This window comes from Papio anubis, chromosome 1 (genome assembly GCF_008728515.1).
Source record: "Papio anubis isolate 15944 chromosome 1, Panubis1.0, whole genome shotgun sequence".
NCBI classification, from domain to species: domain Eukaryota; kingdom Metazoa; phylum Chordata; class Mammalia; order Primates; family Cercopithecidae; genus Papio; species Papio anubis.
In genome coordinates, this window is record NC_044976.1 from 40,477,951 (window position 1) to 40,766,308 (window position 288,358).

General features: G+C 41.7%; 4 protein-coding genes and 4 long non-coding RNA genes across 15 annotated transcripts; 6 read left to right on the plus strand and 2 right to left on the minus strand.

Annotated features, from left to right (window-relative positions):
* Nucleotides 1–20,811: 20,811 nt before the first annotated feature.
* GUCA2B (guanylate cyclase activator 2B) lies at nucleotides 20,812–23,214 on the plus strand. The gene is made up of 3 exons (XM_003891683.4): nucleotides 20,812–20,964; nucleotides 22,071–22,257; nucleotides 22,924–23,214. The coding sequence occupies exons 1-3, from the start codon at nucleotides 20,875–20,877 to the stop codon at nucleotides 22,983–22,985; spliced, it is 339 nt and encodes a 112-aa protein (XP_003891732.1). The 5' UTR covers nucleotides 20,812–20,874; the 3' UTR covers nucleotides 22,986–23,214.
* A 7,248-nt stretch (nucleotides 23,215–30,462) lies between these two features.
* On the minus strand, nucleotides 30,463–32,561 carry GUCA2A (guanylate cyclase activator 2A). The gene is made up of 3 exons (XM_003891684.3): nucleotides 32,439–32,561; nucleotides 31,178–31,385; nucleotides 30,463–30,746 (listed from the first exon to the last, which is right to left on the minus strand). The coding sequence occupies exons 1-3, from the start codon at nucleotides 32,511–32,513 to the stop codon at nucleotides 30,682–30,684; spliced, it is 348 nt and encodes a 115-aa protein (XP_003891733.1). The 5' UTR covers nucleotides 32,514–32,561; the 3' UTR covers nucleotides 30,463–30,681.
* An 11,494-nt stretch (nucleotides 32,562–44,055) lies between these two features.
* FOXJ3 (forkhead box J3) lies at nucleotides 44,056–194,780 on the minus strand. Of its 7 annotated transcripts, XM_021940123.2 has the most exons (14): nucleotides 193,971–194,153; nucleotides 182,855–182,997; nucleotides 170,134–170,194; nucleotides 135,609–135,933; nucleotides 123,439–123,513; nucleotides 93,992–94,075; nucleotides 72,460–72,561; nucleotides 65,825–65,953; nucleotides 61,633–61,807; nucleotides 58,023–58,439; nucleotides 56,021–56,122; nucleotides 55,458–55,649; nucleotides 49,315–49,422; nucleotides 47,095–47,365 (listed from the first exon to the last, which is right to left on the minus strand). In XM_021940123.2, exons 3-14 carry the CDS (start codon nucleotides 170,175–170,177, stop codon nucleotides 47,250–47,252), a joined length of 1,869 nt encoding a protein of 622 aa, XP_021795815.1. In that variant the 5' UTR covers nucleotides 170,178–170,194; nucleotides 182,855–182,997; nucleotides 193,971–194,153; the 3' UTR covers nucleotides 47,095–47,249. The 7 variants fall into 7 exon arrangements, with proteins under 7 accessions (XP_009204453.1, XP_009204458.1, XP_021795815.1 ...); XM_009206189.3 differs by lacking the exon at nucleotides 182,855–182,997 and having other exon boundaries at nucleotides 44,056–47,365; nucleotides 193,971–194,182; XM_009206194.4 differs by lacking the exons at nucleotides 182,855–182,997; nucleotides 193,971–194,153 and adding an exon at nucleotides 194,532–194,780 and having other exon boundaries at nucleotides 46,873–47,365.
* On the plus strand, nucleotides 93,278–132,501 carry LOC103884055. 2 transcript variants are annotated; one of them, XR_002522917.2, is made up of 3 exons: nucleotides 93,278–93,329; nucleotides 129,979–130,099; nucleotides 132,425–132,501. It is a non-coding gene; the product is annotated as an uncharacterized LOC103884055 (long non-coding RNA). The 2 variants fall into 2 exon arrangements; XR_002522918.2 differs by lacking the exon at nucleotides 93,278–93,329 and adding an exon at nucleotides 124,587–124,674.
* On the plus strand, nucleotides 140,207–143,410 carry LOC110743604. Its single transcript, XR_002522921.1, has 2 exons — nucleotides 140,207–140,290; nucleotides 143,187–143,410. It is a non-coding gene; the product is annotated as an uncharacterized LOC110743604 (long non-coding RNA).
* Nucleotides 194,662–216,133, plus strand: LOC108586656. Its single transcript, XR_001904158.3, has 2 exons — nucleotides 194,662–194,761; nucleotides 216,022–216,133. It is a non-coding gene; the product is annotated as an uncharacterized LOC108586656 (long non-coding RNA).
* A 3,913-nt stretch (nucleotides 216,134–220,046) lies between these two features.
* On the plus strand, nucleotides 220,047–234,861 carry LOC103884081. The gene is made up of 4 exons (XR_646550.4): nucleotides 220,047–220,963; nucleotides 224,272–224,547; nucleotides 230,280–230,375; nucleotides 233,114–234,861. It is a non-coding gene; the product is annotated as an uncharacterized LOC103884081 (long non-coding RNA).
* Nucleotides 234,862–241,007: 6,146 nt separating this feature from the next.
* RIMKLA (ribosomal modification protein rimK like family member A) lies at nucleotides 241,008–284,060 on the plus strand. Its single transcript, XM_003891685.4, has 5 exons — nucleotides 241,008–241,307; nucleotides 259,886–260,116; nucleotides 264,977–265,063; nucleotides 270,761–270,964; nucleotides 274,326–284,060. The coding sequence occupies exons 1-5, from the start codon at nucleotides 241,145–241,147 to the stop codon at nucleotides 274,814–274,816; spliced, it is 1,176 nt and encodes a 391-aa protein (XP_003891734.1). The 5' UTR covers nucleotides 241,008–241,144; the 3' UTR covers nucleotides 274,817–284,060.
* The last annotated feature ends 4,298 nt before the right edge of the window (nucleotides 284,061–288,358 follow it).

Here is a 288,358-nt window from a genome sequence, read left to right on the forward strand (position 1 = left end):
AGATTGCCTTTTATTGTTATTATTGATTTGGGTAGAAATTTGTGGAGATTGGGGTTTTTTGTGGTTTTTTTTCATTTTGTAACTTGTTACTGAAGTATAACATTCATGCATAAAATCACAAAACTATTTAAGTTATTTGGCCCAACCCCCACCAATTTCTCTTTGTCCCAGGGCACTTCAGCCGAGTCATCCCTCCTGCGACATCTCGTTCTGTCCATTTACACACTTGCCAGACCTCAGGCGGATTGGTTCAGTTAGATGGTGGCCAGTTGGCTTCACTTCCCCAAAGGAGAAATTGATGTGGGAAAGTCTTTGTTCCCTGCAGATACCAGCAACAGTTATTGGAGAGCTGGTAATGGTGCGTGTCAGTGCAGCAACGTCAAGCACGCGTCTCAGCTCCAGGGCCTTCGTGATTCCCAAGTGCTGCCTGCAAAGGCGGCCACCAAGCCTGATGGTTTTTTCTCGTCTCCTCTTGTAAATGGGGATCCTGCCTTTCTTCATGATGATGCCAACAGCGATTAGAAATAAAACACCAAACACCAAAGAGCTTCAGGAAAGGAAACAGGGTGGCTGGAGGACGGGGTGAGAGGGGCACCTGTTTCTTGTAACTTCTTTTTAACTTCTCAAATGTTATGCCATATATAACATATTCAGAGAATAAATATAATTATAAAAAGAATACTCATACTCATAAACTAGGGAGTGGTCTTCTGAGTTAATCATTCATTCATTGCACATCTGCTTAGTATCATCACTGAGTTACATGCTTAGCATACAGCCATAAACAAATTATAGTCCCCGCCTTGGAAGATTGTCTTGTAGGCTAAATAGATACTGAATGAATCATTACAGGTCAAACGAGGGTTGTAAGAAGGGAGGTCTGGAGTTCTTTGCGCGTGTGGAGAGGAAAGAGCTAACTTAGTGGAGTGAGTGTGAGGGATGACGGAAGGCCTTCTCGACTATCCAAGCTGTCCAAGCAGAGACAAGAATGGTGGGATCAGGTGAGGCTGCTTTAGGGACCACCTGTCTGAGGAGTCTTCCTGTGCCATTGCTACCCTGCCTCGCTGAGCCATGTTTAAGCAGTACTAGGTCAAACACAAGACGTTCTGGGTGTCTTGAATGTCCCCAAGCTATGCCCGGCAGGCAGTTGGGAGTTCTGACTCTGAAGGGGAAGCTAGGAGGCCACTCACACCCCAAGCTCACTGGGCCTGCCCGCCTGTCAATCGAGGGACTTTCCCTAGTACCGGGTGGCAAAGCCGTGCCTGTGACATGTCCCCATCCTTCCTCCTCTACGCAGAGTCCTCCAAGCTTTGGATTCTGGCATGTAAAAATGCAGCTCCAGATATTCCCGGAAAATGCCTGCTCTCTCCAAAGTCTGCCTTTCTCCACTAGAGTCAACAAACTTTCTTTCTGTAAAGGACCAGATGGTAAATATTTTAAGCTTTGTGGGCCACTCAGTCCCTGTCACAGCTGCCCAGCTCTGCTGTGGTAGCATCAAAGCAGCACAGACAGTACCTGAGCACACAAGCATGGCTGTTTCCAGTAAAACTTTATTGACTAAAACGCCATAGGGTCTGACCCACACGCCACAGTCCACCAACCCCTGTTCTAGACTGTTGCCTTCTGCAGAGTTTTAAAGTCTAATTCCACACTCAGCAATGTGTTCTTTGTTTAAGGAGGTATTCCCCCTCCTTTCCCTGGAGCAGCTCGGCCTCCCAGCCCAGCTTTAAGGGCTGCAACAGGGGCAAAAAGCAAGTTACTAAGAAGGGAAAAGATATCAGGATGTTTTTCAAAGCATTATTCTGCAACGTATTACAGCCTGAAAAAAGTATTAATACTTATGGCACATAAAGTGAAATCTTGTCTGACTCTAGCTATTGGGATAAAAGCCTGGACAGCCAGGACCTAGTCTCCTCACTTCCGTTCATGCTTCCATTCAACCTCACTCTCTTGCCAAGGTGACTTTTGACAACACACATTTTTGATCACGTCACTCTTCTGCTTAAAGCCCTACAATGGCTCCTCGTGCTCTTATGATAAAGGATCTATAGGACAATAGAGTTCCTACCCCACTTCTTTCTTGCCACCAAAGCCCAGTGTGCCTGGGCCCAGGAGATGGATCATGACAGTCTATGCCAATCATGGCAATCCTATGCCGGTGATTGGCCTGGGGGAGGACATGTGACACAGTTCTGGCCAATAGTACACAAGCAGAGGTCTGCTGGGGATATTTAGGAAAGTTATTCTCTGATAAGACAGCAGGCAAGGAGAAGGTTTGTTCATGACTCCTTCTTTTCTACTTTGGAAACAGGAATATAGGGATGGGATGCCTGGAGCTGCAGTGGCACGTTGGATCATACTGCTCATACACTGTGCCTTAGAGAGAATGAAATTCATCAAGAGTCTCTTGGGACCTCTGAAGTCTCCATTGCTCAAAGTATATCCCAGACTGAGCAAAGTTTCTAAGAAAGCCCAGACCAAATTCAGTTCTTAATGGTGTGGGGAGCAGGAAGACGAATGGATAAGATCAGGTCTCCCTGCCTCATGGCCAACAGGAGCCTTTCTTCCTCTGCTGCTGGTGCACAAAGGATCAATGTTATCCTCCCAGGAGATAAGTTCAATGGATGGTCATCCAAGCCTGCCCACTGATGGCAAGTCAGGCCTATGGGTAAGCACTTAGGAAACTTCTAGTTGAATTAACATGTGGAGCTGCAGAAGTACTTGGTTTTATTTATGCAGCTCAGCACCTAGATAGATTTTTCAAGATTTTGAGCCCTTGTGTATACATGTCACACCACCAAAGTTGCTATAAACTCTTGGACAATTTGCAACATATCCTAGACCGGTCTTGGCTTCCAGTGGTCACCCTCCAAGCAGGCACTTCTGGGTTCTTGGAATGTGGTCAAAGAACTCAACAATCAAGGACTTCTCCAAATATGTGCATAAAGTTGTGAAAGCTGTGCCTTCTCCCCACCTTGTCCCAGTAGCATGGGGCACTACAATGGGCAAGAGCCAAGGGGAGTTCATTTTTCTTTGCCTTCCTGTGAAGACAGCACCTCTTTCTTCAGACTTACTGTGAAAGGAAGCATTGTTGGAAGAAACTGTCAATAATCTTGGTGTCTGTCAAGGAGAAGTTGGAATCTAGGTCTTCAGGGGGTTCTCTTCCTATGTCCCCTGAGTGCCCCCCAACTTCTTCCTTTCTGTTCTCCAACCACCCCATGGGACAGAACACAAGAATGCCAATCAAGCTGGGATTTCTCCTGGGAGAAGAAAAAGCCTAAAAGAAAAGAGAAACACACACAAAAAAACAAATCTTTTCAACTCATATTTGTATGTGTATTCAGAATGAGAAAAGCCAAGATTTCTAAGATGGAGTGTCCCCCAACCCCAGGAACTTACTATTAAGTAACACTGAGTGGTGACCATGTGTCCAGTCCTGTTCTAAGTGTTCATCACATAACAACTCATTTAATCATCACAACAACCATATGAAGTCCATGCTATTATCATCATCATCCCCATTTTACAGATGTGGAAACAGGCACTGAGAGTTCATATTATTTGCTCAAGATTACAGTTAGGAAGTGAGAGAGCTCCAATTTGACCCCACAGTCTGATTCTAGAACCTTCTATAACTTCTTAGGAGGGGAGATAAACATCAAAGACAGAGTGAGTTTTTTAAATGTGAATTTGATCATGTCACCCCACCACTTAAAATCCTTTCAATGACCTCACACTGCTTTTAGGATGGAGGCAAACTTCTCATCCTGCCAGCCTGCCTGGCCTCCCTGCACTCCACCATGTGGCCTCTGGTCTGTGTCTCAGATGTGCCATGCTCCCTTCCACCACCCAACTTCGGTATTAGCTGTTTCCTCTGCATAAACCCATTTCCCCTTCTCCTCTCCCTCCTCCTCCTTCTCTTCTCCTTCCTCTTTTCTCACCTCCTCCTATTTCCTCTTTCTCCTCCCCCTCCTCTTTTTCCTCTCCTCCAGTTCTTCACTCTAGCATCCCTTCCTTAGGTGAGCCTCCCCTGACCCTTGGTCTTGACCTTTGTCTACCCCACATGCTGTCGTGGCCACACCACTGTCCCTGTCAGTGTGCCATCACACTGATTCATGGTTATTTGAGTAACCTTTGTTCCTTCTCTGCACCAGCACTGTCCAATAGAAATATCATATGAGCCAAACATATGACATCTGACATTTTTCCAGTAGCCATATTTTAAAAAGTAAAAGAAACAAATGACATTTATTTTAACAATGTATTTTATTTAACCCAACGTATCCAAAATATGGTCATTTCAACATGTAATCAATAACAACATGATTAATAAGATACTTTACCTTCTTTTTATCATCCTAAGCATTCATACCCTTAGGGTACATGTCAATTCAGACCAGCTGTGCTCCAAGTGTCCAGGATATACATGTGGCTTGTGGCTATGCTATTGAACAAGGCAGGTCTCGTCCCATCTCTGGTTTTCAGAAAGGTCAAGTGTGTGGCTGTCTCTCTGGTGATACAACTGAGGTCAAAGCAATCAATCCAGCGGCTCTCACCCAGCAGGGATTCCTACCCCCAGGGACATTTGTCAACGTCTGGAAATAGCTTCAATTGTCTCGATTAGAAAGTGAGAGGGTGGGATCGGCTATTGACATCTACCGGTTAGAGGCCAAAGAAGCTACCAAACATCCTAAAATACACAGGACATCCCCTCACAATGAAGACTGATTCCACCAAAAAGGTCCAGGGCTAGATGAGCTCTTGGACTCACACATGTGTCCATTCGCTCATTCACTCATTCCCCACCGCTTCCTGGGGCCTGTTCCTTCTGTTGTCTACACTGTCAGCTGTGCTGGTTAAAGACTAACAGCCTACTTAATGCTGAGCCTGCCTTCATCCATCAGTCCAGTAGACACGTTCTTCCCGACGGACTGCCAAGTCAGGAAGGGAGAATTCCACATCTGCCTCCTGGAGGGGTGTTGGGAGCCAATTGGCATTCGCCTTGGGTTGGAATCCACCCCAAACAACACACAGACACACCAAGAGGCTGGAGAGTGGGATTTAGTCACTATTTCCATTGCAAACCATTTCTGAGCATCATTAAAAATCTTCACTTGAGTTTGTGCAAGGAGGGCAGGTGCACCAGACCGTGAACAAGCACATTGTCAGCCTGGCCTTGTCTGCCCGGTCGGCCTCAAAAGGAGACAAGCTGGAATATGCATGAGACAGCCCGACTTCCCCAGGGGAGCTCGAAAGTGACGTGCACCCCGCCTGGGCTCACCCAGGGCTCTGCCTGCCTCGACAACCCTTCCTCCCCTCAGCTCTGTGCCAGGGAGGCGGGCACGACTGACAGCATCCACTGAAACACATTTATCCTTTAACGCCCTCCTCATTTTAGGAGATTTAGAGAACACAGCGCACTTTCTAAAAGGGCCAGAACAACACATTTGTAAGCAGAAAACTGGATTGAGATTTGAAGGGATTTCCCCAAGCCCTCCTTGCATGCCCTCTGAGCAGCCCTTCCCCATGTCTTTTGAGGGATATTTCCTTACACAGGCTTTGCCCAGGTCCTGAGAAAACAAAGTGAAAGTTTCTAGCACAGGGCCTGGCCTATATTGGAGATGTTATTTTAAAAATAACTTTTTAGTTGGCAGCAACCTAGAAGGAGCCTGAGTTGAACCATCTGGGACATCTACGAGCTCCCAAACTCCTCACTCTTGGCACATGAGACACGACTTTTGTTTTTTACAGCTTTGTTGAGGTATAATTAACATGCGAACACTGAAGATAATTAAAACGCACAATCCGATAAGTTTTGACAAATGTGTACACCTGTAAAACCATCACCACAATCAAGATGGTCAACAAATCCACAGCTCCTAAAGCTTCCCCAAGGCCCTTGGGAATCCCTCCCCTTCTGCCCACCCCCAGGCAACCACCCATCTGCTTTTGGTCAGTGGTATGGTTTGGCTGTGTCCCCACCCAAATCTCATCTTGAATTGTAGTTCCCGTAATTCCCACGTGTCGTAAGAGGGACCCAGTGGGAGGTCACTGAATCATGGGGGCGGGTCTTTCCCATGCTGGTCTCATGACAGTAAATAAGTCTCACAAGACCTGATGGTTTTATAAAGGAGAGCACCCCCTGCACACCTTTCTTGCCTGCTGCCGTGTAAGGCATGACTTTTCTCCTCCTTCGCCTTCCGCCATGATTGTGAGACCTCCCCAGCCATGTGGAACTGTGAGTCAATTCAACCTCTTCCCTTTGTAAATTACCCAGTCTCAAGTATGTTTTTATCAGCAGCGTGAGAACAGACTAATACACTCAGTAAGGGTTGGTTTGCGTTTTACATAATTTTATATAAATAAAATCAGAGATCTACTCATTTTTTGCCTGACTTTTTTCATTCAGCATAACTATTTTGAGTTTCATCCATGTCATTACATGTTCTCTCTTATTACTGAGTAGTATTCCATCGTATAGATATACCAAAATTTGTTTATCCATTTCCTTGATGGGCTATTACAAATAAAGTGGCTGTGAACATTCATGCACCAGTCTTTGTGTGGACATGTCCTTCCATTTCTCCTGGAGAGAAACCTAGGAGTATTTATCTAGAAATGGTGAGGATCATAAGGTAGGTCTACATTTAACTTTTTAAGGAATTGCTAAACTGTTTCCCAAGGTGGTTGTTCCATTTGATGTTCCCACCAGCAGTGTGTGAGAGTTCCAGTATTCTTGCCAGCACTCTGTGTAGTCGGACTTTTTAATTTTAACTATTCTAGTGGGTGTGCAGTATCTTAGTGTGGTTTTAATTTGCATTAAGACCATGAGGATTGATGTGCTTTCCATGTGCTTATTTGCCATCCATTTATCTTCTTTGTCGAAGTGTCTGCTCAAATCTTTTGCTCTTTTTTTTTAGTGTGATTGTTGTTTTCTTGTTATTGCCTCTTGAGAGTTGTTCATGCATTCTGGACCTAATTGTTTTATCAGTTATGTGATTAGCAAAATATTTTCTCCCATTCTGTTGCTTGTCTTTTCATTCTCTTAATAGTGTCTTTTGAAGAATAGGAGTTCTTAACTTTTAATTTAAAAAAGAATATTCACCTTATTGGAAAGTGGTTTCCCAGATGTTGGGGGATATACTAGGACTGCTCCACCAGATGATAAGAATGAGTTCTCTCATCCCAAACCAACCTGCCCCCTTCCTGAGCAACCTGCATCCAAATGGAGCCTCCCCAGAGATTCCAGAGATTTCTGAGTGATACCTCACTGCCTCAGTTTCCTCATGTGTAGAATGAAGATGATAATAGATAATACAACCCACATCAAAGGGCTGAGGAAGGAATTAGTTAAGAGAGTTAAAGCTCTTACAACCATGCCTGGCACTTAGTAAGTGCTATGTGAGTGTTACCTTGGCATTGTTACTTCACACTAAGGATTTCCATGCAGAACAAATATATCACCTTGGGGCAAAATACCTGGACTAAAAAGTCTTCTTTACTTTTTGTGTTTAGTAAGTATTTGTTTATTTCTTATGCCAGTCCTGGGCTGAATGCCTTACCTCATTTACCCACTGAAGCAACCCTAAGAAGAAGGTACACTCATTATCCCCATTTTACAGATGAGGAAACTGAAAGCCAGCATGGTTAGGGAGTGGCTAAGCTAGAATTGAAACTTAGTTCCTCTGGCCCAAATACATGCTGGAAACCATCAGTCCACAGTGACTTTCCTCCAAGAAGGAGTGTGCCCACAAGTGGAATGTGCCCACGAGTGGAATGGGCCACTCCTAGAATCATGTGGGACTGCTGCCTCAGGGCTTTGCTTGTCCACTCATCCAGGTATGGAATTATAAACACACCAGAGAACACAAAAGGAAGGCACACGGACATCTGCCATGTTCTCCAGGCCTTTTAGAAAACATGGAGTTTGGCCGGGTGCGGTGGCTCACGCCTGTAATCCCAGCACTTTGGGAGGCCGAGGCCGGCGGATCACGAGGTCAGGAGATCGAGACCATCCTGGCTAACACGGTGAAACCCCGTCTCTACTAAAAATCCAAAAAATTAGGCGGGCGAGATGGCGGGCCGCTGTAGTCCCAGCTACCCGGCTGAGGCAGAAGAATGGCGTGAACCCAGGAGGTGGAGCTTGCAGTGAGCCGAGATTGCACCACTGCACTCCAGCCTGGGTGACAGACAGAGACTCCATCTCCAAAAAAAGGAAGACAACATGGAGTTGTTCCTTTGGCCACATACATGTGACTCTACAAAAAAATGTGATATCGTAGACATCAAGGGAATAGGCACTGTTAAAAAAAGGGAATGTCCCACGAATGTTACCATGGCAAAACCAGACAGTCTGTCATGTCTCCCAGCACACTGTTAGCATTGTTGTAAACAAACAAGTTAAGCACAAGAGAATGAATGTGCATATTGAGCATATTAGGTACCAGAAATGCGTGAAGGAAAATGATTAGTTTTATTCACGAATCTTGAACGGGAATGCCTGCCAGAACCTATTCTGGCGGATCTATGTTAATAAAGTCTTGACTGTATTCAAAATAAAATATTTATCGACTTTTCCTTTTTCCTTCCTTCCTTCCTTCCTCTTCCTTCCTTCCTTCTTCCTTCCTTCTTTCTTTCTTTTCTTCTTTCTTTCTTTTCTTCTTTCTATCTTCTTCCTTTCCTTCTTCTTTCTTTTGAGATCCAATCCTCGCTTCCTGTCCTATTGAGCATAGTGGTATCGATCCTCGGCTCACTGGTAAGCCTGCCTCCGGTTCATGCCGCATTCCTCTGCCCCCTTAACGTCTCCCTGAGCTGCCGGACCACAGGCACCCACCACAACACGCTATTTTGTATTTTCAGTAGAGACGGTTTCACCATCTTGGCCAGGGTGTTTGAACTCCTGGACTCCTCACATGATCCACTCCACCTCAGCCTCCCAAAGTGCTGGATTACAGGCATGAGCCACTGCAGTCTCGCCCAACTACATTCTTTCGGCTAGCACTGGGTTAGGCATTTGGGATAAAATGAATAATATCTAAAGTCCTTAAACTTGAATAGTACTAGCTTATACTTTGGTAGCTTCTACTACATGTGACGCTTTGCAGGGTGTGCTTTGTTACATATTAACTGATCATTTCATGGCATCCGCCGAGAAACAGGGCCGTGAGATGGATATCCCTACAACCCCATCTTATAGATGGGAAAGGCATTCAAAACTCCTGTCCAAGGTGTCACAGTCAGTAAGTGAGTAGAGCCGATCTTGGTTCCAGGCAGGCAGGCTGCAGGTCCATACCACCCTCTATCGTGAGCACTTGAGCACTTGAGCCTGTGTGGTGTTGCAGGAAGGAGGCATGAACATGCAACTGGATAAGTGCATTTGAGGACAACCAGGTACCCAATGACCTCACAAGGCTCAGAGGTGTTCCAGAACGGAAAAAGCTGGAGTAGCCCCACTCTGTCGCCTGGCACCTACCATTCAATAGAAATACTCACTGAGGCCGGGCGCTGTGGCTCAAGCCTGTAATCCCAACACTTTGGGAGGCCGAGACGGCTGGACTTCAGGTCAGGAGATCGAGACTATCCTGGCTGCTGACACGCAAAACCCCTACCTGGGAATACAAAGCAAACTTAGCCGGGCGAGGGTGGCGGGCGCTCAGTCCCTGCTTTACCGGGAGACTGGAGGCAGGAGAATGGCATGAACCCGGAGGCGAGCCAGTGGCCGGATCACGCTTACTGCACTCCAGCCTGGCGGCAGAGCTTGTGACTCGTCCTTAAAAAGAAATAATTTCACTGAGCATGCACAGGTGCTAGGTTTGTTCATGGGAGAGAGACACACCATGAGTACATATCCGCTTTGCAATGGAGAATGCATACCTGGGCTGGGAATCTCAGCGATGAGTACTGGAAATGCAGAGGGATTTTGGGACTATATTATTGGGAGCTGACTTCCTCATAGCATTGGGGTAAGCTTGCTGGAAGCAGGGACGTTCAGCAGAGAGCTAGCTATGCTTTGTGGCAAGGGGTCATTCTAAGCAGGGGAAAGAGAATGAGATCTTAATGATGGAGACTTCTTGGGTATTCAAGGGCTTAAAAGAAATCCAGTGCAACTAGGGTGTAGAAAGGAAAGGGGAGAGACATGCCAGATGGAGCCAGATGGCATTCAGGGGCCAGATCTTTGTGGTCCCTGCATCCTGAAGCAATGAGGTAGTAGTCGTAGGGCATGTGAACCAGGGTAAGAAACTGCTATTACAAATCCACTCTGAAATATACAACCCTTCAATCACAGTGCAAATATCTCACACCTAACAGTCTGAGGGATGGATTCATTCCTGGGTCGGTAAACTGCTGTATCTGTCATCTATTGTCCTAATGCCATGTAACAAACAACCATAAAGTTTCAGTGGCACACACAATCGTATTTATTGGTCAGGCATCCAGGGTCAGATAGGGCTTGGCTAGATAGCTCTGCTGATCTCTCTGCACCCACTCCCATGCCTTGGGTTGCTGGCTGAAGGCTGATCTGAGCTGCACAACTGGAGTGACTTGGCTCCATCCTGTGTCTTTCCATCTCCAGCAGAACAGTCAGGAATGTTCCTGTGGAGATGGCAGAGATGCAACAAACAGGCAGAAACATGCAGGATTTTTTGTGACTTAGCCTTGGAACTGACACACCATCGCTTCTGCCTCATTTTACTGCAATGGAGTACATACGCCATTGCTTTGGCCAGTGTACTCCAGCTTTATGGGAAGCGCTCCAAGTCCACGTGACAATAGACACAGATACAAGGAGGAGTGAGATGCAGAACCATTTAATACACTCTGTCTACCACCATCTCCAGCCCAAATATGTTGATTCAGGAACCCTGGCTCCTGCCACCTGAGGAGCCTTGTCATCACAGGAAACCACTCAGTAAAAGAGGAAAATAAGGAGGGAGGAGGCACGTGGCCTCTTAAGAGCCTTGAGCTACAAGTGGCACACATCACTTCCTCTCACATTCTGCTGATGAAAACCAGTCATATGACTAAGCCTACCTTCAACTCCCCAGCCAGACGGCTGCTTTCCAGCCACAACTGTTTAGTTTGGAAGGGGAGATCAACTTTGATGGACAGTCAACCATCTCTGCTGCAGGAAGTGACCCACCTGGGGCTACCCTAAGTTCCTAAAGGAATGAGGATCAGAGTAAGATTTTTCTGCATCACAGCACTGCCCCAGGCAGAAGTGATGGCAAACCCTTCATCATAACCTGAATCACCTGCCAGATGTGTCAAAGAGGCACCAAAGAATAGCACATGTGCTCAGGCATTAGTCTACACTAAGTTGCTGCAAAGATGCTTGTCATTGCAGATTTAATGCAGCAGAGAGACAGACAGAGACTAGACACATTACATTGTCCCTGGACTCCACCTCCCCTCCTGAGGCCACACCCAAGTACCCAGTGGGACGTATGTGAGGGGATCCCCCTCCTCGGCCTCACACTCCCCTCTCCCACCTCCTGTGGAGGCTGCCAGCAAGCTCTGGGCATGCCCAGCCCATGGGGAGAGGGAATCCCGGCAACCTCTGCCCTGCTTCCCTCTCAGAACGATGTCCCCAGGAACGTGAGCCTCTGGAAAGCCACGGGTCGGCTTGTCAAGCCTCTCTCCAGAAAACAGAGACATGACGTGAATGCCAATGATCCCCACACCCATGAGGAGGGGGATGCAATTATAGAAAATTCTGCTTACGGTTCAGATTCAATATTTGGAAGGGATAATCCTGAAATAAGAGATTGCCTGATTTCTTTCCCAAGCCTGTGAATGGTTCATTAGCTCCTATTTGACATCTGATGGTTCCGTCTGATTGGCTTTATTGTGGAGTTGGACTTTAAGAAGTCCCCAAGACAGAGCAATCAAGTTTCACAATGATCCCCAACTGCAAATTTGAAAACACAAATGGCAGCTGCGTCTTGGACATCAATCCCATGAATGGGGTGGGGGGTTTGTATTTCATCCCCACTTAATGAAACTCAATCCTGCTTGGCAAATCAGGGCCCCTGACTCAGCAGTTAGGATCTCCTCCCCAGCTCAGCCTGGGTGCTGCAAACAAAGAACCCCCAGATTTGAGCATCAGCAGAGATGCAGTATGTCCTGATCTTGGACAGGGCCGCTTAGGCACTGGGGCCCTGGAGGAACGAGAGGTCTCTGAGGAATGTGAAATTGAGGCTGTACTCTATAGAGGATGCAGTCTAACCGTGGAGGTGGGTCCCTTGCACCAAAAATAGAAGCAATAAAGACAGCAGATGCTCGAGTCCACGGTGGGGGCCCAAGGCTGCAGGAATTCCCTAGAAGGGGAAAGTAAGAAAAGCTTTGACTTGGGCGGACTTCCTGGAAATAGGATGTTTGCAGAGGGCAGAGGGAGGCAGCCCAGGCAGGAGATGTCAGCAAAGGGCTGGAGGGTTCTACTCAACAGCTCTCCCACTTCCTGACTGGAGATGGTGCCCCTTCTGGATTTCCACCACCTCCTCGGCTTCCCCTTTCGCCGCATTAGCATTGTCCTTATCTGTGCATCTGCCACGTGGTGCGGTCCTCATCTGTCCTGCTCAACCACAGACCCTTTGCAGGCAGGGATGGATGTATCCATTTCTGAACCCTGGTGCCCTACAGGCACTTGAAATCCAATAAATATTTGATGGCTGAACAGAAAATGGCACCTAACTGTATTACACGCCCTCAGGTCACTGTTATTCCTGCGGGGGGTTAGGGGGCGAACTGGTCTCCTGGACCATGGCCTGCCATTTCTTTGAGATCAGGATTCCAGGAATCCAGGACCTTCCCTGGGGTAGTGTTCATGGGAGATGAACACTCAATTGTTTTCTGTAACCCCTGGAAGGGACATTCCGAGGCTGGAAGGGACGAGGGGACACACCTCCGGAGGATCTCAAACGTGAGGAGGGCTTTATATCTGCTGACCACCCACACAGGCCCTGCGTGTAGTGCTAGTGGCAGCCAAGGTGGCCTCCCCATCAGAAGCAGGTTAGTAGCCCTCCCTGTGTCCCAGGGTTCTCTCTGTAAAAAGGGGGAAGTTCCATGCCTCCTGGGGCTGTGCGAGGAACCCGCATGTTCACACTTTTGCAGCCTTGAGACCACAGACTCCCAGCAAGCCCTTCCTGGTACTACTGTGCCTTCGTTCCACCCTCCTCACTGCCCCATTTCGAGGCAGAGGTCTCATTCACCTCTCACAGTGGAGGGCACAGACACTCAGAGAAGCGAACAACTTGTCCAAGACCCCGCACTCGTGTGGACCTCCGCTGTGCCTGACTCCAGAGCGCCAGCGCCCGGCCGGCTGTCAGGCGAGACAGGGAGTTGAGGCAGGGCAAGCCTGCTGGCGTGGACGGTGTGGGCTGGGCGCGCTCCGGGTCCTCCGTGAATTCCCAGTTTCCAGGCAGCTGCGCCCAGGCCTGCCTCCCCTAGTCGGCCCCCATCTCTGCACGCAGGGACCTCTCTTCACCTCCCGTCCCGCCGGGCCCCAGCGCCGCCGGCGTCACATGGGATCCCTGCCCCCATCAGCCCTTCTGCACTGCCCAGCACATGTGGCCTCCCTCCCAGTCCACCCACACACCACACACCCTCACATCCGCACGGTCACAGACACACTCACACACACAGCAAAAACCACTCGCACACGCTCCCGTATGCCACTCACACACACACATCCACTCACACACGTGCTGACACAGGCTCACACACATATGCCCACATTCTCACATGCAGATACACAGACACAAAAAGCACCCCCATATACACATATTCCCACACACCAACACACGATCCTCACATACACGTGGACACACAACATGCTCCCCTACACACACAAGAGCACTCACACGTACACACGCATGTACACACATAATCACTCTTACATATGGACACGCGCGGACACGAAAAGCACACCTAGAAACACATGTTCCCACGCACATTCTCACACACAGATACAATCCCCACCCCCACCACACACACACACGCCTTTCACACCTGCCGTATGACCATGGTCGAGGAAGCCCGGTCAGAGCCATGCACGTCTCCTCCTCACAGGACACTCGGGCAAAGCTGGTCTCTGGGGGCCACGTGTCCTCCTCCTTGTAGTTCTCCCTCTGCCCTGGGATGCCCCCAAAAGCCGACTTCAATGCAGGTCTCACCTGGGACTGAACTGCCTCCTCTCCTCCCCTCAGCCCCACTGTTCACCTCCGCATCTCCTCTCTGCAGACCCCAGGAATCAGGCATCAGCAGGGGCTTTTTGGTAATGACCCCGCAAACTTCCTCTTCCCGCATCCCCAAGGCGCGTCGCTGGTGGTGAGTGTCACGGCCATGCTTGTAGGGCCCCCAGGTGCAGACATGGGGACAGAGAGGCTCTCTGTTACCGCTCAAAGCAAAGCTCAGAAATGTCTGCTCACTCCATTAACTCTCAAGGTGGTGCCTCAGGGAAATGGATTAGGACTCATTCTCCGCCTGCAGTCTTCCCTGCCATCACCAGGGGGCAGCCCTGATTCACATTTGTGTTAAATACCTGTTACCCAACTCCAGGCCAGAAAAGTGTTGCACCTTGCAAGCATTTGTATAAAGAAACCTGAAGAGTGTGTGTGTGTGTGTGTGTGTGTCCGCGCACATGTTCATGTAACAAGGTCAGTACAATATGGGTAGACTGGGAAAGTAAATCACAGGGGGAAGACACAGATTGAATGAGCTTTAGTACAGTCACTAATATTGGAGCAAAATTTGGTTCTGAGTTTCCTAGTGGCCATAGCAAAAATCGAACCACTCATTAGATCTCCCACCTCTCCAGGGAAAAACCAAATTCATTTGGAGGGCTTCTGGGAAATCTGTCACATCTTGGCTTATACAACTCTCCCTACAGAGTCTTCTGGATGAACTGTTCACGTGTTGATCCTTCCTTAAATTTTTCATCTCTCTGTCTTATGCTTTGATATAAAGTGATAGTTAAGAGCACCAGGCCCACTTTCCATCCACCTATCTTTTCTTGAACTCATTCCCATCGGGTTTTCATCCTCACCACTGTTGGAATTGGTCTTATCAAGGCCATCAGTGACTTCCATGTTGCCAAATCGAAGGATAATTCTCTGTTTTACTAGAGCTAACCACATTTGACCAAGTGAGCATGTTCTTGCTCCTGAAGTCCTTTCTTCATTGGACTTCAAAGACGCAAGTCTCTTTTTGTTCTTCATCAACTGTTCCTTCCCCCCCATCCACTCTGCTGGTTCCGCCTTCTCTGCCTCACCTCCAGGTATTACAGTGCCCTAGAGCTCAGCCCTGGGACCTCTCCTCTCCGTCCTGTCACTCTCTCAATCCAGTTTCAGGTCTCTGAGCAGCAGATACACTTAGTGACCACGATATCTATATCTGTGACTCACATCTCAAACAGGTATCTCAAGCTTAACGTGTCCAGACCCAGCTCTTGATACACTCTCCTGACATGTTCCTTCCCATTTCTCATCTCAGTATATGGCAGCACCAATTGACTTGAAGCAACCATAGAGCTGTCCTAGACTGCTCTCTTCATTCACTCTTTCCATCCAAGCATACAAAATCCTGAGGCCTCTGGCTTCAGAGAATCTCTAGAATCCAACCCTTTCTCATCATCTCTACTCCCGCCTCCCTATCCAAGTCACCAAACTGCCCTATGGGCAGTGGTTTGTCTGTTTTGTTAAGTACATATCCCATGGTAGCACATAATAGGCTATCAGTAAATCATTTTTTATTAAATGATCAAATGCCCTAGGGGCTTCTATGCACACAAAACACAAAAAAGCATTCTGTTTCTCAGTAAACAAGTGATTTCACAACTATGAAAGCAATAACAACATACATTTTTTGAACACCTATCGCATGCCAGCAAGATGCTAGATGAGGTGATTAAGGGTCAGAGAAATAGAAAATGGCCCAAACATCTAGTCCTTGGTGGAATAGATATTTGCATCATATCCATTTATTCAATTCATCAAGTATTTGTTGAGCACTAATTATGTACCAGGTATTGCTTTGGGAGAATAAAACAGGCAAATTCTTTACTCTAATAGAAAGATGCAAGAAATGAGATGTATATATATGACAGGTGCTATGAAAAAGAAGGTAAGAGAATTAGGAGTGGTGGGGAAACTCTCTGAGGGAGGAGGATCAAGAAAGATCTCTGGGGAAGTGGCATTTGAGCAGAGACCTGAATGTGGAGAAGGGTGAAGAGCAAAGACCGAAAGGTAAATAATCTTGGTGTGGTTGGGGGACCTCAAGGAAGCTAGGGTGGCTGGAACCCAGAGAGTGAAGGGCAGAGTTTTTGGAGTTGAGGTCAAAGATAAAGATGGGATGCCAAATGGTCCTTGTAGGCAGAAGCCTTTGGATTTTCCTCTGAGTGAAGCAGAAAGCCACTAGTAGGTGTGAGCAGGGGAAAGACATGATGATCTGACTCAGAATTTAATAGGATTCCTCTGGCTGCTACATGGAGAAAGGCCTGGAGAAGGTCCAGGGCGATCTGTATGGATGCTTGCAATGGTTAATTTTCTGTGTCACCTTGGCCAGGTCATGATGCCCAGCTGTTTGATAAAACACCAGTCTAGATATTGCTGTGAAAATAATTTTTATATGATAAACATTTATAATCAGTAGACTTTGATTAAGCAGATGACCCTTCATAATGGTAGGTGGGCTTCTTATCCAATCAGTTGAAAGCCTTAAGAGTAAAGACCTTGGGAGGCCAAGGTACATGGATCACCTGAGGTCAGGCGTTCGAGACCAGCCTGGCTAACATGGCAAAGCCCCATCTCCACTAAAAATACAAAACTTAGCTGGGTGCGGTAGCGGGCACCTGTAGTCCCAGCTACTCAGGAGGCTGAGGCAGGAGAATTGCTTAAACCCAGGAGGCAGGGGTTACAGTGAGCCGGGATTGTGCCACTACACTCCAGTATGGGTGACACAATGAGATTCCATCTCAAAAAAAAAGAATAAAGGCCTTCTTCAGGAAGAAGCATTTTGCATCAACGACTGCAACATAAGAACTCTGTCTAAGTTTCTCACCTGTTAGCCTGCCCTGCAGATTTCAGAGTCAAGACTGCAATATCAAATCTAATCTGAATTTCCAGCCTGCCAAACCTCCCTACAGATTTCAGACTTACCAGCTCAACAATCATGTGAGCCAGTTCTTTAAAATAAATCTAGGTAGATGATACATAGATAGATCTATCCAATAAGATAAATGTACCAGCTATTGTTTTAGGAGAACAAAACAGACAAATTCTTTACTGTAATAGAATTTACATTCTAGGAGACAGAAAGATGCAAAAAATTAGATGGAGATGTATGACAGGTGCTACAAGAAAGCAAGTTAAAAGAGTTAGGAGTGATGGGAGAAGCTCTCTGAAGTAAGATTTTTTCAATGTGATTAACATTTATAATCAGTAGACTTTCTAATAAGAAATATATATCTCTATATAGGGTGTGTGTGTGTGTGTGTGTGTGTGTGTGTGTGTGTGTGTGTTCTGCTTATCTGGAGAACAAGGCTATTGCAATAACCCATTCAACCTGTGATGATAGCTTGAACCTTGATCATAGCAGTGCAGATGATGAGATATGGTTGGAATCTAGGAATATCTTGATGGTAGAGCCAACTGGATTTGCTAGTGAATTGAATTTGGCAAATAAAAAAGAGACATCATGGATGACTCCCAGCTTTTTGACTTGAGCAACTGGGTCAATGGTAGTACTATCAACCGGTATGAGAGGCGCTGAGGAGGCTGGTAGATAAATGAGTTTGGGACTGAGAAGAAAGGCCAGGTGAGGGAGTAAACAGAGTGTTGATGGCATTAAAGTCCTTGACATGGGACAGATCACCAAGGGGGTGATTACAGACAGGAAGAAAGAGGTCCAAAGACAGGCTTGGTGCCCCCTGGGCACTCTAACACCTAGAGGTGGAGAACAGAAGGGAAAACCAAGGAAGGAAGCTGAGAATATGGAGCCAGTGAGGTCGGCAGAAAATGAGAAGAGTGCATCCCAGGAGTCAAATGGTGAAAGCACTTTACCCCAAGAAAGATGGAGTGGTCAGCTCTGACTAATGCTGTGGGGAACTGAGCAGTTGGGGGCAGGGAGAGCCCTGGGCTCTGGGCACCATAGCAGTGGGCACTGAGAAGAGAGGCCAGGGTAGAGAGGGGGAGCTGCCCAAATGCACACGGGTAAACTGTCACCCACCCCGCATCTGTGATTGAGTCTTCCACACAGGGTGAACTCCAGGCTCTTGTGACAGTCACTTCCCACATCCATAAAGAAGGAAGTGCCCTGATAATACCACGTCAATGCACATGGGCTGGCCAGGGGCAGCGTCAAGGATTTGCGTCTGCGGCCAAGTTGGTTGTGATGGATGGTGGATCATTTAGAGAGAGATTGGGAGGAGGTGGGTTTGACAAATAAACTTGAGTCATGTTAGGCAGATAGGGAAGTCATACCTGGTTCCCAGGGAAGACCGACGCATGACAGGCCCTGGCTGGAGGAGCCACAGGGCGAAGAAAGGAAAGAGACCATGGCCAAGGGGCCCCCAGACCCAGCAGGCTTGTCCCACTGATGTAGGGGCCAAGGGGAATGAGTTTCTTCTCATGGAAAGACCATGGATTTGGGTATCAAGCCGCCTCATAACAACCTCAAACACTGGAGACTGGTCACATGATTTTTACAAATGAGAAACCGAGATCACAGAAGTCGTCGCTTGTCCAAGGTCCTACAGTTGGTCAGACCCAGGTCTGGACAGAACGGCCCAGCATTGAGTTCAGCCTGTGCAAGTCAGAAAGCAGCACTGGTCCCACTGTAGATTGAGAGATGGGGCTTGTTGTGGGAGTTCCACAAGGAGACGCAGGGAAACCCCCCTTCATGACACATCCCCCGTAAGCCAGGGCACATGCTGGGGAAACGGCTGGTTTTGGGGAGAGTCACAGGCTCTCCTAGGACAGGTATCGTTCAGTTTTTCTTTACAACAACCACTATGAGGTCTTTTTAAAAATTATTATTACTATTTTCTCTACTTTACTGATGAAGAAATGGAGGCTCAGAGAAGCTAAGTAGTGTGCCAAAGATCACACAGCTGGTAAGTGCTGGCATTTGGGTTTGAACCCAGCTCTCCTTATCTCCAAGTCCTAGGTTCCTTTTTCTATAACACCACAGGCTGAGCAAAGGCAAGAATTCCAGGTAGAAAATCTGCTCACCCCTCTTGCTCCCACAGTGACAATAAACATGGCGCTTCGTTGGGCCTCAGGTTACTCATCTGTAAAATGGGAACAACCATTATGCCTATCCTTTAGGATTCAATGGGATTATGACTATAACATAGCTTTGTGCACAGTATTCAAGAAATGAGAGCTATTGTTCCCAGGTGGTTGTTTTCATTTTACAGATGAGAGAGCATGTAAGAGTCCCTTAACTTCCATATACTCTAAAGAGCAAAGGCTGAAGTCTGGATTCAAAGCAATACATAAGAAATTCCAAAGTTCACTTCAGCTTCTTCTTCATTTCAGTCTGAGATAAGAAAAAGGAAGATGGGCATTTCAGGCAGGTGGAATGAGTAGGCAAAGACATGAGATGGGATTAGACCTGTGTGAAAAGGGTTGGTATGGGGAAGCACAGTGACATCAGATTTTAGCCATTTTTGGGAGTGGCACCTTAAATGCCAAGGTGAGCTATCAGGGCTTCAATCCAACGTTCAGTCTCAACATCAGGGGAGCTCGCCACACACCAGAGTCTGTGCCTTGCAGAGTTGAGCCCTGGCACAGGCACTGTTTACAGCCGCCTGGCATGGCAGTGGTGATATCACCCTTAGAGACTTTGCCCTCTTCTCTCTGACCCAACCTTCAACCACTGGGGCAGTAGGTTATGCATTGCCTAGAAGGCAACTGTAAGATCAGGGGCTGCTACAGATGCATTACCCAGGAGACAAAGGCAACCTCAGGTGGGCCGGGGCCCTCGCGCACAGCAACCTTATGCGAGGGGTTTTATCATGCCCATTTGATGGAAGAGAAAACTGAGGTTCCATTAGAGTTGATGTGACTTATCCTAAATCACACAGCTGCAGTAGGACTAGGATTTGAACACGGATCAATCTGCCTCCAACACCACTGCTTTTTCCTCCATGCTGGATTAGGCTATCGGCTTCTGAAAGCACAGACAGGTGAGATGGGTCAAACATGGCCCGATAGCACCCAGGCACAGGTGGGAGATGGCAGGCAGAGGCAGGTTCAAAACCTGGGGCCAGGACTGGTCTGAAGGATGGTCGTTAAATAGTGCTGAGGAGAGGGAGTGAGAGAGATGTGGGTCTTGGGGGAGTGGGGCCTTGAGAACCCTGAGATCAGCCATGTCTGCCCACTTTGTCCTGGACCAGCCTGTCTGTCTGTATCCTTCCCCCAGAGAAAGGACCATGGGCTGACCTGGGCCAAGGACACCTGGCTGGAGCCCCTTCTCTGACATTAACTAGCTCTGTGACCTGGTGCAAGCCACGCTCCCTCCTGAGCCTCACTTTTCCTGTCTGTAAAATGGCCTCCCTATCATCACACTCACACAGGTATCTCGAGGAGTAAATGATGGTGTGCTCCAAGGCCCCCATGGAGAGCCCAGCACGTGGCAGGCGCTCAGTGTTCAAGCACTGTGTTCCCATAGACTCTGGGCTCCTGCCCTCCTAGCCCCCAACCCCCTTCCTGGGAACCAGCCCCAGCTTGTCAGAGAGCCAGCTAGCTGTCAACCCCACCCCGGCTGGCCAGTTAATGAGTGACCAGGACTCCGGAGCCTGGCCTATAAGGAGGTGCTAGGCAAGGACACAGATGGGAGACGGTGGACAGTGGCAGGGGGAACCCAGGGAGCGCGATGGGCTGCAGGGCTGTGTCAGGGCTCCTGCCAGGAGTGGCTGTGGTTCTCCTGCTGCTGCTGCAGAGCACACAGTCAGTCTACATCCAGGTGAGTCCCTTGGCTAGCGTGCCCCTCGCCTGAAGGGCCCCACAGTGGGAGGCTAAGCTGGAGAGGGTGGACTGGGAATTGACACCGGGGGAGCACAGGGCCCGGGGCTCAGCCCAACACCCATCACAGCTCTGGGACCAAGGCAGCTGGTGGGTGGCGGCAGCCAGACTTTGATGGCAGTGATGATGGCGATGACAACACCAAACTGATTCAGCACTGCTCCCCTCAAAGGCCCGTGCTGGTCACAGAGGTCAGAGTGTGGAACAGGATGAGGCCCCTGCACGGGAGGAGCCCAGAAAGGGAAGGAGACCCCCTGTTATGCTCCCACAGTTCTCTATATGCACCCACATGTGGGTGGAGGGGGACAGGCTCCAGAACCATTTTCCGGGCAGGTAACCCTTGAGCTGGCATTGCAAGATGAACAGGAGGTTGCCAGGCACAGAGGATGGGGAAACTGTTCCAGGCCAGGCACAGCATGTACAAAGGCCTGATAGAAGACTGTTGGGGTTCCAGTGCCCTACCAGGGGGCATAGGAGACTGACAGGAGTCGTCGCAGCAGGGCCTGTCTGCCACGTCGCAGGGGATGCTGCTGGCCTCGCCCAGTGTAGCAGAGACGTCTGTGGCCTTGGTCTCCTTGGGGAGAACAAAGTGGGTCCCAGAGAGGGGTGCAGGAGACTCGGCCTCCCTAACAGCCCTAGCCTTGGAGACCGGTCGCTTACAGCTGCCACCACTCTGCCATGTTAGCTCAGGCAGGCGCCCCGTTGGCAAGTATATCCTGGTGCCACGCCCCCACGGGAGATGTCAGATGAGGGAGCTGAGGCTGAGTGGGGAACAGACAGGCAGCCGGTCAGCGGCAGAGGAGGGATTTGAACCAGGGCTTGCCTGTCTCTAAAGCCCATGCCTTGAACCACCATGTCCCACAGCCTCGCTGCTTGTTCCTCACACCTCCCACCCCGGCAGCTCTTTCCAGTGTGGCCCTGGACTTCCCATAGAGACAGGGAAGGCTCTGGAGGATCTGCAGGGTTCGAGCGACCCTGGATCTCAGGGCAGTGCCTGCCTCTGGCCCAGGTCTTGATCTGCTCCTATCTCTTCTCCCCTCCCTGTAGTACCAAGGCTTCCGGGTCCAGCTGGAATCCATGAAGAAGCTGAGTGAACTGGAGGCACAGTGGGCACCCAGCCCCCGCCTGCAGATCCAGAGCCTCCTGCCCGTCGTGTGCCACCACCCTGCCCTGCCCCAGGACCTCCAGCCTGTCTGCGCCTCTCAGGAGGCTTCCAGCATCTTCAAGACCCTGAGTAAGTGCCCCCGCTCCCTGCAGAACCTCGCTCTGTCTCCTCCCACGCCCAGGCCCCTCCACCTGGGTTGTTTCTCATAAGCACCCAGCAGCTGTGGATGGGGAGATTCAAGTAACTCAGGACCCGTCCTGCTGGCTCCCAGGACTCCCTGGGTTAGGCACTGTGAGTCAGGCATGCCTGAAACCCGCTTCATCCCTAGTCCATGCCAGGCACAGACCCATCAACAGACAATGGCTGCATGGAGCAGAGAGGAGAGCTGGCTGACATCTGCGGTGGGACGGGGGTCTGAAAGGCTTCCAAAAGGAGGTGTCAGCCAACCTGAAACCTGAGGGATGGCGCAGAGCCGGGCAGGAGAATGTAGCAACCAGCTAGCACTTACTGAGCACCTACCGTGTGCTGGGACAAGTCGATCCTGCGTTATCTCCTCACAGTGACTCTGTCCATTTAGCAAATAAGAAATCTCAGGCACAGGCAGTGTGAGCGGCTTGCCCAGTCGCCGCTAGGAAGGAGAGCATCTGGGACTTGAACCCAAGCCCTCACTCCACCTCTAGAGGTTCCTGCCCCCAGTCTGCAGAAGACGCCACCCACTCCCAAGCAGATCTTTTCTGCTGCCTGGCCACAGAGGGCCCAGGTTCAGGTCAGCTGACCAGTTCTCTCCCTGCCCAGGGACCATCGCTAACGATGATTGTGAGCTGTGTGTGAACGTTGCATGTACCGGTTGCCTCTGAGATGGCCCTGAGTGCCCTGAGCCCACCGGGGACACCTCGCCCTTCAGCCCACCGCCTTGGCAGCCTCCCATCCCTGTCCATGCTCAAGATGGGTCCCTGGCCACCATGGTCATCACCACCATCCCAAGGCCTGAGCAGCTGGATCTGGTGCAAAGCAATTGGACACAGGGTTGGAGGGGCAGGCCCCTGAGGCAGCCCAGCTCCTGAATAAAGATTCTACAACACACGAGTCCACGTGTCCTTTGTTCATCCCCAGGAGCCATGGGAGGAGCTTCTGGGGAAGAAGTGTGGGTTGATGAGAAAGGTTGGACTAAAAATACCAGGCAGGAATTTTCCTGAAATTTCCAAGGCCCCGGGGAGTTGATTGATTGAACCCCATCCCGAATATGAGGGAGCCAAGGCTCGGAGCAGGAATGAGGCATCCAGGATCACAGAGCTCAGAAGCCACAGAGCCAGCCAGACCTGGCAACCCCCAGGCTGAACTCAAGGACTCCCCAGCTTTGGCGCCCAGGAGTGGGGTTGGGGCAGGGAGAAGGTGAGACAGAAGGAGAGAGTGGAGGGAAGATTCAAGCAGCATGCCCTCCCAAGACATAATCAGGGCCGACTCTGCCTGGGGCCTGCCTGAGAAGATCAACCCTTGGCCTTCATCCTCACTTCCAAGCTCCCACTTTTCCCAGCCCCACAGGGACCATCTGGCCAGCTGCAGCTGGGAGGCCTTCCCTCCCTCTCTCCTTCCTGGCAGCCTGAGGAATATTAATAATAATTAATAGCCAACAAAGGCCAAGCACAGTGGCTTACACCTGTAATTCCAGTACTTTAGGAGGCCATGATGGGAGGACTGCTTGAGGCCATGAGTTCGAGACAAACCTGGACAACATAGGGAGATCCCATCTCTATGAAAAAATTGAAAATTAGCCAGAAGTATTCACACTTGCCTATAGTTCCAGATACTCAGGAGGTTGAGACAGGAGGATCACTTGAACTTGGGAGGTTGAGGCCATAGTGAGCTGAGATCACACCACTACACTCTAGCCTTGGCAACAGAGCAAGACCCTGTCTTTAAAAATAATAATAATTATGGGCTGGGTGTGGGGTCTCACGCCTGTAACCCCAGCACTTTGGGAGCCTAAGGTGGGAGGATCACTGAGGTCGGGATTTTGAGACCAGACTGGCCAATGTGGCGAAACCCCGTCTCTACTAAATACAAAAATTAGCCAGGCGTGTAATCCCAGCTACTCGGGAGGCTGAGGCAAGAAAATCACTTGAACCCAGGAGGTGGAGGTTGCAGTGAGCCGAGATTGCACCACTGCACTCCAGCCTGGGCGACAAGAGCAAGACCCTGTCTCAGAAAAAATTGAAAAAAAAAAAAAATAATAATAATTATTAATATTATTATTTTTATAGCCACTGTTTATTGAGCGTTCGCTTTATCCCAGGTGCTATCCTACTCACTTGGCACTCGTGGTAACTCATGGAGTCCTCAAAACAGACTGATGAAGTAGATACTGTTATTATCACCCATCCAGTCTAAGAAGAGTCAGGTACAGAGAGAAAAACTAAGCCCAGATCACAGACCAAGCAAAGTGACAAAGCAGGGCGCTTCCCAGGACATGTGGGCCGGGATCCATGCTCTGACCACCATATTCCTGCCTTGCGCCAGCTGATGATGTCTGACGGGGGCCCAGTGCGGCCTCCACATCCTTGCAGCCAACCTCAGTGCCTTTATTCAGGCCGGGAGCCATGCTGGGAACTCCTGGGAGCAGGGCCTTTCCAGAGTGGGCTCCCCTCAAAGCCTCGGTCCTGGGAAGCCGGGGAGGAGGAAAGTCGGAGGTCAAGGGGCTGTGCCGTCTGAACTCAGCTCCCAAAGACCCAAGTGCATGCTCTAGACAGCTCCTTAGTTTTGCTCATGAGTCCTACAATCTCCCAGGCTACAGGTTCCTCCTTGCCCTCACCCCACAGGCAAGGCTGGTGAAGGGCCTTTGCAATGCCTCCCGCAGTTCTCTGGACCCCCACTTCTCACCCCTCCATCCTTACTCATTGGGACCTTTATCACTACCTTTGGGCCAGGCCAGACCTTCCTTCCTGGCCCTGCGTCCTGTGGGCCCTCCATGCCCACCATGCCAGAGGAACACCGCAGCACCATTCTGATGGTGCTCCTATGCCTCCATGGCTCCCCACTGCCACCTACCAAGTCTAGCCCGAGCTCGTGCACTATCTAGACTCATCTCCCACTGCTCCCCGCAGCTGTGCTGGCTTCCCACCTGCCTGCTGGAGACAGCAAAGAGAACTGCCGCTGTCTGAGTCCCTGCCATGTACCAGCCACACAGCTGTGCTGCTGCCCGGAATCAGAATGATAGCAGCATCGACGAGCTGCTCTCTGTGGGCCTGGCAGAGCTTCTTCTTTTCCTTCTTCTTTGTTTACCATCTCCCCACTTCCTCCCAAACCCCAACCCCTGGTAACCACTATTCCACTCTACTTCTATATGTTCAACTTTTTCAGATTCCACATTTCACTGAGATCATGTAGGATTTGCCTTTCTGTGCCTGGGTTATTTCACTTAGCATAATGTCCCCCAGTTTCATCCGCTTCGTCACAGATGACAGGACATTTTCTTTTTCAAGGCTGAATAGTATTTCATCGTGTTTGTGTATAACATTTCCTTGATCCATGCATTTGTTGATGGACACTTTGGTTGATTCTGTATCTTGACTATTGTGAATCATGCTGAAATAAATATGAGACTGTAGATATTTCTTTGACAGACTGATTTCATATTTTTGGCTATATGCCCAGAAGTGGGATTACTGGATTGTATGACATTTCTAGTTTTAATTTTTTTTTCTTTTTTTTGACACAGAGTCTCGCACTGTCACCCAGGCTGTGGTGTGATCTCGGCTCACTGCAAGCTCTGCCTCCTGGGCTCACACTATTCTCCTGCCTCAGCCTCCCAAGTAGCTGGGACTACAGGCGCCCACCACCACACCTGGCTAATTTTTTGTATTTTTAGTAGAGACGGGGTTTTACCATGTTAACCAGGATGGTCTCGATTTCCTGACCTCATGATCCACCTGCCTCGGCCTCCCAAAGTGCTGGGATTACAGGCATGAGCCACCGCACCCAGCCTTCTAGTTTTAATTTTTTGAGGAAACTTCATACTGTTTTCCATAATGGCTATGCTAAATTATCTTCCCACCAACAGTGTGTGAGGGTTCCATTTTCTCCACACCCTTGCCAACACTTGTTATCTTTTCTTTTTGCGTGTGTGTGTGTGTGTGTGTGTGTGTATGTATGTATTTGAGATGAGATTTGGCTAGGTTGCCCAAGTTGGTCTCAAACTCTCATGCTCAAGTGATCCTCCCATCTCAGCCTCTCAAGTAGTTAGGATTACATACAGGTGGGTGCCACCATACTCAGCAAGCATCTTTTTTTTTCTTTTTTGGCAAAAGTCCTTCCTACAGATGTGAGGTGATATCTCGTCATGATTTTAATTTGCATTTCCCTGTGGATTAGTGATGTTGAGCACCTTCTCACATACCTCCTTGCCTTTTGTATGTCTTCTTTTGAAAAATGTCACTGGGCGAAGTGGCCCACCACTGTAATCCCAACATTTTGGGAGGCCAAGGTGGGTGGATCACCTCAGGTCAGGAGTTCTAGACCAGCCTGACCAAAATGGTGAAATCCCATCTCTACTAAAAATACAAAAATTAGCCAGGCGTGGTGGCACATGCCTGTAATCCCAACTACACAGGAAGCTGAAGTAGGAGAATCGCTTGAACTGGGGAGACAGAGGTTGCAGTGAGCCAAGATCGCACCACTGCACTCCAGCCTGGGTGACAGAGCGAGACTCTGTCTCAAGAAAAAGAAAAAAAAAAAAAAAAAAAAAAAGAAAAATGTCTATTCAGTTGCTTTGCCTGTTTTTAAATTGGGTCATTCGTTTTTTCGCAATTGAGTTGTTTGAATTCTGTATATATTTTGGATATTAATCCACTAGCATATGTTTCATTTGAAATATTTTGTCTCATTCTATAGATTCTTTTCATTCCTTACCTGTGCAGAAGCAGTTTAGTTTGATGCACTCCTTTTTGTCTATTTTTGGTTTTGTTGCCTGTGGTTCTGGGGTCATAGGCAAGAAATCTTTGCCAAGACCTATGTCAAGAAGTTTTTGCCTGTGGTTTTGGGATCATAGGCAAGAATCTTTGCCAAGACCAATGTCAAGAAGTTTTCCTCCTATGTTTCCTCTAGTACATTTCTTGTTGTTATTGTTATTTTGTTTTGTTTTGGGTTTTGGTGTTTTTGTTTTGTTTTGTTTTGTTTTTGTTTGTTTGCTTTTGGCAAAGTCTCACTGTGTTGTATTGGCTGGCCTCGATTTCCTGGGCTCCAGTGATCCTCTTGCCTCAAGCTTCCGAGTAGCTGGGACTACAGGTGTTCACCACTGCTCCTGGCTTCTTCCAGTAGCTTTACAGTTTCAAGTGTTAAGTTTAAGACTTTAATCCATTTTGAGTTAATTTTTGTACATGAGGTTAAATAAGTGTCTAATTTCAATTTTCTGCATGTACCAATACCATTTATTGAAGAGACTGTCCTTTTGCCATTGTGTGATCTTGGCACTTTTGTCAAAGATCAGATTGTAAATGTGTAGATTTATTTTTGGGCTCTCTCTATTCTGTTCCATTAGACTTTATGTCTGTTTTGTGCCAGTACTATGCTGTTTACAGCTCTGTAGTAGATTTTGAGATCAGGTAGTGAGATGCTTCCAGCTTTTTCTTTCTTGCTCAACATTGCTTTCGCTATTTGGGGAATTCTGTGGTTCCCTATGCAATTTAGGATTTTTTTTTCTATTTCTGTGAAAAAAATATAATTGGAATTTTGATAGGGATTACATTAAATCTGTGGATCATTCTGGATAGTATAAGCATTAAAAATATTAATTCTTCCAATCCATGAACATGGAATATCTTTCCATTTATTTGCATCTTCTTTAATTTCTTTCATCAGTGTTTTATGTTTTTCTAGTGTATGATTCTTTTCAGTCATTGGTTAAATTTATTCATAAGATGTGTGTTGTTGTTGTTGCTGTTTAAATGGGATTGTTTTCTTCATTTCTTTTTCAGATCATTCATTGTTAATTATAGAAATGCTACTGATTTTTGTATGATTTTCTAACCTGCAACTTTACTAAATTTGCTTACGAGTTCTAATAGCTTTTTAGTAGAGTCTTTAGCGTTTTCTATATATAAGATTATGTCATTTGCAAATAGAGTCAATTTAACTTCTTCCTTTCCAAATTGAATGCTTTTTTATTTCTTTTTCTTGCCTAATTGCTCTGGTTAGGACTTCTAGCACAGTACTATGTTGAATAAAAGTGGCAAGAATGGACACCCTTGTCTTTTTCCTGATCTTAAAGGGATAACTTCCAACGCTTTTGAGTCTTCTCCCTTTTTCTTAGTCTAGCTAAAGGTTTTGCAATTTTATTTATCTTTTCAAAAACCTAACTCTTAATTTTGTTGATCTTTTCTATTGTTTTTCTAGTTTCTATTTCAATTATTTCTGCTATGATCTTTTCTTTTCCTCTATTAACTTTGGGCTTAGTTTGCTCTTCTTTTTTAGTTCCTTGAGGTGTAACAATAGGTTGTTTATATGAAATCTTTCTTCTTTTTTGATGTAGGCATTTATTGCTATAAATGTCCCCCTTTGAACTGCTTTTGCTGCACCCTATAAACTTTTGCATGTTGTATTTTCATTTTCACTTGTTTCAAGATACTTTTCAATTTCCCTTTTGATTTCTTATTTGACCCAGTGGTTGTTCAAAACCAGTAGACTTTTAAGAACTTTTCTGCATTTTTTCATTTACTCTTCACTCAACCCTACGATATATGGATTCTTATCTTCCCCATTTTTCAGATGGGAAAACTGAGGAGAGAAAAGGCTAGATAGCTTGCCTAAAGGCACACAGCTGTAAAAGACAGAGCCAGGATTTATACCCAAAGAGTCTGGCTCCAGAGTTAGGGCATTAAATGATTCCACTCCATCACATATCTCACTTAATCCCCCGCCAACCTTGGGAGGTAGGGTCTGTTATCATCCTCACTTTCAGATGAGAAACCAAGCCTCAGAGAGGGACACTCAGCTTGTAAATGACACAGTAAGGCTCAAACTCAGTCCTGTCTGCCCTTGCAGGCTCCACACTGTCCTGACTGAACCATTCTAGTGTCTTTGTGTCCGTCTGCACCATTCCCACCTTCTGCAACACCCTCTTTTTCCCTACTTCCACACTGGTTTTGAAATTCCCTGCATCCCAATGCAAATCTGAGGGGTGATGCAAATGCACTTGCCCTTCCCCTTTCACAAAGCCTTCCTGACCTCAACTAGAAGAGACCTTACCTTTTGAATTCTGAAGCCCATGGAATCCCCCTTGTGACAATTCCCCTCCACCCCAGTCCCCAAGATGGACCCTTGGGAGTTCTGCCTTCTCTTTCTTTTGTTGCCTCTACCTTTGCTAATAGGCCTCACTTCCATACCCTGCTTCCTCACCCTGTCTGAACCACTTTCAGCCTGATCCTAGTCCCCTTTTCTCTGGTTTGTTTTATCACTTATTGAATTCCTCTTATGTTTGTGTCAGGCCTTAACTGAGGGCTTTACGTGCATTATTTCACCCAGCCTGGGAGGCAGGAAATATTAGCGCCCCAGTTTTATAGAGGAAGAGGTGGAGGTACAGAGAGGGAAAGTGACTTTCCAAAGATCACACAGTACTTGGAAAAGCTGTGGCTGGGACCCTGCCCTGTTTTATATCCTCATGCAATTATCTATGTGTGTCTGGAGGTCAGAGAGGCTTCCCCAGGCACAGAAGCCATTACATAACAGGGTGGCCAGAGCTGTGCAAGGGTTGTGGGTGGTCACAGTGCCCAGAGAGCACCAAGGTCAAGGTCACAGTGGGAGCACTGAGACTCTTCCTGGGGGGTTGAGAAAGTTGTCTTGAGGAGAGGCCATGGAATGAAAGGCTTGGAGCCTGAGTAGGAGTTTGCCTGACAGTAGTGTGGGAAGAGGGGCAGTGAAGAGGTGAGCAGCAGCAGAGGAAATGGCAAGAGGTGTGGTTTGGGATGTGGTCGGGGTGGAGGCCACACTAGCATGGTTGGTGGGAGCCAAGTCCTTGAGTACCCAAGAGTTTGGTGCCAGTCTCCTAGTGGGTCAAGTGCCTGTGTTGGTCGTCCTAACCAGCTCAGACTGGCTCCCGTGCTCACATGTGGCTCAGTGAATTTGGTGACCTCAGGAGATGTGAAAGTAAAGCAAACCCTCCCCACCACCTGCTGCCTCAGTGGTTTGGAGATCCAGATCCCCTCCATGCCTCTGTGTTGTGGCAGCCCCAGGGACAGCGAGCAGCTTAGCAGAGAGAGTGGGGTCCTTCGCTTTGTACATTACATCCCGAGCTTCCAGGGCAGGGTAGACTAGGGGATGAAGGAAGGAAAGCAACACCCAGAGTACTCTGGAATCTGGTTTATTAGCTGGGGGTTGGAGTGGCCCTAGGGAAGGACAGTGTCGGGGCGAGGCCTCCAGTCACCCCGTTCCTCCCTGGGCTGCTCCTCCCGACTGGACCAGGGTAGCTTGAGCTGCCGGAAGTGGAGTATCATGGGTGGCCCTTCCTGCAGGAGAAAAGAGCTTCCCTGCTGGGGAGGGGAGGCAGGCAGTGGGCAAGCCTCCCTAGCATCCGGTACAAGCAGCGTAGGCACAGATCTCACACGTGCTCGGGTCCTCAGCGATTTCCTCTGTACAACAGAGATGGAGCCTCGTGAGAACCAGCATTTCCTCCCAATACCCCTGCCGCCCTTGGCCCAGAGCTTGTACGTCACCACCCAGACCCCAGAGAATCCCAGCAGGCCCATACTCTGACCTACTGGGCGTTTTGCCCCAAATCAGGGCATGCAGACCACTCAAACCAACCAATCAAAGCAGATATTCCACCAGAAAGAGAGGCAACTAAGACCAGATGAACTGTCTTAGTTCCCAAACCTCAGCAGTTACAACTTGGAATTGAAGTGGGCGTGAACAGACCCACCAATCAGAGGCAAGCTCCCTAGTTCCACCAATCAGAGCTGAGCCCTTCCTCCAAATCCCACCAATCAGAACAGATCTCTTCCTCCTGTGCCATCAGAGTATTCCCGAGCCCTGTCAATCAGAGAGGAGGGAGGCTGCTCACCCAGCCTCTGAAGTATCTCCTGGGCATTGGGCTCCTTGCAGAGAGGCTTGAGTTCTTCTGGAAAGTTTGGGTTGCTACAGAGGATGGGAACCACAGGTTCACCAGGGATGGGTGCAAACTTCCTGAGTTTCCCAACCCTGGGCTCCTCGGGCTCTTGGAGGTCTTTGAGCTTCTTCACTGACTCCAGAGAAAAGGAGAAATTTCCATCCTGGAAAAGACAAGCCCAGAGCATGAGGCCAGGCTGCAGCCTGCTTCCTGACTGTGCCCCCCGTGCTGGCCCCGGTCCAGCCCAGTGGTGCTCACGAGTAGTATTCGTGGCATATGGGAGCCAGGCGATCCACTGAGGGGCACTGTGAGGGGTAGAGTTCAGGCCCCACGCCCTGGCTTGGCTCCGTGGTGCTGGACACTCCGGAACCCGCAAATTCTGCATGTTGTATGGGGAATGGAGAAAATGGGTGTGAAGCTCCAGTAACACCAAAGGTGCCTAATGAGAAGGAGCCAGTGTGCTGATTTTTAGGGAGAGGCAAAGGACCAGCACCCAGGCATGGTAGCTCCACGTGGTCAAGCCCAGGCTGTCCTTCCCCTGCCTGAGAGCGGTGCTGCTGATTACTGGGCCCCCAGCTTCAGCCTGTAGCCTGGTTTTTGTTTGAGAAGCAATAAAAGGCCTCTCAGAATCTGGCTTTGATAGAGAGCAGGGCCCCTGCTAGGTGCCAGCCTGGCCTGTCGCCAGCATTGGCACTGGTAGGCACACCCATCTGTCAGGACCTCCAGGGTGTCCGTGTGGTTCCTGGGACCCACAGGGGTGCTTTGGCTGAGCACAGAACTGAGGAGTAAGGTCTGGATTCAAATCCAGCTCCTGCACTTCCCACGGCCATGTGCCCACGGTCTGTTACAGAACTTTTGTGAGGCTCAGTTTTCCCCTCTGTAAAATGGGACTAATAATTCCTTTCTTCCAGGTTGATGGTGGGGCCACAGTGAGGGGCTGGGGAAAGAATGGGCACGTGGGACACTCAGTAAATTGGCCAGTTCCCCGCCTTCCCCATATGATTATTCCTCTTCCCTCCGCTGGATTTCTTTCTCCTCCAAAGTTGAAGGGAAAGGTGTGTGTGTGGCCGAACTGAGCAGGAGCTCCTCAAAGAAGGCCAAACCTCGGACACACATCCTCAGTCCAGCCCCATAGAGGAGGTATTCTCTCAGGGGACCAGCCCTGGGCACTAGGGGCAGGGAGCCAGCTGGGCCAGGGTAGGGACACAGGACTCACCTGCACGGTGACCCCTCCCGCCAGGGCAGCCCAGGCCCCGAGGAGGCACAGTGCGGAGAGCAGGAGGGCATTCATGGCAGCAGTGCCCGAGAGAGGGGTGGCTGTTCTGGATGCCAGGGGGAAACAGCGGGACTTTTAAAGAGGGCAGGTTACTGAGTAACCCGGAAGCCTTTGTCAGTCTCATCTGCTCACCTGTCAGGCCTTATCAGATAAGGCTGAGACAGCCCTGGGAGATAAGAGCCAGGCAGGGGGGCCCCTGGCCCCTCCCTGAGCACCCACTTTGACCCACAGCCGGGCTGGGTCCTGCATTCATTCACCAACAAGGCACATTCACTCACGACTGCCCTGTGCTGGTGTGGGGCCCGCCGACCCAGCCCTTGAGGAGGAGGGCCCAGCCCGACAGTGAAAGGCAGGGTGATGAGGGTGGGGTGATTAGGGTCAGGTGACGGGGCTGCACTGGGGGTTGAGCTCTGGAGAATGGGTGGAGGTTTCCTCAGAGAAGGGACTGAGAACAGAAGGCCATTTCATGCCAAATGGACAGCTAGGAGGTGAGACAGGCCTGGAATATTCAGGGGAATGTGAGAAATTCCACGCGGGAGGCTGCAGGGCAGGTCGGGGGCTGCGTTTGATTGCTGCAACTTTAAGGAAGCCCTCCGCACAGCCCGGGTTCAGCTCCACCTACTGCCCAGTTGTGGGGCATGTGAACTTGGGCCAATGCTTTCCGCTCTCTGAGTCTCGTTGTCCCTTGTGTCCCCTGTGGGAACCAAAAATAATACCTACCTCATGGGGTAGGTATGCGGTAGGCATTATTGTGAGAATCAAGTGAGGTTTTAAAAACACTTAGCTCAATGCCTGGCACACAGAAGGTGCTCAGCAGAGGTCCATCCCCCTATTATTTTTAGCAGCCACAGCAGCTCCTGGTCCTCCCTGGCCCCTCTGGTGACCATCTGCCTGTCTGAGCCACAGGCTGTCCCCACTCTGTGCTGGTCCCCATCCTGTCCTGCCTGCCCTGCAGCCTCAGGGTGTCCTCGAATGAGCTCCTCCCCAATCCGCCCGCCCCCTTGCCCCTGCAGATGCAGTCCCGTTTCCACAGATCACACTGGGGAATTGCTTGGCTGTGTCCGCGCCCCTCTAGACTCTGACCCCATTCAGACCGCGCCCTCAGCGCAGCGTGCATTCACTGTGTGCTGTTGTGAGCAGGAATCCCCAGGACACAGGAGAAAGGGTAGCCCTGGGATTGTCATCTTTCTACTCAGCCAACCTGGCCCGATGCCAGGACAGCCCTAGGGCGGGAGGTTGGGCAGGAATTCCTGGGTGGGGAGAGTCAACACTGAAGAGGGAATTGGAGATAGCAGGGCCTGACCAGGAGGGAACTGCAGGGACAAGGCCCTCAGGGAGGGGCAGGGAGCTCCTGGCCCGGCTCCCAGGGCAGTCCTCACAGCTGCACTGGATTTCCCACCCCTTTCTGGTGTGTGTGTGTGTGTGTTAGGGGGTGTGTCTGCGGAGATGTGTATGTCTGTATATGCCAAAGTGTCTGTATATACCCTGACAGGTGTGTGTAGCCAAGGTGTGTGTGTATATGTGCACGTGCTGAAGGTGTGTGTGCTGAGGCATGTGTGTACACTGAGGAGTATATATGTATATATGCTAAGGTGTATGTGTGTGTATACTGGGGGGTATATGTGTGTCCGTGTACACCAAGATATCTGTGTCTGTGCAAGGAGGTGTGCATACATACATCGAGGTGTGTGTGCCAGTGTGTACATACACAGGCGTGTGTGTATACACCAAGGTGTGTGTGTTTGCTGGGGTGTCTGCTGATGTGTGTGTATGTGCACTGAGGTGTGTGTGTGTGTATGCTCATGTGTGTATATGCATTGAGATATGTGTGTGTACGTGCACTGAGGTGTGTGTGTGTATGCTGAGCTGAGGGCGTCTGCTGTGCTGTGCGTGTGCCGAGGTGTGTGTATACACTGAGGTGCATGTGTGTGCTGAGTGTGTGTGCTGAGGTGTGTGAGTGCTGATGTGTGTGTGTGTGCTGACGTGTGTGTATACACTGAGGTGCGTGTGTGCTGAGGTGTGTGTGTGCTGAGGAGTGTGTGTGCTGACATGTGTGCATACACTGAGGTGTGTGTGAATGCTGTGTGTGTATGCACTGAAGTGTGTGTGTGTGCTGAGGCGTGTGTGTGCTGACGTGTGTGTGTACACTGAGGTGTGTGTGTGTGCTGATGTGTGTGTATACACTGAAGTGTGTGTGCTGACATGTGTGTACACACTAAGGTGCGTGTGTTTGCTGAGGTGTGTATGCTGACGTGTGTGTATACACTGATGTGTGTGTGCTGACGTGTGTGTATACACTGACATATGTCTGCATGCTGAGGTGTGTGTGTGTGCCGAGGTGTGTATATACACTGAGGTGCATGTGTGTGCTGAGGTGTGTGTGCTGACGTGTGTGTATACACTGAGGTGCATGTGTGTGCTGAGGTGTGTGCTGACGTGTGTGTATACACTGAGGTGTGTGTGAGTGCTGACGTGTATGTGTACACTGAGGCGTGAGTGCTGACGTGTGTGCTGACTGTGTATACACTGAGGTGTGTGCTGACGTGTGTGTATACACTGAGGTGTGTGCTGACGTGTGTATATACATTGAGGTGTGTGTGTGTGCTGTGTGTGTGTGCTGACGTGTGTATACACTGAGGTGTGTGCTGTGTGTGTGCTGACATGTGTATACACTGAGGTGTGTGTGTGCTGAGGTGTGTGTGCGTGCCTGGACATGTGTGTGTGCCCACCAAGGTCAGCCACACAGTGACCCCCTCGCTGAGTGCAGGTGGGAGTGGGCGTGGGAGTGAGTGGGGTTAGGGGAAGGAATAGGGCTGAGGGTCGGAGCGTGGGACCTGGATGCTGAGCAACAGGAGGTCGGGGGATGGAGCTGGGGGAAAGGTGAGGGGCAGGAGTTTCGGAGGCTGGGGTGGGGATGAGCACCGGGAGAACTTGTGTAGTGCGGCTGAGGTCCATGCTAGACTGGAGCCGGGGCTTACGGAGACTGGAGTGGGGTTGAGTTTGGGGCTCAATTCGGGCGACACTAAAGTAGGTTTGGATTAGGGTCGGGTTGAGATGGAGCTGAGGTTGGGCCGGGGTAAATTAGAGTTAGGTGTGGAGCCGAGGGCGCAGTCCAGATTGGGCTGATGTGGTGCTTGTAACCGACGTGGAGGCTGGTTTGGGCTAGGTCAGGGCTCATTGGCAGGACTGGGATTGGAGTAGAGTTTGCAGCAGAGATCGGAGGTGTGGCTGGGTCAGGTTTATGATGGGGGTGGGTCTGGTTTAAGTGTGACGCTAAAGCTGGGTTGGGATTTGACTTACAGTTAAGGATGGGGCTTAGGTGGGGCCACCAGGCTGAGGAGCTGTTTTCTCTGACTCATTTTGGTCTTTCCCCTCCCAAGCTGTGGCAGGAATGGGGGTAAAGGGCAGGGGCTTTCATCCCTGAGCCTTTCTCCCACAGCCCCCGTGGCCGAGGCTTGCCTGCTGTAAGGCAGGGATGGAGTAGGGTGGGTTCGGGAGTGACATCACTCTACACTGTGGGAAAGAGGAAGTGGCTCCTAGGCCATGGCCCTTAGGGTCCTCCCCTACCCAACTCCACCTCTGACCTCTACCCTGGGAAATGGGAACCAACTCCCCTTCCCTTGTTCCCCAAGCCCCTCTGCCTAGTCTGGCCCCAGTTGTGAGTTCAGGCCCCCTCCCTCTTGAACCTCCAGTGTGCTCAGGGCCTCTGCAGCCTGCTCTGAAGCTGCTGGAAGTTGGATCTTGGGCTCTTCCCTGAACTCCAAGCTTCCTGCCTCCCACCCCAGCCTACACCCTGAGTACTCAGGCCCTGGTCCTCAGCACCCCCACATCCCTCATTCTTCCCATATGAGTAGAAGGAGGGTCTGAGACTGTTTGGGTTTCCCACACTGCCTTTTCTGGCAGACTCTTGCTCCTAATAGCCTTCCAGGCCATGCCACCTGTACTGCCTGCCTCCCCCTCTGAAAACCCATCAGCGACTGCCCAAACCCTCTGGAAGAAAGCCAGCCTCCCTTGCCTGGCATTCAAGGTTTTTGTGATCCGGCCCCTGTTGAGCTCTTCATTCAACCAGGATCCCAAAGGACTCCCTGGAGTGGACCCGGAAGGAGGGACCTAAACGTGGGGTGCTGTGGCTTCAGGGGCTCAGGCTTCGGAGCCAGGCAGCCCTGTATTAGAATCCAGTGTCACTGGCCGGGCGCGTGGTGGCTCACGCCTGTAATCCCAGCACTTTGGGAGGCTGAGGCAGATGGATCACGAGGTCAGGAGTTCAAGACCAGCCTATCCAACATAGTGAAACCCCGTCTCTACTAAAAATGCAAAAATTAGCTGGGCGTGGTGGCACATGCTTGTAGTCCCAGCTACTTGGGAGGCTGAGGCAGGAGAATTGCTTGAACCCATGAGGCAGAGGTTGCAGTGAGCCGAGATCGCACCACCACGCTCCAGCCTGGGCTACAGAGCAAGGAAAAAAAGAAAAAAAAGAATCCACTGTTACCATTCAAAAGCTGCATGACCTTTCTGAGCTTTAGTTTCTGCTCTAAAAAATGGAGACAATAACAGCTAGATTGCAAATTTCAGTTTTTCTGGAAGACTCTCCTAACGGACCCCAGCCCCGACAAGCCTGGGTTAAGACCATTTCTGCTCCTCTGAGCTCCACCAGCCTCCTACACCTTTCCCATCATAAACTTAGCAAATTGTCTGTCTAGCCTACTGCCCTGGGAGCTGCTGAAAGCAGAGACTGTGTCCTACTCGACTGAGGCCCCAGTACTCATACAAGGCCTGGCACTTAGTAAGTACCACTAAGTCTTTAAAGAATGAGGCAGGTTGGATCGTTTGTAATGATCATCGCATTAATGACGGCAGCTAATATTTATCAAGACTCACTCTGTGCCAGGCTCTGGCCAAGTGCTTTACAAGTGTGGAAACCAGACTCGCTCCCTAAAGCCCCGCCACCCCTCACCCACTGCCAGAAGCTGCAGAGGCTCTGCCCTGCTGTTGGACCAGTCCTCCGGTCTCTGTGAGGATGCTGATGTTTGATTCTTGTGTCTGGTAATCTTATCATGGCTCCTGTGTGCACATTAAAACTGGGACCATTAAGGCTCCGTCCCCCCATTCCCGCAGGCCCAGAGGCCTAATCAGACCTCAGCAGGAAGGCCTGGAACAGAGCCCAGGTGGGAACCTGAAGACTCCAATACAGATCTGTGTAACCTTGAAAGGGGTGTGGTCCACAATATGCAGACTCTCCAACCTGCTTGTAAATGTGTCTTGGAGGGTGTAACAATCTCTGGCCCCTATAACAATCCAGAACTGCCTGAAGCAGACATTACAATATATGTGAACCTCCTGACAGCACTGGAAACACCTAAGAAATAACTGCATAACCCTGTTTTATACATGGGTAAACTGAAGCCCAGAGGCTCAGAGAGGTTAAGGAAGTATAACTTTCCCAAAGGCGCAAACAGGGGTGCTGTGTACAGTTGTATTGGTTGTGCACTGCACACAGGTACCCGACCAACAGAGAGCATAAGTGTGGAAACAAGCATGGGACTACCTCAGCCTAGAGGAAAGCACAATACTTCAGACTTATTGCCAGGTGGACTGGGTGGCAGCTGTGGTCACATAGCTAGAAATCCCAGAACAGAATCCAGTTCTCTCAACTGCCAAAGAAAAGCCTAAAGTTCTACTGAGTCCATCCCATTCCTCTGCACTGTCTTGCTGGTCCCAAACACCCATTTTTGCCCCCTTCCAGGGAAAAGGAAAAAGAAAGGAGTGGCCACTAAGTCAGACCCTGTGAGGTAGGTCAATGATGTCCATCTTAGAGGATGAAACTGAGGCTCCTAGAAAGAGTGCTCAATGTCACACAGAAAGTGGATGGCTGAGTTGGAATTGGAAGCCTTTTGGCTGAAGCCCAAGTCCAGGCTTGAGTGGAGGGATCCCTCCCTTACCCCAGGCCCCAGGTGGCCCGGCTCTTTCCCTTGATGCTCCAGGGGGCAGCTGGGCAGTGGGCAGGGGGCGTGCCTGGCTGTTTGCTCAGCGGTGTCGTCTCAGGGCCCTGTGGCCTGACCAGGAAGAGGTGGTGGAGAAGCTCCGTTCACCATCTGCTCCCCCTCAGCGGGACAGCAGCTGCAGCCTTCTCCCGCATCCCCCAGCCTGCTTTGGGCATTGGCCACCAAGACAACCTCCCACGCCCAAAGGCTGACAGGGAAGGAGAGCACAGCTGGAGCTCCTGCCACCTGCCCCCATAGAAGATGCTCACAGAGCCCACAGTCTACAGGGAGGGTAGGGCATGGGCACAGACTCCCTGGGACGAGGGAGGAACAAGCCGAGGCTACCGGTCCTCCTGGCACCAGGTGAGAGAATGCTTACCCAACAAGGTGGCATTTGCAGCAGGCCTTGATCCATGGCAAGATTTGGACCCATCAAGGGGAGAACCGTGAGGCAAAGGCCTGGCAGCAGGAAGCGCAGAGGGCAAAGTGGGGGCGGCTGTGGTGGAATCAGAGGGTGTCTCAAGGACTCGTGGGCCAGCAGCCCAGAGAAGGTGGTTTCACACACCGGGCTGAGGAGTTTTGCCCTTCACCTGGTGACAGCGGGGAGCTATAGGAGGTTTCAGAGTAGGGGAGGCCTTGGTAAGAGTCGTGATTCAGAAGGAGCGCCCTGGCACTTGGCGTTGAAAGTGGACTGTCTAGCGATGGCTGCTGCATGGGTCCAGAAGAGAAGGTCTGTGTTCCACCCCTGGCAGTGCCCCAGAAGGACAGGGGGTGCATTGGAAGCATAAAATGGCAGGAAAAGTAACTGGTCTTGGCAACTTGGCAACAGATGGAGGAGAGGGAGGGAGACAGAGAAGGGAAGACTGCCCTTGGGACCTAATATGTGCCAGGACAGCTTGCCATCTGACTCCTCACTGATGATCTCAGTAACACGTTGAGGTAAGGTATAGCATCCCCATTTTACAGATGAGCAAACTGAGGCTCAGAGAGGGCAATGTCTTACCCAAACAGAATTCTAGGTTCTTCTGACTCCAAACTCTGAATTCTTTCCGTTGCCTCAAGTATTTTGCTGGCCTATGGGGCCTGCAGGGAACATGCAGGCTGAGCTGCTCTTCCTGGAGCAACTTTTGGTATAAAAGCCTTAGGGCAGCAGGGGAGGGACTGCCTGGGGGCAGGAGCAGGTACAGATCTGGGATCTAGCTCAAAGGGATAAAGGAGGGAGGAGTCTTCAAAGCCACAAGGACAAGCCAGGGATGTGATAAGAAAATGTGTATCAGACCCACAGGTGTAACCCTGACAGTGCCTGTGAACCCAGCTCCACTCCAGGCAAGCGTCTCCCTCCTCCTGCAAGTTCCCCTATCCTAGTGGGAGGAGTGAGTGGCTATCAAGTCATCAAATTTGAATGAGGAGCCATCTTCCTGTCTCCTGTCTCCTTTATGGGCACACACAGATACACAAAGTCCCAGTCACTATCACACGGGCTACAATGTATCACATGCTCAGCCACAGACACATGGTCACACAAGCACACGAGCACACACGCACAAGGCCTTGCTCACATATGCTCACACACACACAGTCACACGGAAACAGAGGGCTGTTCCAGGAAGGGCTCTGCCTGTGAACGTCACTCAGGCATGGGATGGTTAGGAAGTGTCCTTGGACGTCTTTATTGCCATTGTCTGGGACAGGAAGTTGCCTCTCTGACTTCTGGGGGCTGCGGGGTGAGAGTGGTGCCATCCGTCCACCGTGAGGTCAGTTCAGGCTTGCCTCTGGGGTAGGGTGACCAGAGGGTGGTCAGGGCAGCCGGTGCTATGGAAGAGACAGCGTGTCCTCGAGAAGAGCAGGCACACCTGGGGCAGATGTGGGTTCCTGCCCTCTTGCCAGCCTCGCTCGCTGGCTTTGACCTTGGGCAAATCACTTCACCTCTCTGAGTTGGCAATGTCCAGTCATAAAAGATAATGACACCAACCTCACAAGGCACCTGGGCATGTTCACTCAGATAATGGCTGTCCAGTGCCAGGCAGGGACCTGGCAAATGTGGCAATAACCATCGTGTTTGTGACAGCCACAGGAGTTGGTGTACAAGTGGAGACGAGGCCTGCTTCAGCTCAGAGGCAGGGCTGGTGGGGGGGCAAGGGTAGCTGCCCAGTGGCAGGGAGCATGGCTGGCTGGACCACAGGCCTCTCTATGCTTGCAGAAACCATGCCAGCCCCCAGCATTAGCTGGCCCCAGAAGAGGAAGGGGCAGAGCCTGAGGAGCCTCACTATGGGGTTGACAGTGGGCACCTTCTCCCACCTGAGCCCTGGAGCAGGGGAGCCGTAGGCACCAGGGGGCTGGGAAGGCAGCAGGCTTCAGAGGCAGCTCTAGAGTGGGCCCCAGCAGTATGTGGCTGAGAACTAGAGAGTCTCCTTGGCTTCCTCCAGCAAGCTCTGACACAGGAGAGGAGGGGCACAGATTCTAAGGGCTGGCTAGTGGAATCCCTACCTTTCTTTAGGAGCACCCAGCTCTGGGGGCTGCAGAGAAAGGGAGCACAGCCCCAAGTAAGGGTAAAGGAAACCTTCCAAAAGAGGAAAGGTGCACAGCCGGCAGCCCCACCCTCTAGTGGCCACAGGCACTCACTGCAGCCTCATTGCAAAATAGCTTTGGCTTTGTTCTAAGGCCCTCATTCTCTGCCTGGTCGTTCTGGGAACAGGGCCTGAGACAGCACAGTGCGGTGGTGAATGGCGCAGACACTGGAGCTGGATGGCCTAGGTTCAAAACCCCAGCTTTACTGTTGTTATTACTATTATTACCTCTACCACTTACAAGCTGAATGACCTTGGGCAAGGGACTTCATTCCTGTGGCTCTGCAAGATGAAGTTGATAATAACAGTATCTACCACACACAGTTATTTCAAAGAGTAAATATAATAATCCACATCAAGTGCTTAGAATAAGTAATATTAAGTAACAGGAACTTTTAATAAAGAGTAGCTGTCCAATTCTGTACTTCTGAGGTTAGCATTGTTTAGGGGGCACTGCAGGAGAGCTGGGGGCTGAAGCCCTGACCTAGGGTTGAATTCTGGTTCTGATACAGTCAATTACCAAGTCTCTGCTTTGCACATGTTGGCTAGTCACATATATTAAGGGAAGAGTCCAAGGAGGTTAAGTTCAAAAATCACTCTTTAAACTCCTTTGGGAAGGCAGCACTTTCGTGGATAAACTTGTCTCAATAAGCCCAACCTACCTGGCCAGCTTTTCTAGTTCCTGGTTGAAGTCTGTCTTTGAGCATCAGATGAAGCCGCTGGCTTGAACCCAGGACAATGCTGCACTAAACACGTGTATCTTTATCCACTGGAATCAACTCAGTAATGAGATGCTCATGCAGAAGGTACATGAAAGCAAATACCAGTTATAGACTCAGATTTGAATCTTCCATCTCACACTCAGGGGCACATGTCCATCAGAGTTGGATACTCCACCATCACATTATTCGTTGTGTCTCACCTCTCCAAAGCTGTTTCCTCTTCTGTAAAATGAGGGCAATAAGAGTACTACATCATCATCAGGCTATTGTGTAGATCAAATAAGACAATATGTGTAGGAATTTTAAATCGCTGCCAAGCAAATGACTTTCTTCATTCTCTTCCCCCAAATTTTCCCTAACTAGCTGTGTGAAACGTGAGCACACCCTTCCCTCTCTGGGTCTCAATGTTCTCCAACAACAAAATGTGGGGGGGTTGTGTTAGTTGATTTCTAAGGCCCCTTCCTAAGTTTTTAGGATAGTGCTGTAATTCTAGGGCATTTAATGCAGTCAAACCTTCAATGCATTTGATCTTAGCCAAAAGGCCAAGAAGCGATCAAGCCTTCAATGAATGTTAACTGATGCTTACATGGTTTTTCCAGGACTCCTTTACCCAACTGATAAGGGTCACGTCTATAAACAGCAGCCCTTTGCACACTGTAATATCTTAAAACCTTGAGAATCATGCATGCATCTTAATCGCCTTATTTGTCATTTGATCAGCAGAAGTATACTTCAGCTGCATCTAAATCAGCAGAAGTGACCACATTTAGTGGTCCCCTTACTACGGTCCTTCAGAGGCACCGCGAATGACAAATGCTTACCTGTGATGGGAGTGAAGCACAGCTTTCCTTCCAAGGCACACACACAGACACATGGACACACACACAGAGGAGAGTCACTATTCTTGGCTTTGAGAAAATTCTTTTTTAGACAGCAGTGAAGTAAAAGGAAATGAACTCCGGAGTTAGGCCTGGACTGAATTATTCCAGCTCCTCTATTAGCTGTGAGAATTTGGGCAGGTTAACTTTTCTGGGCCTTGTTTCCCTATCTGTGAAACTGCTATAGATGTTTCTGGTAGCACTGTGTGGGTTAAGTTAGAAGCAGCCTGAGGCTTTGGGTAGATCTTGGGATTGATGAAAAGGTCCCCCTTCTAGAGTGGGAGGGACTCCAGGTTAATTTCACTTCCAGCCACATGGCTGGTCTGCCCGTTGCTTGGCCTGTCCGGGCCTGTTTCCACATCAGTGAAGTGGGGACAGCATTTCTCACAGAATTGCTATGCTCAGCTCTTGACCAGCAGCCCAGCACTTCTCCCGCCTCAACCCACAACCCCCACGGTAAGGGAGCTCCCATGGCTTGCTCAAGGTGATGGTATAAATGGCAATACCTCCTCCCATCTGTCTGGGACCCTTTGAAGACTCAACTTAGCAACCCATACCTGGAGCCCTTCCTAAACCACTGCCCCAATCCTCAGTATGACCTCATTCCTCACCACCAGAATCTTGCCTTACCAGAGCATACCTTCAGAATAGCCTCCCTGGGCTGGCATTTGCTGCCTGTCCTGGGCAAGTCTGTACCCCGTAAAGGCAGGAACTGTGGCTTCCTCATCTCTGGATTTCTCATGAGAGGGTTTGACACAGAGTATGTGCTCAGCAAATGTAAAGCCCCACTTTCACCTTTTGGAAATAGCTCTGGAAAGGCAGTGCTGGGGACAAGACAGGGGGCAAGGGCAGGGGGTAGGGAAAGGGGAATTCCCTCACAGAGTATGAGAGGATTGTGTAAAAAACATGATGCCTGGAATCAAATGACCTGGATTCAAACCTCCGCTCTGTCACCTGCCAACTAAATAATCTAGACAAGTTTCTATACCTCTATCTGAGCTGTTCCCATGTTGGTAAAAGGAGGACCACAATATGTACTTAGCATAGCACCTGGCACATACTGAGTACCAGTATGCTTTATGTCGCATGTGCTGTTCTAAATGTTTAAATGTACTAATTTATGTAAATCCCACTACAACTCTGGGAGGCAGATACTATCCTCATTGTACTGGCACTGCAAATAAGGAAAATGAGGCCCAGGGAAATCCGGTGACTTCCCCAAGTTCATGGAGCTAATGAGATGCTCACTAAATGGCAGCAATTACTGTTCTCAGGTAGTAATGCAAGGGATACAATCTCAGTGACCCCAAGGACTCTGGGGTCCTGGCTGTGGGGTTTCTGCACCTGGACTAGCTCCATTTTCACTTCTTCAATTACAGCAAATGACGGAGACCAATCAGTGTTGTAAATAGAGTTAACATAATATATTTATTTTAAGTGCCATTCATGCATATCAGTTCTGGCAGCAACAATCCTAATGACACTTGGAATATTTCTTTACAGCACTAAACAGTTACAAAGAATGGTTGCCGTTCATCATAGAGGCAAAATATGAAATCGTGCAATAGCAAAACTGTAGAAACATTAAAACACTGTCCAACAGCAGTACAGAGAGCAGGTTGTATCTGCACAAAAAGCCAATGCATTTTCATCACATATATACAATATAGATATGTACACATCACCCTCTGAATGAACAATATCAAAATACTCTATTCCATTTGAAATTATCCCCGGATTGATTCCCTCCCACTTCAAAGGACATCTGAGAGACATGTATTTACAAGAACACACATGAATACATTTACATTTCAAAAACTGCCACAAATGCCAGTCGGATTATTCTCCTGGACAGAGTACCCCCATTTGTTTACATGCATTTAATGTTCTTTCCCCCTAAAGTCTTCAGTCAATTTAAGCCCAAGACAGAACTTGTTCTGCATTAGCAACTACCATGCGAAATGGCCACTAGAGGGACTCTCTGCACCTCACCAGGTAACCCTGTCTGTGGCCAGGGCCCACAGAAAGCGCCTGTCCTGGGCTCCTGGACCACCTGGATCACAGGAGAGTGGGATGGGTCTGGGTGAAGGCTTTGCCTCCATGGCCATTCTTGGTAAGTTTAAATTCTCATAAAAATATTGATCACTGCAAATCAGTAAATGATTGCCAAATGGGAAATTCGCTTCACACAATTTATAAAATCATCATCAGTGGTTCTACTCAAATCACTCAGTATGATACTGCATTCCAATATCCAAATTGTTTAAAGTGCACATTGCTACCCAAGCAATTAAAACAGTTTCAAAACAGCTATTTTGGTGTCTAGAAAACAGTGACTTAAGCAAACCATTGAAAATCACCCCCTTTTTTTTCAAGCATTTACTCTGCAGGCTGCCATCTCATCTTGCCTCTGATCCTTCTAAGAGGGGCAAGTTGGCTGCCTTTCCAGAATCCTCTGATTTTCGTTGATCCAAGGGGCTGGAACTGAGCTTCCTTTTTCATGCCAAGTAGGGTCCAAACAACAGAGAAACATAAAGCTCTTCCTTTCTCCCCAACCTCACCAGCCCTTACCATGGCTGGCTTCCCAGTGATTCATTCAAGGCAACACTTCATTAACACACACACACACACACACACGCACAGGCACAGGCACACTCTCACACACAGCACACACACACAGAAACAAAAGATGTTTGTTTAGTTCAAGTAGAGATTACTCAACCATAGAATCACTAAGGCTAATTAAAGTGATTTAGCATGGCTGCTAAGACCAGAGATGCTAAAAAGCAACCAGTGAGCAGTTACTACTCTTTGACTTGATGGAGTATTTTTCCCCTTTACAATTGACACTTTTTTTTTGGTCTAAAGAATCAATTCAAAATCTATTCATCAAAAAAAAAAAAAAAAAAAAAAAACCAAAAGAAAAACCCCTCATTTCTTCTAGTTTTATCATAAAACTAAGATAATCAGTCCATGCAAACTGTGATATGACATGAAACAAAACAAACCACCACCACTAAAAAAACCATTAAGAGGTGGGCTGCATTTCAAAGAAAGGGACCAAATGTCATGCATACACAGACATACAGGACAACAGAAACAGCAGGCCACATAATATCTACATTAAACACTGAAGCAAATAAAATTTTAAGTGGCTCTATCCTCCTTTCAAGACAACCTAGAAGATGAGTGGGGAAACCTGCTTTAGAAACACTGCCCTGCTATTGTTGCCCAAATGGAATCTGATTCAAATTCCAGAAAAATCCGATTTAACTAAATCTGAATTAGCAAGAATGCCAAGAGAGAGAAATCTATTCACATGGTAAAAGGAGTGATGACAGAGAATGACACAATGTCTCTCTGAGTGTCTTGTCTGTAAATTCTTATCAAGAAAAGTAATTCTGGGCTGGGCGCAGTGGCTCACGCCTGTAATCCCAGCACTCTGGGATGCTGAGGCAGGCGGACTGCCTGCGCTCAGGAGTTTGCGACCAGCCCGGGCAACATGGTGAAACCCCGTTTCTACTAAAATACAAAAAATTAGCTAGGCATGGCGGTGTGCACCTGTACTCCCAGCTACTCAGGAGGCTGAGGCAGGAGAATCGCTTGAACCCAGGAGGCGGAGGTTGCAGTGAGCTGAGATCGCGCCACTGCACTCCAGCCTGGGCAACAGGGTGAGACTCCACCTCAAAAAAAAAAAAAAAAAAAAAGTAATTCTGTGCTTTCAGACACATTTTTCCTTAATGAACCCAACAGGAGCTGAGCATTCACAGAAGGTAGCAATAAATATTAAAATAACACTTCTGAATAATAAATACATAGATGAATGTGGAAGCACTGATGTGTTTAAAGAGCCAAGCGATGCCCAACTTCTTACCAAACAACAAATTTTAGAGCTGTTATAACACATATTTAGAAAAGCAGACATAAATACTCTATGATCCCCCAAGCATCAAAACCAATTTGGTCAGTTCTTCATGCTGCTCAGGAGCAACATGCCCCTATGGATTGTTGGAGAGTGTCAAATCCTGGGTTCCTTGACTTAGATTACCCACATTTCTAAAAAAGATTAAATAGGGGAACTGGCTTTGGAAAAAGTCTATTTCCTTTCAGTTTCCTACATCAGTTAAAAGCATCCTGCAGAAAATAGCCTAACAAGGAATAAAAACTGACAATAACTTTCCTTTCAAGACATAATAATCCAATTAGAAAAAACTGAAGCCTTTCAGTAATTTTTGTACATATATTTACACATATGTATCTTTATATAAACTGCTTGCAGCAAAATAGGCTCCGTCTGAAAAATCAGTCTGGCACTTGTGGTTAACATCAAACTGACACAAATACACAAAAAGCCGTCCAAATCACACAACAGTTAGGAGCTACATAGGGCAGCTGGCAGGGAGACAAACATGTAGTACTTGTTCAGGTCAGATAAAAGCAGTAAGTTATCCAGCTAAAATCCTTCTGATTGTCTTCAAAAGTAATTTTGATAACATTGGTAAAGTGATTAGCAAGTTTGTTTTCTCAACTGGATTCTCTCAAACCTTTCCCTTCACTGCACAGAAAGGTAACGTTAGGGTCTGGTGTCTCGCAGAAACAAGCCCTACACAATTGAATCCCAATCAAAGTCATCCTGGATGTCATCTGGAGGCAGGGAGCGCCGCATCTGGAAGGCTTGGGAAGGCATCATGTGCTGCTGGTTCATGGCTCTGTGATGGCCTGTAAGGAAAGAGGCAATATTAGCAGCGACTTGGGTAGAGAAGAAAGAAATAAACTAACCCTTACTGTGTACTTCCTATATGCCAGGTACACATTCTCTCACTAATCCAACCATAAGCCTTCAAAAAGTGGCTCTTATGATCCTCATTTTATAGGTAAGAGGATAGTATCGGTTTAAGAGGATGAGTAAATTACCCAAAGTCACACAACCACAGGGGGCAAAGATAGGATCTGAGGTCAGTTCACTTGACCCACACTCCTTCTGTTATACCAGGCTGCAGTAAGGAAGACACAAGAAAAGTGCCAATGTAGCCAATGCTCTTAGTCTGTTTTGCTCCAATACGTTGTTTCAGTAACATGAATTGGCTCCCATGAGAATGGTAAACAGGATAATGATAGCAGTGCACCAATGATGTCATACTGAATTTTCCCCAGCAAGCTAATTTCTGTGCCACCAAGTAACACCAAGTGAACACAGAGAACATCAACAAGGGAACACAGGAAGCCAGGAGGAACCACAGTTGAGTACAGAATGCCCACCTTCCCATGCTCTTCTTGCACCAGTTTGGCCATGTGCTGTTACTGTATCTTGACAGACCCCCTTCTAAACCAGCTGCTTTTTAAAAGTAGAGGTTGATATTTACTTGTAGAATTCTTTCTTTTATTACAAATTATACATATCCTTTTAACTGTTGTGGAAGTTTTACTGGATTATTTTTCTAGTACTCTGATTACGAAATTTCAAGTAGTCTGCTACTCATTTTTCTCATATGCCCTGAAATATTTTCTTGTACAATTATTTAATGCTAAGGTTTTCAGTATATCACAATATAGGCGAAATGCCTTCATTGAAAAAAAAACCTGTAAGTTCCTTAATGTGGGTCAGGCACTAATTTACACAATTCTCATTTAATCCTAACAACTCAAGGACCTAGGTAGTGTTATTAGCCCCTTGTACAAACAGGGAAGCTGAGGTAGGAGGGTTAGGTAGCTTGCCTAACATCACACAGCCATTAAGCGGCAAAGCATGAAGATTTAAACACCAAGCGCTCTGGCTCCAGAGGCTTATCCACCTTATGGTACCACTTACAATTTACTAGTAAGCACTCACAACAGTAACATTCCTTCCCCCTTCAGCAAAGGACATATCGCTTGGTCCCAACTCCTTCCTCACTGCTGTCTACCACACAGTTCTTCAAGGTTTTAATTCCACCCTCAACCCCATTACCTTTATGTCTTTTCCTCAAAGAGCCTAAGTAAAGAATTGTGTGGCATGCTGAGAAAAACAATGGACTCTGAATCCAGACACTGGGGCTTGAGTCTTGGTTTGGCCACTCACTAAACTGGGTGGCCTAGGCAAGGCATTTCTCCTTCGGAGCCTCCATTATCCTAAGGGATCCTTAAGACACTTTCCAGTTCTAACAATGTGCCGTATTCCCCTGGCTAAATGAAACGTATCCTGCATTCAAGAACCCAGCGGGAAAAGTTTATGAACCAGTTAACTCCTAAAATTTACCTTCTCTAAGAGGTACTTCCCTGGAAACTACAGCTGTGGGAACTCCCTTGGAATGAATGAAGCAGAATCTACAGGAGCTAATAAAGTAGGTTCCTAAAACCTGCTAAAGTCCTGTCAAACACCCTCAACTGTGACCCCAGGACTTCTTAGAGAGGCAAGACAATAAATAACTAGAGTAAGTAGAATCATTGCATCTTGGGCTAAAAAGGGCTTCAGGTCCTACCGTCCAAACACCAACTGATGCTTGAATCCCTTCGTTAGCACTAGTGCCAAGTGGCTGTCCAGACATTGTCCCCTAGCCCCTCTTAACAGGGGGTTCTCTCCTTGAAGCCGCCTCATTCACCACCGGGAAAGCTAACGCTTCTCAGTATTAAACTCTGGGTAATAAATCACACACCCACACCCCCCCCCCACCAACACACACACACATTACCTGCCATCGTTGTTCCTGGAGTGCTGAGTGCCTGTGGGATATGAGGATAACCAGGGGGTGGCATCACTGAAGGAGGGAGATTTTGCCTAGAATCTATGTACAAATTTCCTAATCAGATTAAAAACAGAAAGAGGGAAAATATGTTACCATAAATAAAACAAATGGAGTACTAAAATCTTAACAGAATTGTTACCCTGAAAGTAAACTAAGCAGGTAAAGTGAGGAAAAAAGAGGAAGAAAATACTACTCTTTTCAGATGCTGTAACTGTGGTCTTGGTCTTTTGAACAGGGTGCCAGGCTGGGTGTGAACACACTGGAACTAATGCTGGCACTGCCACTAACTGTAGACTGGTAGGCAAGTTATGTCTATTATTGCTGCTGTCACATACCTCATTACAATTCAAAAGTATTTTTGTATCCATTACTTCATCTGACCCTCCCACTAAGCCCCAAAGGAGGGCAAAACAGGGATTGTTATACCCATTTTACAGATGAGGCAATTGAAACTCAGAAAGGCTAACTTGACTTGCCCAAAGACACGTTAGTTTGACAATGCTAGGACTAGAATTCAGATCTCCTAACTCATAGACTCTTTTTTTTGAGACAGGGTCTCACTCTGTCACCCAGGCTGGAGTGCAGTGGCGTAATCTCAGCTCACTGCTGCTTCTGCCTCCCGGGTTCAAGCGATTCTCCTGCCTCAGCCTCCCAAGTAGCTGGGATTACAGGCATGTACTACCATGCCTGGCTAATTTTTGTATTTTCAGTAGAGATGGGGTTTCACCATGTTGGCCAGGCTGATCTTGAACTCCTGACCTCAAGTGATCCACCTGTCTCGGCCTCCCAAAGTGCTGGGATTACAGGCATGAGCCACAGCACCCAGCCACTCATGGACTCTTTCTACATCACCACCTATTCGCCATTTCCCTGATGTTCTCACCCTTGAAGCAGGCCTAACCATGTGTGCCCTTGTGCCTGGGAAGCACAAGGTAACAGTAAAGATCTGCACATAGTAAAACAGCTACATCAAGCAATGATTAAAAACGTATTATTCTGAGCAGGGCATGGTGGCTCAGGCTTGTAATCCCAGCACTTTGGGAGGCAGAGGTGGGCAGATCACCTGAGGTCAGGAGTTCGACATCAGACTGGCCAACATGGCAAAACCCTGTCTCTACTAAAAATACAAAGAATTAGCTGGGCGTGGTGGCATGCACCTGTAGTCCCAGCTACTCGGGAGGCTGAGGGAGGAGAGTCGCTTGAACCTGGGAGATGGAGGTTATAGTGAGCCGAGATAGTGCTACTACACTCCAGCCTGGATAACAGAGTGAGTCTCTGTCAAAAGAGAGGGGAGTGTGAGGGGAGGGGAGAGGGGAGAGGAGGGGAGGGGAGGGGAGGGGGAAGGGGAGTATTATTCTGTAGTGTGAGGATGGGGACCATGGATCTCATTCAAATTTTATTTCAGAAGTTTCTTAATATATTTTTCATTAACAGGAGACATCAAGTGTTAACACCTCCAAAATGTCAACTACGTTACATCATAATACAAAAGAGAGAGAGAACAAATATGACCCCTCCCCCAATAACTCATGAGGAATGATTATAAAAGTGGTTCACATTGTAAGGAACATCTGGAATTCTGGAAAGGCTACTTCCCTAAGGTTATTTAGTATTTCATGTAAATTACACTTGAATTCTAGTAATGTTGTAATGAAGCTAAAAAACGATAATCATTTTCCCAGAGGAAACTAAAAAGAGTGGAAAAAATCTTCCACTTCTATTAAGGTAAGGCATTCTGTATTTGGCTGCTCACAAGTCTGTACCCTCCAGTGGAAAGCCAGACTATCCAGGCTTGAGATGGCCTCAGAGATAATCTACTCTGACCTTACCTCTGTCCATGTAGATAGGGAAACAGGAACAGAGGAAATGAGAGAGAACCAGGGCCAGAATCCCACACTTCTGACCCCCGTCCCTGCCTCCCATGATAACATGCCTTTCATCAGTGAAGTTTATAGTCAGAACTGAGCTCTTCGATTGACTGACCATACTGATGATTTAGAAAGAAAAAAGAGGAGAAACGTTATACTAAACTATAGCTCTAATACTGGTGCAAGTGACGCGGGGCGGAATCCTGTCTCCAAATGCTGATTGGTCTTCACATGCACGGCTAGTGCACTTTCTAAAGACTGCACCAAGCTGGACGACCAAGGAAGGCATCCCCTGAGCAGGTGTTTTTTTGAGGAAAAAAAGAGAACAAGATGAGAAAATGAGTCATGTGTCTATCTTAGGGAAGACCACTCTGAACAAGAGGGAAGAGCAAGTACAAAGGCCCTGGTTAGGTAGAGCGTGCTACCTAGTCTGTTCAAAGAACACCAGGGAGACCAGTAGTGTTGGAGCACAGGGGTGGAGGGGAGAAGGCAGGAGACAAGATCAGAAATAACGGGTGATCAGATTGTGTAGGCCATATAGGCCATAGTAACAACATTGGTCTTTACTGAGAAAGATGGAGGGTTCTGAGCAGAAAACAGACATGACATGATCTGACCTGTCTTGCAAAATCCCACTTAACCTACAAAGTCCAGCTTAAATGTGTTGTCTTCTAGGAAAATTTTCATCTTTCCAAGAGAAGTATGTACCCCTTTCTCTGAATTCTTACTGCACTTATACCCTATGGAGAAGTGTAGCCCTCAACATACTATATTTCTTTTTTTTTTTTTTTTTTTGAGACAGAGTCTCGTTCTGCCGCCCAGGCTGGAATGTGGTGGCGCAATCTTGGCTCACTGCAAGCTCTGCCTCCCGGGTTCACGCCATTCTCCTGCCTCAGCCTCCCAAGTAGCTGGGACTACAGGAACCCACCACCATGCCTGGCTAATTTTTTAAATATTTTTTTAGAAGAGACGGAGTTTCACCATGTTAGCCAGGATGGTCTCTATCTCCCGACCTCATGATCCACCTGCCTCGGCCTCCCTAAGAGGCCTCCCTAACATATTGTATTTCTTGATGGACCTGTCTCAACCATTAGGTTGTGAACTCTTTGAGACAAAAGCTACTACAGGGGTCTTTATTCTCAGTGCCCAATACACAGTTAGACACAGAAAAGGTGTCTAGTATGTACTCAATGACTGCATCCCTACCTATATTTAATGACCTTTAAGCAAAGCATCAAATTACAGTAGTACAGCCAGAAGATATAAACAAATTATAACCACAGGTAAAAAGATTTAGGAAAAGATGTCATAGACTGTGTTCTATAACATCCTTCTCCCCTTCTCCCTTCCACACTAGCATACTACACCACTAATTTCTGGAGTCTATAGGAAGCTCAAGGAGGTGTTCACCAAAAGAGGGTCCCTGAAAACAGGAATAACAGGAAAGGTTTAAGGAAATGGAGAGACTATATTCTGGGACTCAAGACCTACACCTAAATGAATTTTACAACTTTGGGCAAGTCACTTTCTCCCCCTGGATCAAAATGTCCTTATCTGTTAAATAAAGGGATAAAATCAGTAGCCCTCTGAAAGTCTCCTCTTGACTATACTTCTAAGAAATTATGACAAAGAATTATTGGGGTGTAGAGATGAGGGAAGTGAAAGATCTGAATGGATGTGATATACAGGGATGTAAGGAAGAGAAAAAAGGAATGACAGAAAGACACACTTAAAACAAGAGGAAGCAGGCTGGACATGTAAAAAAAATCTGAATATTTGTGAACAGACATCAGCAGGCATGAAGTGATGAATACTTGGAGCACCATAACTGATGAGAGAACAACTTGTCAGAGGCCAACACAGCTTGGCAGTCATGAGTCAGAAGGAAGATACAAAAGGGGAGTGAGAGTAGAAAGAACTGAATAAACACTGAAGAAAAACTATAGTTTTTCTACCTTTGACAGGCTGTGACTAGGGTAGCACTGAGAATCACAAAGGTGTCACTGGGACCCTAGAGAGGAGGAGGGCCCTGACAAAAGAGATGACAGAAAAAATTAACAGAATCACAGAACACCAGAACAAATAACTAAGGTCAAGGCTCAAGAAGAGATGACTACAGAAGTCTAGGAACAAAGGGCTTTAGGAAAATAACTCAGGATCTCAGTCTAGAGAGAATCCAGGAGTGCCTGGGTACTCTCTGACAGAGGACAGCAGTAGATAAACAGTGTTTTTTCCATGACAAAACTACCAAGTTCCAAGACCAAAAGGTACACATAGACCTTTCTTACAGACTTAGGGCACAAAACTGAAATTCAACAATGTGGGAGCTACTGGCTAACATGTATACTGGCTTTTGAGATTGCCTTCTTCTTCTTCTTCTTTGGAGACGAAGCCTCCCTCTGTTGCCCAGGCTGGAGTGCAGTGGCATGATCTCAGCTCACCGCAACCTCCGCCTCCCAGGTGGCTGGGATTACAGGTACGTGCCACCACGCCCAGTTAATTTTTGTATTTTTAGTAGAGACAGGGTTTCACCATGTTGGCCAGGCTGGTCTCAAACTCTTGACTTCAGGTGATCAGCCTGCCTCAGCCTCCCAAAGGGCTGGGGTTGCAGGCATGAGCCACCACACCTGGCCAAGGCTGCCTTCTTCTAAGACTGACCCACAACTTCTTCTACTTGTCCTGCCTGAGGCAACAATCTATGAGCAACATAGGTACTTACCTCCAAACACACAAGACTAGTGATACATATATAAGCTATTTAATTTCACTTAGTACTTTTTGAGGCTGACTAAAATGATTAGAGGTGGAGTTAGCAAAGAAGTGAACATCATGACAGCACTTAGAAGCAACAATTTTGGATGAATATAGAAAGAAAAGAGGAAAGGAGAAAAAAGGGATAAAAAACAGAGGGAAGTGGTACACCTGGTCTAAGAACTTAAAGCAAGTTGAAAAACTGAAAGTGATATATCCTGAAAGGGACAAAGTATGGGCTTAGAACCCATGAGAGAAACAAAAAAGACATGCTGTCCATCTGCAAGAAAATATTTTAAAAAATGAAATGGAAGAAGGGCACATAAGTGAGGATACCTGAATTACAGAGATCTTGATGCTTAAAAATGAATATATATCAGAAAGATACCAAAAAGAACTAACAAAAGGAGAGAGAAACAAAGAAGCTAAAAAGTTATCAAAAACTAAATTCTCTCTGGCACAGAGAGAAATCAGTCACGGGACTGAATGAGGCCCTTGTGTGGATATAATTCACTGAATGAATAGGTCACCAGAATCAAAGAGTGACTGAAAGTTTCAGGCAGGATAAGCAATTCAAAATAGCTTAGGAAAAGCTATTCAAGATGGAAGAAGAAAAGATAATAGATTTCCACTACATCAAAGGATAAAGAAATAAAGATTTCATGAAAAGAAAGACATAGATTGATAAGCTTGAGTTGAATAAACTCAAACCATGGGTGGATGACAGATGTGAAATAAGATAGAATAATGGTTAAAGGAAGCCACTCAGGACAGAGAAGAGAGAGCTTGTTGGCATAAAATGTAAAGTCAATATAACACACAGAAAAGAAATAAACTTGATAAGACAAGGTAAGGAATTAAAATGAAGAAAGAAGTAACTTGGATATGAAATTCCTATAGAAAAATGTGGGCAGTGCAATCAGAGTAGAAGACATGGCTGCAAGGATAAAGAATAAAGGAAGAAAGCGAGATTTTAAAAATACATAGGAAAGATTTTGGGTCTAAAGTAAAACATCAGTGAGACTATTTTCCATTACGTCCACTCTTCAAACACTTTGAATTCTTGCATTTTAACATTCTTAGGAGATAGACAAGACACGCCGATTTCCATTGCAGATCTGTACAAATTTAAATTAATATAATCTCATAATTATGTCATATAAAAACATGTTATCTCCAATATAATTTAATTATTGTTTGATAACTTAGTAAAAGGTTAATGACAACAGTTAACTGTAAATAATAAAGCAATCATATAAATCACAACAGAAGAACATACAGTCTCTTTACCTCAATTTTTCTAAGATATACTCTACATATAAATTATTTGCTTTCATTCATTTCTTATAAATAAAAATTTGTAAACAGATCACTGTCACCATTAGCAGCAAACCAAGTTGGTTAAGACAGTTACTACATTTCGTATGAATGAGAAAATGAGAAAAATCAAGAAGATAACTAATCCCATACCTGTTCCAATGTGTTGGGAAGGTTTTGTTGGATGCATGGCACCATGACAAACATTTTGCTGAACATTACTCTGTGAATGAATAAGGCCAGTTTGTGTAAAGAACTGATTAAGAGAAGAACAGAGATCGGCAAACTGAACTTGATCTAAAGACCAGTTCTTGAGATCTGCCTGTCTCATACTCTCCATCAGACCTATGAGGAAAGCATTAAAAATATGTTAGCACAGTTATGCAACAAACATTGCAAGGAAAATAGCAAGATACAATTTTTTTCAGCCCTCAAAATTTCCACTCACTCCATTTTATGGCAGTGATTTGCCCACGCAATGAAGAATGATCTTTTTAAGTTATTCAAAGCCCAATTATTTTAAATGTGGCCAAATTTCTTTCAGAACTTGTCTGTGACCCTCTGCTATATCAACTGGCCAAAATCATTATGAATTTTACCAACTGCAAAAGAAATGCTATATAAGATGTTTATTTCTACTACAAAGAAAGTTATAATCTAGCAGAGAAACAGGATCATGTGTATTTGGTTATATGTCAAAAAGAACCAACACTCACCTTGAAACTGTGAAAGGTCTACATCTGACCAATTAACACTGCTGGCAATTCGACAGCTTTCTTTTAGCATATCAAGTGTCGCATACCAATCATTTGAAACACCTATAAAAGTAATATTGACAACAGTCTAATTCCTAGATGGTGAAAGGGTGAAGTGTGGTAAGGGAAAACGATGAGCTGGCCCTATTCCTGAAATTGGCTGATTCTTGTCCAGTCTTACAAGGGGATTTGTACTCATTATTATCATGTGTTGAGCAATCTGCTCTGTGAGATAGGCAGAAAGGTATTATTTCTCTCCATTTTACAAATAAAAGAAACTGAACAAGAGAGGTGACATAACTTAGCAAGGTTATCATGATGAATCTAAGACTTGAACCCAGGTCTTCTAACCTCCAGTCTGGCAGCTTCCAAACTGCCACATCACCTAGTAATATCAAACTTGATACTGCTCTTTACATTACATGAACAGGTGGGAAATGTCATGCAAATCTGTATTTTCCCCTATATAAAGTTCATTTTCCTGTCTTGCTATGACCTTAAAAGAACTTAGAGAGGCAGGTTCTCATTTAGAGGCAATACACAGTACAATTTAATGCAATGACTTAAGGCAGGTGGATCAGATCATATAGTAAGAGTAAATGCTTCTTCCAAGGCAATCTTAGGAGAAAAAAATTTAACACAGTCCCCCTGCCAAGTTAGTGAAGGAAGAGGAGTGAGATCTCTGTAAGAAATGCTGATGAATCCACGTCACGGCATTTCTAGTCAGAAATGGTAACCTCTGGTATGACATCAGAAGAGTTTAAGACTCCATAATCTGTATGTCAGCAAACCAGTCATTAGTCAGAGGCCATGTAGCAAGAGTTACCCTCAATGAGACAGCAGTGCTGAATAGAGGAAGAAAATTCTCCATTCAGTGACTGCTGTCAAGCCACTCTATTTCTAGGATGACCCCTGCATGGATGAAGATAAAGACCAACAAAAAGGGTTGGTTGGTTTGCTTTTGCTACATCAAGGCATCTCTTGGCTATATCAACTACTGGCTACTTGATTACAAAATTCTGCCAATTATGGATTTTTAAAATAAACAATCAACTAGAGACAACATGACCCTGCCATGAAGCAAGTCATAATTTAGGAAGAAATTTGTTGCGGGGTGGGAGGGGATTAAACTAATACCCAAATGAGCCACGAACATGCAAGTCTACCAGACTCAGATCCTTTAGTTCAAGAAGAACTTCACGGATAAGGAAACCAAAGTTCAAAGGAATTATATGATTTAAGTCACTTAGTAATACAACAGCCAAAGCAGTACTAGAATCCTGATCTCTTGAGGTAAACGCAACTCAGGTAGTCAAAAGGTCAGGGTAGGAAAAAGGTTAACTGAAATGAAATTATAACCAGGAACCAGGGCACTTGCCATGACTAATTTGTTGCTGTGGGTAAGAGGAAGAGGAGGCTCCTTTAATAAATACTGACTTGGCAAATAAAAATAAAGCAAACTCTGCAAAGAGTGGGTGAGCAAACCCTACCCACTTAGTAAATGTCTGCTAATTTTAGTTCTTTTAGAATAACTGGTGTTACAAGCTTTGAAGTCAGACATGTCAGAATATAAACCCCAGTTCTACCACTTACCACAGTATGATCTTAAGCAAATTACTTAAAATTCTTTTAGTTGCATTTTCCTATATATAAAATGTAGTCATCTATACTTGATTTGGGAGGATAATGTAAGATAATGTATCTAAATTACAAACAACAGTTAAAATCAAAACCTGCAAGGGTTGCTGGGTTTGCCTATGTTGCCACAATAAATTTTAATCAAGAAAATCGCCAGGTCAGTCTATGAATTAAATGAGTTACAACTATAGGATTATAGCAAGGAAACACAAAAGGAAACAGATGAAAAGAGGTTTTGGTAGCAAATACTACATGAGCTCCAAATAACAAAGGACAGATCCTAATTCACAGTTAGCCAAACACAAGCCAGGAGACAAAAACTTACCAGAATTACAGGATACCTGTTGTGGGGGTGGGGGTGCCTGATGTGTTAACGTCTGATGCTGATGGTTCGGATGGTGCTGTATGTGTTGATGTGGAGAGGGATGCTGGGGGTGAGGAGACTGGAGCTGGCTGTGTTGCTGTGGGTGTGGTGCTGGGTGCGGGGAACGCTGCGGATGCTGTGGTAAACCATGAGGTCGATGGGGAGGATGTGGAGATGGCTGTGTGTGCATCTGGGGGTGAGATAGTGAGACCTGTGCAACCGAATTACTGCCTGTGGTATTGAGGCCACTGCCATGACTGTTGGACAGGCTGCTTTGGTTGCTGTGTGGGTGAGTGCTCACTGTACTGCTGGGAGAGTGCTGATAGGAACATGAAGTGTGGGACTGCTGGGAAGATTCAGAAGGGATGTTCATCAAACCTAAAAACAGTCAGAGAGAGCAAGATTGTTTATGGTCGGATTTCAGCTGTATTTTATGACAAACGTTTGTAAAATTATTAATGTAACAAAAGCATATGATGCCAGGGTGCTACACTGGTTCAATTTAACAAGTGCTAATGCAACATCCACTACAAACTAGGCTCTGTGGTTATTGAGTAGAAATATAATTCCCCACCCTTGAGCGGAAGAGAAAGACAAGATTATGACCAACAATATAAGTACTAAAACTAAAGTATACAGAGGATTATGAAAACTGCTCCTTGTCTGTTCAGCTAGGAGGAGGCTCAAAATATAGAAAAGCCTTTGTTTTAAAGACAGTGCCTGAATTGAGTCTTGAAAGGTAAGTAAATGTTAGGGGAAAAGTGGGAAAGGTGTTGGGGTCACACTCAGGATGGTTCTCTGTAGGCATAAAGACCAAGGCTTTGATAGAAGATCGCACAATCTAAACTAAAACCCAATTGGCTAACAGTTTAAAACTTTTCCAAATAGGTAAAAGTAATGGAAAGACAAAGGAAAAGAGGACGTTGTTTATGCCAAATTAGGGAAGGGGCATAGGCTGCGAGCTGGAATGTGCCTGTGAGCACGTCCAGCACAAACATCTTGGTTAAGGTACAAGGACATAGAATGTACTAGGCGCCTGTGAGCATGTTTAACAGCTACATAGGATAGGGCCCAACAAAGAGTTATTAGCATAAAGTAAGGAGGCTTAAAGGAAGTTAGTTTTTAAAAGAAACTATTATTTCTAACACTTATGATTTATTCTTTAACAAGAAAGGAAACTTTTGAAGAGGAACTTTTTACTTTCTACATAGTGAAGGTATAAGCTGCAGGATGAGCTCTATAAATGTTAGCTGCCATGATGATGATTAAGCCAAAAGTGCTTAATGTTAAGGATAATTTTTGTTTGGTCTGCAAGTAGTTAGATAATCTTACTGCAACATTTGGTTCTATGTAACTAGACTAATTTCAAATCCCAAAGGGTGGCCCATGCAATGTTATGCTGAACCAAACATAAAAATAATTTTATTGAATGAAAAAAAAAAAACAAAACAAGATAATATCAATCAATAAAATAACCAAGTTTTAAAAAGATAAAATTATTCTCATATTTGTAATTAGTAGTAAAACTGTATTTGAGTACACTGCAAGATAATCTTAAAAGCTACCAAGTTTTACAGGCAGAAGAGTTAATAAAAGTTCTTGCCTTGGCCCTAGAAAATAGTCACATATAAGGAATCTGTAGGGTTATTACCGTAAGATCAAAGAAAGCAGTAATTTATCAATTTTCAATAAAATCCTAGCATTTTACAAGGGAACCAAGGTCTGATCTGTATCAACATTTTCAATCTCAAATTATTTTTAAATAAAAGAAAGCAAAATATCTCTCCAGAAGCCCAATATATAAAACTGATAAGTATACTAAAATTGTTTCTTTGAAGCTGGGGAAGGAAGCTTACTAGGTCTACCTCTGCATCCGCACATTTCTCCTCTGGCAGTCCCAAAGATCTTTACAAAAGCCAAAGCCTCTGAAGAAAACAATCTGAAAATCACTGATCTAATCCAATCCTCTTTATTGTACAAATGGGGACACTGAAGTCCAGAGATGAGAAAGTTAACTCAGTTGACTTAATGGCAGAACCTGGACTAGAACCCAGAATTCCCATCGATGCTTTTTTTTTTTTTTTTTTTTTTTTTTTAAATAGTGTGATGGAATGGAATTATGGGTTTCAGAAATTGTCATTGTTATTTCAAAGCCCTTATTTTTCTATTATGAATACCAAGGCTGGATTTGCTTAGCAAACTCTTCTATTAGTTCTTTTTATACTTTTATAGATAAAAAACTTAAAAGTTGAGAAAACATATGAATCTTACTTTAAATTCAAATGCTAACCAGAAAAAGCCATTTCACATACACATGATCAGTATTCATCAATATAAGTAACAGTATATAATATTAACATTAACTGAAAGTAAGTATTAACATGCAAACAGTATAAAGACAAGGATTTCTGTTTCTTTTTGTTCACTGCTGTGAACATATAAACTTTCTGGGTTGGGGTGCTACAGTTTCAATGTATGTGTCCCTCCAAAATTCACATGTTGAAACTTAAACCCCCAGGTGATGGTATTAAGAAGTGGGACCTTGAGGAGGTAATGAGGGATTGGGCCTTGCAAAAGGGATGGAGAGAACTAGCTACTTTTTGCCCTTCCATGTTGTCTGCCACATGAGGACACAGTGCTCAGCTCCATGTGAGAATACTGCCAAAAGGCACCATTTACGATGAACAAGCCCTTGCCAGACACCAAATCTGTTGGTTCCTTGATCCTGAACTTCCCAACCTCCCAAACTGTGAGAAATACATTTCTGTTGTTTATAAATTACCCATTCTAAGGTATTTTTGACACAGCAGCAGGAAGGAATAAAACATGGGGTATAAATAGTTAATGTGCCAAACAAACAAGTAATTAGGAAATGCTTCAACAGTAGAGTTCCCAACAATTTCTGACTAGTCATCTTTGGGGAAAAGATGTGACATTTTTACCCTCTGATTAAAATTAAACCAGCAGTTAATGGGACGAGAACACATTAGAGCAAGAATCTAGCATTTGGTTGAGATATAATAGTGTGTTCTCAACTAAAGTCACTTTTAATATTAAAATCTGACTTATGTATATTGTGTAAAACAATGACCCAAAGTTTACTAGTAGCTGATGTATTCACTTTTAAGTGCCACACTCAAAATCACAAATTTGGTGCTACCACATTCCGATAGTTATCTTTTTGCTAATACCAGTCAGATCAAAAGCAAGGCACGTCTATTCTTGTGGTGCAACATTCACCACTCAAACACTTCATATGCCAGATATCACTAATTAATTATAGTGGTGTTTCCCATATGGTATAGATGCAGTGTCAGAATTCTTTAACACAGTGCTCCTGGATGACACTAGTAAACAAGTAAGTAGGCATGCAACATAAAATTTATCTGCCATTTTTGTGCCATGATATAAACAGAACATACTAAAGGCACAAAGGGCAAAATATAATTATCCAATTCTTATTGTGATGATAATATTTTAAGATTAAGAGTATAACAGCTGTCATGTGAAATAATTTAAAAACCTTTTTCCAATAAAACTTTGTCATAAAAAAGGTTTTAAGAAAACTCACCTTGTTGACTAAGTGACTGCTCAAAAACTGACTTATAAAGGCTCCGAAATGAGGCACTAAGATCTTCAAAATTATATTCTGAGAAAAGTAGTTGCTTGTCTCTTTCTGGAAGGTTGTACTGTGGTTGCTGCTGAGGAGTTAATGATTGAGAGACCGATTCTGGATGGCTTGTCACCTAACATTAAAAGAAAACACAACTAATTCAGCCTCTCTACTAATTACAATTGGCTTGTTATATAAAATATATAACTGAAAACAGTGCCAACACTGGAATTCAAAGAAAATAACTCTTCTGTCTCAGGCTTTCCCATCCTCTGTTAAAACATAATGGACAGAAAGCAAAACAGTTAAACTGAATCTTGAAGAACTGTAGAAGTCTAACCCAACCTCCATATTTCACAGAAGGAAAAGAATTCAAAGTTAAATAACTTGCCTTAGATCATACAAGTAAGTGATGAGTTAGGCCTAGAATCCTTCTAGGCTTTCTGTAAAATCTTCAATCGTGATTTCCACAGAAGCTATTTTATCTCAAACTCCACTAAAACTATAAAACTACTAACATTTCTTTCATTTATTCAATTATTTTTTAGTATACAAACCCAAATACTGTGAGTACTATGAGTCAGATGTATGGCTCTGCCCAAAGCAACAAGGAGCTTAAATATGCCTAACTCTTCATCTCCAGGGAAAACTTATCTTTAAAAGCAGGAAAACTAGAAATAAAATCAATAAAAGATAATCATTTGTATTTCTTAAAGACTACGTACTATATGAAAAGGTGGTAAACTACCATTTGTTTAGTGTTTTGAAAAATTAATGTACGAACACTGACTAGAAACTTACGTAGCCATTAAAAATAATGCTCATAAGGAGTCTGCAATAACATGGAAAAATATGGATTTTTACATAAGAAAATGGCTCCGCCGCTGGCACCCTAGTGTCCTTACACATCTCCACACAAACAATGTAGGCAAGGCTCCATGGCAGGATGACCTAAGCCTTGGTGGAACACCCTGTGATTATCCTGGAACAAGTGGTTTTATTTATTAAAATTCTCATCTGCCCTCATGTCTTGCAGGAGATGGCCATGGGGCAGTTACTCATCCACTTTTCTATTTTGCAAGAGGTTGCCAAGAAACAGGTTCTCATCTACCTTCCTGGCTGAGTGAGGCATGGGACTTTCTGCCTTACTCCCTTAGGGTACAGCTGCAGGTTACAAAACTGCTTAGCTGCACTATGGAATTTGTTCCTCTATTACAGAGTGAGCTACTACTCGAGTAGTCTGTCATCTAGTACTGTCATGTGGGATGTAGGGCGCTGACACCATGCTAACCTGGTTTATACTGTCCGTATAAGTAATAAAACTACCTCAATCCATGTGGGCTCATTGTGGCCTTACAGGATCAAACTATATAGGTGTGATAAACCCAATCGGCAGCTGCCACTGCACTGTTGCTTAGGGACTTCTCGACCATTTGACACTTTATTGTTGAAAGAAAACAGCAGGGATGGGCATGGTGGCTCAACGCCTATAATTCCAGCACTTTAAGAGGCCAAGGTGGGCATATCACCTGAAGTCAGAAGTTCGAGACCAGCCTGGCCAACATGGTGAAACCCTGTCTCAACTAAAAATACAAAAAGTAGCTAGGTGTGGTGGCTCACGCCTGTAATCCCAGCAACTTGAGAGGCTGAGGCAAGAGAATCGCCTGAACCCGGGAGGCAGAGATTGTTGTGAGCTGAGATAGCGCCATTGCACTCCAGCCTGGCCAACAGAGCGAGACTCCATCTCAAAAACAACAAAAAAAGCAGTCTACAAAGTCTCGCTTTAAACAGGGCAGTTTAACCCTGTTACATTTATTGGCAAAACAAACATGTTAGTTCTTACTTCTGTCATCTAGTTCTATACATGCTTTTTAAATTTGTCCTTTTATAATGCTTTGTGATACTGGACAGTGTTCTTTGCGTTCTTTTGGTCAAGATTTTTTACACTTATATTACTTCAAAAAGCAACTTAAAATCATTATATCTTTGCTGAGTTTGCTTCAATGTTCCAACTATTGTTTTATAACTTGACTTTGTCATTATTATTTAATTAATCTTGATCACGGGTAAATAATTTTTTTCAGGAAAGATACATGAAAACAAGGGCAGGATACTTTCTAATCTCTGCATATCAAAGAAAGTCTTTCTCTTGCCTTCACACATGAATTAAAATTTGGGCATAATATTTGTTATTCCAAACTCATTCTCTCAAAACTCTGCATACAATGCTCCATTATCTTCTGGCATTTAGTAGTATCAAAGAGAAGCCTGAGGCCAGGCATGGTGGCTCATGCTTGTAATCCTAGCACTTTGGGAAGCCAACAGGGCAGGAGGATTGCTTAAGCCAGGAGTCCGAGACCAGTTTGGCCCACTTAGCCAAGACCCTGTGTCTAAAAAGAGAGAGAAAAAGAGAGGTGGAGGTCTGATTTGTGTTTCTTTATATATAACTTACTTATTCTGTCAGAGTATTTATACGGGTAACCACTTATGAAATTTTAAAATTTGCCATAATGTATCTAGATACAGCAGTCCTTTAGTATCTGCGAGGGATTGGGTAAAGGAACCCCAACCCACTAGAATACAAAATCTGCACATGCTCAAGTCCCTTATACAAAATGTTATAATATTTGCATATAACCTATCCTCCCATATACTTTAAATCATCTCTAGATGATTAATACCTAATACAATGCAAAGTTATTAAACTACATTTTTTTCCTTTAAAAAAAAAAAAGAAAGAAATACAGTCTCATTCTATCGCCCAGGCCGGAGTGCAGTGACATGATTACTCCTGGGTTCAAGTGATCCTCCCTTCTCAGCCTCCTAAGGTGCATGCCACAGTGTCTGGCTATTTCGCTTTTTAAAGACGGGGTCTCACTATGTTGGCCAGGCTGATATCAAACTCCTGGTCTCAAGCAATCCTCTTGCCTCAGCCTCCCAAAGTACTGGGATTACAGGTATGAGCCAACTCATTCCAGCATATATTTTTTATTGCTGTACTTTTTTTTTGTTTTTAATTGTATTTTGTTGTTCAAATATTTTCAATCCAAAGTTTGGTTAAATCTGTGGATGTGGAACCTACAAATATGAAGGGCTGACTGTATACGTTTTTCCCCCATTAATTTCTTCTAGAACTCAGTATCCCTTTAAATCTCTATTTCTTCTGAAAATCGCTTCTATAACAACTTTTTCTTCTGCAGGGACAACTACAATTCTCAGTTCTCCACATTTATTGTCTTCTTTTACATAATTTTTATTCCATTTTCTTTCTTCTCCATTGTGGGATAATACTTTTTTCCACCAGGCAATAATAATTTTGCAGAGGCAACTTTCTTTTTTCCTACATTCAATGTGAATTTTAATTCTGCTATGTTTTTCTTTCCCTTCTGTTATTTTCTTTCGGGTCTCTCCCTTTATATCTTTGTCCTGTGTAAGTTTTTTCCTATTTACTCATCCTGGAACAACAGGGAGTGATCTGGTAAGATCAAGTTTACACTGACAAACAATGTGGTGTGTAGCTCTTGGGCTCTATTATCTGCTCACTGAGGAAGACAGTTGCCAGGTAGTTTGAAAAGAATAACAGATACCCTAAGAGTCATGTTCTTGTAATAGGTAACAAATTAGTATAGAAGCAAGAGTACTCATACACAGGTCCCTTTATAGCATGGCTTTTTGCCCCCTGGATCCAAACTGAAAATACATGAGTAGTTAAAAATTGAGTACCAGGCCACCCTGACCTCTGGGGTTTACAGAATTCCCTTCTCAGATCTACAGCTGGAAACCATGTCGACACACACATCTTCTAAGCTCTTTTTCTAAGAAGTATAGAATATCACCAACTATTGCTCTACTAGACTAAAGTGCAATTTTTTTCCTGTTCCAATGGCTTTTCTCTTGGACACAGAACAGACAGAATAAAGTAGACCAAAATCTGTTAACACTGCACAACCATTTTTTAAAAATCGAATATGGTACCAAATTAAAACACTAACAAGTTACAATCTCCTCTAAATAAGTTTTATCTAAAGTTAATAAACTTATTAGTGAGAAAAACATACCTTCATTTTTAAATTTGCATTTCAATTATGTTTGGTTTAGTTTTAAGTACTAAATGAATAACTGTTAACATGTTAACTTCATCAAGACTTACCGGTGTATAACTATGCACACTTCCAACACTGTTCAAATTAACAGATGCCAAACTCTGGTCTGAGAGACTGTTGTTAAGGCTACTGCGTGGGCTATCACTACCATCCTGATCAGTGTTATACAGTGTTACCTAAAATGAAAAAAGAAAAATGACAACTGAATATAAGGAGTACTTCTTAAGCAATTCTGCAAAAATACAACTGAGCAGGCATATGGCAAGAAGAAATCTCAGTGGCCTTTCCCTAGGTGCTCACCCCAATTCCATGCCCCGTATGGCTAAGTTCATGTTCATCATAAAATAATTTTCTCAATACTCAAACTAAAGGACATGTCTTTTAGAGGTATAGAAATTCAATTTATAGCATAATTTACCAGGTATAATTAGCCCATAAACATTTAATAAAAGAGGAATATAATAGATTTTTACTCTATTGAATATTTCTATAATGCATACATTTTTGCTCAGGCTTTAAACAAAATTACTGTTCTATCAGAATCTTAGAAATCAAAAAGAAGCATATACAAAAAAACAAGATTTTTTTTTTTAAATCACAGGCATCACAGTATTTTTAATACTGAAGATTGGAAACAAATGTTCAACACATTTATAAAATCATAAATACATGATCTAACTTTAAAAAAATATGTTAATATATACATTAGATATGAAGAACTGTCAAACTGTTGTTAATGGTTTTCTGGAAGGGGCTGAGGATTCCTGAAGACTTACATTTGTGTATATTTTTACAGTGCTTGAGTTTGTCTATAAGCATTATAATTTTTAATTTAGAAACAAACAAACAAAAAAAGGTATTTTTGGAATAGAAAACTAGCCTATTTGCAGTGAGCCAAGATGGTGCCACTGCACTCCAGCCTGGTGACAGAGCAAGACTCTATCTCAAAAAAAAAAAAAAAAAAAAAAGTAAATATAAAGGAAAAAACAAATAATACACATTATCATGAATAAGAGTTCTGACCTCATGGACTCTCTACAAAGGTCTCAGTTGCCCAGGTATCCAGAGACCACACTTTGAGAACTACTGATACACTGTATGACCAGCACTCTAGAAGCTCATGTACTCTCCCAGTCATCATGCATGTCAGTCATTATCCATCCTGTATCTCCTGTCCCAGGTAACCACTTCTATCACTATTGATTGGTTTTCCTATTTTTGAACTAAGTATAAATGGAATCACATAGTGTATAACCTTTTTAAAAGGCCTTGTTTTCTACTGCATTAATATCTACTCTTAATCTTTATATTTCCTTCTTTCCTTTTTAAAATTCATTTTTTTCATGCAATAGAGCTTTATTTTTTTATCATTTACATATTTGGAAGTATAAATCCTCCATGTTTTATCCTTTTCTTCAATATTTTCTTTTCTTTTTTTGAGACGGAGTCTTGCTTTGTCACCTAGGCTGGAGTGCAATGGTGCGATCTCAGGTCACTGCAACCTCCGTCTCCCGGGTTCAAGCGATTGTCCTGCCTCAGCCTCCCAAGTAGTTGGGATTACAGGTGCGCGCCACCATGCCTGGCTAATTTTTGTTATTTTTAGTAGAGACAGGGTTTCACTATGTTGGTCATGCTGGTCTCAAACTCCTGACCTCATGATCTACCCCCACCTCAGCCTCCCAAAGTGCTGGGACTACAGCCACTGCACCCAGCCTTCAATATTTTCTTTAGCTAACTTTAGTCATTTGGATTCTCATTTTTGTTTTACTATCAGCTTATTTTTCACCCATCGCCTCTCTTCCCACAAAGAACATCTGGACTGGAATCACATTAAATTTGTATAGCAACTCTGGAAAAACTGACTTCTTTACAATAGTCTTCTGCATGAAAATTATATAATCTATTTATGTCGTTTTCTTTCAGTAATTTTTGTAGTGTTCTGTGTAGAGTTCATCTTTCTTTAAGTCAAGGTATTCGATGTTTCTGAATGCTAACTTAAGTGTTATCTTTCACATTTTATTTTCAAACTATCTGTGGCTAGCAGGCAGAAATAAAATTGATTTCTGAAGAGAATTCGCTAAATTCACTTATTAATTTTAAGGCTTTATCCATAGATTCTGTTCAATTTTCTGTGATCATCAGTGGCAACTTTGTCTTTCAAAACTTTATGCTTTTTATTTCTTGTTTGTAACTTCTAACTGGTAAGGACCTCCAACACAATGTCAAATAAAAGTGCTGACAGCAAACATCTTTCTCTTCTTCCATACCTCAAAGAGAAAGTTTTCAGTATTTCACCATTTAATATAGCATTTGCTATATGCTTTGTAGATATTCTTTATCACATTGAAAAAAATTTCCACCTATTTACAGCTTTCTAAGGGTTTTATTAAGTCATGACCTCTGAGTATGCCTTTGTAATAATCCGCATAAAATGTGGAGTATACATGTAGCACTTCTAACTACAAACAGAAGAACAACAGCAATAGATTTCCTAGTGCTAGACCTAGCCTGCATTTCTAGAATACAACTGTGTTTGTGATATTCTTTTTTATGTATTGCTGGATTAAATTAGACAACATTGTGTTTAAGATTTTAACACCTATGCTCATGAGACTGGCTGAAAATTTCCTTTCTTGTAAAGTTTTTTTCAGGTTTTGCTACTTAGGCTATGATGGTTTCATAATATAAATTGAGACATGTTACCTCTTTTTAAAAATTCTCTTGAAGTGTTTATATAAGATAAATGTTATTTTTTCATTACATAATTATAAGAATTCCTTGAAGCTTGCTGGGCCTGAAGTCTTCTATAAACAAATATTTTTAATTACGGGTTTAATATATACAGAAGTATTAACGTTTTCTATTTATTCTTGTGCCAGTTTTGATAAGTCATTTTTTACGATTTTGTCTATTTCATCTAAAATTTCAACTTTATTTATGTAAGATGTTCATATCTATCCTTCCATTATCTTTTTAATTCTGTAGAATCCATATAGCTCCTTTTTTCATTCCAGATATTAGCAAATTGTATTTCTCTTTCATCAACTTTAATAGTACCTTTCTGTTGTTTCATTTTTGAAAGCTTTTTATTGCTATATCTCCAAATTTACTAATCTTTCCTTCTGTTTAGTCTGTTATTAATCCCATCTAGTGTAGTTTTCAACTCAGACACTGCAATTTTTATCTCTAGGAGTTTGCTTTGGGTTTATATTCCACGTGTCTACACAGATTGTTCAATGTGTCTTTTAGCTTCTCCATGAAATACAGATATAACTGCTTTAATGTCCTTTTCTAAGCTAATTCTATCATCTCTATCATTTCTGGGTCAGTTGTGACTTTTTCCTCATTATGGGTTGTTTACTGTAAAAAAGTAAAGAACATTAGTGAGCTTTGGGGACAGTTTCAAGTAAACTAATAAATGTATAAGTTGCTGGTGGCAATCCAGATCTACGCAAAGAAATAAAGAATACCAGAAATGGTAACTATGTGGGTAAATGTAAAGCCATTTTTTTTTTCTGATTTAATTCTCTTGAAATGGTAATTCACTGTTTAAAGCAAAAATAACAAATATGTATTGTGGGTTTCTATCATAGACAGAAAAAAATGGGAGCGTACAGTAATAAAGTTCTTATACATGATATAGTATAGTATCTTCATATTTTTAGTAGAGATGGGTTTTTGCCATGTTGGCCAGGCATGTCTTGAATACCTGGCCTCAAGTGATCCACCCGCCTCAGCCTCCCAAAGTGCTGGTATTAAAGGGGTGAGCCACCACACTCAGCCCAAATGTTGTATATCTTTAAATGAGGTTGTTTGTTGTTTTGATTTGGTCTGCATGTTCTGAGTCACAGAAAGGCATGCTTAAATATATTACCATGATCTTCTTCATTCCTTTTTCCTCTCCTCCTGCACACTAAAAACAACCTTGTTTGACCTTTTCCCCATGTCCCATTTACCTCAAATTTTTCTGAATTTTCCATCTTTTCTTCTCTCTGTGCTTCCATCTGCACGTTTTCTATAGACCTATTTTCCAGTTCATTAAATTTCTCCGCTGATGTGCCTGATCTGCTATTAATCCCATCTGCCAGGTTTAATCAAGTTTCCTCTTGATTCTTCCATATAAATTCCAGTTCTCTGGTAAATTTTCTATAACTCATCTATTTTCTTGACCATATCAGTTATAGTTATTTTGCGATCAATGTTTATACTGTCTCCCCACAACTGCATATTTACTTATTTCAAACTCTCTCTCCTAGCACACCTGGAAATTTTGACTGAATGCTACACCTTACACTTATGGAAAATTACAGAAGCTCTGGATGATGTTATCTTCCTCCAGAGAGAATTCCGTTTTCTTTTGGCAGAAAGAATATTAGCATATCACTCTAGTAACTGTTGAGGCTGATCTATCTTGGCTTGCACTTACTCTTAGAACAAAATTCTTCTCAGATATCAAGTTGAAAGCCTACGGTGTATTACCATGGCTCTCTCCTCCTTTGAAGACCATAAACTACAATATTTGTCCCTCCTGTTCTGTGAGAGTGTTGAATTTTGGCTAGCGAAAAACTACTTTGTGTCTGAGCCCTAGCATACACAATCAGGAGTTGGCAAATGCCTTAAGTGGATACTGCTTACAAAAAGTTGAACTCAGGCGGGTGCGGTGGCTCACACCTGTAATGCCAGCACTTTGGGAGGCCAAGGCGGGCAGATTACCCGAGGTCAGGAGTTTTGAGACCAGCGTGGCCAACATGGTGAAACCCCATCTCTACTGAAAATACAAAAATTAGCCAGGCGCAGAAGTGGGCACCAGTAAAGCTACTTGGGAGGCTGAGGCAAAGAATTGCTAGAAACCGGGAGGCGGAGGTTGCAGTGAGTCAAGATCGCACCACTGCACTCCAGTCTGGGCGATAGAGTGAGATCTCAAAAAAAAAAAAAAAAGTTGAATTCACCCGAGATTCCTCAGGATCTCGGCTCTGCAAGCCCTGGCTGTTCGGTAACTCCAAACTCCAATTTTTGTCTCCCTGGTTTAATGAGTGCTCTATGCTACTGCTCCCTGTGTAGCCCCCCTACGCCATGCACTGAGAATTGGGAAATGTACCAAAGGAAAATGTACAAAGCTTATCTCAATGTGTTTACCTCTTCTCTGGGCTCCTGACCCCTGAAGTCCTGGCTGTCTTAGTTTCCAATACCTCCTTCTTCTTCTTTTTTAATCAAAGAGGTGGTAGGGAGGGGTGTGTGGCTATGTCTGTCTGGTATTTTACACAGATAGGCAGAAAGGATAATCTAATACTAGTAGTCTGTCATATCTGGATGCAGAAATCCAAAACCTTCAGTTCCTTTGACATCCACATTATTTGGTCATAAAGTCCCAGCATTACTACTTCCTAATTGTTTCCTAGTAACCACACTATCATCTATGTTTAGGTCCTCATCACCACTTAGACTACTGCACAGAGCAGTATTAGGTATTTCTGATTCTAACCCATCCACTTCACCAGAAATTCTTATCTAGCTGGTCACCATTAGAGATCATTTTTTAAAGTACATATTTCTGGGCCCTACTCATCATGACACAATAACTGATTTGGTAGAACTGCAATGGAATCCTGGGATTACCACCACTACCACGACCCACCCCCCACCCAACTGCCCCATAAATCCTCTAAGTGACTGTGATGTAATGATTTCACATTGCCACGTGGGAAGAATCATTCCTCTATGCCTAGGCTGCCAGTTTCCTTTCTGAACTGGAAATTTGAATTATGTCACTCTGATTATAATCTGTCGTCTGTTTAATCATTATCTTTCTACAAGTAAAAGGATCCTAGGAGTGCCATGTTAGTGCAATGGTGTATGTGTATGTGTTCACATTTACGTGTGCGCGTGAAGTGAGAGAATGAAAGTCAGAGAGAGGGAGAGAGAAAAAGAGGGTGAAATCTAGAGGGAGAAAATGAAAACAAGACTGAAAGAGAATCTAAGCATAAGTATGGGAGATGTATGGCTCTGGAGTACTCATGGTCTAGTAGGTAAGAAAACAGATGAACAAAACTGGATTCATGAACCTCCCAGAACCTTTTTAGGGTTTTGAGATGTAACGTTAAGAAACTGTCTTATAAAGAAGAGACCGATATATACCTGTATCCCACTAGGTATATAATGACCCACCACAAAGTTGTGACTCAACATCAAAATGTAGCAAACGACCATATACTGTTCCTGGCTATATTCCTAGACTTGAATATCATGAAAATAGGTAGACCACCATCCCAGTGAACTCTATGAGGCTGTCCAATTATTATTTTACTTGACTGTTAACTCATCAGAATTTGACAATCTTTTTTTCAACCGCATATTTGGAGAGGTAATTAATGATTTTGAAACAAACTGATTCAATAAAATGCTGGCTCACAAATTCTACCAATGGGAACTGAGAGAGCCAAGAATTTTTAAACAAGTATAGAACTTCTCAATAAGCACCTTCTAATTTCTCCTGAGAGGTATTTTGTTCTAATTTGTGCATACCTCAAAACATTCTGAATTTAGCGTTCAAGCTACCATGTATAGGGTAAACAAATATATATAATCTTTAAACTGAACCATACAGGATTCTATCATTACTACAAAGGCAAATTAAATGTACTACTCAATGACATTTCAATAATGTTTAAAAAAATGAAATTACTTTGTTAGTCACAGTGTTGATTGCCAGAGTTGGAGAGGCACTTCCCGAAATAATACACTCCATTCCCAAAGAATCTGAATCTATGCTATATGGAGTTGAGGCCTAAAATATAAGAACAAAATAAATAATTATTAGCTCATATATCCAGCAACTTTAACACAGTTTGAAGGGATCTCATCAAATTCTCGAACATTCAGTTTTGTGCTTTGTTTCTGAAAATGAATTTAAATCACTAGTGAAATCTATTCTACTCTATTTTAGTATGCTACTGACCTGATACTACAAAGTCCTTTGGTATGGCTATTCTCTAACAACTCTTTTAACTGACTGCGAGATAGGCTGACAAAAATTATAAATAAACTTCTGTAGTGAAAACTGCTAATGATCCCCTAATATTCATTCTCCCCTCATCCTTTACAGTAATAGATCTTTACAGTATCTACTCATGTCTGCCCAGCCACAGACTACCTTTCCAGATTCATGAGCTACTTGTGGCCATGTGACTACAGTGTAACCAATGGGATGTGAGCAGGAGTGATGTGTGCCACTTCTGGGTCATGTCTTTGAAAGAAACCTGCTTGCCCACCATTCATTCTTCCTCTCTTACTGCAGATTTAAGACAGATATGGTGGTGGTGATCTTGCTTAACCATAAATAGCTGAGGGTAATACCCTAGGAAAATACCGGAAAAACAGGATTAGAAGGAACCTCAACATCTGAATGACCTTGTCGAACAGAGCTGTTTATATCTCTGACCCATCCATCAGCTTGGGCTTCTACCTGACAGAGAAATAAATCTCTCTGGTTTAAGCCAGTTATAGATTTTTTAAACTTTTGCTATTTTTTTTATTGATACATATTAGATGTACATATTTTCAGGATACATGTGATAATTTAATCCATTCATATAATCAAATGAAAAATTTGATATCCTCAAACTTTATTTATCTTTTGTTTATACTGGGAATATTCCAATTATTCTCTTCTTAGCTATTTTGAAATATACAATCAATTAATGTTAACTACAGCCACCCTACTGATTTATCAGACATCAGGTCTTACTTCTTCTTTTTTGGGATGGAGTCTCGCTCTGTTACTCAGGCTGGAGTGCAGTGGTGCAATCTTGGCTCACTGCAACCTCCACCTCCCATGCTCAAGTGATTCTCCTGCCTCAGCCTCCCGAGTAGCTGAGATTACAGGTGTGTGTCACCACGCCTGGCTCATTTTTGTATTTTTAGTAGAGACAGGGTTCACCATGTTGGCCAGGCTGGTCTCGAACTCCTGACCTAAAGTGATCCACCTGCCTCAGCCTCCCAAACTACTGGGATTACAGGCGTGAGTCATCACGCCGAGCCAGTTCTTATTTCTTCTATCTAAGTGTATACTCATATCCATTAATCAACCTGTCTTCATCTCCCTTCCCCCTACCCTTCCTGGCCTCTGGTAATCACCAATCTATTTTCTATCTTCATGAAATCCACTTTTTTAGCTACCACATATGAATGAGAATATGCAATATTTGTCTTTCTGTGAGTGTACATCAGTTATAGTTTTATTTTTCTTCCTTTGCTAGAGCAACTGAATGATCTCCTAAATACACTTCATATGTACTGCTTAGGGTTAACCTGGGTGTCAAAAACAATAAAGTTTTCTGCTATTGGAAATTTTGAATATATACATTGTGATAACTCCTCTCTCTCTCCTAAGAAATGTTTTTTATTGCTTTATTGAGCCCTCAAAAGTTCAACTTCAATAGTAAATGTTAAAGAGGGGCAAAGAGAAATAATTTATGGTTATGACGCTAGTTGCATATATATTCTCTCTCTGGCAAAAACTCTTTGTCCCACACATGATCCTAACTGTACATGCATTTTTAAAAGATCATACCAGATGAGTGAGAGAGCAATTGCACCAAGACACATTTCTGAAATTAACCTATCCTTTAATCCCTTAGCATTTTTCTCATCAGATAATCTAATCAACCTTTGGGCAGAGAATATGGGTCTTGATTGAAAAAGACCAGAGCTACCCCTACAAGCTAGAATCCAGCACTTAGGTCCCAGGTACACACTGAGAGCAAGGTGAAATAGAAGAGCTATTAAAAACAACTCTATTTATGCCTCAGTTTTAGTGCCAGCCAACCAAGCTATAATTAAGTTAACACATAAGATTACTTTAGAAAGGTACAAATCTCATATTCCCTTAACTCAACTCAGTCATCTCAGTCTGAACTACTGGTTCACTAATTCTCATTCTTCCCTTCTGGTAGGATAAGGGAAAGTTGTATTATGTGATGTCATGCAAATTACTTGAACTTTATGCTTGTTTTCTCATCTATAAAAAGAGGATTATGATACTACCTTTAGAGGTCTGTTAAGAACATCAATAAAATATTTCATGTAAAGCACTTAGCATGGTAACTGAAACACACAGTAAGTGCTGGCTACTATGATGACCACTAGAATATATCTGCTACTGATGTCAAGGACCTGCTGATACAAAGAAATACTCATCCCGCAACAAAATACTAGCAAATCATATTCAACAGTTCAGTAAAAGGATCATGCACCATGATCAAGTGGGATTTATCCCTGGGATGTAAGGCTGATTCAATAGACATGCATCAATAAATGTGATTCACCATATTACAAGAATCAAAGACAAAAAGAATGAAGGATCATCCCAAAGATACTTTAAAAAGCATTGGACAAAATACAATATCCTTTCATGACAAAAAACGCTCAACAAATAGGGTATAGAAAGAACGTTACTCAACACAATAAAGGTCATATATAATAAGTCTATAGCTAACACCATACTCAATGGTGAAAAGTTAAAGGCTTTTCCTCTTAAGACCAGGAACGAGACAAGGATGCCCACTCTCACCATTTCTATTCAACATAGTACTGGATGGCCAAACCAAAGCAATTAGGCAAGAGAAGGAACTAGAGATGCTCCTTGACTTATGATGGGCTTATGTCCCAATAAACCCATCATAAACTGAAAATACCATAAGCCAAAAATGCATTTACTGTACTTAACATAGTGAACATCACAGCTCAGCCTAACCTACCTTAAACACGTTCAGAACACTTACATTAAGCCACACATGAGCAAAAGCATCTATTTTATAATAAAGTGTTGAATATCTCATGTAATTTATTGAATACTGTATTGAAGGTGAAAACCAGAATGGTTGTACAGGTACTTGAAGTACTGTTGCTACTGAATATGTATTGCTTTTGCACCATCAGAAAGTCAAAAAAATGTAAGCCAAAACATTCTCTAAGTCAGGTACTATCTACAAAAGGCATCCAAATAGGAAACAATGAAGTCAAACTGTCTCTGCTGATGACATGCTCTTATATAGAGAAAATCCTAAAGACTTCAACAAAAACAGAACAGTATTCAGTAAAGTTGTAAACAAATTCAGTAAAGTTGCAGGACACAAGATTAACCTCTAAAAATCAGTAGCATTTCTATACACCAACAACAAACTATCTAAAAAAGCTATTAAGAAAACAATTCATTTTTTCTTTCTCCAAGATGGTAGATTAAAGGGATTAACATAACCCTCCCACTTGGAAAAATAAAATCATGTGTAGAAATTCAAGTTGTGAACTTCTTTCCTAGAAGCAACACAGGAACGTAACAGAAAAACTGAAAGAAACCGCAGGCCTTTTGAAAGAAGTGGTGGGCAGCAGCCTACACCATGAAGCAGGTAGAAAACTGTGTCTATAGCACTTGAGTGGGAGACAGGTTTCCTCCATGACACATACTCCCACTAGGGAGTCAGGCCAGCAGGAACTGCCTTAACCCTACCCAGGTATAAAATACCTTAACCCAATCCAGGCCACAGGAGAATGCCTTAATGCTACCCAGTGCTGGAGCCGACTTAATGAGCAGTGGGGAGAACATGAGGAGAAGCAGCATCAGGACATGCTTTACATCCATTCCCAGACTCCAGCAGGCCCGGAGGGAAGCCATTCCTGATCCTATCTCAGGGAAGACTGCCAGCTAATTCAGGCAGAGGTCACAGGTTGAGAGATGCTCCCAACTGAGACTCGTGATATAATCTTGAGTGCAGATGGACCCCCTTAGCCAGAACAGAGGGGCAAGTGAGAAGTGTGCTATAGCCACAGGTGCAGGAGCTGGGTGTCCCTGCTTTGCAGGCAGACCTGGAGGGATATGGCCTGAAAACTGTGGTTTCTGTCTTGGCTGGGAAGGCTTATAGCCTGGGGCAGTTCTGAGTTCTAACTGCTGGCTGCCTGCAACCCAACTGGCTGCTGCTAGCAGAACACTGTGTGTGAGACCTTTCTTGCCAAGTCCGTGGGAGCTGAGTGGGCCTTACTGCCATTTGCTACACCCGATGCCCCATGAGGATTATTCTGTGCATCAGAGGCAGCTGTGCTCCATCTACGCTGTAACACTATCCTGACAGCCATGGAACTGCCCTCTGACCCCCACTGGGGCCACTGCTTGCGCCCACATGTCAAGAGCCAGAGTGCAGACTTGCCTGACTCGGCCCCCATCTGGCTTTGTCCCTTCACTAGCCCTGGCAGCATAACACAACAGACTAGGACTTTGGGAAGCCCACAGCCCCACCTATTACCTGAGACACCAGAGTACCTTGGGTAACATAAGGCAAGCACAAATCCCACCACTACCACCATAGTTGGTGTTCTTTTGCAAGCATCACCTCTTGAGGCCAACCAGCACAGCCCATTACAACATCTGCAGAGACAATAACCACCCTCAGGAAGGATAAATTTTTTTGCATGACCTCAGCTATCGTCATTGCCTGTATCACCCTGGCTAACCAGAAGATCTTGAGTCTGTCCACGTGCCCAGTACATTACTACTACAGTTGGCATCTGAGAAAGCCAACACAAGCTGGCATTTGAGAAAGCCAACACAAATCTCAAGGAGATTTCCTTGAGATAACCAAGGAAATCTCATAGTCTACGTAACTCCCTTCCCATCCCCATCAGAGGTGGTGCTGGTACCCGCTGCCGGGAGACTAGAGGACAGGTCACATCACTGAATCCCTTGCACACATTCCCCAGCACCAGCCTGGAGTGTGGCAACCCCACTGAGCAGCTACATCCAGAAGAGCAGCAAGCTCCACAATAGTCTGGCCCTCAGGGACTGCTACTCCTAAGGGAAGGGGCAGGGTGGGGGGGTGTACTACATTAAGGGAGCACCTCATGAGACAAAAGGAACCAAACTGCAGGCCTCAAGTCCTTTAACTTTCCACTTGTGGGGAAGGTTCTTTTAGAAGAGAAACATGTGCAGTGCTAAGCTCAGTGGGGAAAGTTTGTTTGGCTCTACCCCAAAGTCAGGCGGCCCTGGTGCTCATGAAGGGTCTAGAAGAAGGGGATTTCTTCTCCTCTCGCCCATCATTGCAGACACAGCTGGGGCCTCTCCCACGGGAGCTTGGCATGGGTGTATCTGTAGATACTCTTCCTGGAACACTTTGGGGTAACTGCATCCCTACAGGAGGTGTGCCCTCCAGATTCAGGCCTCCATGAGAGGTAGAGTCATAATCCCTCTTTACATGGAACATCACAATCCTGCAGATGAAAAGAGATGCCTGTCTGATATGAATAGCTGGAACATCTGGTGAGGAGTGTGACTGGGAGGTGAATGTTTTCCTATCAGCCTGAAAGACAGCTTTGGTGGTTTCTTTCCTTCCCCTTGAAAAGATTTCAGTGCATTTCACTGAGAGCTTCCCTAGCAGCCTCTGCCAAGGCTGGGCTGGGAACTTTGCCCACCACTGGGGTATTACCTCCTTTGGCCATACCTGTGGGTACCTCCTACCAGCCTCAAGCCTAAACTATTCAATTCAGTGAATAAAGTATTAGAGGATAATTTTTTTTTTTTTTTTTTTGAGATGGAGTCTCGCTCTGTCGCCCAGGCTAGAGTGCAGTGGCCAGATCTCAGCTCACTGCAAGCTCCGCCTCCCAGGTTTACACCATTCTCCTGCCTCAGCCTCCTGAGTAGCTGGGACTACAGGCGCCCGCCACCTCACCTGGCTAGCTTTTTGTATTTTTTAGTAGAGACAGGGTTTCACCGTGTTAGCCAGGATGGTCTCGATCTCCCGACCTCGTGATCCGCCCATCTCGGCCTCCCAAAGTGCTGGGATTACAGGCTTGAGCCACCGCGCCCGGCCAGGAAAATTTTTAAATGCACACCACTGGGGAACAAGATAAGCTTCAAGAGACCTCTGCCATTCTCCAGCTCCACTGGAGATAGTAAGCCTGCTCACACACCCTGCACAATGCTACTACAACCAGCATCTGAGAAAGCCACTACACAAAGATTCTCTGTAACCAAGAAACTCTAATATAGAGTTTTCACCACAGAAAGCACCCAGAGCCAAAGCTGGGTGACAATAAACCATAAACATTAAAGTTACATCCTGGAGTGGTGGGGGTGAGGAGGGCCGGGGGAAGGTAAGAAATGAAAAGACACAGTTGAATCAAAAATAAATTCAAAAATAATTAGAAGTGGCCAGGCACAGTGGCTCATGCCTATAATCCCAGCAATTTGGGAGGCCAAGGTGGGAGGATCATTTGAGGTCAGGAGATAGAGACCAGCCTGGCCAACATGGTGAAACACCATTTCCTGGCCAACATGGTGAAACACCATTTCCACTAAAAATACAAAATTTGGCTGGGCATGGTGGCACGTGACTGTAGTCCCAGCTACTCAGGAGGCTGAGTCAGGAGAATCATTTGAATCCAGGAGGCGGAGGTTGAGCCAAGATGGTGCCACTGCACTCCAGCCTGGGCGACATAGCAAGACTCCATCTCAATAATAACATAATTCAAAAAGTCAATTGTGAATTTACTCAAAGAGAAACAAGGTAAAAATGCAACAGAAAAAATTTTAAATAACAGTTCAGAATATGAAGGAAAAATTTTCTAAAGAGACAAATATTTTAAAGCAAAGTCAATCAGAACTTTTGGAAATAAAAGACCTATATCGAGAATTACAAAATGTGGTAGAAAGTTTTAACAACAGACTAGACCAGGTAGAAAAAAATAATTTCAGAGCTCGAAGACAAGACTTTCAGGTTAACCTCATCAGATAAAAATAATGAAAAGAAATGAACAGTCTCCAAAATATATGCGATTATGTAAAACAGCCAAACCTAAGAATCATAGGTGTTCCTGAGGGAGAAGGAAAAGTTAAAATTTGGAAAACCTATTTGAGGGAATAATTGAGGAAAATTTCCCTGGTCTTGCTAGAGATACAAGAAGCTCAAAGAACTTCTGGGAGATTCACTGCAAAAAGGACATCATATAGTCATCAGATTATCTAAAGTCAATGTGAAAGAAAGAAGTCTAAGAGCAGTTAGACAAACGCATCAGGTAACCTGTAGAGGAAAACCTATCAGACTAACAGCAGACTTCTCAGCAGAAACCTTACAAGCCAGAAGGGCTAACTGTCAGTGAAGAATTTTGTATCTAGCAAAAAAAACCAAAAAAACAAAAAAACAAAACAAAACAAAGCAAACAAAAAAAAACTAACTTTCTTAAGTGAAGGAGAAATAAAGTCTCTCAGAAAAGGAAATGCTAAAGAAGGCTTGTCAATAATAGGCCTGCTTACAAGAAATGCTAAAAGGAGTTCTTGAAACAAAAGGTTGATGTGCAAAAGAACAGAAACTCCTGAAAGTATAAACTTCACAGGGCTTGTGAAACAATAACACAAGGGAGAAAACAAAGTCACTATGTAACAATCAACAGTATGACTGGAATAGTATCTCACATCTCAATATTAATGTTGAATGTACATGGTCTAAATGTTCCACTTGAAAGATATACACTGGCTGAATGGATTAAAAAAAAAAATCACAAACTGAGTAGCTGCTGTCTTCAGAAGACACACCTAACATGTAAGGATTCTTAAAGACTCAAGATAAAGGAGTGAAAAAAGAGATTTCCGGCAAATGGAAGCCAAAAGCAAGCAGAAGTAGCTATTCATATATCAGATAAAAAAGACTTTAAAACAACAACGGTTAAAAACAAAACAAAAAGACACGATTATATAATGATAAAAGGATCAATTCAACAAGAAGATATAACAAACCTAAATATACATGCACCTAACTGCAATGCTCCCAGATTCATAAAAACAACTAGTACTAGAGCTAAGAAAAGAGACAGACAGCAACACAATAATAATGGGAGACTTCAATACCTCACTAGCTGCACTAAACAGATCACTGAGGCAGAAAGTCAACAAAGAAACACTGGACTTAACCTGCATTCCAGAACAAATGGACTGAACAGATATTTATAGAACAGTCTACCCAAGAACCACAGAATACATACATTCTTCTCGTCAGCACACAGAACATTCTCCAAGATAGACCATATAATAGACCACGAAACAGATATATTTGTAAAAAACAAATCAAATAAAACCACAGCAGAATAAGACAAAAAATCAATTCCAAAAGGAACCCTCAAAACTATACAAATACACAGAAATTAAACAACCTGCTCCTGAATGACTTTTGGGTTGACAATGAAATAAAGATGGAATTTAAATTTTTTTTCCAAATGAATGGTAACAGTGATACAAGTTACTGAAACCCCTGGAATACAGCAAGAGCAGCACTAAGAGTTAAGATTACAGCACTAAATATCTACATCAAAAGTTCTGAAAGATCACAAACTGACAACCTATCTTCATACCTCAATGAACTAGAGAAACAAGAACATGACAACCTAAAGCTAGCAGATGAAAAGAGATAAAAAAGATCAGAGCAGAACTAAATGAAATTGAAAGGAACAAACAAATACAAAGTATCAATGAAACAAAAGGTTGGTACTTTGAAAAGATACATAAAACTGAGACACCACTAGGTAGATTAACCAAGAGAGAAGATACAAATAAGCTCAATTAGAAATGAAAACGGAGACATTACGACTGACACAAAGAATTATAAAAGACCATTCAAGACTACTGTGAACACCTCTATGCACACAAACTAGAAAATCTAGAGGAAACGGATAAAATCCAAAAAACACACAATCATCCTTGCTTGAATCAGGAAGAAATAGAAATCCTGAATAGACCAATAACAAGCAATGAGATTAAATCAATAATTTAAAAACTGCCAAAAACAAAACAGCCCAGGGCCAGATGGATTCATAGCCGAATTCTACCAGACATTCAAAGAAGAATTGGTGCCAATTCTACAGAAACTATCCCAAAAGACTGAGAAGATGGAACCCTCCCTAACTAATTCTATGAAGCTAGTATCACCCTGATACCAAAGCCAGGAGAGAATATAACAAAAAAAGAAAGAAAAAAGAAAACTACAGACCAATATCCCTGATGAATATAGATGCAAAAATCCTCAACAAAAATACTAACAAACTGAATCCAACAGCACATCAAAAAATAGTAATTAACCACAATCAAGTGGGTTTCATCCCAAGGATGCAGGGATGGTTCAACATATGCAAGTCAATAAATGTGATTCACCACATAAAATTAAAAACAAAAACAATATGGTCATCTCAAAAGACACAGAAAAAGCACTTGATAAAATCCAGCATCCTTTTATGATAAAAACCCTCAACAAACTAGGCATCAAAGGAACACACCTGAAAAAAACAAGAGCCATCTATGACAAACCCACATCATAAAGAATGGGGAAAAGTTGAAAGCATTCCACCTAAGAACTGGAACAAGACAAAGATGCCCATTTTTACCACTTCTATTCAACATAGTCCTGGAAGTCATAGCCAGAGCAATCAGACAAGAGAAATAAAAAAAAAGGGCATCCAAACTGGAAAAGAGGAAACGAACTATCTCTATTTGCTGATAATACGATCTTACACCTAGACACCCTAAAGCCTTCTCCAAAAGACTCTCAGAACTAATAAATGAATTCAGTAAAGTCTCAAGTTACAAAATCAATGTACACAAATCAGTAGCACTGCTATACACAAACAGCTATCAAGCTGAGAATCAACTCAAGAACTCAATCTTTTTTTTTTTTTTTTAGACAGGTCTCGCTCTGTCACCCAGGATGGGTGCAGTGGCGTGATCTTGGCTCACTGCAACCTCTGCCTCCCAGGTTTAAGCGATTCTCCCACCTCAGCCTCCTGAGTAGCTGGGATTACAGGTGCATGCCACCACATCCAGCTAATTTTTGTATTTTTAGTAGAGAAGGGATTTCCCCATGTTGGTCTAGCTGGTCTCAAACTCTCAACCTCATGATCGGCCCATCTCAGGCTCCCAAAGTGCTAGGATTACAGGCATGAGCAACTGCGCCCAAAAATTTAAAAACCTAGGAATATACTTAAGCAAGGAGGTGAAAGATTTCTACAAGAACTACAAAATACTGTTGAGAAAATCACAGATGACACAAACGAGTGGAAATACATCCTATGCTCATGGAATGGAAGAATCAAAACTGTGAAAATGACCATACTGCCCATAGCAATCTACAGATTTAATACAATTCCTATCAAAATACCAACATTTTCATAGAATTAGAAAAATCCTAAAATTCATACAGAACCAAAAAAGAGCCTACATAGCCAATGTAATCCTAAGCAAAAAGAACAAATGTGGAGACATCACATTAATCAACTTCAAATTATACTACAAGGCTATAGTAACCAAAACAGCATGGCACTGGTATAAAAGCAGATACACAGACTAATGGAACAGAAAAGAGAACCCAGAAATAAAGTCAAATACTTACAACCAACTAACCTTCAACAAAGCATACAAAAACATAAACTGGGGAAAGGATACCCTACCCTATTCAGTAAATGGTGCTGGGAAAATTGGACAGCCACATGTAAAAGAATGAAACTGGATTCCTATCTCTCACCATTTACAAAAATCAACTCAAGATGAACTAAAGACAAGGCCAAGCATGGTGGCTCATGCCTGTAATTCCAGCACTTTGGGACGCCGGGGCAGGTGGATCACTTGAGGTCAGTAGTTCAAGACCAGCCTGGCAAACATGGTGAAACCCTATCTCTACCAACAATACAAAAATTAGCCAGGTGTGGTGGCACACGCCTTGCAGTCCCAGCTACTCAGGAGGCTGATGTAGGAGAATTGTCTGAACCCGGGAGGCAGAGGCTGCAGTGAGCCAAGATAGCGCCACTGCACTCCAGTCCAGGCAACAGAGCAAGACTCCATCTCAACAAAAAAAAAAAAAGAAGAAGAAGAAGAAAAAAGGATGAACTAAAGACTTAAATCTAAGACCTAAACCTACAAAAATGTACATGAACACCTCTTCTGGACATTGGACTAGGCAAAGAAATTGTGACTAAGACTCCAAAAGCAAATGCTACAAAAACAAAAATAAATGGGAAATAAACTAAGCAGCTTCTGCACAGTAAAAGGAAATCATCAGAATAAGCAAATAACCTGTAGAATGGAATAAAATATTTGCAAATTATGCATCCAATAAATGACTAATATCTAGAATCTACAAGGAACACAAAAAAATCAGCAAGAAAAAAAGTGAGCAAAAGACATGAACAGGCATTTCCCAAAAGAAGGTATACAACCAGCCAAAATATATATAAAAAATTTCAACACAACTAATGATAAGAGAAATGCAAATTGAACCACAATGAGATTCCATCCATCTTATCCCAGCCAGAATGGCCATTATTAGGAAGTCAAAAAGCAACAGATTGTTGGTATGGATGTCGTGAAAGGGAATGTTTATACAATGCTGGTAGGAATGTAAATTAGTACAACCTCTACGGAAAACAGTATGAAGATTTCTCAAAGAACTAAAAGTAAATCTATCATTCAATCCACCAATCCCACTATTGGGTATTTATCCAAAGGAAAATACGTCACTGTATCAAAAAGACACCTGCATGTTTATGCTTACTGCAGCACAATTCACAACTGCACAGATACAGAATCAACCTAAGTGCCCATCAACCAACCAGTGGATAAAGAAAATGTGATGTGTATATATACACCACGGAATACGATTCATCCATAAAAAAGAACAAAATAATGTCTTTTGTAACAACTTGGACAGAAGTGGAGGCCATTATTCTAAGGGAAATAACTCGGGAATCAAAAATCAAATATCGCATGTTCTCACTTGTATGCAAAGGTGTAAAGAGTGGTATAATGGACATTGGAGACTCAGAAGGAGGAAGGCAGGAGGAGCGTAAGGGATGAAAAACTACTTATTGGGTATAATGTCCACTAGCTTGGTGACAGGCACGCTAAAATCCCAGACTTCACCACTATACAATTCATCCATGTAACCAAAAACTGCTTATACCCCGAAAGCTACTGAAATAAAAAATTAAAATTTAAGGCCGGGCGCTGTGGCTCACGCCTGTAATCCCAGCACTTTGGGAGGCCGAGGTGGGAGGATCACGAGGTCAGGAGATCGAGACCATCCTGGTCAACACGGTGAAACCCCGTCTCTACTAAAAATACAAAAAATTAGTACTCCGGAGGCTGAGGCAGGAGAATGGCGTGAACCCGGGAGGCGGAGCTTGCAGTGAGCCGAGATCGCGCCACTGCACTCCAGCCTGGGAGACAGAGCGAGACTCCGTCTCAGGAGAAAAAAAGAAAAAATAATAATAAAAAAAATAAAATTTAAAAAGAAATCCATTTACATTAGCATCAAAAAATAAAATACCTGAGAATCAATTTTAAAAAGAGAAATGTCTGTATAATAAAAACTATAAAACACTGATGAAAGACATAGAAGATAGCATGAATAAATGGAAAGATATCCCATGTTCATGAATTGGAAGAATAAAAATACTGTCAAAATGTCCATACTACCCAAAGTGATCTACAGATCCAATGCAATTGACCATCAAAATTCCAATCTCATTCTTCACAAAAATAGAAAAAAAAAATCTTAAAATTTGCATGGAACCACAAAAGACTCCAAAGAGCTAAACCAGTATTGACCAAAAAGAACAAAAGCTGGAGGCATCACTCTACAGGAGTTCAAAATATATTGCAAAGCTACAGTAATCAAAATTGCATGGTACTGGTACAAAAACAGACATATCAACCAGTGGATTAGGATAGAAAGCCCAGAAATAAACCCACACATCTAAGCTTAATTGATTTTCAACAAAGTTGCCCACAACAGACAATGGGGAAAGGACAGTCTCTTCAATAAACGGTTGGAAAAATTGGGTAGCCACATACAGAAGAATGAAAATGGACCCTTATCTCACTCCTATAGAAGAATAAACTCAAAATGGTTTAAAGACTTATGTGTTAGACCTGAAACTCTGTAACTATTAGAAGAAAACAGAGTATGATATGGTTTAGCTCCGTGTCCCCACCCAAATCTCATCTTGAATTGTAATCCTCACTTGTTGAGGGAAGGACCTGGTGGGAGGTGACTGGATCATGGGGACAGTTTCCTACATGCTGGTTCTCATGATAGTGAGTTCTCACAAGATCTGAGGGTTTAAGTGTTTGAAAGTTCCCCTCTCACTCTTCTTTTTCCTGCTGCCATGTAAGACGTGCCTTGCTTCCCCTTCGCCTTCTGCCATCATTGTAAGTTTCCTGAGGCCTTGTCAGCCACACAGAACTGTGAGTCAATTAAACCTCTTTTGTTTATAAATTACCCAGTCTCAGGTAGTTCTTTATAGCAGTGTGAAAACGGACTAATACAGGGGGGCAAGCTCCTTGACACTGGTTTGGGCAGAGATTTCTTGGATGTGACCCCAAAATCACTGGCAGTGAAAGCAAAAATAGATAAATGGGATTGCATCAAACTAAAAAGCTTCTGCACAGCAAAGGACACAATAGGGTGAACAGATAACTCACAGACTAGGAGAAAATACACGCAAATAATACATCAGAAAAGGGAACAATATCCAAAATATATAAGGAACTCAAACTACTCAATAACAAGAACACATATAACCATATTTCAACATGGGCAAAGAACCTGAACAGTCATTTCTCAAAAGAAAGCATACAAATGCAAACAGATATATGAAAAAATGCTCAACATCTCTAATCATAAGAGAAATGTAAATTAAAACCACAGTAAAATATAATTTCACAACTGTTAGACTGATTATTACCAAAAAGATAAAAGACAAGTATTGGCATGGATGTGGAGAAAAGGAAATCCTTATACACTGTTGGTGGTATTATAAATTAGTACAGCCATTTTGGAAAACAGGATAGAGGTTCCTCAAAAAACTAAAAATAGAATTACACTATGATCCAGCAATCCCACTACTGGGTATATACCCACAGGAAATAAATTCAGTATGTCGAAAAGATATTTGCACTCCAATGTTCACTGCAGCACTATTCACAACAGCCAAGGTATGGTAATAACCGAAGTGCCTATGAATGGGTCGAAACAATGCAGTACACATACACAATGAAATATTATTCAGTCTTTAAAGAACAAGAAATTCTGTCATTTGCGACAACATGAATGTCTGGGGGCATTATGCTAAGTGAAATAGGCCAGCCACAGATAGAAAATACTGTATAATTTCACTTATATGTGGAGCACTCACTATTTTAAGGCATTTCTTTCTTTTTTTGAGAAAGGGTCTTGCTCTGTTGCTCAGGCTGGAGTGCAGTGGCACAATCATGACTCACTGCAACCTCAAACTCCTGGGCTCATGCAATCCTCTGGCCTCAGCCTCTCCAGTAGCTGGGACTAGAGGCAGATGCCACCACACCCAGTTTTCTTTCTTTCTTTTTTTTTTTTTGGTAGAAATGGAGAGGTAGGTCTTACCCTGATGCCCAGGACTCTCAAAGTGCTGCATTACAGGCATGATCTACTGCTAAAAAACTACCTAAGATACGTGTTCCTTCTTCTACTCCTTGACACGTTTCCTTGGAATAGTTTAATTGCTTGCAAGCCCAAATTTAAAAGCAAAATGCAAAAAGGTCAGGAAACTGGCCAAGCACAGGTGGCTCACACCTTAATACTAGCACTTTGGGGGGCCAAGGCAAGAGAACTACTTGAGCCCAGGAGTTTGAGACCAGCCTGGGAAATGTAGCAAGACCCGGTCTCGAAGAAGAAGAACAAGAAGAAGAACAAGAAGAAGAACAAGAAGAAGAACAAGAACAAGAACAAGAACAAGAACAAGAACAAGAACAAGAACAAGAACAAGAACAAGAACAAGAACAAGAACGAATAATAGAATAGAATTCATGAATTCAGAAGAAGGAAGAAGAAAGAAAGAAGGAGAAGATAGAAGAGAATAAATGAAATAAAATAATAAATAAATAAACAAACAATAAATAAAATAAATAAACAGTTAAAACAATAAAATAAGTTAAACAAAAACATTAAAATAAACAAATAAATGGAACAATAAATGGAAGAATGACAAATAAATGGAACAATGATGGAATATAAAGGAAGAAATAAATGGAATGAGAATGGAGAAATAAATGGAAGGAATGGAAGAAATAAATGAAATGAAGGATGAAGGAAGGAGAAGGAAGGAGAAGGAAGAAGGAGGATAATGGAGGAGAAGGAAGAATGGAGGAAATAAATGGACAGGAGGAAGGAGGAAGAAGGAATGGAGGAGAAGGAAGGAGAATGGAGAATGGAGGAAGGAGGAGAAGGAAGGAGGAGAATGGAGGAGAAGGAAGAAGGAGGAAGGAGGAATGGAGGAGAAGGAAGGAGAAGAAGGAGAAGGGAGGAAGAGAGAGGAGTGATATAAAAGTTGAAAAGTAAGGAATTACTGTCTTTCTTGGATTCTATGCTCGGTCAGCCATACTGACCTGTCTTGCACTTTGAGGGCATTCCTTTTTACGACCAGTTTTTCACCTTCCAAATCCCACTAATCTGTCCTATTTCAGTTCATCCGTCAGGCCTCCAATTAATATCACTTCTTCAAAAAAACCTTCCCTGATTCTTAGATTGTTATGCCTCTCTGCTACATGGCCCTATAGTTCTCAAAGACCCTTATCTTACTGTGACCACATAATTTATTATCCACATGCTATCTGGAGAATGAACGTGGAACTAGTAGTTACGCTGAGACAATAAGCAACACCAGGAATGTACATTCATCCTACCTTATCAGTTTATCTTCCTGCTTGAGTAAGAGTTTCATGAGGAGAGGGTATGACTGTCTTGTTTACCAACTGTTCCCCTCAACACTTAACTCAGTGCTTAGAATACAAAAGGTGTGGTCTGATAAGCATTAATTTTTATAAAGAAAATTAACTTCAAAAAGGAAAATCTTATCCAGACAAAATTAACTACTGTGTTCCCACTCAAATCCTAATACTATTCTACCCCATACCTTTAATAAAGACCTCTTATCTTGTGTTTACTCATATCTTTCTCTCTCCAAACTTCCTCCCCTCAATCAGAATACAAACCTCATGAGGACAGGATGTAGGTTTTGTGTTTTGCTCATTGATGTTTTCTCAGGATCTAGAACAATACTTTTCATGATAGACACTTAATCCTCATTTATACAGATGTACCCTGAATGGTATCCTTTCTACTTTGCTCTGCCTGTCTCCACCTGAAAGCTAAGCCACATAACCTATGAAGTCTCCTCAGACAATACTAATAAGAAATAATCCCTACTTCCTGTGCACACAATAGTTTATCTTTCTTAAAATACCTTCTATAGTTTACCCTTGTCCTAAAATTATGTGTCTTATGTCTTATTCTTCTTGGTATGTGCCACAGTACCCTAGTACAATGCCTGGCATACAGTATCTACAAAATAAAGATCTGTCAAACTGATAAAATGACACTACAAATAATTACAGGTATATACAGCATTCAGAAAGCATGCTAGTTTTCTAAAGAACCTTCTCATTCATGTATATATCCCTAGCTCAGGCCATTACCATTGCAACAACATCTGTATCTACTCAGCATCTTCCTCTTGCAATGGGTTATTCTGTGAAGAGTACATACCTTAACTGTTTTGATTCACTTCTCAACACTATGGGCTTTCAAATCAAAGTAAAAGTCCTGATCTCATACCTTTAGGTTATCTACCCAAATCTGTCTACTCTTTATATAAATACCCACATTCTAGCCTGAGTTCTTCACAATAATTTAAAGGGTCTTCAATTATGCCCACCTGTACTTTTTACTTACTAGTCAATCATGCTGTGTCTCCAAGTGGAACATCCTTTAGCATTTTCTACACAAAAACAGCTCCACTTTCGCACCAAAATTATTAGTCTCAAAGTCTCATTCCTCTTCCTTAGAGGCCTTCCCAGGCAGCATTATATATTTTGAGTCACTTCAGTTGGTCTACCAAATTCATTACTTAATATTTGCTCTGTCATTTATAATCACATTTATGTTACTCAATTATATATGTTTGAATTAATGTAGGGAATTCTGCTTTAAATCAAGGATGATGAGCTCACAACATAATACGCATCTGTAAAAAGAATTCTGATCCAGTGTTGTAGTCTTCAGCATAGCAAATACTAGTGGAAGAATAATGTAGTTGTAGACAGCACAGACTGTGAAGGCAAGACTATCTGAGTTCAAATTCTGGCTTTGGTATTTTTTAGTACCTTGGATAACTCACTTAACATCCATGTTCATCAGCTTCATCAGAGTTATTTTAAAAATTACATGAGTTAATACATATAAAATCCTTTAAAAAGCATTTGGCACATAAATTCAGCATAATCTTCTATTGTTTTGACTTTTAGCCTCTCACTTATAGCTGAGAATACTAAAGTGCAAAAAATTTAACAACTTGCCAAAAGTCACAGGAACTAGTAAGTTGTAAAGTCAGAAAAGAAACATGAGATTCCTACTAGAGGAGTCTGTCTCACCATTTTATTCAATATCTTTTCAATAAATTGAAATTTTATTCAATTTGTTTAAGGTCTTCGGGACCATTATATGATTAAAAAATTATAAGAAGAAATAAATTTTTAAAAGGAAAAGGAGATTTATAAACTAACTCATGGATTAAGAAAAGAAGCAAGAAATATAATAATAATAGAAGAGAGAGCACAGGCTTATGCTCATGTAAATGGAGGGGACAGGTAAGTATTCCAGAGAACTGGGTTAAGCATATTATGATGGAGCCAGCCTGGCCAACATGGTGAAACCTCATCACTACTAAAAATACAAAAATTAGTTGGGCATGGTGGTGCACGCCTGTAATCTCAGCTACTCAGAAGGGCTGAGGCAGGAGAATCACTTGAACCCAGGAGGCGGAGGCTGCAGTGAGCCAAGATTGCGCCACTGTACTCCAGCTTGGGTGACAGAGTGAGACTCTGTCTCAAAAGAATAAATAAATAAATAAATAAAATAATAAAGAAAAAATATTATTAGGATGGAGGTAACTGTCAGCTTTATTTTCCATTTAAGACATAATGATGTCCTTGCTTGCATTAAAATCACTTATCTTTAGCAGTTCAGAAAGTCTTTTTTCAGCCAGGTGCAGTGGCTCACATCTATAATCCCAGCACTTTGGGAGGCTGAAGTAGGTGGACTGCTTGAGCCCAGGAAATTGAGACCAGCCTGGGCAACAGGGCAAGACCCCATCTCTACAAAAAAATTTAAAAGTAGCTGGGCATGGTGGTAGTCCCAGCTACTCAGGAGGCTGCGGTAGGAGGATCAACCTGGGCCCAGGAAGTGGAGGCAGCAGTGAGCCAGCCATGATGGTACCACTGCACTCTAGCCTGGGTGACGGAGTGAAACCCAGTCTCCAAAAGAGCAAAAAAAAAAAAAAAAAAAAAAAAAAAAGGAAAGAAAGCCTTCTTTCTCTGTTCCATCAAAAGCTCATCACTTCAAAATTAAAAATGTGTGAAATCGTTTTATTTTTTCACATAGAATTTCAATGTTTACATATGGACAAAGAAATCACAAATTTCAGAAATTTAGTAAGGAACTTAGAGGGGCATCAATGTATTTACCATCTACATTTAATTTTTATCCTTTAAATGTCTGAAGGTCATGTTCAGGACCATCACTATTTGCCCTAGGCATTTCCTTAGATAAAAACCCAATGGTTACTTAAAATATACACTCTGTCCTAACAAAAATACTATATATTATATAACCTCTCACCTCCCATTCTAAAAAAAACTCTAAAGGAAAAATACAGGTAATTCAGTTTATCAGGGCAGGAAATTATGTTTCGTAAGAACACTATATTTTAGATATTTGTTAAACAATATCTGTCCCCCTAATTATATGCCCTTTGCTTATAGCCAACCTCTTTGTATGCTCCTACAGGGGCAACCAATACCCAGCTTAGGCCAAAATGAATATCAGCATTAGTAATCGAAAGACCCTTGTATGGTTATGAATATTTTGTGAAAATATACCACAAAAGTAAATTTCTGAATATTTTACATTTTAAAGTGATGATCAAAAAAAGTAGAAAATGAATACAGAAAATATATGTCCGAAATGTACATTCAATAACACATGCTTTTGTAACCTGAATCTGTATTTCTTTAGGCCTCCACTATAAAACTGCATATAGTCTCAGAAAAAAAAGGAAGACTCTCAAAAATAGAGAGGGATTGCTTTAAGAAAATAAAACAAGGTAAAGAGAAAAAAGGCAAGCTTAATATCCAAAAGAAATGCACAGTTGTTAACCCAATTCCAACTTCCAAAAATAACTGAAATTCCAGGAACTTCAGAAGAAAAAAGCAAACAGAGAAGACCACACTTCTTCAGCTCTTCAAACAATCTTTTCCAAATTGTTTAACAATGCTATGTGTTTTTTAAAATGTGGATTTTTCTCCCCTTCCTTCAAATTCTGGCAACAGCTGCTAAATGTTTTATACTCCACATATTCATATAATTTCCATGAATTAAGCCTACTTTAAAAGGAAAGGCTAGGTATAAGCTGAGAGGAGTGCTTTCAAAAAAAAAAAAAAAAAAAAAGGCAAAGGCAGGAGAGCAGAAACTTGACGTTCATTCCTTCTCAAATGATAACATACTGAGCTTATCAACATCTCGTAAAATTGTCTAGCTCTGGCCGGGCGCGGTGGGTCACGCTTGTAGTCCCAGCACTCTGAGAGGCCAAGGTGGGTGGATCACCTGAGGTCAGGAGTTCGAAACCAGCCTGGCCAACAGGCAAAACCCTGTCTCTACTAAAAATATAAAAAAGCCAGGCACGGTCGGTGCCTGTAATCCCAGCTACTTGGGAGGCTGAGTCAGGAGAATGGCTTGAACACAGGAGGTGGGGGTTGCAGAGAGTTGAGATCGCGTCACTGCACTCCAGCCTGGGCGACAGAGCGAGACTCCATCTCAAAAAAAAAAAAAAAAAAAATTGTCTAGTTCTGTTACCAGAAGACCATGTCACCAATACTAAACTTTAACTTCTTAAACTCTGGTTTGTGTAAAGTCAAAAGTTGTTCTGGCCAAATAATTCATTTTATATATCCCGATAACTGGCTTACTGAATTCCCTCTGCTGAATCCAATAAATTCTCCTTACTAAATCTCACTGCTGTTATACCTCATGGACTCATGTGATCCCAATCTAATCACAGTTTGAGATCTTTATCTTTGAGGCTCAAAAGTTTTAACCCTTTACCAGGAATGGGCATACAACAAATTTATTTGACCAAGCATTTACTCAGTTTCTTTCATCTTATCCTATTCTCTTTGCCCTGATTCGTGCTGCAAACATTTACTAGTATCTATTATAAGCTGTGAAAAATGGTAACACAGAAGATACAAATGTAAGGTATTTTCTCTGCCCTTAAGGGGCGCATATTCCAGTAGAGGAGACAAATACAAAAACAAATAATTTCTACAAAGTGTGAGAAATTCTATAAAAGAGTTTTATAAAAATTCTAGAACACAAATGGAAGAGAGTAAGGGAAGCTTCACAAAGCAGTTAACATTTGAAATGGGTCTTGAAGAACAGTAAGGTAGGATGGATACGTGTTTGTATGTATTAGCTGAGATGCTAGAAATGTAGAAAGGATGAGGAAAGCTGATGGCAGTCAAAGTGCTGACTAAAAATATGTTAAAATAGACAACTTAGGATATTAACTATAGTTCCTTTTTTGTTTCACTCTTGCAAACTAATTTTAACCATTAATTCACAAGTAAGAATTATCTTACAAGCAATACACACACACACAAACAACTTAGAAATGTTGTGTACAAAGTGACTATTAAATGGACAGAACCAGGAAAAGGTATTTTGAGGACAATGGGGAAAATTCAATGCAACCAAACTGATCCTCTATAATAGAAGGGAATAGCTGTGTTACATAAAACTATTCCTAAATGTTGTAGATGCAGAGAAAAGAATACCAAACTAAAACTCAAGAAAGCTGGATTCAAGTCTCAAACAACAGCTGCACCCTAATTATGACAAAACCTTTTGCTTAAGTCCTAAACTGCCCCTCAGAGTTAAGATCAAATAAAATGAGTCTGAAAAGTGTTCTGAAAAATGTAAAATGCTACACAAATAAAATCTTACTTTCATTATAGTTATATGCGCTACATTGGAAAAGAACTTTCAAAATCTGTATTTCAGACATATTCAATGCATTATACTAAATTTATGACAAAGAGCCTTTACCCGTTCTACAGATCGTGCCCTCTTCTTTGGCCGAGTAGGCAGCGCATCTTCCTTCGGATTGGTGTCTATTGCCCAATAGGACCCCTAGAGGTAAAGAAATTATATTAACAGTATAGTACAGCAACCCTATGATATTAAAATGGATTTTTATAATCCTTTGCATCAAAAGCAAACATTCTGCAAATACAATGGAAAAACAGCATAAGAAACACTTGTTTTGAACTGAGAAAAAGATTATATAAGAAAATATATCCACATATAATTACATTATTAAAAGAAAACATTCATAAGCTGAAGAATCCAAATCTAAGAACTTCTGCCACACCAAAATTTAGAAAGAAAATGATCAACAAAACACATTTTTAATATACAGTGATTCTCAACTGAACAGATGTTAATTATATGACATTAAAATAATTTAATGTATAAAGATACTGTAGTTTCTATATCCTGGGACCTCACAAATCTACATGGTTAGTGAAACATTTTTAAAGACAAACTGCTTGAAAACATTTTATATAGTAAGTGTTCCTAAGAAGCAAAGATACGTGCATAAATTTTTCACTGCTTACTCTGTCATGACTTAACTATTCCCTCTTACTTTTTGATACAAGTTATCACAGCATTCATTTGAAAATATGTATGGAGCACCTACTGTGTTTCAGGCACTCAGAAACTGTAACTCTCCAAAAAAAACAAAACAAAAAAAAACAAAAACACTTTGGAAAAGCATAGATCCATAGATACAGTTTGCAAACATTATACAAACAAGAATAGCAAAACACAGAAAGATAAAGTGGCTTTCCCATTCAAAGTTGTGAGAACCAGGAACAAAGACAAACAGAAACAAAGTTGGATTTTTAGCTTTTTTTCCTTCAATTATCCTGCCTCTATACACACAACTGGGGGAGGAAAGCATGAAAGAAGGGAGTTCAAGAAAGGGAAAGAGGGAAAGGAGGAAGATATGCATTTCAGAAACAGAAACACAATGTACATCCTAGTTTTACAATTAATCCCAGTGACCATATCCAAATTTAGTCTTCATCTCTACTATCTCATTAATCTTCCTAGGCTGTTTTTTAAGGCAACATTTGACAATGACGGGAAATACAACTCTCACCTATCAATCCTCACACTTTATGCCCAACATGAATCATCTCCTTACACTTTCTTGAACATACCATGTTGTTTATCTGTCCTGTCCTACATGCTGACCTCACTACTTTAATGCCCACCATACCAATGACAAACTCATATTCCACCTTCAAATTTTATCTCATATTATCCAAAGGAATCCTCCTTTGATCTTCCTGCCATACCCAAGAATTCATCACTCTCTCCCTCTGCAAGATCTCTATACTTTTTACACATATAGACCATTGTTTGCAATTAACATTCAATTCTGTTTACAGGTCTGTATCCCCTTCTAGGCTTTATATATGTATTCCTTAAGGGTAGGGACTATTTTACTTGTTTCTATATCCACAGTGCCAGGCACAATGTCAGACACAAAGCAAGTACTCAATTAACATCTGTTGAAATGAGAAGGGGAAAAAAGCTGTTTAACAAACTGCACCAAGAATATCAGTGTACTGGGTGTTACTATGTACATGCCAGTGTACACTGTTGGTGTACAAGGTAGGTGTCTATGTCTCGGATCCTGGTCGATGCAGGTACCGGAGCTTAACACTCATTTCATCACCCAGCCACTGCTGGGGTATTTCTATGTTATCTTTTCAAAAGAGTCACTACATTTCAGCTAAGAGTCTACCAGACCTGGTAAGAATCTGCTAGGTAGGACCTATGAACTTGCCAAGAACCCTGTAAAATGCAGATGCTACAAAAAGCACTAAAAATGGGAAAACAATGATTTTGGGAAAACAATGATTTTGGGAAAACAATGATTTAGGTTTGGCTAGCAAGTTTCAAAATAAATGCAATGGGGAAATATTTTACACTGAGTTCTTATAAAAATTAAAAATAAAGTAGGAGAGAAAATACCAAAATTCATTGGACAACAGTTTAAAAACCACTTTTCATAGAAATGATAAACTCCAGCGTTTACTTTTGTTTTGGATGGGTGTGTATATGTGTATTAATCTGGGGAAACCATTCAATGTCCAAACTACACTGATTTTTTAGTAAACGTTTCAATAAAATTACAAAAACAAATAGGTATCTCTTCTTCCACACAAAATACGAATGGTTGTGGCTTGTCACAAATAAATCAACAAAAGGGAAAAAACTTGCCCATAGCCTATTACTATCCACTAGGTATTCATAAAATCCTGAACGCCTAAATGCAAATTCTAATAATTAAAGATTCACAAAAGTAATTGTGAAATCTTCCACCAAATAGTTCAGGCTAACAAAGTATTTGAGCCTGACCTCTGAAATCACAGGTTTGAATAAAGAGACCTTAAAATTCCTCTTCACATAGCAAAACCATAGTGAGATAACACTTTATACCCACTAGGATGTCTATGATGAAAAAAAAAAAAAACAGAAAATAGCAAGTACAGGCTAAGTATCCCTTATCCAAATATCCAAAATGCTTGCAATCAGAAATCTTTTGGATTTCAGATTTTTTCAGATTTTGGAATACCTGCATATAACTAACGAGATATCTTGGGGATGGGACTCAAGTCTAAAGCTCAAAATTGATTTATGTTTCATATAAACTCTTATACACATAGTTTGAAGGTAATTTTTTGTAATCATTTTAATAATTTTGTGCATGAAAACAAAATTTTAACTGTAATCCATCATACGAGGTGAGGCATGGAATTTTCCACTAGTGGCATTATGTTGGTGCTCAGTAAGTATTAGATTTTATAGCATTTGTATTTCAAATTTTCAGATTAAGAATGCTCAACCTGTATTGGCAAGCACGTAGAGAAACTGAAACTCTTATGCACTGCTGACAGAAATGTGTAAAGGTGTAACCACTGTAGAAAATATGGCAATTCCTTAAAAAATTACATGGAATTACCAAATGATCCAGCAATTCCACTTCTGGATATATATCCAAAAGATACGAAAGTAGAAAGTCAAGTATTTACACACCCATGTTCATAGTAATATTACTCACAACAGCCAAAAGGTAAAGCAGCCCAAGTGTGCATTGAAGGATAAATGGATAAACAAATACACCACATACATCCAATAGAGTATTATTCAGCCTTAAAAAGGAGGGATATTCTAGCCAGGGGCGGTGGCTCACACCTGTAATCCCAACACTTTGGGAGGCCGAGGAGACAGATTACGAGGTCAGGAGATCGAGACCATCCTGGCTAACACAGTGAAACCCCGTCTCTACTTAAAAAAAAACAAAAAACAAAAAATTAGCCAGGTGGCAGGCACCTGTAGTCCCAGCTACTCGGGAGGCTGAGGCAGGAGAATGGCAAGAACCCAGAAGGCGGAGCTTGCAGTGAGCCCAGATAACACCACTGCACTCCAGCCAGGGCAACAGAGTGAGACTGTCTCCAAAAAAACAAAAGAGATACTCTGACATATAAGCCAGTCACAGAAGGACAAATATTGTATGATTCCACTTATAAGTAGTAAAATTCCTAGAGACAAAGAGTAGAATGATGCTTGGTAGGGGATGAGGGGAAAGGAATATAGGCACTTATTGTTTAATGAGTGAAAGAATTTGCCGGGCGCCCAGTGGGCTCCATGCATGTAATCCCAACACTTTGGGAGTCAGAGGCGGAGATCTAAGGTCAGGAGATCATTTCCTCACAGCTAACGCACTGTGAAACCCTGTCTCTACTAAAAATACAAAAAAAAAAAAAAAAAAAAAAAAAGAAATGCTTCGTGTTGGCGGGCGCCTGTAGTCCCAGCTTCCACATGGGAGGCTGAGGGCAGAAGAATGGCATGAACCGGGGGCCGAGGCTTGCAGTGAGCCGACATCAGCGCCCACTGCACTCCAGCTGAAGCGACAAGCGAGACTCCGTCTCAAAAAAAAAAAAAAAAAATTTAAGTGGGAAGATGAAAAGGTTCTCGAGATGGATGGTAGTGATGACTGCACAACAATGTGAATGAACTTAATATTACTGAACTGTATACCTAAAATGATTCAAATGGTAAGAATTATGTTATGTATATTTTACCACCAAAAAAGTACCTCTCAGCCTTTTCTTTTCTTTTTTTCTAAACACAGTGGCACGATCATGGCATAATGCAGCCTTGACCTCCCAAGTTCAAGTGATCCCAAGCCTCACAAGTAGCTGAGACCACAGGTACACTCCACCTCCACGCCTGGTTTTTTGTTTGTTTGTTTGTTTTGAGACAGAGTCTCACTCCTTTGTTGGCCAGGCTGGAGTGCAGTGGCGCAATCTCAGCTCACTGCAACCTCCGCCTCCTGGGGTCAGGCAAGTCTCCTGCCTTAGCCTCCCAGGTAGCTGGGATCATAGGCGCCCACCGTCACGCCCAGATAATTTTTGTATTTTCAGTTGAGGCGGGGTTTCACCATGTTGGCCAGGCTGATTTCAAACTCCTGACCTCAGGTGATCTGCCTCCCAAGTGCTGGGATTACAGGTGTGAGCCACTGCACCCTGCCTAGTTTTCTGATTTTTTGTAGAAATGGGGTCTTGTCATGTTGCCCCGGTTAGTCTCAAACTCTTGGGCTCAAGTGATCCTCCTGTCTTGGGCACCCCAAAATGCTGGGGTTACAGGTGAGCCACCACACCGGGCCATCTAAGAAGCGTTACCTTTGCTCTTCCTTGTTAGACAATATAGAAATCTCACAAAAACTGAACTGACATTTTAGATAGCCAATCAACAAACACAGGCTCAGTTCAATTTTCTCCCAGAGTAGGGTCTATACCACTAGGCTCATGTGGAGCAAGTAGGAAACAGGAGGTTTTTGTTTAAGTGGGTTTTTTTGGTTTTTTGGGCAGGGAAAAGGGTGTTGAGGCAAGGTCTTGTTCTGGTGCCAACAATGGAACACAGTGGCACACAATCATAGATCACTGCAACTTCACACTCCTGGGCTTAATCAACACTCCTTCCTCAGTCTCCTGAGTAGGTAGGACTATAAGTGCCTGCCACCAGGCCCAGCTAACATTTTTCTTTATCTTTTTGTAGAGACAGGGTCTTACTATGTTGCCAAAGCTAGTCTTGAACTTCTGGTCTATAAGGATCTTTCCACCTAGGCATCCCAAGCACTAGGATTACAGGCATGAGCCATCACACTCAATCTAGTTTTATTTTTAAATCAACTTTGCTGAAGTATATTTAAATAAAAATAAAATGCACCCATTTTAAGTGTGCAATTTAAGAAAGTTTGACAATTGTATACATTCATGTAACTAACACTAAAAATACAGAACCCTAAAAATCTCCTTTGCGTGACTCAGGAAGCAATTCCCTTTCCTTCGCCTTCTCTCATCCTACACAACCACTGATTCCTATCATTGTGTATTTTCTAGCATTTCATACAAGTGAACTCAAACTGTCAAACTATTTTCCACTCTTGACAGCAGGGTATGACAATACAGCTGTTCCCTTCTTGCCAACACTTGGTATTTTAAGCCTTTTCAATTATACTCTCTCTACTGATGTGTGGTTGTGCCTCAGTGATTTTCAAGTGCATTTCTCTAACAAATAAAGATGTTGTACATCTTTGCACGTACTTATTTGCCACCCATATATTATCCTTTGTAAAGTGTCTATTCATATCTTTTGCCCATGTTTTATTTGGATTATAAGAATATAGGCTATTTCTGTTATGAGACTTTTTAATATTCCGAATAACAAGTCATTTCTATGTGAATATGTACTGTGAGTATTCCCTCACAATCTGTGGTTATCTGTTTTCATAATGGAACCTTGTAAGGAGCAAAAAGCTTTTCATTCAATAAAGTCCAATCTATCAAATTTTCATTTTATGGTATGTGATTTATATGTTTTTCTTTAATTTGCCTACTCCAAGATAGCAAATATATTCTCCACTGTTTTCTTCTAGAAGTTTTATAGTCTTAACTTCCATGTTTAGGTCTCTGGTATACCTAGAGTTAATTTTCTGTATAAGTGTGTGATAAGGAGCAATATTAATTTTTTTGTCCACTCAGATATACAGCATAATTTCTTTAAAATACTGTAACATTTCCCTACTGAATTACATCAGTACCTCTATCAAAACACACACACACACACACACACACACGACAGTCTATTTCTAAACTCTATTCTATTGATCTACATGTCTATCCTTATGCCAATACCATTTTTTATTTTTTGAGACGGGAGTCACTCTGTCACCCAGGCTGCAGTGGATGGAGTGCCATCATCTCACTCACTGCAACCTCCACCTCCCAGATTCAAGCAATTCTCCCACCTCAGTCTCCCAAGTAGCTGGGAATACAGGTGTGTACCACCATGCCCGGCTAATTTTTCTATATTTTTAGTAGAGATGGGATTTCGCCACGTTGGCCAGGCTGGTCTCAAATTCCTGACCTCAAGTGATCTGCCCACCTCAGTCTCCCAAAGTGCTGTAATTACAGTGTGAGCCACCATGCCCAGCCGCCAATACCATTTTGTCTTAATTATTGTTAACTGTATAAAAATTAGAAATCAGGCAGTATATATCCTACAACTTTGGTTCCCCACCACCACCACCACAAGCTGACCTGTGGGCTGGCAGTGGCTCGCCCAACTTTATTTTTTTCCAAAATTATTTTGCCTATTTTAGGCCCTTTGCATTTCCACATAAATAAGAGGACCAGAATGCCAATTTCTAAAAATGAAGCCTATGAGGATTTTTTTTTCCCCTTTTTTAGCGAGGGTCTCCGTCACCCTGGCTGGAGTGTAGTGGCATAATCATGGCTCCCTGCAGCCTCATCCTCCAGGCCCAAGAGATCCTCCCACCTCAGGCTCCCAAGTAGCTGGGACCATAGGCACGCACGACCACATCTAGCAAATTCGTCTTCTTTTTTGTATGTTGCCCAGGCTGGTCTTGAACTCCTGGACTCAAGCGATCTTCCTGTCTCAGCCTCCCAAAGCACTGGAATTACAGCTGTGAGCCACTGCACCCAGCCTAGGATTTTTTTTTTTTACTGAGTTTACATTAACTCTATAAATCTACCTGGGGAGGAATGGCATCTAACATTGAGTCTTCCACTCCACAAACATACTATACATGTCTCCATTCATGCAGATCTGCCCTTAGTTCTCTTGGTAATGTTTTGCAGTTTTCAGTGAACAGGTCCACATATATTTTGTTAAAATGTATCCCTACAGTATTTCATTATCTTGCTTTCATTAACTTCATTTTTCAAGCATTCCTTCCTTGTAGCTTGTACCCTTGCTAAACTCACATATTATTTCTAATAGTTTTTTCCACAGATTCCTTAGGATCTAATGTTTGCAAATAAAGACAGGCTTACTTATCCTTTTTCAATCTGGATGCCTTTTCTTTCTTTTTCTTGCCTTACTCCATTGGCTAGGACCTCTAATAGAATTTTGAATAAAAGTGGTTGAATGTAAACACCTTGCTTTGTTCTCAATCGCAGAGTAAAATATAAACTGTAGGTTTTTCATAAATGCTTCTAATTAAGTTAAGGAAATTCTCTCTTTATTGGTAGTTTGCTGGATAAGTGTTAACCTTTGTCAAATATTTTTTCTACACCTGACATGGTATGATTTTTTAGCTATCTTCTACTCACTTGATGAGTTACTTAAATATCCCTGGTTTTAAAGGTATGTGTACCAAAATGGACAACATCTTTTGAATGTAACTAACTACCCATCAACTGTCACACATAAAACTAAAACAAACATACCTATCTTGTAAATATTGAGTCCAGATTTCAAATACAATTCTAATAGATTCTAGAGCATTATTACTCTGGCTTTTGTACTTACCTTACGAAGTACTTGATAGCCTACAATTTTGTTGAAGGACAGTCATCTCTGCTCCACAATTGCAAAAAAATTCTCCTATTTAGATCTATAAATTCCAAGTAGAATGATGAATCCAATCAACTATTTCTTTTTTTATCATCTATTTCCTTGCAAGCTAAATGAAAACACAAATCTTTTGGGGTTAGCCAAATTACTTTTCCTAGGCATAACTCTCTTTAGTAATTGTTCTCTGCAATAATTATATAAAAGTTGTAGTGGATGATTTTAAAGGTCCTTTTCTGCCCTTAAGATTTAGGATTTGCCAAATATTTGTGTGCTTGTTCTTTCATAGAAACTGTAGGAGGTAAGAAAGAATAATAATATCTTAAGATTAATACAAAATAATATAAGGTCAGATATTGGAGGAGGGAATACTTTCATATATATTTTGTTAAACCCTCAATATACTACTTGGGTCCATTGAACTAAATTTAGGTTTTTTGTTTGTTTTTATAGAGGTAGGGTCTTGCTCATCAGCTTTTTAAAGACATCATGTGTTCACAGATGGAAGGCTTAATGTTAAGATGGCAACACTCCCCAAATCAATGTATAGATTCAATGTAAGTTATATCAAAATCCCAGCTGGTTTTTTTTTTGCAGATATTGACAAGATAATCCTAAAATATATATTGTAATGTCAAGGAACCCAGAATAGCCAACATAATCTTGAAAAAGAAGAACTTGGAGGAGAGGATTCACATTCTCAGACTTCAAAACTTATTATAAAGTTGTAGTAATCAGGACAGTGTGATGCTGGCATAGGAGCAGACATACAGATCAGTGGAACTGATACGACAGTCTAGAAGTAAATCCATGTATTTATACATTTATGGTCAAATTGTTTTCCAGACTACCAAGACAATTCAACAGTGAAACCGTCTTTTCAACAATTAGTGCCAGGAAAATGGTCCACATGCAAAAGAATGAAACTGGGTCTCCTAACTCACACCACATGTAAAAATTAATCAAAATGGATCAAAGATCTAAATGGAAGGGATAAAACTGTGAAACTTTTAGAAAAGATAAATGTAAATCTTTGTAACCTTGGATTAGGAAATCTTTTCTTAGCTATGACATCAAAAGTGCAACCAACCCAAAGAAAATTGAACAATTCACCAAAATTATAAATTTGTTTTGTCAAAAGACACTATTAAGAAAGTGAAAACAGATCTGGTACTTGCCTCCTGCACTTAGGAAAACCAAATAGCAAGCAGATAATCACATTTCAAACATAGCATCTAAGAGAGAACACTAGAATTTAACAAAGAAGTAACAAGAAACACCTGAGGCAGGGAAGGAGGAGGCGAGGGAAGCAGGCGGCCAGCTTACCTGGAATCCTGGAGAGGCTGCCCACTGAGGGAAAAGGATAAGTGAGTGATTCCCAGAGGTCCACATTTTTATTATGAATGTTTGTAACCCTAACCACAGGAGAATCCCTATGAGGGCCCTGAGACTAGCATAGGGAGGTTCCTGACAACTCCACCAGGGGCTGAAGCACACTCTCTGAAGCCTGAGAACTGCCTGCAGCTGCAGCCACCGACAACTCTGCCACCCCTAGCAGCATAGCCACAGCATATTTGTATACACCTTGAGGACAGACTTCCCCAGCCCACCGCAAACACTGCTCCAGCTACTTGAGCACACTGCCAAAGTACCTGGGGATCATCTCCACTCTGCCCACCAAAGCCAGTGCCCAAGTACACCTAAGGACAAGCCACTCTGGCCTGGCACAGCCCCTCCAAGTGCCAATGCATACTGCCTAGGGGACCAGGGATTGCCCCACCCACCATGGCTGGCATCTGTGCATACTTCCTGGGGCCCTGAGGACAAAACCACCCAGCTTGCCACTACCACAACCACCAGTCACCTGTGAGTGATACATGAGGTCTGAGGAATGGCCCTCCCACACATCACAGCCACTGATAACATCAATTCATACCACTTCAGAACCCGAGGGTTGTCCCACCACCATTACTGCCATCACCCACGCTGTCCAGGGGAATGAGGACACACCAACTGTCCAGCCCACTGCTGCTACTGTCAGTAACCAGCCAAGCTGCCTTGAGGCTGAAGAATGGCCCATTTGGACCCACTAACACCAGAACACTACCCAGGGTCTCAAGGACAGGAACATCCAACCCACCACTACCATCACCAGGGCCCAAGAACTGGCCTACTGAGCATCCTCATCCTTAGCAAAGCCTTGCCACAGCCTCCACTAATGACTATAGCCCAAGTCACTGAGAAAAACACAAAAATCACTGATGCCATTTACAACTGAAGAAATCATATGGAGGCTACACTGCTACATACACTCAGAATCAAAGCTAAAGTGTTCCATGCAACAGACATCTCATAGATACATCTTCAGGAAAAAGTCTTCCCCTAGGAAAGTCAACCTAAAAAACTGGAAGAAGTAACTGCTACATTAGATGCACAGACATCAACATAAAAACACAAGAAACGTGGGAAAAAAAAAAAAACCTCCAAAGAAACACAGTAATTCTCCAAAAACAGATTACAATGAATATGAAATTTATGAAATACCTGAAAAGAAATTTGAAATAATATTATTAAAGAGGCTCAGTGAGATACAAGAGAACACAAATAAACAGTACAAAGAAACCAGAAAAACAACTGAGGATATGAATGACAAATTCACCAGAGACAGGTATCATTAAAAAGAACCAAAAACAGATCCTGGAATGAAAGAATTCAATAAATGAAATTTTAAAAATTCATTTGAGAGCTTCAACAATAGACTAGATCAAACAGAAAGAAGAATCTCAGAACTTGAAGAGAGATCTTTAGAAATAACTCAGTAAGATTTAAAAACAAAAAAAAGAATGAAAGAGGGCTCTCCTGCCACTACTGCCATCATTCATGCCACACATCCTGCCCAGGGAACCAAGGACACAGCAATCTACCCGGCCCATCACTGCATATGTGACATGTGGGACACCATAAAGGGACCAAAGTAGACAAATTCTGGGTGTTCCAGACACTGAAGATGAAAGGCATAGAAAGTTTTATTTAACAAAGTAACAGCAGAAAACTTACCAATCTATTATAGCAAGAGATTTAGACATCCAGATACAGGAAGCTCAGAGATCCCCAAATAGACACAACCCAAAAAGATTTTCTTTGTGACACATTATACTTAAACTGGCAAAAGTCAAACACAAAGTTCTAAAAAACCAAGAAAAAGTAGTCTATTATTATAAGAGAACCTTCATCAGACTAACAGTGGATTTCTCAGCAGAAACCTTACAGACCAGGAGAGAATGGGATGATATATTCAAAGTGCTGGAAGAACACAGCATGTAGGTAAAAAATACCATTCCCAGGAAAGTTACCCTGAAGCAAAATAAAGTCTTTCCCAGAAATACAAAAACTGAAGGAATTCATGACCATTAGACAAACCCCACAAAAAAGGGCTTAAGGGAGTCCTACGTCCATGAGCCAAAGGATGGTATCTACCATCAAGAAAACACAGAGAAGTAAAAGAACTCACTGGTAGAACAAACACACAAATGAAGAAGAGAAAAAAACTCAAATGTTACCACTACAGAAAACTACCAAATTGCAATAAGCAACAAGAGAGAAAGGAACACAAGATATAAAACAACCAGAAAATAATTAACAGAATGACAGAAATAAATCCTCACATATCCATTACAACCTTGAATGTAAACAGATTAAATTTTCCACTTAAAAGACATAGACTACCTGAATGGATTTAAACAAAAAACAAAAACCATGACCCAACTATATGCTGCCTACAAGAAACTTGCTTCACCTGTAAAGAAACATGACTGAAAGCAAAGGAATGGAGAAAGATATTCCACACAAACAGTAACCAAGATAAGCAGATATAGTTGCATTAGATAAAACAGACTTTAAGTCAAAAACAACCAAAAGAGACAAAGACAGTCATCATATAATGATAAAGGGACCAATTCACCAAGAAGATATAAAAACTCTAAATATATATGCATCCAACACCAGAGGAACCACATACATAAAACAAGTATCAAACAAAGAAACGTTGGATTTAAACTGTACCCGAACAAAAGGACCTAAAAGACATCTACAGAATATTTTATCCAACAGCTGCAACATACCCATTGTTCCCATCAGTATATGGAATATTCCCCAAGACAGACCATTTGTTAGGTCCCACAAAAGTCTCAAAAACAATTTTAAATCAAAATTATGCCAAGTATAGTCTCAGACGACATGGACTAAAACTAGAAAGTAACAAGAGGAACTTTGGAAACTCTACAAATAACAGGAAAGTAAACAAAATGCTCCTGAATGACTATTGGGTCAACGAAGAAATTAAGAAGGAAATAAAAAACTTTCTTGAAATAAATGAAAATGAAAACACAACATACCAAAGCCTATAGAATACAGCAAAAGCAGAGCTAAAGGAAAGTTTATAACAATAAATGCCTACATCAAAAAAAGCAGAAAGATTTCAAATAAACATCTAACAATACACTTCAAGAACCAGAAAAACAAGAACAAACCAAACACAAAATTAATAGACGAAAAGAAATAATGCAGCCTGGGCAATGGGCTGGTCTCATCTCTAAAAAAATACTTAAAAATTAGCCTAGCATGGTGACATGTGCCTATAGTCCCAGCTACTCAAGAGACTGAGGTGAGAGGTATCCTGTTAGTCCTGGAGTTCATGGCTGCAATGAGCTACGATCATGTCACTTCCCTCCAGACTGGGCAATACAGCAAGACCTTGAATCTAAAAAACTTAAGAAAATAGAAATTAAAATAAAGGTCAGAGCAAAACTAAAGAGGTTTAAAAAATACAAACTATCAACTAAAAGTTGGTCTTTTGAAAACAATAAGAAAAATCAATACACTGACAGCCACATTAATCAAGAAAAAAAGAGAGAAGACCCAAATAAACAAAATCAGAAACAAAAAAGACGTAACAACTGATATCACAGAAATACAGATCACCAGATGATTATGAACAACTAGATGCTACCAAACTGTAAAACTTAGAGGAAATGAATAAATTCATGGACACATACAAGCTACCAATACTGAATCAGGAAGAAATAGAAAATCTGAACAAACCAGTAACAAGTAACAAGACTGAATCAGTAATAAAAAGTCTTGGCCAGGAGCAGTGGCTCACACCTATAATCCGAGCACTTTGGGAGGCTGAGGCAGGCAGATCACGAGGTCAGGAGTTTGAGACCAGCCTGACCAATATGGTGAAACCCCGCCTCTACTAAAAGTACAAAAATTAGCTGGGCATGGTGTGTGTGCCTGTAATCCCAGCTACTGAGAAGGCTGAGGCAGGAGAATCACTTGAACCCGGGAGGCAGAGGTTGCAGTGAGCTGAGATCGCACCACTGCACTCCAGCCTGACACTCATCTCAAACATATATATATATATATATATATATAGGCTCCCAACAAAGAAAAGCCCTAGATTACAAAGACTTCACTGCCGAATTCTGCCAAACTTATAAAGAACTAACCCAATTCCCAAACCGTTCCCAAAAATTAAAGAGGAAGGAATTCTCCTTTACTCATTCTATCGGGCTTGCATTACCCTGATACCAAAACCAAACAAGGACACCACAAAAAAAAGACCTGCAGGCCAATTATCTCTGATGTACACAGACACAAAAATCCTCAACAAAATACTAGCAAACCAAATCCAACTGCACATCTAAAAGATAATACACCATGCCCAAGTGAGATTTATCCCAGGGATACAAGAATGGTTCAACATAGGCATATGAGTAAACCTAATACATCACATCAACAGAATGAAAGACAAAAATCACATGATCATTTCAACGGATACAGAAAAAGCATTTGAAAAAATTCAACATCATTTCATAAGAATTCTCAAGAAATCAGGCATAAAAGCAGCACACCTCAACATAATAAAGGCCATTTACGACAAACCCACAGCTAATATCATACCAAACTGGGAAAAGCTGGAACTTTTTCCTCTAAAAGCTGGTCAAGACAAAGATGCCCGCTTTCACTACTACTATTCAATATAGTACTGAAGTCCTAGTTAGCACAGTCAGGCAAGAAAAGGAAATAAAAGGCATCTAAACTGGAAAAGAGGAAGGCAAACTGTCCCTCTTTGCACATGACATGATCTTACATCTAGAAAAACCTAAAGACTCCCCCAAAAAACTCAATGATCCTAGGAAAAGTGAATGTCCATAGGCAGAAGAATGAAACTAGGCTCCTATACCTCACCTTAAATAAAATTCAACTCAAAATGGATTAAAGACCTAAATGAAAGACTCAAAACTAAAAAAAACTACTAGAAGAAACACAGGGGAAATATTTCAGGACATTTGAGTAGATAAAGATTGCATGACTAAGATCTCAAAAGCACAGGCAACAAAACAAAAATAAACAAATGAGATTATATTAAACTAAAAGGCTTCTGCACAGCGAAGTAAATAATCAATGGAGTGAAGAGACAATCTGTTGGGTAGGAGAAAATATTTGCAAACCATTCATGTGACAAGAGGCTAATATTCAGAACATACAAGTGACTCAACTTCAATAATTATTTACATACACATACACACACACACCCATTAAAAAGTGGGCAAAAAAATATGAATGGAATTTCTCATAGGAAGGCATACAAATGGCCAACAGGTATATGAAAAAAATGTTCAACATCAATAGTTATTAAGGAAATGCAAATCAAAACCACAAGGTGATATCCTCTTACTGCAGTTAGAATAGCTATGATTAAAAAGACAAAAAATAACAGACACTGAAGAGGATGTGGAAAAAAGGGAGCTCTCATATACTTGTGGTGTTGTGGTGGGAATGTAAATTAGTACAGTCATTATGGAAAACAGTATGCTGATTTCTAAAAAAAAGAAAGAACTAAAAATAGAACTACCCTATGATGTGGCATTTACCCAAAGGAAAAGAAATCACTATATCAAAGGGATACCTGCAACCCTGTGTTTACTGCAACACTATTCACAAAAGCAAAGATACGGAATCAAACTGAATATCCATCAATGGCTGAATGGGATAAAGAACATACAGTATAGATACATAATGAAATGCTATCATAAAAAAGAATGAAAGCCTGTCATTTGTAGCAACATGGATGGAACTGAAAGAATGTTAAGCCAGGCACAGAAGGACAAATATCACATATTTTCATTCATATGTGGAAGGTAAAAAAGTTAATCTCATGGAGGTAAAGAGCAGAATGATAGTCACCAGAGGATGGGCAGAGTGTAGCAATGTGGGGTGAAAATAAGTTTATTAATGGGTACAAACATACAGTTAGACAGAAGAAATAAGTTTCAAAGTTTCACAGCAGGGTAAACTGGCTATAATTAACAACAATGTATTGTTTATTTCAAAATAAATAGAAGAGAGGACTTGAAGTGTTCCCAATACATTAAAATGATAAATACTTAAGGTGATATATTCCCTAATTACCCTGAGTTGATCATTACACAGTCTATGCCCGTAACAAAATACCACAAGTATCCCATAAAAATGCACAAATAATATGTATCAATTAAAAAGTTTTAAAAAAATTTTAAGAAGGTAAAAAAAAATACAACCACACAATAAAAGGAAATACTTGCAAATTATATAAGCGATACAGGACCTGTATCTAATATACATAAAAAACTCTTACAACTGAGTTATAAGGGAGAAATAATTCCATTTAAAATGGGCACATAATCTAAATAAACATTTCTCCAAAGGAGATGTACAGATGGCCAACAGGCACATCAAAATTTGATCACCATCAATTGCCATTAATCCAATGAAAATCAAAACCATTACAAAATGAGGTATCATTTTATACCCACAAGGACAACCATAATAAAAAAGACACTTAGTAAGTACCACTGGCAAGGATGTGAAAAACTGCAACCCTCATAACTGTGGGAATGTAAACGGTACAACTGCTTTGAAAGACAGTCTGGCTGTTCCACAAAATATTAAACATATGACCCAGCAATTCCACTCCTAAAAAACTGAAAACATACACAAGAGAAATAAAAACACTGAGTCTATCCTAAAGTGTATACACAAATACTCACAGCAGCATTTTTGTTTCAAAGTAGAAACAATCTAAATGTTCAGCTGGATAAAGAGACTAACAACTGTGGTATAGCTATGCAATGGAGTTTCATTCTAGCATAAAAAGGAATTAAGCACTATTACATGTTACAATATGGATGACCCTGAAAACCTTAGGGTAAGTGAAAGAAGCCCAAAATGCCATATATTGTGTAATTATTTTATATGAAATGTCCAAAATAGGTAACATGCCCAGAATAGGCAAATTCACAGAAACAGAAAGTAATGTAGTGGTTGCCAGGAACTTGAGATGGTGGAAATGGTGAGAGACTATTATTAATGGATAGGTTTCTTTTTGGGAGGGATGAAATGAAAATGTCCTGAAATTTGATAGTGATGATTTATAGTAAAACTACTGAATTATATACTTTTAAAAGACAACATTTATAGTATGTAAATTTTATCTCAATAAAAAACTTTTTTTGATCTAAGAGAAAAAGGAATCAACAGGCTCTAATCAAACACAGGGTATGTACAATACAGTCAAAAGACACCTTTCACAAAGCAAAGCCAGTGATATTGTCCAGAAAGAACTCAAGCCTCCTGATTTTTCTTTTCTTTTTTTTTTTTAATTCCGGGATACATGTGCAGAACGTGCAGGTTTGTTACATACGTATATGTGTGCCATGGTGGTTTACTGCACCTATCAACCCGTCACCTAGGTTTTAAGCCCTGCATACATTAGCTATTTGTCCTGATGTTTTTCCTCTCCTTGCTGCCCACTGACCCGACAGGCCCCGGTGTGTGTTGTTCCCCTCCCTGTGTCCTTGTGTCCTCATTGTTCAACTCCCACTATGAGTGAGAACATGTGGTATCTGGTTTTCTGTTCCCTGTTAGTTTGCTGAGGATGGTGGCTTCCCACTTCATCCACGTTCTTGCAAAGGACGTGATCTCATTCCTTATTATGGCTGCATAGTATTCCGTGGTGTATATGTACCATATTTTATTTATCATTGATGGGCATTTGGGTTAATTCCATGTCTTTGCTATTGTGAATAGTGCTGCAATAAACATACGTGTGCATATATCTTTATAAGAGAATGATTACAAAGATATGCGGAGTAAAAGAAACATAAATGAGTATATATTTCTTTGGGTATAAGGCTCCTGATTTCTAGCTGATTCCTGGCTCTCCTCTGGACCATGTTTGTCTGTGATAAAAGTTACCTAAAGTAGTCATTAAGAGAAAAATCAAGGAATTCACCTACCTGAAGGTTAAGAACTCAAAAGATCCTCCCAAATTTAAAGTAGATGTGAATCAATGTCAAGAAATGAAATAAGTTTCCTGGCCCCAACCTACTGATCAAAAATCAAAGTCTGAGTAAAATGAAGCAAAGTGACAATTTCTAGAACATTCAGAGACCAGTCTTAATTTAAAATGGCAAAAAATTTATGTAGAATTTGAAAAGTTCCTTTGAGAATAGAACAGCGACTTCTTAGTTACCTAGGAAAAGACAAACATCACTTTTGAGATAAACATTTATTAGGCATCTACTGTGTATCAGACACTGCTGGGTATGATGGACGTATGAAAATGTCAAAGACCTAATCCTTGTAAATGAAAAACTCACAATTGAAGGAGCTATAATAGTGAAATTCCCCAAGAACCATGGGAGCAAAAAGAAGACAGCAATTAATTTTGAAAAGGTAGAGTAGGTTAAAAAAGGAAAATAAATTCCTTTCCCAGTTATTATACTGAAATGTGAGCTGGGCTTTAAAGGATAAAGAAAATGAAATACTGTTTTAGATACCGTGTATCATAAATGCAAGAAAAATAGTAGAGTATAGCTTGAATATAAAATTTAGAAGCACAAAGTCCAACTCTGGACTTGACAATAAGGCCACCGAAGTAGACTTGTGTTTTCACTTACGTGCCAAACCCTAAGGCAGCAATGTAGAAGAAGGTACAGAAAAAGTAAACAGAGACTAGAGGAGACTAGTTGAAAGTGACATAGTATTTCAGGTTATTTATCGTTAAAATCATGTTACTTTTTAAAACATCTTAACTCTTCTAATTATTTTGTTTTCATGTAAAAACCAGGATCTGAAAAGATCAGTGATGACAGAAGGAATCACATGAGGCTGAATTAGGTTCACGGGACTGCTAAACACTATACAGATATGGACAATACTTCATACCCTCTTAAAATAAAACCCCAAAGGGAAGCAGAGTCTCCTATGCATGTTTCATGTACAGGAAATATTAACTAACTGGTCAGGAACCTCACATAAGTCCTAATTCTCTAGCATCAAAGCAACTGCTTGAATCCATTTCACCAATTACCTATGTACATACACAAGAAGGACCAAAGGGAAGTTCTATAATTAAAAAGTACAGTAGGCTGGGCACATGGGAGGCTGAGGTGGGCAGATCACCTGAGGTTGGGAGTTTGAGACCAGCCTGGCCAACATGGAGAAACCCCATCTCTACTAAAAATACAAAATTAGCTGGGCGTGGTGGCACATGCCTGTAACCCCAGCTACTTGGCAGGCTGAGGCAGGAGAATTGCTTGAACCTGGGAGGCAGAGGTTGTGGTGGGCAGAGATTGCGCCACTCCACCCCGGCCAAGAAAAAAAAAATACAATAAAAAAAAAAAAAAAAAAAAAAAAAAGTCCAGTAATTGAAATAAAAGTTCACCAATAGATTAGACAGAATCAGATTCAGAGATCCTGAAAATAGATCAGTAGAACCTAACCGATCTGAGGAACAAAAAGATAAGAAAAATTAACAGTCTCAAGGACTTGTGAAAAAAATTCAAGTCTCATTATAACTGACCCTAAAAGAAAAAGAAAAAATAGGGCCAAAAGAATTTTTAAAAATAATAACTGAAAATATCCCAAATTTGGAGGAAAGCCTCATCTTGTTGATCCTAGATTAGCAAGCCTAGAATAAATACAAAAACACTACATCAAAGCATATCACAGTCAAACTGCTGAGATCCAAAGAAAAAGAGAAAAATTACTGAAAGCTACCAAAAGTGGCAGGGGTTTGGGGGTGCAACACATTACATATAGAAGAATAAAAATAAGAAGGACAGCTGACTTTTCATAAAAAATAATGGAGGCCAATGGAACATCTTCAAAATGGAATATATTCAAAACTCTGACAAGTGGGAATACCCTGTAAACCCAGGAATCCATATCCAGAAAAAAGTATACCAAGGATGAAATAAAGATATTTTCAGATGAACAAAGGCCTATAAAATTTGTTGCTTGCAGACCTGCACTACAAGAACTACCAGAGGATATTGTTAGGCTGAAGAGAAAGGTTACCAGATGGAAACTTAGATTTCCAGGAAAGAACATCAGAAAAGGTAAATAACTAAGAAAATATTTCCTCCAATGTAATTTCCTTAAAAGGCAACTAACTATTTAAAGCAAGTAACACAAATCCTAAGACAGGATTTATGGTATAAGTAGAAGTACAAGATATGACAATAGCACAAAGAAAGGAATGGTAGATAAATAAAATTATACTGTTGTAATGTTAATACATTTTTAAATGGATGGCAGGAGGTAGCAGTAGGTGGTATAAACTGTAAGGTATGAAGTGGAGGATGGTATAATATTACCTCCAAATAGACTCTCATAAGTTAGTGATACATATTGTTAAACTCTAGAATGACTATTAAAAAACTAATTAAAAGAGGACACTAAGAAGTCAAGAGATGAAATAAAATAGAATCCTATAAACTATCTGATTAACCCCAAAGGTTGTAGAAATAAAGCAACTTTAAGAACAAAAGAAAAACAAACAGCAACGACACCAATAATCACATTAAATTAAATACAAACACTAAGTGGTCTAAATAGAAGGCAGAGGTCATTAGACAATTTTAAAAGCAAGAGCCAATGGCCACGTTGTTTACCAGAGAAACATTTTAAACACAAAGATGTTTACAGACTAAAAGCAAAATACTGGAAAAAGATACACCATGATGTTGCATAAGAAAGCTGGAATGGCTAAATTAGTATCAGACAAAGTAGGCTTCAGGACAAAGTGCATTTTAAGAAATTAAGTGCCGGGTGCGGTGGCTCATGCCTGTAATCCCAGCACTTTGGGAGGCCGAGGCAGGCGGATCACGAGGTCAGGAATTCAAGGCCAGTGTGGCCAATATAATGAAACCCTGTCTGTACTAAAAATACAAAAATTAGCCGGGCATGGTGGCACGTGCCACCTCCCAGCTACTCGGGAGGCTGAGGCAGAAGAATTGCTTGAAGCTGGGAAGTAGAGGTTTGTAGGGAGCCGAGATCGCGCCACTGCGTTCCAGCCTGGGCAACAGAGCGAGACTTCGCCTCAAAAAAAAAAAAAAAGAAATTAAGAAGAACATTTCATAAAGATAAAAGAATGATTTATCAGGAAGAATAAACACGCCATACATAAATAGCAATTTGCAATGGGCCTAAGTGCAAAATCTAAAATTATAAAACTTAAAAAGAAAATCTTCATGACTGTACTTGATTTCCTGACAGGATACACAAGTCACTAACAATTAAATTAAAAAATGATAAATTCAACTTCACCAAAATTCAAATTTTCTACTCCTTTTAAAACACTATTGTGAAAGCAAAAAGGCAAACCATAGTCTAAAAAAACATTTAAACAACAGAAATCTAAGGAAAGACTTGTATCCAGAATATATTTTTTAAAATGCTTACAACTCAGTAATAATGACAACCAGTGTTTTCTAAGTCAAAAGACTTTTTAAAAACTTTCAGAGGAGAAGACATACAAATGCCCAGGAAGCACATAAAAAGATGCTCAATGTCAACAGCCATCATGAAAATTCAAATAAAAACCATGATGAAATACCACTTCGCACCCAGTAGAATGGCTACAGTTAAAAAGACAAGTAATAACCAACTGTTGGCCAGGTAATAACCAACTGTTGGCCATAGGAAGCAAAACTGCAACTCTCAGGTATTGCTGTTGGGAATGTAAAACAGCACAACCACTTTGGGAAAGGGTTTGGCAGTTTCTTATAAAGTTAACCTTCCATCTGCCCTCTGACCCAGTAATTCTATCCTTCAGGAGAAATAGAAAGCATGTCCATAGAAAACTTGTTTAAGAATTTACTAGTAATTATTAATAGCCTAAAACTGAAAACACCTCAAGTGTCCATTAACAAATAAATGTATAAACAAACTGTCATAGATTCACACAATGGAATACCACTTAACAATAAGAAACAAACAAGTAATATATGTAGCAGCATTATAAACATTATACTGAGTGAAAGACACAAATGAGTATATACTGAATGATTCCATTTACATGTAGTTCTATTATGTGAACTTATGGAAAAAATCTACTATGCACTCAAGGATCACTATCTAAAACTGGGGCTTGACCACAGGCTTATTTTGAGGATCAAGATAATGCATGTAAAATGGCTCTAAATTCTTTAAGGCAATATACAGATACAGACATTACTTTTTATCAACAATTCCAGTACAACACAGTAATGTCCCTTCTGACAGAAAAGACTGCAGTGGCTTACCCTGTAAAATCCCAAAGAAAGATCACAAACAAGAATTCTACAACTTTGATCATATTTTCCAAAAATGATTCAAGATACCCTAAAACAGAAGTTAATTCCAGAGGGGAGGAAAGTGGCACCCAACTGAAAACCAGGTGTCATTGTTAAGTAGAAGAGAGCAAACAAATACCAGCAATTCACAAATTTCAGAAAAAAATCAAGGTAATCAAGATAAAGAAAATCCATCAGAAATGGCCGGGCGCGATGGCTCACACCTGTAATCCCAGCACTTTGGGAAGCCAACGCGGGTGGATCATTTGAGGTCAGGAGTTCGAGACCAGCCTGGCCAACATGGTGAAATCCCATCTCTACTGGGGGGGAAAAAAAATTAGCCAGGCGTGGTGGCACACGCTTGTAATCCCAACTACTGGGGAGGGTGAGGCAGGAGAATCGTTTGGCCTGGAAGGCAGAGGTGCAGTGAAACAAGATCATGCCACTGCACTCCAGCCTAGGTGATGGAGTGAGACTCTGTCTCAAAAAGAAAAAGAAAAGAAAATGCATCAGAAATGAAGATGTGTCAAAGACCAACAATAAACTTAAATGTCTTTATTCCCATCATTATAAAGTATTTATTACTTCAAATAAAGAGCATTTTAATTATTCTAAAACTTTATTTCTAGCTGAAATTTTATGTCAACACAAAGTACCCTGCTTTATCTTAGGTTGAAAATAGCCTAATAAAAAAGCTATTACCTGATTAAGTACAAATAAACCAAAAATGCTAATATTAATTTCAGACTCCTGGGGAGAGCAGTCCCTGTCATAAATAGCTAACCATTCCAAACGGTGAAATCTATTACTATTGCCAAGTATATGCCCACTGGTAACATGAATCATCATAGACGATTCTCTGCTCTTCCTTAGCTTTCAATGCACATTCACCTCAGGAGCTGGATTCCTCTTGTCCCTGACTTCTTTGGCTTTATACCATGCCTTCATCTTTCTTTCTTTCTTTTTTTTTTTTTTTTTTAACCTCTCCCAGTTTATTTCGGCAATCCATCTTCGAAAGATTTGTTTGCTTTGTTTTCTCCCAACTTCTTAGGATGCTGTTCCTGGTAACTGCTCAGGCACAGCATTTGCATGCACCACAGATAGTGTAACCATACTTTGAGTTTCAATCCTGCTTTATACCTGTTCCCTAAACATAGTTAAGAATAGCACCCCTTTCATTCTCAGAAGTTTCTGGCTTGGACAATAGGTTAAATAGCTACTGAGACCACAAAAATAGACTATGAATGGTCAAACACACAGTAAGTACTTCAAAGGCAGGCTGCTTGTCTGGCTAGTTGACTGAATGAACATATGGATAACAACGATTCCAATGCCTGCTCAGGTCCTTGAAATACCCTTTTTGTACAAATACAAGTTTTTATTACTTTTAAACACATTGATCATCAAATTAAGCCTAGAGAGACAGTGTTAAGAAATTTCCTCTTAATCAATGGATTAAAATATGTAATTGGCATACTGACTGTAGTATAGTAAACAATTCCACTAAATGTTAAGGATACTTGAAGAGTATATCCCATTAAGGGATTAACAGACATATCTTGCTTTTAAATCATAGTACCAATCGATCCTTTTAGAAACTTTAAGTTAGAGATAAAGTTTTACTTATCATAACGAATTTCCAAGAAACAAATGGCTCACCTATATAATCCACTCACAAGGCAGCTTAACATGACTATTATGTTACTACTTGAGGGTTATAGCTCAATATCTGTCAAGTCTAAGCCAAAAAGAAAGTAACTTGATGGTCAAATGAACACACAATTAGCAAAAACATGTCTTTCAAATAGTGATTAAACTCTGATAAATCCGTATGATGGAATATATGCAATGAAATGAAACAAAACTGCTGATACGCACAACGACATGGATGGCTCTCAAATACATTACACTAAAGGAAAGAAGCCAGACTCAGAAGGCCATGTACTACATGAGTCCCATTTACATGGCATTTTGGAAAAGGCAAAATTATAGGGACACAAACAGATCAGTAGTTGCAAAGGCCTGGGGATAAGGGAAAGGGCTGACTACCAAGTGACAATCTAGAATACTGTTCTTTATTTTGATTACAGCAATGGTTACACTGTGTTTGTTGAAAGTAATAGAATTATACACCAAAGAGTAAATTTTACCATACATAATTTTTAAAAAAAATTTCTAGGTATAACGTTATTTTTTAAAGTAGTTTAGATCTGGAAAAGAAAAAAAAAGAGGACAACAACAACAAAATGTTCTCTTTCAACTTTAAAAAGAGAACAGAGAACACTGTATGTCTAAACAAAAGGCAGCTGCAACCACACTGCTCGAACAGTATTAACATCAGGGCTCTAGGCCAAGACTTCTTTCAGCTTCTGCAGTGTTATCTCCCTGAATCAGATTCTCACTTCTATCTAACTCAATCTTTCTAATTTTCTGAATACCTTGGCTTTCTAACCTTGGTTTGTCTAATGGAATGCCTCACATTCATAATTCACCTCTGTCTCGACAATCACTCAATGGCACCAATCCATTTCTCACGTTTGGATCTCACGTTAGTACTTACATTAATTCCCTTAATTCCTGACTCTACCCAGCTTTGCTATGACTCGTCCCTCAGCTAAACTTGATCATGTCCTCTTCTAGCCTTCAATTGGAGTTCTTATCTACCATGAGTTAAAATGACAAATGCTACCAACCTCATCTATTCAAGTGCTTCAGAAGTGACAAACTCTAAAGTCTCCCTTGGGAAGCTGTATTAGTGTTTTTTCACTTCAATAAATATGACATTTCTTATTTTGGTCCAACCAAACTCTTGCTTATCCTTCAGTCCTAGTTCCTGTTTAGTTTGTACGGAAACACAGATAAGCAGTCATTTTCCTCCTCACAAAAATCATGCATTTACTTAAGACTAGCATTAAAATTATACTCTTATCTTCCTTCTCTAGGGTAATACCTATGACTCCTACAACACTGTTAATCATTTAATGTTATATTTTATGTTCCCTCAAACCTCTCCAGTTTCTACACATTTTTCAAAGAAAGTGACCAAAATGGGATACCAGAGACTAACAAGCAATTTACAAATAAATATAATACTAACATAGCCCCCAAAAAAGAATACCCTTTAAAAAGAAAGATCAGTCAACTATGTTATGGTCCCTTATACTAATCTACAGAATAGGAATAGAAAAAAATTCATAATTTGTGAGGCGTGGTGGCTCACACCTCTAATCCCAACACTTTGGGAAGCCAAGGCAGGAGCACTTGAAGCCAGGAGTTCAAGACCAGTCTAGGCAACACAGTGAGAACTCCATCTCCACAAAAAATTTCAAAAACTTAGCCAGGTGTGGTGGCATGTGCTGTCATCCTGGCTACTCTGGAGAATCACTTGAGCCCAGTAAGCTATGAGAGCACCACTGCACTGGGCAAAAGGGCAAGATCTTGTCTCAAAAAAATTTTTTGAAGAAAAAATCACAATCCTGGAAGTTTCATAAGTTAGTCTCTTAGCAATGAATTTGTTATTTCCTCACAAAGCAGGAGAGCCCAATCTTTCCGGTCCCTAAGGCTTTACAACTTCCCATTCCCAGGCAAGACAAAGATTCCCTAACCCCCACACCCCTAAAAACTCTTCTATGAATTAACTGTAGTTATTTCCCCAGGATAGTCAGGTGGCCTTCATGTGGTTTTAAACTTCTTAGCTATTTTCTCAGTTCTATTAGAGCCCACTGCTACTAAGTTTAGGTAACTGTTGAAACTGAGCCCTATAATCCTTTAGTTCCTTTCAAGTCAAAGATAATTTTTCTGAACTGAAGAAAGGGAAACAAAATTGAGAAAAGGTTAAGCTGAAAAGCAGAGAAAGAGAATTATATTTTTTAAACTACATTTAGGCAGTAATCTGTTTTTCCCTAATGAAAACATTTACCTTTAAGATAATTAAGACATAAGTATGAATTACACAATAAGACTTACAACCTAAAGAATTAAAAAAAAAAAAGAAGACAAATATAGAGAAAACAGAACTAACAAAAAGAGAAGAGATAAAAGACCGGACTTAAAAAATGGAGACAGACTGCCCAATGTATACACAGGGTGAAAAGGGTTATAATCAAGAGAAGAAAAACAAATCTGTCCCCAAAAAAGCAGCAAAGTTGTGGATGCAAAATTGAATTTCATTTTGTGTGTGTGGTTTTTTTTTTAAATAAAGTGATAATATGGCTGCTTGAAATTAGTTGTAAAGAGGTGAGGAAAATGAATCTCAGACCACCAATGTACATAGAAAGGTACCAAATATTAAGGGCTTTTACGACACAATCTTCTTGAAAATGAAGGATTAAGTAAGGAATAGATAGCCACATAAAAACATCTGTGATTCAACAATACACTTCAAGATTAGGTTGTTCTTCACACCTCTCTGGTAATACAATGAACAGAAAGCTGTATCGTGAAAATACAGAGAAGATGCTGTATGAGTTACTTCCACCTCTTGACCTAAGTCATGGCAGCAGCTAGCAAAATTCTAAGGGGTTATAAAGTCCACCCCATACCCAAGACCAAAATCTACTCCCACCCCACCTTGGCTCAATGGTTTTCTCCCACTGTGGTGAGGGTAGTTTTGGAAAAGCTCCTCAAATGTCAGGAAACACTGTAATACAAAAAGAAAAAACAATTCATAAGTACTAAAACTTAACTAACATTTTGGTCTCCCTCTCAAGGAAGATTGATATCATGGGAAAAGTACTAATCTAAGAACTAAGAAACCCAGTGTATTTTGCTTGTTCAGCATTCATTCTAAGACTTTTTCTATAATTTCAGTTATTTGGGAGGTGGCGGGGTGAACATCAGGCATACTCTCTCTGTTAAGTGTTACTCAGCTGATGAAATATAAACCAGAGCTGCTGACAGACACATTTGCCACTAATTGGACTGAAAATGAAGCTATCAGAGAAATTAGCACAACTAAGGGATGAAAAGAGACATTCCTGGTGATATAATTTAAGAACCTGGCTCCAGTTCTTCCTTAAGTACTTTTCCCCTTAAGTTAGTTTGTATTGAGTTTCTGTGACTGACAAGTATGTCTGGCCAATATGCCTGGGTTCTAAATTCCACACTGAACCTGAGCAAGCTGTTCCTCATCTACTGGCCTTAGTTTCTTCTTTTATGAAATGGACTTGAGATGAAGTCTTCAAAGTGTTTTTAAAGCAGTGGAATTTTGTGCTTTCTTAAACAAAATCTCATTTTTAAATCAAAAATAAAAATGACTTTATTCACATAAATGTATTTATAAGACCAAATTTACATCTACGTCTGACCAAAATCAATGAGAAAAATGTATTTAAACCTCGCTTTGTGGCCATGCGTGGTAGCTCACGCCTATAATCCCAGCACTTTGGAAGGCCAAGGTGGTCAGATCACTTGAGGTCAGGAGTTCAACACCAGTTTGGCCAAGATGTGAAACCCCGTCTCTACTTAAAATGCAAAAGTTAGCCAGGCATGGTGATGTACGTTGGTAGTCCAGTTACTCAGGAGGCTGAGGCAGGAGAATTGCTTAAACCCGGGAGACAGAGGCTGCAGTGAGCTGAGACTGCACTACTGCAATCCAGCCTGGGCAACAGAGTGAGACTCCGTCCCAAAATTAACAAACAAACAAACAAATAAAATAAACCTCACTTTGAGACTGAAAAGAAAAATTACTACTACAAATGTACTTTATAAAATCAAATGTATGATATTTACTTACTATGACCAAAATCAGTAAGAATGGGGTGTTTTAATAAATACAAAACCTTAAAACTGAAAACTACTGGTAAAAGATGAAAGCTCTGATTAGCCTCTCAGGACTCAATTTATTTCTGTATTTCGTTTTAGTTGCACATTATTAAGAATCCTGATTCAAAAAAAAGAGTTGCAATGAGTAACATGTTTTCCACATCTGTCTTACCCCATATATTAAAGATGAACAAAAGCTTAAACTTCTACACAAAAGAAAAATACCTAACATGACACGTTTTTAAGAGTCTCCAATTGGTTAAAATCAAGTACATGATAGAATTAAGCCTCCATATGTACTGATTTTTAATTTTTAAAAATTACTTCAAATTCGTTTAAAAATCCAATCAGAACCAAAATGTTTACAGAACCTAATTAGTGACTTCATAGGACTCTAATAAATAATCTCTGAATTCTCTTAAAAATATTTTCCAGTCTGACCCATATATACTCATTGCCTATAGGAAATGTGATAAAGAATTTATTTTTAGAATCTAATTATCTTTTTGTAAAAAGCCTCCTTTAAAGGAAAAGGTGCAACAATTCCTATTCAGAATCTCAAAGTTAAAAACATAGAGAAACATTTTTTTACAAGACTATTAATCTGTTCAGTCTTACTGAGAACCAACTTGACAGGGCACACAGATGATAAAAAGTGCTATAAAATGTTCACTACTTCAGAAAAACTGCTTTAAGATAGAAATGAATAACTCTTCATCTCTAATCTCAAGAAGTTAACAGTCTAACAGAGGATACAGTATATTCATTCATTCAACAACGGTGTCTCCTCAGTGTCACCAGCCACTGTGCCAGCAACTGGGTCTAAACAGTGAACAAGATACACATGATCCCTACTTGCATAAATTTAGATTTCAAAGGCAGTAGATAACTAACAAAGAGCTTGAAAAAAAGAGACCATATGAGTAAGTTAACATTTTGGGGGGGGGGGGGGGGGGGGGGAAGATTGCTGCATACTATGTGAAAGTTAATATAAACTGGAGGGATTGAGCCCAGCCATGGAGAGTCCAGTTAGGAGCTACTTACTACAACGATGACGGTCGCTACAAAATAAAAGGAACTCAAAAGAGGGAGCAACAAACTCAGCTGAAGTATGGGGAAACGAAAAAGCCTCAGAGAAGTCATGTTGCAGCTCAATACTGAAAGATAAGAAACAGTCTAGACAAGTAAAGCAAGGAAATTTGTACAGAAGACCATGTGAATGGCATGTTTGGAAAACTTCAAGTAGTTCTTCACAATGTGTCTTGAATGAGGTGAATTACAGCTGGAAAGGCAGATAGGGAAAAAAATAGTAAAGAACATTTTACAAGAAGAGAAAGTAAACACCTACAGGACACTAAGGAATACTTTTAAGCAAGGTGCTTACATGACCAGGCTTACATTTCAGAAAGATTCTTCCAAAATCAGTTAGCCTAAAAACAAATATAAGAAGTCTAACCACCTAAACAAGCATCGTGCTTGCCAATAAATACACTGTCTCAAAGTCCTAATCTAGTAGCTTACCTTGACAACCAAATACAGTACAACCAAGTACTCTTAAGTTTCAGAAATCAAGCAACTAGTACCAAGTTCAGGGCACACTATAGTTGACTAGTTATTAAAACAACAAAAGAAAGGCGGGAGTCACCACAGAAAAAACGCTAAAAACGTGAAAAATGCAATGGTGTCAGGAGATAAGAGGAGTCAAGTAGAGAATACGCTTCTTGATTATACTCAGAAATGGGTTAATAACAGAGAAACTATTTTATTCCAGTGTAAGAATACTTCCACCTGTTGCCAGTTACACACAGATGCACCCGTTTTATGTAATAATTATGGTTCCTGACAAGCAGCTCAAACACCAAATTTCATTTAATACACAACACTTCAACCAAAGATTAGAAACAGCAAAGTACAACAGCGCTGTGGTGCACATTGGCTATACACTAGTAAGCTTCCCACAGCTTAAAACTCTCTAACAAGCTTTAGAGCGGGGAGGGGGGACTTACTACTTTGCAGAGGTTCCTATTCAATGAACTGGAAAAGTTCTTAATTCAAACATGACAAGCGACATACTGAAGAATTCAGCTGTTTTAAGAAAATGAATCCTACCTTTCCAGGGTCATCCTTGGATCGAGGCACTTTAAGGAAACATTTGTTCAATGACAGATTATGTCGTATGGAATTCTGGAATTAAAGAAGAAAAGCCATAAGGTCAATAAAATCCTAAAAACATAACCCAACTTTAAAACAGAATTAGAAATCTAAACATCTCTATGCTTTGCAAAACAATTACAAATGGAATAAACTTTTTAATGAGCTTAAAATTTAAACTTTCTGACTTTCAAATTATGAATGCTACAAGGGGAAGCTATTACTGGAAAATAATTTCTAGAAGATTTCGTAAAATGTAACACATGTAGCATTTTAAGTGTTTAACACTTTTAACAATACAGAAAGATGCCTGTAATGTAATGTTAAATATTAAATGCCAAAATATAAAATTGGCATATTATGATACATATTATGACTTTAATTGTGGTACTTATTTTAAATTTATTTATTTATTCTTGGAAATAAGCCAGAATGCAAAATGTTAGAAGGTATTCTACATGAAATTAAAGAGTATGACTATTTTCTTCTCTTTACTGCAAAGTCCAAATAGTCTGCAAGACACATGTATTAGCACTTTTTAATTAGTTTAAAAAATATTTAAAAAAAAATTCCACTGCTCTATTACAAAAAAACATACAGAACCCAATTAGGTTCTCACCACAGTCTGTAAAAAAGAAAAACACATGGAAAGATACTGGCTACAGGGAGCTGGGAAGAACATCTAAATTCCTCATTGTAGCAGGGAAGAACACCCAAGGTGGGTAGCAGGAAAATGCCCTTGGAAACCTGCAGAGTCTATGAAACAGAAATTTATTCATGAATAAGTAGGACTGTGCCACAATCCGTACAGAATATGCCCCAAAGTCCATTTCTTCTCAATTAAATGCTCCAAAACCCATTCTCAAATTATCTTGTTTGTTCCCAAATGGCTAGTATTTGGGAGAAAAGAGGTCCAACTGCATTTAGCCATTACTTAGAATGGTACCTTTTGGGGTCATATTTTGGCATAGTATCTGTTTTATTTTTTAATATAAAATTCAGTAGTCTAACAAGAATGCCTATAATAAAACTTCTCTCCTTCAGGCACAATATTGGAATTTTAAACATTTTAAAAAGATGACTACAGAATATAAATTCAAGACCATCTTATTACCAAAGCAGAAATTTAAAACTTACACTTGGGATGTAAACAGCTACAAAGAATGATGCTCTCTTCCAAAGAGAAAATCCTAGGTAAGCATTTTTTTAAAAAAACAAAACAAAACAAAACAAAAAAACCTACTTTTTTTTAAGCCACATCAGAGAGCTCAGATTGCAAGGCAACCAAACCACATTCCTAAGAGGAGCAAGGCTATTCAACGAGAAACTGGACACACAACTAAATCACCTTTGGCAGAGCACAGGAAAAAGAGATGGCCACCATCCAAGCAGTTAAAAAGAAATTACCTAAAATTTTAAAGGCCAAGCATGGGGTTGTCACTTTAGAGCAACAAGGATCCCACAAACAAGAGAAGTTCTCACACACTCTTAAGGTCTTCTCCATAGACCTTTATCATATGTTCTTAAGAAAGAATAGGGGTAGGAAAGGAGACCCAAGAAAGTCTCCCCTAGTGGCATAAACAGGAAGAAAGTGATTGACAGTGATAGGGAGTGAGGAGACAAAGCCCACCAACCTTCCACAGATTTTACAAAGCCAAAAAACAAGTCTGCAGTAAACACAGCAAAACCTCTCACCCACAGGACTCTGGCAAAGATTCACTGCTTCTAGGGGAAGAATGGAAACAAAACCCTGGTGCCTCTAGGGAGGGACAGGAAACCCTTACCCAGTAGTACATAGGCAAAGATGATCTGCTGTTGGAGGAAAAGCAGAAGCAAATCCCTTGAACTCTGGGAGAGGTACAGGAAACTATCTTGGGCCCAGGATCCTATACAGATACCATGTAGAGGTCTGCTACACCTGGAGAAGAGATGGGAAACTCCAACCCAAAAGTAACTACAGATACACAAAACTAGTTTGGCTGAGGGAAAGAAACACTGAAAAAGCTCACCATAAGTTTGAGGGTCTGCATAAGACTAAGGCTGGACCAACACAATAAAGAACACCCCTCACCTCTACCAAAAGCATAGCACTGAATAACAAGCAAACGCAGTCTACTGACACAGAAGGGGCAAGAAACTCCCACGATGTGTAAAAAGGTGGGCAGAGACAATTAAAATCTAAAGAGATTAAAAAACAAAAAAATCCTACAGCACCCTCTCCAAGCACAAGTTAACAGAAGCCCACTGCTGAAGGAATGTAAAGTTTGTGGTATACTGAAGATAAAGATATCAATTTTAAAAATCCAAATTACTGACAGACTGACTCAATCCCCACAAGAACGGCCTGAGAAAAAAGATGCTTGTCCATTTACGAGTACAAGTACCATTTACCTCAATGTCTACCATTCTTCTACACATATGTCTGGTTTCAATCAACAATTGTAAGACATAGAAAAGAAAGGAAAACTTACTGCCAAGAGATAAAATAATCAACAAAACCCAAGACAAGACTCAGGTGTTAGAACTATCAGGAAAGAAAACATTAAAATAACTATGATTAATATGTTAAAGGGTCTAGCAGAAAAAAAGCGGACAACCTGCTTGCATAAGGAGATGGAGAATTTCAACAGAAATGTGAAAACTAAAGAAAGAGACAAATATAAACAATAGAAATAAAAAACATTAAACATGATTAAATTCCTCAGATGGGATCATTAAACTAGACACAACTAGGAAAAGAACTAGACACAACTCTACCTGGGGGTAGAGTAACAGAAATTTCCAAATGGAGACTGGTGCATTCACACAGGGCAAAACAAAAACAAAACAGATCATCCAAGAATTGTGTGATGATAAGAGTATTCAAGTCCCAGAAGGAGAAAAAAAAAGGAATGGGACAGAGGGAAAATCTGAAGTAACAGTCAAGAATTTTCAAAAAATAAATGCAAGACATCAACCCGAATATGCAAGAATTTCAGAGAACACCAAGCAGAATAAAGTAAAAATCCACATCCCCAAATTCATTACAGTGAAAGGGCTAAAAACCAAAATAAAGAACATCTTGAAGGCAGTCAGAGAAAGTAGATTACATATAAAGGAATAAAGATAAGAATTACAGTGGACCTCTCAAAAACCATGCAAGCCAGAAGGCAATGGAGTGACATCTTAAAATATTGAAAGAAAAAAGAAAAAAAAAAAAGAAACCTGTGCAGTGAAAATCTCTCTCAAAAATAAAGGCAAAATAAAGACTTCCAAACAAAAGCTGAAAAATTTCATTTCAGCTTACTTGCACTGTTACAAGAAAGTTCTTTTGGCAGAAGTATGAAATCAAACAAAAATGCAGATCACGAAAATAAATGGTGTCAGAAAATGGTAAAAAAAATGAAGGTAGATTTAATGCTTTTAAAAAGACTGTATGAAGATATTCAGACTGTAAAAAATAAAAAATAAATTTTATAAAGCAAATATAATTTATTATGGAGTTTGGAACTATGTAAAAGTAAAATGTACGACAACAGCAGCAAAAAGGATGGGTCAAAGAAACTGGAAAGATGTGGTTTAAACAATTCTGACATTATACACGAAATGGTTTCGAGGGCTGACTTTCAATAGATCGCAGCGAGGGAGCTGCTCTGCTACGTACGAAACCCCGACCCAGAAGCAGGTCGTCTATGAATGGTTTAGCGCCAGCTTCCCCACGAACGTGCGTTGCGTGACGGGCGAGGGGGCGGCCGCCTTTCCGGCCGCACCCTGTTTCCCAGGACGAAGGGCACTCAGCACTGGGCATGGTGGTACACGTCTGTAATCCTAGCTACAGGGGGGCTACGGGGGAGGCTGAGGCAGAAGAATCACTTGAACCTAGGAGGTGAAGGTTGCAGCGAGCCGAGATCGCACCACAGCACTCCAGCCTTGGAGACACAGTCTTAGTCTCAAAAAAAAAAAAAAGAAGAAAATTGCTAGTCATGCCCCCGTCTTTCCTTCATTGACAGTCTTCAATAAAATAGATCATCTAAGTTCTAAAAATACACATTTTTCTCCCTGTAGTACTAAAACTATTTCCATTTTGAATGAAAAATTTTAAATATAGTTTATAATATTTCCATTTTTCTTAAATTATCTCCTAGTCTCCCCCAAAACTTGATAACCTACTATTTGAAGGCACAGTGCAGTAACTTAAAGATATTACAATCGACTGAATACTTGCATCCCCTCAAAATTCTTATGTTGAAACCCAATTCCCAACGTAATGATATTTGGAGGTGGAGCCTTTAAGGTGATTAGGTTATGAAGGGTGTCCTCACGAATGAGATTAGTGTTTATAAAAGAGGCCTCAGAGAGTTTATTTCTCTGTTCTACCATGTAAGGTTATAATGAGAACAGGATCATCTATGAGCCAGGAAACAGGTCATCACCAGAACCTGTCGGCATCTTGATTTTGGAATTCCCAGCCTCCAGAATTATGATAAATAAATGTTTGTGGTTTGTAAGCCCCGACCCTATGTTTTTGGTTTTCTTTTTGTTGTTATAGCAGCCTGAATGAACTAAGATGTATATAGTAAACCCTAGAGTAATCACTAAAAAAAATTTAGAAAGGGGATAACTAATAACAGAACTGTGGAGATAAAATGGAATCATAAAAAATACACAATTCAAATCTAAAATAAGATGGGAAAAAAGAAAGAGGCATCAGACAAACTGTAGTTCACCTACCCAGCTTAAAAGTTCAAGATGAGGGGAAAATACAAATCAGGATGGTCAGAACAAAGAAGTATCATTAGTAAATGGCTCAGTGTGAACTCATCACTTCAAAGGAAGTACACACCTCTACACAGTCTTCCTCCTCTACAAAAAGCTTAAATGTTGGAAATCTTCAGGGTTCTGCCCTATGTCGTTTTCATTTCTACATCTGCTGCCTAGCTAATCTCATCTACACCCAATGACCACCTGTGACAAATCACTTAAATCTGTCTAGATCCAGGACAGACTTTTCTCGAGTTCCTAATGTATGTTTCCAACTATCAATGGCACATCTCCAGAAACTCCTCAAACTCAACATATTTAAAACTAAACTCAATCTTTATGCCCAATGTGATCTTCTTCCAGTTTTCTCTTCTCAGTTCAAAGACATTATTATTCACATAACTGCTGCTCCATCAGAAACCTGTAAAGCATCCTTAACTCCTGTCTCTTTCTTACCACCTAAAACAAATCTATCACTAAACTTCACTACGCCTGCCTTAGATCTGCCTATCTTACCCTTTTCTTTTCTGTGACTACTCAGTCTAGGGAACCAGTCTCAGCAAAACTAGTACAACAGCTTCCTAACTGGTGTCCCCTTTCCTTTCAGCCCTGCTTCCATCATTCTCCACCCTGCAGAGAGTTATGTCTTCACAATGCAAATTTTGTGTTACCCCTTCACTTAAAAACTTTCAGCGCACTTAGGACAAAATCCAATATTCTTAAGCCTCGAAAGACTCTTCATGATCTGACCCTATCTTGCTTTCTACATTCATCCCCTCCAATGTTCTCTCTCAGGTTCTAGGCTTTCCACAAGTTGCTACATCTGCAAAGATTACTGCCCCCAGCCTTACTCCATCTTCTTCACCTAAATCAATCTACTCAATTTTCAATTCATTCTTGTATTAAACTTCAGTTCTGTAAGGAAGCCCTTTCTGGTGTTCACAGATTAGTTAGGTTCCACTGTAATAAACTTCGTCATCCTGAATTTCTCATCACATCTGCAATTGTTTATTTAATGGTCTTCCCCCTCCATGCGGTATTCTCTACCAAAATATAAACAGGCTCCATGAGGGCAGGAACCTTGTCTTTCAACCCAAAAGCTAGGACACAATGTTTTTCAAAGGGTAATCACATATCTGTTGGGAAAAAAATACCAAAAACCTATTTAGAATGTAAAAACACAGAGATACGAAAGCCAAGACTTGTACATACACATAAAACCCACAAAGAAAAGAGGTTACTTCAGACCTTACAGCTTGGGTAGTCCCCATCTCCCATAACCCCAAGAAAAGAAGTTGGTGAAGTGAAGAAGCAGAAATAATTAGGTGATTTTTTTTTCAATCACCTATTCAATCAAAATGATGAAGCCACGCTGATTGGCCTTAAAAACCCCATCCCCAAAAGCAGTTTCTCAAAACTACAGTTTATCTGCACTAGACTCACTTGAAATGTTATTTTAATGCAGATTCCTAGGACCTATCCAAGGCACCTAATTTAAAATCTCTAGAGTAGTGACCTGGCAATTCTAATTTTAAAAGCATTCTATGTAATTTTTATTTTAAAGTTGAGTTTAAACTGCCACCTCCAATCCAACCAACTGCTACATTCTTATCCATTCTTTCTTCTGTGAGTCCTGGTTTCTGTCCCCACTGGTCCCCCCGAAAATCAATATAAGTACTCATTTGTTCTACCCTACCTAAAATGGTTTCAGAATTGCTCTCAACTTTCTAACTTCTTCCCTCCCAACTTCTTTCCTAGGGGTTTTTGGAGATAGAGACTGCCTCTACTGAAGTTCCACCACCGAACACAAATCTACTAAGTTGATGATTTCTTTGTAACTATTTTTGGCCTTGGAATGTATGCCATGAAGGTATATAAGGTATATACCAAAAGTTTCTTCAATTTGTTTTTTTCTGTGTGATTACATTATTAATTCAAAACAATGTTAGGCTTGTTTCTGCTTGTATTCTGTTTGAGGGTTTCCTTTTTTAATCCCTTTTGTTTTTTTTTTAAATATGTAAAACATGTACATGGGTTCAAAAGTTAAAACTATATAAAAAAGTATACGCAAAATCTTATTTCCTTCTACATCCTTTCCACCTTGATTCCCATCTATCCCCTAGAGGTAGTCACATTAATTACATTTCTAGTTTAAATTCCTAAATTTCTTTTCCCAACAATGAGCAAACACATAATGAATAACATTATTCCTTTTTAACCCACACAAAAAGTAACACAATACACCCACATACCACTTTTGTATTTTTCTTTTTTTAAATTATCCTAACCTTCAACAACTTAATAAGTTACCTTTCCTCAAAGTGAATACCATGAAATTTTATTTTTTATTTTTTTGGAGACAGGGTCTCGCTCTGTCACCAGGCTGGAGTGTAGTGGCATGATCATAACTCACTGCAACCTCAACCTCCTGGGCTCTAGCAATCCTTCCACCTCAGCCTCTCAAGTAGCTGGGACCACAGGGATACACTACCACGCCTGGCTAATTTCTTTTTTCTTTTTTATTTTGTGGAGACAGGGTCTCACTATGTTGCCTAGGCTGGTTTCAAGGGATTCTCCTGCCTTGGCCTCCCAAAGTGCTGGGATTATAGGCATGAGCCCACTGCACATAGCCTGAAAATTTAATTCCTTTTCCTCTAGTTCTGAATACAAAATCATTCAATTATGGAAACTCCAAAGAGGTATTTTTAATATGTAATCTCCCTTCAAGGCCCTGACACAAAATGAAAGGGAGTTTACTAAAACTGTATTTGAGTCTTTTTAAGCAACAGTGGCAACATATTGTCCTCTGGGTCGCATAAGTTGACTCTGCATTTCTGGAAAGGTGGTGACAGTCACTTTAAGATCTTTCTCCAAACCTCTCTTCAACCAATACAAGCTAACTTCACAAGTTCTAAGTGACTTCCCATTTTCCTATGATTCATCTCCTCCGTACCTGAAGAAGAGTAAGCAGCAGATTGCTGAAGTGTTCTAAACAAATCTAAGGAGAGGGAATGGGAAGTAAAATAGAAAAAGGTCTGTGCAAAGGAGAAGATAAACGAGGTTCCATCTGTCTCCACTTGAAGTGTTCAAAATATTTCTATGTTTATAAAAATAAAATTAAAAGTGATCATGCCATATGCTAGGCACCAAATACTTAAAAACTGAGTAAAGGAAACTTTAATAACCATCTCTGGAAACATTAAAAGTCTGCCTAAAGCAGTAGATAGGACCAGATCATCTCTCTCAGGATCTTCTAGTTCTAAGAGCAACATCATCCTTCTCTACCCATTAGTTCTCTACCTATTTAGTTCTAACAACGATATTACCTTTCTCTATTTCTATTTTTTCCAATTGAAACTGCATCACTACATCCAAAACAGTTTCAGACCCATGATTTGGGCTGGCTATCGGCAAGGAATATCAGTAGAATGGATTTGGCATTCTCAGGGAGACATCATCAAAACTGAAGTCAGACAAGTTAATGAGGAAAAACAAAATTCGAACTTTATATGCTATCCCTTAAATTTGGACCAAGCTCTCCAGTTTGGCATTCATATATTCATAGGATCTCCATATTCTGACCCTATCACACTCTCTACTGCAAACCACTATAACCGAGTGCTTCTTAACACTTGAACTTTGAAAAACACCTCCACAAATCTTAACTCTTCTTCAAAACACAGCTCAAGTCCCACTTCCCTCAATGGCTATCTAATGATTCCCCACTTCCTTGTACTCTAGTGGCACTTATTCTCTGTACCACTCAATTTAGATTATCATACTCCCCCATAAACTCTAGAAAGTTACTTTTCTAATCCTTAGTTTTTTACTAAAATTTGGATAATAATAATACCTATTTCATAAGGCTATTGTGTGGCCTAAAGAGACAATGATGGCACTTAGTATAGTGCCTGGCAGACAGAAAATAGTAAAAGCAGCTATCATTTTGAGTATCTAAGTACAGAAACAAAAACTAATGAAACAAGATTTCTGAACAAAAAAACTAAGTTTATAATACTGTTATTAATAAAGCATATATGGTAACACAAGAGATTGATTCTACAGGGAGATGAGAAATAATACATGAGCTGAAGTAATAGGGCAATATCAACTAAAAGAGGGAGGGGGGCGTGAAAGAGACAAGGTCCAAGGAGAAATAAGAGAAAAACAAAAGCAAGAAGGAAATATATGTGCTTATTTACAGGGACAGCTAGTAAGCTGGAATGGCGAGAAGTATATGAAAGGAAGGTACAAAAAATAAAGCTAAAAAGGTGGACTGGGACCAAGATTCATGCTTTCATTCAAACTGCACTTACTGAAGCTTACTAAATGGAAGTACTGTGTGCTAAGGTATGTAAGAGAAAGAGATACAAAAACTTCAGTGAGGCACAATCCCTTCCCTTACAAGGGAATCATGCACAGCACATCCTTGGTGCACAGTAAATCAGCAAATGTCTCTAATAAATCCAGTCAAATGAAAAAGGCAAAAGTGTTGAAGTAGGAAGGCCTAAGAGAAACCAAAGAGTAACTATCATCTGATGATCGACCTAAAGCTCTATAACTCCCTTCCTCTACATGTATACACATACCCCACATAGCACACGACTTGTTAATTCCTATGTAAGAATATGAATATAACATGTGCAGAGACTAAAGAAAGCGGTGGCCCTCATCTATAATCCCGGCACTTTGGGAAGCAGAGGCAGGTGGATCACCTGAGGCCAAGACCAGTCCAGGCAACATAGCAAGACCCTAAAAATTAGCCAGGTGGGCATAGCAGCACGCACCTGTAGTCCTAGCTACTCAGGAGGATAAGTCAGGAGGACCACTTGAGCCCAGGAGTTTGAGGCTGCAGTGAGCTAGGATCATACCACTGAACTCCAGCCAGGCTGACAGAGAGCGCAAGACTTTGTCTAAAAAAAAAAAAAAAAAAAAACTTAAAAATGTAAAAAAAGAAAGTTGAATTATTTGTTGTATAACATAAATTAGCTAGTACCTCAAAAGTCTCCTTAAAGTAGTGGTTGATTCCAAAGTTGGGCAAGAAGACTCAATATATCCCTGGAACAACTCAAGGTGCCAAAAAGAAAGTGCTAAGCAAACAGAAGTATGGGGCCAACCTATAAGAGATCCTAACGGCCAAAGTTGCAACAATTTGAATGACAACAATAGCACAAAGAATAAATATCTATGAGTGCATACTATTATAAATAAATGATTGAATAAATGAATAAAAGGGACTAAAGGAACAACTCTTCAGAAGAGTATCAACTAATAAATGTCGAAGGAATTAAGGAAAAGAGACAATCACCGTTAGAAAACAGTAATAATTGGCCAGCCACGGTGGCTCATGCCTATAATCCCAGCACTTTGGGAGGCCGATGTCAGAAGTTCGAAATCAGCCTGGCCAATGTGGTGAAACTCTGTCTCTACTAAAAATATAAAAATTAGCCAGGCACGGTGGTAGACACCTGTAATCCCAGCTATTCGAGAGGCTGAGGCAGGAGAATTACTTGAAACCAGGAGACGGAGGTTACAGCGGGCTGACATGGTGCCTCTGCACTCCAGCCTGGGCAACAGAGCAAGACTCTTAAAAGGGGGGGGGGAGGGGAGAGGGGAGGGGAAAGTGGGGGAGGGGAAGGTGGGGGAGGGGAAGGTGGGGGAGGGGGAGGTGGGGGAGGGGAAGGTGGGGGAGGGGAAGGTAGGGGAGGGAATGGGAGGGGAAGGGAGGAGAGGGGAGGAGAGAGAGGAATAATTGCTACAGTTATGACCTACCAATCAATGCTAAAATTAACGGACAAAAGTTTAAGAAGAAATAAAGTATAGTAAGTCTTCATTTAGCACTACTAATGGGGTTCTTGGAAACTGCAACGTTAAGTCAAAAGTATAGCACGTCTTCAAATAACATCATTTCATTATAATGTTGATGAGAAAAAAAAATTGGTCTCACTTTATGTTGTTTTGCTTAAAGTCACAGTTTCCAAGAACCTATCAAAGTTAAGGACTTACTGTATTTGCAAATGCTCAAAGTATCCCCCCAAAACATATTATTATTTACAAAGTGATAAATAGTAACTTCATAATGAAGAAACCCGGCAGACATCCCCTTAACCAAAGAATCATAGTTAACATTCCCATTAAGAAATACTTATATTATCTATCCTCTGATATGTTATGCACAAAAGGCCGTATCTGTATTATTCTTCCCAAAAATGTAATACCTCATTCTAAGAAAACATCTAATCATGAGCAATATATATTGCCCAGGCTGGTCTCAACCTCTTGTTCTAAAGCAATCCTCTTGCCTTCACCTCTCAACACGCTGGGATTACAGGCATAAGCCACCATGCTCAGTCAATTTCTTAGTTTTGAAAATTGTACTATGGTTATGTAAGATGTTAACATTAGAAGAAGGTAACGAAGTACACATGGGAACCTTCTGTATTGCTTTTGCAACTCTTGCAAAAATCTAAAATTCTTTCAAGATAAATATTTTTTAAAAAGTCTTGGCCAGGCACAGTGTCTCACACCTGTAATCCCAAAAGTTTGGCAGGCCAAAGCAGGAGGATCACTTAAAGCCAGGAGTTCAAGACCAGCATGGGCAACAGAGCAAGGCCCCATCTCTACAGAAAATTTAAAAATTAGCTGGCCATAGTGGCGTGCTCAGGCACTCGAGCTTGGGTAACAGAGCAAGACCTTGTCTCTAATTTAAAAAAAAAAAAAAAAAAAAAAAAAAATCGGCTGGGTGCGGTGGCTCACGCCTATAATCTCAACACTTTGGGAGGCCAAGGCGGGCAGATCATGAGATCAGGAGATCTAGACCATCCTGGCTAACACAGTGAAACCCCGTCTCTACTAAAAATACAAAAAATTTGCTGGGCATGGTGGCGGGTGTCTGTAGTCCCGGCTACTCGGGAGGCTGAGGCAGGAGAATGGTGTGAACCCAGGAGGCGGAGCTTGCAGTGAGCCAAGATCAAGCCACTGCACTCCAGCCTGGGGCGTCAGAGTGAGACTCTGTCTCAAAAAAAAAAAAATAAAAATTCTTTACTGATAAATGTAGTTAGTACTAGCTGCAACACTATGTTGTTTTTCACTTTAGGCTCACTGTCAACTCACCTGAACTGCAGGTATGGTTTCCAGTGAATACATTAACTCTGCTTTACTTTATGCTACATCAGTACTATAACATAATCAAGCTTGAACACACTAATAATCTACCAAAAATAAAGTTATTCACCTAAGCTAAAAACTTTTTTTTGACATCTTAAAAATCACTAGAGATCAAAATTTCATAATCAATTACATGAGCCTTCACAAAGCCTTATTTTCAGTAGAAATCAGTATTATCATTGCTTACTTCGTAAAAGAAGTAATTTAAATAAAATCCTTACCTTCCAACCACTGCCAGCCTCTCTATAATATGGGAAGTTATCACAAATCCACTGATAAATTTCACTTAAAGTCATTTTCTTTTTGGGTGAGCTATTAATTGCAAATGTAATGAGGCTGGCATAACTGTATGGAGGTTTCCCATCTTTGTGCTGTTGGACTTCTTCCTGGTCCAGAGTTGTATTTGGGTCAAGGAGTGCATTCTTCTTAGAAATTCCTGTTCCATGCGCATTTTGTGTAGCATCAGATTTTTGGATGGCTGCTCTCATGGTGAGCTGTGGTAACCAGTCCATAGATGTTAGGCTGCTCTCCAGTTCAGATGTCATCCTGAAGGTAAATAGACTCCTTAGTCAATATCAAGGAAAGAACCCCTGCTTCTCAAAATATCCAATATTCACAAATCTAGGAGTTCCAAAGTGAGGGAAAGCCTGAGTTACATCTGGAGGAAAAAGATTGAGTATGTTAATGAGCAAACCAAATATTTAAGGGATCAACATTTCCAATCTTTTTTCTTAATTTTTTCCTCATCAAAACACAACTTGGTTTTAAAATTGTTTAAAATACAGAACAACACACACATACAAAGTAGTTCCGATGCCAATCTTTCTAAATATTGCTGCCTGTTTCTTTAAGAGGGCAACAGGATCTTGGTATGAAAAACCCAGCTGCAGCCCAACTCTTTTACTCACCACCACCAGCCGTTAAAAGCTTAAAATGTACCTCTGGCATTTCTTTTACACAAATTTTAGGAAAGTCATAAAAACAAAATACCAGAAAGTAAGGTGGAGACAAGAGGTCAGAGAAGTAACTGAGAAACTTGCACAGGAATCTGCACAAAGGAAGCAAGGTAGAGTTTATGCAGGTAGGAGGTAGGAAGAGTAAAGCAGGGTATACAAGAAGAGCAAAGAGACAAGCTAGCTGGGGGAGTTGACGGGAAAAAAGGAATGCAAAGTCAAGGACACCGATGAGTGAGAGAAAAATAGGCAGTACCAGGGAGTTACTTTTTTTAAAAAACAAGTCAAGGAACAGGTTTACAAAAACTAACTGAAGATGTGGGAGTACAGAATATAAGGCATTATTTCACATAAATGGTCAGCAAGAAAAGAAGCATTAAAAACTCAAAGACAGGCTTGGGCAAACGTCCAGTGATTTGAATTCTGTAGTGTATTTCTCTCCAAAGCTGAAAAATTCAGACCATTACCACACAAAGAAAGAAAACTAAATATGCCAGGTTAACACATATTCTAGAAAAGGGAGAAAGCTGCTCTAAGAATTGAAGATAAGAATATAGAAACAAGGCTTGACACTTCACATTGGAATTGTTAACTTTCGGCAGAGGATATAAGCCCTTCTATTCTGGGATCAAAGAAGCAGGAATAATGACTGACAATAAAGTAGAGAAGAATGAAAAGATTTCTAAGTGATATCAAAATAAAGGAAAAAAGGAGAACAACAACAACAAAAAAAACTTAAAGGTTTCATTTGACTTCAAGTCAAAAGAAAACATTAGTAGCTATGAAAATCCCATGTAGCCCCTTCATTCCAAATGGCTCCTGACAAAAAGCAACCTTGATTATTATGCATAGGCTCTGAACAACATGGAGGCAACAGAGAATCAATAAAGAACAGGGAGTTTGGAGTGAGGAAGACCCAGAGTCTAAGAACCGATTCTAACAGTTATAAGCTGTAGAACTGTGAAGATGTTAATTACCTCTGCCTCCAAGTTTTCTCATCTGTAAAATGCAACAATAGTACCTATGGTTAAAATATTACTTTGAAAATTAAATGTGTTAAAACATCCACAAAAGAAATACTCAGTAAATGTTAGTTAATAATATTAGTCTAGGAATATCTTGGGAGGGCACTAATACACTATAAAGTAAACCACATTAAGCAAGAGCAATTATAAATCAGAAGACAACCATTAGGATTCTATCTGCACTGCCAGTAAATTGAGTCCTCTTGATTTTCAGATACGTTGATCCACAATTTTACCTTACTCATTTTCTCAAATTCCCTCCATCTCTATTGTACACATTCCTCTGAACCTGAACTTTAAATTCATCTATATAGCATCTTCAGAGACCTTAAAAAAAAAAAACTTACTATCCTACTCTACAATCTTAACCAGAAACGTCTGTTTCCAGCAAGAAGTCATAGGGACTTGTAGAATAAGAAGATAAGATCATTTAGAGATCACACAATGTCAAAACAGTAGAGAAAGTATTCTAGAGATCAGAGACTAATCCCTTCATTAATGAAAAACTGAAGTTAAGGTTCATCCAATTTCACACAGGTAGTTAGCAGTAGTACGAAAACCAGAGCCCAGATCTCCTGATACCCAATCTGGTAGTTTTGCTAAACATATCTCATCTGTAAAATGAAGATGATAATTTAAATAGTACCCACCTCACTGATGTAAAGTATTCAGAACAGTGCCAGGCAAGTAGTAAGTACTTAACAAATGTTAACTACTCATATTGGTAATAAGAGTAGTTACTTATATTATTATTCACATTTCATTCAATAAAGATTGGCTATTTTATACCATGCTGTCATCCAATTTACCTCAATCAAGTCTCCATGGAGTAGAGGTTTATTTTGTTCAAATTCCCAAAGCAGCCAGTTACATGCATTTTCATACAAAAGCATATTACAAATGGGAATATAATTATTACTGCAGGTGCTCCCTACTGAGAACCATCTTTGCCTTCTGCTCCCTTCCCCCAGTGCCAGTAATAAGACTTTAGGAGAATCTCAGTAATACAGGTATTTACTGTCTGTTATATATTTAACAAGAATGCATCAATTATACATGCATAAAGAGCTATGTTAGAGTAAAACATAAAAATACACACATAGGAAGTATGGTAAAATTCCTGTCCTCCAGGAACTTATAGTTCAATAAAGAAGTTCAGACACAACAAAGAACTGAAAAAAAGTACACAGCTGAGCTCTGGGTGCTGTGAAGGTTCAGGAAAAGGAGAAAACAACATGGACGAAAGCCTTGAGGGTAAAGAAAGAAGAACTTAGCGAAGTCTTCAGCTAAGTTAAGATTGACTTAGCTGAAGAACTTCAGCTAAGTGAAGATTTAAATAGACTGGAAAGAAAAAGGACCCTAGTCTTCAAAGCCATCATGTGTAAAAATTATTCCACTGTGCTTATATTCATCAGTTCTGCAAGAGCAAATTTTAAGTACACTATAAAAACATCTCAAATTTAAACTCTAAAAAAGTGGGGCTTCTGTTCTGTTTGCAATTTCTTAAATTTTATATACTGCATTCTTGGTAGTGAAGCAAAAAGTGCCTCCATTGTTGGTACTTAGGCTGGTGGCTATTGTGGTTCTCCATTAAGCATGGAGAACACAAAAGATGATCATTAGATTTGGCCAGATCACCAGTAACTTTAGACACAAACTTATTAGGCCGGGTGCGGTAGCTCACGCCTGTAATCCCAACACTTTGGGAGGCCAAGGCAGGCGGATCACTTGAGGTCAGGAGTTCAAGACCAGTCTGACCAATATGGTAAAACCCTGTCTCTACTAAAAATACAAAAATTAGCTGGGTGTGGTGGCAGACGCCTGTAATCCCAGCTACTCGGGAGGCTGAGGCAGGAGAATCACTTGAACCTGGGAGATGAAGGTTTCAGTGAGCTGAGGGTGCACCACAGCAATCCAGCCTGGGTGACAATGCGAGACCCTGCCTCAAAAAAAAAAAAAGAAACAAACAAACAAACAAACAAACTTATTAGTGGAATGGTGATGACAAAAGTCCACTTGTATACGAGAACAGATGGTGGTAAATTTAAAAACAGCACGGGAGGCTCTGAGGAATCTGGTTATGGAAATCTGGTTAAGAAATGTCAGGCCCTCATTACCTCACCTCATTCCAAAAGCTTCCTAGCTGGCTTCCTGGACTCTGATGTCTCAACCACTCCTCCCTACTAATCATATCCAGTCCATGCATACACTCCAAGAGAAACCTATCAACACTGCCTTCATGTCATTATACCTAAACGCTTTCAATGGCTCCCTTACTCCTACTATGCTAAATCTAAATTCCTCATTTTCAACTACTTTAGCTTTTACTAATCTTTCATTAATCCTTCTCTAAATTCTTAGAGCAATTATAACCTCAGTTTGGCAACTGACATGTGGTTTCACATGCATAGTTGAATCATATGCTTAAGCTTTCTACCCTCACCTCCTCTCCCCCGACCACTAAGGACAGTGACCATACATTAGTACTTCTGATGCTAACTAATACTGTGCCAAGTACAAGTTATTTGAAAAATAACATAGTAACTGGATAAGGAATAAGGGCCTTCTTTTCTGGAATGCCCCTTCCTTCTCTGTCTGCCTGGCTGGTTTCTACTTCAAGACCAAACATCTCCCCCTACAGGAAGCCTGGTCAATCCCCTCTTTCCATCCTCCATCTCCTAAACTAAAGGAGCTATTATTCCTAAAGCAGAGTATAAATACCCCTATCATAGAATTTATATGTAACTGTGATTATCTTTATCTACCTCTCTCCCACAAGACGCTAATCTCTTTGAAAGAAGAAACTTTCATGACTGCAATAGTAAACTGTCCAATGAAGGTATGGGTGTGCTCCTCCCCAAACAAATGAGACCGTAACCAGTTCAAAAGTTAAAAGAAAGAGGTGACAGTACTAAGCAGCAAAAGGTAAGGGTACTCATAGGTTTGAAGTCCTTGATAAGACAGAAAAAAGTATGACTCAGAGCGCAGATTGACAGGCAGTATTACACAGGAAAAGAAACCATTCTACTAGAACAGAGAAAAATGAGAACATGGAAGTAAGATGAAAAGCACATACTGTTACTTGTGGGAGAAAGGAAGGCATGGAGAAGAATTTGTCTGCAGTTCTTAAATCTATGATGGTAACCATTACTTAAAAGAAGTTCCATACAGAATTTTTTCTTCATAAAATTAAAGGATAAGGAGCATCTGGATCAGGCTATAACAACTCAAAACTGAGTCATTAACATGGGGGGTTTGAATCACACTTTATGAAAACAGGGACACTCACATGATCCCTCTGCAACTTTCCTAATTCCCAAAGTGTAGCAAAGGCTTCCTCAGAAAGTTTTTCAAGTTTCAACAGTATCAAAAAGGGGAGCAAATGGGTAGAGATATTGTTGGCTCCCTAAATGGAGGTAAGAGTAAGACACAAAAGAAAATAAAAGGACGAAGAACACTGAGGGTAACAATGTTGTGACCCAAATATTACTGAATCTTCCCCACGTCATTCCTGGCACCTGGCATTTCATCTTAAGACCTGCGGCACATAAAAAACTGAGCAACTTAGAACTCAGGAGAAATTCTTGTAATTACCACAGGACTGATTCTTGAATTATTGTGATCTCACGCATCTCTTAGGGCCAATATGTGCTATCACTCCTATTACAGTGTTTCAGCACTCAAAGCAATCAGAAGCAGGGGCTATGGCAGAGACTCCTACTGCCACTTATTAACTGTTCTTAACTTTTACCTTAGGAATAAATCCCAATTTTATTCAGGACAGTATTGTACCTTTTGCCCTGCCTGCCCTCTGGAGTGTGGACAGAATTAACTATTGCTCTAGCATTCATCTTGGATCATAAGATGATCCTGAACATGGAAGCCAGATACTGAGCATATGGAAACAGAGAGAAAAAGTCTGGGTCCCTGATTTTTTTTTGTGAAGTAGATTGTGAAGCTGCCATCCCAGCCAGACTGCCTACCCTACAGACTTTTAATGTGTTCAACTACTATAAAAGAGTCTCCATCAGCAGATGAATGTAGTTCCTAACACAGAGAATTTAGGACATGGCAGTGTAGTGATACAAGTAACATAAGCTAAAATAGGACACTCTCTTAAAGATGAATTAATCAGTTAATAAATTCCGATACTGACAGTTGGAAAGCTGATGACAAAGAATTTGGTCGAACTGTCATCTGTGGAATTTGAAAAGCAAGCCATATGCCAACTGAGGCTAGTGCAAAAAGAGAAATGCAGGAAAAATTTAGAATGTTGGCATGTGTTGGCTCTTTCTTGCCATTTAAAGTGAAGTCCTAAAAGAGAAATAAACTTTGATTAAAGTTACAAGAAGAGACAGAGAAAATACAGATTTGCTAAGATAGGTACTCCCTGCCCTTGTCCTGCAATTTCAGCTAAGAGCCCTATAATCTGAAGTTTTGCAAGGCTGGAGAAACCAAGTGCTTCTGAAGTCCAAACTGAGGTAGCTGAGTATAGTTACAAAACTACAGCATTAGCAGTAGAGAAGACTGATACCTTACCACACAAAGGTAATGTTAAGGTGTTGTCCTTCCACCCAGACTATTGTTTAAAATGGCCTCACCAAAGCCACCTTTCCCTCAGGAGCTAAAAGAGGTCAAATAACTTGGAAAAGGGAAATATCTTCTTTATTTCCACTAACTTGTGACTGAAATTTAGCATTTCCTTTAACTATGAAAGCAGACAACAAATCACAGTAACATTAGTAGTATCTATAACTCTGCCACCAATAAAAATCACAACTATAACCAATGAGAAATGTTGCAGAAATCTAAAATTTTTATTTAAACTCATCAACTACTTCAAAACTGACTTTCTTAGATTTGTCACTAGATCTTTTGTTCAATGTGTTATTTTAAAAGTATATATTACTATGTCACAAAGTTAATATTTTGATAACTGTATTTTGATATAATTAACTGGTTTTATTTTTCACCTTTTGTGTGATTTTTTTTCTTCAATTTTTATTGTAAGTTCAGGGGTACATTTGCAAGATGTGCAGCTTTGTTGCATAGGTAAATGTGGACCATGGTGGTTTGCTGCACAGATCAAACCATCATCTATGTTAAGCCTGGCATCATTAGCTATTCCTCCTGATGCCCTCCCTCCCCCTACCCCACCCCTGTATTTTATGAATTTTGAAACATCATTCTGAGAATGATGCATAGGTTTCACCAGACGGTTAAAGATGTTCCACGGCACCAAAACAAGACATCCCTGAGGTAAGCAAGGTACAAATGGCAGTCTTCACACTAAAAAAAAGAAAAAAAAAAAAAAAGAAAAAAAAGTGTCTGGGCAGGTCCTTTGGCTCTAATTACTCGAAGAAGCAAAAAGTCTAGAAATTAAAATTTTTAAGGTAACTATATGGGAGAGTGAGAGGTCAAAGAGCCTAAACTGCAAAAGTCTCTTAAGTTTCTAAAATACTCCCCAAGGCTTATCAATGAAGAGAGCTGTAAAAACTGTGCATTTCCCAGAAAGGGCATCTTTATCAATACCAATCTAAGATGTGGCCATTGAGGATACTGGACAAGGTAAGATTCCTTGAAGGACCATAAAGGACAATGAAAATCTTCCCAAAGAGCAGATTAAAAGGACTTATTACTCTGCCAGGGAGTCTCTGCCACTCCTATCCAGCAGGATTTTATGATCAATATGGACTAGGGACTACTGAGTTTCCCATTATCCTCTTTTCTGAATAACACCTTTTATTGTTGTTTTCCTATTCCTTCTCCACCACTGTATTCTAGATATGTAGAGTGCATATAATTCATCTTTGGTTTATAGGTTTCCAAACCACAAGAAGTCATCCTCGGCTCTGATGAAACGGACTGTATCCAGAGATCTTATATTTTCCAATATAGTAAATGGTAGAATCTCTGGGTTGTCTCCCTTAAGGAAGGGGAAAATAAGTATTAGATATAGGAAGAAAAATGTATGTGGATGCTTCGGTAGACAAAGGAGTCAACTATGGAAGAAATCTAAAAAGAAATAAAATAATTTACTACGGACTGACTTTATATTTTATTATCATGTAATGTAAAATAATTTTTTTTAGGTTTGTAGATGAATAAATAACTTAAGCTATTTCCAAACGAAAACAGCTGGTGTTACTTTTTTCTAAGTTAGTTATAAATGACCCAAATCAAAGTTTCTGTTTAATTTCAGCAAAATAGAAGAGTCAATGTCCATATACATAGGAAAAGACATGGCTTTGTGATTAAGAATAGAGGCTCTGGAGCAAGACTGCTTGGATTGGAATCCAAGTTCTTCCCTTCAGCTATGTGGTCCCGAACAAGTAAAGTAACCTCCTTATGCCTCAGTTTCCTCATCTGTAAAATGAGGGTAAAATAATACCTACCCCAAAGGATTGTTGTAAGATTAGAATTAATACATATAAAGCACTGAGAACAGTTTCCAACACATAGTAACTGCTCATATTGATATCAAGTTAATATTAATATCAAGTTCATACTCTTCAGGGTTTCCTAAACTTTTTTTCTTTTTTGAGGTGGAGTTTCACTCTTGTCAACCAGGCTGAAGTGCAATGGCACGTCTCAGCTGACAGCAACCTCTGCCTCCTGGGTTCAAGCAATTCTCCTGCCTCAGACTCCCGAGTAGCTGGGATTACAGGTGTGTGCCACCACACCCGGCTAATTTTTCTATTTCTAGTAGAGACGGGGTTTCACTATGTTAACCAGGCTGGTCTCGAACTCCTGACCTCAGGTTATCTGCCTGCCTTGGCCTCCCAAAGTGCTGGGATTACAGGCATGAGCCACCATGCCCAGCCAAGTCCTAGTATTAATTATTTTGGAGACCAACAATATTTCTTAAAATCTCTAAGGGAAGAAAAATTCACAATATATTCGATCAGTTCTAGGGTATACAATTCATTATGGTAAAAAGAAAAAAAAGTTGGCCGGGCACGGTGACTCACACCTGTAATCCCAACACTTTGGGAGGCCAAAGCGGGCAGATCACGAGGTCAGGAGTTTTGAGACCAGCCTGGCCAACATGGCGAAACCCCATCTCTACTAAAAAATACAAAAATTAGCTAGGAGTGGTGGCACGCACCTGTAATCCCAGCTACTTGGGAGGCTGAGGCAGGAGAATCGCTTGAATCCAGGAGGCGGAGGCTGCAGTGAGCCAAGATCCCGCCACTGCACTCCAGCCTGGGTGACAGAGTGAGACTCCATCTCAAAAAAAAAAAAAAAAAAAAAGTTTTAACAAGCTAATCTAAATTTCCCTTGCTACAGAGAAGTAAATTTCTATAAATTCCATCTTGGAAAATGAGAACTGGTCAGGGTTCTCTTGATAATGACTGTAACATATTCTACAACAGTAACACTATTTGGGTTCCTTCTTCTCTTAAGTTAAAAGTCCAGAACTTCTCCAACTCTTCTCACAAGATCTGTTTTAAGAATCACAATATGTTTATTGCTCTTCTCTAGAGTCTCTCCAAATCATTCCACAATTATTTCATCTTAGATTCATAAAACTGTGTTCTGAATTTATACAATCTAAAGCCTTCCTCAGAATTCCATTTAGGGCCGGGCATGGTGGCTCACACCTGTAATCCCAGCACTTTGGGAGGCAGAGATGGGCGGATCACTTGAGCCCAGGAGTTCAAGATCAGCATGGGCAACATGGCGAAACCCCGTCTTTACAAAAAATACAAAAAAAATTAGTCAAGTGTGGGGCTGTGTGTCTGTAGTCCCAGCTACCCAGAAGGCTAAGGTGGGAGGATCACCTAAGCCCAGGGAAGTCGAGACTGCAGTGAATTGTGATGACACCACCGCACTTCACCCTGGGCAACATAATGAGACCCTGTCACAAAAAAAAAAAAAAAAAAAAAATAGAACTCCACTTAGAATACAAACCTAAGGATCATATATATGGTCAAAGATATTTTATGCTATAAGTATAGTTCTCATCTTCAAAATATTTCACTTTACAATTTAGGGAGGAAAAAATACAGATTGTTGGGCATTAACCAAATGTTTATTCTGTCATCAAGTAAATATTGTATTTTGCATTTAAATCTCACCCTATTAAAATGTCTATGTCTCTGAGTAGTTGGAAAGATTCATGAACACAACCAGTCTTTCGCATAAGAACATTCAACATCATCTTTGTAGCTGTAATTTAAAAACTCAGAATCAGCCGGGCGCAGTGGCTCAAGCCTGCAATCCCAGAACTTTGGGAGGCCGAGACGGCCAGATCACGAGGTCAGGAGATCGAGACCATCCTGGCTAACACAGTGCAACCCCGTCTCTACTAAAAAATACAAAAAACAAGCCGGGCGAGGTGGCGGGCGCCTGTAGTCCCAGCTACTCGGGAGGCTGAGGCAGGAGAATGGCGTGAACCCAGGAGGCGGAGCTTGCAGTGAGCTTAGATCCGGCCACTGCACTCCAGCCTGGGCGACAGAGCAAGACTCCGTCTCAAAAAAACAAACAAACAAACAAAAGAAAACTCAGAATCTGCTCTAGAATGTTTCTTTTACCTAGTTTAGAACACACACACACACACATCCCTCAAGTAACATATGTCCACTGATTTTGTTTCACTGAAGTGTTTATGCTGACCTCTGTTTGCAACCATACTACTTCAGCTCACCAACCAACATTTACTGGATATTCTATCATCAGTTTTTTTCCTCCACAACTTCTGCTTCCATGGCACTATACAAGTGAGTATGGCATCAATGCTGGCAGAGGGCTAACACAGTGGAAAGTGATCCTGTCTTCTCTTTTAGTGCTAAGTATGATGCACAGAAAATGCTAAAGAAACCGTTTAAGCTGCTATATGTGGTGTCTACGGATCAGCCGTTCTCAAAGTGTGGTCCAGAGACCCTTCAGGCAGTCTGAAGAGTCAAAACTATTTTCATGATAACATATTATTTGCCTTTCTCACTCTGATCCTCTCATAAAGTATATAGTAGAGCTTTTCAGATGCTATGTGGTGTGTGATATCACAAGAGATTAAATGCAGAGAGAGAGAGATGAGAATCCAGCTGTCTTCTATTAAGTCAGATATTTAAAAGATCTGCAAAAATGTAACGTAATGCCAATTTTCTCACTAAATTTTGTTTTGGAACATACAGTCACTTTTCATAAAACTTGTTATCTATGTTGGCAAAGGGTTTGTTAAAGATCCACAATGTAGAACTGAATTCAATTATATTTGTTATATGCTGTACAGTACAGAGACTTTGTAACTTTTTATGTGAATACTTTAAATTTTTCTTAGTTTTAATTTGTAACACAATATTGACAGACATAACCCACATAAACAAAAGCTCTTTAAGCACTAATTTTTTAAGGGACAAAAAATAAGAAACACTAATCTTCAGTCTTTTGGTCTCTTCTTATATTTAGACATGTGTCTTAATATAGTATATACAATATTTATATATGAGTATGTTTCTTAATATATATATTTATGTACATGTGTGTTTCTTATGTATAACAAAAAGAGTGAGGACTTTGAAGTTACTGATACCTAGCCTTAAATTCTTACTCTCCCACTTATTAACTATGTATCCTTAAAAAAGTCAAATAAACCTCTAAGCCTCAAAGAAGTGCTCTGAGGAATAAATGACAAGATACATGTGGAATATTTAGCACACAGTGAATGCCTGGCACATAGTAGGCATTCAATAAATGAAAAACATTATTATAATCAATTTTGTTAGAAACACTTGTAAAAAGACACGCTTGCTTATTTTCCCTTTGTCAAAAGTCTCCATAGTGTACAATATATAAAAATACAATTCAATTCAGTTCTATGCTGTGGATTTAAAAAGACAAAAATCTTCCCTGCTCATGCGCATAATGTCAGGCTTTGCATGAAGTGCACAGCACCTGAAGAGGCCAAAAAAAAAAAAATATCTGAATTACCTATAAGTCTTCTCTGATAAGCAATCTGACTGACACAAGCTATTTAACAATATAAAATGTCTGAAATAATAAATATTACAGACCTTCCATACTGCTCATTATGATTACTTGTGTTGGAGTTATTTTCAGAGGATCATAAATACATTCTATCTACCTTTAGATTTCTTGTTATAATTTAAAGTGCACTAAGGGTCAAAGAAAAATGAGACTGCATCTCTTACACAAAACCACTTTAATTTTTATTAAATAATGGACAGAAAAATAAAAAGGGGTACGTAGAGAGAGAAAGCTGAATAAAGAAAATACATTCAACTAGAATTAAAATGTTAGAAGATAGTAAATAACTACATTCCCTTGAGCACATGGTAGAAGACAAGTAGTTCCATCAAGAAAAGGCTCTGATGTTTTAAGGAAGAAGTTGCTATGCTAGAGGAGAAGAAAAAGATAAAGTCTATGTTAAAATTCACTCAACTCTGAACTTTAAAACAATAGTCATCAAAGAAGAGAAAATCAGAGGAACACACCAGTCAATTCATTGGAGGAATTCATATTCATTGAAGGAGTTCAAAAAAATAAGTAGGAATAAGTTAAGCTAGAATCCCTTAAGGTTATGGATCTTACCACAAGTCAGCTGACCGTTACCTACTACTAGTTATTATCTAAACAAACAGACCTTCTTCTGTAACAGCGCATCAGTCATTATCTGCTTACATAAAACATCAACACTGATTATCATTACAATTCCACGGTATGAAAAGGAGTGAAAAAGTGTGAAGATAACTGACTTACATGGAAATCCCAGCACTATTTGGGATGTTCACTAATAATCATCCACATGTAAAGATGCTGCAGCTCAAACTTACTAGACTCTAAGTCTTCCTTATTCTATCTTCTTTATTCTACTATACTGGCTCCTTTTAAAAGATCCTACATTTTCTGTTTCTATTTTTTATTCCTTGCCATCACTTTCAAACATCTGAACTTTGCTGTCTTTATCACAGACTTTATCTTTTTCTTCTTATCAAGTACAGCAACTTCTTCCTTAAAACATCACAATCTTTACTTGATGGAACTACTCATCCCCTCCCCATGTGCTCAAAGAAGTCACAGTTATTTACTATCTTTTAAATTTTTATTTGGTAATCTGTAAATATGAATACCCTAATTTTCAACCCTCCACTAAGCAGATATGAGATATCAGGCTCTTTTCTCAATTTCAAAAGCATAAAGGACTTAAGACTGTCAGATTTCAAGGTTTACTGTAACATGCCAATGACCAAATTTGGGGGAAAGGACAGACATAGATCAATAGAACAGAGTCCAAGAAAAGACTCACATACATACAGTCACTTGATTTTTGATAAAGGCACCAGACAAGTCAGTGCAGAAAAGAAAGACTTTTCAAAAATTTATGTTGAAACAACTGATTGCATGGGAGAAAAACTAAAAATGACCTTTACATCACATCATATATAAAAATCTTAAAAATGAACAACAAACCTAGATGTAAAAGCTAAATCTATAAAACTTTTGAAGAAATCATAAGAGAAAATCTGGTTAGGCAAATATTTCTTAGATATGACACCAAAAACAATCACAATTCATGAAACAACTAATAAACCGGACTTTATCAAAATTTAAAACTTTTTTTCTTCAAAGACAGTGTTAGGAGAATGAAAAAGGCAAGCCACAGACTGGCAGAAACCATTTGCAAAGCATGTATCTTAAAAAGGACTTGTGCAGGGCTTAGCCCTACAAATTACAGGGCTCACATCTGTAATCCCAGCATTTTGGGAGGCCAAGGCAGGAGGATCACTTGAGGCCAGGAGTTTAACACCAGCCTGGGCAACATCACAAGAACTCATCTGTAAAGAAAAAAAATTTTTTTTTTGTTTCTTTTGTCTGTCTGTCTGTTTAATCAAGGCAGGAAGATCGCTGGAGCCCAGGAGTTTGAGGCTGCAGTGAGCTATGATCACAATCCTGTACTCCAGCCTGGGCAACAGAGCAAGATCTACCTCACTGGGGGTGGAGGGAATGAACCAACAGGACTTGTATCCAGGAAATATAAAGATCTCGCAAAACTAAATGAGATAAGAAAACTCATTTTTTTAAAGGGCAAAAGACTTAAACAGATAGTTCAACAAATAAAATACAGCAAAGATTCAGAGGAGCTGAGGGCAGGAGCCGGATGGGGCCAGCAGGACAGGAGCGGGCTCAGGATCCCGACACTGGTGGGAGGAAAGGCAGGAGCGGAGCCAGCGGATGGGACCCTGAGAATAGGGATGTAAGGCCAAGAAACAGAACCCTAAGGAGGGGTTGCAAAGAAAAAGGATTCATAAGACAAGATGATCAACATCATTAATTATTAGGGAAATGCAAATTAAAACTACACTGAGATATCACCACACCTACCAAAAAGGCTAATTAAAAGACTGACCATACTAAATGTTCACAAGAATATGGAGCAAACGGAACTCTTACACACTGCTGGCAGGAGTTTAAAAAGGCACAACCGCTTTAAGGACAACTGCTTGGCAGTTTCTTAAACATATACCTACAATATGGCAGTCATTTCACCCCCAGGTATTTACCCAAAATAAATCATATTTCTATACAAAGATGTGTACACAAATGTTCATAGAATTTTTATTTGTAATAGCCAAAAACTGAAAACAATCCAAATATCCATCAACAGGTGAATGAATAAACAAACTGGTGAGAATATATCCAATGGAATAAAAAGAAATGAACTGCTGATGCATGCAGCAACACGGATAAATCTCAAAATAATTAAACAAAAGCCAGACAAAAATAAGAATACATATTGTATGATTCCATTTATATAAAAATCTAGAAAATGCAAATATATAATAAGGAACAGAAAAGCAGATCAGTAGATACCTTGCAGACAGAGGGACAACAGGGAAGAACTTCACAGAAGCACTTTTGGCAACTTTTGAGAATGACAGATATGTTCACCACATTGATGTGGTGATGATTTATGTGTGTATATATTTGTCAGACTTATGAAAATGTACTATGTCAATTACATCTCAGTAAAGCTGTTTTTAAAAAACAAGTATTTGTGGACTCGGCATGGTGGCTCACACCTGTAATCCCAGCACTTTGGGAGGCTAAGGTGGGCAGATTGCTTGAGCTCAGGAAGTTGAGAACAGCCTGGGCAACATGGTGAAATCCATTTCTACAAAAAAAAATACAAAAATTAGCCAGGTGTGGTGGTGGGCACCTGTAGTCCCAGCTACTCAGGAGGCTGAGACAAGAGGATTACTTGAGCCTGGAAGGAGGCTGCAGTGAGCCAAGATCACACCACTGTACTCCAGCCTGGGTGACAGAGTGAGACTCTGTCTCCAAAAATAAAATAAAATAAAATAAAAAACAAGCATTTGTGATTTGGAGTAAGTAAAGATTTCTCAGCTTGGACATAGAAAGAGACAAACAAATATCTGTGATTAGGAATGTGTAAATATTTCTCGGCTTGAACAATGAAAGAAAAAATTGGTAAGTCGGATGTTACCAAAATTTAAAACTTTCTTGCTCTAACAAAAAAAAAGTGTATTCAGAATATTTAGAGAACTCATATAACTCAATAATTAGAAGACAAACTACCCAGTTTTAAAATGTACAAAAAATTTAAACAAGGACATACAAACCCCAATGAACACATGAAAGATGCTCAACATCACTAATTATCAGGTAAATGCAAACTAAAACAGCAATGAGATACTATTCCAAACCCACTAAAATGTCTTAAAAAATTTGAAAAGCAATAATAATAATCCTCCTTCCTGAATTTATTTCAAGCATACTGGGTTCTTCTTGATATCAATAGCAAAAAAAAAAAAAAAAAATTGTGTTGTGAGGTAAAGCATGAATGAGTATCTCCATTTCATATGGCTTCCAATCCAGTCTCATGAGCTTCTCTTGGTTTTCTATTTCTTGAATTATCTATAGACCTATCTTGCACTATACTAAGAAGCATTATCTTTTTCTCAGCTTCTGTTTACTCAAACAGTCTCGTCTTTCCATAACTCCATGCGTTGTGCTTTTTAACATAGCTGATATATCATTTTGCAAGCTCCAAATATATGTGAGGGACTGGGAAGGTGTTAAGAAAACTGTGAAGAAATGGATGCCCATACTAAAAGCCCCATTCAGACCCCTAACCTTCAAAAGAGACCCAGCCAAACACCTATACATCAGGCTCTCAAGTAAGCACTAGTATGGAGTGGAACAGTCTTTTTGTTTTCCTTTTCTTTTGCTGCTTTTGTGGACTCTTGAACACTAGTAAGGACGTAAGTATTCAATACATATTTGTCAGATTGAACAGAATTGAGGTAGGAGTCCAATTCCAAATACCACAATTCTAAGGATACTCTGGATGTTCCAACATAAAGCTGGGAATCAAGTCTCCCATTCAATACCCAATGACCATAAGGAATTCTAAAATTATCCTCTCTTGAAATTCTTCCTCAACCAAAAGTGGATACGTGCTGCTTTGTCTCAAGCACTGTCTGTAGTGTTTTGCCTAGCTCATACCAATGCCCTTTCTCAGAGGTGCCTCCATCCCCATGGCTCTGAATGTTGTACTACAACTTGCCTGTACCAGTAATACAGGAAAAAATTAAAGAATCTGAACCAAGGGTGATACCTGATCCAAGCTGTTTACCTGAATTTTCTCCCCCAAGATTTAGGATTAGAAGTGAAACAGTTTGGGCTGCTCTCCTGAATGAAGAAGCCATGAACTTGAGGCTGGGCGCAATGGCTCACGTCTGTAATCCCAGCACTTTGTGAAGCCAAGGCGGGCGGATCACCTGATATCAGGAGTTCGAGACCAGCCTGGCTAACATGGCGAAATCCCATCTCTACTAAAAATACAAAAAAAAAAAATTATCCAGGTGTGGTGGCAGGCGCCTGTAATCCCAGTTACTTGGGAGGTTGAGGCATGAGAATTGCTTGAACCAGGGAGGCAGAGGCTGCAGTGAGCAGAGATCACGCCATTGCACTCCAGCCTGGGCAACAAGAGCGAAACTTGGTCTCAAAAAAAAAAAAAAAGCAGCAGCAGCAGCAGCCATGAACTTTAGTGATAGAATGGTTATGTGTCAGAAAAGCAAAGAAAGTTGCCTGGAGATATGAAGAAATAAATTAGATTCAGAGAAACAAAGGGTCAGTACAACGCCTAGGTTTCTAAGAGAATTTCATCAATTCCTAGTTCCATTTCAAGAGACTAAACTATCCTTTTATTCTGTAAAACACAACCATTTTCTAAATTCATCCCATAAATTCTTTTTCTTTTCTGCTTGATGTATCCAGAGTTAGTGTTCCTGCAACCAAGCAAAGCTTTTTTTAAACTTTAGATTCGGGGGGGAAACATACATTTGTTACACGGGTATATTGCATATTAGTGGAGACTGGGCTTCTATTGTACCCACAATCCAAGCAGTGAACATTATACCCAACATGTAATTTTTCAACCCTCATCCTCCTCCTACCCTCCCCCCGGTGGAGTCTTCAGTGTCTATTATTTCCATCTTTATGTACATGCATACTCATTATTTAGCTTCCACTTATAAGTGAGAACATGCGGTATTTGATTTTGTTTCCGAGTTATTTCACTTAGTATAATGACCTCCAACTCCATCCATGTTGCTGAAAAGGACATGATTTCATTCTTTTTTTATGCTACAAAGTATTCCACGGTATCTGCATACCACATTTTTTTTATTCAGTCAACTGCTGGTGGTTAGGTCGCTTCCATGACTTTGCTATTATGAATAGTGTTGAACATGACTACAGGTGTCATTTTTGTGTGTGTGTATGAGACAGGGTCTTACTCTGTCCCCCAGGCTAGAATGCAGTGGCACAATCTCGGCTCACTGCAACTTCTGCCTATCAGGTTCAAGCGATTCTCCTGCCTCAACCTCCCGATTAGCTGGGATTACAGGTGTGCACCACCTCATCTGAGTGATTTTTCTATTTTTAGTAGAGATAGGGTTTCACGATGTTGGCCAGGCTGGTCTTGAATTCTTGACCTCAGGTGATCTGCTGCCTTGGCCTCCCAAAGTGCTGGGATTACAGGCATAAGCCACCGTACCGGGTCAGGTGTCTTTTTTATATAGTGATTTATTTTATTTTGGGCAGATACCCCCAGTAGTGTATCTGCTAGATCAAAAAGTAGTTCTATTTTTAGTTCTTTGCGACATCTCCATAGTTTTCCACAGAGGTTGAACTAATTTACGTTCCCATCAGCAGTGTATAAGCATTGTCTTTTCTCCACAACCACACCAACATCTGTTATTTTTTGGCTTTTTAACAGCAATTCTGACTGGTGTAAGATGATATCTCACTGTGATTTTAATTTGCATTTCTCTGATGATTAGTAATGTTGAGCATTTTTTTCATGTGTTTGTTGGCAATTGTATTTCTTCAAGAAATGTCTCATGTCCTCTGCTTAGTTTTTAAAAGAAGTTGTTTTTTCCTCATTATTAGAGTTCCATGTAGATTCTGGGTGTTCATCCTTTGTGAAAGTAATCATTTGCAAATATTTTCTCCCATTCTATAGGCTGCTTAATAATCTGCTATTTCTTCTGCTGTGAAGAAGCTTTTAGTTTAATTAAGTCTCATTTGTCTATTCTTGTCTTCATCATAAATTATTTGCCTAGGCCAACATCCAAGAGTTCTTCCTAAGTTTTCTTCTAGGACTTTTATAGTTTCAGGTCTTATGTTCAAGTCTTTAATCCATTCAGCCTGAGTTAATTTTTGTACATGGTGAGACACAAGGGTCCAGTTTCATTCTTTTACATATGGCTAGCCAACATCCCAGCACCATTTATTGAATAGGGTGTTAATGTCCTTTCTCCACTGTTTATTTTCATCAACTTTGTCAAAGATCAGTTGGTTGTAGGTATGTGGCTTTATTTCTAGGCTCCCTATTCTGTTTCACTGATCTCTATGCATATTTTTGAACCAGTATCGTGCTGCTTTACTTACTACAGCCTTGTAGTATAACTTGAAGTCAGGTAAGCGGATGCCTCTGAATTTGTTCCTTTTGCTTAGGATTGCTTTGGCTGAGTACTTTTTTGATTCCATATGAACTTTAGTGCTGTTTTTCTAATTCTGTGAAAAATGATGTTGGTAATTTGAGAAGAACTTCATTGAATCTGTAGATTACTTTGGGTAGTATGCTCATTTTCATGATACTGATTCTTCCAATCCATCAGCACAAGATGTTTTGCCATTTGCTTGTGTCATCTGCAATTTCTTCCATTGATGTTTTGTAGTTCTCCTTGTAAAGATCTTTCACCTCCTTGGTTAAATGTATTCCTAGGGATGGGGGGGGGGGGGGGGGGGGGGGTGTAGGTGGGTGGGTGTGTCTACCGTAAATGGGATTGGGTTCTTGATTCGGTTATCAGCTTGAACATTATTGTATAGAAATGCTACTGATTGGTGTACATTGATTTTGTATTCTGAAACTTTAATAAAAAGTCTAGGAGTCTTTAAGAGTTTTCTAGGTATACAGTCTTGTTATCAGCAAACTTCCTCTTTTTCAATTTGGATGCCTTTTATTTCTTTCTCTTGCCTAATTGCTCTGGCTAGGATTTCCAGCACTAGGTTGAAGAAGAGTGATAAGAGTGGACACCCTTGTTTTGCTCCTGTTCTTAAAGAGAATGTTTTCAACTTCTCCCCTTCAACATGATGTTGTCTGTAGGTTTCTCATATATGGCTCTTATTATTTTAAGGTATGTACCTCCAGTGCCTAGTTTATTGAGGGTTGTTATGAGGCAATGTTGGATTTTATCAAATGCCTTTTCTGCATCTATGGAGATAATCATATGGTTTTGGGGTTTGGTTCTATTTACATGGTGAATCACGTTCATTGATTTGCATACGCTTCAACATTCTTGCATTCCTGGAATAAAACCCACTTGATCAAGATATATAATCTTTTTGATGTGCTGTTGGATTCAGTATTTGTTGAGGATTTTTGCACCTATGTTCATTAGGGATATTGGCCTGTGGTTTTCTTTTCTGGTTGTGTCCGTGCCTGACTGGTACCTAGTGTCCTCACCTGACTTTGGTATCTAGTGTCCTCGCCTGACTTTGATACTGGTTTTGTAGAATGAGTTAGAAAGGAATTACTCCTCCTCAATTTTCTGAAATCGTTTCAGTATTCTTTCCTAAATACCAACTTTTCTTTATAGGTCTGGCAAAATTCAGCTATAAATCTATCTGGTCCTGGCCTTTTTTGCTGTTAGAAGGTGATAGGTTTGGCTGTGTCCCTACCCAAATCTCATCTTGTAGTTCCCTTAATTCCCATGTGTCGTGGGAGGATCCAGTGGCAGGTAATTGAATCATGGGGGCAGTTACCCTCATACTGCTCTCTTGATAGTGAGTTCTAACGAGATTTGATGATTTTACGAGGGGCTTCCCTCCGCTTTGATCAGCACTTCTACTTCCTGCCGCCATGTGAAGAACAAGTCTGCTTCCCCTTCTGCCATGATTGTATGTTTTCTGAGGCTTCCCCAGCCCTGTGGAACTGAGTCAACTACACCTCTTTCCTTTATAAATTACCCAGTCTCAGGTAGTTCTTTATATCAGCATGAGAACAGACTAATACAGTTTTCCTTTACTACTGATAGAATTTTGTTACTTGTTATTGGTCTGTTCAGGATTCACATTTCTTCCTGGTTCAGTCTTGGGAGGTCGTATGTTTCCAGGAATTTGTCCATTTCCCCTAGCTTTTTCTAGTTTATGAGTACATAAATGTTCACAGCAGTCTCTGATGATCTTTTGTATTTCTGTGGTGTCAGGTGTAATGTTGTCTTTATCATTTCTGCTTGTATTTAAAACTTAACTTTTCTTGGTTAACTTAGCTAGCAGTCTGTCAATTTTGTGTATCCTTTCAAAGAAGCAACTTTTTGTTTCACTTATCCTTTGTGTCATTTTTTTGCCTCATTTAGCTCTGCTCTGCTCTTTGCTCTTTTTCTTCTGCTAGCTTTTTGGTTGGTTTGTTATTTTTCCAGTTCCTTGATGTATGGTGGTAGCTCGAGATCTTCCTATCTTTTTAACGTGGGCATTTAATGCTATAAACTTTCCTCTTAGCACTGATATCCCAGAGGTTTTGGTATGCTGTGCCTCCGTTTTCATTTATTTCAAAATTTTTTTCAATTTCTGCCTTAATTGCATTGTTTACCCAAAGTTCATTCAGGAGCATGCTGTTTAGTTTCCATCTACTTGAATAGTTTTAAGAGTTCCTCTTGGTATTTGATTTCTAACTTTATTCCACTGTGCTCCAAAAAGATACTTGATCTGATTTCAGTATTTTGGAATGTACTGAGACTTAGTTTAATGGCCAAGCATATGGTCAATTTTGGAGAACGTTCCACGTGCAGATAAGATTAATGTATGTTCTGTAAATGTCTATTAGGTCCATTTGGTCTATAGTTTAAGTCCAGAATTTCTTTTTTGACTTTCTGCCTCCTTGATCTGAATGGTGATGTCAGTGAGGTGCTGATGTCCTCCACTGTTATTGTATTGCCATCATTCTGTTTGCTTTGGCCTAGTAGTATTTATGAATCTGGGTGGTCTGGTGTGGGGTGCACATGTATTCAGGATAGTTAAATCTCCTTCTTGTATCAAACCCTTTATCATTATATAATGCTCTTGTCTTTTTTTTTTTTTTTACTATTACAGTCTGAAGTTTATCTGATACGAGAATGTATACTACTGCTGGCTTCTGTTTTCCATTTATTTGTATGATAAACCGTTTTTCACCCCCTTAGTTTGAGTCTGTAGCTGTCTTTAACCAGTGTGTGTGGGGTCTCTTGCTGGCAGCAGCTGGTTGGGTCTTTTTTTTTTTTTTAATTTCATTTGCCACTCAGTATGTTTTAAGTGGAGCATTTAGGCCATTTACATTCAAGGTTAATATTGATACGTGGCTAGGTGTTGTGGTTCATGCCCATAATCCCAGCCCTTTAAGAGGCCAAAGTGGGCGGATTACTTGAGGTCAGGAGCTCGAGATCAGCCTGGCCAACATGGCAAAACCTCACCTCTACTAAAAAATACAAAAGTTAGCCAGGTGTGGTGGTACATGCCTGTAATCCCAGCTACTTGGGAGGCTAAGGCAGGAGAATTGCTTGGATCCAGGTGGCAGAGGTTGCAGTGAGCCAAGACCATGCCACTGCACTCCAACCTGGGCAAGACAGCAAGACTCCATCTTAAAATATATATATATATAGGCCAGGCACGGTGGCTCACGCCTGTAATCCCAGCACTTTGGGAGGCCCAGGTGGGCGGATCACAAGGTCAGGAGTTTGAGACCTGCCTGGCCAGTATGGTGAATTCCTGTCTCTACTAAAAATACAAAATTAGTCGGGTGTGGTGGCACACACCTGTAGTCCCAGCCACTCGGGAGGCTGAGGCAGGAGCATCACTTGTACCTGGGAGGCAGAGGTTGCAGTGAGCCAAGATGGTGCCACTATACTCCAGCCTGGGCGATGGAGCAAGACTATGTCTCAAAAAAAAAAAAAAATAGATAGACAGAGACAGAGATATAGATATGTGAGGTTTTGTTCTTGTCACAGTGTTGTTAGTTGCCTTGGAGTTTCAACTATATAACTGCTTTACAGACTCTGTGAGCTTTGTACTTTTATGATGGCAAGTACTGTCCTTTCGTTAACATGTTTAGAACTCCTTTCAGCATTTCTTATATGATCAGTATAGTGATGATGAATTCCATTCACATGTGTTTGTCTGGGAAAGACTTTATTTCTCCTTCATTTACAAAGCTTATTTTTTGGCAGGATATAAAATTATTGGCTGGTGGTTGTGCATGGTGGCTCACACCTATAATCCCAGTATGTTGAGAGGCCAAGGCGGGCGGACTGTTTCAGTTCAGGAGTTTAAGATCAGCTTGAGCAACATGGCAAACCCCTGTCTCTCCTAAAAATACTAGAAAATTAGCTGGGCATGGTGGCATGTGCTTGTAGTCCCAGCTACTTGGGAGGCTGAGCAAGAGGATCACTTGAGCCTGGGAAGTAAAGGCTGTGGTGAGCTGTGATCACGCCACTGTACTCCAGGTTTGGGTAGTAGACTGAGACCCTGCCCAAAAAACAAACAAAATAAATTCTTGGCTGGTAATTTTTTCCTTAAGGCCACTAAAAATAGGCCCCCAATCTCTTCCAGCTGGCTTGTAGGGATTCTGCTGAGAAGTTCAGTGTTTAGTTTGATGGGATTTCCTTTATAGGTAATTCCCTCTTTCTTGCTACTCTTAGAATTTTTTCCTTCACACTGACTTTGAACAGTCTGATGACTATATCCTTAGATGAGGTTCTTCTTGCAATGTATCTCTCAGGAGTTCTCTGAGCTTGTATCTGGATGTCTAAATCTCTTCCCAGACTAGGGAAGTTTTTCCTAATTACTCCCTGAAATAGCTTTTCTACACTTTTTACTTTTTCTTCTCTAGAATACCTATAACCTGTAAGTTTGGATGCTTTATACAATCCCATATTTCTCCAAGACTTTTTCACTTTTCTTTTTTCTTTTGAGATGGAGTTTCACTCTGTCGCCCAGTGTGGAGTGTAGTGGCACGATCTTGGCTCACCACAACCTCCACTTCCTGGAATCAAGCGATTCTCCTGCCTCAGCCTCCCAAGTAGCTGGGACTACAGTCACATACCACGAAGCTCTGCTAATTTTTTTGTATTTTTAGTAGAGATGGGGTTTCACCATGTTGGCCAGGCTGGTCTTGAACTCCTGACCCTCAAGTGATCTATCCGCCTCGGCCTCCCAAAGTGTTGGGAGTATAGGCATGAGGTACCACACCTGGCCTTTGTTCACTTACTTTACTTCTTTTTTCCCTTATGTTCATCTGACTGGGTTAATTCAAAAGACCTGTCTTCCCGCTCTGAAATTCTTTATTCTACTTTCTCTAGACTAGCATTAGAGCTTTCAACTATGTTTTGTAATTCCTTCAATGAATTTTTCATTTCCAATATATGTTTGGGTTTATTTTTCATGATATCTCCTTTCATATCCCAAACTGTTTTTCTGATTTGTGTGCATTTTCAACTTTCTCTTGGATCTCACTGAGTTTCTTTAAAACCAAAACATTCTGAATTCTTTATCTTATATTTCAAAGATTTTAATTTTGGTTAGGATCTACTGCTGGAGAGTTAATGTGATCCTTCTGAGGCATTGTAACACACTTTTTTCATAGTTTCAGAGTTGTTTCTCTGGTTGCTTCTCATCTAGATAAGCCATCTCTCCTTATTTTTTGAATTTCCTTTCATTTCGATGTGATTTTTTCTCCCCTTCAGGAGGTGTCTATAATATATGTTCTGTAGGGTCTTTTGGCTTTAGTTCTGGGTGCTTTCAGTGGCAAAGAGTCTGTATTAAGTTCCCTGGTTACAGTTAGCCTTTGAATGGTAGTTTTCTCAAATGCTGGTTGTATTACTGATGTACTGGGCGTGGGAGTAGGCTTACTACATCTTGTGGGGCCAGGATGGTGGAGGTCTCAGGAAGTTTATCAAGATCCCTAGTGCTGTACACTTGTCAGCAGATTTTCTATTGTGTCATGCAATTAAACTTCCAGGTCAGTAGGTGGCACTCACAGGTAAGAGCCAGCTGAAGCCAATATAGATGGGTATATACTTGATCCTTGCTTACTGAGAAGCTCTCTGTTGCCTCAGGCAATGGGCTGTTCTGCAGAATGCACAGTGGTCTGAGCTCCCTGCCCAGCCCTGGAGCAGGAGACCAAGACAGGTGGGTCCAGACCAGGCAGGTCCACCTACAGGTCCCCCAATAGCAGGGCATAAGCACCAAGTATGGGGGGCAGAGGAGAATTGGGGTCCAATGGGCAACCACCAGTTACCCAGAGGTATGCCTAGGCATGGAGTTGGGAAATCTCCACTGCCCCAAGTTTTCTGTATGGCAAGTAGAGTACAGCCTAAACCCTAATCTAGAAAAGTGGATGCTCCAAATGCCTAGAGATGTCTCTACACTGAGTGCCACTGGATCATAAAGCTTGCCTATGATAAGCTTATTATATCAAATCATACAATTTTTTTATTTTTCAGTAGTACTATTTCGCACTATATGTACTGTTAGTAGGCATGTGTTTTATATTGAACTCACTAGTATATTCAGTGATGCTTTTTATTCCCTATTACCTCTAATATATGATTCCCCCTCATAAAAACTCAAAATTTCTCCATCTCCCTGAAATTTAAAAAAAAAAAAAAACCTGCTGTCTTTTGTTAACAAAAAAACAAAAAATTTTATCAATTTTAAACAAGATTTTTTTTTTCAATTTTAGTATTCCAAAATTAAAGCGCTGGTTTTCTATTACCTTTTTCTACAGTCTCCTGCATTGACACTTCTCTTTTTTACTTATTTTTTATAGTGTCCTCAATTAAGAAGAAAATTGTTTGGCAGCCTTCATTTAAGAAAAAAGCCTGAAATTACAATAAATACTTATAGCCAAGAGGCAGTAGAATTAAATGGTTAAAGCATGGGCACTGGATAAGGACCTAAATATGAAACCCAGCTCTATCCCTAATTACCTATATATCTTTGAGTTAATTAACTTTACCTCAGTTTCCTCATTTATGAAGTAAGGATAATAATGGTACTGACCTCACAGAATTGTTGGGGGAACTTAATAAACTTAAAAGTGCTTAAATAATGCCTGGTCTAACAGTAAGAACACCATAAATGGTATCTACCAAAGTCAGTATTCAGTCACAAAAGCAACTTTATGTCCTTAAGTTAATGAATAAGTCAGTCAGTAGTACTCCTCAATATCTGGTGTTCAGAAATGGAGGCCTTAGGACATTAGGATCTTAAAGATTAAATTATGACTGAGGGTAGTGGCTCATGCCTGTAATCCCAGCACTTTGGGAGGCCGAGGCAAGCGGACTGCCTGAGCTCAGGAGTTTGAAACCAGCCTGGGCAACATGGCAAAACCCCGTCTCTACTAAAAATACAAAAAATTAGCCGGGCGCCTGTAATCCCAACTACTGAGGAGGTTGAGGCAGGATAATCGCTTGAACCCGGGAGGTGGAGGTTGCAGTGAGCCAAGATCGCACTACCGCACTCCAGCCTGGGCGAAAGAGCGAGACTCTGTCTCAAAAAAAAAAAAAAAAAAAAAAAGATTAAATTATACTTAGGGTGATCCAGACTAGTGCTGTTAAGCCTGGCACGGTGGCCAATGTCTGTAAATCCCAGCACTTTGTGAGGCCAGTGAGGGCAGATCGCTCGAACCCAAGAGCTCTGAGACCAGCCTGGGCAACACAGGGAGACCCATCTCTACAAAGAATTTAAAACTTAGCTGGGCATGATGGCACGCGCCTGTAGTCAGTCCCAGCTACCCTAGAGACTGAGGTGGGGGAATCTCTTAAGTCCAAGAGGTTGAGGCTACCACAAGTCATAACAGTGCCACTGTACTCCAGCCTGGGCGACAAAGCAAGACTCTGTCTCAATCAAACATAAAACAGACCAGCGCTCCCCAACAGAACTTTCTCCAACAATGCAAATATCTGCATGCTGTCCAATATGACAGACACTAGCCATGTACAGCGAGTGAGCACTTAAAATGTGGCTAGTATGACTAACGAAGCGAATTTTTAATTTTACCTATTTTTAATTAACTTATATTTAAATAGCCACAAAAGGTTACTAGCTCCCATATCAGAAAACTCAAAATGCATTTTAGAGAAAGTTTCTGTAATGGTCAAATTTAAGAGGATTTTCTCATTATTCATAATTTAATTGGAACATGCCATATCTAAACATGTACATTAATAAAGATTTTACTAATTCCAAAAAATTAATAAAAATGATAATGATAAATATGGCATGATAATGCAAAGGCTATTTCTGCCACTGTCTGGGACCCAAAAGCCTAAACTTTTAACTGTATTAAATATAGTAAACATATAATATTAAATGTCAGCAACATCCTTAGCCTGAAGATCAGTGGCAAGCCTGATACTACTGGTAGATATTCTAGAATCTTAGAATTTAGGATGAAGGGGAAATAGAACAAAGGAAAACAGTAAACTTTCTTCTACCCCATGTTTTTATACTGTTAGCAAAGGATACAAATCTGTCCCATTCCTTCTTTTATTCTAAAAATGACGAACCTTTTTGCTTTCTACTATTAGAAACTAGAAAAGAGGAGAAAATATGCCAGATTCCTCATGTATAAATTTAATTCCTTGAATCCTCTTCCTCTGTATGGGAAGGGGAGTATAGCCTAAACTCCTAATTTAGAAGAGTGGGTGCTCCAAATGCCTGGAGATATGTTTCTGCATTGAGTGCCACTGAACCACAAAGCTTGCCTATGATAAGCTTTCTAAGTCAAATCATACAATTACTTTTTTATTTTTCAGTATAATTTTGCACCATGTGCACTGTTAGCAAGCACGTTCTACATTTAACTCACCAGCATATTCAGTGATGCTTTGAAGTAAGAGCGGTGAAGTAAACATTAGCAACTCTATTAAAGCAAAATTAGGAAAAGTAATTTACTCAAGAGTACATGGCTAATATGTGGCAGAGAGAGATGTGAACCTGTATCTACATTATCTTAAGTCTATATACCACAGCTGCTTTATCAATACCAGTATGCCTCTAGAAATGAGGCAGCAAGAACGCTTGAAATAAATCTACCTTCTTCTGGTAGTTCTAAACAGCAGGGTCATCAATTTCAAGAGCAGGGAAATGAGGAAACAGATGGACAGGAAATTCATCTGGGGCACTCAAATATTTCTATGTGTTCCCTGGCATACAATAAGTAGACAAATAAGATCAATAATAAAAGGCATCTTTAAGGAAGAAGCGTTAACAAAAATGAGTGATAAAAAAGGATAAATACAGAAAAATGTAAGAGGAAGTGATCTCAGGTAGAAGGTATTAAATATCACCAGAAACTACTACAAGTACTACTGTATCCCAGGCTGCATACATGTGAGAATCATAAAATAAATCCTCTAATAAATGTTAGGTAATTCAGAAATGCAGAAAGGGTCCCATTTCTACAAGCCCTAAGAAACAGCAAACCTATTTTGCTTTGACCAAACCAAATTAACGGAAGTCCTAGCTCAAGCAATCGGACAAGAGAGAAAAATAAAGGGCATACAAATTAGAAAGGAAGAGGTCAAATTATCCTTGTTTACAGATGATATGATCTTGTATTTGGAAAAACCTAAAGACTCCACCAAAAAACTACTAGAACTGACAAATTCAGTAAAGTTGCAGGAGATAAAAATCAACATACAAAAACCAGAGTTTCTATATGCCAGGAGTGAACAATCCGAAAAAGAAATCAAGAAAGTAATCTCATTTACAATAGGTACAAATAAAATAAAATACCTAGGAATTAACCAAAGAAGTGAAAGACCTCCACAATGAAAACCATCAATTATTTAGGAAAGAAGCTGAAGACACCAAAAAAAGGAATGATACTCCATGTTCATGGATTAGAAGAATCAACACTGTTGAAATGTACATACTATCCAAAGCAAACTAAAGATTCAATGCACTCCCTATCAAAATACCAATGACATTCTTCACAGACATAGAAAAAAAAATCCTAAAATTTATATAAAACCACCAAAGACTCAGAATACCCAAAGCTATCCTGAGCAAAACGAACAAAACTGGAGGAATCACATTATCTGACTTCAAGTTATACTACAGAGCTATAGTAACCAAAACAGTATGGTACTGGCATAAAAACAGATATAGACCAATGAAACAGGATAGAGAACCCAGAAAACAAATACATATATCGAGAGTGAACTCATTTTTGACAAAGGTTCCAAGAACATATGATGGAAAGGATAGCCTCTTCAACAAGGTGCTGGGAAAACTGGACACCCATACGCAGAAGAGTAACACTAGACCCCTATTTCTTGCCATATACAAAAATCAAACCAAAATGGATTAAATACTTAAATCTAAGACCTCAAACTAAACTACTAAAAGAAAACACTGGGGAAACTCTCCAGGATGTTGGAGTGGGCAAAGATTACTTGAGTTACACCCCACGAGCACAGGCAACCAAAGCAAAAATAGACAAATGGGATCACATCAAGTTAAAAAGCTTCTGCACAGCAAAGGAAACAATCAAAAAAGTTAAGAGACAAGCCACAAAATGGCTGAAAATATCTGCAAACTACTCATTTGACAAAGGATTAATAACCAGAATATATAAGGAGCTCAAATAACTCTATAGGAGAAAATTTAATAATCTGATTTTTAAAATGGGCAAAAGATCTAAATAGGCATTTCTCAAAAGACATACAAATGGCAAACAGGTGTATGAAAAGGTGCTCAATGTCATTGATCATCAGAGAAATGCACATCAAAACTATAGTAACATGTCGTCTCACCCCAGTTAAAATGGCTTTTATCCAAAAGACAGGCAATGACAAATGCTGGAGAGGATGTGGAGAAAAGGGAACACTGGATTTTGTACACTGTTGGAGGGAATGTATATTAGTACAACCACTACCGTGAACAGTTTGGAAGTTCCTCAAAAAAACTAAAAGTATAGCTACCATAAAGATCCAACAATCCCAGCGCTGGGTATACACTCAAAAGAAGGCAAATCCGCATATCAAAGAGATACCGGCACTCCCATATTGGTTGCAATACTGTTCACAATAGCCAAGATTTGGAAGCATCCTAAGCGTCCATCAACAGATGAATAGATAAAATATGGTACATATATACACGAGATCCTGTAATTTTCTACATGGATGGAACTGGGGGTCATTATGGTAAGTGAAATAAGCCAGGCACAAAAATACAAACTGCATGTCCTCACTTATTTGTGAGAGCTAAAAATGAAAACAACTCGGAGATAGAGTAGAAGGATGGTTACCAGAGGCTGGGAAGAGTAGTGGGGCGTCAGGGAGAGTGAGAATGGCTAATGGGTACAAAAAAATAGGAGGAGTGACTAAGATCTTGTGTTTGATAGCACAACAGGGTGACTATAGTCAGTAATAATTTAATTGTACATTTTAAAATAACTAAAATAATTGGATTCTTTGTAACACAAAGGATAAATGCTTGAGGTGATGAATATACCCCACTTATGCACTGCATGCCTGTATCAAAATATCTTATGTACCCCATAAATATGTATTTTACCCACAAAAATTAAAAATTGAAACAAAATAAAATTACAAAAAATAGTCTATCGTTACAATATGTAAAAGAAGTATGTCATATGAGATACAAACATATTCACTCGTATACATAAAGCAAATAGCCAAGAAAAGCTTTTGCTTTTTCAGTAAGCTGTTGTTATTACCGAATCTGTACTTGGAAATAAAATACAGGTACATCTGAGGATTCAAATCCATCTTATCCAAACTCAGGAAACAAAAAGATTCTGCTAAACTTTTAAGATTCTACTGTTTAACAGAAATTATATCCATCACTCTCTGAACTTTTTTCTTTTTTTTGAGACGGAGTCTCACTCTGTCGCCCAGGCTGGAGTGCAGTGGCACAATCTCAGCTCACTGCAACCTCTGCCTCCCAGGTTCAAGCGATTCTCCTGCCTCAGCCTCCCAAGTAGCTGGGACTAAGGGCGAGTGCGACCACACTTGGCTAATTTTTTATATTTTTAGTTGAGACAGAGTTTCACCATATTGATTAGGCTGGTCTCAAACTCCTGACCTCGTGATCCGCCCACCTTGACCTCCCAAAGTGCTAGAATTACAGGCGTGAGCCATGGCACCTGGCCCCACTCTCTGAACTCTTACTCTTGCTATCCAAAACTCAGGAATTGAACAGATGTGAATGGCCTGCTATCCCTCACTATCCAGACTCTATCACCCAAACTCAGGATATAAATACAATAGATTCAGACTGCAAATACTTGTGAATCTTAACATAAATTTTTAATATGATTTCACAGTGTTTAAAAAACTTCTGAGGATTTTTTAAGTAATATGCAGTACTCTACTAAATCCCATAAATACTAGCTGCAAAACATCTTAGAAAATATCTTCTTGTACCCTATTTCTCAGCAGTCTGTTGGAGCAAGGAAGGCAGCTATTAGGTTATTGCCCCTCAGCTCCAAACTGCAGCATCCCTACCCGTATTCTGCTTTGTGGTGCTTGCACTAAGACTCTCTGTAAAAGCTCTCCCAAGAAGAGGCACTCAAGATGAACTGCAAGGCTGGAGGAGGAGGAAGAAAAGACTCTATCTTCCTATGTAATCTTTAGGTTTCATAAGAGCATTTCCCCAACACAGGCTTCTTCAGCCCTATAGCAGCAGGTCCTTCCAGCAGCAACAAGTGAATCCAGCTTGCAGTGTTTCCAACACTTCCAGAACTAGCTTCACCATAAACCACTGAGAGACACTAGCATCAGCCAGCAAGGTCTGGGTCCCAACTTTACAGAACCCCTCTTCCAAGCTCAGACACCAGCATCGATCATGCAGCAGCTTCTCAGAGGTCTAAGTTTCATTTCTTCGGGGACTTTCCTCTAAGTTCCTAATGTTTTCTCGTTCCCTTTGGTCCCTGAGCCCTATGGGCAGTAGCTGCTTCCTGTTGTGTCTATCTTCGTGATATTTTAGTTTTGTTTTTATCCTTTATGTTACTTAGTTAACATTTATATCTAGTTATCAATTCTATTAAAGTATTATCTCTGTTCAAATACTGGTATGGTTTCAGCCTCCCTAGAGAATCCTGAATGCTAAAATAGTCTCATGTAGAATATGATGTTGTTACAGTTACTTTTGTTGAAATGCAATTCTACCTATACTGGCAAGTAAAGTAGACCAAAGTGTCAGAGCAATCTGCTTACAATTACAGAGTATACTTAACTATCACTACAAACTATTGTGCAGTCATTTTTTAAAGGCAAATTTAGAGGGCCTTTTTCTAATTCACATTTAATATCTACTGGTATAAAAAAGGCAAGCTCTGTTTTCCCAAATTTTCTACAATAAATATGTACTACTTTGTAATCATAAAAATACAGCAAGTCTAATTTTAACAACAATTCTAACAAAGTCAGATTAAACAAGGATCCAGTATCATCCACAGAAAGTAGTACTTGTTTACCTTACCCTAAATACTTAAGGAGACTGAGGGAGTTTTAATCCATTTACTAACTACCCTCTTCCAACCAACAAATTTTTTATACTTTCCTTCTATTCACTACCTTCACTTACACATAAATTGTCCACTCCCACTCATACTTGTGCCTACAAACTCCCACCTGCCTATCCATTTTCTGATTCCCAGCCACATGACCAGTTCTTCTCCACCAACTCATTTGCTTCCTGTCTTGAGGTTAGTCACTTTCTAGATATACAGATAGTATATACATGGTAGTATATACAAGAGAGATAAGGCAAACAAGCAATGTTTTTCAGTAGGTTTGAGTTACTTTAAGACTTCTGGTTGTACTCCTATTTGGGCAGTGTAGTTTGCAGGGACCATTTCTGGTTTGGGGAAGACTCTACGGGAAGTAGACTAAAATTTATTGTGGTTATTAAGTAATCCAGTTTTTCTTCCCTTCTTCGTCTCAAAACAATACTGGCTTCCACTAAGAAAAATCGGTGACAGACAATGGTCTTCTATACACAAATCTAAGAATGGGAATCCTCTGTTTCAGACGTGGACCATACAGAATATTACAGAAATGAAAGACATACATAAGGACAATAAATATCATGACTCCGATGCCATAGGGCTTCTCAGTTTATAAATTAAATGCTAGATATACAGTTATATCCCAAACAATTCTGATTGTAGAATATTGTGCTAAGGAATTACAACACAGTGAGTAAATTGTAACATATATTACCTCTTCTCTTTCATCAAACAGAAGTTACACACATATTATTCCTAACCCAATGTCATATAAAGGCTTAACCTAAACATAAATATAGTATTCACAGAGATTTAAAATTTCAGTCAATTACCTTAATATATGAGTGTTTCAGCATTTCACACAACTAAAATATCTTAAGGAAGTCTAATCAGTAGAAAGTGGACGCTAAAGAAACAACAGTCATTTTACAAAAAAAAAAAAACTTTTCCACTGAGAAATAGGACAGTCAGCCTTGACTTGCAAAACGTCAAGTACATAAAAACTACAAAGGTAACTTCATTGTTCATTTTGTCTGTGTGTGTGTGTGTGTGTGTGTGTGTGTGTGTGTGTGTGTGTGTGTGGCATTCCGGAAAATCAGGATTGCTCTCAAGCGTAAGGATTCCTTCATTCCCAATCATGGTTCTGGCAATTTTGTAATCTCTCCTCTCTCTCCTTCTGCCCTCCAAAGCTGGGCAATTATAACCCTTCCTCATCTACGCTGCTGCAACCACAATGACCTCCTCCATTGCTCCTCAAACATACAAGGCAGCCTCCCGCCTTGGACCTTCCTGCACTCCCTCTGTGCCTCAAGAATGCTCAACTACCACTTATCCAATACATGGCTCACTCCATCATACTTTAAGATCTTCATTCAAATGTCCCCTTTTTTAGTGAAGGCTTCCCTTAGGACTGGCCTGTCTAAAATAACACATACTCCTATTATTTCCTATTCCTCTTCTCTATTTTTCTCCTTAACCCTTATCATATCACTAACAGATACTTACACTATTTTCTTTATTAACTGTTCCTCCACCAAAATGTAAATTCCATGATTACAGGATTTTTACATGTTATGCTCATTGCTATGCCCCAACATTTAGAACAGTGCCTGACAACAGTAGATGCTCAATATGCTAGATGAATAAATGATATGGCTGACTACACAACCACATGTAACTAGCAGGTCCTGCCATCAACACTTCATACTCTAAGATTTCAATTAGCAGATTAGGTTTAGATCATTTTTCACTCTGGGAACCATGACAATCCTTCAGGGGCCAATGTGAAGGTAGAACATGGAAGCCTAAGCCAGCAAAAACAGTCATATATTTATCTGTTTTGCTAATTTGACTTCACATATTAATTGATTGGCAAAACTGATCTGGTGACTTCAAAAATCTGAAACCACAGGGTCGTACACAACAAAACAGTTCCTACTTTTTACATTTCTCATGTTTTATTGTAAATTAGAGAAATCTAGATATTATATTTTTACCATCCCTTAGAAAGAAATTAAAATTAGTATCTTCAGTCTTATTTTGATTGCTACAAAGGCAATCAAAATTTACTATGTTCTAATTAAATTGAGTAGAAAGCAGATTAGCTTTTTTTTTTTGAGATGGAGTTTCGCTCTTGTTGCCCAGGCTGGAGTGCAATGGCACAATCTCAGCTGACTGCAACCTCTGCCTCCTGGGTTCAAGCGATTCTCCTGCCTCAGCCTCCCGAGTAGCTGGGATTACAGGTGTGAGCCACCACACCTGGCCAATTATTTTGTATTTTCAGTAGAGATAGGGTTTCACCATGTTGGCCAGGCTAGTCTCGAACTCCTGACCTCAGGTGATCCACCCGCCTCAGCCTCCCAAAATGCTGGGAGTACAAGTGTGAGTCACCGCACTTGGCCCAGATTAGTCTTTTTAAAAGAAACACAAAGAAGTGTTAATTATGTTGTTTCATGTACAAATTACCACCACACTATACTCAGTTCACTAAATGAAGATTAAAAGCATATCCAAATCCCATTACCACAAAAATTTCAGTAAGCAGAAATATCACTCCATTCCGCCAAATTGCACTACTTGACAAAACAAGCTACAATACTTTATTCTGAATCTCACCCTGAAATTCATTGCAATATAAGGTGACCAGTCTAACTTTTAAAATGTTGCATGTTCTAATAAAGAAAAAAAAAAGAGCACTCACCTTAATGAAGTTACAGATGGACAAGCCTGTCCATACAAACCCATCTGGCCACAAAGAGAATCTGAAAAGTAAAGAAGAGTTAGTTATCAGATGCTGCAAAGTAAATTAAATTAAACCGTAAGTCTCACTTTAGATTTACTTTAAAACACTCTCAAAACAGAAGTAAAATGCTAAAAGAATCACCCTTATCAGAACACAAACTTACATGAAAGAAAAATGCCACTGAGTCATAAGAGGGATTACACTAAGACAGACAAACATATCAGGAAGCCTACAGACATTATCAGGCGGCATAACAGAAATAGATACACTATATCTGTAACATCTAAAGAAGCTGAGATTTCATAAGATTTAACAAATGATTATGGCTATGTTATAGAGAGTGTCCAAACTGTTTTAGTAGAGTCCTAGGGATTCTAGAAAGATGCCCAAAAGCTACCAGAGTTAAGCATGCAGGTTTCAACCCCCAAATAAGTGCCCCACCACATCTATTCCTCCAGCAAAATAGTGCTACCTTTATTGGTTTTAAATATTTGACTTCACAAAGACTTCATCTAAGAAACAGTTCCACTGCTTTAAAAAAAAAACAAAAAGTAGTAGTAGTAGTAGTAGTAGTAGCAGTAATAGCAGCAGCAGCAGTAGTAAAGAGAAGCACTGAAACCGAAAGAGCTTTGAATTCAAATTCTAGGTTTTAGGTTGAAATTCTAACAGTGGCACTACTGAGACCTTAAAGAATTTATATAACTTCAATGAACCTCAGTTTCTTCATCTGTAACGTGGGGCTAATACCACCTACATAACTTTATTCAAAGGGGATTAAACTCCAAGCTTGTTGTTAGAATTAAATAAATCAACAAATGTGAAAGTGTCTATCAGCACTACTACGGAGCACATGGGAGAGTATCAGTATTTTCATTAGGCAGAAGGATGATCCACAAATGCCTAATGGTAACATAAATGCGATAAGGTAAAATGGGTTTAAGTGTATACATATGCATATACTGCACAAGTGGCAGAACTGTGAGCAACTAAAGAGAGCATGTTCAGTGTGAAGGGATCAGGGCTATTCCCAGTTCTAGTCAATTGTTGCTAGGCAGGAGCATTATACGCCCAGCATTTTAAGAACTTCCAATTTTTCAAGAGAAACCAAAAAAATCCAAAATTTTATCTGCAATCTCTTGATTTTTTATTTTAACTTTTTTTAAAAATACAGATGGGGTCTCGCTATGTTGCCCAGGCTGATCTTGAACTTCTGGGCTCAAGTGATCCTCCTGCCTCGGCCTCCCAAAGTGCTAAGCTTACAGGCATAAGTCACTGCACCTGGCCCTGATTTTCATTTCCTAAATACTATGTGGGCCAAACGGAAACTGGATTTTGCTCCAAGTCTGTAACCTTTGGTTTAAAAGGTGATTGAAGTCCCTGCATCCAATAATTATCCCACATACACTGAAGAGAGAGACAGATAAGACATTTCTATTTCTGCCAGAGTGACAGGATGGATGGCTCGATCTCATACCCACTGAAAATAACTAAAACGCTGAGTAAAATATCTTAAAATCTTTACATATAAATCAAAAACTTGACAGAAAATCAGGTATGATCAGAATCCAAAAACTAAGTGAAACAGTGGAAACTAGAAAGGTATGCAGAGTACTGATACCAGCTTTCCTTCACCTTTAGGGCAATATGCGAAGCACTATGAATTCTGGCTTGCAATTCCAAGACCTTATGGGACCCAATGTACAAGATGCAACAACGTTCAGATCTTAACCAAGAGAACTGCCAGGAAAACTGCTTTTTTAACCTTAGCACTTAGGGCTAGTGAGGGGATCCAGGACTATGACAGCACTAAGGTACAAGAGGCAGCAATGTTCAGTTCTCAACCAAGTAAACTGCCAGGAAAACTACTTTTTTAACCTCGGCACTCGGTGCTGGGAGAGGATCAGGGACTGTGACAGCAGTGCAAGGGTGTCTTCCCTGATATTTTACAACCACAAGCTGATCTTCCCCTATGGTTTTAAAAGCTTCATACCAGCCGGGCACAGTTGCTTAGGCCTGTAATCCCAGCACTTTGGGAGGCCGAGGCAGCCGGATCACCTGAGGTCAGGAGTTTGAGACCAGCCTGACCAATATGATGAAACCTCCGTCTATACTAAAAATACAAAAAACTTAGCCAGGCATGGCGGCATGTGCCTGTAATCCCAGCTACTTGGGAGGCTGAGACAGAAGAATCGCTTGAAGCTGGGAGGCAGAGGTTGCAGTGAGCCAACATCACGCCACTGCACTCCAGCCTAGGCAATAAGAGCAAAACTCCGTCTCAGGGAAGAAAAAAAAAAAAAAGCTTCATACCTAGAATTTTGTTTAGGGTAGCCCTAGGATGGTTGTATCTCCCACCTAATCTTGATAGAAGCAAATGTACATTCTCTCTGGAGGAAATCACCTTTGATCTAAGCCTGGAAAAATTCCCACAGGTAAGATCTCAAAATAACTGTATTCATAATTAAAAATCACAAAACCCAGAAGGAAATCAGCCACTCATAGCAAAATACAGCAAAAACATCAGTTAGCACAATAAAACCACAAGGAATTCAGATATAAAAATTACTAGACATCCTTGGGACCAGAGTCCGGCGTGGACAGCCCCTCATCCTGGGAAATGGGGTGTGGCTGAAAAGGCAGCCTTCCCCTCAGCTGTCATGGAACACACTTTCGTGGGGAACCTGGCGCTAAACCACTCACAGATGACCTGCTTCTGGGTCAGGGTTTTGTACATAGCACAGCAGATTAAAAAAAAAAAAAATTACTAGACATCCTTTTCTAGTGTTTTACTGTATGCGTGATCTACCTAGTCTTGTATTTTAGTTGCCTATATGTAGATAGATCTCAAATCTTCATCTCTATAGATCTCAAATCTTCATCTCTAGCAGAGATCAATCTCCTGATCTCCAAACAAATATCTAACATTCTGTCCTGGAAATCCCAAATTTACCATGTTTAAAACTGAATTCATCATCTTCTCTTAATATACTTCCTTCCTGGATAAAATGGCACAGCCTTTTGAATGGCTTTCAGGTTTCTAGTTTAACTCTTTACTGTTCGTTAGAGCAGACTAATTTTTTTCCAACTCTTAGTCTCTATGAGGAATTACTTCAGTAAACACTCCTGGCCTCTTAGCCCATTCCTCTCCAAAGAGGTAAATTGGTTAGTACATAGAGCTAACTTAACAAAAGAACTGAGTGCCAGGGACTCAGACTCTTTTCATTTTTTTGAGATGGAGTTTTCACTCTTGTTGCCCAGGCTGGAGTGCAATGGCGCCAACTCGGCTCACTGCAACCTCCGCCTCCTGGGTTCAAGCAATCCTCCTGTCTCAGCCTCTCAAGTAGATGGGATTACAGGCCTGTACCACCATGCCTGGCTACTTTTTTGTATTTAGTAGACGGGGTTTCACCATGTTGGTCAGGCTGGTCTTGAACTGCTGACCTCAGGTGATCCACCTGCCTCGGCTGGGATCCCAAAGTGCTGGGATTACAGGCTTGAGCCACCACGCCCAGTCCTCAGTCTCTGTCCTCCCTCTCCATCCAGGATTCTACAAGGCAATGATCTGAGTGTGTCCACTCTGCTGACCCAAACATCCTCTAGGGTGAACTGTCCCATTGACAGATGGGGATGAGGGCCTGCAGAAAGTCAGCCAACTCATTTGGCTCTCAAACCTAAGTCACGTTCTACAATACAGGTTTTATCAAAAACAAAGGCAACTCCTTTGAAAGTTAAACACAGAGTTACCATAAACCCCAGCAATTACGGGCATATATATCTCCAAGAGAATTTAAATGTTCCTACAAAACCATGCACACAAATGATTGGTTGCACACAAACGTGCAGCATTACTCATAAAGCCAAAAAGTGAAAATAACCCAAATGCTTGTCAACTAATGAACGGATAAACAAAATATGGTTTATCTAAGTAATAACCATGTAAGACACAATGCAACTTCATTCAGCCATAAAAAGGAATGAAGTACTTTTACATGCTACAACATAGATGAACCTTGAAAGCCTTATGCTAAGAGAAAAAGACACAAAAGACCACATGCTGTATGCTTCCATTTATATAAAATGTCCAGAATAGGCAAATCTATAGAAATGAAAAGTAGACTGGTGGTTGCCAGGAGATGGGGGAAGAGAGGGAGATTGCACATGGGAAGTCACTGCTAGGAGGTTTCTTTTTAGAGTGATGAAAATGGCCTAATTGATAGTGGTAATGGTTGCACAATCTTGTGAATATATTAAAAACTACTGAATTGTACACTTTAAAATGGTGAACTTCACAGTATGTGATTTTTACCTGAATAAAAAGCTAATTTTTTTAAAGGTACTGTCTTGCTTCTTCATCTGTAGGTTCTTATTTCTCAGTCAGTTCAAAACTCAGGCAAGGGAAAATGATCTCATATACTGAATTGTCCAAACATCAACACCCTTAGTACCTCCAATAAGTTACCATTTACTACCAAATTCTAACTTCTAATTATCTTTCTAATCTGCTCTAGCTTCAATGCCTTAGTCCCAGTGTTATTCATTTTTCCTCTAGATCACTGTCCTTAAATGACATCCTGAACCCTAGGCTTATTGACTGAAAGAACAAACATATACCAGTCTTCTCCCTACCCAAGCAACTGAACAACCAACAGGAAATCTCACAAAAGAAGACTAAGGTTCACACTGAAGTCAGGAAATTTCGAAGTCCTCCAAGTCACAAACAAATCTCTGTGGCATCAAGTATAGTTGAACAATGATATTAACTCATTCAATTACATCCATATTTACATGGTTTTATTTGGTGCCAACAGCATAAATCTCCAAATCTTTTGAAAACTAATATGTATCAAGAAAGAGTAGAATGTCACAACCAGAATATGAGTACTAAAAGCCAGGCATTAGCTAATGAATATGCTGCAATATAAGCTATTTACTGTATTATATTCCATTACCAATAGAAAAGCATGGAATTCCTTTTAACATAAGCAGTATTCAAGTGTACATTAAACTGAGTTACAAACTATCCACATTTAGGAAGAAGCCATCACAACACACTAACAGCTGTATAATAACATATTATTTGGGGGCATGGAGTGAAATAGAACTAAGTGTTTTGAAAAAGCTCTGAATACGTTCTTTTTGTTTTTAAGAGATAGGGTCTTGCTTTGTTGCCCAGGCTGGAGTACAGTGGCCAGATGAAAGATCACTGCAGCCTCGAACTTCTGGGCTCAAGCAATCCTCTTGCCTCAGCCTCCCTAGTATCTGGGACCACAGGTGCACACCACTGCATTGGGCTAATTTTTTTTATTTTTTATGTTTTGTAAAAATAAGGTCTTGCTGTGTTGTCCAGGCTGATGTCAAACTTCTGGCCTCAAACGATCCTCCCACCTCAGCCTCCCAAAGCACTGGGATTACAGGCATGAGTGATCACACCCAGCCCGAAATACTTATGAGCTCTCTCCCCTTTCCCACCTACACAGAAATGTAACGCTTTATAATTTACAAAAAACTTACTACCATTCTTGACCTTGCGGCTGAAGACTCAAGACTGGAATCCCAACTATTGACAATTACTGTGTGACCTTGGATATGTTAACTTCCCTAAGGCTTAATTTCCTCCTTCATAAGAAAGGAAAAATGCAGTAAATGCCTCAGTTACTATGACAGTAGTTTGAATGAAAGCATCAGCGTAACACCAGACAAAGGTAATAATTAAACATTTGTTAAAACTATTACACTCAGGAATGGAAAACCAAACGTTATATGTTCTCAAAAGTGGGAGCTATGAGGATGCAAAGGAGTAAGAATGATATAATGGACTTTGGGGACTCAGGGGAAAGGGTGGGAGTGGAGTGAAGGATAAAAGACTACACATTGGGTACAGTGTACACTGCTTGGGTGATGGGTGTGCCAAAATCTCAGAAATCACCACTAAAGAACTCATTCATGTAACTAAGCACCACTTGTCCCCAAAAACCTACCGAGATAAAAAAAATAAAAATTCATTTATTTTATTTATTTAAAAAAACTGTTACAGCTCTAGAGACCAAGAAGCTATTCCATTTTTTTTTTACTTCTGAATTCAGCCCTATCTTTCCAAAAGACTTGAAAGTATAAAATTCGCTAACATCCATGAAAAAACAAACCCTTTGATTGAAGAAACTTGACTGAACATTGTAGATTATTATACCATTAGTCACAGGTAATCATTAAAGCAGTCGCAGAAATAACCTGTATCCTAATCAACCCAAATAGAAGAAATGTGCCAGAGGGAAGAGTAAAGGGAAAAGAATCCTGATGAGTGAGAAGCAATCAGCTGTTCATCCCAGCTCCTCTAGCTAAACCTGAAGGCAGTGGTACAGCTTGAGCTAAGAAGTCATCTGCTTTCAGAGAGCAATTAAAATCATGAGGATCTTCAATCAGAAGTGAGGCCACACAGATAATTAAGACAAACGATTAAAAAAAAAAAAAAAACTTGAGGAAGTTGGACTGCAGATAGCAGCAAGTGATTTAAGAGGGAGAAAGGCAATAGTGTTCAGTGTAGATCAGGAAGGATAAAAACTGAAAAGAGAATACTGGCTTTTAATAGAAGATAATAATACTACATTGGGTGAGTTTTGTGGAATAGTGAAGGCAAAAATTAGCACGGATAGGGGTTAAGATTCAGGAGTGAAAGAAAAATAAAAGTTTAGCTACAAATTGTATTAAATTAAGTAGAAAGTGTAATAACAGAAGTTATAGATTAAGAATTCAGGAATGGTAAAGAATGTTAGAACTTTCATCACATTATCTCTATTACCCTATTTTAATCTTCATAAATAGAAACAGAAAACAGAAAAGCTTGTCACCATCTGATATGATTTTCTCCCCCATCAGAATGTGAGCTCCATATTTCATTCTCTGTTATATTCCCAAAACCTAGTATAAAGCCAGCATTCATATTTTTTCAGTGAATGAATAAACCAGATTCTTCAAAAGTTGGGGGGAAAAAAGAAACTTTACTTAATACAGTCTTTTGTATCCAGCACTTTTCTCTACTTCTAAGCAATTTAGGACCAGTCTGCAGTTAGAAGATGAAGTTAGGTATCCAGAATATATAAATCTTACAACTCAATAACGAGAAGATTAATAATCCAATTTAATAATCGGCAAGAATCTGAACACACATTTCTACAAAGAAGATATATGAATGTCCAATAAATACATGAAAAGATGTTCAGAATAATTAATCACTAGGGAAATAAATTTTTTTTTTTTTTTTTTTTTTTTTTTTTTTTTTTTTGGAGACGGAGTTTTGCTCTTGTCACCCAGACTGGAGTGCAGTAGCTGAACTCGGCTCACTGCAGCCTCCAACTCCCGTGTTCAAGTGATTCTCCTGCCTCAGCCTCCCAAGTAGCTGGGATTACAGGCATGTGCCACCATGCTCAGCTAATTTTTTTTGTATTTTTAGTAGAGACAGGGTTTCACCATGTTGGTTAAGCTGGTCTCAAACTCCTGATATAAGGTGATCCGCCCACCTCGGCCTCCCAAAGTGCTGAGATTACAGGTGGGAGCCACTGCACCCAGCCGGGAAATATAAATTAAAACAAGACACCACTTCATACCCACTAGGATGGCTATAATCAAAAAGACACAAAATAACAAGTGTTGCAAAGATATGAAGAAATTCAAACTTTCATGCATTGCTAGTACAAGTGTAAAATAGTGTTGCTACTTTGGGAAAGTTTGGCAGTTCATCAAAAAGTCAGACATTAAGAGTTACCATATGACCCAGAAATTCTGTACCCAAGAAATGAAAACATACATTCACACAAAAATCTGTATAAGAATGTTCACAGCAGTATTAAATCACAATAGCAAAAAAATGAAAATAGGCCGGGTGCAGTAGCTCACACCTGTAATCCCAGCACTGTGGGAGGCCAAGGCAGGCAAATCTCTTGAGCCCAGAATTCAAGATCAGTCTGGGCAACACGGCAAGATCCCATCTCTACAAAAAACACAAAATTTAGCTAGGCACTGTGGATTGTGCCTGTAGTTCTGGCTACTCAGGAGGCTGAGGTGGAAGGATCAATTGAGCCCAAGAGGTGGAGGCTGCAGTGAGCTGTGATCATGTCACTGCTTTCCAGCTCAGCGACAAAGCAAGACCCTGTTTTGTTTTGTTTTGTTAAAAACATCGAAATAATCCAAATGCCCATCAACTGATGAATGGATACGTTATATCCACATAACGGAATACTGTTTTGACAATAAAAAGGAATAAATATTATAACATGTATAACCCTTAACAACATTATGCTAAGTGAAAGAAACCAGTCATAAAAGATTACGTATTGTAAGATTCCATTTACATCAAACATCCAAAATAGGCAATGTTAGTAATTAGATAGCAGTTTCTTAGGGTTAGCAGTAAGAGAAAAAGTAAATGGAGAATAGGGACTGACTGCTATGAGGTATGGGGTTTCTTTGCAAGGGAGGAGAAAAACATTCTAAAATTAGACTGTAGCAATGGTTGCACAACCTTGTGAATACACTAAAAAACACTGAATTTTACACTTTAACTAGGTGAACTGGATGGTTTGTGAATTATATCTCAACAAAGCTGTTAGGAAAAAAAAATAAGTTCAGAACCACCACACACAAATGTTTTTATTCCTGCTTCCTGCTGCTTCTCTCACTAGTGCCACAGGATCCATTCCCAAACCCCACAGCTGGAAGAGCAAAGGGAGAGTAAAACTAACTACCTCACCAGAAAACAACTCTAGAAAAAACAATTACTTACACATCTATAACCCCATGAACCATTCAATAGTTTTCTGGTGGCCTCCACTATTTTCAAACCATACTGTTTATTCACTAAACACATTTAATGAAGATACATGTACGGCCAATAAAAAAGTTTCATACACCTGAAAAAATTATCAAGGAAACTACTAATATCTACAAATCGACTACTTAGGCTATACCCCCCTCTTCTCCTAAAACAAGACCAGGGCCAGGAGGAGACTAACAGAATATGAAAAAAATTAGCTTTGGCTTTTAAAGACTGTTTTAACAGTAGGAAGTATACGTAACTGCCTCTTTTCCTCCGTATTTTAGGACTAGTGTCAATAAAACAGGTGGTGAGTGTGGGGAAGGGGGGCTTCCTGGCCAAACATCACACAGCTATAACTTCTTCCAAACCCCAAACCTTACTTCCTGCAATTTATGTAAACAGATCACAGGCCACCCTCTTCAAACTAAATCATAACCCAAGCAAATAGCACAAGATTCTATTTCTGGGTCTGTCATTAACTCACTAGATAATCCTGAGGCTTCAGTCTCTCTACTTTGCTCAAAAACTTAACTACCTCATATCTGGTCCCAAAATCTTATCATGTGGTCTAATGAAGACTTTCCCAATTTACAGATTTATTTTTACTGAGAACCTGACAAAGGTATATGAAATTAGATCACATTGTATGTTTAAATACTGAAATTATATGGTATATGAAATTAGATCACATTATATGTTTAAAGGTATATGAAATTAGATATATGAAATCAGAGGTATATGAAATTATATCACATTATATGTTTAAAGGTACATGAAATTAGATCACATTATATGTTTAAACCACCTTTATTGAATAAACACGAAATATGAAAAATCCAAAAGATTATCCACTAAAAAAATGTTGAACTCTTACATTTTAAGCAACATTTAAAGGTATTCACTAAACAAAGATAGAATAAGCTTTTGGAGGGCTAAAGGCTATGAGGCTTTAAATTTGAGCTCAGTTATATTTAGAAAACCAAGATGCCACTTCTCTGGATCCTGTATCTTTATCTTGGGCATTTGATTCATGTGCTTTGCCTGGTGTAATTCAAAGCAACAGATCCTACCCATGTTGCTGAAAATTCCACTGAACCTAACAGAACTTACTAGCTGTCAGAGGAATAAAATGCTGTACTGAAACTGAAAAGATAGGAAGCCATGAAGTCTCCACTGCCAGAGATGTTTAACAAAATAAAAATTACCTGCCTTGTTCCCAAAGTCAGTAAACAAACCACTACTGACTTTATGATCATTTCTATCCCATTCCTGGAAATCCTGATTTAGGTGAAACTTGGGAAATCTAGTAATTAAAAGTTATCTCAGGTGATTCTGATGTAGTCTGATTACTGGTTTAGGACAAGGGTAGCAGAAAGGTTTCATATCATTTGTCAATAATGCTCAATAGGTAGCAGCTGCCTTAAGTGCTACAAAGAGAAAATAATATCTAAACACAACCAGAAATTAGTAGTCTGCCAAGGACATGGTGATGGGGAATCGGTAACATGCAAATCATTTATCTGTCATCCCTGATTCAGTTAGACCACTGAATGGACGGTTTGCTAGGAGATTTTTGAGGTAAGAAGACATCCAGGTCTGGATTATTTACTTTTAACTGGCAGAAGCTCCAGCTGACTCTAGAAAGGTAGGAAACAGAAGAACAGAACTGGTATATGTACCAGGACTCTTCAAAAGTACTTATTAAGCACCCAGTATTATAAAGAAAAAGAAGACAGTATGACTTTTGCTCTCCAGATGTTTATAATCTTGTTGGAGAAATGAAAATTCTACACAACATAAAGATGGGTTTTTAAAATAAAGCAAATAAAAATATTTTTGTGCCACTTTGGATAATAGTGGGAGCCAGTGGAAGAATTGAGTGACAGGCCAAAAACAGTCAAGTATGAACTGACTCAAGAGGAAACCAAATGTGGGTTCTTGATCAGTACATGATTAAAGAGATGTATGAAGAAGATTCCACTGTCATCATTTTCCAGGAAAAAAAAAATGGGAGACTTTATCATCAAGGCATGATGTATTGGAGGACAAATAATCCACTTCATGTTGTTTCTGTAGGCATCTGTCCCTATCACTGGAATGCTGGCTCCTAGCGGGCCATGTACACATCGAATTAACTTTTTATCTCCCATAATACCTAGGACATGTTCTACACATAATACTCCAAAATGATTGAATTGTCATAAAAGAAGAAAAAATCTAGCAGATATTTCAAAAGGAACAGAATTTGGTACAGATAAGAGACGTGAAGGGCCAAAGGAGTCAAATTATCCAAAAGGGGGGAGAGTGGGAAGTGGCTATTGTTCAGTTAAAGGAGATTTAAGAAATATAACAACCAAATGCAGTGTATATACCTTATCTGGATCTTGAGTCAACTAAAAACCAACTGTAAAGAGATGTTTTTAAAGAATCAGGACATTTTATTATGAACTAGATATTAGATGACACCTAAAAATATTGTCTATTGTCTACTGTACCATCAGATACAATGATGGCATGGGTTACATAATATCCACATTTTCTTAGAGATGCATACTGACGTAGGGATGAAAAGACAGTGTCTATGATTTTCTTTGAAATACTTAAAAAAGAAAAAAAGATATTTGAGGCATATGTGGCACCTATCTTAATTTGATGAATCTCAATGACGGGTAAAGGGGGGTTCTTCATATTTTATATACTTCTGAATATACTCAAAAGGGCAGTTGGACTAAACTTGTTTGGTGTTAGTTGCTCAACAATAGCAATAGATAATTAATTATTTTTCTTTCTCAGATTTCAGGAAGCTAAGGATGACTAGTACTTCTGAGAAAACAGCCTAGACTCAATCAGAAGAAAATGGGCATTCGTTAGTTAGCTCTACTAATAGGAAATCTCTCTGAATCTACTCAAAGAACTTCTTGTAAATTAAGATGAGAACTGAATATGAGCCAAGAGAGTGACTCAGCTGCTAAAAAGAAACAAAATGCAATCTTAGGCTTCATCAGAAGAACAGTATCCAGAAAAGGAGTGTAACAGTACCATGTACTCCTCACTAGCTAGTTCACAACTGGAGTATTGTATTCTGGGGGTTTTTTGTTTTGTTTTAATATAGAATTTAAAAATTATCACCTATGGAGGGAAACGTGTTCTGTTTTGAGCACCACATTTTAAGAACACTTACAGGACAGAATCCTTGGAAGGAGGGATATCAAACTAGTGAGGGATCAGAAACCAAATGTCAAGTGTATAATGACTGAAGAAACTGGGTGTGCAAGTGTATAATGACTGAAGAAACTGGGTGTGTTTAGCTTGGAAAAGAAAACACTTTCTAGCCTTCCACCTCACCTCTACCATACAGACCAGTGTGTAATATTTTCCAGAGGATTTCAAGAGTTGTTAATGCACACTCCATAATTACAGAAGATTGAGATAAACACTTTCTTTCCTCTAAATGACTTAGAGTGTTCAATATCCTAAAATGCTTTAATGTCCATGAAAATGATGATCAGTATTTCTCAAATAGGACCATTCCTTCATTCATTTAACAAATATTTATTAAGCACCAATTATTAGCCAACCACTCCTCCAGGTGCTTGGGATACAACAATGAACAGTTTTAATCTCCTGGAGGATAGGCTGGGGAACAACCAAGCTGGGTCTCTATTCCTCTAACTCGCATTGTGCTTCCTCATTTCTAAGTCTTTGACTATGCTCTCAGCCTTGAATGCTCCATGTCTAATCTTAATCCAAACACTATCTCATCCACGAAGCTTTTTTCATCATCATAAGCAAAAACACTCCCTCTTCTCAGTAAACCCATAGCTCTTAGTATCTGTACCCATTTCTTGCTAACAGACTATGCCTCTTAATTACCTTTGGATCTCTCACAATATCCCGGACAGTGTCTTGCATGCACAGGTACTCAAGAGATATATGCTGAACAATCACCTTCAAATAATTGAAGGATTATCTTGTGAAAGAAGGCAGACTAGGTCTCTACTGTTCCACAGGAAGAACTAAGAAAAAGAGATAACATTAGATGCAAATTCTGCCTCAATTACAACTAACAACAAACAGGTTACCTTACAGCTATGAGTGACCAAAGGTGTTCTAAAAGGCCAAATGACTATATATCAAGTGTTTTAGCAATCTATTTCACTAATCTCAATGATTAACTCTTAAAATTCTAGGAACCACTATATATATATAAAAACACATAATATATAGTGTATTATATATTCTATATAATATATATTATATATTGTGTACATTATAGTGCATATATAGTATATAGTGTATATACAGTGTATATATAGTATATATAGTGTGTATATATCACTGTATTAGACAAAACTATCTGTAGTAATACTAAAATTCTTAAAATTAAGTTTAAACACGCAACATCTTTTATTAGTACAGTGATGCATCGCTTAACAACAGGGATACTTTCTAAGAAACGTGTTGTTAGGCGATTTCATCGTTGTACAAACGTCAGAGTGTACTCCCACAAACCTGGATGGTAGAGCCTACTACACACCTAGGTTACACGATACAGCCTATTGCTCCTAGTTTACAAGCTTGAATGGCATGTTACTGCACTGAATATGCTAGGCAACTGGAATACAAAAGTATTTGTGTATCTAAACACAGAAAAGGTACAGTAAAAATACTGTATAAAAGATGGTATGCCTGTATAGGACACTTATAATGAATGGAGCTTGCAGGACTGGCAATTGCTCAGAGTGAGTGATGAGTGACTGTGAAGGCCTGGGACATTACTGTACACTACTGTAGACACTGTACACATAGACTACCCTAAATTTATTTTTTTAATTACACTACAAGATTGTGACGGCTTTGAGGTCACTAGGCAATAGAAATTTTTCAGCTCCATTATAACCTTATGGGACCACCACTGAATATACATATATGTGCCCCACAGTTGACCAAAACGTCATTATGTGGCACATGACTGTATAATGGCTATATAATAATGCCTATCATGTATCACGCACAACGTTAAGAACAGACGATAAGAGACAAAAAGACACTGTCTCTATCCTGGAAGAATCAATACAATGTTGTTTGCTTATGTTCCCAAAGCAAACCTGATATAAATCTGAATGCCCAGGTCATCTACCTGAGTAACAAATGCTCCTTAGATGAGGAAATTCCTTAGATTTTCAATATTTTGCAATCAGAGAAATAACTATGAAGCCATCAGTTTCCCTTAAAGTAATCTATTCACATCCCTAAATCCATTAAGTTCTTTGAACTAGCTACTCATTCTGCCTTTCTAGTCAAAAAGTAGAAAACAGAAGAAATCACAGGATACTTCCAGATGCCAAGGACATCTCTGATTTTTCTCCCAAACTAAAAGCTGTAGTCTTTGCTGGCAGGGACCCTGCCTTAGTCGTGTCCCCAGTATTTAGCAGTGCCCAGAACACAGCAAAAGAGTGAACAAATGAGCAAGCGAATGAGTAAGAGACATGAATGAGTCCAATGTACATGGATGAAAAACAGTACCTTAAAGAAGCTCTAACCATTTGTTTTTTTATTAGAAATCTGCCAAGGAATGGAAGCATACAAGTGGATCCTTAAGTTAGTTTTCAGGATTTAAATTGGAGTGCTATTTCTAGGTCATTTATTGATAAACAACTACTGTAAGTAAACTTAAGGTCCTGTTTGCTTCTAGGGGACTAAAATTAATTTCTCGATCAGCAGAGCTAAATGACCAAATTAGAATGCAAAGAAAAACCCAAACCACTTAATACACTCACAACTTGACCCATAAGATAATCAATAACTTATCAAACTGATTTGTTAACAAACTGCATAGAAAGCAAAACAACTTCATAGCATCAAGTGTTTAAACTGCTCTTCAAAAGTCGTAAAATCAGGCCTGGCACTGTGGCTTACACCTGTAATCCCAGCACTTTGCGAGGCAGATCACATGAGGTCTGGAGTTCCAGACGAGCCTGGCCAACATGGTGAAACCCTGTCTGACTAAAAATACAAAAATCAGCCAGGCGTGATGGCGGGTGCCTGTAATCCCAGCTACTTGGGAGGCTGAGGCAGGAGAATCGCTTGAATCCACGAGGTTGAGGTTGCAATGAGAGAAATCACACCACTGCACTCTAGCCTGGGAGACGGAGTGAGACTCCATCTCAAAAAAAAAGTCCGAAGATCCACGTTTTTCCAAATTCTCACTTGAACCATAAAAATCAAACTGTATAGGTTTTCCTTGAGTACAAAAATGATACATGGTCACTGCAGAGAGCTTAGAAAATATATACAGGTTCAAAGAAGAAAATTTAAATTACCCATTACGATGCATTCTCTCCCAGTCTTTTTTTCTATGCAGATATAACTTCTTTATATACTGTTACTCTTCCTAACCACCAGGCAACAGACAACACATCTCCCACTGTGGCAGTAACCTAGGCATCCTTAGTAGAATCATGTTCCAGGGATACTTTCTCAGTGTCTAAATTTTACAGATGTGTACTTACATAAAACAAGACCAATCTGCTATTGAGTAACCCTTTAAAGTTTCCCTTAACTCCTGAATTCTACAAAGACAAAGAATGCAGATTCAAGTAAAAATGCTCCAATGACTAGAAATGGACCTAAATTTAACAAGGGAAGAAACTGCTCCCATTGGTTTTATGTATCCTAAGTCTGATATTATCATATGTTCTGCTCCAAGTAGGCCAGGTCCTTTGTGGTCTATAACCTTCCATTTTTACCTCAAAAATCCAGAGTAAGTTCCTCCCCAAAACTTTGTCAGTTTTATACTAAGAGTATGAAACAAGGAGAATGCAGGGTCTGAGTTCCAGTGTCTGCTCCACTACTAAATAATTGAGTGGCACTGAATCCTAGCTTCTATCTCATTTTCTCCATTTGTCAATAGGAATATCACTATTAACACATATCACAAGGCTGTTATAAGGCTCCAAAATCCAACAGATCAAACACTTTTGAAAAAATATTCTTCAAATGTAAGGTGGAAATCTTTTGAAAATACACATCCCCTATAATAATATAAAACACAACTTCCTCTGATATACAAAGGTGCCATTTCTGACGTTGATGGCTACCCACGTATACAAAGTGGGACGATACCATCAACAGTTCTGTACACAGGGTAGACAAATAAAGTGTCATAGACTCACAGACTCAACTACCCTAGCAGAAAGAGACACCATGTATCATTCACCTCCTGCCATGACAGTCTGCTCCATCTTCATTCAGAAAGGTCAACCTGACCCTGATTGCTGCATGTTTGACCGTTGTGCCTGTAATTACCCAAAATTTCATGGCCAAGCCACAGAAACTTTTTAAAGTTAACTTTAATAATTTAATAAGCACCCATGTACCCATCAGCCAAAATCTAGAATCTTTATGATAACCTACTTCCATCATATTGCAATCCCCTCTTTCTGTAAGCAAACAAAATTTGCAACAGTCAGTGAGTTCTAGCAGTCTTTCCTTTGTTATCCATTCCTCTCACAAATCTGTTTCAACACAATAGTCCTAATTAGAAACAAGGGCTATTGATGGTGTCAAAGGTCAGGCCCCAATCTTAAAAAAAAAAGATGATTCCAATTTACAAGGTTTTTAATAAGGTCACACTGGCACCATACTCTACCAATCAATCAGAAGATCAATCTTATTTCCTTAGTAACCACTATACCACTGAGGAGGACTCTAGGTAGGAGAATTCCATTAGAACTTTTTGTTTTATACTCCAGGTGAAAACTGACTGAAAGTCAGTTTACTGGGTATAGTCTCCTTGACACAGGCTCATCCTAGAATAGCTGGCCAACTCTATGGAATCCAGACTCTCTACATTGATTTGAAAACAATGAAAAACAGAGATCATGCAGTTTCTGGAGAGACTCTCTAAAAAATCCCACCCAGGACGGGCCTGGTGGCTCACGCCTGTAATCCTAGCACTTTGGGAGACCAAGAAGGGAGGAAGAGGCCAAGAGTTCAAGACCAGCCTAGGGAGCCAGTACAGTCAGATTTTGTCTGAATTAAAGATAAAAAATAAATTAGCCAGGTGTGGTGGTATGCACCTCTAGTCCCAGCCACTTGGGGAGCTAAAGGCAGATTACTTGAGCCCAGCAGTTGGAGGTTGCAATGAGCTCTCATGGAGCCACTATACTCCAGCCTGGGTGACACAGCGAGATCCTGTCTCAAAAAAATAAAATTTCCTGCCCAAAGACCCAGTCATCTTCAAATTGTTAGCATTCAATTCAGAACAGAGTTCTCTAAGCCTATGTTCTAAAAACAGTTCCTCTATTGCACCCTAAGTTTGAGGCCCACTCTACATATATGAGTCTTGTTACAGACTATTTCATCAATTGATGATGGGAAACAAGTCAGACAGTGTGGTATTAATGTAGGTCCAATTATATCAAAATCAAATCGCTTTAGATTCATGGTAAAAATTCTTAGAGCAACCAAGTGGCTTAGTAATTATTAGAAACTAGGCCTTTATTAATAGTCTCAAAGTCAGAGCTCTTATTTAATATGGTCCTAATTATCTCATATCACATATTCATACTTATCCTTTTTTTATTATTATTTTATTTTGAGACAACGTCTCACTCCCTTGCCCAGACTGGAGTGCAGTGGCAGGATCTCGGCTCAGCCTCCTAGGTTCAAGCGATTCTCCTGCCTCAGCCTCCCAAACAGCTGGGATTACAGGCACCCACAACCATGCCCAGCTGATTTTTGTATTTTTAGTAGAGAAAGGGTTTCACTATGTGGACCAGGCTGGTCTCAAACTCCTGACCTCAAGTGATCTGCTTGCCTCGGTCTCCCAAGGTGCTAGGTTTACTGGCGTGATTCACTGTGCCAGGTCACCTTTCCTATATTTTATCTTGTTATAGTACTAAAGTTTGACACTGTATGAGTCTCGTTTCCTTTTTGTTTCATCTGTTTTGTCCTGATCCCATAGAATAATAAGAAGATCCCAAGAAGAATTGAAAGACATCACATTCTCAGGTTATCAGTTGATATACATGTCAAATAGAATGGCAGCCAAAGGTACCTAACTACAAAAGGTTACTTAAAATAAGCAGAATGTCATTGTTATAAATATAAAAACAACATCTGGTTCCATATAACAAAGCTATTTCCATATCCCAACAGATGGCCCACAGTAATAATGCTCTGCTGATCTGGTTATAACAAATTCTATTAAATCAAAAATCCTGTACAGCAGATGCCTTTTCCAATTTCAGAGTAAGTCAATCTCTTTAACCAAAACACTATGCTTTGGTTCTTATTTGTGCACTAAAATCACGTTACGCCAATTAAGATGGTCAAATTTTGTGACAGTTGTTATAAAATGCCCCTGTGTTTTCTGCATTTTGGAGTGGAAGAGGTAAAGAGTAACTCCCTCCAGGATTGAAAGGCTAACTGTTCAAAATGGAAAACAAAAATTCACAGTTAAAGGAAGGCTGAGGAGAGAGGTAAAAGTGAGCTTTAGCTGTCTCAAGCCAAGGTTTCTGAATAGTGGCAACGCAGAAAGCTACGTGACTAACAAAGCCAAGAGTGAAGAACAGTGAAAATAATGTAATTTCTGAGCTGAGAAGCTTTAAGCAGGGACAAACAAAAAAATGTCTAAACAACATGTATCTTTGTACACTGTAGTGTTAAGTCCACTTTTAACAGAAAAGTGGATGTGATGTCAACTTAAAATTGCTGTTTAACTGTTTCCCCAACTACATTCGAAATCAAATCTTCATATTCTGGTCACGTCCTTACTTGAAATATTATCCTCTATTAATTCATAACACAGTAAACAGAACAGTGTAGTGATTAACAGCCACGGAGTTCTGAAAATAGACTGCAAGGGTTCAAATCCTGGCTCTTTCCATTCCAAGCTATGTTCCCTTAGTCAAATTACTTAACCTCTCTGTGCCCATTTCCTCATCTGTAAAACTACCATCTTTATAAAATTTACAACTAAAATAAATTTATAAAATCTACAATATATTTATAAAATATATTCATAAAATTTATAAAATATTAAGGGTTTTAAGACATGGATAATGAATGTAGAGTACTTAGAACACTTTTAGGCCTATAGTAAGGTCTCAAAAAATGTTAGCTATTATTATCATTATCATCACATGAACTCCATGAAAGTTCTGAATGAAAAGAAATATGAAATGATTTGTCTAAAAAGCAGAACAAATAAGCGGTAGAATCCAGGGGAAAAAAATCTTCATTTTAAGTCCGGAAGAAAATCAGTGGGCTGAGTACAGTGGCTCACGCCTGTAATCCTAGCATTTTGGGAGGCCAGGGTTAGCAGATCACTTGAGTCCAGGAGTTCGCGACCAGCATGGGCAACATAGCGAAACCACTTCTTTACAAAAAATACAAAAATTAGCTAAGCATAGTGACGCACATCTGTAGTCCCAGCTACTTGAGGGGGCTGAGGTGTGAGGATCACTGGGGCCCAGGAAGTTGAGGCTACAATGAGCCATGATCACGCCACTGCCCTCCAGCCTGGGCAAGAGTGAGACCCTGTCTCAAAAAAAAAAAAAAAAAAGTGATTCTTTGAGTAAATACATTTTCCAGTCCCTCTAAGTCTCCAGGAGATTACATGAGGATGCTTTAAGTTAAAACAGCAGCATAGAGTAGTGGAAACAGCACAGATATGAACTAAGAAGACCCACTTGCTCCACCAATTACTTAGGTGTACAACCCTAAGCAGGTCACCTAAACTTCAAATTGCTCATCTTAAGATGTTCTGACTTTATCACAGGGTTGTTGAGATCAAATGAGAGAATGTATGAGAAAATGTATATAAACCAATAAAACACTATATGAATGTTCAAGGGCCATGTCTTATTCATGTTTATATCCCCGATGCCTAGCAAAATGCATGGCAGAGGTTATAATCTAAAAGAAGGCCATGGGAGGGGTTGGCAGGGCGAAGATTCAATGAAAATGGGGAGGAGTTTAAAAGAATTAACAAACTTGGCCAGGCGCGGTGGCTCACACCTGTAGTCCCAGCACTTTGGGAGGCCGAGGCAGGCAGACCACTTGAGGTCAGGAGTTCAAGACCGGCCTGGCCAACATGGTGAAACCTCATCTCTACTAAAAATGCAGAAATTAGCCAGGGATGGTGGTGCATGCCTGTAATCCCAGCTACTGGGGAGGGTGAAGTAGGAGAATTGCTTGAACCTGAGAGGCAGAGATTGCAGGAGCCAAGATGGCGCCACTGTACTCCAGTCTGCGCGACAGAGAGAAACTCCATCTAAAATAATAATAATAATAATAATAAAAGAATAAGAAACTCAAATGCCCATCAACTAAAGCAATGGATATCAACATAGTATATCCATACAGTGGAATAATATTTGGCAATAAAAAGGAATGAAATACTGATACATGCTACATGGATGAGCCTTGAAACATATGCTAAGTGAAAGAAGTCAGACATAAAAGACCATATGATGTATGAAATGCCCACAACAGGCATTTGGAATTATCAACATCTCTACAAGATGTTAGGTACATTAGTGGCTGCCTGGAGGTAGGGGTATGGGGAGTGACTGCTGATGGGTACAAGGCTCCTTTTTGAAATGCTATCCTAAAAATGACTGTGGTGATGGTTGCACAACTTTGTGAATACACTAAAAACCGCTGACTTGTATACTTTAAATGTGTGAATGAAATGGTACTTGAATTATATTTCAAGACAGCTTTTTTTTTTTTTTTTAAGAGTAATAAAAGTTGAAGGAGAGAAGCATTAAAGTATAGAATCACCAGCTTTGGAACATAAGTTTGTTTCTTTTTAAAAGGAAATACTAAGAATTACCATACCAGATCCTAATGTCTCTACAAATCCTGTGAAAAACATCTCTGGCATCTATTCTTACCCTTCCTTTCAAATTTCTCTCTAAGGTTACAAATTATCTCCTCTGGTTTCATTCAATTGTCTTTTCATTGTAGCCACTGCTTCTGAACTTCTACTCTGCATTTGAAACTGTCAAACCCCGCCCTTGTAGAAAATCTTCCTTGGCTTCTGTGAAACTGATGCACTTTCTGGTTCTTCTCAGAATGCTATCAGCCTATTACAGGACCCAAAATTCCAAACCTCAAAGCTCTTTTTTCATTATACTACTATCCTCCCAACACACATCTACTGATGTGTTTTACCACCATCTATATCCCTGGTCAATGCAAAATCTATCTTTCATCTAATTGTTCATTGTATATGGAAATAATTACATGCATAAAGTTAAGTAAGTTGCCCAAAGTCCCTTCTGATTTTAATACCTTATTATGAAGATTTAATGAATTAAACACATTTAAGGCGCTTAGAACTACATCTGCCATACAGTAAGTAAACGTTAGCTATTATTTTTTTCCTACAACCACTATCTTATAACACACCCTCATCATCTTATTCCTAAAATTCTCCATGAGCATTCTAATCAGTCTCTCCACTCTCAGGACACTCAACTGATACAAAAACCTTCCTCAGGAACAAGATGCATCATCTTACTCTCATTCTTTAGAATCCATTGTGGTACCCTATCAAACTAAACCCTCTATCCTTGAAAGATCCTCCACCAATACCCCCCTCACCAATCCTAAACTCATTTATTATTATTCACCAACACAGATGATCTGACAGTCAAGTTCCTTGATATCATTTGTACACTGCCACTTCTCTCGCTTTGCACAGGCCCCTTCGCTCTCCTGAAATACATCTCTTCCCCTTTGGAAATTTGTATCTTTCTCAAATGTCACTTACACTTTTGACTTTGGTTGTACTGTTATCCCAAAGAGAAGTCCAATGCAAAGTCCAATGCAGTTTGGTAATTCTGAATGATGTACATGTTTCCCCAACAGAAAAAAACAACTCCGTTCTTTCGACATAAGTTGAAGCTTTCCAAGAGACCGCATATCTTATTTGTCTCTTCATACAGACTACTTCACACATAGATAACACGGAACTTTACAGAAGTACACAAATGCTGACTTACCAAAAAAAAAAGCCTCTGTATGTATCAGAACAACATTCTCTATTTTCCACTGCCCCACCCATACTTAGCATAATGAAAGCAGACAGAATCTAAAATATATATTTAAATATTTTCATTCTACATAGAACGAAAGGGAATATACGAACTGTACCAGATAAAAGGGAAAAAAAGTCAAAAATATACTCAAAGAATGTACAATGTGAAAAGCAAAGTGAGAATTCAGGACACTTTGGAATCTAGTAAGTGACTTCGAAACATTAAGATTTTCTATTTTACCCAAACTAATGAACAAAAAAGAGCCAAAATAAACAAGTTCTAGCCTCATTCAAAAAAAATCTAATGAAAGCATGAGAAACTTCCCAGCTTCGTCCTCAGCAGCACAAAATCAAGAAGATTCACCTCAATTCTGAGACACAAAAGCAAAAAGAGAAATCCTCCTATTTAAGAAACTAAAACATTTAATCACATCTATATAATATATGTCACTCCGAAAAAGAGAGAGGAGTTACTGCTTTTCTATAAATATTTGCTAGGGACCAGGGGGAATAGGTTTCTCTCACTGTTACTGCGGGAACAATCTGTGGTCTCAAAAGAGCCAAACAGAAGATGAAAACCCTAATCTGGAAGAGACCTTAAGAAAAAAAACTTAAGAAAAAAACTACTCAAAACCAGTTTCAAAAAAGAGAGTGCAATGGGTACTCAACAGAGTAAGGGGAAAAGTGAAGTAAAAGAGCTTCTACAAAATAAGTGACTAGGTGAAACTAGTGGTGCCTTGTGAGAAAAAGAGCTATGCATATAACGCTCCTATGACATCACGCTTTTTCACTGGGAAACAAAACGGAGGAAAACAAACACAAATAAATCTCAGAAAAAGACCAAAAAGGTGCCCACCAATCTCTAACTCCTTCAGGAATTAGAGTGAATGGCTCTAACTCACTCAGGAATCCAACTAGGGACAACACAAACGTGGAATGCACCAACACGGAATAGTAAAACCTTTGCTCACCAGACACACAAAAGGTAAAATCGAGAAATGAAAACTATATACCTGAATTCATCCGTAGCAAGCGCTTATTCTCTATGATTAACCAACAGAGGAAAGAATAAGAGCAGCTAATGGAAGAGGAGAAAAGATGTTAATGAAACTAAGCCCTGTTATGTCCCCTACTGGCCTCAATTTCAGAGTACAACTCTTGATTCTTCATCTAACCAACAGTCGGCCTCGGCAAAGCAAACTGATCCTAACACCTTCCATGCCACCGGGAGGAAATCACAGAGGAAAAACCATCCCGTTAACCTCCCTCCTCACCAGCTGCAAAAATGGAGCTGGGAGGGGGGGCGGGAGACACTCTACCACGTGGGCAGGATGCAACACACACAGGACAGCAACACGTCCGCATGGAACGTCTGCCTTTGCCCTAATCCCAGCAAAGGACACAGACACAGGATGGGCGGGAACGCAGGCACCCTCGCAAAGGCCTCCTCACCCCAAAGGGCCACCCCGAGGCGTGAGTTACAGCCCGCCCGGCAGAAAAGCGCCCCCAAGCTTGAAGGGAAGAAGCCGCAGACTGCCGGGGCCGGGGGCTAGCCCCGGCCAGGGGACAGGTCATGGATGGAAGGAGACGGTAGCTGCCCTCGGACTAGGCGCCCCCGGGATCCACGGCTGGTTCCCCGGGGCCCCGCCTGGGGGAGGGGCGGGAAACGCGGAGCCGCTGCTTCCCGGCTGAGGGGCAGCAGCAGCTGAAGAGAAGCGCCGCGGGGGAGGGAGGGACCCAGCCCTCAGCGCCCGCCGGGCCCCAGCCAGGGCCCAGGCCCCCTGCCCCGCCCGCCGCCCACCCTACAGCGCGGCTGCGACTAGAAGAGAGAGGGCTTCTCGCGGAGGGCAGCCCCTGCCTCCGATCTGGGAGATGCCCCAGCCCCGCCTCCTCGCCCGCCGCCCAGGCCCGGCCGCCCCGGCGGCGGGCACTTACCTCAGGCTGCGCAGGCCGGGACGGCCCGGCCGAGCCCCCGGCCGCTGCGTGCGTCTCCGCCCCCCGGGAAAGGTCCCAACGGTGCCTAGAGCGAGCGGCCGAGGCCCCGAGCAGCGCCGAGAGCGGCGGCGGCAGCAGGAGCAGCCAACATCCGGGGCCGCGCACCCGGAACTACTTCCCGACCCACATCCCCCTCCCGCCCTCGCGCCACCTCCTCCTGCGACGTCGCAGCGCCGCCGGCCCGGCGTCGGCGGCGTCAAGTCCCTGCGCGTCCTCGGCCGCGTCGACGCACGCGGGATCCCTCCGCTGGGACAAGTAGTTCCCTGAGACTGCCGGGGCCTGGGCTCGGCGGGTGTCATCTGCCGGCCTGCAGTTCCAAGCGACTTGGGGTCCTTGTGCCTTGGAGTGGCGTCTGGGGAGCAAGGGCAGCAGAAGCAACCCCGCAGTTGAGGACAGTAGGGATCGGTGGCTTTGGACCCTGCCCGCGGAGACCTGGGGCCCCATGCCCCGAAGAAATGGTGCCACCTGTCCTCCCCCGCCCCCCAACCTCCGCCACCTCACCGAAGTGCCCGGCACCTTAGCCTCCTCTCCAGGAAACCGGACCCCTTTTCTGGCACACCGTGGATTCCGGGACCCCCAACAAAGGCTCCTTGGACCTTCAGGACACCCCTCCTTTCAGAACTTCTTGAGCCCCAGGTGCTAGACTCATGTCTGCGGAGGCCTTTCCCGTGCCTGGTCTTTCTTTCTTTCTTAAAGGAGTTGGAACTCTAAAGGCCCTTCTGACTCTCAAGGTAGCTACCCAGGTTATGGTCCTACTATCAGTAGGTGGAGCGTTTAGAAGGGGTAGTTTGGTCGACTAGTGAACTTTGGAATTTACTTCTACGTCAGTCTTCACTGATTTTTTTCTCTAAACTATTAGCACTGATAGTCTGCCCTATAATTTCACACTTAATTACATTCCAGTGTAGTATTTGCTGTTGCTTCATTCGCGTTAGTCATATATTCCCCTGCAGCACCAAACACGCTTTTGAACTCACATTGGGTGGCTCAATATTTGGAGACTTAGATATTTGTTAGATGAATACTGGGCTGATTGGATGAGAGGAAAAGGAGAGGCATGAGTGAATTGGCCCTGGGTACTTTTTTGACATAGCCTCAAAGGGTTCAGATAAACTCCAGCAGATCTGAGCACACAATTCCTTCAGTAAATATTGAGCACTTGCCATTTGGTCAAGCATTTCTAGGCACTGGAGATTCAAAGTACTCACATATTCCTTTTGTTTATAAGACTAGCAAGATTCTGAAGGTTCATGTACTCATTTACTCAACAAATATTTGCCAATCACTACTAAGGTTACCAGACACCATTTTAGTGCTTGGGATGTATCAGTAAACAGAAGAGAGAGAGAAAACAAGTACCCTTCCCTCTTGGAGCTTTCATTCTAATATAGGGAGAAAGATGATAAACGTAAGAAAATTATGTAATATGTTAGAAGGCATTGGGTGCTATGGGGAAAAAAAAAATACACCAGGATAAGGGGTATGAAGAAAACTGGAGGAAGGGGGTGTGCAATTTTTTTTTTCTTTTTTTCAGAGGGAATCCTGCTCCCTCGCCCAGGCTGGAGGGCAGTGGCACGATCTCGGCTCACTGCAAACCCCGGGTTCAAGTGATTCTCCTGCCTCAGCCTCCTTAGTAGCTGGATCACAGACGCGCGCTACCACGCCCAGCTAATTTTTGTATTTTTAGTAGAGGTGGGGTTTCAACATGTTGGCCAGGCTGGTCGCGGAACTCCCGAACTCAAGTGATCCGCCCTCCTCGGCCTCCGAAAGTGCTGGGATTACAAGCGTGAGCCACCGCGCTTGGCCTGCAATTTTGAATAGAGCCGTCAGCATGGGCCTCATTTATAAAATGACTTTAAATCGGAGACCTGAAAGAGCTGAGGGAGTAAGCCATGCAGTTGACTGGGGAAGAGTGTCCTTGGTGAAAGGCCCTGAGACAAAAGCCTCGGGAAGTGTTAGAAAGAATGAGGAGGCCAGGACGGTTAGAGCAGTGAGCAAATGGGAGCGGAATGAGGAGATAAGATCAGAGAGGGATCTCAAGTAGGGAGCTGTAAGAATCTTGGCTGAAACAGAACCACTGCTGGGCTTTGAACAGACTAGTGATAGGATCTGACTTGCGCTTTCAAAACATCACTCTGGTCAGATCACTGTGGCCGCAGTGCTAAGAGCAGACCTAAGAGGACAATGGTGGAAGCCAGAGGCTCCATTACCCAGGTGCAGAATGATGGCTTGAACCAGATGGTAGCAATGAATAAGATGGATAAGATGCAGTCTCAGCCGGGCACAGTGGCATTTGACTGTAATCCCAGTTATTAAGGAGGCTGAGGCAGGAGGATAGGAGCACTTGAGCCCAGGAGTTCAAGTGCAGCCTGGGCAACACAGCAAGCCCCCATCTCTAAACAATAAGCGTACAGTCTGTCTACAGTCTCCCAACACTTTGGGAGGCAGAGGCGGGAGGATTGCTTGAGCACAAGAGTTCAAGAACAGCCTAGGCAACATGGGGAGACTCTGACTCTACAAAAATAAAAAATATTAGCCAGCAGGGTGGTGTGCACCCATGGTCCCAGCTATGTGGGAGGCTGAGATGGGAGGATCCCTTGGGCCCAAGAGGTCAAGGCTGCAGTGAGTTGTGATTGCACCACTGCACTCCAGCCTGGGTAACAGAGCGAGACGCTGTCTTTAAAAAAAGAGAGAGAGAGTAGACTTAGCTCCAAGTCTGGAGCTTTTGTTTATTTTTTTCTTTATAAAAATTTTTTAACTTTATAGAAATGGGATCTCACTTGCTCAGACTTGTGTTGAACTCCTGTTTAGCACCATCTCTTACAAGTGTTAGGCAGCTCTGCTCCTCTCACTTGTCTGGGATTCTGAGGTTCTTCCCTAAAGTGCTCATCCTGAGCTAATAGGGGGATAGGGCTGGAGAGAGAACAGAGGTGGTTAGCTGCCAGAATGAGGTGGGAAGATGGGGATCAGCAGCCTTTGGGAAGGAAAGAAGTATGAGTCCCAGGGTGTTAAAAGGTGGAGGGGCAATAAAATCTATTACATATGGGATTCATGCTAAATGAGTAGATTTTAGCTTCTCTTGCCACAATAAAAAAAAATGGATAACTGTGTGAGATGATGGCTCTGTTAATTTGCTTCACTATAGTGACCTTTTGACTATCCCATAACATCATGTGGTATACTTTAAATATGTACAACAACATGTGTTTAATTTTTTTTTTTTTTTCTTTTTTTGAGATGGAGTCTCGCTCAGTCGCCCAGGCTGGAGTGCAGTGGCGCAATCTCGGCTCACTGCAAGCTCCGCCTTCTGGGTTCACGCCATTCTCCTGCCTCGGCCTCCCGAGTAGCTGGGACTACAGGCGCCCACCACTAAGCCCGGCTAATTTTTTTGTATTTTCAGTAGAGACAGGGTTTCACCGTGTTAGCCAGGATGATCTCGATCTCCTGACCTCGTGATCCGCCTGTCTTGGCCTCCCAAAGTGCTGGGATTACAGGCGTGAGCCACCGTGCCCGGCCTAAATTTTTTTAAGATTAAAAAAAGGGTGGAGGAGTATCCCTCCTCAAAAAAAAAAAAAAAAAAGAATAAAGCAGGCTGGGCACGGTGGCTAATGCCTGTAATCCCAGCACTTTGGGAGGCCAATGTGGGAGGATTACTTTAGCTCATGAGGTTGAGACCAACCTGGGCAACAAAGTGACACCCTGACTCTAAGAAAAATTAAAAAACTAGAATGGTTATAGCAGGCCGGGGAATTCTGGAACATTGTGAGGAAGAAAAGCTTAAAGCCTAGATTGAGAAAGCAGACCTAGATTCAAGTCTAATATTCCATAGCTTGCTTACTTTGTGCCTACATCCAGTTATTTGGTTTCTCTTAGCCTCTGTTTCCCTGCCTGTAATAAGGAAACAATAATCATAGCTACCTAGCAAAAGAGACCATGCACAGGCTGCCAAAAATAAAGGTCCCCGAGACAGCTGTTATTATTATTCATAAGATCCCAGTGTCAGGACAGAAAAGAGTATAGTAGTTCACTGTCTTGCTAGATGGGAGTGGACTAGAAGGGAGGGTGCAGAACAGGAGAGCCTTCAAAGAGGAGATATTATCCAGCTCAAGGGACAGACCCTTAAAAGACACAGATTGCCCAGGGGAATAAAGTAGTGGTTTTATTGTTTTGTATTGTTTGCAACCTTTTCCTAGCTTCATCTGAATTCTGAATTTTCTGAAAGGAACACAGCCCAGAGCTGGGCTGCAATAGCCCTACAAAAACCTTGACTGGACACTGGCAGTGCTTCAACAGCAGAGTGTTCACATGACCCGGGTCACTTCACATGACCCAGACACTTAGATAAATGAGCCTTTACCTGATCCTTTTCTCCCTCTGTATTTATTGTAAGAGGAAATTAGAAAATGAGAAATGAATTTAAAATGAGCCAAGACTTGCAAGAGGGAGAGAAAAACACGAGAGAGCCCCTCCTATTATTCCTAGCCCGGAAAAAGCCTTCCGGATTCCCTGGGTATCTCTATGTAATATTTTATAATTCTTGAATTAGGTTTTTTGAAAGGCTATACATAGGCCATCTGAAAAGTCTCGGCACTACTGACTGCTATTTAAGGAAAATGCTTGGGCGTTGGTCACTATGCACACTTACATAGCATTCAATAATCATTTAGCAAGCGCCTACTCTATACCAGGTGTTGTACTAAATACCAAGGAGTCAAAAGAGAATAAAAGAGAAGCAGACATGTAAACAGTTAATCCCAATGCAGTTTGGTAGAAATTTATACTTGTGCCATGGAAACAGAAAAGAAGCAAGGCTTAATTCTGTCAAATTGGATGAGGTGGAGGGTGAGGCACAGTCACTGGGGCCAAACAAAGCTTCACCCTTAAAAGGTAAAGTTAAGGCTAAATTTTAATAAACGAGTAGGAATTTGTCATGCAGAGACAGAAGCAAGACTGGGAGTAGAGAAAAACAATTACGGGCAGAAAACAACTTGTGCAAAGTCAGAGGTTGGGTAGATAAAAGTAGAGGCCACAGAAGTGATAGTCTTATAAGTAGTCATTAAATATTAGTGCCTGATGGGAATAACTAACTCATGCAGCTAGACCACATCACTCTATGTAAACCATCATTGAGTTCCTGTCCTCTGGTAGCTTGGTGTTGACTTCGGATTGTATCAGTAAGGCAAAATGTGATCCTTCCCAAAGACTCCACTACTTAATCATTATTAGTAGAAAGGAGTAGCTTAGATTATTTTTTCCCGGTAGAAGGCATTAGCCTAAAATACATTTTTTTTCCTAGGCTGTCAATGAATTTGCACTAGTGCATTCATAGCAATCTGCCATCCCCCACCTGCAACCCATCTCCATGTTCCTTGTAACCACCTGGTTCAAACCTTGGTTTACCTCCACTCTTAGAATCAGCCAAGCTAATTAAAAGCACAGTGAAAGACACAAAGGCACCAAGACAGCTGAGCAAACATTAACAAATGCGTAGAGTAAATAAAGTACTTGTATTATGTGTAAGCAATGGTGCAGATGAAACTTGGGTGGCACTAGGAAGGGTGAGTCAGAAGATGTTCAAACAGAGTAGGATCAAGGGAAATCTCTCTGCCAGTTAGTTAGCAATATATTTTGGGTCGATAGAAAGGAACCTGGTTAGCAGGAAAAAGTAGCCAAGGTTTGCAGCCCCAAGGAACCTGAAACTCTGGTACAAATTTGGTAGTAAGAAACAAGTGTTTAAAGTTGTAAAGATACTGGCTGACTTCATGCCTAATGAGCTAAATAAGAACCATCAAGAAACCCCAGTGCTGGATGGAGTTTGGGGGTGGGGGAATAGTTAACATTTAGTGTTCTTTGTGTGAGTAGCAACACAATAGGCCCTTTGCCTCTGTTTGGTTTTTTTAAATCCTTACAGTAAAACTACAAGGTGGTCATCATGTAAATGAAGAGGAAACAGAGGCTCAGTAGTTTAAGTGTCAGAGGTGGAATTTGAAGCCAGAATTGTCTGATCCTAAGCCCTCTCTTCTGCCTTCAAAGACTCTAAACCAGCCAGATTGTTTACACTAATGTGAGATACAGTACTTAAGGTACTGGGTGAGGCACTGTGAGAAGGTGTATTTATATCCAAGTATCACAAATAAAGGGTAAAGAGACCCTGTGGAAGACTATATAATTGTTCCCAAACACTTGTTGTGCCTCCCAGAATTGGATTGTAATTTCCTAAATTTGCCAGTTTCCTAAATTTCAAAAATTTGCTGGGGGTGGTGGCATGCGCCTGTAATCCCAGCTACTCTGGAGACTGAGGCAGGAGAATTGCTTAAACCAGGGAGGTGGAGGTTGCAGTGAGCCGAGATCGGGCCACTGCACTCCAGCCTGGGCGACACAGCGAGACTTCATCTGAAAAAAAAAAAAAAAAAAAAGAGAGCGACCCTACCTTGAGGAACATAGTGAGACAGTGTCTCTAAGTAAAAATAAAAATCCGGATTGTTTGCACCAATGTAAAATACAGTATTTAAGGTACTGTGTGAGGCACTCTGAAAAGGTGTATTTACATCCAAGTATCACAAATGAAGGGTAAAGAGAACCTGTGGAAGACTATGTAATTGTTCCCAAACACTTATTGTGCCTCCCAGAATTGGATTGTAATTTCCTATTGACAGCAGGCTTGGCTGTGTGACTTGCATTAGGTAATGAAATGTGAGTGGCAGTATGAGCCACTTCCAGCTGGAAGCTCTCAGTCAATGTGCTGCACCATGTTTTCCTTGCCTGCTCTCCTCATGACCAGCAACATTCTGGATAGAGGCTAATCCATCAGCCTCAGTCCCAGAGTGAAGACAATGTGCAGCAGAGCCACAGCTGACCTGGGAAGGACACAACATAAGCGAGAAAAATAACCTTTGCTGATTAGGCCACTGAGATTTGCAGGTTGATACCATAGCATAACAGCCTATACTGACTAATGCAGACACTTTCTGAATCTTTCTCTTTAGTGACCCAAATTTCTGGTGTCATCTTCAGGTAGAAAGATTGCTTGGGGATTACGAGAAGATATAGAGAATGGGATGATTGGTGTAGTATAGTGAAAGGCTTTAAAATACAGTATTTGAGGTATTTGAGGCAGGGCATGGTGGCTCACACCTGTAATCCTGGAGCTTTGGGAGACCAAGGCATGAGGATTGCTTGAGGCTAAGAGTTAGAGACCCGCTGGGAGCGGTGGCTCACACCTGTAATCCCAGCACTTTGGGAGGCCGAGGCGGGTGAATCACCTGAGGTCAGGAGATGGAGACCAGTCTGGCAAACATGGTGAAACCCCATCTTGACTAAAAATACAAAAATTAGCTGGTCATGGTGGTACATGCCTGTAATCCCAGCTACTCAGGAGGCTGAGGCAGGAGAATTGCTTAAACCCAGGAGGCAGAGGTTACGGTGAGCCGAGATCGTGCCACTGCAGTCCAGCCTGGGCAACAAAGCAAGACTGTCTCAAAAAAAAAAAAAAAAAAAAAAAGTGCGGGGCACTGTGACTCACACCTGTAATCCCAGCACTTTGGAAGGCTGAGGCGGGCGGGTTGCCTGAGGTCAGGAGTTCGAGACCAGTCTGGCCAACATGGTGAAACCCTGTCTCTACTAAAAATACGAAAAATTTGCCGGGCGTGGTGGCATGTGCGGCATGCGCCTGTAATCCCAGCTACTCTGGAGGCTGAGGCAGGGGAATTGCTTAAACCAGGAAGGTGGAGGTTGCAATAAGCCGAGATCGGGCCCACTGCACTCCAGCCTGGGCAACACAGCGAGACTCCATCTCAAAAAAAAAAAAAAGAGAGAGAGAAAGAGAGACCCTACCTTGAGCAACATAGTGAGACAGTGCCTCTAAATTAAAATAAAATAAAATAAAATAAAAATACAGAATTTGAAACTCAGTCAGTCTTGATCTGTGGGCTCAGACAACCCTTTATAAGTGCCATAGACCATGTCATGCCCCAGAAGCTGGGGAACTTACAAAGAATGTTAAGATATAGTTCCTGTTTTTCTTTTCTTGTATTATTATTATTTTTATTTTTTAATAGAGGCAAGGTCTCATTGTGTTGCCCAGGCTGGTCTCGAAATCCTGGCCTCAAACAACCCTCCTGCCTCAACTTCCCAAAGTGTTGGAATTATAGGTGTGAACTACCATGCCCAGCACAGTCCCAGTTTTTTTTGTTTGTTTGTTTGGTTGGTTGGTTGGTTTTTTTTTGAGATGAAGTCTCGCTCTTGTGCCCTAAACTGGAGTGCAATGGTGCGATCTTGGCTCACTGCAACCTCCGCCTCCCAGGTTCAAGTGATTCTCCTACCTCAGCCTCCCAAGTAGCTGGGATTACAGGCACCTGCGACCATGCCCGGCTAAATTTTTTTTGTATTTTTAGTAGAGATGGGGTTTCACCATGTTGGCCAGGTTGGTCTTGAACTCCTGAGCTCAGGTGATCTGCCCACCTGGGCCTCCCAAAGTGCTGGGATTACAGGCATGAGCTACCGCGCCCAGCCAGTACATGTTTTTGAGATAAGGACCATGCTCATTTGCTTCTATACCTAGTAACCCATCACTGTATGTGGCAGTCTCTAGGCACTAAATAAGTAAAATTTTGTCAAATTAATGCTATGAAATAATCTAGAACCATAACCAAAGTCCCCTAACTCCCCACAAAGGCTTTTCCTGTGTTGTGACATATTGCTAACTTGGATTAAGGGATTATTAGTAGCTAATTTTTATATAAAACGTTATGTGTACCTAATTTATTTGAAATGTCGCATAAAAGAAAAATATCTTGAACATTAGGATCTGCAGGCCCTGGAGCATGGTCAGTATTCAGTAAAGGAACTCAGTCCTCTCTCAGGAATCACAAAGAATGGAAGACACTGAAAAGCCCAAAGGACTTGGCAATGAGAAATCTAGCTTGAAGTGCACTGGGTACTAAGTTTTTAATGGGACCAGATTAAGAGAACATGTAGGTGAAGGTTAAATTTAGGTAAACAGTCTGGGCACCGTGGCTCACTCCTGTAATCCCAGCCTTTGGGAGGCAAAGGCGGGTGAATCACTTGAGCCCAGGAGTTCAAGACCAACCTGGGCAACATGGTGAAATGAAACTCTGTATTCCAGCTGCTTGGGAGGCTGAGGTGGGAGGATCACTTGAACCCGGGAGTTTGAGGCTGCAGTGGTCTGTGTTCGTGCCACTGCACTCCAGCCTGAGCTGTAACAGAGAAAGTACCTTGTCTCAACAACAATAACAAAAAAAAAATTTTTTTAAACAATTAGACAAACATAGGTGCAAAGTCCTAAGTCCTAACACTTTCCAGACATTTCCAAAGCTTACTGGAAAGTAATTGAAAAACCATCTGTGGAATGTCCTTGATGCAAGCATTGAAGAGAGTCCTGAGAACTAATTAGGACTGCTCAGATCTGTGGATCAGTTCGTCGAAACTAGGAAGAGATTCAACCTGTTGTTTCTACTATTCACTCAAAAAGTGACAATACTGCAAACATAACAGGCATCTAATTCTAGAGTATGACAGTGTTGGCATAATTAGAATTTGAGGGCCAGGCACAGTGGCTCATGCCTGTAGTCCCAGCACTTTGGAAGGCTGAAGCAGATGGATTGCTTGAGCCCAGGAGTTCTTGACCAGCCTGGGCAACATGGAAAAACCCCATCTCTACAAAAAATACAAAAATTAGCTGGATGTGGTAGCACACACCTGTTCTCCCAGCTACTACGTGGAAGGATCACTTGAACCCAGAGGTTGAGGCTGCAGTGGGCCTGATCATGCCACTGCACTCCAGCCTGGGCAACAGAGATCCTATATCAAAAAAAAAAAAAACAAAACAAAAAGTGCAAGAGACAGATGAAACAAGACTGGCAAAATGTTGATGTCTGTAGAAGTTCAGAGGAGGGAACAATGACTTCTGTCAGAAACAGGAAACAGAAAAAGGAAATAATATTTTATATCAATAAATCCCTGTAATCTAGGAGTTGGAGATTTTCCTCCTCAATTTATAGGCAAGGGACACCGAGGTCACTCTGCTGGTGAATGGCAATATGAAGACTTGAGCATCAATTCGTGACTTTGAAATCCCTCCTTTTGCTAACACACCACACAGACTGCTGAAATATGTCATCTCATATTCTATTTTAGTGAAAATGAAGAAGAGTTGCTTTACTACTTAAAGGAAACTTACTTATAATTCCTATATATTTCACCTTTCCTAAAGGATCTCATTTCCACCTTTTAGCAACCATGTTGAATACTTACTGACTTATGCTGTTTTCATTATATCTCATCTAAGTTCATGATTCACCGTGACTTGCCCCCATTTTAGTATGGTAAAATGAGTAAGAAATGTTTCTTTTTGCAATGATTCTTAAAGCAAAATATGCTAAAAAGGCATATTCGCACACACACGCACACAAAGACAAAGCTTCTTTTAATGTACTTAAGTATTTCCCTTTTTAACTATTTAGCAGTTAATTTTTGGCCTATACTATGTCCACTGCCCCCATCTGATCTCTTTTTCTGCAGTGTTAAGTATAGCCAAGCTTAACTCTTCTAATGGGGTTTCTTGTTCCATGCTACCATGAAATATACCACCCTTATTTCTACAAATTTCATCTGGATTTGATCTTTTTCTAAAATGAAATTTGCTAGAAATGCTGGTGAAATGAATATTCATTTATTCAGTAAATATTAAGTGCTAATTCTAGGTTAGGTATTGTGCAAAGGGCTGGGAGTACAAAGATAAAAGTGGTAGCTAGGGGGCAGTATAGCATAATAGCAATTAAGAGTATGGGCTCCCAGCTGGCACGGTGGCTCATGTCTGTAATCCCAGCACTTTGGGAGGCTGAAGCAGGCGGATCACCTGAGGTCAGGAGTTCGAGACCAGCCTGGCCAACATGGCGAAACCCCGTCTGTACTAAAAATACAAAAGTTAGCCGGGCGTAAGGCTGAGTTCCTGTAATCCCAGCTACTTGGGAGGCTGAGGCAGGAGAATCGCTTGAACCTGGAAGGTGGAGGCTGCAGGGAGGTGGAGTCTGCAGGGAGGCAGAGGCTGTAGTGAGCCAAGATCATGCCATTGCACTCCAGTGTGGGCAACAAAAGCGAAACTTTGTCTCAAAAGAAAAAAAAAAAAAAGCGTGTGGGCTCCCTTGTCTGGGGTTAAATGGCCAGCCCTGCCACTCATTAGTTCAATCATTTTAGTTAGGCAAATCACATAATCTCTCTGAGCTTCAGTTTCGTCATATGTAAATGGGGATAATAATAATACAGACAGTCCCTGACTTAAGATGGTTTGATTTAAAATTTTTCGACTTCACAGCGGTGTGAAAACAATATGCATTCAGTAGAAACCATACTTGAATTTTGATCTTTTCCCAGGCTAACAATATGTGGTATAATACTCTTCCATGAGAGATTCAACATGTTATTATAAAATAATACATTTATTTTATTATTTATTGTTTAGGCTTTGTGATTGATGATTTTGCCCAACTGTAGGCTAATGTAATTGTTCTGGACATGTTTAAGATAGGCAAGGCTGAGCTATGATGTTCGGTAGGTTAGGTGTATTAAATGCATTTTCGACTTACCATATCTTGAACTTATGATGAGTTTATCAGGATGTAGTCTCATACTAAATGAAGGAGCATCTGAACTTACCTACCTAGGTATGCTGTGAGTTAACTGAAACCATGCACAGGTAGACACATGCACAGGCTTAACACACTGCTTAGCACATGAGGAGTGCTATAAATGTTAGCTCTTCCTTTTCCCCTGTATGGTTCATATAGGAAGGATAGTGGAAGAAGGAATTTGATCTGACTGAGGATGAGCATTTTTTGTTGTTTTTGTTTGTTTGTTTGATAAGAAATGGGATTTCATGCTGTCACCCAGGTTGGAGTGCAGTGGCACCATCTCGGCTCACTGCAACCTCTGCCTCCCAGGCGAGGGTGAGTGTTTTAAGGAAGAGTTTGCAGATACAGAAACATTTGACCTCATCCTTGAAAAATGAGTTCAAGTTTGTTGAGGCAAAGTAGGCAGAAGAGTGATTCCAAGGATAAAGGCCTGGCTCCATTCTTCAACGTGGGACATATTTGAAAAGCGCCTTCCATCTCTCAAGCTCCCTAGGGGTTGGGTGAGGTGAGATCAGATGAGATATGTATGGCAACTGTATCACTGCTCAGATCCTTCCTTTGCCCATTCCTATCCACTATGATTGAACACAAAAGCACACCCCCACTTTACCCTCCCCCACAAAAAACTTCATGCCCACAAAACTCCCTCTCAGAGTCTTTTTCTCAAGGAATCTAACCTAAGACATCATGAATGATACTAACTATAATTTGCAATAGAAAAATATCATTTATGGCCGGGCGTGGTAGCTCAGGCGTATAATCCCAGCACTTTGGGAGGCTGAGCCAGGGGGATCACAAGGTCAGGAGATTGAGACCATCCTGGCTAACACCGTGAAACCCCGTCTCTACTAAAAATACAAATAATTAGCCAGACGTCATGTCATGCGCCTGTAGTCCCAGCTACTCGGAAGGCTGAGGCAGAAGAATCTCTTGAACCCAGGAGGCAGAGGTTGCAGTGAGCTGAGATTGCACCACTGCACTCCAGCCTGGGCAACAGAGCAAACTCCATCTCAAAAAAAAAAAAAAGAAAGAAAGAATATCATTTATGTATATAATGTAGAAACCTGGCTATGAAGGACTAGCTAGGGGAAATACACATTAATTTATTCATTAAACCATCACAATGCATTTGTCCAACATTGTATTAAATAATATTCTGTATTTCCTTATATCTAAGTCTTTATTGTGCATATAATCTTGGATAGACGCACTTAACGTTTTAAATATAGAGAAATTTCAGATATGCAAGTAATATAATGAATCCTCATATACCCATTTTCCAATGTCAGCAGTTATCAAGTAGTAACTAACTTTTTTTTTTTTTGAGATGGAGTTTCACTCTGTCACCCAGGCTGGAGTGCAGTGGCGCAATCTTGGCTCACTGCAACCACTGCCTCCCAGGTTCAAACAATTCTCCTGCCTCAGCCTCCCAAGCAGCTGGGACTACAGGCACGTGCCACCACACCCAGCTACTTTTTGTATTTTTAGTAGAGACGGGTTTCGCCATGTTGGCCAGGCTGGTCTCAAACTCCTGACCTCAGGTGATCCATCCGCCTCAGGTAACTAACCTTTTTAATCTATATCCCTACCCTCACCCTCACATTGCCCCTTCTGTGTTACTTTGAAGCAAATTCCAGACCTCATACTACATCAATACACACATATTTTAAAAATGCATCTCCAAAAGATAAGAACTCTTTTATTAACAAAACATAATCATACCATTGACTTAGCTAAAAATTAATGAGAATTTTTGAAGTCGCTAGTATTAAGATGTGTCTTTGATCCTGTCAGTATTTAAACTTTCAGTCACCTTATGAATTTTTTAAAATTTTGTTTGTTTGAATCAAAGCTCAAGTAAGATCTACACAGGGAAATTAATAAGTCTCTTAAATCTTTTTTTATTTTGTAAGTTCCTTTTCCATTATTTTTTCTTGCAATGTGTTTGTTGAAGAAACCACAGCATTTTTCCTGTAGTATTTCTACAGTATGGATTTTGCTAATTGTTTCCCTGTTATGATGTTTAACATGTGCCTCTGCCCTCCATTTTTTGTTTGTTTTTTGTTGTTGTTGTTTTTGAGACGGAGTCTTGCTCTGTTGCCCAGGCTGGAGTGCAGTGATGCCATCTCCACTCACTGCAACCTCCACCTCCTGGGCTTAAGCAATTCTCCTGCCTCAGCCTCCTGAGTAGCTAGGATTATAGGCGCCCGCCACCACACCAAGCTGATTTTTATATTTTTAGTAGACAGGGGGTTTCACCACGTTGGCCAGGCTGGTTTCGAACTCCTGACCTCAAGTGATTCTACCTGCCTTGGCCTCCCAAAGTGCTGGGATTACAGATGTGAGCCACCACGCCAGGCCCCTCTGTATTTTGTGTAAATAAGTACTTGGATCCAGAGGTTGGACCATTCATATGTGATTTTTTTCATGTTTTTCCATCAAGAAGGCACAAAATATCTGGTTCTCTTTCCTCTCATTTTTCTTAAATACTTAAAAATTTTCCTCCCAAGAAGTTACAATCAGCATAACTTGGGTTGCAAGTTAAGAATTGCAGCTGGTATGTAATTGGGCCACCATAAGACAACTGATCTTTAAGAAACTCTAAAATTAATCTAGTCCTACTGTTACCATGGTATCATTTGTCATCATCTTATTGTTCATCAGGTATTGCTACGTACTGATCATGGCATCCAGGACTGGGCTGGGAACCATGTTATAATAACTGGCACCATTTATTCAGTTCTTGCTGTAGGCCAACTACTTCATTTCAGATTTTTCTAATCATCGTAACAACCCCACAGTGCAAATTTTAATATTCTCATTTTATAGAAGAAAACTAAATTCAGGAAGGTAAAATGACTTTCCTAAGTCCATTAGGAAATATCTAAGGCAAATGGCAAAAGCAGAGGTGGCATGTAACCCAGATATGTCTGGTGCCCAAGGTGTGTCTGCTTTTTCCCTCTAACTCCCAGTCCTTTGAAAATACAACGAAATTATAAGAAGAATCCCTGCCTTCAGTGGGATTATATCTGTTTAGGAGAAAGAGATTAAAGTACTAAAACAACTAAGGAATATCAGATAAGAAAACAGTATATAGAACATGAACAATGAAAATGTGTGCATTTTGCATGTGGTGACTGCTATAAACAAGCAATAAGGAGAAGGAGACATCAGTGTTGATTGAAGTTTCTGCAGGAGGCTCCATCAAGCAATGCAGAAATCATTGTAAATATAAAAGCTTTACCAATGAGCGAAGGGGTCCTTTGCACAAGCATTCTCTCCCCTGGGATCCATGTCATACTGACACAAAGATTTTGTCACCATGGCAACTGGTCATTGGACCAATGAAATAATCAGTTGTCATGGTAACATGATCTCCATCTTACTCCCACCAGGCACCTGTTCTAAATCATCACATCCTCCAACAACCTCAAACCACCTCAATGCTCCTTTCTTCTTTCCCTTAGTCACCTTGCTATCCCCAGTCACCTATTATGGCACCCCTAAATTTATGTTTAGATGGATATATGAGACTGTTAAAAAGCCAGAGCAAATGAAAGTGACTTTGTAGTGTAGAGCTGCGCTTCAGAGAGGGGGAAAACCTCTCAAATATGAGTTGAATGAGCCAGAACACCGAAGAAGAGCCTTTGAAAATTTTGTCCCTACATTTCCCTAAGTAAAATTCCTTTAGATTTTGAGACATTGCACTATCTTGACTATCCTCCTATGTCTCTTTTTCTTTCTCTCTCTTTCTTTCTTTCTTTCTTTCTTTCTTTCTTTCTTTCTTTCTTTCTTTCTCTCTCTCTCTCTCTTTCTCTCTCTTTCTTTTTTTTAAGACGTCTTGCTCTGTCACCCAGGTTGCAGTGCAATGGCACCATCACGGCTCACTGCAACCTCCACCTTCTGGGTTCAAGCGATACTCCTGCCTCAGCGTCCTGAGTAGCTGGGATTACAGGCACATGCTGCCATGCCCGGCTACTTTTGTATTTTTAGTAGAGATGGGGTTTCACCGTGTTGGTCAGGCTGGTCTCCAACTCCTGACCTCAGGTGATCCACCCGCCTCGGCCTCCCAATGTGCTGGGATTACATGCATGAGCCACTGCACCCGGCCCTGTGTCTACTTCTTTATTGGCTCCTTTTCCTTCTCCCATCTCCTAAATGCAGGTGTCTCTCAAAGCTCCACCCTTCGTATCTGCTCTTTCTCTAAACTGCACTGCCCAGTACCATAGCCACTAGCCACATGACAGCTATTGAGCCCTTGAAATTATTTATAGACATGCTGAACTGAGATGTGCTGTAAGTGTAAAATGCATACCAGATTGTAAAGATTTTGTGTAAAAATGTAAAATATCTAATAATTTTATATTGATTACATGTTGAAAAAACAATTTGGATATGTTTAGTACAAAAAAAATTAAAATTTAATTTCACTTGTTTCTTTTTTTAGATTTTTAATATGGTTGCTGAAAATTTTAAATTGCATGTATAGCTTACATTCACAGCTTGTGTTATATTTCCATTTGACAGCACTGATCTAAATGTTTTTCCTAAAAACATCTCACCCATGCTCTAGGTGTCAAGTATCCCCTTTATGAAATGATTTTGAGGTTCCAAATCCAAGCCTCTTCTGAGATTCAAACCCACATTTCCACCGTCCTGCTGGCCTTTCACAGACAGGCACTAGCTCTTCAGCTCAACATGAGCAAAGCTATGAGCTTTCCTTCCAAACCCGTTTTTTATCCTGGCTGGCTTTATTAATCTTTTGTGTTAGTTCTTATTGCTGCTGTAACAGCTTACCACAAACTTAGTGGCTTAAAATAACATAAATGTATTATTTTACAGCTCTGGAGGTCAGCAGCCTGAAATAGGTTCCACTGGGCTAAAAGCAAGGTTTTGCAGAAACTGCATTCCTCTGAAGGTTCTAGGAGACAATCTATTTCCTTGATTTATTCAACTTCTAGGAGCTGCCAGCATTCTTTGGCTCATAGCCCCCTTCCATCTTCAAAGCCAGCAATGGTCGAGTCTCTCTCCTGTCACATCACTCTGACACTCACTCTGCTGCCTCCCTTTTTTACTTCTAAGGACCATTGTGATTGCATTGGGCCAATACAGACAATACAGGATAATCTCTCCATCTCAAGATCAGCTGATTAGCAACCTTAACTTCATCTTCACTCTTAATTCTCCCTTTCCATGTAAAGTAATATATTCACAGGTTCCAAGGATTAGGGGATGGACATCTCACAGGAAAGGGCTGGACAGAAAGGGAGAATCTATGTGCAAGTCCAACAAGAAAAGAAATGATCATCAGAACAGATCAGATTGCTTTTAAAGTGGATTGCTTTAGAAGCATCAGAAGCTCTCATTGCTTTTAAAGTGGATTGCTGAAACTAATCGAGATCAGTTAAAGGGGGTGGCTGCTATGGACACCAATGGTCTAACCTCCCACTTAATTCACTGCAAAATCTTCCTTCTCCAAAACTCCTTTCCTGATTACTCCTCTCCCCAAGTTACACTTTCCCTCTATGATCTGTGATAGGTTTTTTATTTCCTTGGACATCTGTCTTACTCTGCTTTGTGTTATGATGAGATATTTAAGCACTTGATTTTAACCTGTCTACTAGGTTGGGAAACTGCTTGATTCACCTTTGTGTTTAGCCATGATGCCTAACATGGTACTTAATATATAGTAGTTTCTCCGTAACTATTTCTTGAATTTAGTTTAATAGAAACAAATCATGTTGGCATAGAGTGGGTTTGTCACCACAATCACTAATTTCCCTAAACAGTGGACACTTTCTAGTTGACTTCCACTTAACTGATACTCTTCCTGCTATCTTAAAAGAACCATCAGTGTGAAGCCTGACAGGTAATGGGCTATTGTGCACTTGAGTTTCATGCTCATCCAGAGTCAGTTGTATTTTATGTAATAACCTGTTGACATCATGTGTAGTTTTATTCTGACTAATTTATTTAATATAGTTATATAGGCCAATGTACTATAAATGTCAAAAGAATGACAGTTGTTTCTATAAAGACTATGTTGATGATCCTAGGAATGCAAGGAAGTGCAGCATCCTAAAATCTATTGATGTAGTATACCACTTTAACAGATTAAAAGAGGAAAAACTATGACCTTTTCAGTAAGTACAGAAAAGGCATCAACATTTAACACTCATTCATGGTTTTAAAAAATCTTTAGAACTGGAATTAAAAGTCTAGCTACTGTCCTTATATAGAGATAATATGATTAATTACATACAAAGCCCCAAAATAATCTGTAGAATAGAATCTTTTTTTTTTTTTTTGAGATGGAGTCTTGCTCTGTCACCCAGGCTGGAGTGCAGTGGCACGATCTCAGCTCACTGTAACCTCTGCCTCCTGGGTTCAAACAATTCTCCTGCCTCAGCCTCCCGAGTAGCTGGGATTACAGGCGTATGCCACCACGCCTGGCTAATTTTTGTATTTTTAGTAGAGACAGGGTTTCACCATGTTGGTCAGGCTGGTCTCGAACTCCTGACCTCAGGTGATCCGCCCACCTCGGCCTCCCAGAGTGCTGGGATTACAGGCTTGAGTCATCACACCCGAACTAGAATTGAATCTATTAAAGCTAATAAGGGAGTTTAGCAAGTTTGCCATATTCAAAACCAATAAATAATCAATAGCCTTTCTTTTTTCTTTTCTCTTTCTTTATTTGTTTTAGAGACAGAGGTCTCACTATGTTGCCCAGGCTGGAGTGCAGTGGCTATTCACAGGTGCAATCACTGTGTACTACAGCCTCAAACTCCTGAGCTGAAGTGATCCTCCTACGTCAGCCTCCAGAGGAGCTGGGACTACAGCTATATGCCACTATGCCTGGCTCAATAGACTTTCAATATCAATAAATAATTAAAACCTGTATTAGAAATGAAGATCTCATCCACAATACTGATACAAGGAAAAAGATTATTAGAAATCAACCTGACAAATGCTATGTAAGGTCATTGTGAAGAAAATTACAAAATTGAGGAACAAATACAAATACACACACAGATCTGAATAAACGAAGATATCCACCAGGTTCATGAGTTCAATATCATAAAGATGTAAATTCGTCCCTAATTTGTCCATAAATTCAATATAATTCTAAATTAAATCCAGCTATAACTTTTTGTGGAACTAAACAGTCTGATCCTAGGATTCATTTGGAAGTAGAAAAGGACAAGATAATTTTGAAGATGCAGAACAAAATAGAAAGACTGTGCCACCACATATCAACTTATTTTATTTTATTTATTTATATTTTGAGACTGAGTCTTGCTCTGTCGCCCAGGCCAGAGTACAGTGGTACAGCCTCGGCCCACTGCAACCTTCACTTCCTGGGTTCAAGTGATTCTCGTGCCTTAGCCTCCTGAGTAGCTGAGATTACAGGCAAGCGCCACCATGCCCGGCTAATTTTTGTGTTTTCAGTAGAGACAGGGTTTTGCCATGTTGACCAGGCTGGTCTCGAATTCCTGACCTCAGGTGATCCACCCTCCTCAGCCTCCCAAAGTGCTGGGATTACAGGCATGAGCCACTGCGCCCAGCCTTATTTTAAAGTTGTAAGATTTAAGATGGTATGACATTAGCTTAGGGATAGACAAATTGTTGAATGGAATAGAAAAGAGACCCTAGAAAGAAGCCCGTGAATATACACAGACTTGACATGCTCAAAGGTGGTATTACAAATGTAGAGGGAGGAATGAATTAGTCAATAAATGGAAAATTGGTTGTTCTAAAGGAGCAAAATAATACACCTGCCCCCTGGGGAGCCCCAGGAGCTGCTGACATTCCTTCATCTCCCAACACTTCTCAATCTCCCCATAGAGTGAGAGCCTGGCTTTGGCATGGCCTCCATTGCTCTCAGTACATCAGAAGACACAATGACTCTGGTGCCCAGGTCCCACCCTACCAGACTCATAGAGACTCTTCCCATCCCCGCCAATCTCAGATAAAGCATCAAACACCATATAACAGCACTGAAGACTGGTTTGCCTACTGGTTACACACAGAAGCTGTGTTACACAGCCCAGAAGTTAACTAACTCCCCGTAGAGCAAACTTCAACCAAGAACAGAGAGAAGTGGAGCCAGAAAATAAATTATTTGCCCTTTCTCTGTCTCTGATGTACAATTCTGTTGTATAGCACTTACACGAAACCTATCTGGAAGATGTCCTGGGTAAACAAGCCACAGGCTGAATTTCCTTAGGAAGCTGTGCCCAGCTTCCAACATGGTATCCTGCATTTGCTTTCTTTTCTTCCATGCCTTATTTCCCTTTTCCCCTCACTCTTGCTGGCCTGGGATTGCCCCTCTCAATACCTTAGCATGGAGGTGATACTTCAGGCTCTGTTTTTCAGAGAACCTGGGTAAGATAGTTGCGTGTATAGAAAAAAAAAAGGTCTCTACGCCACACCATATCCAAAACCATATCTAAGAGGAATAAAAACCTAAATATGTAAAATAAAGCTTTAAAACATTTTGAAGAGAATGTAGAAAAATATTTCTCTCAGAATAGGAAATGTTTTTTAAAACAAAAGAAGTAGAAACCATGAAAGAAAAGTTTGATACCTGTGATTACCTATAATTTAAAACACGTATTTAACAAAAGATGATATAAAAAAGATGAATTACATGCTGCACTCTGAGAGAAGATATTTGTAATTCATTTAATTGACAAGAAAATATATGCTGAATTTATTTATTTACTTACTTATTTATGAGACGGAGTCTCGCTCTGTCACCCAGGCTGGGGTGCAATGGTGTGATCTTGGCTCACTGCAACCTCCACCTCCCTGGTTCAAGCGATTCTCCTGTCTCAGCCTCCCGAGTAGCTGGGATTACAGGCACATGCCGCCACACCGGCTAATTTTTTGTAATTTTAGTAGAGGCGGGGTTTCACTATGTTGGCCAGGCTGGTCTCAAACACCTGACCTTGTGATCTGCCCACCTCGGCCTCCCAAAGTGCTGGGATTACAGGTGTGAGGCAGCTCGCCTGGTAGGTATGCCGAATTTATAACAAAATTCCTACAAATCAAGAATACAAGATAAAGAGCAGAAAAAGTGGGTAAAGTGGTGACAGAGCAAGAACCTGTCTCAAGACAAAACAACAAAGAACAAAACAAAGCAAGAAAAAAACAAAAAACGTAGCAAGATGCCATCTTTACAAAAATTAAAACTTTTTTTTTTTTTTTTGAGATGGAGTCTTGCTCAGTCACCCAGGCTGGAGTGCAGTGGCCGGATCTCAGTTCACTGCAAGCTCCCCTTCCCGGGTTTACGTCATTCTCCTGCCTCAGCCTCCCAAGTAGCTGGGACTACAGGCGCCCGCCACCTCGCCCAGCTAGTGTTTTGTATTTTTTAGTAGAGACGGGGTTTCACCGTGTTAGCCAGGATGGTCTCTATCTCCTGACCTCGTGATCTGCCCGTCTCGGCCTCCCAAAGTGCTGGGATTGCAGGCTTGAGCCACCGTGCCCCGCCTTTTTTTTTTTTTTTTTTTTTTTTGAGACAGAGTTTCACTCTTATTGCCCAGGCTGGAGTGTAATGGCATGATCTCGGCTCACCAAAACCTCCGCCTCCCAGATTCAAGCAATTCTCCTGCCTCAGCCTCCCAAGTAGCTGGGATTACAGGTATGTGCCACCATGCCCAGCTAATTTTGTATTTTTAGTAGGGACGGGGTTTCACTATGTTGGCCAGGCTGGTTTCGAACTCCTGACCTCAGGTGATCCACCCGCCTCAGCCTCCCAAAGTACTGGGATTACAGGCATGAGCCACTGCACCTGGCCAAAACATTTTTTAAAAAAGAAAACAGTGGAGAAATTGTAGTTTCAGAAAGGGTGAGAGCTGACCTTTTTCTTCCTGCATGTAGCCAGATTCCTCTGGGAGTGGCACCCTCTCTGTATCAGAACGAGGAAATGGCCCTCATCACTGGAAACTTGGAATTGAAGGCTGCAGTGGGCCTGAATAAACATACCTAGTGAAGTTACCCTTAGCTTTTACCTGTATTACACCCCTCCGTGTATTTCCTAAGGGCACCCCTAGAAAATTTTACTGCCCTAGGCAGATTTTATTTTCTCTCAGGTTTGGGAAACACTCTTGTTAAATAGTTTCAAGCTCTCTGGGATTGGCAGATACTCAGACATATTTCTCTCTTGGAGCACAGCTCTGGGTCGTTTCTTCTCAAGTTTATTGCTCTTTATCTAAAATGTATGGAAATATCTTGCTTTGGCCATTTCTTCAGACTTCACTCATAAAGATCCCCATGTACATGTAAAACTAATACAATTTGTATGCTTTTATTCATCTGCTTGGTGTCAATTTGGTTTCCAGATCCAGCCGAAGAACCCACTAGGAGCTAGAAGGGGGATTGGATGTGACCTATGGCTCCCCTAATTGGAAAGACTCAGTGAAGACTGAAGACTGAGTTGCTAAAAAAAAAAAAGAGCAGAAATGACTATTGAAATAAATGTAAGCAAAACAACTAAAGAGTTGGGTAAATAATTTTAAGTAATTTAAAGTCCTACACATAGATATCTTCCCAGGTGTGTTTAAGTCCTTGCACATTAAAGAAACTCAAACTGAAGAATCATAAAAACTCATATTGTGAGTGGTTTGTTCAAGAACGGTAGCACAGAGTTCCGATCAGTGGACCATTGGACAAAAAAAAAACAAGCTTGCCTCACATTCAAAGGCCTGTGAATGGAATATATATAAATGGGTTTGAACTGAAAATATTTAAAATAAGTACAGATCACATTTTATGATTCCCTGCTTTAATGGAATGGTTCCATTTCTGGACTGATCACGTTGGATAAAAGACCTTTGTGATAGTCATTCCAAGGTCTCTTAACACAGATTAAAGGCCCCCATGTTATTCATTGACCTCGGTGCTGATGGTGCTCTGGAGGACTGAGTGAACCAAAAGAGGTGGGGTGCAAACATCCTAGGTAGAGGAAAAAAAAGGGAGCAAATTCAACAAAACACGGACATGGAATAGAGCATCAATTTCTTCTAGTGGAGGGTATAGCAGGAGGGGAGCGGGAAAGTTGAGAAAACAAGTTATGGTAAAATTTAAAAAGAGGCAGTTGAATTTAATTTAGTCTCCATTTTCACCTACTGGTTCTCTAAGGTTTGTTAAATAGTTTCAAGCTTTCTGGGATTGGCAGATATTCAAAGCTAACTATTTCTCTCTTAGGACACGTTTACAGATTCTGCAGAAGCCCCAGTAGGAAGATTCTGTTGTACCTTATGTAATTCAGGTGATACCATTTCCCTTCGATTGGCTACTCTCATCTCAGCCTCTGTTTTTTGGTGGTCCAGTCTACACTGGGTCTTTCTTTTAGGAGTTCCATGGCTCTTCCAGGCACTCCTCTTAGGCAAGATTTTAAAGGGTTTAAGCCAGCTCTCCTTCTAAAGAAACCTTCCACCCTTTCAAACTCTTGGAGTGCAGGCCACTTGATATAATCATGTATTTGACCTTCACCCCTGTAGCTGGAACAGCTAGCTCTTCCACCATTGCCTTTCATATGTCCTAGGCAAGAGTTAGATATTGGTCCACTGCATCCCATTACCCTGCAGGAGTTATATATCAAGGTCTCCAGGTGGTCCCATTGAAATGGCTCCCCCTTGGTTTGAGAATAAGAAAGTATCACCCAACCCTGCTTATTGGGAGAGAGGGAGGAGAGACCCTCACAAGCATATTTCTCTCCAGAAAAGTCTTCTTCAAAGAAGCCCATAGCAACATCTCTTTACCTCCTTGGGGATGAGAGGCTTGAGAACTGTGCAACTGGTTTTCGATTATCTACTTTGAAACTCCCACAGAAGGGATGCTGATAACTTTGCCATCTGATATCTACTGCCTTAGGGTTTCTGGTGGAAACTTCCTATTTGAAATCTATTACACTTACATTTGTGGACTAAACGATACTTGGATGTGATGTATTATTCTTTTACTATCCTAATGGATTAAATTTACTAGCGTTTTATTTAAGATTTTGGAATCTATGTTTATAAATGAAATTGACCTATACATGTGCTTTTTTTGTACAGACCTTGTGTCATGTAGCAGGATAGAAATTTGCATACTGTGACTCAGATGTATGAAAGAATGTAACATTTGTTACTTTCTGTAATGAATCCTATTTTAGACTCAAGCCTCAATTTCTGCTAATAGCAGGGGGAAATTTTAAAATTGTGTTTATGTCTCTGTGAGTTTAAATAGAATTTAATTCATTCAAAATTCATACTCCCGGCTGAGTGCGGTGGCTCACACCTGTAATCCCAGCACTTTGGGAGGCCAAAGTAGGTGGATCATTTGAGGTCAGGAGTTCGAGACCAGCCTGGCCAACATGGTGAAACCCTGTCTCTACTAAAAATACAAAATAAATTAGCTGGGCGGTAGTGGCGCATCCCTGTAATCCCAGCTACTCAGGAGGCTGAGGCAGGAGAATCGCTTGAGCCTGGGAAGTGGAGGTTACAGTGAGCTGAGATCACACCACTGCACTCCAGTCTGGGCGACGGAATGAGACCTTGTATCAAAAAAAAAAAAAAAAAATTCACACTCCCTGCTGGCTGTTTTCTCCCCTCATAAAAGCAGGAGGAGAATACCACACTGTCCTGTGGCCTTCCCTGAGGTGTCCCTTGTCCCATTGTTGAAGCTGAAGGAGGGAAGCCTGGCTGTACCTTATCTTTTGGGGCATCATTTTGCTGCCTATTACTGAGATTCTTCATTCCTGCATTCTGTGCTCTGCTTATGCAACCCAAGGCTTCCTGCAGCCAAGTGGTTCTCCTCAGCACCATCTGTCCCCTGAGGAATCCAAGGAACTCTTGACTGCTTTCTCCTTGACATGATGTGCTGGTGGGATCCTGGGAGGCTGCTCTCAGACTTCTCTCTCATCCCTTGCTACCTGACTCATACTGAACATGGTACCAACCCCAACACAGGGTTGTTCCAAGGAAACTGCATCGTCTGAAACAAAATCCGGAGAGTGGGCATGAGTCATGGTTTGGAATTTCACCAAATCTGTTTCCCCAAATCACTTGTTTCTGGTCTCCCACTCCTTTATCTCACACATACTCTGCTTTCCCCAATTATCAGAAGAACTTCCTGCTTTCCCTTCCTGTCTCTCAGGAATTACTCTACCAAATACGCTTTTCCTTCCTCCATGGCATTAGTCCTCCCCTACTTTGAGTCAATAACAGTGCAGGCAAGCGAACGGCAGGGAAATAATCCAAATTATTAAGAGAAAATGCAGCCAGGCATGGTGGCTCACACCTGTAATCCCAGCACTTTGGGAGGCCAAGGTGGGTGGATCTGTTGAGTTCAGGAGTTTGAGACCAGCCTGAGCAACATGACGAAACCCTGTCTCTACTAAAAATACAAAAAGTTAGCCAGGTGTGGTGGCACGCACCTGTAGTCCCAGCTACTTGGGAGGCTGAGGTGGAAGAATCACCTGAGCCCAGGAAGTTGAGGCTGCAGTGAGCAATGATAGCACCACTGGGTGACAGGAGTGAGACTGACTCCAAAAAGAGGGACAGAGAAAGAGAGAGAAAGAGAGAGAGAAATGCATTAGGGTATTTTCTGCAAACACTTCAACTACTTACTTACATTTAAGTCCAAGATATTTATTGTTCTTTTTTTTTTTTTTTTTTTTTCTGGACGGAGTCTTGCTCTGTCGCCCAGGCTGGAGTGCAGTGGCCGGATCTCAGCTCACTGCAAGCTCTGCCTCCCGGGTTTACGCCATTCTCCTGCCTCAGCCTCCTGAGTAGCTGGGACTACAGGCACCCGCCACCTCACCCGGCTAGTTTTTGTGTTTTGTAGTAGAGACGGGGTTTCACCGTGTTAGCCAGGATGGTCTCGATCTCCTGACCTCGTGATCCGCCCGTCTCGGCCTCCCAAAGTGCTGGGATTACAGGCTTGAGCCACCGCGCCCAGCAGTATTTATTGTTCTTATGCTTTTGCTGCTAAATCAAGGATCGACTCACACATATTTCTCTATTATACTGGTGGGGTAGCATGCTGCCTATTTCCTCCAAGTGGTTTAGTCAGCTTTTTGAAACCCATGCTAATAACTATTACGTATAATAGCCGTGGCCCAGATGTCTTCCTTCCCCTCCCTCCCTCCCTCCCTCCCTCCCTTCCTTCCTTCCTTCCTTTCGGCAGATCACACTTGCTGCCCATGCTGGAATGCAATGGCATGATCTCAGCTCACTGCAACCTCCGCCTCCCAGGTTCAAGCGATTCTCCTGCTCCAGCCTCCCAAGTAGCTTACAGGTATGTGCCCCGACGCCCAGCTAATTTTTTGTGTTTAGCAGAAACGGGGTTTCACCATGTTAGGCTGGTTTCAAACTCCTGACCTCAGGTGATCCACCCACCTCAGCCTCCCAAAATGCTGGGATTACAGGCATGCACCACCACACCCGGCCTCTTATTTCTATCTAACTCTTGCAACAACCCATTGGAGTACATAATTCCATTGCCATTTTACAGAAAAATTAACCGAGGCACAGAAAGTGGCTGTATTCATATATTATATAGGCTGGGCTATAGCAAAGGGGTACCAAAATATAGTGACTTAAACAAGGTGGAGGTTTATTTTTCTCTCACAAAATATAGCAGAGGCAGGCAGAAATCTAGATTGGCAGGTTGCGCAGTTACCCAGGGACACAGCACCTTCCGTCTGGTTACTCCACCACCATCTAAAGTATGGTCTTCATACAGGAAAAGCTAACTCATCACCACACATCCATGCCCCAGCCTGTGGGGAGAAAGGAAAGAGGATGAAAGACAGGCAGTTTTATTTTTTTAAAAATTGCACACAAAAGCTTCAGCTCACACCCTATTGTTCAGAAGGAATGGTTACATGGCCACGGCTAACTTCAAGGGAGGTTGAATAATATAGCCTCTATCTCAATGGTCATGTGTCAATGTGAAGGTTAAGATTAGTGGCAGATAGGTGTGGCAAAGGTTCTATTACTAAAAGCAAAAGGAAATCATGGATACTGAGGATCATTTAGGCATCTCTGCCACAGAATCCAACTTGATCCTCTCCTTCTGAATCCTGAGCAATGTGCACAGATGAAAACCTACATTTCCCTTTCCCTTGCAGATAAAAGTGGCCAACTAGATGTAAGCAGAAGGCACTGGGTAGGCTTCCTGGAAAGCTGTCATTATTGCCTTTCTTCCCTTCATCCTTTCTGTTGCTTGGAAGGTAGACGAGGTGGCTAGAGCTTCAAAAGCCACATTGGACCAAAAGTAACCTAGAACATGAAGGTATGTACCAAAGATGGCAGAGCACATGGAAAGGGGAGAACCTGGATGCTTAATGACCAAGGAGCAGCCACAGCAACCCCAAACTGCCTAACTCTGCTCTTCTTTATTCTGAGGAAGAAATATGCCTCTTTTGTATTTAAGTTGCTTTAATTAGTGTCTTCTACAAACAACCACATGTAATTTCTTACAAATTATTCAGTTAAGTGATATATTCAGTCATACAACTAGGTTAGGCACTTGTAATCCCAGCACTTTGGAAGGCTGAGGTGGAAGGATCACTTGAGGCCAGGAGTTGGAGACTAGCCTGAGCAACATAGTAAGACCCCATCTCTACAAAAAAAATTAAAAATGAGCAGGGTGTGGTGGCGCATGCCTGTAGTCCAAGCTACTTGGGAAGTTGAGGAGGATCACTTGAGCCCAAGAGGTTGAGACTGCAGTGAGCTATGACTGTGTCACTGCACTCCAGCCTAGGTGACAGAGTGAGAGCCTGTCGAAAGAAAGAAAGGGAAAAAAAGAAAAAAGAAAGAGAGAGAGAGACAGAGAGGGAGAGAGAGAGAGGGAGGGAGGAAGGAAGGGAGGGAGGGAGGAAGGAAGGGAGGGAGGGAGGGAGGGGAATTTTAAAAAAACTAACAAAGTCATTCAACTAGTAAGATGTTCATACTCAGGTTTGTCTAGCTCCAAAGCCCATATTCTTACCTTTCCAGGAGTAAACTTCTCTTTTACAAGAGGAAAGCATTTTTTGTAAAGTATCTGCAATCAAATGAAAAAAATGGTAGTTGGAGCCATTATATTTAGGGAAAGGTAATTATTTTTTACATCTAGAGTTCTTTATGTGAGAAAGCATTTCAGTTAGCAAAATAGTTCTCTGTTAGATGTATGCAACATAAAATTATAGAAACACTGTAAGCTATCAAACTAGACATAATTTGTTTCCTATCTCTGACTTTTTCTATTAATTGGCTTCTTGTTGATTTCTTTTGTTGTCAGCTAGCATACACTGACATACAAGCAGAAAGAGGTACCAATGTTGAGGAAAATTAATAGGGAATGTTTTTGAAATTTATAACATATTCATTAATATAACTTTTTTCATTTGGAAAAAAATCCACAATTATTTAACTGTAAGTCTAATGCATTAGATCTACCTTATGGGCCTTAGACTATCAGGATGGAAAAGACATAGAAGACAAGGAATAGATAGGCTTTGTGTGCCATCATGAACCTAGAAGTCTATATAAATATTTTAGCCTTTAAAGTTTAAGAGCTCACTTAATGAGAATAGGAAATCAACCATATGTACTATTTAACCCACATGTTCTAAATTGCTACTGAAGAAAATATCAGTAGAATAAGTGAGGAAAATTGTGATATGTTTTTGGCAAAATACCAAAAAGCAACATAAGGTTTTTAGTAGGGTTTATTAAATAATACTGTTATTATCATCTCCTTTTGGAAAAAGAAGAAATGATTGTCTGAGGCTGTTGGAAACATTCAGAGTTTGAGTGTCCTTTGTAGCATAAAGGAAGGTAAAACTGTGATTTATCAGCAGATGCCACTTTTTGGTTTTAAGGCTTTATAGTAGGTAGAATAATGACACCCCCACCCCCACAAAGACATCCATGTTCTAATCCCCAGTACCTGTGACTGTGTTACCTTATGTAGTAAAAGGGGCTTTGCAGATGTGATTAACATAAAGATTTTAAAATAGAAATATTATTCTGAATAATCTGAGTGGGCCTGACATGGTTTGTATTTGTGTCCCCACCCAAATCTCATGTCAAATTGTAATCCCCAATGTTGAAAGAGGGGCCTGGTGGGAGGTGGTTGGATCATGATGGCGGATTTCCTCTTTGCTATTCTTATAATAGTGAGTTCTCACAAGATCTGGTTGTTTAAAAGTGTGTAGCACCTCCTCCTTCACTCTCTTCCTCCTGCTCCAGTCATGTATGACATGTCTCCTTCCTCTTTGCCTTCTGCTATGATTTTAAGTTTCCTGAGGCCTCCCTAGCCATGCTTCCTGTACAGCCTGTAGAACTGTGAGCCAACCAAACCTGTTTTCTTTATAAATTACACAATCTCAGGTATTTCTTTATAGGAGTGTGAGAATGAAGTAATACAGGGCCCAATGTAATAACAAGAATCATTAAAAGATGAAAGAGGGAAGCTGAAGAGAGAGGAGATTTGACTACAAAGACAGGGGTCAGAGTGATGTCATTATTGAAGGAGGCCATGAGCCAAGGAATGCAGACAAACAGCCCCTAGAAGTTGAAAAAGGCAAGGAACAGATTCTCCCCTAGAGCCTCCAGAAGGAACACAGCCCTGCCTTGACTTTAGCCCCATAAGACCCATTTCTACACTTCTGATCCCCAAAGCTATAAGATAATGCATGTCTATTGTTTCAAGCCACAAAGGTTGTGGTAATTTGTTATAACAACAATAGGAAATAAATATGGGTTTCAAACTTTTATTTCCTTAAGCAAGGTAAAACAATTGAATCAACAGGAAGTGAAGGGGGTAGTACATCCTGCCCATTCTCCTCTCCTCTCCTCTCAACTTCCCTCACCACTTTCTCTCTTTCTCTTTTTTTTTTTTTTTTTTTTTTGTTTTTTGGACACAGAGTCTCACTCCATCACCCAGGCTAGAGTGCAATGGTATAATCTTGGCTCACTGCAACCTCTGCCTCTCAGCTTCAAGTGATTGTCATGCCTCAGCCTCCTGAGTAGTTGTGACTACAGGCACCTGCCACTATGTCCGGCTAATTTTTGTATTTTCAGTTGAGATGGGATTTTGCCACGTTGGCCAGGTGGTCTTGAACTCCTGGCCTCAAGTGATTCATCCGCCTCAGCCTCCCCAAGTGCTGTGATTACAGGCATGAGCTACAGCACCCTGGCTGATATCACCACTTTCTAAGGAGTTTGTTTTAAATGGAAATATGTAAATTAAGGAACAAACCCTGGGCCTTGGAGAAATGGCTGATTCCAAAATTAGAACAGAAAATATACAAGATGAATCTGAACCATCTTCTAGTGCCAGAAATAAGGAAATGCTAAAAAGTCACATAAACAAAACTAAACAAAACCAAAAACCACAATAACACAATGATGGGAATCTGTTAAAGAGAAACAGGGAGCAACTGAAAGAACTCTCAACGGCCAAAGCTTGGGACAATTTGAGCAACAAAATAAACAAATTAGTATTGGATTATAACCCAATGAACAAAATAAATATCCATGAAATCCAGAGTGACTCCTTCCAAATTCTGAACAATGCGCCCACACGAAGAACTGCATTTCCCATTTCTCTTGCAGATAGGAACAGCCAATTGGATGAAAGCAGAAATCACTGAATGAAATAAATAAGTGATTGAAGAATAAGTAAATGAGGAGAAGAGATAAATCTCCCATGCAAACGAATTCAAAATAATTTATGTAGATACTCTGCCCTGAAGGAAGCAAGCATACCACCCCACTCCTTAGTGTGGGCTGTGCATAGCGACTTTCTTCCAAAGAGTACAGCATGGAAAGGAGGAAAAAGAGTAACTTTACAGTGAAGAAACCTGACTTTCTCTCAGTCAGGTAATCAAGGTCAGTATCAGTAGTGATAAGTCACATTGATAGCAGGTACCCTTGATATGAGGTGGTGAAAATGGCTCTTTACTTCTGTGGTCTTCCTTCCAAAAGCCCATAACCCCAGTGTAATCATGAAGAAAACATCAGACAAATCCAACTGAGAGATAGTCTACAAAATACCTAACAATTTTCTTCAAAACTATCAAGGTTACAAAAAACAAGGTAAGTCTGAGAAAGTGTCACAGCCAAGAGGAGCTTAGGGAAATATGAGAAGTCTATGTATCCTAGATGGGATCTGGAACAAGAAAAGGCTTTTGGCAAAAATCAAGGAAATCTCAGTAAGATGTAGTCTTTAGTTAATAGTAATGTATCAATATTAGTTCATAAATTAGAACAAAGGTACCTTACTAATGTAAGATGTTAGTAGGGGAAACTGCATATGAAGCATATGGGAACTCTCTTTATTATCTTTGCAAAATCTAAATTTTCTGTAAATCTAAAACTATTCCAAAATACAAAGTTTATTAAAAAAAAAAAAAAAAAAAAGAATGAGGCCAAGTGCTGTGGCTCACACTTATAATCCCAACACTTTGGGAGGTGAGGCAGGAGGATCACTTGAGCCCAGGAATTCAAGACCAACAGGTGCAACATAGTGACACCCTGTCTCTACCAAAAATAAAATTTTAAAAAATTAGCTGGCCATGGTGATGTACACCTGTAGTACCAGCTACTTGGGAAGTTGAGGTGGGGGGATCACTTGAGCCCAACCTGGGAGATGAAGGCTGCAGTGAGCCCTGATTGAGCCACTGCACTCTAGCCTGGGTGACAGAGTGAGATCCTGTCTCAAAAGAAACAAACAAAAAAAAGAATCCTGGTTTCTGATGCAGCAGCCAATGGATAATGGACCAACAGTAAACTAAACAAATCCTTCATTTTGTATCAGTTGGCCTGTTGAATTCCATATTCTTGAATGGTGTCCTAAAATCCCACTCTACTCTTGGTTTCCTTAGAACAAAACCCCTAGAATATGAATCTGGCAGCAGCCAAATAATTATCCAACAGATGTTATCATCATTACACTTTTTGCCAACCACGGATATTCCAAAGGAGAAAGGTACCCTGGGACTCAGTTGGAAGATGGTAGGATGGACACATTATATCCTTCTCTGTCCATGGCACCTCTACTGGGCAGGCTTCTGCCTAGTATTAAGAGTTCTTAATTTGTTTTGTCCCAAGAGATGGATTAGAAAGAGGGGAAATGAACTGTTTCATTACTGAAACTTTAGGCCTCCCTGTGAGCCTAGAAAAGATCTAGGATTTTGTTAATGGAGGGAAGGGTGCCTGGATGGGGCAATGCTTCCTTCCATTTAGCAAAGCTGTATTATTAGCATAATACCTGGAATGTGGAGCAATTTATTTGACTGGTAGGTTTGGAAGGAGAAACTGGGCATGTACAGCAGAACCACTTCCCATCTCCTTCCCTTTGGGAGTACGTCTGCCCACAGTTAGCAGGCTCTCTGCTCTGATGCTCCATGTTGTGCGTTGTATAAGTGTCCTTCCCTTATGGAGGAGCCCTACAGAGGATCTGTATTGGTCTGTTTTTGCATTGCTATACAGAAATTCCTGAGACTGGTTAATTTATAAAGAAAAGAAGTTTAATTGGCTCACAGTTCAGCAGGCTGTACAGGAAGCGTAGCAGCACTTGCTTCTGAGGAGGCCTCAGGAAGCTTCCAATCATGGTGGAAGGTGATGGGGGAGCAGGTACATCACATGGCAAAAGCAGGAACAAGGGGGAGTGGGGAGGTGCCACACACTTTTAAATGACCAGATCTCACAATAACTCACTCATTGTCACACGGACAGTACCAAGAGGAAGGTACTAAACCATTCATGAGAAATCTGCCTCCATGATCCAATCAGCCCCCACCAGGCCCCACCTCCAACACTGGGAACTACATTTTAACATGAGATTTGGGCTGGACACACATCCAAACTATGGCACCATCTAACTCTGAGGTTCAGGATTAAGAAAACAGTTTGAATCTCACATGTAAGTCACATTCTCTATTATAATGGAAATGAATATGTTATTTTGGCCTCCCATGTGACAGCTCTTGTCTTATCGAGTGGTTCAGAACTTGGAAAGAAAAAGAGAAGTGTTATTGATCACCCCCATAAGGCTTAAGCTTCGGGCAATTTTCCCCAGGGAAGTTAAAGCCATGTTATATGGACGTTGACTTAAAGCAAGTGCTTGCAATAGGACTTGTAGGACTTGGCTCTCAGGCTTTTTATATTTTTTGTACTTTTTTGACAAGAACTTGCTCTGTCAGCCAGGCTGGAGTGCACTGGCATGATCGCAGCTCACTGTAGCCTGAACCTCCCAGTCTCAAGTGACTCTCCCACCTCAGCCTCCCAAGTAGCTGGGACTACAGACATGCACCAAAAAGCCTGGCTGATTTTTAAAATTATATTTTTTGGTATAGACAGGGTCTCACTTTGTTTCCCAGGCTGGTCTCAAGCTCCTGGGTTCAAGCGATCCTTCTGTGCTGGCCTCCCAAAGTGCTGGGATTACAGGCATCAGCCACCATCCCTGGCTCTAGGCTCTTTTACTGGGACATAGGACTTGGTACATACACAGGTACTATCTCTTGGAAATTGTGGTACTCTGAGAGACTTCCTCTGTGTCTCATATGGCTTGTCAGCAGTCTCTGGAGATGTGATGTATATTATACAGACCTAGTCTGAGTCTTATCTCCTATAGGCCAGGGGTCAGTCTCCTATTCTTGTAGATAACTAAGGGGATATCTGGAATCCAAGCTGTGCATCAACAGAGTACAGATTATATCTTATGAACATAAATAACATCACAGATTAAGCAAGGCCAGAAGATAGCCAGTAACCTTTGGCCACATTTGGAACTATCCAGAATGGCTACAACATTTTTTTTTTTTCTTTTAGGAGAGATGGAGGGCTCTCTATGTTGCCCAGCCTTGTCTTGAATGCCTGTCCTCAAACAATCCTTTGACCTCAGCCTCCTAAGTAGCCAGGATTAACAATATAATTCTTTATCCTATTGTTACCAGTTGTCTGTGAAGTTGTGCACAGCCTCTAAAGGTACCACAGAGAGCTTTACTATGCACGTAGGTCTTTGGAATATACTTCCCTAGAGATATGATGACACCACCTGCCCCCCAAGAAAAGCAACTGATGGGGAATGTTTAGATGTATCTTAAACCTAGGTTGAAAGGAACATTTAGTGAACCCATGACTAAATTATTTTCCAACACTATCTCTCATTGCCCCTGTGCCCAGCCACCAAACACCTTCCTGGAAGACAAGTACACACTTTGCATCTGCACCTCTGGTTATCACCAGCTTGAGCTTGTTCCCTCCTGGTATTTGGCTCAGCACAGCTGATTTGTCCTTGGCCCCTGGTGTCTATGAATTTCTTGAACAGCCTAGTGACACTTCCAATGGGACTATGGAATGACGGCATTTTCGAGCTGGTCTTAGAGGTTATCTAAAGTCCTTCATTTTGCAGATGGCTAGTGAGGTTTTAGTGGCTTTTCTATTTTTGTTGTTTTTGTTTTGTTTTGTTTTTGAGGTGGAGTTTCGCTCTTGTTGACCAGGCTGGAGTGCAATGGCATGATCTCAGCTCACTGCAGCCTCCGCCTCCCGGGCTCAAGCAATTCTCCTGCCTCAGCCTCCCGAGTAGCTGGGATTAAAGGCGCCTGCCACCATGCCTGGCTAATTTTTGTATTTTTAGTAGAGATGGGGTTTTGCCATGTTGGCCAGGCTGGTCTCGAACTCCTGGCCTCAGGTGATCTGCCCGCCTCGGCCTCCCGAAGTGCTGGGATTACAGGCATGAGCCACCATGACTGGCCACTTTTAGTGGCTTTTCTATTGTCACATGCTAGCTAGTGAGCAGTGCTAGGCAGGACAAGAACCTGGGTCTCCTAGTTCGATGGTTTCTTTCCTACTACCCATGCTGCCTCCTATATAGTCTACCTAATCTATGCTGTATACAGTACACTCTCTTCTACTGAATGTAACTAAATTATCTGATGTAGTCAAATAAAAACTACACCTAGGAGCCTTCACTTGGCTTCAAGATTAAAAAAATAAAATATGAAGGCTTCAGCAAGATATGACAAAATAAATCCAAGATACTGATTGTATGTTGTCAGCTTCCCAGGCAAGAAAGGACAGGGCCAATTACTATTAATTTTTCCAAGTAAGGGGTGTGGCTCATCTGACTTTTGCTTCTCACCAGGAGTTTAGTTTGTAGGTCCAGGACTGACTTAGTTGGCAAATCAGTGTGAAGGTCAATTATTCAAAACAGTTTTATTCACATTGCTGAAATGATCACATATGAAGATGTAGTTTGAAGATGGGGTGGTGCTATGGTCTCAATGTTTCTGTCCCTCCAAAATTCATATGCTAACACCTAACACCAATGTGATGGAATTAGGAAGTGGGGCCTTGAGAGGTGATCAGGTCATGAAGGCAGAGTCCTCACGATTGGGATTAGTGCCCTTATAAAAGAGACCCCAGACAGCTGCCTTGCCACTTCTGCCATGTGAGGACACAGCAAGAAGGTACCATCTATGAACCAGAAAATAGGCCCTCATCAGACATCTAATATGCCAACACCTTGATCTTGAACTTCCCAGTCTCCAGAACTACGAGCAATACATTTTTGCCATTTGTAGGCCACCAAATTTATGGTATATTATTATAGCAGCCCTAACAAAGACAGGTGATGTGGGCTTGTGCCTCTAGCTGCTCTTACAATGTTATGTTTATGGTAGTGGTATTCTTCTGATACAATGGCAAACAGAAGAGATGTAGTTGTTCCTAACTTTCAGAGGAAACAGCCAGAGTTATGCTGCTGCTGGCCTGTGGGGAAGCTTTGTCTGAATTTTTTTTTTTTTTTTTTTGAGACGGAGTCTCACTCTGTCGCCCAGGCTGGAGTGCAGGGGCGTGATCTCCGCTCACTGCAAGCTCTGCCTCCCAGGTTCACACCATTCTCTTGGCTCAGCCTCCCGAGTGGCTGGGACTTCAGGCAGCCGCCACCATGCCCGGCTAATTTTTTTTTTTTTTTTTAATTTTTAGTAGAGACAGGGTTTCACCGTGTTAGCCAGGATGGTCTCGATCTCTTGACCTCGTGATCCGCCCGCCTCAGGCTCCCAAAGTGCTGGGATTAGAGGCGTGAGCCACCGTGCCCAGCCTTGTCTGAATTTTTAAGTCACCTCCTGGCCAGGAGCAGTGGCTCACGTCTACAATCCCAGCACTTTGGGAGGCCAAGGCAAGTGGATCACTTGAGGTCAGGAGTTCAAGACAGGCCTGGCCAACACAGCGAAACCCCGTCTCTACTAAAAATACAAAAAAAATTAGCCAGGCGTGGTGGCACATGCCTGTAGCCCCAGCTACTTAGGAGGCAGAGGCAGAAGAATTGCTCGAACCCAGGAGGTGGAGGTTGCAGTGAGCTGAGATCACGCCACTGCATTCCAGCCTGGGTGACAGAGTAAGACTCTCAAAAAAACAAATAAAATAAAATAACATAAAAATCACCTGCTTACGACCTATGGAATAAACTTTTTAGCATGGCATAAGAGGCCCTAGGGGACCTTCAACTTTCCACTCTAGTAATATGCAATGACTTGAAATTCCCTGAATATGCTTTTCTGTGTCTTATCTCCATGACTATTTATGGTAAATCTTTCTCACGTTTCTTTGCTTGCTAGAATCAACTCAAGTAATATGTTCTCCCTGATGCATGGCGGCTTGGTACCCTTGTGCAAATTAAAAAAGTATGTTTTCTACCTGGAGAACACATAAAGGTGAGTGTATAGCTTAGTAAGCTGGATTTCATGCTAGACTTCGGTCTCCATGTTTGTTCTCATGGGATGCCCTTATGCACTGAATGACCTTTATAACTGTTCCTAATTACACAACTGCATGCACTAGTCCCTGCCAGAGTATCTGAGATGCCCACGGGCACTTCTCCAAATAGACCACTGAGAGGAGGTCCGGGAAAAAAAGTCAGCACAAACAGTGGCCTGAGCAGCAAAGTGGCCAACAGTGGTCCAGCTAAGTGGTTTTAGTGGCAGTCTAAGGGAACCACAAAGCAGGTGTCCACACTAAAATCAAGCAGTGGTCAGTGCAACACATCAAGAGTAGAAACAAGCAGAAGTATGAAATGAAGCCTGGGTTGTTTGGTGGGAACATGTGAGATATTTACTGGAGAGTCTCAGCATTAGAAAGGAGAGTGTGACCCACATGAATTCTGAGTCTGACAAGGTTGCTAGTTATACCACCCCACTTCCCAGCCACAGGGCCCAGCCAATCATACCCTGTACTCTTGGCCATAATGACTAATCCAGGGGTAGAATGTGACTTGAGTCAGGCCAATCAAAGTTCTTCCTGGGAATTTTTTCATTTGGAAATAGAAGAAAAGTTACCCAGCCTTCCAGATAAAGGACATTTAGAATGTAAATGAGGGCTATCTTCTCTGCCTTGTGGAGGAAGGTAATTCCCATAGAAGAGAATGGGATCAATGAAGAATAAGAAGGTTGGGACTGAAAAAAATGAGAAAGACCAATTTGGAAAATGCATTTTAGTCTCTAGATCTACTTGTGACTGAAGTCCATTCCTAGCCTTCCAAGGACTGTGAATCAGTACCCTCCCCTGCTGCTTATGCTAGTTTAAATTGGATTTCTGTCATTTGTAAATTTATAACTTCTAACTAATACAGGCAGGGAAACTTAGAAGGGTTCTGGGCACTTGAGCTGCCCAGGTGGGACCTATCTGTGACTCTTCCATGACTTTTTGGAATTGAGAATTTTCAGTTCATGACAAATTAACAACTCATCTTCAGCTCATCAAGAACGCTAGAGTTCCCTGCCTCTTACTTCCCTGGATATTACCGAGTTCTTTTGACAATCTGCCTAAATGACTAACTTTTTAAGGTAAATCTCCTTGTTCTGATCCATAGCTTTGACATACAGAAGGGCAGATTATGTGGCTGCCCAAATCATCCATCTGACCTGGGAATTCTGCCTTGCAATTACTAAAGTTATACCAAAAAAGATAGAAAATAATCCATAAAATCTTTCTAGTAAGCCCTTTTATAAAATAAAGAACATCTACCATATGAATAACCTTCTTAATACACTGGTGTGCATGCTCACATATTCATATTTTAAGCATGTATGTAGATATATGTGTGTGTGTGTGGGTGTGTGTGTGTATGTGTATATATATATCTCCAAAGAAAGTCTGTACAAATTGCATTTTGTGCCAGTGATATTCCACAAAGCTGTTAATCCATTCTCATCATGGACCAGTTAGTTTCAAATAGATGGTACCAATAATACTTATCAATCTTAAAATGGAAAACGTTCACAAGTCAGGCAGGATAGAGTCTTTGCAGTGACAAGTGGAAAATGGCCAGAGCCCACTAGAAGCAGAACTCGGAGGAAATGATCTACCTAAAGGATCATTTGTCAGTGTCCAAAGACAATAAACCAGAACTGAATTCCCCCAGGTCTTGGCATCAGGAAAATCCATAGCAGGTGAAGCCTAGCAGCAAGAGCTTCCAAGATCAAAGGCAGTAAATGGCAGTCATGCCCTTTAGCAGCTAACCCCAAGGGGTAACAAAAACAAGCTTTAGTCTCCTCAAAGGAAGAAATTCACAAGGACAAGAAAGAGGATCAGAACTAGACCAGCAGCAGTCTCAGGCTGGTGCTTCCAAACCAATGGGAACAAGAATGTCCACTAATACAGCCTGGCTATTACAGATGAAAGCTACAACCCAGTGAGCACGCAAGGGCTCAGGCAATGATGCAGCATCTTTCATCCACTGGTAGGCAAAAGGAATTCAGCTCAAATTAGGAACTAAAGGTACAAACATGACTAAGACATAGCATACTTGCTCTCAAGGTGCCTACAATCTAGATGGTGACAGAGCCGAAAGGAGATGATTTCAAACTTTGGCAGACAGTGGGGAATTTGACAAGTGCCAGAGGAGATGAATGCATGGTGTGCTATGAGAAGACAAAGAAGGGTCACTTGCCCCAGACTGAGGTTTAGGAGCACTTGTTGGAGATGATGTTATTTGGGCTGATTCTAGCAGGCAAAGAAAGATGAGAAAAATTTACCATAAACAGTCATGGAGGGGAAACACCATAAACAGTCATGGAGGGGAAAGCAAAGCAAGTTCAGGGCATGTCAAGTAATTGGATATTACTAGAGTGGAAAGCTGAAGGTCCAAGAGGGTCTCTTATGCCATGCTAAGAAGTTCATTCCACAGGCCATGTGGAAGTATGGTGGAAACTGCTCATCATCTCTATCATCATTTCTTTTTGTAATGGAAGCTGTTCTCTCCTCCGCTAAGTTTAGCTGAGCATATGTCCATCCAGTTAGGGAATATATTATCCAGCCTTCCTTGCAGTAGATGTGACCATGCGACCAAGTTCTAGCCAATGAGATGTAAATGGAAGAGTACAACTTTGATGCTACGTCATTAAAAGGAAGTTACTTGCTCTCCACTTTCCCTTTCCCTTCTTTCTCCTTCCAGAAGTCTGGACACAGATGTGGCCAAGTGAGCCAGGCTCAACCATGCAAACAATGATCACATCCTGGAGTAGGTGGCGCACTGAGATGAAAGAAATCCGGGTTCCAAGATGAACAAGTGGAGCAGAGCTATCTGTATAGTCAGACATTCACCTTACTGGACTATTAAGTGAGAAATAAACTTCTTATTGAGTCACCATCTTTTGGGGGGTCTGTGTTATAGCAGCATAGCCTGTATCCTAACACAGAAGGGAAGAAAACAGTGTTGAGGTTTCTAATATAATTCCTGACTTGGTCAGAAATGGCTAAGAGGCTAGGAAAGGCTGAGCCAACAAATGTCTATCCTTATTGATTATAGCTGAGTGAAGCTAAGGCTGGCAGATGGCAAGATAAGCAACTATGCAGCCTTGTCTTGGGACAGATAGGAAAAGTCCCTTGAAAACTATAAACGTCTACCAGGTTCTAGGAGCCAAGTTCATCCAGAGCAGGATTGCAGCCAGCAACCACCTGAATGCCTTCTTTGCACTCCACCATACAAAACTATGACCATTGCCACCTTCAAAAGCTGACTCCAACAAGCCTGCCAATAAGACTTCCTTGACTAACCCCACTTAGTCATTTTGTGTTAATTATGTTTGCAGAAAGGAAAATGTATTTATGATCCTCCTCTGTTTTCTGAAGAGGATAGGTCCCCTAATTGGAAGACTTTCTGTTTTGTTGAACACAGTAATTTGTCCGGGTACACTTTTTGGAAGTATGAGCTGGGATAAAATGTGTTCCTCTGAATAACGAAGGGCTGAGGAATTTGGAAGGGGCTTTGGAGTGAGAGAGTTAAGAGCAGCAAAGCTGGAGGCTTGGAGGGTGGAGGAGAGTAGAAAAAACACTCTGGTAGCAGAACCAGGGAGGACACTCTGGAAAATAGTTTATAGGAGGATTACTAAATGAATTGTTGCAAGCTACATGATGTAAATTGTGTCTCTACTTCAGTAAATTCTGCCTGGTTCACTAAGGCCCTTGTATGAGAGGACACAGGGGATGTGAGCTTGAATAAGAGGATGAGGCTGATATCTGGATGACATATAACATCTGAAAAAAAAAAAAACTAGAACAAGGAAAGTCAGAGAGTGTCAGAGATTAAACTTCTAGAATTTCACACACCCTCCCTTACTTATTAATTCTATAATTTAAAAATGATACAGATTGCATTGCCATAATCTAAGAATTACCATTCACCCAATATCAGAGTGCCCATTACTAAAATAATTGCTTGCAGTTATTAAATGCTTACAATAATTCAGAAATTGAATCCTTTCTTCTAGCTGGGGTTGAGGTGGATTTTAGGGAAGGCAACAGGGAAAAAGTTGTGCTTAAGCTGGGTCTTGAAGAGTGGACAGGAATTGGTTATGTGAAGACTTTCAGAGGCAGGGAACAGCAAAGATGATGTGACCAAAGTCAAGGTCACACTTTTTTTTTTCAATAAATGTGTATCAATAGCCACTGTGTGCCACATACTGTGCTAAGTCTCAGAGATATGAAGATTAATTTGGCTTCCCAGGCTTCTGTTAATATAGCCCCCAATTTTTCTACGCATTCCATTACGGGTTTGCCACATCTATCAGGCCCTTCTTGGCCACATTTCTATGTGGTCAGTTTTTCCTTGAATTCTATTGTGTGTGTATGGATTGGATTGGTTGATTGATTGAAATGGAGTTTTGCTCTTGTTGCCCAGGATGGAGTGCAGTGGCACGATCTCAGCTCACTGCAACCTCCACCTCCCAGGTTCAAACGACTCTCCTGCCTCAGCTTCCCATGTAGCTAGGATTACAGGCACACACCACCACACCCAGCTAATTTTTTTTTTATTTTTAGTAGAGATGGGTTTTCATCATGTTGGCCAGGCTGGTCTCGAACTCCTGACCTCAGGTGATCCACCAGCCTCGGCCTCTCAAAGTGCAGGGATTACAGGCATGAGCCACTGCACCCGGCCATGTGGTGCTTTTTTTCCCACTCCTTAATTATACCATTTGTCCATTTATCCTAGTGCATTTTATGTAAGTTTTTAAATTTTTTATTTTTGGGGGGTATATAGTAGGAGTATATATTTGTGGGGTACATGTTTTGATACAGGCATGCAATGTGAAATAATCACATTATGGAGAATGGGGTATCCATCCCCTCAAGCATTTATCCTTTGTGTTAGAAACAATCCAAATACTCCAGTGCATTTTAACCTGCTATTGATGGTCGTTTCTCTAATTTATTGAGGTAATTTGAATTTTGATCTTCTATCTACTTGGCAGACCCATCTTCTTGGGGACATATGTAATGTTTATAAAGACACTCCTTCTACTATCCAGACCCATATCTCAATACCCTTCTCTGCCAATATATAGTGAAGGTTGAAAGAAAGATAAGAAATAAAGCCCCCAAAACCCCAGGTTACGAAAGCCTGCTATAGCTGTATTGGCCACCGTTCTGTAAACTGAACTTGCAATGATGTTTCTTAAATGACAACCACAATTGCTATCAACAGAAACTGAGTGCCTACCACATGTAGAAACAGTATGCATGATGCATTGGCCCCGATCTTGAGAGGTTTAGTCTAGATGGAGAGGTAATTAGACAATGCACATATTCTGTTTGGTAGGAGAATTTTCCACCCATCTTCCCAATGGAGTAAGAGAGAACAAAATGTGAGAACACAGGAATTATCTCCTCTCCCCTGTTCTCTTATGGCTATGTTCACAAGGAAGAAGGAGCTATTAACCTGATTGGTCAAAGCCCAGGCAAAAGGAAAAGATTTATTATTATTATTACTATTTTTTTTTTTTGGAGATGGAGTCTTGCTCTGTCACCAGGCTGGAGTCCAGTGGTGCAATCTTGGCTCACTGCAACCTCCGCCTCCTGGGTTCAAGCGATTCTCCTGCCTCAGCCTACGGAGTAGCTGGGACTACAGGCATGCGCCACCACATCCAATTAATTTTTTGTGTTTTTAGTAGAGACAGGGTTTCACCATGTTGGCCAGGATTGTCTTGATCTCTTGACCTCGTGATCTGCCTGCCTTGGCCTCTCAAAGTGTTGGGATTACAGGCGTGAGCCACTGTGCCTGGCTGATTTTTTTTTTTTTTTTTTTTTGGTTGGGGCAGGGGATGGAGTCTCACGCCATCACCCAGGCTGGAGTGCAGTGGCGCAATCTTGGCTCACTGCAACCTCCGCCTCCTGGGTTCAAGCGATTTTCCCACCTCAGCCTCCTGAGCAGCTGGGACTACAGGTGCCCACCACTACGGCCGGCTAACTTTTGTATTTTTAGTAGAGACGGGGTTTCTCCATATTGGCCAGGCTGGTCTCAAATTCCTGACTTCAGATGATCTACCCACCTCAGCCTCCCAAAGTGCTGGGATTACAGGCATGAGTCACTGTGCCCAGCAATTCTCCAATTCTCTTCATACACCAACTGGGTGTCCTGCAATTCAATTCAATTCAATTCTGACATTATCTACTGGTGCTAGCATCAGATGCTACAAGTTAAGAGCTTGGTCCCATAAGACTGCCCTCACTTCAAATGCCAGTCACAAGTCTGGGCCTCCTGTGCTTCTGACTAACTAGTTATAAATTGGGGCTTCCTACAACCCCCCTCTCTGGGTTCAATAGTTTGCTAGAATGGCCAGGTGTAGTGGCTTACACCTGTAATCCTAGTGCCTTGGGAGGCTGAGGTAGAAGGACTGCTTGAGGCCAGAGTTTGAGGCCAGCCAGGGCAATATGGCAAGACCTCGTCTATACAAAAAGAGTATTTAAAAAAATTAGCTGGGCATGGTGGCACGTGCCTATATTTCCAGATACTTGGGAGGCTGAGGCAGGAGGATCACTTGAGCCCAGCAGGTTGAATCTGCAGTGAGCTGTGATTGTGCCACTGCACTCCAGCCTTGGTGACAGAGCTAGACCCTGTCTAAATTTTTTAAAAATTTGCTAGAATGGCTCACAGAAGTCAGGGAAATATTTCACTTATGTTTTCTGGTTTATCATAAAGGATACCATTTAGGAAGAGCCTTGGAAGAGATGCATAGGCAAAGTGTGGGGTGAGGAACATGGAACTTCCATGCCCTCTCCAGATGCACCACCTCCCAGCAACTTGATGTAGTCACCAACCCAGAAGCCCTTGGAACTTGTCCTTTAGAGTTGTTTTTTTGGAGATGGAGTCTCACTCTGTCAACCAGGCCGGAGTGCAGTGGTGTGATCTCAGCTCACTGCAAGTTCTGCCTCCTGGGTTCACACCATTCTGCTGCCTCAGCCTCCCGAGTAGCTGGGACTACAGGTGCTTGCCACCATGCCCAGCTAATGTTTTCTTTTTTTGTATTTTTAGCAGCGATGGGTTTTCATCATGTTAGCCAGGATGGTCTCGATCTCCTGACCTCGTGATCTGCTCACCTCGGCCTCCCAAAGTGCTGGGATTACAGGCGTGAGCCACCATGCCCGGTCCTTTTTATTTATTTATTTTTTATTTTTTTTTATTTTTGAGACGGCGTCTTGCTCTGTTGCCTAGGCTGGAGTGCAGTGGTGCAATCTCGGCTCACTACAACCTCTGCCTCCTGGGTTCAAGTGATCCTCGTGCCTCAGCCTCCTGAGTAGCTGGGATCACAGGCACACGCCACCATGCTCGGCTAGTTTTTTTGCATTTTTAATAGAGACAGGGTTTCTCCATGTTGGCCAGGCTGGTCTCTAACTCCTGACCTAAAGTGATCCACCCACCTCGACCTCCCAAAGTGCTGGTATTAGAGGCATGAGCCACTGTGCCCAGCCATCTATTCTCCTTTCAATCCTCCTAAAATACCCCCAGTTTCTCCCCAGTTCCATCCACCTCTACATGACCATGTGCTTGCAGGAAGGGAGTCTAACCCCCAGCCCCAAGGAATGAACCATAATGAAATTAAGCCATTCATGAGTTTCCTTTTCTTTGCTGGTAACTGGCTTAGACGTGGGCATATGAAACTGGAAAGTTGGCTTGAGGGCTTCTGAGAAAAGTTTTCCTTGCAAGATTAGAAAAAGAGACACACAGGAAGAAACAGTCTCTCTGCCTCTGCTGGACATTGTGTGTATGTATACATTAGCCGGAATTGTGGCAGCCATTTGGTAGCCATGGGGGCACTAGCCCGAGGCTATCAGAGTGAATATGGAAAGAGCCTGGGTCACCGATGATGAGGCGGGCAGATCACTTGAGGTCAGGAGTTAGAGACCAGCCTGGCCAACATGGCAAAACCCTGCCTCTACTAAAAATAAAAAAATTAGCAGGGTGTGATGGCACATTCCTGTAATGCCAGCTACTCGGGAGGCTGAGGCAAGAGAGTCAATTGAACTTGCAAGGTGGAGGTTGCAGTGAGCCAAGATTGCGCCACTGCACTCCAGTCTGAACAACAGAGTGAGACTCCGCCTCCAAAAAAAAAAAAAAAAAAAGGAATCCTAACCTACCTACCTCCAGGTTTCTTGTTATATGAGATAATTCATTTTCCTTTTTGTTTAAGACAGTTGAGCCTGGAGTGGAGGGGAAAATAATGAGTTTAGCCTAGTGACATTGAGGTGATGGCAGAACAGCATCCTTTTAAATCCTAAAGCTCAGGGAACATCAAGGTTAAATTTGAACTTGGGAGTCACCTATGGAGAAATATTCCATAAAGTCATAATCTTAGAAAGCAGACCCGTACCTGGAAAAGCTGCCTCTGTGCCTGAGGAATTCCAGTGACATAAGAGAACATTGCACCCACATGAGTAGTCATTTCCTAACTGGATATGCTATTGTCCCAGGTCTTTGTGTCCCATCTGGAGAAGGGGAGATCACAGAGGTGGTAGTGAGCTCCTGGTGAAGGAGTTCAGAGAAAGTGATTACAACATCTGGATCCCATCCTCAGATTCTGCTCTCCTCAAGCCTGGCTTTTATGGACCTTGATAGCCATTTGCAGTTAACTTAAACATTCTAGTCTAGTGTGGATAGCTTTGAAAATGGGTTATAAGTAACTTTTGAATTCACTGACTCATATCTTTTAATTACCATCCCAGAAAATCAAGGTTCTGATCATCTTATAGACATCCTATGGGTGATACTGTAGAAGCCTTAAAGGAAGCATCACATTCTATGGGTGATACTGTAGAAGCCAGGGTCAAAAAATATATAACATGAAATATCAAGGAAAAGGCCAATGTAGAACACAGAGGTTCTAGTGCCCAAGCTTAGGAAGTGTTAAACAAAAATTATGGGAGGGCCATTGTTTTGGACTGAGCTTTTGCACTAGACCACAACAGACCAGAACAAACCAAATTGAGTCCCTCCTGCTAAATGCCACATAATCAAACTTGACATACATCCCACAACAGAGCAGTTTTTCCTGAAAACAGGAGATTTCAGTTTACCTGAGTCAGAATAAGGAAGTCCCCTCTGCTTTAACCCTTACCAAAAAAGTAACCCAAAGTAGCCTGATGTTAAGCAATCAGCTCTTCTTCCATTGTTCTGTTTCCTTGTTCCCCTCTTTTAAAACCCATTCTTCCCCCATTGCCCAGAGGAAGCTCTCATTCTGTTTTGTGGAATGGAAGCTACCTTAATTCATGAATCTCAAAAGCCAATTCAATCTATAACTAAATTTGTAATTTTGTCTTTTGCCATAAGATAGTTTTGAAAGTTACTAATCCATAGGGCACTACTGTTACTTTAAGAAAATACATTCATAGGAGGGGGGAGGAGATATTTTGCAACATCAAAAAGTTTACTTAAGATTACTTGAAAATTTATTTTTGAAATTCCAGTATACAGAGCTTTCCTACAGGCTCATCTTAGTGAGTAAATGCACACACCTGTACAATATTTACAGTGAAGCCTGTCTTCCCTGAGACAACTTACCCCATTTCTAAGTTGCCATTGCTGGGTCTACCTTGAAACTACCCTTGCTTCCCTAAGCCAAAAAAGACATATTTTAATGAACTGAAAGAGCAAATGCAGTCTCCAAAGATGGGTAACTTCAATCCTGCAGTTATTTAGACAGGAAACTCTGGCTTCAAACACTATTGTCTGCAGGCAGGGTTTGCAACTGGCCAGGACCAAGGACAGTGTTTAAAGATGACTCAGTTGTATGGCCTGGGGAGAGCCGGAGCGGTGAAGGGAGACCAGCCAGTGGTCCTTCTAACTGAAAAGGATGCTAGGTCAGTTTTTTATGACTTCGAGGCTATGAAGGCTCAGACCTGCTGCAACCTAGGAGTGGGTGTCCAGTGTAAGAAAATGAGACCCCAAGAAATGCACCTTCAAATTATCTGAATGAGAGGTGGGTAAGACTCAACTTCTCCCTCTCCTACATTCTCCCCAACCCCCGTGGGGCTTACAGGCTAGGATTTCGGCCTATGGCTTTAGGGTCCAATTGGGGACCTAGCCGTGTGACCTTCCCCAGGCCCCAGAATCTCCTTTGGGACGTCCCCGAGGCCCTTCCTGTCTGGGGCTCAGCAGGCGTCCGCCTGTGTAACCAGCCTCCGAGCGCTCGGGATCGCCAAAGAGACGCATCCGCCGCCCACTGCGCATCGCTGGCCGGTCAGCTCGGAAACCCTCCGAGCCGCACTGGGCCGCCGCCCCGGCCCCTCCCGCTCCGGCTGTCCCACCCTAGCCCGCAGCGCCACGCCCACCGGGGGTCCGGGGCCTGCCGGGGCTGCCCTCCTCCGCCTCGCCTGCGCCCGCCGGCGGCTCGGTCCCCGGAACCCCAGGTCCTTTCCCCCGCCGCCGCAGGCCCCCGACCCGCCGTCCTTTCCCGGCGCCGCCCGCCAGGGCCGCCTCTGCAGCCGCCAGCGCCCGCCGCTGCGCGCTGATTGGCTGGCGGGGCCGGCGGCGGCGCTGAGTGGCCGGGCGGATTCGCTAGGTCAGGGCTGCAGAGGCGCCTGGCGCACCCGCGGGAGCCGAGCCGCGGCGCGCTCGCCCCGGACGCCGGCCGCCCCTCCGCTCGCCCTGCTGAGCGAGCGGCCCGGGGCGCCGAGGGGTCCGCGCCGCGCGGGGCGCACCGCCCTGGCCGCCATGTGCTCCCAGCTCTGGTTCCTGACGGACCGGCGCATCCGCGAGGACTACCCGCAGGTGCAGATCCTGCGCGCCCTCCGGCAGCGCTGCTCCGAGCAGGACGTGCGCTTCCGGGCGGTGCTCATGGACCAGATCGCCGTCACCATCGTCGGCGGCCACCTCGGTGAGCGAGGCGGGCCCCGGGAGGGCAAGGGAGGCGCGCCGGGGTCCATGAGAGCGGGCCGGGTGGGCGAGCTCGCCCGGCCTCCCGCAGCAGAGTCTCCTTCAGGCCCGCACACCAGCCGCACTCCCGCTGCGAGACCGCTTGGGGTTGGAGAAAGCCGCTAACCTTCATAGGTTCTTTAACCATCACCACCTGCCCCGAGGCCAAGATTCGAGAACGCGATTTAATTTACTTAGGGGACTTCATTTTGTGAGAAACCCAAATTCACCTGAAGCCGCCCGAGTGTCCGAGGAAAATCAGGCTGTTAAACCCCAAATTTGCAAATCCTGCTCGCATCAATACCTTGACAGTTTAGAGTCTGAGGTTTCTAGAAACCCACAACAGATTTACAAAATTACGATTAAGATGACTGTTTTAAAAAAGTTTTTTAGGAGTGTGTGAGCAGCAGTAATGTGCACCACATAGAATATTATTTCCAAACTAGAAAGCCACATATGGGGGAAATCTGAGAAAGATTGGAGTCACTTCTCGAGTGTAAAGTGGGAGTGTAGACCTTTGATGGGTTTAACTCATCCTTCTCCCTAGCAGCGTTGAATTCTGATTTCAGAAGAGTCGGGATTTCAGGTTCAGACAGTTCTGGCCTCACCGATCACTCCACTGCTGTGTTCAGGAGACTTTTGTGGGTAAGACATGGTTGTCGTCTGTGGATTTGACCTCAAAAGGTTAATTATTTTTTCCATATATCCTTAATACAGGCCTCTCTGATTTAGGAATCCCTGACGCAGAATACTCCCTCTGGCTTGCTGTTTGAGTGTCTCTGGGGCTCCACTGGAGGCATCCAACCATTTCAGGGAGTCCAGGACTCAAAAGGATTTGCGCCCAGTTCAGGGTGCATCTTGGGTTACTGTTCGCATTATTTCAACAATTATTTCTGGTTAAATAAGCTCGTAATTTGCTACTCTGCTTTGGCAGAGGAAGGAATTTCGAATTCGGAAAGACTACTTCCAAGTGAGATTTTGAATATGACCTGTTTCTGAGTGGAATATAGCTGTTACAGATTTTTTCATCCCTAAGTTTATCGAAGTCCCCTCATACTTAATATCAGATTGTATATCCTGTTGGAGAAATATACCATAAACATTAGGTACTTTACATTTAATCTACAACAGTGTCTTTCAGCTGCAACCGGTACCCTCTCTCCTTGATTTATTAAAACTCTCACAGTTAGTGTAGAAGTAGAATTCTGAACAGGGAATCTGCAGATGTGGATTCCTATTACAGCTTTGCAGTTAATGAGTATCTTGGCTTTGCTTTGGGCAAGCCACTTTATGTCTTTGAATCTCAGGATTCTCATTTATAGAAACTAAGGGTTAAGGTTCCTCTCACTTTAAATTTATGTGTTTCAGTATCATATTTAAATTATATAATCTGTCGTATTTCACCGACCTAGATTAAATAACATGTTCATCTTTCTACCCAGGATGAACTTTTTGCTTATTTATTTTACAGCTTGTAAAGATGTCTCTTTTTTGAGATACAGTAGCCAAATTCCACATCACCTTCAGGTTGTAGAACCGTCACAAATTCTGTAAGAGCAAGAAAATGCTCTGTATCTAAAACCCCATTTTAAAGAATCAGTCCTAGAAAAAGATAAAATAAAATGTTAGTGCCACAGGGAACATTCAAACCCTTTTGTTTAGTGTCTTAAATATTAATGGAATTCGTGTGTGAAAATACCTTAATCTATTCACAAACCAGGAGTTCATTTTTTTTTTTCTCTTGCTCAGGCTGGAGGGCAATGGCGCCATCTTGGCTCACTGCAGCCTCAGCCTCCTGGGTTCAAGCGATTCTCCTGTCTCAGCCTCTTGAGTAGCTGGGATTACAGGCCTGCACCACCTTGCCCGGCTAATTTTTTTTTTTTTTTTTTTTTTAAGTAGAGACAGGGTTTCACCATGTTGGTCAGGCTGGTCTCAAACTCCTGACCTGAGGTGATCCACCTGCCTTGACCTCCCAAAGTACTGGGATTACAGGCGTGAGCCACTGTGCCCAGCCCGTTCTTTTTAACTACAGGAAAATCTACACAGCTATTTGCCTGGTCAATGGAGAAATTGAAGACAGTTATTTTTTGATGCAGTTTTAGTTTTTGTTAATTCCGAGGTAGCCCACACAAATCACAAAACGTAGAACAAAACTATTAGATCACCAATTCTGCTGTCCAAAGCTGTCCAAAGATTTGTTATGGAAGCAGATTAATTAAAGCACAAGTGAGTCCCGTGAGAATGACCTCATTGGCTTTGTTCAGCGCTATAATAGTGGCTAGAATAGTGCCTTGCACTTGGTAGGCTCTCAATACATATTTTTTTGATGAATCAAGATATGATCTCTGGTTCTCAGTTTCTTCTGTAGTCAAACTATAGAAAACCCTTGGCAATTTGCTGAGCAAAAGTATTTTTCGAAAAAAAAAATTCCAGAATTCAACTTGCCTTGAAATACAGAAATATGTAGTTATGATGATATTGATACTATTTACTGTTTGAGAATTATAGAATGTGAGAGCTGGAAAGGATTTTCAGATCATCCATTCTAATTCCTTCATTTTACAAAGAACCTGAGGCTCCAAGAGGTGAAGTGACTTCCTCAATGCCATCCAGCTAGTTAACAGCAAACCTAAAGTTAAAAAACTTGGTCTTCTAATTTCTAGCCCAGTGATATGGAATAAGCTTCCTTTAGGATGTCTGTAGCCTATAGTACCTTTCTCAGAAGATGTGGAATTGAACTGAATTGAGTTATGTTGAGGCTAGACAGTGACTTTGGAATGTAATTTTATAATTTAGGAAGTTCAGGTATCACCTTTACAAAGCCTTTGTGCCTTCACTCCTTTCCATTGCTTCTTTATATTAATGTAGGAATATGATGATGGAGTTGATTGGGGCAGGTATGGCGGTGCCTCAGCCAATTGCTTAAATTCATTCCTGAGCTTTTCTCTTTGGAGGCTAGTGGGAGGCCAAATCCAGGGTTTAGAGTTTCAGGTTATATCTGGAAATAGGATTCAGACAAGAGATTATAAGTTTTCGTGATTTTTATTTTTAATCTAGTAATCTGAGTGGGGAGACAGTGGGGAGAGGAAAATGATCTTCAGGTGACTGAAGCAATCCTGTAGAAAACAGCCTTCGTTCACTCTTTGCTGGGTGTAGCATTATATGAAAATCATGTCCATCTCCGTTTCCTTTTTAGAAACGGCAAGTTCTTCATTCATTTAACAAATACATACTAAATATCCTCAACCCTAGGGATAAAGTGATGAACGTGACACCAGAATGCACATAATAATAATAATAGTCATAGCTCTCTCTCTATATATATATAGTGTTTATTCTGTGCCGGGCATGGGTGTAACTTCTTTTTACCTGTTAACTCTTCTAAATGCCAATAAGGATATATGGGAATATAGCACCGGCTGGGAGTTAGGACAAATACTCAGTAATTCTGGTCTAAACACTGTCTCCTCTCTTCCACTCTATCCTTTGCGTTGGTCTACACTGATTTCACCATGCCTGTCTGTGACTCCAGACCTTGCACTAAAATTCCCTCTGCCTCGGATGCCCACTGTTCCCTCCCACATGGTTCACCTTTATTCATCCTTCAAATCCAGCACAAGTCACTTGTCTCTAAAAAGGCTTGCTTGAGCTCCTTTCTTTGTCCCCAATGTCCCCAAGTAGTGCCTCTCTTCCATCTGCTGCCAAATAGCTTTGTCCATACCTTTTAAAATAGCACTCATCATATTTTGCTATAATTTATCTATTTATACAGTTTATATTCCCCCTCCCTCTGAAGAACCAGGATTCTTCAAATGTGTGCTTCGCAACTGGTACATAGTAGGCCTTCAGTTAATGTGTGTTGGATGACTAAATGAAGTGTCTTAAAAGCTAATTTGAAGTATGTGAGACTTTTACTGCAATGAGCTAAGGAGCTTCTGTGTGGGGGAGATCATGAGGGGATGTGTAAATGAGGACAGATTCACTAGGAAGAATTAAGTTATTTGCCCACCCACAGCTCTGTATGATTAATTGGCTCAAGAAACAAGTGTAGTAACAAACTCAGGGACAGATACCCACCAAGATATAAAACGAGTCTGACCTGGAAATGAGGTTGTGTTACTGTTTGTCTCTTAGGAGCAGGATGATTCAGCATTCCTTCCCTTACATTCAGAGCTAAAACGTTGGTAGCTAAATGGCAAATTCTAGGTCAGATTCTTTAAATCAAGGTGTTCTTGGATCCTTTTACTTGGGTCTTTGTAGTAATCAGGTGAGTCAGATTTAAAAGAGTTGGGAACGGGTGGATTCTGACTACATTTGTATAAGGAAATGGTCTTACCTCGGATCACTAAAAGGCAGCCAAAGGCTCACAGAGAAAGGATGGACTCCCATCACTGTGCAAGAAGACACTGGCAGGAAAGAGGTACCATGCTAACTTTTGTGCAGAAAACTTGATCTTTAACTTCAGTTCCTGCTAAAGGCTTGTGCCCGACATCTTATAATCCATATGATACCACTGTACAACACTCGTGGAAAGAAAGGTCAGGGAATGAGTACAAGCACCTACCATATATTTCCAAATAGACGTGAGTGCTGCATGGATGTGCTTTACCCCTTGGGTCCACATTTATATCTGTAGGCTCACCGCAAGGGCTGAGAGTGGGATGGATGTTTAGTTTATGTTTCTAACAGGAGTTTTTACACCCCATGAACTATGTTAGGAAGAGTTTTAGAACCAGTAGATGAGATCCTTCATGGATCTCAAAGCCCTGCTCCTAGATTTCCTTTTCTTTTCTTCTTCTTCTTTTTTTTTTTTTCTTTTTTTTTTTTTTTTAGATGGAGTCTCACTGTGTTGCCCAGGCTGGAGTGCAGTGGCGTGATCTCGGCTCACTGCAACCTCCGCCTCCCAGGTTCATGCAGTTCTCCTGCCTCAGCCTCCCAAGTAGCTGGGACTACAGGCACGTGCCACCATACCGGGCTAATGTTTTGTATTTTTAGAAGAGATGGGGTTTCACCATGCTGGCCAGGCTGGTCTCGAACTCCTGACCTCAGGTGATATGCCCACTTCTGCCTCCCAAAGTGCTGGGATTACAGGTGTGAGCCACCGAGCCTGGCCCCTACTCCTAGATTTCTGAACCACTTGCTGCTGCTACCAGAACACTTCCACCAAATTTGTTGGGCCTGCTTGGTGGAAGGGAGTACAGCCATCACTCAGAGATGTTTGTGTCATCTCCACCCATCCACACCTCCTTGCCACTCCCCTCACTAGCAGGGAGGACACTGAATCTACATACGTCAGTGCTAGCCTCACCTCACTCCAGCCACTTCCTTGGCCACTTTACCCATTGTCCCGAGAAACAATTATAATTTGGATTATAATTGTTTTTGGATTATAATTGGGTTTATATTGTTTTAACACAAACCTATAACATATTCTGAAAAATTTTTTATAGAGACCCTGTCTCTATAAAAATAAAAAATTAGATGGGGTGTGGTGGCAGGTGCCTGTAATCCCAGCACTTTGGGAGGCTGAGGCAGGCAGATCACTTGAGGTCAGGAGTTCGAGATCAGCCTGGCCAACAAGGTGAAACCCTGTCTCTACTAAAAAAAAAATACAAAAATTACCCAGGCTTGGTGGCACGCACCTGTAATTCCAGCTACTCAGGAGGCTGAGGCAGGAGAATCACTTGAACCTGGGAGGCGGAGGTTGCAGGGAGCTGAGATTGCGCCACTGCCCTCTACCCTGGGTAACACAGTGAGACTCCATCTCATATAAATAAATAAATAATAGCCAGGCATGGTGGAGTGCACCTGTAATCTCAGCTACTCAGGAGGCTGAGGCAGGAGAATCACTTGAACCCGGGTGGCAGAGGTTGCAGTGAGCGGAGATCACGCCACTGCCCTCCAGCCTGGTGACACAGTGAAACTCCGTCTCAAAAAATAAAAAATAAAAATTAGCCAGGCATGGTGGAGTGCACCTGTAGTCCCAGCTACTTGGGAGGCTGAGGCAGGAGGATCCTGTGATAGTGCCACTGCTCTCCAGCCTGGGCAATAGAGCGAGACCCTGTTTCAAAAAAAAGAAAACATGTAACTCCAGATTCCACTATGAGAAAGTGATAAATTTAGATTACTTTGTGTTGAAGAACTGACAGGAATACTGATTCTTCATTCCTGTAACTCTGTTATTAACACTTTAGTATATTTTGTGTGTCTTAATCTTTTCAACAATCCTATACATTCATTTATTTCATTTAACAAATATTTATTGAGTGCCCACTGTGCCAGGCATTGTGCTAGGCAGTAGAGATAAAATGGAGAATGGGAACAGAGGCAGGCTTCATGCTCATTATTATGATTTTATTCATTTTTTAAATCCTGTCAACAGATATCTGTTGATGGCCTACTGTGTATAAGGTACTGTTTCTAGGCACCAGAATAAAGTAGGCAGAAATCTGTGCCTCTCAAGTAGATTACATTTTAGATGGGGAAAACAGAATGTAAACAAGGTAAATGCAAAGTATAGTATATTGGTGAAAAGAGCTAAGGAGAAACAAAGAAAAGAGAACATTTCTGGAGGTAAGAGAGGGGATTGCAATTTTAGACAGTGTGGCTGGGGTGGTCCTCACCCAGAAGATGGCATCCATGTAAAGATCTAAAGGAGGCGAGGATGCAAGCTGTTTGGATATCTGGAAGTACAGTAGTTTAGGCAACAGGGAATAGCAAGGGGGCCAGCGTGGCAGAGCAGAGTGAGCCCAGATGTGAGTATCAGGAGAGGAGATCAGAGAGGTGGGTGGGGAGGAAGCAGATACATAGGGCCTGGTAGGTCACTGAGGGACTTTTGCTTTTACTCTGGATGAGCTGGAATCCACTGAAGGATTTTTTTTTTTTTTTTTTTTTTTTTGAGATGGAGTCTCACTCTGTTGTCCAGGCTGGAATACAGTGGTGCGATCTCAGCTCACTGCAACCTCTGCCTCCTGGGTTCAAGCCGTTCTCCTGCCTCAGCCTCCCTAGTAGCTTGGATTACGGGCACACACCACCACACCCACCTAATTTTTGTATTTTTAGTTAAGACAGGGTTTTGCCATGTTGTTCAGGCTGGTCTTGAACTGCTGGCCTCAAGTGATTCACCCATCTTGGCCTCCCAAAGTGCTGGGATTACAAGCATGAGCCACTGTGCCTGGCCCACGGAAATTTTTTTTTTTTTTTTTTTTTTTTAGACAGAGTCACGCTCTGTCACCCAGGTTGGAGTGCAGTGGCATGATCTCGGCTCACTGCAACCTCCGCCTCCTGGGTCCAAGTAGTTCTCTGCCTCAGCCTCCCAAGTAGCTGGGATTATAGGCACATGCCGCCATACCGGCTAATTTTTGTATTTTTAGTAGAGATGGGGTTTCACCATCTTGGCCAGGCTGGTCTTGAACTCCTGACCTCGTGATCCATCCACCTCAGCCTCCCAAAGTGCTGGGATTACAGGCGTGAGCCACCGCGCCCGGCCTCCACTGAAAGCTTTTGATCGGAGAAACGACATGATCTGCCTAATGGGTCACGGAGTCATTCTGACTATGCTGTTGAGAATAGACCAGAGGGACCAAGTGCAGAAGTAGGGAGGTTGCTTAGGAGGTTATTGCTACATTTTGGGTGAGAAGAGATTATTGGGCTAGAATGATTTCGGGGAGAAGGTGAAAAGTGACTGGGATCGGGCATATTTTGAAGACAAAGTGATCAGGATTTTACTACTGAATCAGATATTGGGTGTTCAGGAAAGACTAGTCAAGGAGGACTCCAAAGTTTTTGGCCTAAGAAGCTGGAAGAATAAAATATGTTATTTGCTGATATGGAAAGGAAGACAGGTATAAGTTTGGGCAGGTGATGAATATCAGAACTCAGTGTGAGTTGCACATTAAACATCCAAGGGGATATGTCAGGTAGCCATTTATGGAAAGATTGGGATTCAGGAGAAAGGCTTGGCCTGGAGCTATCAAAGTAGGAGCACCTTTACACACCTATCAAGGGAGTGACTATAGATGGAGAAGGGTTCAGAGAGTGAGCTCCAGTGCTTAGTGGGCAGAGTGAGTAGGAGAAACTAGCAAGGAATCCTGAGTAAAAAAAGAAATGAAACCCAGGAGAGTGGGTGTCCTGTAAGCCAAGTGGAGAAAGTCGTTCAAGAAGGAAGATGTGATCAGATCATGTCAAATGTTGCTGGTAAGCCAGGCACAGTGACTCTTGCCTGTAGTCCCAGCACTTTGGGAGGCCGAGGTGGGCGAATCCCTTGAGGTCAGGAGTTCAAGACCAGCCTGGCCAATATGGTGAAATCCTGTCTCTACTAAAAGTAAAAAAAATTTAGCCAGGCGTGGTGGTGCACGCCTGTAATCCCAGCAACTTTGGAGGCTGAGGTGGGAGAATCGCTAGAACCTGGGAGGCAGAGGTTGCAGTGGGCAGAGATCATGCCACTGCACTCAAGCCTGGGTGACACAGTGAGACTCCATCTCAAAAAAAAAACAGTTGCTGGTAGATGAAGTTGGATAGCAATGAGAATTGATTTAGCATGTGCATGTAGCATTGGCAGCCCCAGGAAGAGCAGTTTCAGGTAAGTGGTAGGAAAGAGTGAATCTAAACAGTCTAGGAGTTTTGTTGTAAAGGGAAGGTGAAAAACAGGATGGGAGCCCAAAGTGAGACAGGATTGAGAGGATTTTGTTTTCCTTTTTTTTTTTTTTTTGAGATGGAGTCTCGCTCAGTCATCCAGGCTGGAGTGCAGTGGTGCGATCTCGGCTCACTACAACCTCTGCCTCCTGGGTTCAAGTGATTCTCCTGCCTCAGCCTCCTGAGTAGCTGGGACTACAGGTGCCCACCACCACACTCGGCTAATTTCTGTGTTTCTAGTAGAGATGGGGTTTTACCATGCTAGCCAGGCTGGTCTCAAACTCCTGAACTCAATTGATTTGCCTGCCTCAGTCTCCTAAAGTGCTGGGATTACAGGCGTGAGCCACCGTGCCCAGCTGAGAGACTTTTCATAAAGAAGGGATACATAACGGTACGTTTGTGTGCTGTCATGAATGATCTAATACAGTGGGAGAAATTGGTGATGTAGGAGAGACAGGCAAATGGCAGGAGCAGTGCTTTAAGCGGCTGAGAAGGGCTGGGATCTACCGCGTATTTGGAGGGGTTGGTCTAAGCTAGGAGTAAGGACAGTTCAGCCACTATAAGAACAGAGAAGGTAATCTGTATGTCACAGGTGCAGGTGGGTGGATAGATGTGATAGTGGGAACTTATAGAGAAGGTCTTTTCTGATTGCTTCAGTTTTTCACATTGAGACAGGAAGAATGAGAAGATGGGACAAAGTAATAAAAGTGTAAGATAAGAAGAGAAAGTGTGAAATAGTGTTGAGGTTGAGTGAAGGGACTAGGGAAGTAAAATGATTGCCAGACATTAAGGGTGCCCTTGAGACAAGTGAGCAGGTTTGTGTATTTTCTCTAGGTGTGTTTCATTACAAAGGAGGAACACGAAGTAGAGGGTTGGATCGGTCTGACCAGAGTAGTGGTTTACCTAAACAGTAAGTGGGTGCAAGGATTTGAGGGTATATGCAGGAAGTGATCATGGTGCTTGCCTATGGAGTTTGAATACGATAAGAAGGGAAGTTGAAGATATGAAGGGAGGGACGGTGAGAAGATGGTGGTACCCGTGGATGGTAGCTTCTTGTGGGGTCAATGCACAGCTGGGTCAATATATAGTACTAGAGGAAGCAAGCTGGAAAGATAGGAGGAGTGGTTGGAGATTAGAATAAAGATTCTTGCACAAAGTCTAGAATGTAACCAGGAGTGGTAGCTGAGGTGGAATGGTGGAGAAGATCTTTGGAGAAAAGGAGGTCAAGACATTGAGAGTCCTTGGCATTGAAAGGATTCTTCATAGGGACATGGAAATCACCAATATTTCTGACAGTGTGGGAGTAAGGAGGTAAAGTTTCAAGAAGAGAGGGAGTAACTTGGGCTTTGTAGATGACTTGCACAAGAAGGGGTGATGTGTTGTGTGGCCTGATGAGATTCAGGCTGGATATTTTAGGGAGGAGAGAAGGCAGAATGGTCTGGTAATTGCAGTCAGGAGCAAGGAGGATATCTCGGCCCAGTAATCTGTGGCAAGAGGGGAGAAAACAGCCACAACTTAGAGGGCTGTTGGGGAAGCAGTGCCATTGGTGAGAGACAGGGTGCAAGCTGGACTCAGAAAAAGAAGGAAGGTGAAGGGAAGGCACATGGAAAAGGTTGAGGATAAGGGAATTTTCTGCCCATTGAGTTTCAGAGGGTAGAGTGGAGATGGGAAGAGGTGGAGGGTGGAATGAGAAAAGGCGGTGTCAATAGCAAAGACTTGGAATCAACCTAAATGTCCCTCAGTGACAGACTGGATTAAGAAAATGTGGCACATATACACCGTGGAATACTATGCAGCCATAAAAAAGGATGAGTTCGTGTCCTTTGTAGGGACATGGATGCAGCTGGAAACCATCATTCTCAGCAAACTATCGCAAGAACAGAAAACCAAACACCGCATGTTCTCACTCATAGGTGGGAATTGATCAGTGAGATCACTTGGACACGGGAAGGGGAACATCACACACCGGGGCCTATTGTGGGGAGAGGGGATAGATGGCCTTGGGAGTTATACCTGATGTAAATGATGAGTTGATGGGTGCTGATGAGTTGATGGGTGCAGCACACCAACATGGCACATGTACACATATGTAAAAAACCTGCACGTTGTGCACATGTACCCTAGAACTTAAAGTATAATAAAAAAAAAAAAGAAAAGAAAGAAAAGAAAAGGCGGTGTCAGAGCCATGTGGGGTCTAGAGTCCAGGGAAATGATGTGGCATCAGAGACTGAGACTTGGGTGACTGATATGAACAGAGGAGAAGAACTTGCTGAGCTTTGTCTTCATAGCTGAAGAAAGATCATGCTGTGAGGTGGCGAGGGAGATGAGGGAGGAAGCTTTGCCAGGTTCTAGGGCCCTTCCGTTTTATAGAAGAGGAGACAGAACCAAAGAGATTTTTGTGTCTTGCCAAGCTAAATGATAGCAGCTAAATAAATCAGGTCTCTGACTTGAAGGCCAATACTGTATCCACTTTGCCAAATTACCTTTCATCTCATGTTGTTTCGACTTCTTGAAGGGCCTTTCCAAGGAGTTACTTTAGCCCTGAGACATTCTCGAACTCAGTGCCTATAAGATGCAATGTCTTACTGTTGATTTGTTTGAGAGGTAGAGATTATGAATTTATTAGTTTTTAACATTTCTTCAGAGCTTAGAGGCACGAGGAGTCAACATTTTCTTTCTGAAACTTTCCTTGATTTTTCTCTCTCCCCAGGCAGAGATAATCATCCTAACTGCTCCTTCCTCCTTTGCTCTCCCTGGACCCTGATGTAGGTCTGTTGGAGCACTTAGCGCATTGTGTTATAGTCAGTCTCCTCTCTCTCCCGCTGCTCCACAAGACCCAGGTGCTCTACACAGAACATTGATAGCATTAATAACAACTGTGTGTTGTCTGTCTTAAATTCCAGGGATGTTGTTTGTTTTACTCACACCTCTCAACTCCCATGCCCAGCCCTTAAGAAGACAGTGCTTGTTCCTTCCCTGTCAGTCCCTTTGGCTTTCACCATTTGATTGCACCAGGGCCCGGCTTCTGACTACCAGCACCTGCACCTGTCAGAGGGCTTTGTCTGGTACAGGATCCCATGTTGCCCACACATGTATTGCAAGCCAGAAGGGTCGGGAAATTAACACCATGCCCCTGGAGCAGCCTTAACCGAAAACTGACTTGATGTGTAAGCACTTGAAATTGGCTGGGCCTCGTGGTGCCTACCCTGAGAGGTAGACATTATGAGTTTATGAAATCCCAGCAATTTGGGAGGCGGAGGCAGACAGATCACCTGAGCTCAGAAGTTCAACGCCAGCCTGGGCAATATGGTGAAAACCCGTCTCTACAAAAAATACAAAAATTAGCCAGGCATGGTGGCTTGTGCCTATAGTCCCAGCTACTCAGGAAGCTGAGGCAGGAGAATCACTTGAGCCCGGGAGGCAGGGGTTGCAGTGAGCCGAGATCATGCCATTGCACTCCAGCCTGGGCGACAGAGCAAGACCCTGTCTCAAAATAAAAACTTGAAATCATCGACTCCCTGGCCTCTCAGGTGGAATAGCTGAAGTGCATGTACTAAGCCATTTCCTAGAGTTCCTCAGCAGGATTCAGCTCTGGTTGCTGAGAGGTGGTAACTCACTTGATAAAGTATGTTTTGTTTGCCTCATTCCCTTCTCTATGCCCCTCCCAACGTTTCCTGAGATTACTATCCAAATAGACTACTTGCACTTAAATCCTTGTCTGATTGAGCTTCTCAGGAAACCAAACTAACACTGGGCTTGACCCAAAGTAGGTGCTAAATAAATATGCACTGAATGAATATGTGAAACAATAAATGTGTTTCATGAGTGAAAAAAATGAGTATTTAAGTTATGTCTCTCTGTTTCTCTGTCAGGAGACTATAATCTCCTGGTAGGCAGAGACTGTCTAATTCAACTTTGTATTGCTGCTTAATAGTGTGTTTGAGTCATACCAACCAGTTCAGTAAATGTTGAATTGAATTAAATCACCTCAAAATCACAGTTAGTGGAAAGAGAAAATGGCCACATAAATGTCTGTGCATTTTAGTGAGATGGAGGTGAGATTTCTTTGGGCATTGTCACAAAGAACTTTAAAAGGGAAGGAGGAGGGGTGTGGCATCTACTTTTTAAGAATAAAAATAACTGTTTTACAACAAAATGCTGTGGGTGGGGTAGGAAGAAATAAGGGGAAAGGTGGAAACTGATGGAGGTGCACCAAGTCATGTTTGGATAACACATCTTCCTCATAACACAAGATAATCTGAAATGCTAAGTAGATTGTCTTATTTATTTATTTATTTATTTATTTATTTATTTATTTATTTAGACAAAGTCTCACTCTTGTCCCCCAGGCTGGAGTGCAGTGGTGCGATCTTGGCTCACTACAACCTCTGCCTCCTGGGTTCAAGCAATTCTTCTGCCTCTCGAGTAGCTGGGATTACAGGCACCTGCCACCACCCCCAGCTAATTTTTGTATTTTAAGTAAAGACAGGGTTTCACCACGTTGGCCAGGCTGGTCTCGATTTTCTGACCTCAGGTGATCTGCCTGCCTCTGCCTTCCAAAGTGCTGGGATTACAGGCGTGAGCCACTGCGCTTGGCCTACTCATGTTATTTATATAGTTGATTCCTTTCTGGTAACTTCCAGAGTTTCACTGCCAGCCACTGTTACATGATCCTGCTCAAATATAATGGTTCTAAAAGCTACCATAAGTGGGGTCCTTGTTTACTATCATGCTTTAGTTTCCTGCTGTTTTCTTAATTTTTCTGCTTGTTTTGTACATGAAGGTTTTTTCTGGCGTACCAGACATCCATTTAGTATTGAAGCTTTCTTTAGTGAATCCAAGGATGCACACGTGTGCACACATATGTGAGTGACATGCATGCACAGGTTGGAGGGTGATGACTTATGTATCGGCTTTGTGTAAATGCAAAGACATTTATAGTCAAATCTATTCCAAGGATCTGTATTATAAGGCACTTTTAATTTAAATGAGGTAATATGTGAAAGTTCTTAGCAAATAACCTAAAACAATAGATGCTCAGTAAAAATCTTGTCCGAATTCTAATCTGAACTACAGCACCTTTTATTATCTATGCCTCTGCTTCCCTCTATTGGTGTGATCATTGAGAATGGTTAAGTTTTAGAACTCTGCTTTCCAATAAAGATTTGTTCATGGCTGAAGTTATTTCTCTTTATCATAAAGTGCATTTCTTTGCTATTGCACATACAAATACGTAAGTCTAGTTAAGAAAAATTTTTTGTGTTTTTGAGACGGAGTTTCACTCTTGTTGCCCAGACTGGAGTGCAATGATGTGATCTCAGCTCACTGCAGCTTCTGCCTCCCAGGTTCAAGTGGTTCTCCTGCCTCAGCCTCCCAAGTAGTTGGGATTACAGGCATGCATACCACCACGCCCAGCTAATTTTTGTATTTTTAGTAGAGACAGAGTTTCACCATGTTGGCCAGGCTGGTCTTAAACACCTGACCTCAGGTGATCCACCTGCCTTGGCCTCCCAAAGTGCTGGGATTACAGGCGAGAGCCACTGTGTCCAGCCTAGTCATGTAGAATTTAATTGAACCCAATATATGGGTTAGAAAAAACAGACTCTGTTCTTTGGGAAAAGTTATCCTGGTTTTCTATCTTGTTTTTAATACATTAAAATATTTCCAAATATAAATAGAGAATTCAAAAGGAAATCAGAACACAATTACCCACAAAAGTAGATTATTCTTTTTTAGAATATAGAGAAAATATTTTGGTTTCAAAAAGTTGATTTTAACTGGGTTGGCAATTGGTCACTGTCCTAACTTGTTTGAGGTCTGATCTTTTTTCCACTAATATTTTATTGACCTGTTTGGGGATAGAGTGGTCGTTTTAGTTTTTTTTTAGTGGTTTGAGGCTAAACATAATAAATCTCAAGCCCAACCCATGAGTCTGGGAGACCCCAGAATATTCCAGAAACAACTCAGCTGCCTCTCCCTCTCCCCAAGTTAAGGTGATACCTAAGAGCACTAGGGTATTCAATCACATGAAGCCTCTGCTTGGAGGGCATGAGCCTCTGAGCGTTGAGGGCTTTCCTTCTGTTGACCAGCAACCAAGCAGTGCCCTGTCCTTCCTGGTATCCTGCATCAGCTCTTCATTCCCTTGACTTGAGGTCCGTAGATTGCAGCGGAAATGTTAAGGATCCTGGGAAAGGTGATAGATTAAGCTCCATCCTGCATTAGGTTCATTAGGTCCTTTCCTGAGCGGAGATGTTAATGGTGAGAGGGAAATCGCTTACATGGTTAAAAGGTCTCAAAATTTACAGACAGTTTTGCCAAGGGCCAGCCTTAAATCCAAATTGTCCTTGGCCATGGCTGTGTAGAACTGTTGCTCCCACTGAAGCCACTATGACCAGCTGCTGCTTGTCTCCTACTACTAGAAATATGATGGCAGTGACAATGGCAAAGAGCAGGGGGCATGTGAAGTTGCCCATGGCAAGAATGTCAGAGCTAGGGCCGGGCATGGTGGCTCACGCCTGTAATCCCAGCACTTTGGGAGGCCGAGGCGGCGGATCACAAGGTCAGGAGACCAGCCTGGCCAACATGATGAAACCCTGTCTCTACTAAAAATACAAAAAAACTTTAGCCGGGTGTGGTGGCAGGCGCCTGTAATCCCAGCTACTTGGGAGTCTGAGGTGGGAGAATCGCTTGAACCTGAGAAGTGGAGGTTGCGGTGAGCCGAGAACGCGCCATTGCACTCCAGCCTAGGCGACAACAGTGAAACTCCGTCTCAAAAAAAAAAAAGAGCTGTGTCAATGGGCAAAGATTGTGATTAGTTTTGCAATTGCGTCCCTAAACCTGTCATGTCCCTCTCTGCACAGGGCTGGACAGCCAGCATGCATAAGACCTGTCTAACTGCTTAGTAGAGCCTTTTGGGCTATACTTTAACCCATTCCATTCTTCATTTATTAAAGGCTTCAGTTGGAATGAGCCAGGCCCAAAGATTTACCTTTGGAGAAGAGAGATGAAGTCCTGGTAAGACTTCCTAGGTCTATGTGAATCTGCTCGTTGAGGCTGAGTTGTCTCTGTCCACTTGTGGTTGGTATTTCCAGAAATGATTGAATTCTTTTCTTCCCATTTAGAAGTTTGTTTGTCTGTGGTCTCATGTTGGGATTTGAAAGCCAGACGTTTTTGCTGCTTCTTGTTTCTCTAGGTCATGTTTCTGTTGTAAAGCTGTTTTTCCTGTGAGGTGGTAAAAATCTCCATAAATTGTCCCTACTTTGCTTAGTAGAATGTCTGTGTAGTAATAATGCCAGTGCCTCACATATGTATAGCATTTTATAGTTGTCAAAGCATTTTCACATATATTATCTGACTGTGTAATGTTGTCCTGGGTGTTCTGTATTTACTATCTTAAGCCACTTGAGTATTTTTCTTTTTTCTCCAACCACTTTTGAGGCTGCTACACATGGTTTACTTTTACCTTTCATATTATTTCCCCCAAGGGCTGTAAGTGGCAATGGAATTTTTCAAAGAACAGTAAAGGCATCTAAAAGTGATACAGTTTTCTGACAGCAAAGTGAAGATAACTTGGATGCTCTTTATAAATCATCCCTGAGAATTAGGTTCCAGTTCCTTGGATTCACACGATCAGTGGAAGTACAAAAAACAGTTTATTGTAATGATTGTACCTACGCCTCCCCTTTTTAGTCAGTGAAATATCTCCTAGAATGGGGGAAAGGGTGCAATTCAGAGCCATAGAATAGTTTTGTGGGTGTTTTGTTTTTCATCTTTGTGCTTAGAGTTTTTGTATTGATATTATTCATCACCTGGTGGAGAAATTGTAACTTCATTAGCACCCTTTTCCCCCTAGAATTATGTGGTTATGCAGTATAATATCACTTACGAAATAGAAGGTGCTTTGGGTTAAAGCCTATAAAGTGTCTCTGTAAATTGTGTTTTAAAGGTTTTTTTTGCCTGGGCACAGTGGCTTATGCCTGTAATCGCAGTACTTTGGGAGGCCAAGGCAGGAGGATCACTTGAGACCAGGAGTTTGAGACCAGCCAGCCTAGGCAACATAACAAGACTGCATCTCCCCAAAATTTTTTAAAAAATTGGCCAGGCATGCTGGTGCACACTTGTAGTCCCAACTACTTGGAAGGCTGAGGTGGGAGGATCGCTTGACCCTAGGAGTTAAGGGTTGTGGTGAGCTGTGATCACACCACTGTACTCCATCCTGGGTGACAGCAAGATCCTGTCTCTAAAAAATAAAATAAAATAATATCATATATTCTTTAGAGCATGTTAGAGATTCCTTCAAGGTTAATTAGAGCAGACCAAGTATAATTCCTTGAACTAGCTTCTCATTGCCCTCCTCATTCCATATCCTGTCTGTATCATTCCATCACCAGATTCTGGGTGCACCATAGAGACCTAGGTTATGACTTAGAGTAATACAAGCCATAGGATGTCAGGACTGGGAGGGACCAAGCGAGTTGCTGTGAACCCGTCTTACCCTTACATGCTGTCTTATACCATCTTTGAGTGATGAGCCTTGGCCCTTACATCCTAAGGGAGTGGAAAAGGATCCATTTTGTTGAGCCCAAATCCATCTCCCTGTAACTTCTATTCAATTCAACAAACATTGAGTGCCTACCATGCAGCAGGCACTATTCTAGGTGCTGAGGATGCATCAGTGAACAGACAAAATAATGCTCTTATGGATATCTCTATCTCCTGGAGTTATAGAAGACAAGCCAAATAGTTCTTCTGCACTGAAGCCCTTCAGAAACTTGAAGACTGTGCTCATGTTCTTCTGAGTCTTCACTTCAAGTTAATATTCCTATTTAACCCAGTGGAATATAGCATCACGTCTGCGAAGTGGATCGGTTGTCTTTGGATGCATTCTAGTTTTCTTTGATATTGAATTGAACTGATTTTTAGTAGATGGATTTTTCAGAAAGTTTTTTTGTTACAAAGGTAATAAGTACTTGGAGAAATTTTGGAAAATACAGATAAGTATAAAATATAAAGAAGAAATTACCTGTAATTCCATTACCTACCATTAAAATGTTGGTGTATTTCTTCTAGCTGTTCCCAACTTGTATCTGTTTATATAGTTGAGATCATAATGCATTATTTATAATTTTGTATCCTGTTTTTTCACTTAACATTGACATTTGTGCATTATGTTGATAAAATCATTTAAATGGTTGCATAGCTGGGCTCAGTGGCTCATGCCTGTAATCCCAACACTTAGGAAGGCCGAGGCGAGTGGACTGCTTGAGCTCAGGAGCGTGAGATCAGCCTGGGCAACATGGCGAAACCCCATCTCTACAAAAAACACAAAAATTAGCCGGGCATGGTGGTACATGCCTGTAGTTCCAGCTACTGGGGGGTTGGAAGTGGGAGGATTACTTGAGCTTGGGAGGCAGAGGTCGCAGTGAGCCAAGATCACGCCACTGTACTCCAGCCTGGGTGACAGAGTAAGACCCTGTCTCAAAAAAAAAAAAAAAGGCTATATAATATTCCAGTCAGATATAAAAGAGTGGTAGGGATTCCTGAAGTGGGTTAAACTATTTCCTTTTCATTAAGCCTTCAGCCTCCCAAGCCACCACACTTTGAGTCATACTTGTCCTATGGGAAGGAAGGTGACTATATATCTCCTGTGGATTCTTTTAACCTAGATTATTCTTGATATGCTTTGTTTCTGCTCATTCCTTTGTGTTTCCTCATGATCATGCTCTGCCCATTTGTTTGGCATATAGGGTTGCCTGTAGAGTTTCTTTGTACACCAGGATGTCCAGAGGGCCATTTTTTGAGGCTCTGTTCCTGCTAGGTTCAGTCTTGAAGAGTCTGTTGGAACCATTTCTTCTGGTGGACTAAATGACAGCAGGCACAGCACTCACTGTTGTCCTTGAATTGCAGGCCTCCAGTTAAACCAGAAGGCCCTCACCACCTTCCCGGATGTAGTGCTTGTGCGGGTACCCACACCCTCAGTGCAGTCAGACAGTGACATCACTGTCCTGCGACACCTGGAGAAGCTGGGCTGCCGGTTGGTCAATCGCCCACAGAGCATCTTAAATTGCATCAACAAATTCTGGACGTTCCAAGAACTGGCTGGACATGGGGTCCCCATGCCAGACACCTTCTCCTATGGTGAGTCAGCTTGAAATAGCTTCCCAAATCACGTGCATCTCTGTTTTCTTTCCCTAGAAACCTTCTAGTATCTTTGTTGGTTTTGAATGTGAGTCTGTTGATTCAACATCTTGGCCTATCTGAAATCTTTATCCCAGCCTTTCTATCTGAAAATGCCTTGGCGTCTTCTCCTCTGTAAGTCATTCATTAAATACATATCTGGTACACACGGTGTGCCAGGAGCATGCTAGGCACTGGGCTACAGCAGTAAGCAAGAGGCTCCTGCCCTCAAGGCACTCCCAGTTCATCAGAGGCAGAGGACAAGTAAACAGGCAATTTCTGAGCAATGTAAAACGTGCAGTGATAAGAATCAGATGCAGAGCGGTGCAGGAGTACATAGGAGAGCTCCCAATGGCATTTAGACATTGAGGAAGGCTTCCTAAAAGAGCTAACATAAGCTAAGCTGAAGTTATCTAGCTAAGCGGAGGGAGATGGTGGGAGGGGGGTAATGTAACGGGAGAGCAGAATATAGAAAGACCCAGAGGGGAATGACCCCTGATGTCTTGGTGGTAATCTGAGCAGTTTGTAGAATGTTAAGCGAGATACAGCTGAAATATGAGGCTGGGAAGACAAGAGGGCACTACATACAACGTGTGAAGGAGATGAGGGTTAACCCCGAGACTAACAGGAAGTTCTGGGAGGGCTTTAATCAGGGAGGTGGCCTGATAAGAGTTATAGTTCAGAAGATCACTTTGGCTACACTGTGGAGGAGGAATTGGAGAGGGGCAAAGTAGAGACAGGACAAGTAGTGGTAGGTTTTTAAAATAATCCAAGTGAGCAACGATGGTCTAAACTCACGGTGGGAATGAAGATGTGTGAACAGATTCAGGAATTGTGAAGGTTGTAGAAATAATAGAACATGATGATTGATTTATATGGAGAGTTTGGAGAGAAATCAAGAGTGACTGGGTTTCTGATTTGAGCAACCAGAGGTGAAAGCAAACGTTCGCTAAGACTAGAAATATGGAAGGAAAGAAGCTGATTTGTAGGTAGGGGGTGAAGGATTATAGGGGAGAGACGATTTCAGTTTGGGACATGATCTGTTTGAGGTGTCTGTAGTACACACAAGTACAAATATTTAGTAGGTAGCACACAAATGAATCTGGAGCTTCTCAAAGAAGTGCAGACTGGGGAAGTGGAGCTGGAAACCTTCATTAGGTGAGGTGAAGTCCCAGGAATGGATGAGAGTACTCAGGGAGAGTATGTAGGAAGAAAAGAGGGCTGATCTGTTCACCTAAAATGGTTAAAATGGTGTATTTTATGTATATTTTAACACCAACATTTTTTTTAAAAGAAGTGAATCCTTTAGGGCAGTGGCCCCCAAGCTTTTTGGCATCAGGGACCAGTTTCATGGAAGACAATTTTTCCACAGATGGGGGTGAGGTGGGGGAGGATGGTTTCAGGATGAAACTGTTCCACCTCAGATCATCAGGCATTAGTTAGATTCTCATAAGGGGTGCACAACCTAGATCCCCCCACATGTGCAGTTCATAATAGGGTTTGAGCTCCTCTGAGAATGTAATGCCGCTGCTGATCTGACAGGAGGTGAAGCTCAGGCGGTAATGCTTGCTCACCTGCTGCTCACCTCCTGATGTGCCGCCGGGTTCCTAACAGGCCACAGTCTGGAATTAGGGGTTGGGGACTCCTGCTTTAGGGAATGGATGCAGGAAGAGGAATCTGTAAAAGAAACTAATCACTTGAGCCCAGGAGTTCAAAGCTGCTTTGAACTATGATCATGCCATTGCACTCCAGCCTGGATGACCGAATGAGACTCCATGTCTTAAAAGGAAGGAGGGAGGGAGAGCGGGCAACTTGAGAGGTGAGAAGAGAAAGAAGAGAGATCATAGAAGTCAGTGGAAAGTATTCCAAGATGGATGGTGTAATCAAGAGTATTGTGTGATTCCAAAAGGACAAGTAACATAATGTGACGTGTCAACACTGATGTGTGTGTTGGGTTCAGCAACAGGGAGTTTAATCAATACAGCTTCAGTTTAGTGCTGGAAAGAGGGATGAGGAAATAAATGGGAAGTGAGGAAATGGAAACAGTGGGTTTCTATAACTCTTTCCGTGGCTCAATGGTAGGGATACAAAGTTACAGTTAAGGGGTGATGCAGGGTCAAAAAACAGGGACTCTATTTGCTTATGATGGAAGAGAATTGAGCATGTTCAAAATGCTTATGAAATTAGGAATTGGGAGGTTGCAGATATAGCAGAGAGGGTGCAAGATCCCTGGGGAGGTGAGAAAGGGGGTCTAAAGCACAGTGGGGCAGGGATGGATTAGGGGGACCTCTCTTACTGCATTGTAAAGAAAGGAAGAAAGGATGGCTAGAGAGAACGTAAGCTTATCAGCGGGACGGCAGGAAGCTGGGAGTTCCCTTCTTAACAAAACATCCTCTTCATGAAGATGCCCCTAATTACCTTCATGACCTCATTTTCTTTTTTTTTTTTAAGTCATTAGCACTCTTGTAAACTAGGCAGGTCTTGTTAGTATTCTAGAGTATTTTGCTTTGCCTGTGGTAGGCAGAATAATGCCACTCCCCCACCCTGAGATACCCATGTCCTAATCCCTAGAACCTGTGATTATGTTAGGTTATGTGGCAAAAGGGAATTAAGGCAGCAGATGGAGTTGGTTGTTAAGTAGATGACCTTAAGTTACGGAGATTATTCTAAATTATCCAGGAGAGCCTAATGTTGTATGTGTCCTTAAAAGTGGAAGAGGAAAGCAGAAGAGAGAGTCAGAGGGAGAAGTGACCGAGGAGGAAGAGCAGTGATGCCGTGTGAGGACTCTACCTGCTGTTGCTGGCTTTGGACATGGAAGAGGGCCATGAGCCAAGGCATGTGGGTATCCTCTAGAACCTGCAAAATGCAAGGAAATAGATTTTCTTCTAGAAAGGAATGCAACTGGCTAATCTTTGTGTTTTTTTTTTTTTTTTTTTTTTTTGAGACAGGGTTCTGCTCTGTTGCCCAGCACCAGTGGCATGATGTGGCTCACTGTAGCCTCAACCTCCTGGGCTCAACTGATCCTCTCACCTTAGCCTCCCGAGTAGCTGGGACCACAGACGTGGACCACCACACCCAGCTAATTTTTGTATTGTAGAGATGGGGTTTCACTATGTTGCCCAGGCTGGTCTCGAACTCCTGAGCTCAGGCAATCCGCCCACCTTGGCCCCCACAAAGTGCTGAGATTCCAGGCATGAGCCACCACACCTGGTCTTGGCTAACATTTTTTTTTTTAGCCCGGTGAGACCTGTGTTGGACTTCTAACTATGCGGAACTGTATGACAATAGATTTGCGTTGTTTGAACCACCAAGCTGTAATTTGTTACAGCAGTGAGAGAAAACTAGTGCCCCACTCTACCTACGAAACACATCGATCCAGCAGCACATTTTTGAGAACTAGGAAGTGAATGAAAAGGACCTCTGAGCATCCCAAATACGTGTCACAAACTCCAACAAGCATTGAACCTCCCTCTCTCACTTCATGAATGGGAAAGCCCTCCAGATTCGTGTGAAACCTAGTTTCCCCTGTGCTGGAAAAGTCATCTCATAAGTTGCTTTGTCCTTTCCAAGCCCACAGCAAAGAGAAGCAGGAAAAGAGACTTCTTTCTGCTCTATACTGACAGCGGCGAGAAATCTTAGTTGACATCTGACAGCAAGGAATGTGACAAACCACTAAAAAACCAGGTTCCCAAACTAGAAAGTGCACTAGTTTGGTGCCATTGAATAGAGGGCAGATGTAGTCCCTTGGGGCATTACAGTGCAGTCATTAATGTTCATGACATTGACTCTAAGTTACCAAGAAAAGATTATGTTCGATACATAGGAATCCAGGTTCATAAAACAATTTATAAATATTTCCATGCACATCATTATTCATATTTTTTTAAATTAAGGCTTATAGGAGTATGATGGAGCCAGTTCAGGCTTCAGAGTCATACCTTAATTTTGAGTGAGACAAATCCCCAGGCTTGGTTTCTTTGAGTGTTGATTTTCTATTGCTCCATAATGAACCTCTAAAAACTGAGCAGCTTCAAATGATACCCATTGATTACCTCCTAGTTTCTGTAGGTCAGAAGTCTTGTCGTAGCATAGCTGGGTTCTCTGCTTAGGTCTCCTTAGGCTGAAATCATGGTGTCAGCTGGGGCTGTGGTCTCACCTGAAGTTTGGGGTCTTCTTCCAAGCTGCTTGATTGTTGACATCCAGTTTCTTGTAGTTGTGGGACTGAGTCCCCCACTTCCTTGCTAGCCATCAAGTGGGGACATTCTCCGCTAGAGGCTGTCCTCAGCTCTCTGCCGCATGGCCTTCTCCACAACATGGCAGTTTGCTCCTTCAAGGCCAGCAGAAGAGTCTCTCTGTTTCACCATTTTTTTTAAAGGGACTCATCTGATTAGGTCAGGCTCACCAAGGATCATCTCCCTTTCGGTTAACTAAGTCAAAATCAGAGGAATGATATCCCAACATATTCACTGGTCCCTTTCACACTTAGGGGATTATACAAGGTGCGTACACCAGGGAGCAGATATCTTGGGGGTCCACCTACCATAGTCATTGTAAAGGGAAAGGTATCTACCTGTATGATTGTTACAAGGACTGTGAAGCCTTTACCACACAGAAGGTACCTGCTAAATGTTGGTTGCCTTACCTCTCTGCTCCCACCTTTTACCTTGCAGGTACGTAATGTGTGTCTGTTGAATCAAATGGGTTTGAGTGGCCTTAATGAGAGAGATGAGGCCTCAAGAATTCCTACAGAGGGGCAGGGCTGGGGTGGCCACTGCCTGACCGTCAGCCTTACCTTCACTGACTTTCACCTTTTCTTGGCAGGTGGGCATGAAGACTTTTCAAAAATGATCGATGAAGCCGAGCCCCTGGGCTACCCAGTTGTGGTGAAGAGCACACGAGGCCACCGGGGTCAGTGCCACCTCTCCAGGGCTTCCTGGGTAATCAGCCCACTCGGGCTGCTGCTCTGCCTGGACAAGACATTCCTCAAGTGCTGCTTAGGAAAATGGAGCTCCCCTTTGAGGAGCTTGCAGTGTCTCTTCCTCCTTGTCCTTTGTTCTTGCTTTTGTCAGATCATGCTCACCTTGTCCTCGAATGATTGCGGTCAACTCCTGACTTATTGCTGATCGGTTCCCCTAACTCCGCTGCCAGTGCCTCTTCTGTTCTTTTTTGTAATTTCTCTGAAACATAGATCTATTCTTGACACTCTCTCGCTGAAAAACCCTCCCAAGACCCTGTGCTGCCTATTAGACAGAGTCCATATTCCTCATCAGGAAACTGAAGGCCCTGCACGAACAGCCTCAGCCTTCCCTTGCAGCCTTCTGTGGCCACGTGAACCTTTCATAATCCATTCCAGACTACTCATTCACCACGTAGACCATGCATTTTCCACTCTTTAAACGTCTGCTCTTGTCCCTTCGCTGAGAATGCCATCTTTCTCTGCTCACTTGGTCAACAACTTCTGCTCATCCTTTAAGGCCAGCTCCAGATGTCATTTCTTTTCCACACACATCCCTGGTCTCCCTCCCTGTCTTCCAGACAAAATTAATTGCTCTTCCTTTTTTGTTTCCATAGCATTTTGTATGTGCCTCTAGCAGAGTGCTATATTTTGTAACAGTTACAGGTTTATATGCCTGCTTCCTTTACTAGACTGCAAGCTGCTCAGTGGTGGGGACCAGATCCTGAGCATCTGTCTCTGTAAGGCTTACTGCAGTGTTCAGTGCATCGCAGGGACTCAGTAGGGACATCAGCAACAGAAAGCAGTCCTCCTGCAGTACCTGAGCAGGTGCCTCATCGGGATACCCAGGTGGCATGCTTAAACGCTCCGGGCATCTGGAGTGAGGGAAGGTCACCCTAAATAGATAGTAGTGAGCAACTACTATGGTGTAGGGACTATGCAATAGAAATGAACTAGACAGCACTCCATCCTGGGTGACAGAGCGAGACCATGTCCCAAAAAAAAAAAAAAAAAAAAAAATAGATCTAGACCCAGTCACTGATCTCAAGGAGCTCAAATGTGTAGACACAGTTGCCTTGCAGGGTGATCTCTGATATGGCAAGTATGCCCAGGGGTCTGTTTGAGCCTACAGGAGGGAGGGTGCAGTTCTGCCATGAAGTCTTCACTGGAAGAAAAGGAGACTTCAGTGGAAGTGTAGAATTTGAATTGGAGGAAGTGAGCGAGCAACACACGGAAGCAGGGGTAGGCAACGCAACCTGTAAGCATAGATGAGTCACGTTGAGGAGCAGAGAAAGGAGCTTGGGTGGCAAAGCGGGGCTCTTAGTGCTATCCAGATATGCTACGGAGCTCAATTTCAACCAGCCTTTCAACTAGTCATTTTTATTGTGGTAAAATACACGTAACATAAAATTCAAATATTTATTGAGTGCCTACAAAATGCCAGGCACTATTCCTGGGATACAGATAAGAAAAAAGTTCCTGCCCTCAAAGAGCTTCCACTGTAGAAAGGTAAGATAGCAAACAGAAATTAAATGTAATACATAATGTTTTATAAATGTAAAAAATGGAAATACAATTCACATAAAAAATTTACCAGTGCAAAGTGTAAAATTCACTGGATTTTAGTGAACTCACTGTGTTTTACAACTATTACCACTACTTAATTTCAGAACGTTTCCATCACCCCTGAAAGAAGCCTCATACCTCGTAGGAGTTAGTCCCAATTGCCTCTCCCTCAGTCCCAGGCAACCACTGACCTATTATTAATAATACTTTCTGGACCGGGCGCGGTGGCTCAAGCCTGTAATCCCAGCACTTTGGGAGGCCGAGACGGGCGGATCACGAGGTCAGGAGATCGAGACCATCCTGGCTAACACGGTGAAACCCCGTCTCTACTAAAAAATACAAAAAACTAGCCGGGCGAGGTGGCGGGCGCCTGTAGTCCCTGCTACTCGGGAGGCTGAGGCAGGAGAATGGCGTAAACCCGGGAGGCAGAGCTTGCAGTGAACTGAGATTCGGCCACTGCACCCCAGCCTGGGTGACAGAGCGAGACTCCGTCTCAAAAAAGAAAAAACAAAAAACAAAATAATAATAATAATACTTTCTGTTACTATCGATTTACCTGTTTTGGCTATTTGATATGAATGGATTTATACAGTATGTGGACTTTGGTGTCTGGCTTCTTTCGCTTAGCATGATGTCTTCAAGGTTCATCCGTGTTGTCACAAGTAACACTAGTTTATCTCTTTTTGTGACTTAACAATATGACCGTTGTATGGCTATACCACATTTTACATTTCCACCAGCAGTGTTTGAGGGCTCCAGTTTCTCCATATCCCCACCATCACTTGTTATTTGTTATGTATCTGTGTGTGTTTATTATAGCTATCTAGTGAGTGTGAAATGGTATCTCATTGTGGTTTCAACTTGCATTTTTCCAAAGACTAACGATGTTGAACATCTTTTCATGTGCTTGTTGGCCATTTGTGTATCTTCTTTGAAGGAATGTTTTTTCATATCCTTTGCCCACTTTTAACTGGATTTTTAATCTTTTTATTTTCAAGTTTAAAGGATTCTTGTATAATGTAGATTCCTTTTTTTTTTTTTTTTTTTTTTGAGATAGGCTCTCACTGGACTGCAATGGTGTGATCTTGGCTCACTGTAGCCTCTGCATCCTGGGCTCAAACAATCCTCCTGCCTCAGCCTCCCAAGTAGCTGGGACTATAGGCATGCACCACCATGCCTGGCTGATTTTTCATTTTTTATAGAAATGAGATTTTGTCATGTTGCCCAGGCTGGTCTCAAACTCCTGGACTCAAGCCATCCACCCACCTCAGCTTCCCAAAATGCTGGGATTACAGGCATGAGCCACTGCGCCCAGCCATATAATGTAGATTCTAAATCCTTATTAGATATATAATAACATGTTTGAACATGTTTTTCCCATTCCCATAGGTTGTCTTTTCATTTCTTGATATAGTATCTTTGATGCACAAAAGTTTTTTATTTTGGTAAAGTCTAACTTGTCTATTTGTTTGTTTGTTTGTTTCCATATGCTTTTGATGTCATTTCGTGCTTGCCTAATCCAAAGCCACACAGATTTACATTTATGTTGCCTTCTAAAAGCTTCATAGTTTTAGCCCTTACCTTTGAGTCTTTGATCCATTTTGAGTTAATTTTTATGTTTGGTATGAAGTAGAGGTTCAACTTTATTCTTCTGAATGTGGATATCCAGTTTTTCCCAGTACCATTTGTTGAAGAGCCTGTTCATTCCCCCACTAAATGCTGTTGGAACCCTTGTCAAAAATCACTTTGCCATGTGCGTGAAGGTTTATTTCTGGGCTCTTAATTTTATTCCATTGATATAGTTCTATCTTTATGCCAGGCCACACTGTCTTGATTACTGTAACTTTATAGTAAGTTTTGAGATTGGACCCGTTTTCTCTCAAATGGGATTAACCATCCTTGTTATAATGGCTTCCTAGTGCTAGCATGAAGTATAAGTGAAATAATAAAAAATCAAAGTGCTTGGCACTTAGTACATGATTAACCAATCTTACTGCCTTTTTCTCCTTTTTTCCTTCTTGCCTTAAAACTGTAGCTCCTTTATTAACTGTAGACTGACCCCCATATTAGAACTTCTGTACCCGAAACCAAGAAACCCAGTTCCTATGTCTAGTCCCCATCTCTGCTGAAAATCCTACCTAATGTCTGGAGAACCCAGTGTAGATACCTGAATCCCAGCCATCTGTTGCCGGAAGTCAGATCTCCAGATCTCCTGGCATCAGATGTGTATCTTCTTGCCCCACACTCATTGATTGAAGATGGAACACTGACGCTGCATCGTCCACCCTCGCTGGGGCCTCTCCATTTTCCTCTTGTGACCCCTTGCTGGGTCCTATCCAACTTCCCTGACACACCCACTTACCTGCACACTCTCCTGTCACCTGCCACGTGGCCATCTTCAGATCATGTGGCCATACTCCTTCAGCTCTGTCAGGTGTCTAGGGTCTAGTCATCTTGGGAATGATTGCATCCTGGTTATAACATGTTTTGGAATTTACTTTTCAGTTGTATGTACCACTAGGGACTGGTTTGTTTGTTTGTTTGTTTGTTTTTGAGATGAAGTTTCGCTCTTGTTGCCCAGTCTGGAGTTCAGTGGCACCATCTTGGCTCACCACAACCTCTTTGCCTCCTGGGTTCAAGCGATTCTCCTGCCTCAGCCTCCCGAGTAGCTGGGATAATAGGCATGCACCACCATGCCCAGCTAATTTTGTATTTTTAGTAGAGATGGGGTTTCTCCATGTTGGTCAGGCTGGTCTTAACCTCCTGACCTGAGGTGATCTACCCATCTCAGCCTCCCAGAGTGCTGGGATGACGGGCATGAGCCACTGCACCTGGCCTGGGACTGGTCTTTTTATTAAGACTTCAGAAGAGTTCCAGTCCTTGTAAGATGGTGACACAAAGCTTAGGAAAACCACCTCTTTGTTCCATATTTGCTGAAAAGAATGCTCAGACTGGGCATGCTCATGTCAGATTTGCAGAGCAAATTTATCAGAACCCCTGCTCAGGTCTGTTAACTAATATATCAATGGAAAAGCCAATGTTGGCTGGGCATGGTGACTCACACCTGTAATTCCAGCACTTTGGGAGGCTGAGGCAGGCAGATTACTTGAGGCCAAGAGTTCGAGCCCAGCCTGGCCAACATGGTGAAACCCCGTCTGTACTAAAAATACAAAAATACCAGGTGTGGTGGTGTGTGTCTGTAATCCAAGCTACTCTTGAGGCTGAGGCAGGAGAATTTCTTGAGCCTGGGAGGTGGAGGTTGCAGCAACCCAAGATCGTGCCACTGTACTCTAGCCTGGGTGACAGAGCGAGACTCTGTCTCAAAAAAAAAAAAAAAAAGCTGATGCTAAATTATTACAAAAGTGTAGGCGATTTGAACAGAAAATAATTTAGAATCAAGAAGGAATGCTTTCTGCAGAGATCAACAGAGGCATAGGCCATTCCTTTGAGAATTAAATGGGTATAGCCAAATAATAACTTTATGTCTACAAGGAAGGATGCCTGTCAGTGGTTCCCTACTTTGAGCTCCCACAGAATTATGCATAGACCTCTCTTGATGTTATATCACTCTGTGCTACCTTTTTTTTGGGATCTCTCTCCAGAACTTGGAATTTCTCTAAAGTATGTTCAATAAATTATGTTCTACAAACATTAGTTGACATCCGCCCTGTGCATCCAGCCCAGTGTTAGGTCTGAGGAGTTTTTAAAAAATGAGTTAGATGTCGATCCTGCCTCATCAGCATCCTGGGGGTGATGGCAGATGCTAATTAACTCTTTTGGGGACTGAATTGATTAGATCCTTGGGATTCTATTTTGGCTCTTTCTCTGTGTTTCTGGAATAATCATTATGTCATTTCAAAAAGAGTGATGGTGGAGGGAGAGGGTATTAGGACCTGAGGAAAGTTAAGGGAAAGTAAGGTTCCATGGTCATTTGATAAGAAGCAAAAGTCTAGCAGAGAAATAGAAGGGACCAAAGTGAGGCAAGTTCAGAGGGAACTGATGACTTGATGGACAAGGAGGCCAGATGGCAAGTACAGAGTCCAGAGCTTCTCTAAACCCCTTTCTTGCTCTTTCTCTTCTTAAAGGAAAAGCTGTTTTTCTGGCAAGAGATAAACATCACCTCTCTGACATCTGCCATCTGATCCGCCACGATGTGCCCTACCTGTTCCAGAAGTACGTGAAGGAGTCCCATGGAAAGGACATCCGGGTGGTGGTGGTAGGGGGCCAGGTCATAGGCTCCATGCTTCGCTGCTCCACTGATGGACGGATGCAGAGCAACTGCTCTCTCGGTAAGGTATAAAAGCACAGGGTTTCATTAGGGTATTTGGACCCATTCACCAAATGTATATTGATCCCTACTGTCTTGTCAGACCCTCTGCTAGACACCAAGATCTCACAGATGAGAATGAGGAACAACCCCTTTCCTATGGCAGCAAGCAATCCTGGAGGGGAGCATATGAGTATAAGTGCTGTGGCAGAGGTCAGACAAGGAGTGTCAGGACATGGAGGACTGAACCCTCTCCTCTAGGTGTTAAGACTTAAAAAGGGACTGACATGAGGACCGACATTGGAGAAAAACTCCCATCTGGGTAAAGGATGGAATGAAGGCATAAGATGGGAGGCAGGAAGGTGAGGCTTGAAGCTGTTGCAACAGCTCAGGCAAAAAAAATAAGAGTCTAAAGTGATGACAGGAGAAATACCATATTTTCCTTTTATATTTTAATGGAAGTGTTTTCCTTTTTTGTATGATGCTATTAGAAAGCTACAGTTTATGCTTTGGTCGAATGCATAAACCCATCCCATTAACCCATTAATAAAGTTTGTTTTCTGTTGTACTGAATGGCGATACTCCAAGAGGGATGTAAGTTCTTGTCCCCATCGCAGAAAGCTATTGTCAACTTTATTGAATGAGTTTATATGTTGGTAATAGGAAAAAAATCACAATCACTAGTTATTATTTCCTAAATCACCATATGAGTGAGTATACCAAGTCCAGTGACTTATAATAAAGAGGCTTAGACACTGTCTGGTGCTTCTTTCATTGATAGTCATTGAGCATTTCCAGGAACAGACTCTGTGATGGATGCCGGGAGTGTAGAGATGATGAGAGAGCCCTTGCCCTTGGGTAGCATGTGGTCCCATAAAGAAGACATATGGGCCAGGTGTGGTGGCTTATGCTTGTAATCCCAGCATTTTGGAAGGCCAAGGCAGGAGGATCACTTAAAGCCAGGAGTTTGAGGCCAGTCTGGACAACAAAGTGAGACCCCATCTCTACAAATTTTTTTTTTTTTAAGTTAGCCAAGTGCAGTAGCACATGCCTGTAGTCCCAGCTGAACTCACAAAGCTGAGGTGGGAGGATCCTTTGAGCCCAGGAGTTTGAGGCTGCAGTGAGCTATCATTGCACCATAGCACGACAGTCTGGGCAACAGAGTGAGACCCTATCTCTTAAAAAGAAAAGGAGGAGGAGGAAGGAAGAGATAATTATAAGATAATTGTGATAAAGTGGTATGTTGGAGTCAAATGCTAGATTCAGGTTGACATACTACTAAGTACCTTACATGTTATCTAATTTTCTTTTTTCTTTCTTTCTTTCTTTTTTTTTTCTGCGACAGTCTTGTTCTATTGCCCAGGCCAGAATGCAGTGGCATGATCCCAGCTCACTGCAACCTCCGCCTCCCAGGTTCAAGCGATTCTCATGCCTCAGCCACCCGAGTAATTGGGACTATAGGTGTGTACCACCACACCTGGCTGATTTTTGTGTTTTTAGTAGAGACACAGTTTCATCATGTGGGCCAGGCTGGCCTCAAGAGATCTACCCGCCTTGGCCTCCCAAGGTGCTGGGATTACAGGTGTGAGCCACCATGCCCAGCCCATTTTCATGATCATCATGTTTAGTGCCAAAGTATTGAACCTTGTGTATTATCATTTTGACTTTTTTAGTTACCTTACAAAATCCATTCATTAGTAACCATGTGGCTTTATAATTTATCCATGTTGCTTTACTTGGTGAGCTGTTTTAAAACTGTTTTATAGCCTTTTTTAGATACAGTGTCATTGGTGGGAAGGGACATTGTTAAGGTAAAGACACTAGTTGTTGGACCTGAGAATACAATTCTTAAATCTTTCCAAGGAGACTAACTGGAGACAAATCTGAAGTCCTAGCTTTTTAGCAAAGTAAGAGCAATCAGTCTCTCTGTCCTTGGTTCAGGATTTTGTCTCAGTCCTTTCCATATCTCTGTTTTTTTGGTTTTTGGTTTTTTGGTCCATTGAGGCATTTTATTTGTAAATATTAATATGTATTACATCCCTAGAAAATTAATCCCAGGATTTTCCCATCTGTGTGTTTTCATCTTACTTTTTCACAGGCCATGATGGCCATGATGCTAGCTGAGGTTGTCACTACAGTGAAACCAAACTGATGGAATGGGAGCAGATTATTCTGCCATTTTTCTGATCTTCAAGTTGCACATCAGACTGGGGCCATTCATTCCCCACTTGTTTAACCTGCCTGTGAGGTTCACAGCAATTTTCCCAGCTCTGTGATCATCAGTGTTTCAGATTTGCGAACGTAACTATGCTTTGTCATCACAGTTAGAAACCAGATGATGACTTTGGAGCATGGCCTAATAAGAACCTGGCGTTTGCCTCTTTTCGGCATTGGTGATGCTCTTGAGAGCATCAGCCAGGACATTGACGTGCACCATTATGGCAGCACAGAAAGACGGCAGAAGGTGCCATCTCTCTTCTTAAAAATCAGTAAGTTGTGGCCGGGCATGTGGTGGCTCACACCTGTAATCCCAGCACTTTGGGAGGCTGAGGCGGGCAGATCACGAGGTCAGGAGATCGAGACCATCCTGGCTAACACGATGAAACCCTGTGTCTACTAAAAATACAAAAAAAATTAGCCGCGCATGGTGGCAGGTGCCTGTAGTCCCAGCTACTCGGAAGGCTGAGGCAGAAGAATGGTGTGAACCCAGGAGGCGGAACTTGCAGTGAGCCAAGATCACGCCACTGTAGCTGGGACTGCAGCACTTGGGAGGCTGGGGGAGGAGGAACCCTACAGCGAGCCACCATACCCACCTAGTTTTATTTTTGTTTTTTGTAGAGATGGGGTCTCGCTATGATGCACAGGCTGGTCCAAACTCTTGGCCTCAAGCAGCCCTCTCACCTCAGCCTCCCAAAGTGCTGGGATTACAGGCGTGAGTCACTGTACCCAGCTGGCATTATTATTAATGGCTGTACAATACACTGTTTTTCCCTACTGTGAGAGATTTAGATTATAATTTTTCATTTCATCATTCAATATGTATTGAATATTTATTAAGTGCCCATCATTTACCTGGCTCTATGATTTGTATTTTAAATAATACTGCCATTAACATCTTTGTGCATAAAGCTTTTTTCCCCCCGTACCATAAGATTATTTCCTTGGTAGTGGGATGGCTGGGTCAGAGGAAATCAGCATTTTTAAGACTAGATAAAAATTGGCTGTATTGTTTTCCCGAAGGGTGTAGTGATTTCCATCCAGACCTTTTGTGATTAATGATCGAGCCTGTCTTTCTTCCCCTCCTGAGCAGACCGCTGTCTCTTCTTTGAAGAGTCATCTGACTTCTCAGTTGTCACCTTTACATCACTGTGCTTTCCCCACAGGTGGCGTGGGTGTCATGTGCCCGCTGACAGAACAAGGCAAGCAGTTGGCTATTCAGGTGTCCAACATCCTAGGCATGGACTTCTGTGGCATTGATCTCCTTATCATGGACGATGGCTCCTTTGTGGTGTGTGAGGCAAACGCTAATGTTGGCTTCCTAGCCTTCGACCAGGCATGCAACTTAGATGTGGGTGGGATCATTGCAGACTATACCATGTCCTTGCTGCCAAACAGGCAGACTGGAAAGATGGCTGTCCTCCCAGGACTGTCGAGTCCGAGGGAGAAGAACGAGCCGGATGGCTGTGCTTCAGCTCAGGGAGTTGCAGAGAGCGTCTATACCATCAACAGTGGGTCTACCTCTAGTGAAAGTGAGCCTGAACTGGGAGAGATCCGGGATTCCTCAGCAAGCACAATGGGGGCCCCACCCTCCATGCTGTCCGAACCTGGCTACAACATTAACAACAGGATTGCTTCTGAATTAAAACTTAAGTGAATTCCTGCTCTTTGGCAGCATTTAAACCAAATCCTACTGCTTCCCTAGTAGTTTTGAGTGAATAAAATCTGGACTAATGTGATTTCATTTGCACAGAAACTAGAAATCCCATCTGGGCACTCAGCATTTTTTCTAACGATGATTTAAGCAAATGGCCTAGCTTTGTGGTTTTTACAAAGACAAATATAAAAACACTCACCAAGAACAACATCCCGACTGATCAATATGAGACTGACGTCTGCTGTGAGCACGTGGATATTACAGCCGACTCTAAGGCACTGACCCTGCTGCTGCTTCTGACTTTTAGCAGTAGAACCCATTAACTCGAAATGGCTTATGGAAATATGTACTCAAAAGCAAGCACGGGATGGAAGCATGTGCAGGCGAGCTGGAATGTGACTGCAGTAATAGGTTCTTCACTAAGTGTGTGTGTGATGCTTGGAAAATACACAGTTCAAACACTATTAGAGGATCAATCTCTGCTCCCTATCAATCACCATCTTGACCATATTTCTCCGACACTCAGGATATGGTGTTTTAGGGAGCTTCCTCATTAGCGTTTTCAATGAAGCACTTTGTAGAAAGTGAGATTGAACGTTCTTTGACTTCACAGGTTGGCAAATGTCCTGCTTTGTAACTGGGCCTTTCTACAAATTGCTTTGCCACTCTGAATTTACAGACCCTGCTTCAACTAATGTCAGCTCTAGCAGCTTCTTGCACCTTTGCTGCCTTTGGCCTCAGCTGGAAATGCACTTCAATGAGCTAGTGGCCACACACTTTATTTCTTAAGCGTGCACTAGAATCTAACACCATGGACTTTCTTTTTCAATGGACTCTGTTCACTTGTCATCCAGAAGCCAGGGTTTTTACCATAGAAAGCTACTTGGAGATCATCATTCTTCCCCTCCTCTACTGAAACTTTGTGTACTGCTTCGCTGTAGGAGGTTTCCTTGTATGAGTGGGTGTTGTAAGTCTATTGAGTAGATGGGAGCCATTGGAAACACTCCAATCCCCTTGAAATTCTACTTTTACCTAGGATCCAGACACCTGTCCTTACCCACTTTTCCAAACGGGGAAGACTCAGGTATCAGGAATTACTCATTGCACATTTTGGCGGGGCTAATGTAGACATGACACCAAGTGCTTTTTATTTTAATTCTCTAAGCAGTAGATGAGATCTTTCCCTTCGGAGAAATCACAGAGATGGAGTTTTCCATTTCTGCTTATATGAAATATGACTGAAAATAAGCAAAGATACCTTTTTAACCAAATACACTAGAACATATGCACTCAAGAGTTAGCATAATTGGAGTTATTTTCTTGAGGTTGCATGTGCTAAGAACACTTAGGGTTCCCCTTTGGGGTTACCTTTGAAGCCATGCAAGGCAAAAAGCCTCGCAACTTTATAGTCAGACCTTGTGTTTTATCCAACCCCTCCTCCTGCCCACCACGGTAATCCTGAACTTCATCACCCATTTTATTTAGCAGACTTATTTTCTAATGCTCTTTAGCTGTTAAAAAAAAAATCATTCCTCAAAAAATAGATCTACCCTTAAAGGACAAAGATTTACCAACACTGAAGACCCTTACAAGTTGACAGTTTCTAAAGAGGGTTCTAGAAATGTTCTGTGTAAGGTCAGCTTCACTGGAATAAACATACGTCTTCCCAAGGTGACTACTTCGAAGGCAACACTACCCATTCGGGTGCAGAAATTACTGTACTTATTCTGCCAGAAATGTAAAATGTGTATAAAGTTAAGCTATTGCATTTTTTCGTAATACATTTAAATAGAAATTGGCTTTTAAAGTATTGTAGTTAAAACCAGATCTCACCAAGTAATAGTTGTACAATTGACAAATGTTTGGTGCCATGTAATGGAGATGTCACACTACACAGTTGTAGTTTAAATGCAGTCCAACATAAGGTGCATGCCACTGAACTGTAACCTTAGTAATGTGTCTTGTACAGTTGAAAAATAATACTTCACCTTTATATAAGTTAAGACATGTACCTGATCTTTACCACTCAGGGTGGCTTTAAAAGACGGACAGCTTTAGATTTGTTCTCACTGGAACTGGTTACACCTTCTGTGCAAACTTAACCAAGTGATGATCATCTGGAAGCTGCATTCCCTCATTTCCACTGTTTGGTGTGACTCTAGTCTCCCCACTTTATCTAAAAGGAGGCTAGCAGGGCCCCAGCCTGAGCAGAGCAGCTAGAGAGTGCTCCAGATTCCTTTGCCAAAGGAGGCCCATTTTCCAGCTGTGAGTGACATCTGTAGTCATTGGCTTCATTGCCTGGCACCAGTCCTGTCTAGAAGCGGAGAAAGCTGGATCACAGCTGGACCACAACCAGCCCCAATCCAGGATTTCCCATACCATGCTGGCTGTGGGCTCTGTGAGCCTCAGGCTATATTTGTCATAGCTGGCCACAGGCCTGCTAAAGGAACATGGGGTGCAGAGCCAGAGCCTAGTTCTGGCTCTCTGCTTGAACAGCTGACCTTGTGCAATGACAGGAACTCTATGTCTCCATGTTTCATTCAGATAGAGAAAATGCCTCATTTGTTTACCTCTTTGAGGCTGAAGTAAGTAAGTGATACTGGTGCATGTAAGTTAATGGTAGTAGAACACCTCCCACATCTGATTTGTAACAGTTTCACATCACTCCTTAACAAAGAAAAAGGCCAGGCCGGGCGTGGTGGCTCACACCTGTAATCCCAGCACTTAGGAAGGCCGAGGCGGATGGATCACGAGGTCAGGAGATCGAGACCATCCTGGCTAACACAGTGAAACCCCGTCTCTACTAAAAATACAAAAAATTAGCCGGGTGTGGTGGCCGGCGCCTGTAGTCCCAGCTACTCAGGAGGCTGAGGCAGGAGAATGGTGTGAACCCGAGAGGCGGAGCTTGCAGTGAGCTGAGATTGGGCCACTGCACTCCAGCCTGGGCAACAGAGTGAGACTCCATCTCAAAAAACAAAGCCATACATTCTTGGCATTAGCACACTGAACAGTGGTAAGGACCCTGAGAAAGGAATGCAGCTTCTCAGAGGCCTCACTTCCAGCCAGGGAAACTTAAGACCTGAAAGGAATATGGCTCTTTGTGTATTCAAACAGCCTTCTGGATGTATCGTATATAACCTGAAACTCTCCACTCTTGTATACCAACTAACGAAGTCTTCCTTATGTAACATAGATTGCAGTGTCTGTATATGGTCTTTCCATTATCTGGTAGTAGCATCTTGAAACTGGTCAAAACTTGAATGCCAATAGCTCAGTCACTCAGAATATACGATTCTGCACTTGGGAAAAGCGTCTTCATGCTGTTTTTCTGATCAGATATGGGGTTGCCAAAATGAGGATTTGGGGCTTTAGGTCTTTAGGATCTCAGAAACAACATAAGTGGATCATAAGCCACTAGTGTCACAATTTGTCACAATTGCAGGCTCACTCGTTCCAGCTAAAAGGAGATTCCATGACCATGGGGACCAGGAGAGGAGGAAAGGAAAAAGGGAAAGGTCTGGAATAGTTTTGTGAAAGAAAGAAAAACTTGGGATCATTTGGAATTCTAGTAGGAAGGAGGGAAAACATGGCTCTTCTGTGGGCTGTTTTAATGAAAGAATCATGAATATGTATTGATTAGAAGTAGATGTCTTTGAAGCTCTTCTGCATAAAGATAATGAGATGCATGGATTTCCATCCACCCTGGAGAAGTGGGGGAGATGTGCTTCCTCCCTTCTTTAAATCCTGAGGAATGCTGGTCTTGAGAACACTGAATGCTCTGGGGAAGATGTAAGCAGCTGGCTGGGGAGTTTTAGGACCGCCCAAATAAAAGCTGACCCTCCCAGAGTCTAATGAACCGGCATACTATGTGCAGGCATAGCCTTAGCAGGTCAGTTTAAGGAGTCAGGTCAGAGAATAAATCCAACCTTAGTCAAGTCACTACAGTTTAATATTTTCCTTTGCAACTGGAGGTAAGCCTGTTTGCCATTAGTCTGAGTGGATGTCTTGGGAAGGCCCCTGAAAATAGCCATATTTGTCACTGTCCCTAAAGTGAATGTTCTTAGATCTGGGACTATTTTTGACTCTACCTCTGAGACTCAAGATCAGTACAGATTGTTACTTTAAAATGTTACCTGGAAGCCAATTCTTCTAAGGGATATAGTGTTTTAATCTTTTCCTAAAACTAAATCACGCCTCCATTCCAGGTCTATGGCTAGACTCTGCAGCCCTCCCTCCTAAAACCACAGGGCTGAATGTGAAAACTTTCTTTTAAGCCTTTCCATTTCCTTGTCTAGGTACAGTTCCTGTGCCAACATGCACTGTCCCAAGCCCTGTGCTGGCATTCCAACCTGGTTTGGTAATTTCGCTGTGTGGTGTTCTCTGGGGTTCCAGGGCCACACTAAGAAAGTCGCTTATGAGCCCCATTTGAGATCATGGAAATAGCATTTTGGAGACCAGTCTAGTCCCCCATTTTATAAATAGGGAATCTTAGTTCCAGAGGCCGTGGTCACTTGCCAGTCAATAGCAAGGCTGGACTCAGGCAACCTGATTCCTCATCCACTTTGGCATGCTGCCGGGGGTAGCTCCAGCCCTCCCTGGAATCGAGCACATGCTCCCATCCTGGGCCTACCCTCCGCCTCTTCCCCTTCTGATGAGCCTCTGTTCTGGATCAACACGGTGTTGATGTGCCAGCCGTCAAGGGTTCAGCACTTGGATGGCTTCTAGGTGAGAGCCCCAAAGGCATGTATATTTCCATGATGCAAGCTGGCTTCTGGCCCGCACCGTCTTTAGACCAGCCAAGACCATTTAACTCTACCCCACACTTTCAGTGGTGGGATGTGAGGAAGAAAGCCCATGCCAAGCTAACTGAAAGCTTATTTGGCTCCAATTCAGCCAATGTTCCCTCACTGCGGAATGTCCTGGAACCCAAGGGTTTGCAGCTCCTAAACCTACTGCATTAGGCACACCCAAAAAGAAATCCTGTTTGATTCACATGCTCCGGTTTCAATCAGCAACAAGGTCAAAAGTTTCCCCCTACTTTCTGTTCCACAGTGCGTCCCCCTTGCAGCCAGACATTAGGCACAGATGCATCCCTGTTGTAACCCAAATGTCAGCTGAGGACTCCCTGCCTCTTGAAATCCAGATAGGTCTGATAACTGGATTCTGGTTCTGAACCTCTACATTTCTGTGATTTCTCAGAGACTTAGATTTTTGCAGCCACTGCTGACTCCACACTTCTGCTACCTCATTTTAAACAGCGTCTTATCCCTGCAATGCATCAGCTGAGACATGAAGCTCAGTTCCCTCGCCCATTTCCACATAGCAAAATTCAAGTGAGTGAGTGTGTGTGCCTGTGTGTGTCTCAGTGACGTGGGAAGGAATGGCAGATGCTACAACAGTGCAGACTCGGCACCCCATTTATAGAATGTTCTTTTTATATACTATGGAGGAATCTCCACTCACCTTCCACTCCACGTGGTCCCTGTCTCCTGTCCTTGGGACAAAGCAGATCCATTTATATTCTCACATACAGCCAGATGGACAGCCATTCCTTTTCTTAATTTGATTCCTGCCAACACCCTTACCGTCACTACTTCACCTTTTACCATGAGTGGCTTATTAAAAGCATTTTCCTGGACAAAGACAGTTCCCTCTCAAGGGGAATTCGAGTGCCATCTCTTAAGGTGATGCATTATTTTATTCTCACGACACAAGCCAGGCATCACAATGACCATATTCACCACTCGTTGCCAGGGGCATGCCTTTTGGAAGGCAGCATGGACTAATGTGAATGGTACTAGTTTGAGTCAGATCCAGTTCAAATCCACGTAACTGAAAGCTTGTGTGACCCAGGGACACTTTACTTCAACTTGCTAAACTTTAATTTTGTCACCTATAAATGTGATAAACTTGAATGTGTCGCACTTAACTACATGCCTGGCTTTCCATAGGTTCCTTTCCTCTTGCTCCCCCCACTGTGAGGAATACAAGCATCGCCTTCTTGAGATCAGGGCTCAGTGCCAAGGGATAAAAGCTGGCAGACAGCAGCGTTACAGCTGGGAAAAAGAGCTGCTGGGGGCAGGGCTGGCGGCAGCTCAAGCATGCTGTGGTTCAGGCCTAATGACTGGAAGGTCCCATCCATCCTTGAGGTTTTATGATGCTGTGTGCAAGATATAGCGAACGTATTTGGCTAAGAAAAATCCTGGAGGAAAGACTGCCTCAGACAACTGGGAGACTGGAAAGCCGACCTGGAAAGCAGCCTGACCTTGGATGATTTAGCACCTGGGTTTTTTGGCTCTTCCTGTATTAGGTTTGCTGGCTTCGCATCAAATGGAAGGAGGCGGTGCCAGGGACGTGAATTAAACCTGTCAAATAGAGGGTGAGGGGAGTGCAGAAGGCTGGGGGGAGGGGGGCTGTGTGGGGAACTCTGATAGTCCGACAGCACCATCTGGACTTGGCAGGGATGACAGCCCTGAAATCAGATGGAACTAACCAATAAAGCAGCTAAAATTCTGCTGTCCTGGGCCTATCCGGAGTGGGACTCCCATAATCTCCTATGTAGAAGGAACACGGATCTCCTGTAAGGGGAGAGCTGGGGCCCTTAATCGTTCTGCAGAGTTAATAAAGGTCACTGTAGAGGCAGGACTAGGCAGGTGCCTGGTTTGCTTAGTCCCACCTTGAGGGCTCGAGTTCCAGTGGTGTGTTGAACTGGTCTGCACTGGCCCATGAGAGAGTGGATTGTTCAATTTTCAGGAATTTTGTAAGCTGGTTGTTAAACACAGCCACAGTGACCATTAGAGATTATATTAACCTACAATTAAAGTATATTAAAAACAGTAATAAATACTCAAAACTCATCACTTCCTAGTTATTTTACTATTATCTATGTTCTTGAGGATACTGACATCTATTGTATTCGTATGGTGTGCTACAATATAATGGCATGCTATTGCACATCTCTTCCCAACCTGACCATTCAGTGACATCCCATTGGTAGCTGGAGAATCGGCCCTACTGAGAGTATTTACACCACAGAGATTGGCACACACTCTATATCAAGACCCCCTGCCCCAGAGCTGGTTGTTAAACATTTATCAGCACACCACTGCCACTGGGCGACAGAGAGAAGAAATTGATACACATAAGCACTGAAACATCTTAGTTCCAGGGAGGTAGCATTTGTGTTGTATTTCTCAGAAGCAAGTGTCCTAGTGTAATGTGCACAAGTGGCATGAAGTTTAACACCTAAAAGACTGCTTCTCTGCTTGCTCTGTCTAACTTCTGTGGTTTTAGCCCTTGAGAAAGATGTTTACTTTGCTACTAAACTTACTGGAGTGATTTGTAAAGTTCACTGTTACCTGTGGGCAGTAGTTCAGTTAAATTCCCTCCAGGAAAGTGGACTGTAGTTTTTCCTGCCCAACTGGCAAAATGAAAATGTGCTGGAAAGAATACATCTTAACTAGGCACTGAAATAGCTCATTTCCAAGTGGTTTATACAGCAATAACAGTGTTAACTTCTCCAACAGAGAAGAAATCATTTATAAATGATTGTTTTGCTGTTTTTGCTTTTTATTAAAATTATTACTATGGAACAGAATGCTTTGTTTGCGTTTGTCCCCAAAATTCTGTGCCTTTTGATGGTTCTTGTAAAGTAAGAATCACATGCTGAATCTACATTTTATTATTTTCTTATCATAAAATGAGGAAAAGGCTTCACAGAAGAAACTTCGCCCTATTCACTTGCACACCAGCTGCATTCTGAAAAACTATAATTTTCCTTTCAAACGCAGAGTGCCGTCTGAATTGTAATACTGCCAACTCTCAACTGTCAAGATGATGGAGGAAAATACTAATGCAGATGGCGTGAGCTTGTCACGGGCCTGCTCAGCGTGCTCTCCTGGGCTGACATTTGAATTAAGATTCAAATAGCAAGTGAGAGCTGAAAGCTGTTTCAAATGGCTGTGTGGTGCAGTGAGGGGTCTCAGGGGATTGAAAGAATCTGTGTACTCACCAGAAGAACTCTGACAGGTCAGGCAGGGCCCTCAGGACTTGTGTTTGCCTGACATTTCAAGAGGCTTCCTGGGAGAAGCAGTGATAAGACCCTGGGGGACTAACTTACGGTCAAAACAAGGCCCAAGACCCTTGAACTAAGGCTGTTCCCCAGCTTCTGAGGGTCAGGGGGTCCAAACTGAGGTCAGAACATCAAAGGGATAGTGCCTGACTGCTGCAGCCAAGGATAATTTGGGGTATGACATTGTGTACCATTCATATTGTCCTTGAACCAAAACACTGGGGAATGTGGCCTATGTTTCTTTCTTCTCTTACATGAAAATCGTCAAACTACACAAAAGTGGAGAGAATAGTAAACTCCCCAGAAAAGGACATTTCCATTTGCCTTTACCACAAATAGTAAGATTGGCAATAATCCCTTGATACCATCTAATTCCCAGTCCATATTCAAATTCCCCCATTGTCTCACAGAGAACTGCATTTAGCTCCATGGTAGACCAGCAATATTTGGTGGGAAAGGAAGTACTCTGGAAAGGTTGCTGATGGCTTTCCTACCCTCTTGACGGTGGCCTTGGCAGGAACCATGCTGCAGGGGCACAGGTTGAGCGATATTCAGGCTGGCTGCAGATGCCTTCCCAAGTTGTGGGATCTTGGGATTTCCTCTCCTCAAAGAATAAGCCTGTGACACTTCCCCTTCTACTTCCCAGAGTCACATGGTCTCTGGGACTCTCCCAGCTTCATGCTGCTGGCACCTACCTGTCTATCACGCTGGTACCCGCTGCTTTTCCTGCAGCTGTTGCTTTCACTAATAGCACTTCTTAAATCTGGGGAGAGGCTTCTCTCAAAAATGATCGCTCTTCCACCAGCCTTACGCCTACTGTACTCTCGGTGAATCACAGCTCTTTAGAGCTCCCCAAGGGCCTAAGCATCTTCTTTTGTTAGAAAATTCTGGCTGAAATTCTCATGAGATGGGTCAGGGAACCTTGGAGTGGCAGCACTTGTGCCACGTCGAAAGGCACTCCTCTGACTAAAGAGAAGTAGCAGCTGAGCACACTGCCTGTCCAGGGATTTTCTTCTGCTCTAAAGGACATGATTAAGACAACTGGTCTGTACTGTATTGCCTGATAGTATCATATCAATGTCAATTTCCTCATTTTGGTGATTGTTCCAATAAGAATATGTAAGAATATGTCCTTGTTTTTAGAAAATACACATTAAATATCAAGGGATAGAGGGACATCATGTCTGCAATTTGCTTTCAAATGGCTCAGAAAATAATGGGTTTCTAGAGATAGAAAATAAAGCAAATGTGGTAAGACGTTAACATTTGGGAGATCTGGGTGAAAGGTATTATAGGAATTCTTTGAATGAGTAGTCTGAATAAGTCTGAATTTACATAAGCCTCCTGTGCTGGGTTCACCTCTTCTCCATTAAATGTTGTTTCCTCCAGTGTTTCCTTAGGCTTTCTTCTATTCCTTAGCTGCGGGTTTCATCCCTACATGATCTCCATTTCCTTGGTATTAATTAGCATGTACGTGATACTTTCAAATTTATCTCTGAACCCAGGCTTCTTTTTTTGTTTGTTTTTTGTTTTTTTGAGACAGAGTCTCACTCTGTTGCCCAGGCTGGAGTGCAGTGGCATCATCTCGGCTCACTGCAGCCTCTACCTCTAAGGTTCAAGCAATTCTCCTGCCTCAGCCTCCTGAGTAGTTGGGACTACAGGTGTGTACCACCACGCCCAGCTCATTTTTTTGTATTTATAGTAGAGTCGGGGTTTCACCATGTTGGCCATGGTGGTCTTGAACTCCTGACCTCAGGTGATCCACCCGCCTCGGACTCCCATAGTGTGGAATTACAGGTGTGAGCCACCGTGCTCGGCCCAGGCTTCTTTTCTTAATGTCAGATGGCATATCCAGTTGCCCACCCTTCATCTCTCTTCGAATGTCTGATAAGCGTCTCAAATTCACCATGTTTAAAGCTGAATTCATGTTTTTATCTTTCCCCAACAAACCTGCCCCTCTTTCAGGGCCTCCTCAATTGTGTGCACAATGCCAACCACTTGCTCAAACCACACACACACAAAATAAAACAAAACTACAGTGGTCATTTTTGGCTGCTACCTTCCTCAACCTTTACCTCCAACTTGGTTTCTTGTGGTAAAACTTGACTTTTAAACCATGAACCACCTTTTTTCACTGAAAACTTTTATTTTTCTTTTTTGCCATGTTCATTAAGATGTTCTGGGAGATACACAATCCTGAAAAAGGTGTGCATGGGAAAACGCTTATAATATACAATCCTGGTTTTACATCCTGCTCCCAATAGTAACCTTGTTCATGTGCTTTTAAAAAGTGCTTATTTAAATATTAGCTATTAAAAGTGTGTTTGTGTATGTATGTACATAATATAAAATATTTATCTCTATCACATTGCACTGATATTGATGAATATTAGCAAAGACATATGTTTTCTGTTTGGCAAAATGATTGCATGGTTCTGTCATCCAAATAATGCTTCACCATCTTTTCTGAAGCATTTTCTTTGCCAATTGTTTGTTTTGTGTGACCTATTGTGTTTGAGAAATGTCGTACTTCACAGAGTCATCGTGAGAACAGGGACACCTCATTTGTACAATGTGTATCTGTAATGGGACATGGCAAGGCCTCTGGTGGTAGAGCAGTTTGGTTCCAATCTTGGTCATCTGAGGCCCTGTGGCAGAGCAGAAAGCCATAGAGTGCAATGATAAAATGCTATATAGTGAGAGCGTAGAGCAGCAACTCAGTGAATTTTTGTTAAATAAAGATTCGTAGACTATATGATATATTTGTAACAGTGCATATGTGCTTGCTAGTGGAAAATTTTAATCAGGCCTTTCAGAGATGATCCTTCAGCTCCACCCTTGTGAATTCTGCTGAGGACGCTTAGGAAAGATGTGATTACCAGGTGGGAAGATAAGAGACACTCTATAGGGAACCCACAGCATCACCAGAAATCCTGGCTCGTTTCAACCTACTTATACTCTTTGGGGTCAAGTAAACCACTTTTTTTTTTTTTTTGAGACGGGAGTCTCGCTCTGTTGCCCAGGCTGTAGTGCAGTGGTGCAATCTTGGCTCACTGCAAGCTCCACCTCCCGGGTTCACACCATTCTCCTGCCTCAGCCTCCCGAGTAGCTGGGACTACAGGCGCCCACCATCATGCCCGGCTAATTTTTTTGTATTTTTAGTAGAGATGGGGTTTCACCGTGTTAGCCAGGATGGCTTGATCTCCTGACCTCATGATCGACCCACCTTGGCCTCCCAAAGTGCTGGGATTACAGGCGTGAGCCACTGCGTCCGGCCAAGTAAACCACATTTTGTAGAGCTGTTCAGAACTGAGATTATTTCCTGCCTCAATAAATCATATATAAAAATGAAATACATTTTCATTGAAGAGTAAAAAAAAATTAGGGCAAAATAAGAACACTTTCAAATTAATAAAAGAAAGAAAATCTGAGAATTTGCCATCTTTAGGCCCTCACTATAGGAAGTACTAAAATATTTATCAGTAATGTGAGCCAAGATGGAAGATGTGAAAAGAAGGAATACGACGACTTTACAAAATAATTATGACATGAGTTTAAGATATATTTGAAATAAATAATAAGAAGGTATAAGCTGGGGGGAGGTAAATGTAGTTAAAAGATTCTAAAGACCTTCTATTGTCAGGGATGAGGGTTTCCTAAATAACTTTAAATTTTGTTAAGTAAGAAACAAATGCTTGGATTTCTGGGGCAATCACTAAAAGAATAGAAACACGGAATATAAACTACGAACTTGCAGAGTGGAAGAAATGGAAAGAGAAAAAATATGTAATCAATCCAAAAGAAAGAAAAGGAAAAAACAGAACATGCAGAACAAATAGAAGGCATAAAATAAGACCATAGATTTAAACTCTAACAACTTTTAAAAACCCACATCATTTAGTGTGTAAACAATGGACTAAATGATTCTTTAAGAATGACAGATATAAAAACATCTTAATCATATTATTTTTACAAGAGATGTATCACAAACATTAAGAGCTGGGCACAGTGGTGCCTGCTCCAATTCCACTACCCAAGGGGCTGGGGCAGAAGGATCTCTTGACCCCAGGAGTTCAAATCCAGCCTGCATAACATAGTGAGAACACCTCTGAGGATACAAATTGTTTGGAAGTAAAAGGTTGTGTGAAGAAATATCAAGCGTTTCAGTCAAGGTGTAGTCAGGAAAACAGAAACTTCCCTAGGCATTTTGAATAAGGAAATTTATTTAATATCGAGAATAAGAGGCATACACAATCTTTGAAGTAGCTGGGTGATCAAGATCGGGGGCAAAGGGCACAAGCTGCTTTCACAGGAAATCCGCATCCAGGAAAACAACAGTGGATGATTCGCAGGAAGGTAAATGGTTGTTCCTTATGCAGCTTCCAAATTTTGAGCAGTTGGTCCTCATTGACAGAATTTTATCCAGAATCATAAAAGGAGAGGGATACTGAGAACTATAGCTCTAAGCTTCCCCTTAGAAGCAGAGGTAAATGATGAAGGGAACGGTAATGACGCCTAGCTGATAACGAGCAATCCAGCCCCAAAGGAAGTGAATGCAGCTATATTAATATGAGATCAAAATTAAGGCCCAAAACATTACTAGAGATAAAGAGACTCACACTTCATAATACAAAAAATTCCATTCACTAGGAAAATATAATATTTAAATGTGTACACACCTAATAACAAAGCCTCAAAAAATATAAAGCAAAAACAGGCCAGGGCGGTGGCTCACGCTGTAATCCCAACCCTTTGGGAGGCTGAGGCAGGTGGATCACGAGGTCAGGAGTTCAAGACCAGCCTGGCCAAGATGGTCTCTGCTAAAAATACAAAAATTAGCCAGGCATGGTGGCACATGCCTGTAATCCCAGTTACTTGGGAGGCTGAGGCAGGAGAAGAGCTTGAACCCAGGTGGCAGAGGTTGTAGTGAGCCAAGATCGCACCACTCCACTCCAGCCTGGGCGACAGAGTGAGCCTCTGTCTCAAAACTATATATATATATATATAATTATATATAATATATGTATAATAGAATATATGTATATTATATATGCATATACAATATATGTATATACATAAAATACATATACACACATATATATAAAGCAGAAACTAATAGGACTACAAGGAGAAATAGATAAATCCACAATGTTAGTGGATAGATTTTATACTTTTCTTAGAAATGAACAAAAAGTCAGCAAAAATATGCAAGAATTGAAAATATGAGCAAACTTGACTTAAGGGGCACTGCTCCCAATAACTTCATTATTTTCTAGCACACACAGAACACTTAAATATTGACCACATTCTATAAAGAACATTTCTAAAAATCAAAATTATATACAGTATGTTGCAGAACCTCAATAAAGCTAGAAATCAACAGCAAAGAAGTTGTTTTAGAACTCCTATTTTAGAAATTAAGAATCATATTTCTAAGTGACTCATGAGTCATAAAAAATAAGAAATATTTA

Coding starts and splice junctions, on each gene's coding strand:
- GUCA2A (XM_003891684.3), bottom strand. CDS start 32,513: ATGAATGCCCTCCTGCTCTCCGCACTGTGCCTCCTCGGGGCCTGGGCT. Junction 31,386..32,438: donor CGGGAGGGGTCACCGTGCAG/GTGAGTCCTGTG, acceptor TGTCTTTTCCAG/GATGGAAATTTCTCCTTTTC. Junction 30,747..31,177: donor GGAGATACTTCAGAGGCTGG/GTGAGCAGCCTC, acceptor TCTGTTGTACAG/AGGAAATCGCTGAGGACCCG.
- FOXJ3 (XM_009206189.3), bottom strand. CDS start 170,177: ATGGGTTTGTATGGACAGGCTTGTCCATCTGTAACTTCATTAAG. Junction 135,934..170,133: donor CCATCTGTAACTTCATTAAG/GTGAGTGCTCTT, acceptor ATTTACCTTCAG/GATGACATCTGAACTGGAGA. Junction 49,423..55,457: donor TTCCCAACACATTGGAACAG/GTATGGGATTAG, acceptor TAATCTGATTAG/GAAATTTGTACATAGATTCT.
- GUCA2B (XM_003891683.4), top strand. CDS start 20,875: ATGGGCTGCAGGGCTGTGTCAGGGCTCCTGCCAGGAGTGGCTGTGGTT. Junction 20,965..22,070: donor CACAGTCAGTCTACATCCAG/GTGAGTCCCTTG, acceptor CCCTCCCTGTAG/TACCAAGGCTTCCGGGTCCA. Junction 22,258..22,923: donor CAGCATCTTCAAGACCCTGA/GTAAGTGCCCCC, acceptor CTCCCTGCCCAG/GGACCATCGCTAACGATGAT.
- RIMKLA (XM_003891685.4), top strand. CDS start 241,145: ATGTGCTCCCAGCTCTGGTTCCTGACGGACCGGCGCATCCGCGAGGAC. Junction 265,064..270,760: donor GAGCACACGAGGCCACCGGG/GTCAGTGCCACC, acceptor CTCTTCTTAAAG/GAAAAGCTGTTTTTCTGGCA. Junction 270,965..274,325: donor GCAGAGCAACTGCTCTCTCG/GTAAGGTATAAA, acceptor CTTTCCCCACAG/GTGGCGTGGGTGTCATGTGC.